We start from the raw sequence: 269,016 nt of genomic DNA on the forward strand, positions 1-269,016 counted from the left end.
CATCCATGGACATGGAGGAGGATTCCCATGGATTTGGGGTCTCCTCCAGGGCTCTGCAGGAGCACGGAGCTGGCTGGGCTCAGTTCCCCCCAGAGAAGGCCAGAAGCAGTGTTGGCTTTGCAGGACCAAAGCCTCCTGAGCTTGGGAGTCCTGAGGGACACATTCTCCACACAACGTGCATCCCATGGGACCACCTCGGCCTTAAACCCAAATAACTCAGAGCAGAAACATCCTCAGAGCCAGCAAAGCTGAAATGCTGCTGAGCTCAGCTCTTGCCCAACCCTGTCTTGTTCACAGCCTTCATCCTCTCTTTCCATCCATCCCTCCATCCATCCATCCATCCATCCATCCGTCCGTCCGTCCGTCCGTCCATCCATCCATTGCTCTGAGCTGTTGAACACTCCAATCTCCCCTTTCCCTGCTCCTTCCTGCTCTTCCCTGGCCCTCGCCCACCTTGACAGAGCCGACCCATCCACGCTGGGATCTGGGGCAGGTGACTCCAGTCCGTGGGAAGGAGGAACCACTGGCAGCCCATCTGGGTTTTGCACAGCTCCCGTGGTGCTCTCAGTGCTGTCACCTCTCATCCATCCTGACAGGCACAGGCGTCACCACCAGCCTCATCCCTTGAAGTCCTGATGTGGACAATCCTGTTATGGAAAAACAAGAGCTCCTGCTGATGTGCCTGTGGGGAAAGCAGAGTGCTGTGCGAAGCTGGAGGAGTGAGAAGCACATGGGAAGGGGGGAAACACTCCCTGGAATACTGGAAGGGGTTCCTTGGGGTCAACCTCCCCTTCCCTGGTTTCCCCCAGGTGTAAAGCCAGCTAAAGGAGAACTGGGGGGGATTTCCAACCCCTAACCCCTGTGCCACAGCCACGTGCCTCAGTTTCCCCTTGGAAAGAGGAGGTGTTGGCTCCATGATGGGACCATGAGGACACATCCAGCAGCCAGCCCCGAGCAGCCTGAAGCCATGGGGAATCCGTGTGTGCTCCATTGCACGGCTGGCTGGAGGCAGGAGCAGTGGGAAAACGCAGCTCTGCCCCTGCAGAGCCCCGGGCCAGCTCCTTCCCCCGCCACCAAAAACATCCCGATTACTTTCAGGTGTCGGCCGGTTAATAAAATCAATCTTCCCTCTAGGAGAAAGGAGGTGTGCAGGGGGGGATTTTTTTTTTCCAAGGGCTAAACACAAACCAGAAGGCAGCAGAGCGCAGAGCTCCGGCTCCGCTGTCCTTTCGGGACACACTTGGAGACACTCGGCTTTATTTGTTCCCTCTTCTTTCACCCCAAGAAAAAAAATCTTCTTTAATTTTTGGGAGCTGCTGCGAATTTATCCCAGGAATCCCAAGACTATACCAATCCCACCAGCTTGGCCCCGAGGAGTTCCTCACGTTGCTGTTTGTTACAGACTTTCCAGAGGAAAACTTTTTCTTTCCGTGCAATAAATTTTCCACTTACATTTTTAAGGGAAGAAAATGTTTTCCGGTGCTTTTGCTGCCTCTCTGTCAGGAATGATTACTCCCAGATTTATTGGGATTTGCAGAGGAGGCAGCGATACCTGGGATCTTCGGAACTTGCCGGGATAATGACGCAGGCAGAGCTTGTCAGCCTCAGATCTGATTTATGGAGCAAGATTTCATCCGTCCCGGTGCGTATAATTTACTGGGATCTGGAAGTGGCTCATTAGGGAATGGGATGAATAAATCCATCAATCCCCCGGGGAGGGGAAGGGTTTTGTCCAGCTCTGTTTGCAAATCTCAGGAGGAATTGGGTTTTCCCTTGGTGGCAGCTGGGCTGGGATCGGGGCCCGCAGCGGAGCCGTTCGGGATTCCTGGCACAGCACGGGATCAGCTCCGGGGAAAAGAGCCCTGGAGGTGGGGGAACCACCCTGGGACATCCCCAGGCACGGGGCAGGTCCTGCTGGGGCTCAGGGGGTGCTGAACCCACGGATCCCAAAAGAGCAGGGGAAGCTGCGGCCAGACGCGTTTGCTCCTACAACACTGATTTCTGGAACGGCTCCGATTTATTCCTGATCCCTCCCGGCAGCACGGGGCTGTTTCAATCCTTTTCAGCCAGGAGCAAAATTTCCCCCAGCCCCCCCAAATCATCACCTCCCTTTTGCCTTTTTCCCCCCCATTTCCACCATTTCCCAGCCATTTTCCAGATAAACTCTGCCCGAGGTAATCGCGTGGAAACCCGGAATAATGGAGCCCAGAGAAAGAGGCTCAGCCCAGCCCCACACTAATGATGGGAATAAATTAATTTATTAACTATAAATTAATTTATTCCCCTCAGGGAATGAATTCTCCTCCACTCCCTGGGAATTAATTCCCCCAAGCCAGGCTGTTGTACATCCTATAGGAAGCATAAATCCACGTAACACCCAAATTACTCTGATTTACACCCATTTCCCCAGCTGCCGTGTTAATCTAGGGGCCAGATCCTGCTCCTGGTTCTGTAGATCTTAAATCCAAAAGGATCCCACTTATTTAACACCAATATTTGAGACTTACAACTCTCAACAGGCTAAAATTAAACTCAAAAGGATTCAAATCCTACCACATCTCAGCAGAGCAAATATTGCAATAAATTCCCTTCAATCATAGATGGAATAAATTCCTTTTAATCCTTTGTTGTTTTCCTGATTTTCCAAGCACTATCAGATTTTTAGGAGTCAAAAGAACCCTTTTGCTCCCAGTTCCACAGCTTTTCCTGGGATTAATGGCATAAAAACTCTTCCAGCCCAGCATCTCTCCCGAATCCCACCCACTGCCAGCTCGGCTCACGGCCGCTTCCAGGCTTCACTTCCACCCTTTGCTCTTAGATATATATATAAAATATATTTTTGGAGAAGCTGGAAGGAAAACAAGCCTGAATTTGCCATCCTGAAATACTTCCCAAAGCAGCCTGGAAATTCCCCACAGGGGTGAAGCAGAAATCTTTCCTTATTAAAGCCAAAATCCAGCCCAGCATCGGGATGGCGATGGGAGAAGGGATCCGCGGAGTCCCCGCTGCCTCCCGCTGTAAAATTGAGTTTCTTGCCCCAAATTACCCAGGGCTGGAATTCTCCGACTGCAAGGAGGGAGCCGGATCCTCTTTTAAAGCAGCTCAAGGGATTTTAAACTGTTTTACTCCTGCAGCTCCTCGAAAGGCCACTACATTAATTTATAAAACCTTGGAATTTTTTTTTTTCCAGCATTGAAAAAAAAAAAAAAAAAAAAAAAAAAAAAAAAAAAAAAAAAAAAGGTTGTTTTGATACTCGTTTGAATCAGGCTAAAATAATGTTAATTTAAATCATCTTTTCTTTTATTTCCCTCTAATATTTCTCCTTGAAATGCAAGGGGAAATTCGTTGAAAATTAAAGGAAATACTCCTTGAAATGCGGCAGAAAACGAAAGCGCCGAGCTCGGCGTTCCCGCCGGGGTGAATCCCGTCCCTGCCGTTTGTTTTCAGGGGATTCGGTCCCTCGATTGTTACTGGCATCATTCATTTATGGCACACACCAAACGCTGCTCCGGAGCCAGCACCGAAACAGGAGCATCGAGCTTTCAGCAACACAGAAAAGAGCGAAGGAAAATTGCTAAAAATTGAATTGTTACGAAATTGACTGTTTTCCTGGAAAATTTCCCTCCTTGCCAGTGCTGAGAGTGTCCATCTGTTATCCCTCCTTGCTGCAGCCACGTGCTTTGTACGTATAAACTACACAATCACTATGTATTTATACAAATTTAGGGATTTATGCGGTTATTTGTGATTTCCACACGCTCATCCTCATCTTCTTTTCATCCGGACATGAAATTCCATGATTTTAGTGTCCGTGGGCTGTAACATGAATTAACATGGAAACACGCTGGTTTGGGGCAAAATTATAATTATATTTCCATAGGATTAACTTCTTAGGGAATATGTCAGAATAACTATAAATATGTATCTTTATATAAATATTAATTAATATTTAAATATTATTCTGTATAAATATGCGTGTATTAATATGGAATTACAGAATCATGGAATGGTATAAAGCTCATCTCACTCCACCTCCTGCCGTGGCAGGGACACCTTCCACTGTCCCAGGTTGCTCCAAGCCCTGTCCAGCCTGGGTTTAAATGTTTCCCGGGATAGAAAAATAATAAAAAATATATAAAATAAAAAATACTACACAATTAATATTTTATAATTAATGCAGCACGAACTAGTATTTATATTAATACATGGTGTGTATAATAATATGGAGTCTACATAGATTTATAGCAAATATATATTCTTTATCGCCAATATGAACATATTGTAATAACGTATTTTATGATATGATATTAATATCTAATTTAGATCAAAATTACGTCTCCAAATCTATTCACGTGCCTGTAAAACACATGTGTGACCCAGGGGCATTGTGATTCCACGTGGGTGGAGAGTTGTGTTTGTATTTTGGCTTTTGTGAGATCTGGAGTCAGGATCATTCCCTGCATTGTCAGCCTCGGAAAACAACAAACCCAGCCCCAGATCCTGATGGGTTTCTGCTTCCAGCTCCCGCTCCCTCACACAAAACAGGCTGGTGACCAGCAAGGGATTTTATTTCTCTCTCTATATATAAAATATATATAAAAATTACTTTATTATTTCCCCGGGGGAATTAAGTAGTTTTTCCTGCCACCAAAGTGCACATTCCTGAACAAACTCCAAGGGCAGCTGGGGATGAAGCTCTGCAGTGAGCTGGACATGAGGGCTCAGAGAGTTCGGGGATATTTGGGAGGTGGAGAGGGATGAGCAGATGGACAAAGACCGAGGATGAGGCTGCAGGTTTAGGGAAAACCGAACCTAAGGAAGGGCAGAGATTCCCTGCAGCGCCTGGGGCCGGGATGGGAGGCGCAGGGATGTGCCCGGACAGAGCAGAGGATCCCACTGGCACCCCCGGGGGCTGCATCCCCCTGGCACGGATCTCCCTGGCACGGATCTCCCTGGCACGGATCCCTCGGGGAGCAGGGGAAGCTCCTGGAGCAGCCCAGGCTTGGAAGAGCAGGAGACAGGAGCGTGGCCCGCTGAATCCTGGCTGAATCCCACATCTTCCTCCGGCAGGGGAAGGACCCCAGGAGCGTCCCCGAAATGTCCGTCTCTTAAAGGACAGAGGGAATGGCCTTTGTTTTGCTGTTCCAGATCCTTCTGCCCACACATGGTGCTTCCCCAGGCTGAGAGGAAACGGGAATTTTTTTGCCTGGGATTGAGAGGAGCAGCAGGGCTGGGGATCATCCTCCAAGCCCTGCTCCAAGCTCGGTCAGGAAACAGCCGAGAGAGCCGGGAATGCTGCAGGCAGGAGTGATCAGTGATCTGATCTCCCTTTGGACAGCTGTCCCCAGACTGTCCCTCCTGCCACGACCCTGGAGCTCCTGTGCCGCAGCCACGCTGAGCTGAGCTGAGCTGCCTCCCTCTCTCCAGAGGAATCCACAGCTTTTCCTCCACAGGCTCCCGGGAATGGGCTTTCTCCCCAAACTGCCAAAAATAATAAAACCCAAGTGCCCTTGAGGAAAAGCTGGACCTGGATGTCAGCTGCTGGTCCTCATCCGCCCTCCCTGACCCTCAGGCTGAGAGGGAAAATGTGGCCCTGGGGAAGGAGAAGCCCATTCCCCGTGCCCCAGGCACCGCTCCAGCCCCCGCCAGCATTCCCGAGGCTCTGGGTAATGCTGCAAAGTCTTGGCTGTGAAGGGATGTTCCTACAAACCGCAGAGCTCTCTGCAAACCCTCCCGGCCCCCTGCAGGGCTCTTCTGCGACATCCCGCGGTCCCAGGGGAGGAGAGGCAGCTCTCTGGGATGACTGGAGACGACGGGAAAGCAAATGGGACGTGAAGAGAAAGGAAAAAAAAATCCTCCCAGCAAGCAAGAGACAAAGCAAAACCAGCCTTTTCCTGCAGAGGATCCCATCAGAGCTCTCCTGCCGCTCTTGGTGGCTCTCTGGTGAGGTTCATTTGGTGGAAAATCTGTTTAAAATTGGGTCACAAAAAGGTCATTTCAATCCAAGAGTCGACCCAGCAGCTGTCCCCCTTACGGAGATGGAGTCGGACACTGTGACATGGTGAAAAGTTTCTCCTGGAAGCTTTTCAAGTTGGTGGGATCATTCTTTGCCCAAAAATAAGCTGATCCATGGGAAATGAACCTCAGCAAGTGTCAGGAGCAGCACAGGGACTCCCCCACTCCAGTCAGTCCCACACTGTCCCAGCATGGAGCAGCCACTTCTCAGCCTTTTCCCTGGTCCCAGACACCCAACACACACATTCCCAAACCCAGGAGAAGGAGGCACCCTGCTCAGGCTCTGCACACAGGAAAGAACAGGGCAGAGGGTCGGTGGCAGGTTCAGAAGGAGATCCCTGGTCCTCATCCCTGCCCACTGAAGAACCAAATTCCTCGGCAGCTCCAGGAACCAATACCCCAAAATCTCACAAACCTCATGCTGCCTTCAGCTCCAAACACCCCAAATCCCAGCTGCCCAAGACCTCTCCCCCTGCCCAGCCAGGTCCCAGCACTCTCTCCAGCCTGGAAAACCAGCACATCCTAAACCAGCACATCCTAAACCAGCCTGAGCATCCCGGGACACGCGGAGAGACACATCCCTCTGCTATTAAATCCCTTTAAATGCCAGCAGTATAACTGGGAGAGCAACCTTCAAACTAATAAGCCTTTCTAGCAGTTATGTTACGTTTTAATAATATTTAATGAGCTGTTGTGAGCCAGAGGCCTCCCAGCCCCTATTTGCCCGTAATTTACAGCATCCTGAGAGCTGTGGACAGTCGAACAGGGGAAATCCCGGCAGTTCCAGCTGCTGCAGAGGGAAAGGATCAGGCAGGGCTGGGGGATGCACGGGGAGCATCGTGGGCATTAAAAGGGTGGGCAAGGAGAGGGCATCACACACTCAGACCCCTCTGTGCAGAGCCAGCCCCTCACAGGATTCTGAAAGATTAACAGATCACAACCCAGCGTTTTCTCTCGGTTTCCCTGAGCAGGAGCTGGAAAATCCAGCCGTGATTTACACCACAAATCCACCACTCCTGCAGTAACAAGAGTTTTTCCAATGACCAAAGGACTCATCAATCCTCAATCCCTGCCAAACACAGAGGTGACATATTTATATCACAAACTCTTTGAAATGAGATTTTCTTGTGATTCCACATTTTCACTGTGCCTGAGTAACAAAGTCCTGCCCCGGCACCACCAATAAAAGCAATAATGTTATTTATAGTGGGTGTTATCCCCTTGTTCCGCTATCTAACATCACACATCTGGGATCTGCCAGGCTCCTCTCCACCTCCTTTTGCTGCTCACATGCAGCTCATCCCCTCCCTACAACCCCAACACCTGCAGGTTATTTTTTCATAGGCCAGGAGCAAGGAGAAATGCCCAAGAATGAACTCGAAGTGTGCACAGGGAAAAACAGCAAATGCAGGGGTAAAACTTCATCCCTCAGCCCAGATGTCCCCTTAGTTCTTAGGGCCCTTTATTCTGTTCATTCTCCAAGCCTTTGAATTCCAGATCTTTCCCCCCATTTTGCACACAAACACCCCCAAAGCTGTGTCCTCCCTCAGCCCTGGGGAGCAAAGGAGCAAAATGCAGGAAACAAGGGGAATAAAGAAGTCCAGGCAAGCTCTGAGGCCAAAGCCAGACTCAGGATGAGGGGATTCAAACCCTGGGCTGAGGAGGCATCGACAGGGGCACGTGGGGAGCAGGACAGGATCCCCTGGGTGCTGGGAGCAGGCAGCACCCACAGCACGGCCTGCAGCAGGGACACTGTGGGACCCTGGGGTCACCGTCATCCTGCATCCCTCAGCACCATCATCCCTGAACCGACTTGTCCCAGGCCTTGGGGAGGGAAAGGCTACAAAGGGACCCAGTAGAGCTCGTGAAGGGGAAAATGAACCCAGCCAGCGGCAGGGAAATGGAAGTTTCTCCCCTGCCTGGTATTTCTTGTTGCTACCAGCAGTGGGGGTGTGAAGTTTGGAATCAAAGAAGTGCCCTGGGCATTTCCTGTAGCTGGGAGACGCCGGGAGGGGAGAGCACGGCTCCCCCCGGCCCCTGCCGTGAGGATGAAGGGATGTGACCCACCGGGGAAGGTGGCCCCGGCGGGGCAGGATTTGGGATTAGAGGGTTAAGGGAGCGGCCGGGAGGACGCACGTGACTGGCTGTGGCCTGGGGGGGCTGTGGGGGCTGGGGGGGCTGCGGGCCGAGCCCTCCCTCTCCATCGCCCCCCCCGGCCCCCTCCTCCCGCTCCCCCGCACAAAATCCGCTCCCCGGACCGTCCCCTCCAACCTGAGCCATGGAGACAGCGGGCTGCCCGGCTTTCCCCCCGCCTCGCCGGCCCGGGGCTCCCCCGGGGCTGCCCCGGTCTCCCACCGCCTTCGCGCTCGGTGCCCCGGGGCCGCACCGGCGGCCGCTGCCGCTCAGCCCCCGGCCCGGCCGCTGTCCGCCGCTGCGGGCAGAGCCCCGGTACCTGGCGCTGGGCAGCCCGGGGCCCCCCGCCGTGGCCGTGCATGGGAAGCCCCCGTACCCGGCCGGGGCTGCAGGTACCAGGGGAGCGGCGGGTGGATGGGGGGAGCGGGGCCGCAGACCCCTCCCGGCCCCTTCTGCTTCTCTTGGCCCCTCTCTGTCCCTCGGCCTCGGGCTCTGCCGGAGCCCCAGCCCTGACCCCCCAAGAGCGTCGTATCGCCGACACGCTCTCCCGGGTTTCTCCGACGCGGCCGATGTCGCTATATGGCCCCATCGGGGACCATCGGAGTGTCCCCCGACGGGAGCCGGAGCTGCCGAGTGTCGGCAGCTGGGACTGTGTCGCGACAGACCCCGGGGGCTCCGGGATGGTTCCGTTCTCCAGAAACAAGGGGGGAAAAGGGAGAAAAGGCGGCGGGAGAGAGCCGGCCCCGCTGCCGCGACGGCGAGAACCGGCCCGGGCTGGGGAACGGCGGCTCCCGGTTCCTGGCCATGGAGAAGGGCCGCGCTGCCCGGAGGAGGCCGGAAAGTCGCGTCCGACTCCGGCCGCAGTCCGCACCGGGCAGCACCGGCGGGGATAACGGCGGTGCGGCCGCACGGACGGGCCCGGGGCTGCGGGAGGCCGGAGTGCGGAGTGTTCCCGGTGCCCTGGGAGCCCTCGGTGCCCCGCTCCGGGGCGATATCGCTCTCTTTCCCCGGTGCCCACTCCGGGCTCCCGAGCTCCCGGTTCTCCCCGGTACCATGGCCGGAGCTCCAGAGCAGCCGGTTGCCCTTGGCTCGGGTGTCCCGGAGCTCTGCACCATCTCCGGGCTCGGACAGGACCCAGCTCGTTCCCGAGGCTCTCCCTCCGCTCCTTTGCGCTTTCCCGGCCGGGCCCGTCGGGGGCTCCTCCGGGACTTTCGCTTTAATATCATTCCCTCGCTTCTGCTTCAAAACAAGAAGCAAAGGGCAGCGCCGTGGGGGCAGTGAGAACCAGGTGGGACCCGGCAAAGCCGCCTCGGGAACAGGTAGAAAAAGCTCCGAGAGCCGGGAAAAGCCGTCAGGAAACACCGGGAGGGTCCCCGCCGCGGTTCTTACCTGCTCCAGCTGCGGCGGGGGGATGCTGCCGTTCCGCGGGTGTTTCCCTCGGTTTCTGGGAGTCCTTTCCATGCCCCCATCCCTTCACTAATGATCCTTTTGAGTTCCTTCCCCTCCCCATTATCCCAGGAATCGTGCAGCTGTTTCCCAGCTGCTGCCTTCCCCAACGCCGCCAAATCTTTCGGGGGGTGTCAGTTTAGGAAGGAGTGGGAGAAAAATATCTGTATCTTCCCTTTGTCCCCCTGTGCCGCTGGGTTTGTTTAGCTACGTGCCTGTGTCCCGCTCCTTCCTGCCTTTCCCTTCTTTCTGGATATTTATTTGTCTCCAACACCAAAACCCACGGGTCACTCGGAAATGCGCCGCGTTGCTTTTGAGAAAAGGGGGAAAAACCCCAAACTCGATGCTTTATGCAGCAGGATTTTATTTTGGTAATTTATTTTCCCCCTTAATTTTGGTTATATTTGGGTCTGCTCTTTGGTGAGATTTGGGGTTGAATCACTAAAACCCTCTGGCCCAGCAGCTGAGCCCTTTGGAGGCCAAAACAGGGAGGAAACGGCAATTTGGCCTCATTCCTTTGCCCTTATCCATGACCAGACAGGTCGGTCCTGAGAGGGGCGAGGAGCAATCGCCCCCCAAACCTCTCCCAAATTACAATTTCTCATTAATTCAAAGCAGCTGGATCTGGGCTTGGCGGCTCTGTAGCCCCCAAATTGCCTTAATTAGAAAACAACCAAAACTGAAAAGCGAGAGGCAGGAAAAGGCCGTGCTGGGGGCTGGTTTGGGGGGTGCAGAGCCCGGCTGGGGATGGGGACCCCAATTCCCCCCTCCTTTGGGATGTGGTGGTTAATGGGCTGGGAAGGATTCACCCCAAGGGAGGCATTCCCCTCCTCGCCGTGGGCCTGATCCTGCCCCTCCAAGGGAGCCAGCAGTCCCCACCTGCAAAACCCCACATCTCTGCTGACTGGGGTGGGATCAGAGCAAACCCAGCCGTTTTAGGTTGTCCCTTCTCAGGTGGCACTTCCTGTGTCCCCTCAGCAGATGGGGAATTCCAAGGTTTTGGAATTTTGGAAAATTAGATTTATGGTTTTAGTATATAGTAATGTATGTGAGTCAAGATGGAGGATTTGGGGTGTTATCTAAGTCCTTCTTTTTCACTTTCAGCCCTCCCCATCTGCTAATTCCCCGCTCACTTTTCATTTCCCTGCCTCAGCCTCTTGGGGTCTCACAGCACTCGGAATCATTTGGAACTGCCAAGCTCTGTGTGTCCCCTTGTGGGGACAAACAACACTCCAGAGGTGGCCTCCAAAACGCCTGGCAGGGATTTTCCTCCTTGATCCCATTCCATCATCTGCCCCAGTGATGCAGCAGTGTTGAAGGGAAGGGGGGAACCCCCAGATTTCTTGCTCTGGTGCTAGAGAAGGGTGAGGAGAGGGAGCTCTTCTTCTTCAGAAAAAAAAAAAAAAAAAAAAAAAAAAGGCAGTGTGGTATTTTTTACTCCTTTCCAAGTGTTTTCCTGGGAGCTACAGCTCCAGAAGTGCTGGCTCAGGGACACAGAGCCCCCCCTGAATTATCTGGGGTGCAGGGTCTAGATATGGCCCAGAGCCGAGGTGGGGTTGGGGTCACTGGTGGTCCTGTGGCTGTTCCAGCTCTGAGCCGGGCAGAGGCACCAGCCTGTGCGGGAAGGGAGTGGGAGGAGAGGGATGAGGAGACTGGAGCAAAACTCTCTGCAAAAACCCTGCACCCACCTCCTCTGCCCCCTCCCCACCCAGTCACAGCATCCCAGTGGGACCCTGAGCACCCACTGCTCCAGCCAGGCTTTCCCCACCCTCCAGAAGCTTTTCCTGCCCACAGCTCCCACAGATCTTGCCCTCCTCAGGGACTTGCCCTGCCGTGTGTCCATGCTGAGCCCTCTCTGCCCTCGACACCCCCCGGGATATGGGATGGGATGGGGCACGGACAGTTCTGGGCTTCCTCGGCACCGTTAACACCCCCTGGTCCTGTGCGTGTCCCCCGCCAGGTGAGAAGGGCTGCAAAGGTGGGTTCCAGGCAATTCCTGCAGCCTGCAGGCTCCCCCCAAAAGCCCCGGAGGATTTGGGGTGCCCACTGGCAGCACCCCTGAGCAGCCTCCGGGACCACGGCATCCCTGAGCTCCCCGAGCCCCTGGGCAAGAGCAAGAGCAAGAAGAGGAGGAACAGGACGACCTTCAGCACGTTCCAGCTGGAGGAGCTGGAGAAGGTTTTCCAGAAGACTCATTATCCCGACGTCTACGCCCGGGAGCAGCTGGCACTGCGCACAGACCTGACCGAGGCCAGGGTGCAGGTACGGGCACGGAGGGATGGGCACGGACACCCAGGGGCTGCCAGGAGCGGGAGTCCCAAATCGTTAAGGTGATGCTGAGATGGAAGCTGCTTTTCCCATGAAATGTGCTAAACCCCAAATGGAAAACCTCAGGCCATGTGTCCTCTGCGCCCACTGCCGTGGTGTGGGTGTTGGTCGCCTCTGAACCCTCTGCATTCCCCACCGTGGACACCCAAAGGGGGGAAAAAGAGCAAAAAATTTGGGAGGTCAGTGTCAACCACCCCCCTCAGAACGCCCTAATGGTGATCCCCCCATGCATCCATCATTCCCAGCCGCCCTCCCCGGCTCAGGAGAGGAACCCCCGGGAGCTCAGCGCGGATGGGGCTGGGGTGGCACATCTGGGACGTGAGGGACCGATCCTCACTTCCCCCCTCCAGCGGCAGGGCGCTCGCAGGGAGCTGGTGCAGAGGTGTCTCCATGCGGTGTGAGGCTCCAGGTGGGAAGGGGCAGCTGGAGGGTGCTCCCAGCAGGGAGGAAACGAAGGTGGAGGGTAAGGAAGTGAGCAGGGAGCACCCGCGGGGAGCTGCAAGTCCCAAGAGCAGGAATGGGGCAAGGATCAGGCAGAGGAAGTGTCCCCGAGCCTGCACCCAGCCAGTGCCCAGCCGAGCGTCCGAACCCAGATTTGGGGTGGATTGAGAGGAAACCACCTGTAGCCACGAGAGCCTCAAGCCAAAGATCCCGATAGCGCATCCTCCTCTGCGGGAGGCGCTGCTGGAGTTGTCCCCGCCCCAGTGAGCGCCAGTCTCCACCCCAGCCCGGGGTGGGGAACACGCAGATGAGACATCAGCGCCCAAAACTCCCCGTTCTGCAGCAAAATCTGGCCTAAACAAGTCCCAGAGGCAGCAGGGAGGGGAAAGGATCGTGCAGGCGCAGGGCGGATCGTTTTTGGTGCTGGGCACGGTATTCTGCTGTTGGTAAAGGCTCCAAGGCCGCGCACAGAGCAGCTCTTTGCTCGGCTCCGGGATGCTGGGGCACCGCGGCCGGCCGCTCCTCCCGCAGGGGAGGAGTGCGGACCCCGGCAGGAGGCTGCGGTGGGCAGGGGAAGGGTCCCCGCACCTCAGCCCCCTCCTCCGACCCCCAGGTTTGGTTCCAGAACCGCCGGGCCAAGTGGCGGAAACGGGAACGTTACGGGAAAATCCAAGAGGTGAGAGATGATGGCACGGGAGCCGCTCCAGCCCCGTGTCCCCCCAGTGCCAGGGGAGGGGTCCCGCCCCACCGCGCCTCTGGGTGCCCCACACCACCCATTCCTGCCCCTCCTCCCCATCGGATGTACCCAGCCTTGGGAAAAGCGCGGCCCGCGATGGAAAGGAGGGAGGATCACATTTTGCAACATGCAGAAGATGCTGTTCAATGTCCCACCCCATTTCCCATGGGAACACCCCCTCTGGGGCAGCTTTTGGGGTGTTCCTCCTGAAGATCCTCTTCAGCTCTCCCACATCCATCTGTGCTTCCTGCTCCCGTTTTCTGCAAAACTTCTTTCCCCCCCCAATATCGAAAAGCATAAAAATAGTTTAAAACTCAGCTTCACCCACATCCCTGAAGCCAGAATCTCCCAAGGGGGAATATTTCACCCAGGATTCAACTCCCCCAAGGGCAGAAAAGAGCAAAGGCATCGCTCCCTTTGCACCCTGTGGGTGGGGGGGGATCTGAGGGGGGATGAAGGAGATCCAGCAGGAGTGAGAGCGATCATAGGCGGGATAAGAGGAATCCTGAAGGGGGGAGTGGGATCTAAGGTAGAATGGGGGGAAAACTGAGCGGGATGCGATGTCCCCACCCTCATTTTGGGCTTTTTATTGTTGTTCTTTCAGCTGCAGAACAACCTGTGGCCGAGCCCTGGGAGCCCCCCGGGGCTGCTGCCTCCCGAGAGCATCCCGGCCCCCTGCATGTCCCCGTACCCCCCCGCTCCCAGCAATGGCTTCGTGGGCATTCCCGCTTCCCCGGGCCCCCATCCCGGCATCAACAGCCTCTACTCCCTGCACGGGCTGCCCCCCCCGGCCCTGGCCCCCCACCCCTTCGAGCCGTCCCCCCAACACGACTACAAGGCGCCCACCCTGATGCCACTGAGGATGAAGAGCAAAGAGGGCACCGGGAGCCTCTTGAATTGGGCCACATGATTCCCCCCGGGGGATGGACACGGAGCCCTCATCCCCCCGGAGCGTGTCCCCCATCCCCCGGCAGCAGGGAGCGGGGGCAGGGTGCTGGGGTCACCTTCAGCCCCTCTCTGCATCCCCGGAGCTCTCCCGCACCCACCACGATGTCGCTGCCCCTCCAGCCCCGCTGAGAGCGGGCCAAAGGGGGGCTGTGGGGAGGAAAAAGAGGCGCCCCCAAAGCCAGGCTGCCCCAGATCCCTGAGCCCCCCCAGCACCTTCAGTGACTGGGCATTGATGGAGATTCCCGGGGGTTTCCCCCGCCCCGGGCACTGCCAGCCGTGGGGGTGGCCGAGGAGGGGACCGTGCCCCTGGGGGAGCAGAAGGACAGCGGAGTTTGGGGACAGTTCTCCCCTCCCCAGCCGGAATTCGGCCGCTCACCCCTTGCCCAGTGCAACCAGCAATGGCAGAAACTGGGCTGTTCCTCTCCCAGTGCCATACTGGGAACACTGACCGGACTGGGGCAGGGCCAAGGAGCCCCCCCAGAGTATCACAACTCCTCCTGCTCCCTCCTGGAGGGGAACTAAGGCCCTGCACAGCTCCTGGAGCCCCCTGGCATGGGCAATAAATCCATGAGGGGGGGGCTACCAGGATAAAGCATCCCAAATTAAAGGGATGCTGTTACCCCTCGAGAAGGTGCTTTAATGCCAGCAGGTGGGAGCCCTCCCAGGTACTCCAGGTGGGGTGTTGGGGGCACAACTGGTCGATTTGGGCTGGGATTCTGCATTTTTCAGGGTTCTGCATGTTACTGGTGGTACCTGCAAGGCCAGTCCTGGGGGAGGGGGGCACCTCATTGTATCCAGCATAGTTCATCTGCTCTGGGGGTCCTCAGGGGGCTCCCCACATTCCCCCAAGAGCTGGTGTGTCCTGTCCCCCCCTTCACCCACTGTGATCTCCCCCACTGCAGGGAAACGCCAAAAAATGAAGCCAAGAACAACCTTGCTCACCCCAGCACCAGGAGATGCTGGCACACCCCCAGGGACCCTCTCGGGCCAAACCTCCCCCTTCCAAAATCTGCAATTCCCTCCTGCCCCAGCTCTGGCGGGGGACACCCGTGTGGGGCACCTGGATCCCCTCGGGGAAACACCAAACCTGCTGTTCCAGCCCCATCCGGGCCAAAGCCCAAAGTTTTCAGCCAAGCTTGGCACCCTGGGCACAGCCTGGCCACCGTGGGTGCCCCCAGCAGGCAGCCCAGGGCTGCCCACCCCCACCCAGGACATCTCACACCCCCTCCCACCAGTGGGGACTTCGTTATTCATTTCTAAACAATAAACCACATTTTTCATAAGTTAATTATGGCTCCAGCAGCCCCATAAAGCCACGGGGGCTGGGGATGGAGGCTCTCAACAGGCTCCTCAGGCCTGTTCTGGCACTGGGAATGGGGTTTGGAGGACAAGATGGTGCTGGAGGCACCCAGGTGGGTGCCAGGGGTGGGTACGGCCCTGGCAGGACCCTGGGGGCACATGCAGCCCCTGGCTCTGTGCTGCCCACAGGGGGATGAGGTCAGGGTGCAGCACTGGGCATCCAGAGGGACCCAGCTCCATGTCACCCCCTGGCTGAGGGGGAAGGGGACAGGATGGGGACAGCTCTGGGCATGGATTAAGGGCATGTTACCATCGCTGCTGAGCCCACAGAACTTCTCTGATGTCTCATAAGGCTGAGTTTGCTGTTTCCAGCCCTGGGACTGAGCATCCCCACAGCTGGATTCACTCCTGGAGCTCCACAAGCTCAGAATCCCAGCAGGTGATGGGGTGGAACTGGGGCTGTCCCAGGCTCCCTTTGCCCACAACCATCTCTCCAAATCCCTGCCTCAAATCAGTGGGAATCCCCCAGGATTTCATCCCCAGGGCTGCTGCTGCCCCTCTGCCAGGGAAACTGAGGCCAGCTAATGTGCAAGGCTCAGTTCTGACAGGATTTGGTGACAGGATCCTCCTGGGAGCAAGGACCAAAGAAAATCCCAGTGCTAACACCACAGTGCTGTCAGAAATCCCAGGACAGAGCTGGGGGAGGGTTCAGCAAATGGGACAGGCAAATGCCTGCAAGAACCTGCTCCCCCCAGGCCACCAGCCCCCCAAACCAACAGACCTGAGTGCAAGATACGACTAAACCTTCTGGTGAGGGGCCATGTACCCCCTGGGGATTGAGGGATGACTGGGGACAAAGACACAGGATGAGGAACTCTCATCCCAGCCCAGCTCCAGGCAGGAGAGACAGGGACACGGACAGAGCCCAGCCATGCTCAGGACAGAGGTATCACCAAATATATATAATATATATACAGCTCCTGCACCCCTCGTGGGCTGAGGAGAGGCTGCCCTGGCCTCTCAAGCCCCCCCAGCCCCTCTAACCCCCCGGAAGGGCTGGGCAGGGCCAGCCTGGTGTCCCACCCAAGGACCCCACTCCCACACTGCCACCTGCTCCCCCTTCTTGGCTGGGGGGACACGAGAAGGGCGGTGCCTCTGAAAGCATGGCATGGGGTGGGCAGAGATCTCCCACCCAACAGGAAAGCCCCTCAGCTTTGAGATGAGCCTGGAAGGAGGCAGAGGGGCAGGATGTGGTCTCACCGAGGGCCCCCCAGCTCCATTCTCTTCCCAAGCCCACCACAACAGTGTGGCCACCCACAGACCCCCCCAAAACCTCGCTGCCCTGCCCCGTGGCAGCAGCTCAGCCTCGAGCTCTCCAACCACCCATCCTGCCTCCCTGTGTCCTGCCTCCCTGTGTCCATCACTGCAGCAGCTCCTCCCAGGAGATGGGCCTGGAGAAGACCTCCCTCTCCAGCCACAGGTCGTAGTTGACCTGGAAATCCTCGGGCAGGTCCACGCGCTGGCCCAGCACGCTCTGCAGGCAGTTGTCCACCGGCAGGAAGTCGGGGTTGCCGTGGGCGCGGTCGTAGCGCCGCGAGTTGAAGCGCTCGATGCTGGCACGCAGGGCACACTCCTCCGCCTGGAAATCCCAGGGACGGGCGTCCAGGTCTGGGAACGGGGAGGAGACGGGTCAGGGAGGAGCTGGGGACCCCTCAGCCAGCCTAAACCCCTTGGTGGTGTGGTTTAACCCCAGCCAGACTGAGCCCCAGGCAGCCGCTTGCTCATTCCCCCACCAGCCGGAGCAGGGAAGAACCACGAGGGTAAAAGCGGGAAAACTGGTGGGTTGGGAGGAAGACAGCTTCATAAAGAATGCAAAAGCTGTGCACACAAGGAAAGAAAACCAAGGAATTAATTCCCTGCTTCCCACAAGCAGGCAGGTGTTCAGCACCTTCAGGAGAACAGGGCCCCATCCCAGGGAATGGTGACTTGGATGACAAACAGCATCACTCTCAACATCCCCTAGTTCCTCCTTCTTCCCCCGACTTTATATTCTGAACATGATGTCCTAGATCTGGTGTATCCTTTGGTTCTCTCTCCCATAACCCCCCAGCCCACTCACACCCGGGAAAGGTCTTTATAGGTACTTCCAACAAAGCACAGAGCCAGGAGCCACCAACAGCTCCAGCACCACAGGTACACCACCAGCACTATCTCCCAACATTCCCACCCCATCAGGCCCATGGAAGCAGGCAAGATGCTGGGAGAGGACACAGGCCAGCTGACCCAAACTAGCCAAGGGAATATCCCAGACTCAGTGATGTAAGATCAGCTATAAAAGCTAAGGAAAGGAGGAGAAATGATAGGGCATTTGTTATTTAAATCATATGCCTTCCAGAGCAGCCACTCCACGTGCTGGAGCCCAGCTTCCTGGAAGTGGCTGAACATCACGTGCTGATGGGAAGTAGACACCTGTATTTTTCTGCTCTTGCTGTACTAAACTACCTTTATCTCAACCTACAAGTCATTTCTCATCTGATTTTCTCTGCCCTGTCCAGCTGGGAAAGAGAGCGATAGAGCAGCTTGGTGGGCACCTGGTCAAGCTCAACCAGCCAAGGTCCACCAAGGTGAACCCAGTGCACCCGCCCAAGCCCCAGGCAGCACAGGGTGAGCTCAGGGCACAGAGCCTGGAGCAGGAGGGCTGGGAATGCCAGGGAGGGCTGGGAATGCCAGGAATGCCAGGGAAACCAGGATGTACCATTGCCGTAGGCCCAGTCGTCGTTGAGGCGGTGCCGCACTTTCTGGTAAATGGCTGACATGGTTTTCATGTTGCTCTTCCTCCACTGCCGGCCCAGGTACTTGGTCTGCACCTTGAGCAGCTTCAGCACGTAGAGCTGCATCATGGCCTGCTTCACCTTCAGAGCCCGCTTCAGGATCGGCGCCGACTTGAACACCACCAGCATCTGCCGGAACATTCCCAGAGCCCCGCTGGGATAGATTCCTGTGCCAATCCCTCCTCCATTCCCCTGCTCACTCCTCACTCCCCACCACGCACTGGGCTGTCCCAAGTTATCCCCTGGCCATGCTGAGCTCCAGGACATTCCCAGCCAGAACGCTGGCAGCCCTCACCATGGTGCGGGAATGCTTCCACTTGGTCAGCTTGTTCAGGATGCGCAGGAGGTTGATGCAGGAGAAGAGGTTCCGCCAGCAGAACTGGTTGTTGTCTCCAGCTTCCTGTGGGGAAGGAGAATGCAGGGTCAGGCAAGGGATTGGAGTGGGGATGGGGAGAGACTGTGGTGATCTGAGGAGCCACACCCAAAGGGCACAGCACAGCTTGTGAGCATGGAATCGTCCAGTCATGGAATTGCTAAGATTGGAAAAGCCCTCTGAGGTCATCAAGCCCAACTGTTCCCCCAGCACTGCCAAGGCCACCCTTAAGCCCTGTCCCCATATCCACACCCATACATATTTTTAACACTTCGAGGGATGGTGACTCCAACACTGCCCTGGCCAGCCTGTGCCATTGCCTGACCATCCTTTTCACAAAGGAAATATTTTCTCGGATACCCAACCTAAACTTCCTCTGGCATAGCCTGAGGCAATTTTCTCTTGCTGTCCTGTCCCTTGCTCCCTGGGACCAGACCCTGAACCCCCAGCTCCATCCTCCTGTCAGGGAGTTATGCAGGGCCACAAGGTCCCCCCTGAGCCTCCTTCTCTCCAGGCTGAGCCCCTTTCCCAGCTCCCTCAGCCACTTGTGGTGCTCCAGCCCCTTTCCCAGCTCCATTCCCTTCTCTGGACACATTCCACCCCAGCGGACACCTGCCATCCCCATGCTCCTCCTCAGAATTCCAGCAGCACCAGGGGCCAAGCACAGCAGAGCTGAGGGTGCAAGGGCTGTGTGCTGGAGCCCTGCTGCCTCCCTGCATCCCAAATCCCCCTGGGAAGCAGCCCAGGTGCCAGGAGTGTCACAGCAGGAGGACTCACCAGGCTCTCTGCCGTCAGCTCCGGCAGCTCGTGCACAACACAGTAGGGATAGTCCAGCACGGAGATGCTGCAGGAAGGACAGGGGTGGTCGTGCTGCTCCCCCAGATTGCAGTGCAGCCCTCACCTCCCACCCACTGCAGCTGGGCTGTGGTGGGAACTTCCCAGGTCTGAGCCTGAGCCACTGCCAGGGAGGGACTGCAGAGGGGCCAAAGGAACAGGGACCCCTCCCCACATCCCCCAGGAACACAGGTGGGCTCCTCCCTCACCTGTTCTTGGCAGTGATGTAGGACATGATGTTCTGGTTGAAGAACTTGAGGATGAGCGGGATGCAGTTGGCAAAGACCAGGTGCTGGGCCATGTACTCAAACTGGGGAGGAGGAACATGGGTAAACAGGGACCCACTCAGGGTCCTGCCATGCCCAAAGACCCACGGGCACGGCTGGACTTCAGCCCACCTCACCTGGTAGATGTGGTTGAGTTTGAAGTGTTTGAGCAGGAGGAGCAGCACGGCAGAGATGGCCTTGACAATGATCTCCTTGTGCCGATTGACATCCACACCCAGCTTCATGCTCTGCAGCACCGTGGTCCTGGGGGACACAGGGCTTGTATCAGGAGGAATTCTTCCCTCTCAGGGTGGCACAGGCTGTCCAGGGAAGCTGTGGCTGCCCCATCCCTGGAAGTGTCCAAGCCCAACTTGGTGTTGTGGAAGGTGTCCTTGCCAATGGCAGGGGCTGGAACTGGATGAGCTTTAAGGTCCCTTCCCATGCAAAACATTCCATGATTCCACAGTCCTTGGGCCGGGGCAGGGTCTGCCCCTCCTGGTTCCTGCAGGATGCAACCCAGGGCAGAGCAGGGTGACATCCCCCAAGGAGCCCCAGCCCACACCAGGTCAGTCCCCCAGCTGCCTCCTTCCCTTCCCACTCCAGCCAGCTCCTCTGCTCCACGGCCACTCACGGCATCTCCTCGGGCAGGACATCTGCCAGGATGTTGATGGAGTCTGTCTTGGCTTTGGAGGTGGGGGCTGCAGCCAGGAGGATCTTCAGAAGAGCAATCTGGGAAGCAGGGAGACATGAAGGGAGAATGGGAGCTGCAGGGGACTGGCCACTCAGCCTTTCCCCACTGCAGGAGGGAGGAACAGAGCACGGGATGAAAACTTGGGATGCATCACTGGAAAGGGAGTGATCCAGGGGATCCCAGTGCACCCCAGCTCACCATGTACTGGGGCAGGCTGGGTAGCAGGCCCTGGTACAGGATCTCAGCAGGGACTTGCTCCACTTCCTCTTCTCCCTGGTGCCAGGAGAGACCAGAAAACCTCATTCCAGGAGCTGCCACCAGCACCATGGAGCATGAACCCAAGGGCAGGATACTCCCAACTCCTGCCCCAACCCTCTCTGCCCCAGAGAAACCCCTCCCCAGTGAAACAAACCCCTCAGCCCTGCCAAAAAGCCTGGCAGGACCAAGTCCTCCCAACACCCAGCCCAATCCCACACTCACTCCAGAGAGCGGGGAGCGCAGGTACTCCTCTTCCATGTGCACCTGCACCTCAGCAATGGACGTGTACTTGTGCTGCAGTGGGACAGAGCAGGGTCACCACGGTCCCCCAGTGCTGTCCCCAGCCCCAGCCTGCTCCCACCACCCTGCTCCAGCCCTCCCAGATCCCTGTCCCAGGGGTGACCTGTGTAGATGTGCAGGGTGGGAGCTGCTGGGCTTGGGTGTGGGATAAAGCCAGTAGGAAAGGGATGAAGACATGAAAAAAGGGATAAAATCCCCTAAGGAAGGGATGGATTCCCCTAAAGAAGGGATGGAGTCTCCTAGGGAAGGGATGGAGCCCCCTAAGGAAGGAATGGAGTCCCCTAAAGAATGGATGGAGTCTCCTGAAGAATGGATGGAGTCCTCTAAGGAAGGGGCTCAGACAGCCTGTGAGTCCAGGATATGAAAGCTTAAGGCTGCTCTCCCATCACTGAGTGGAGGAAGGGGAAAATGGTCAGGAAAATCCACCCTGAGCTGTGATGGGAGCAGGGAGATGGGCAAGGGGCACCCATAGAGCAGCAGGGGCTGGAGGAATTCCTTAACTCACCAGCTTCAGGGTGCGGATGCTCTCATGGATGGGCCTGGGCAAGCCCACCACGGTGTTGGTGTCACTGGAGGAGGGAAAGAGCCAGGCTGGGAGCAGGGCTGAGCACCCAGGGGTGGGGCAGAGACCACCCAAGGATAAAGCCACAGACCAGCCAGCCAAGGCCTTTTCTGCTGGCACCCAAAGACAAAAGCAGCCCCCAAACTGGCCTCCCTCACAGGCTCCCCAGAAAGGCAGCGCTGGCTCTGCACCCACCTGCCCAGCGTGTAGCCGATGAATTTGCTGCGGCTGGATTCCAGGAACATCTCAATGTCCTTCTCCCTGCAGCAAAGAGACAAGGGACGAGTCACATCTTCCTAAGCATCTGGAAGATGCCCAGCCATGCACAGGGAAAGGCACAGCCCAGGCACAGGGAGAACCTTGTGGTCAGGTAAAGGGTGCCCAGCCAACCCTGCAAGTAAACAGCCGTCCAAGTGACCACCCCATCCCAAACACCTCCCCTACATCCCTGCTGAGATTCTCAACATCCAACAGCCTCTGTTTCCCTGACCCTGCTCCAGTTCTCCAAACAGGGCACCCTCGGGACTCACCGGACCTTGGGGGCCCATGGCAGCCCTTTGGGGCAGGTGATGCGGTCGCTGGGGGGGTGCTGGGTAGGGGGGGGCATCACTTCATCCCGTTCCAGGGGGAAGGTCTCTCCCTCCAGGCTGTTGTCATCATCATTCTCTTCTTCTTCCTCGCGGGAATCGTCAGCTTTGTACGGATCTCGCTCGTTGAAGGCATCGAGGTTATCCTGCTTAATGAGTGCCTGGAGCGGGGAGAGAGGGAAGGGAATATCCCAAAAACAAGCCCAGAGGCTGGCAGTGCCCTCCCCAATGGCCCTGTGCCCACCTTGTGCTCCCTCCGGCCGCGTTTCTGCTGCTGCTCGATGAGGTCGGAGGCGGAGGCGGGCGGGGAGGCCGCCCGCATGTTGCGGATCACCTGGATGCTGTCCTCGGGCAGTGGTGGCAGCCCCAGCATCTCCCTCTTCTCTGCCTTCATACTCTGCAGCTCCTCAAAGCCTCCCAGGGTGCACTGCAAGGGACACCACGGCATGCTGAGCATGGGGGGCTCCAGGGGCATCTACACCTGCCCTTCCCAAACCCACTTGGCAGGATCACAGAATCATTCAGGTTGGAAAAGCCCTCTGAGATCATCGAGTCCAACTGCTCCCCCAGGACTGCCAAGGCTACCACTAATCCATGGCCTCAGGTGCCACATCTACGTGTCCTTTAAATGCCCCTGGGGATGGTAACTCCGACACTCCTGGGCAACCTGTGCCAGTGCCTGACCACTCTTTCCATGACAAAGATTTCCCAGTATGCAGCCTAAGCCTCCTCTGGCACAGCTTGATGTTGTTTTCTCTTGTCCTGTCCTTTGCTCCCTGAGACCAGAGCCTAACCTCCACCTGGCTGCTTCCTCCTGTCAGGGAGTTGTGCAGAGCCAAAAGGTCCCCCTGAGCCTCTTTTTCTCCAGGCTGAGCCCCTTTCCCAGCTCCCTCAGCCACTCCAGACCCTTCTCCAGCAAAGCTTCCCTCCCTGGACACACTCCAGCCCCTCCAAGTCTCTCCTGTCCTGAGGGGCCCAAATCTTTCCCCAGGGTTTCAAGTAGGAGCTGCCTGTCCTGTGCTCCTCTGCTCATTGAGAGGGGCAGGAGGGACAGGAGGATATCCAGGAATCCACAACTGCAGTGTTCAGAGCTTTCCTTTCCCCAGCCAGGGATCTTGCCTTGGGTCTATCCTGAGTATTCAGCTCCAGACACCAATATCCAATGCTTCCCCATGGGGCAAAACCTGACATTGGGTTTAAAGGAAAACTGAACACCAGAACAAAATGATGGAGCAATTACAGCCAAGTCTGAGGGCAGAATTCCCTCCTCTGCCAAGTATCAAACTACACACCCCACACCCCTCACCAGCCTCTCCTCACCAGCACAGTCTTCCAGAGCAGAAGCAGCACCTTCTTCATGGGGAAATGTGGAGCGTGGCCACTGCAGAATTTGGTCACCATCCCAAAGAGCATGACAGAGAAGGGTTCATTGTTGTACAGGGGGGCTCCTGGAACCACACAGCACCATTAGCCAGGAATTCCTCATTCCTGGTCTCACCCCAATCACCAGCATCACCAGCTCCTGCACCCTCCTCCCCATCAGCTCCAAGATCCTCACCTCACTCCAGACAGCTCCCTCTCCCCTTCCAAGGCCTTGTAAATCCTGTAATTTCTTACCTCCATGTTGAGAGGAAACAACAGCTCCAATATTCCATTTTTTCCCCAAGGAGAGAGCACCCAGCAGCAGAAAGGGCTGGATGACTTCCTCTGCTCACCTCCCTCTACCCACAAGCTGAGCAGAAACCAACCCAGCGCTGCCAGTTGCTATTACCCAACTCTGAGAGCCAAATCCCATCACTGTCTCCAGCCCTGGCAGTTCCATCCCAGCTCCTGCTCCTCACCCAGCTCTGCTCGGAAGGTTTGCCTCATGCTCTTCCACTCAGGCTTGTCCCCCTCGGCCTCCTGGCGCACAGTCTCCACTATCAGGTACATGATGTTCAGCAGCACCCTGCAAAAACCAGGGCAGCTGAATCCCGGGGACTGGGAGCAGTTATGGAAGCACTGTCAGCACCCAAGGCTCAGGGAGAAGCTGGAGCAACCCAGACAACATCCAGAATTCATGTACCTGCTCCACACCAGCACACAGGCACTGGGGGAAAAAGTCCAAACAGGAAAAAAATCTGCTTTCCCAAATTTTACTGCTTTCCTAGTCCCAATCTGTCCCATTCCTGCTGTGCAGGCTGAGCACAACAGACACCTGTGGAAACTCTCAGAGCTGGGACAGCTCTGAGACTCTTTCCAGTGTCTGTCTCAGCCTCCTAAAGCTCCCAGAAAACCCTGGCTCCCCTCCTGCTCCCTCCATTGCCACTCCATACCTGAGGTCGGTGCTGTCAGCCAGGGAAATCGCTGGTTTCCTCACGGCACTGGAACAGGCTGCGCTGTTGCTGCAGAGGGAGAACAGCTCAGAGGGAATTTGGGGGAATTCAGACTCTGTCAGGGGCACTTCACATGCCAGCCCCAAACCCTGAGACAGACACTGCTGCCATGAGCTCCCTGCTCCCAGAACAGTTACAGAAGGAGGAGCAGAGCTGCCTGTTTGCTGCCAGGCACTTTGATTCATCAGGAATTTCAGGAGAAATCAGCTATAATCCTACATTACATGTCCACCCAGGAGAACAGGAGTCACCCTGGTGAGCTCCAGGAGAAATCAGCTATAATCCTACATTACACATCCACCCAGGACAACAGGAGTCACTGGGCAGATGCAGGGATCAGATTAGGGATAGGTGGATAGGTAAGCTTTTGTACCATAAGCTTTTGTGCCATAAAGCAGAAAAGCTCCTGCCAAGGAGCTCCAGAGGCACCCCTGAGGCGTTTTCCTGCAGTACTCACTCAATCTCCATGTTCAGCAGCTCCACCAAGGCGTTGAACGTTCCCACTTCCAGCAGGAGGAAGATGTTGTACCTCATCCACGCCTGCACCTCGGCCTCGGAGCTGCACTCCCCAAAGGTGCCTGCAAAGAGACCCTGCTGATCCCACCTCTGTGGGCCCTCCCACAGCATTCCTGTGGAAAACACACCCCTCAAACGGAGGGAAAACTGGGATGCAGAGGCTGGAACTGCCCTCTCAGGGTAACACATTCCAGGTCTGCAGAACTGGGGTAACACAGGGAAATCAGACTAATTTGGGGCCCAACTGCTCTAAACTATCTGGTCCCACGAGATTCAGCTTTGTTCCAGACATCCCAGGTGGAATGAAATCCCCAAGGAATGAAAATTCTTCAAAATGTTACATGTTAAAAGATCTAGTAATTATTGTATTATATTAATACTATTTGTTATATTATATATTGATATATTACATACAATATATATAACATATTATGTATAATGTATAATGCATAATATAAATAATATAGCCTATATAATATATAAAATAAAGAATTTAATATATTATGTATATAATGTATAAATATATACACAGTGTATATTATACCTAAGACATAACATGAAATATATGTAATATATAATATACAGTATGTATTACTTGCAGTATACTTATTATAATTAAATATTTTTATGTATATACTATACATATGAAATTATATTGTACTATGTCTCACCTATATAGTGTATACATAAAAAGACTACATACATCAAAATATGTAATTATATGTATACTATATATGTATTATATATGAGATTATATTGTCTCATATATATAGTATATACATCAAATATATAATTATAATATACATACTATATGTAATACATAGACAAATATAATCTACAATACATATATTATATAATGCAATATATATTATACTATAGATAATACAAAACTATATATCATTGTATATTATATAGTATTTATACTATATATAATGCATGAAATACATATAAGAGATATAAATATGTAAAAACTACAAATATAAATGTATTTATATAAAGGTACACTATATATAAAATACAGTTTTAGATATATAAAGATACACTATGTATAAAGATACACTATATATAGAATATAGTTAATGTACACAACATAGCACATACAACTGTATATCTAATTGTATAACTATATTGTATGATATATATAATATATACTTATATAGATTAACTATATTCCAGTATAACCCATTTTATGGATTTAGCAGTGGGGCAGACAGGGGGCAGAGGCACAATATCACAGTATAACTATCTATCACTATAACTATCACTATATAACTATGACTATAAAATTAACTATCTGAATATAATCCATTACTATACTGTAGAATATATATAACACATATAGATTAAGTACATCCCAGTATAACCCATTTTAAGGGCTGGGCAGAGGGGCAGACAAGAGGCAGAGGCACAATATCACAATATAACTATCACTATATCTATCTATCACTATGAAATCAACTATCCTAATATGACCCATTACTATACTGTACAATATATATAGCACATATAGATTAACTACATCCCAGTATAGCCCATTTTATGGATTTAGCAATGGGGCAGACGAGGGGCAGAGGCATAATATCACAACATATCTATCACTATAACTATCTCTCCCAGTATAATCCATTACTATACTATACAATCCATATAACACATAGATTAACTAAATCCCACCATAACCCTGGGCAGTGGGGCAGACGAGGGGCAGAGGCACAATATCACAATATAACTATCACTATAACTATCTCTCCCAGTATAATCCATTACTACACTGTACAATATATATAACACATATATATTAACTATATCCCAGTATAACCCATTTTATGGATTTAGCAGTGGGGCAGACGAGGGGCAGAGTCACAATATCACAATATAACTATCACTATAATTATCTCTCCCAGTATAATCCATTACTACACTGTACAATATATATAACACATATATATTAACTATATCCCAGTATAACCCATTTTATGGATTTAGCAGTGGGGCAGACGAGGGGCAGAGGCACAATATCACAATATAACTATCACTATAATTATCTCTCCCAGTATAATCCATTACTATACTGTACAATATATATAACACATATATATTAACTATATCCCAGTATAACCCATTTTATGGATTTAGCAGTGGGGCAGACGAGGGGCAGAGTCACAATATCACAATATAACTATCACTATAATTATCTCTCCCAGTATAATCCATTACTATACTGTACAATATATATAACACATATATATTAACTATATCCCAGTATAACCCATTTTATGGATTTAGCAGTGGGGCAGACGAGGGGCAGAGGCGCAATATCACAATATAACTATCACTATAATTATCTCTCCCAGTATAATCCATTACTACACTGTACAATATATATAACACATATATATTAACTATATCCCAGTATAACCCATTTTATGGATTTAGCAGTGGGGCAGACGAGGGGCAGAGTCACAATATCACAATATAACTATCACTATAATTATCTCTCCCAGTATAATCCATTACTATACTGTACAATATATGTAACACATACATATTAACTACATCCCAGTATAGCCCATTTTATGGATTTAGCAATGGGGCAGACGAGGGGCAGAGGCACAATATCACAATATAACTATCACTGTAACTATCTATCACTATAACTATCTCTCCCAGTATAATCCATAACTATACTATACAATCCCCATAGCACACCGATTAACTAAATCCCACCATAACCCTGGGCTGGGGGGCAGACGAGGGGCAGGGACGGGTGTCACCTTGTGCCACGTAGAGGATGGCGCGGGCCACGCGCAGCCTCTTCTCGCGCGCCGTCACCTCCAGCCCGTCCAGCAGGCGCATGGCGTGGGTGCGGTGCTGCGTCCGCTCCAGCTCCGGCCACCTCTTGTCCCGCACTGCAAACCAAGGCAGCCTTTGGCCACGGCTCTTGCTTCAAGTTTGTCTGCTTTTCACTGTTTGTGTTTTGTTTTCACGCAGCTTCAAGTAAACTATGTATGTTATTAAAATTGTTTATATTCTTCCTCTCTAGGAGGAGAAAGATGAAGTGGCTACCTGTGTAGCCAATCCTGACCTGTCTGCAAAATTGTATATAATATGGAGTCAGAAAAATAAAGCAAAAGCTTTCCTTCTTGACCTCCTGCTGGCCTGCCTCATCCTTTCGTGCTCCTAACAGCAGCCACAAGTGTGACCCTCTGTCACACACTGCCACACCGAGGGGCTCGGCCAGCAGGGCTGGGGAATGTGGTGCTGCTGGGGGAAGGACTCCCGGGGCGTGTGATGGCTCAGGGATGTCTGAACCGTCTGGTGGGTGATTAGATCAGTCATGGAGTGTGGAATATCCCACAAGGATCATACAGGCCAACTCCTGGCCCTGCCCAGGACACCCCAAAATCCTACCGGGTCGCTGAGTGTGGGAAATGGATTTGCAGAGAATTTTGTAGAGACCCACAAAGGTAATTTTAGATGATTGGGTTTAAGACATTAACAGCACTGAGTGGCAAACACTGATAGGCCAAGAAATGCTGATAATGTATTGTAATTAGGAAATAGTTTGGCTTCTGATTGTGATGGGGTGAATTAAAACACCTGTATTGTCTCACCCTTCACAAGAGACTTAAAATAGCTGTCATGGGTTGAAACAGTACCTCCCTGCTAGGACCTTAGAATTCTCTGGAAAGGACAGGGATCTATGGGGGGGCAGGATTTGGATTGACATGCCTAAACCTAAACCACAACAACAGAATAAAAGTTTTAAAAATGCCTCTTAGTTGACCAATCTCTGGTTCAGAAAAGGGTATAATCCAACACCTGAGAGCATTGTCCAAAGGCTCCTGGAGCTCTGGCAGCTTCGGGGCCGTGCCCAGCACCTCTGGGGGAAGAACCTTTCCCTGATCTGCAGCCTGAGCCTCCCCTGGCACAGCTCCAGCCCCTCCCTGAGTCCTGTCCCTGTCACAGGGAGCAGAGATTGGAGCTGCCCCCTGGGAGTAGCTGCAGACCCCAGTGAGCTCTGGCATCAGGCTCCTCTTCTCCAGGAAGAGAAATCCCTGTCCCTCCCCAGGGGAAAAGGAATCCAGAAAAAGGCTCTTACTGTGGATCCTGAAGTCCTCCTCAAAGCATTTTCGGTTGAGCAGGAACTCTGGTCCCTCTGTGTAGCTGTACAGCTCTGCCAAAAGAGGAGAAGCTCCAAAAACCTGCACCAAGCTGCAGTTCAATCCTGAGAACTGCGGTGTTAGCCAAAATATCAAAATGTAATAAAGGCAAAAATATTAATTACACATATCCTGTCCCTTTTAACATCAATACAGCATTTAAATATAATAATAAAGCAATACTGGAATTGACAGAGTTCCTTTAGTTCTACCAGGAGATGAAATCACGGTTGATTAATGGATCCATGACAGAAGAATTCCTTACCTGACAGCTCTGCTGTCCATTTATCTGTGTCTGCATATTCAAACTCCAGGTCTGGAGACTCCGAATAGCCCTGAAAACATGAGGGAAAAAATCACTTCCATTACAGCACATCTCAGGAAAACAAAAATCCCTGAAAAGACTCATAATTCACCTCATCCTCCTGCAAATCCAGGGCTGGTTTTCCTGGTTTAGGGACCAAAAACATTCCTGCGGCAGCACAAACGTTACCCAGGCAACTCCAGCCCACCTCCTGCGTCTCCATGGGCTGTGCCACGTGGAGCCACTGCAGCACCCCAAAGCACGGGGGGAGCCCCCAAAGCCACAACAAACACGGCAGGAGACAGGGACAGGCTTCTGCGAGATCAGGGAGCTCTCAGAGCTCACCCATTTCGCACAAAATTGGGAAAATTTGGGCTATCCCCCTGTGCCATCCCAGCAGATGGGATTAGTGAGGATGAAACAACTCCAAACAGCTTTGGAGAGGCTGCAAAACCATCCAGGAGAAACTTCAGAGCACAAAATATCAGCTCCCTTTACAGAAGCCATGAATATTGACCCACAGCATTTCAGGGCACCCAGCCCTGAGCGGGGCAGACCCTCACAAATTTTGGGATCCTGAGCATGGGGCAAATCCAGAACTCTCCTGAATTATGAGGCTCCCACTCCTGAGCATGGGGAGCATCCAGAACAGAATCCTCACCCACTCCTGAGTGAGGGGCAAACCAACACAAGAACCATCTCCAATTTTGGGGCACCCACTCCTGAATGAGGGGCAGACCCAGAGCAGAATTCTCCTCAATTATGTGACTCCCACACCTGATCAAGGGGCAGATTCACATCAGAACTCACCCAAATTTTGGGGCACCCACTTCTGAGTGAGGGGCAGACCCTGAGCAGATCTTTGGGACAAACACTCCTGACCACAGGGCAGGAACACCTACCCCTGAGTGAGGAGCAGAGCCACAGCAGAACAATCCCTTATTTTGGGGCACATATTCCTGAAGAAGGGGCACACCCAGAACCAAATCCACACAAATTTTGGGGCACTCCTGAAACGAGCTGCAAATCCACAGCAGAACTCTCCTAACTTTGGGGGCTCTCACTGCTGACAGAGGGACAGAGCCACATCAGAACAATCCCGAATTCCAGGAGTCTGAGAGGGGCAGCTCCAACCCCCTGCCTTGTGCTGGCTCTGCTCTGACGGGAGCCCTCCCAGCACCTCAGGTTCTCCAAGATTCCCCTGACATCCCTCCCCCGGCATTCCAGGGACCTTTCTGAGGAGCCCCTGGGTGCCAACGGCTCCGCGGCCATCCCAGGAACTAAGCTTTGGAAAAGCCCCAGGACACCTCGGCTCCACACAACCTTTCTGACTTCCCCAAGGCTCGGGGTGACCCCAAGACCGCGGGGTATCCCTGGAGGGGTTGGTCACCTCTTGTTGGATCCATCCCCGGTCCGAGCACGGCAGGGGACCCGACACCCCAGCCCGGGCTGGTACCGACCGCTAACACCGAGCAAACCCCCGCATGGGCTGTGAGACCCCCGGGCCAGCCCTGTCACTCCCGTGTGGGACCGGCGGAGCGAGCCACCCTCGCGGCGCAGCGCAGTCACAGCGGCCTGGGGAAGGGATGGATGGAGGGGAACCCGGCACCGAGCGAGCCCAGGCACGGTCCGGGCAGCCCCAGCTCCGAGGAGGCCGGGCAGGGAGAGGCCTCTCGGCTCCACAGCCCGGGGCACTGCGCCAGGGAACCGGTACCGAGGGAGCAGCGGCTCCAGGGCCGGGACCAGAACTGGAGCAGCAGAGCCAGCGGACGGGCTGGTCCTGGGCTGGTCTCGGGGAAGGCGGTGCCCAAACAGCGCTGGAAGAGCCGGACACCGGCACCCTCGGCACCGGCACTACGGGCACTGGCACCCCTGGACACCGACACCCACAGGGATCCACGAACACCGGCAACACCGGGCACCGCCACCGACCGGACACCGGCACCGCCCCCGGGCACCGGCACCCATGGGCAGGCCCTGGACGAGGCCCGGCGCGGCCCGCCCCGCCCGGGAAGGCCGCCCCGCTCCCGGCGGCGCTGACCTCGGAGTCCTTGCGCGGCGGCCGGGCCAAGTCGCGGCCCCTCCCGGGCGCGGCCGCCCCACCGCGGCCCTTGTTGTTCCCCGGGACCGGGACAGGGCCCGGCCCGGGGCCGCCACCCGGCTCCATGTCGGCCGCTCCGCCGCGCCCAGCTCTCGCGAGGACTCACCCCCTCCTCTCGCGGGAGCGGCAGGGAGAGCCGGGGCAGCGCCGCCGCCATGTTGGGAGTGGCACCTGGGGGAGCGCCGGTGTCTCCGGTGAGTGCGATGCAGCTCCGCCCGCCGGTGCCGCCGCTCCGCCGTGGCGGCCGCGTCACGGCCGGCGCTGCCCGCCCCCGGTGGCCACGGACGGCGCGACACACGGTCGGACGGCGGGCTCCGCCCCCGCGCGGCCATCTTGGGTGCGGCGCGGCCCCGGGCGCGGCCATGCTGGGCGTGGCACTTCCGCCCTCACCCCAGGGCGGGCCCGGGCGCTGGAGGATACCATGTTGAGAGCGGCAGGAACAGGCAGATTCCCAATTGAAGGGTCTGGAACAAAGGAATCCCCTAGTGGAGGGGCTGGGGGGGGCTCAGAGGGGAGTCGGACCCCGACAGACGAACCTGATAGGGCTTAAACGCCAAGTGAATATGCCCTATTGGGTGAGACCCCAAAATCCAGAGTTGTGGCAATGCTCAGAAAATTCTGGCAGGACCCACTCCCCACCCCGAGGTGGCCAAAGGGAGATTCCAGCCCTGCCCTTGGGCTCAGAAACAACTCAAGGTCCCCCAAGGCACCAAATAAACCACCCACAACCAAAAGCAGTTCCTTTTTCCTAATAGTTTAATTAGACTTTAATGATTTATTGCTCATCTGCAAGGATTAATATTGCATTCATTAAAAATCATTCATATACAAAATAAACCTCTCGCTCCCGGCCCAACGCTGCCGCTGCCATCAGCCCCGGGCTCCCCCAACATGGCTTATCCAGACACGGAGCCCTTGCGCCGGGATTCCACCCGCCATGGGTGGGAACGGGGAGCCGGGACCCCCGGCCGTGGGGGACTCACAGGGAAGGGGGGATGCTCCCAGTCCTTCTCACACACGTCCATCCCAGCGGGCTAAGCCGTCCCCAGGGAGGTCTGGGGGATGATGGAGGGGACCCAGGTGATTCCCGGGATGTGGAGGGCAGTGAGGCAGGTGATGCCCAAATCTATGGAGCGAGCGTCCAGGAGATCAGGCAGGGTGGGAGACAGGAACAGTCAGAGGACACGGAGGAGGGGATGAGAGGGGGATGATCCCAGCAGCTCTCCCAGCTCCTGCCTCCCCAAAGAGCTTTGCACCCCCAGACCTGCAAATTCCCTGGGAAGGGCTCATGCAGGTGGATCCCTGCAAAGGGGGGAAGGAGCAGCTCCATGAGCTGGGAGGTGCCGGCTGCTCCTTCCCTCCCTTGGGTGGGGAAAGGAACAGGAGATTTGGGAAGGATAAAAAAAGCCAAGAGGAACCCCAGTGGGTTGGAAGGAGCTTCCCCACACCCCAGCACTAGCTGGGAAAGGGAAATGTCAGCAGGGTGGGCACGGAGAAGGTGATGGGAGCAGCTGGGACACATGGAGAGAGGGTGAGGAAAACAGCAACAGGGAGCAGAAGGGCCAGCCTGGGGTATGGGGAAGGCTCATCTCTGCATCCAGCTCAAAAAAAAATAGTGAAATACCCCCAAAACCCACCCCAGACACCCTCAACACCACCCAGCACTTCCCAGTGGGAGATGGGAAGGCGGCCATGTCCTTTAAAGAGTGCTTCCTCTTTCAAACATCTCTGTAAGGATCAGAAAGGAAAAGAGGAAGAAAAATCCAAACAAATGGAAAAAAAAAAGTTTAAAACTCAATTAAGGTGCAGTTTGGCTAAAAATAAAATAAAATAAAAAAACCTAGGAGAGATGAGGATAATGCTGGGAAAGCGACCCCCATCCGGATTCAGATTAGCACCCTGAAACACTGAACTCCCCTGGACCCAGGTGGCCAGCAAACCCAGGCCAGTGGCCACCAAACCTGGGCCACCTCAGCGCAGGGACCTGGGCTGGGCTTGGGCACAGTCATCCCCTTTGCCAGGTGTCCTGCAGGCCACTCTGCTCCCAGGAAGCACCCGGAGCAGGGATCTAGCAGCTAAAACTGGGCTCTTTAAGGCAATTTAGAAGTTGCAGATAATCCACACAAAGAAATAGAAGATAAAGTAGAAGAGCATCTCCGGATCCGCAGGGAGCCCGGCTGAGACCGACGTGGGCTGGAAAGGTGGGAAAAAATACAAAATAAAAGCCAAAATAAACCATTGCTGCAGGAATGAAGTGCCCTTGAGACAGCAGGAAAGGGAAAGCCTCTCCTGGAGCCAGGGCTGGGAATCAGCGGCTTCAGCCACATGAAAGCAAGAAGCAAATCCCAGATTGTCTGGCAAGATCAGACGGGGATGCAATCATGGAAAAGAGGGAGAAAAGAAAACCTGACCGTAAAATCACAGATAAAATGTAAAAACAGGTTCTGATGGTGGTTAAGAAAAAAAAAAAAAAAAAAAGGTAAACCAAAATAAAAATTATTTTTAAAAATAATCTCTCAAATGTTGCCTTGTGTGGTCTGGTCCTTCATGGAAATGGTCCCGTCAGTATCTAGGAGAGAAGGAAGGGACAGTGAGGGACACAGGAGGTGCTGCTGTGCCAGAGCAAGGGGATCCCCCAGGCAATGGGATTCTAGACTGGGCTGGCAGGGACTTTAAAGCTTATCTCATTCCATGGGCAGGGGGGACACCTTCCACTATCCCAGGCTGCTCCAAGTCATGTCCAACCTGCCCTTGGACCCTTCCAGGGATGGGGCAGCCACAGCTGCTCTGGGCACTCTGTGCCAGGGCCTCCCCACCCTCACAATGAAGAATTCCTTCCCAGTATCCCATCTAACCCTGCCCCCTGGCAGTGGGAAACCATTCCCTCTTGTCCTGTCCCTCCAGGCCCCTGTCCAAAGTCCCTCTCCAGCTCTCCCAGAGCCTCTTTAGGCACTGGAAAGGGCTCTAAGCTGTCTTGGGAGCCTTCCAGCTCTCCCAGGAGGGCTCCAGCCCTCAAAGCATCTCCGTGGCCTCCTTTGGACACGCTCCAGCTGCTCCACATCCTTCTGCTGTTGGAGACCCTAGAGCTGGAGGCAGAACTCCAAACCAAGGGGCAGCTGGGAGCTCCTGCCCAGGCAGTTCTCACCTGTAGTAGTTGGGTTTGAAAGGCCCATTTTTGTTGAGTCCCAGGTATTTGGCCTGGTCGTCCGTCAGCTCCGTCAGGTGGGCGTCGAACGATGGCAGGTGCAAACTGGCCACATACTCATCTGGGAATGGAACAGGGAAAACGGGATCAGGGGCCCACATCCCCCACCACAACATGGGGAGGTGATGATTGGAAGGTCTGGCTGGGCAGCACCTCAGGTTTACCATCACCCAAAGCAGAGCTGAGCCCAAGCCTGGGCTGGATGTGCCCCTAAAGGCACAAGGAGGACAGGGAAAACCCCAGAGAAGGGAGGCTGCAGCATGTGGGATGCCTCCCCTGCTGCAGAACACTAATGAAAATAAATCAAATAAGCCCCACATATTTTAAGGTCACTGCCTCAGGTGACTTCCCTGAACTCACAGTCCCTTTGGAAGTGTTTCCCAGCCCGGGTTTGAGTTCTCCTGACACTGCTGGCACACGGATTCCCCAGGGCAAAGTCAGTTCCTTCACTCACCCATCTTCTTTGGCAGCAGGTAAACGTCCTGCTTGTACCGGCCCTCGGGAGCATTGTAGAGCTCAATCAGAGCCAGAGCCTGTGGAGAGCACAGGGATAAGGTGGGAACAGTCAGGAATGGCCACCAGCTTGGGCAGCACAAAGCTCACAAAGCCAGAGTAGGATCTGGGAGCTGAAGGGACAGTGCAACCATTTCCATCATGCCTTGAGGGAAAGGCTCCCACCCCGGGTACAGCCCTGTCTGGGTCTCCATAATCCCACTGAAGGGATCAGATCAGCAATCAGATGCCACCCAGCTGGTGTGCAGCATCTGGGCTCAACACCCCAGGGAAAAACATGAGGATGGTTTAGGGTTAGCAGCTCTTCTCCTCTTGAACCACCCAGCTGCTGTGGCACATGGAAATGGAGGGGCTGCTCCTCAGAAACTGGTAGCACCCAAAAAGCAGGGTCATTCCTTCAGGACAGATGGAACTGCATCCCCTGAGTGCTGGCTTCTAGTGTTGGGAACCAAGTCTAAAACACAGGCCTGTTCCCTCTCCACCTGAGCTGACAGGAGTGAGGACAAGGGAATTCCCCACTGTCAGTCTGGCTGTCCTTTCCCATGAGCACCAGTGCCACCAGACCCCTCCGTGTTCCCAGTCCAAACAAAGCCTTGCTTTGAGGTAACTCAAACCTGTGCTAGGTGGGCCTAAACCAATGCTGGAGGAGCTTAAATCTGTGCTAGAGGGGCTTAAACCTGTGCTGGGGAAGGTTAAACCCATGCTAGGGGGTCTCAAACCTGTCCTAGGAGGGCTCTAACCTGTCTGGAGGAAGCTAAAACCTGTCTTTCAGCCCAGCAGGATTTGTGCCATGAAACCACTCATTTAAAAGCCCTCCCAAAACTTGCTGTACCCAAAACACTGGGTCCACGCCAGCAATAACTCCAGCCCAGACAAAATGGTATTTCTGGCAGTGGTGCCACCTCAAGGACCAATCCTTGAGCGTGTTCCCGGCTCATTCCAAACCATCCCCACCCTGAGGCTAGTGCAGGGCCCCACCCACATACGGACCTGCGTGGTGGCTGTGATGGAGAGAACGAAGGTGGGAACTGTGGAGCAGCTCAGGTTGAGCAGACGGCCCTGGGAGAAAGCAGGAGTCAGCACAGAGCTGGACATGCTCCCAAATCCAAACCCAACTGAGTTCCCAGATGGGCTTCACCTCCACCCCCTCCCGGCACAGGGGACCAGGGAACAAGAGCACGGTGAGCAGAGCATTTCAAGTCTGCTCCAGTTTCCACCTTAACTCTTCATTTCAAGGCAGAGGAATGTTTTGGGACCCTAGAAAAGCCAGTCCCTCCTCCTGCCAGAACAGCTCCTGTGGAAGAGGAGCCACCAGCACCTGGGAAACCCTGCACAGATGGGGTTTGCCTGAGTGGGACGAATCCCAGCTCGGAAGAACGGAGCCAGATGGCACCTCTGCGGCTGCATGTGGGATATGACACACCCGCCCACAAGAAAAGGAAATAATAAAATAAATAAAATAAATCAAAAACTCCTTTTTTGAGCCCTGAAGCTCCTTCCAGCACTTTTCCACCTGGCTAAATGTGTGGTTTCCCGATGAAGGCCCAAAGCTCCAGGGCCCAGCTCTGCACACACACCTCGGCCAGCAGCACCACGCGCTTCCCGTCGGGCCAGATGACGTGGTCCACTTGGGAGCGCACCCGCTCCCAGGTCAGCTCCGGCGTGCGCAGGCTGGTCTGCAACGGGAGGAGGAAGAGGCTGGAGCCGGGCTGGAGCCGGGCTGGAGCCGGGCAGGGGCGCACGGCCGGAGGGGCCGGCACTCACCACGTCAATCTCGGTGTTGGAGTGGCCCATGTTGCACACGATGCAGCTGTTCTTCATCCGGTCCAGGTGCTCCCTGGTCACCACGTTCTTGTTCCCTGCAGGCACAGAGGGCACAGCTGATCCCACAGCTGTGGGATCACAAACCCCCTCCGGTTTCTCCTTCCCTGAACTCGAGTCAGAGTAGCTCAGCTTGGGGCAACATCAGGTGAACTTCCCCGGGACATTTGCCCTTCTGGTTGTGACAGCAGAGAACACCTGGGACAAGTGCTGTTGTGGAATATCCTGAGCTGGAAGGGATCCACAAGGGTCATCAAGTCCAACTCCTGGACCCTGCATAGGACACTCCCAAAAATCCCACCCTGTGCCTGAGAGCACTGTCCAAATATCCCTTAAGCTCTGGCAGGACTGGGACTGTGACCATTCCCTGGGGAGCCTGTTCAGTGCCCAACTCTTTGATCTTTGCTCCCATTAATTAACCAGGCTCTAGGAGATCCCAAAATACCCTGAGAACAAGTGGCCAAGATGTCCCTCTGCTCTGGGCCAGGACTGTGGTCAAATAGCAAATCAGGGGGAAAAGCTCCTGGCAGAGCCCAGCTATTGTGGAAAACGAGGAGCACACAGCAGTGAAATGTCCTCCATTCCCAGCCTCCTTGAGACCTCACTTGGGAATGAAGCTCCTCAGCCTGCTCCAACCTTGTCTATCCCTACCTGTGCAGGTGATGACGACATCCACCTGACGGATTACTTCGCTCAGCTTCACCACCCGAAATCCATCCATGCTGGCAAAAAAAGGGGAGTAGGAGCCATGAGGAGGAGGAGAAGCTTGTTCCTTCTCTTCCCCAGGCCATGAGGGATCTCAGCAGCTCCAAACTGCTCTGGCAGCAGCCCAGGCTCTCCTCTACCCCTCCAGGGACGCTGGTGCCACGAGGGAAGGCTGTGCAACAGTTCAGATGTCCAACCCACTTTTGGAAATGTTGGATGAGCCAGGAATGTGTGGCATAGAGGCTTGAGCAGCCTCCCCAAACCAGCCAGTGAACACCTTCTGCCCAGCAGCCCATCCCTAAAACCTGCCTGAGCCCTTCCCTATCCCACCCCAACAAGGTGCATGTTCTCCAAAATGAGCCACAGATCGCCCTTAGCTTCACTCCAGCCTCTGGCAGGCTTTGGAAGAGCAGAGACATTCCTATGCAGGTGGGAATACCTTACCAGGCTTGGAGAGCACAGATGGGGTCGATCTCTGTGACATACACGATGGCTCCCAGGGCTTTCAGGGCAGCACAGCATCCCTTCCCGACCTGCCGAGGCAAGAGGATCCCAGTGAGGCAGGACACACACACACCAGTGCTACACAGACACACCCTGCCCTAAACAGCCCAGGCTAGGAGATCCTCACCCCAGCCACCTGCCCAGCGCCAGGAGCAGCTCAGGATGTAGCTGGTGAGTGGCACAACTGCCACAAGCCCAGCTGCCCCTCCAAGGCCACCAGCTTCCCACTGCCAGAGGGCAGGATTAGACAGGATATTGGGAAGGAATTCCCCCCTGTGGGAGTGGTGAGGCCCTGGCACAGGCTGTCCAGAGAAGCTGTGGCTGCCCCATCTGGAAATATCCATGGCAGGAGTTTCCCAACCCAATGCTCTCACAGCTTGTGCAGCCCCAACACTGCAGGAGCTTTTCTCCAAGCAGGAATTAAAGACAGCTTAGAGGAGCACACACTGCCCTCTTGGCTTTAAACTGCAGGATTTACAGAGCCATCCTGCACTCCTCAGGGGGCAGATCCTCCATCCCATGCTGCCCACATCAGCATAGGGAGCACAGGGTTCCTGCAACAGCACCTTGGACTTGTTCCCTCTTCTTAGTGGAAAATTAAAACAAAGTTCAGGTCTCCACATCACCAACCCACACCAACATCTGGCTCTGCTGCATCAACTCTACTCAGCCCCATTTTGTGACCAGAAAGGTGCTGGACCAAAACATTTCCAGAGAGACCCTCACTTATCACCCAGCTCCAATCTCAGGACCACACCAGGCCGGACCAACTGGGACTCAACTCACATCCAAAGGGGAAACTATTCAGGGTGAACAGGCTGGGAGAGCTAAGGGTGTTCAGCCTGGAGGACAGCAAACTACAGCAGGACCTTAAGAGCCACTTCCAGTGCCTAAAGGGGCTCCTGGAGAGCTGAAGAGGGACTGTGGACAAGGGATGGAGAAACAGGACAAGGGCAAATGGCTTCCCATTGCAAGAGATCAGGGTTAGATGGGATAGCGGGAAGGGATTCTTCCCTGTGAGGGTGGTGAGGCACTGGAATGGACTTCTCAGAAAAGCTGTGGCTCCTCATCCCTGGAAGCGTTCAAGTTTGGATTGGGCTTGGAGCAACCAGGTCTAGTGGAAGGTGTCCCTGTCCATGGCAGGGAGTGGAACTGGATGAGCTTGAAGTTCCCTTCCAACCCAAATATGGGTTGAAAGTCTGGGATTCTCTGACTTTCCTGTTGTGAAGAAGTCCAGGAAAGCTTGGGACAGACCCTAGAGACAACAACAGCCAGCACAACTCCTGCCTGGAGAATGAGGCACCAGCTCAGAGTGCTCGGTGAGAGCCAGCACAGTCTCTTGGTCAAGCAAAGCTGGGCTCCACTGGCGCCTAAATGAATTAGGGAGCAAATTCCTGCTGGGAAGAGCCTTTGCAGCTCCTGCCAGTCCCTGCACAGTGCTGGAGGATAAACACTCACATGGACATGCACAGATGGAGGGAAGGTGGCAGCCCCCAGCTCCAGCTCTTCCAGGGTGGAATCAGTCACAAGTTCATGATACAATTTCCCTCTGCCAGATTATTATTCCCAGGGAGAAACTGCCTGCCCTGCTCAGTGACAGCCAGGCTGGATGCTGAACCTGGGCCAGGGACAGCAGATGGGAGCACCCGTGGGTAGTTATAATTCAGGCCAGTGTTCCCAGCAACTGTCAGCTGTGCAGCCCAGTTCATTTGCAGCAAACTGAGAAATCTGATTCTTGATCTCCATCCTCCCAGCAGATTAGAGCAAGATTTCCCTGGTTATGGCTCACCAGGTTGGATCTACTCCTTACAGCAAGGGCGAATGGCCTTTGCACAGGGGATTGCAGGATGCTGAGCTTGGGGGAGGCCAGCACAGCTCACAGAACTCACCTCCCCATAACCACAAACCACCACTTGCTTCCCTCCAAACATCACATCCGTGGTCCTCTTCAGGCTGGGGGACAGAGAGAGACCTGTGTTGGGATCAGTCAAGCCCAAAACCAGGTCAAAGCAGCAGAGCCCGATCTCTGCTTCAGAGCAGCCAGAGCCAAACCCACCCGTGTGGAAGTGCCAGTGGGGAAAAGAGCTGGACTCACCCATCCAGGATGGATTCCCGGCAGCAATACAGGTTATCAAACTTCTGCTTGGTGACGGAGTCATTCACGTTCATGGCTGGGACACAGAGCTTCCCAGCCTTGGAGAGCTGGTACAGCCTGGGAGAGGGCAGAGGCAGGTCAGAGCACACAGCAGCAGCTCCCTGAGATCTGTGGGTCTGCCTTCCCAGAGCTCCCACCTGTGCACGCCGGTCACGCTCTCCTCCACAATCCCCCGGATCTTCTTGAACACGCTGGGGTATTTCTTATAAACCCAGTGGGTCAGGTCCCCACCATCATCCAGGATCTACAGAATGGGCACAAAGGAACAGGGAGCAGTCAGGCCTCCCACTGGGAAATGCACTGGCCGAGGACGGGATGGGGAAAATGATTTGGAGGAGCATCTTCAGGCACTGCTGGAGGGGCTGTTTGGGCAGAGGCCTGGGGGCCAGGACTCCTGGGTTCCCCTTGGTGCCTGCAACTCAGGGTCTCCTCCAAAACACTGAAATTCCTTACCCCTGTGTGGAGCTGCTGGTCCTAACAGGATTTCCTGCCTCTGCTATTGCTCTGCAGCCTGGAAAGGTGACCACAGGCAGCACTAACTAACTAGGCTGAGCTCAGGACGCCACAACATTCATGCCCTGAAAGCAAACGGGAGAGGAGAGGCTGTGGGAGGTGTCATGGCCCACAGATACACCACTGGTGACCGCAGACAACACACCAAGGGGGGATATTGGCTTTGACAAGGGAAGGGTCCCCACGATGATCCCAGCTTTGGGAGGGAAAGGGCAGATGGCCTCTATGCTGAGAAAGGAGAGGTTGGGGCAGCTCCTGCAGGAGGAAACAGGAGCCATTTCTTGGCTTATGGCAGCTCCACCAGGAGTTGTTCCCTTGCCATTGGGATGTGCCAACTCTGGACATCATCTCTGCAGCTCCTGACATTCCCACATAAGGCTGTTCCCAGCTCATCTCCAGCTGCTGTTCTCCAAGAGCCCCCTTTAGTGGGGGTCAGAGGCCCTTTGAAGGCCAGTAGGTTCCCAGGAACAGCCCCAGGGTAGAAAGGAGGAAGAGGAAGGGCTGGAGAAAGCTCCTCACCATGTTGGCCTGCCAGCCATCTACGTTAACACAGCGGTCAATGCACCACCAGAAATCATCCTCTGACTCCCCTTTCCAGGCAAACACAGCAACACCTGAAAGAACCGGAGCATCCTTGGAGTTTGCTGGGCTTGGCAGAGCTCTCTCCTGCTTGGCCAACTCCACAAACACAGGGACACAAGAGCCAAGGGGCCATGCAGAGATCACATCACAGCCCACACCAGGATCAGACCTGTCCATCCCTCCCTAGAAGATATTCCCCAAAAAATATTAATTCCCGAAAATGGAAATAGGGAAAAAAAAAACCAAAACCAGAGAAATAATAATAAATAAATAATAAGAAAACAATACTACTAACAATAAACAGTATAAAAATAAATAAAATATAACTTTAAAAATATAAAATTTAAATATCTTTTATACTTTTATAATTTTATATTTATTCCTATTTCTTTTATTAGTTTATATATTATATCCATTTTATTTATACTCTATATAAAATATATCTATATGCATTTTATAAATATCTATACATGTATTCATATGCTTATATTGTATATTTTATGTTAATACATATGTAGTATAAAATATTTCTAAATGTAAATGACAGTTCTATAATTTTATAATATAAATTTTCTATTATACACACTTAAATTTATATAATTATCTATATTATTTTATATTATATTATAATAAATATGTTGATTTATATTATTGTATATTACATTAAATATTCTTAAACATATAAATAAAGAATGGAATATATATAAATATAAACCGAAATATACACAAATAAAAAGTATAGTATATAAAAAGTGTATTTTATATACTTTTATAAAGTATATAAAATCTTCTCGTTCCCTAGAAGCTTTCCCCTGGGATGAGGCCCGGAGGCAGGAGGGTAGCAGGGCTCCCCTGGCCGCACTCACCAGCCTCTGCCAGGGCCGCGGCCACCTCGTTCTGGGTGGAGTAGATGTTGCAGGCAGACCAGCGGCACTGCGCCCCCAGCGCACACAGCGTCTCGATCAGCACCTGCGGGACAGCGGCACGGCCACGCCTCAGGGACAGCCGGGGACAGCGACAACGGCGGGCAGGGACAACGGGGGTCAGGGATAATCCGGGGGTCAGCGACAACCGGGGTCAGGGATAAACCGGGGGTCAGGGATAACCCGGGGGTCAGGGATAACCTGGGGGGTCAGGGATAACCCGGGGGGTCAGGGATAACCTGGGGGGTCAGGGACAACCGGGGGTCAGGGACAACCCTGAGGGGGGTCAGGGACAACCCCCGGGGGTCAGGGATGTCTCCAGGGTCAGGGACAACCCTGGGGGGTCAGGGACAACCAGGGGGCCAGGGACAACCCGGGGGGTCAGGGACAACCGGTGTCAGGGATAACCCGGGGGTCGGGGACAACCCCGGGGGATCAGGGAGGACCCTGAGGGGTCATGGGCAACCAGGGGGGGTCAGGGATGTCCCCAGGGTCAGGGATAATCCCGGGGCATCAGGGACAACCCCGGGGTCAGGGACAACCTGAAGAGTCAGGGACAACCCCAGGGTCAGGGACAACCCCCGGGGGTCAGGGATGTCTCCAGGGTCAGGGACAACCCTGGGGGGTCAGGGACAACCAGGGGGCCAGGGACAACCCGGGGGGTCAGGGACAACCGGTGTCAGGGATAACCCGGGGGTCGGGGACAACCCCGGGGGATCAGGGAGGACCCTGAGGGGTCATGGGCAACCAGGGGGGGTCAGGGATGTCCCCAGGGTCAGGGATAATCCCGGGGCATCAGGGACAACCCCGGGGTCAGGGACAACCTGAAGAGTCAGGGACAACCCCAGGGTCAGGGACAACCCTGAGGGGTCAGGGATAAACTAGGGGGTCAGGGACAAGCCGGGGGATCAGGGACAACCCTGAGGGGGGTCAGGGACAACCCTGAGGGGGGTCAGGGACAACCCTGAGGGGGGTCAGGGACAACCCTGAGGGGGGTCAGAGATGTCCCCAGCACAACAGCAGGCCTCAGGCAGCAGTGATGGGCACAGGAACCAAACGCTGCCCTGGGGAAATGCCACCAGCACAACCTTTCCAAAACCCTTCCAGACTCTACTGAACCTGCCTTGTCCCACTCCGGAGAGATAAAGAACTTTCTTCCCCAGGGCAAAGCTGATGTCCCACCCCAGGCCCCCAAACAAGCGGCCACTCACCGCAGTCTGTGCTGTGATGTGGGTACAGCCCACGATTTTAGCTCCAGCCAAAGGCTTCTCCCCCTGGGCTCGTTTCCTGAGCGAAATCAGAGCAGACATGTCTGCAAAAGAAAGAGAGGTTTTAATGCTGGTTCAGTCCATGGGGTCCCCTCTCTGCCACAGCTCCCCTCCTTTTAGGGCCTCCCAGGATACCTCCAGCCCCAAAATTTCTGCTGTAGCTGTTACACAGGCAGGGAGAAAACTCCTCAGCCCTGGCCTGGCAGGTCTGTGCAAAACACGACCAAAACTTCAGTGTCATTTGTCACTTGACCAAGGGACAAGGAGAGAGGCAAGGAGGGGTCTGGGACTGACACTGCCTGGGGAAGGCTCCTAAGGACAGTCACCAGCTCTGTGGCAGCAGGTGAAGCACCTGAACTTGAAAACAGACCTGCCACATCTCAGAAGAACTGCTCTAAATGTGCCTGGATTATCCTCCCCTTCCCCTTTCACCCCACTGGCAATGGTAACTCAGCTTCCTGTCACCTCCAGAGGAAGGGGCTGGGATTTTCAGCTTTCATGTCTCTGGAGGTCTTACAAAATCCTTGTCCATCCAAAGCCAACAAAAAATTAAACCCTACAAGAGCTGTGCTCCTGCTAGAAAAGGAAAGGGACACAGCATCATCATTTGCTGGCACATCTTGCTCTTCCCTAACTGATCGGGGAGGAAAAACAGGATATCCAAGGCTGCAGCAGGAGTGGGAATTGCCACTCCTGGTGTCCAGAAGCTGCCCCAAGCCCCAGAAGCCCCACACTCCACGTGGTACCTTGCTCGGCAATCTCAATCTCCCGGCGCCCAAACTCTGCCTGTTTGATGTTCTTCACACAGAAATTGCTGCTGCCCTTGGAGTTGGTTTGTTGTTTCTCTCGGGGGGACACCTCGTCATCAGAGCTGTCTGTGTATGAGGCAGCTAAACCAAAAGAGGAACGAGTGTTACGCCAGGCCTCATGAATCCAGGAACCTCCTACCCTTCAGGTTTCTACTCTGTTTCCTTTCCCAGTTTTCACTCCTGGCTCAAACTACCAATCTCCTAAGGAAAGGCAACACCCTGAAGGAATTTTGCACTCTTTTTCTTTACAACAACCCAGAGGTAACAGGATTATCACCTGGCAATCAATGCCTGAGCTTCGGGAATGCCTGGAATCATTCCCTCAGCATCCAAGTACACACAGCAGCACAAATCCTGCCACAGGGTGTGAGCAGCACATTCACTGCAGCACTCACACCGGGTTTGTGAGAGGAGGACACAAGGGCAGGACCTGGCACCTACCGGAGCTGTAGCTGTCGGTGGAAGACTGGGAGATGGAGCGGGACAGGGACCGACGGCCCGTCTTCGTCGGGAATTTGGTGAACTCCTGCATGTCATCTGCAAATTGGATTTGCTGGGAGCAAAGGAAAGAAGTGCTAAATCAGGAGGTGATCCTTAGGGCATGGCAGATCCCCGAGCTATAGGGACACACAGATCCCTTCTGTGCACAAAAATTAACATCGCCAAATACAAGGTTACAGATGGCAAAAATTAAATCCCTTCCTCTACCTGAACAACTGCCACCAGGTTTTTGTCACCCTGCAGGTTTGACACAACGCCTGAAGATAAACAGCCCACCCTGAAACACCCCCTTTAACCCACTCCCAGCTCCCTCAGGCTCTTTCAGGAATCACACTCTTTGTACAACCCACAGCCCATGTGGAGGCAGAGCCCCTGCTCCCCCAGCCCCTGCCCCAACCAATCCTGGCAGATTTCTGCCAAAAAATGCAGCAGCAAGAAAGTTGGGGTGGTCCCAACAGATCCCTGGTGCTTCCAGGCTCTTTCCCAGGAGCAGAGCATCCCGCAGGTTAAAAACACCACACATCCTTCCAAAACTGACACTAAAAGCACAGGAAAAAAACCTCAGCAAGAGAGAACATTTCAACAAAAAGAAGTTGACATTGCATTGGCTTTCAGCCTCCTCTGCAGGACAAGATGTTTCCATTGGAAGAGAACCCCCAAAACAGCCACCTCTCTCAGCCAGAGGCAACTCAAGGCTCCAGCACCTTCCACCAGATCATCAAATTCAACTGTGTTGGGCCAAAAAGAGAGGAAAAATAACCCCAAACTGCTCAGCTGCTGCACTCACCCCGAGTGAGCAGCCAGCAAAGGGCTTTATTGCTGCTCCTGTCAGGGAAAGGAGAGATGAAAGGGAATTAGGGAAAGCCCCAGGAAATCCAGCCTGCAGCCCCCTCCCTGCTGCCATGCAGGAGACCCTGACAAAGAACCCCAGCACGGCCCCTTCGCTCAGATCACGTTGCTGCAGGATTTAATTTTGCCATTTAACAGGGATGAGATGTCATGGCAGCGAGTGGGATTAACAAAGCATTCCCAAGACCCAGGAGACCTCAAGAGGAGTCCTGGAGAAATCAAGATGATGGAAAGAGACAGCCCAGAGCAGCCTCAAGGAGGGGTTTTTTATGCCACAGCCATCCCAAAAGCTCCCTGAAAGCTTTGATGCAGGAAACAGCCTTTGGAGGGGAGAAGAATGAAACTATTTAGTTGAAATGATCCATTCCAGAAAGGAGGAATCTGCACAAGCTGGAGCTGGGGTGGCTGCAGCACCAGTACAGCTTTTTGGGCTGGAAAAGGTAACAATTCTACAGTATCACAGCAGTTGGTCCAAAACCAGCATGTTATTCCACTTGGGAAGGGACAAGGGGGCATGAAAGCCATGGCTCTCGCCAAGGGAGGCCAGGAGAGAAGATGTGGGACTCCAGCATCCCTTCCAGGAACTGACTGGCACAGATCAGATCCATCACCACACCCAGCCAAGCATCCCAGGCATTCCTGTGGGTGCTACTGCTGCAAGATTTCCAGCCAGCTCCTCCATCCTGGACACATCACAGCCCATTATCTGCTTCCTCAAACAGACTTCCCAGCAGACTCCAGTTGGATTCTGAGGCAAACTACTTTAGTTTGTATTAGTGGAAGGAAAAGGAATGGTAAATGGAGACAGAAGGTTTGGTTTTGCAATTGCTTGAGGTCATTTGGTGCAGGGGGAGGATTTGGAGGGCACCACAACCTCCATCCCCACGGGAGAGCAGAGGGAGGTTGTGGAGGGCAGGATCCAGAGGCCATCACAACCCTATCCCCACAGGAGGGCAGAGGGAGGATGTGGAGGAGACCACAACCCTCATCCCCACAGGAAAGTTGATTCCAGGGATAAGAGGGGCAGAAGCACTTGCAGGCAGGTACCAACATTGTGCTCAGGGTGTCTGGCAGCAGCTGGCAGGTTTCCCAACAAGAATGATGTTGCTGGAATTCGTTCAAGGTCTATTGCTTGGATCAATCTTCCCCACACAGCCTGGGATAGGCTTGTGCTGCTTCCACGCTGGTGTACTGCTCACGGGCACTTCCAAGGAGGAAAAAGTATCAGCAATTTCAGGACACAAGATTTCCATGCCTTCACATCCAGCTCTTCCTCTGGCAGCTCATCAAACCAGAGGGTATAAAAAACATTCTGTATAAAACAGCTGCTGGCATTAGAACAGCTTAAAGTGTTAGCCGAGGAATTTTCTGTATGTCAGGGAAAGGTTTCCAGGGAAGAGGTGACCCAGGAGGAAAAAAACATAAGGCACAATGCTCCAGCCCAGGATGCAGGTCTGTCCTGGCCTGCAGCACCCAGGATGTGTGAGCTCCAGGACAGGGCAATTCCCTTCAGGGAAATGTGCTGCCTGGATGGTCTCATGGAGCACAGCTCCTTTGGGATGCAGTGGGAGAGGATGGGATGGAGGGATGCTGCACTGCCTGGTCCCACAACATCCCACACCACAAAATCCACCTCCCCTCAGGGCTCCAGCTGTGAGTGCTGAGCCAGCTCAGAGGCACAACCCCATTCTGCAAGAGTAACAGGAGGTCTAGAAACATGGGAATAAAGGGAGAGAAAAAGCAAGTGCTAAACAAACCAAGTGCCGAATTACCCCCAGTAATCCCTACCGTGGCTTTACCAGGGCTCAGCTGAACTCCCCAGCTTAGCAAAATCTGCCCTGGCTAAAATTATCATCAAACACCACGAGCAGCCCCCAAATCCAAGGCACCATCCGAACACCCAGCCCCTGTGAGCCCGGGAAATTACCGCTGTGTCCGGCAGCGCGCGGCGGGAGCCGAGGGACGTGGGACAAGGCACTGGAGCAGAGGTGCGTGACCAGTGCCCTCCACGTGCCAGGCGCTCGAGCTGCATTAAGGAGACAGAGAAAATCTCCTAATCCCTCTGCCTGTCATGGGAATTGGAATGAGTGGCATTCCCGGCCGGGGGCAGCTCAGCTCCCAAAAGCACCGAGCGCATCCCAAACCTCGACCTGCTGGAAGCGGCTTTTCCAACCGGGTGGAGCACAAGGGTTCAAGAGCAAGGAAAATATTTTTTCATCCCAGAAATTCATGATCAAGGAGGGAAAACAAGGCAGCACCCATTTCCCTGCACAGGAATGAAGCCAGGGGTTTTCAGCATCAGTGCCCTGGAAAAGCAGATGGGGCTGGAGATGGAAGGGGCCAAATGAGCAGCTCCTCACTTAGAGCAGCAGGGATTTGGGGATATGTTCTGCAGGAAAACAGCAGGATCCACCATCTTCTGCCAAGTTCTACCAGAGCATCTTCGGGCACTGCCTGCTCCTGGTCACACCAGCCAAGCCATGAGGGCATTTTCTCCCTTTGGGAAATCTACTGCCACTGTGCCTATTCCCAGACAGATCTGACACTGCCCAACAACAGCTCTTCATGTTCAGCTCAAACCACCCTTTCCATGCCTAGAGCTGAGGGAGCACACCACCCTATCTGGCCACACTGCCTAGAGCATCCCAAACCACCAGGAAGCTGGAGTATCAGCCTGAACAAGCTTCTCTCCAGGGTATAGGGATAAATCCAGTGAGAACACTGGCAGGGCAGAGCCAAACCCAGCAGTTCAAGTGTCCCCAGCACGAACAGCCCCATTTGTTTAATTATTGCGACACAGGAAGGGCAAACAGATTGCAGGTCTGGATTGGTACCATCTCAACAAACTGGCAGCTCATGACTGCAGGGTGTGCCATCCTCCATGGCTGATCCCAAGCACTTTCCCAGTGGTCAGCCAGGAGAGCAGTTTTTGGAGCTGAAAGAGTAAGAAAATTCCACTCCCTGACTCCAGGGAGAGGGAGCTGTAGACACAGTTGGATTTACCCTAGGCACAGATTAGCCCAGCATGTCCCTCTTACACAGGACAGCCCCACTTTTCATTTTAACACTCCTTCCATTCCCAGAACAGCTCCAGAGAGGTCACTTAAGCTCCTTTGTTGTGCTACACATCCCTGATTGCATCACATGCACCCTTAGGGGAGAGCAGGAGCAGGTTGTGGAAGGAACAGAGATTTCAGAAAGCATCCACCAACTCACAGCTGACATGGCTCATCAATGCACAGGCTCCACAGGGGAAAGGACATGGGCTGGGAAGCAGCTCCAGGCTCTATTCCTAGCACCTCCAGGTTTGCTTCAGCAATCCTTTTTTAACTGTTATTATTTATTATTAGGGATAACGTGAGTGTCAGCACATACACAGCCATGGGAGAAGTGTCCTCCCAACCACTTCTGTCCTGGATCAGAGGAGGGGGGACAGGAGCAGGCTCCACACATCACCCAAGATAAGCAGGAAGCAACGAACCATCTAAAACCCTCCAGACTTCTGAGTCTGACATCCGCGGATGTGAGGACACAGCAGAGTCGCCCAGGGAGAAACAGCAAAATGGGAGGAGAGCACATTCCTACAGTCACACAACCACCTCTGAAGCAGAAGAGCCTCTGCAACCCACTTCTGGCCTCCCAGGAGAAAACCTGGAAGGATCCAGAGTCCTGGGACCTTTCCTTTGGCTGCAGAAAACCAGCAGCAAGGATCAAGACTTATTTGTTCCCCTTATTTAATATTACTATTTATTCCTCCCAATTTATTATTTATTCCTTATTTCTCCCAAACAAAACCTCCCTGGCAGAGGCTGGGAGGGCACTGCTCGATGTCCATGCTGCCAAGGCAGCCCTGACATGACCTGTCCTTTGAGTTCATAATTTCTTTGTCATTCCTGGAAATTCAGGCAGATAAGGAATGTTTTACAGCTCAAACAAGCATCCTCCTCCTCACCAGGTCTGCTCCCACAGGAGACAGGAGCAGCAGCTCAGAGCAGGGCTGGGCTTCACCCACCTGGAGATGGGCACCTTCAAGTTTCAGTCTCCTCATCTGCAGAAGGACAGAGAGCTGCTGGTTTTTCCTGAGGAGGAGCTGGGTCAGGCATTTCTAAAGGACGAGTTGTTTTAATCCACTGATTTGCAGAAAGGACTCAGCACAGCATCCAGGGGGGGCAGAGGCATCCCAGGGAATGAGGCCCTTCAGCCTCATCAGTAGAGGGGAAAAAAGTCAGATAACCAGTGTTCTTCATTCCAGGTTAAAAAGAAGAGAGAAGCAGCTTTGCCTGAGCCACCTCCTCAGGGAAGGGACAGAACTCTTCCAAGGTGTTTTCAGAGCCACCCAGATCCTAGAGGAGACCCCAAGCTTCCTGACCAGGAGAAAAGAGCTATTGCCACGTTTGCTTCCCTGAGACCATCCCAAAGCCTCCAGCTGCAGGTTCCCAGTGCTCCCAGAGTGTGTCCCTGTGCTGGCCCCCAGAGCTGGCCCTATTCCCACTGTGGCCATGCCAGGGTGCTGGGTTTGTTTAGAGGACTTGGCTGCCCTGTCCTCAGGCCCCCTCTGCTCCATTTCCAGGCTGGAATTGCCAGCCCCTGTTCCCACAGGACACTGTCTAGACATGAGGCTGGAAACAGGGGACACACAGGGGGACACAGCTCCTGCTCCACAATACAAGAGGACGTGGATTTTTGGGGTGGCAATCAGCAAGGCAGACAGGGATGGGGTTAGGGTTCTTCTCCTGTGAGTTTATCCAGCCTGGAAGGGTACTGCTGGATCACAGCACTCCTTAAGGACAGAAGGAAGGGGAAAATGAGGTACTTGAAAAAGGCGGATGGAGGATCAGGACCGGCAAATCTCCCACCCTGACAACTCACCATCCTCATCCCCAAACCACTGCGGAGGGGAGGCTTTGCAGGCAGATTTGGCTCTGTGACTCAAACCATCCCATTCTCCCACCTCCAAGCTCTGGTCATGCGTGCCAGTGCAAACTTGGATGGCAAAGGGCTGCACAAATTCACAGCAGACTGTGGCCAAGCCCATGGAAGAACCACCAGCTCCCCAGTTCACACGTCCCAGCAGCAAATGAATCCCCAGCCAGAGCACATGGCCAGGGGAAGGTGGAGGATTTTCCCCAGCAGTGCCCACTGCTTCTTTCCACGGGAATGCTGGAGGAGCAGCAGAGCTGCTCAGCAAGCATCTCCTGGTCCTCCCCAGCCTGAGCACCAAGGGCTCTGTGAGAGATCGAGGTGGAACAACCTTCAGGAAAAAGGACCTGCTTCTGCTCCAGGTGTGGCCATTACAAGAGGAGAACTTTCTCCTGGTGGTTCCCCCAGCTTTTAGAAGAAACCTCAAACGCTCCATTCAGACATCACAGCTGGAAGAGCTTCCTGAGGGTGCTGCTCTGTGAATGGAGGCACAGCCATGTGGAATTTGGTGCTCCTGGATCTGTACCTCTCACTCCCAGAGGGTTCCCAGGGCAGGCTGTTTTCCCTAGAGGCACAGATCTGCCTGGCACTCGCCCCACGAACTCCCAGAGCAGGAATCCCAGCCAAATCTCTGCCTGGAAACCTTTACACTGCTCCCAGTGAAGAAATAAAAAGGCACTGAGGTTCTGGCAAAGCAAACCAGCCAAGCCCTGATCCCAACCTCCATCCTCCACTGCCAGGGAAAGGCTGGTTGGGTAAAGCACTGAGGAAAAAAATAAAAACAACAAACAAACCAACTAATTTTCTGTGATTCCAAGAAGAGAATTAAGAACTTCCGCATGAATCCCAAAACTTGACAGAGAAAAAAAAAATAACACCAGGAAAGAAAGAGACCCATTCCAAAGGTTAATAGGCTGGAAATCACCACAAGATTTCAGTCCTGATGGGAATCACCGTAAATGCCAGTTAAAGGAAAAATAAACAGAAGGAGGGATTCAATAAAAGAAATGTGATTTTGAGTGTTAAATAGTAACTGGGGACAAATCCTGCCTCATAAACACCTGGAGGTCAAAGGTGTGCTCCAGCAGGAGCAGAGGGAAAACTTCCCACCAGCAGATAAGGAGATATCTAGTTCTTGGCCTGCAGGAACCAAGGCAAAGTCTCAGGCCGGCTTTGATGGACCAGGATATGTCCTGAAACACAGAGGGATATCTCCTTCCTGACAGGAACAGCAAAAGTCCAATGTCTGGGATCCCTAAGGGCAGTGAACTCCAGCCGTGTCTCACAGCTTAACCCCATAATCCCCATGAACAGGCAAACAGCAACTGGTCTAAAGCCATCCCAGACTTCTCACCTCGGGATTCATCCCCAGGGCCCACCCAGCCTATGGCCCAGCACATGTTTGGGCAGTAGGAAAATTAGAATTAATTGGAGTTATCGCGCTGGAAGAATTGCACAGTCACGTCCTTGCAAGGACAAGGGGAATGGCTTCCCACCGCCAGAGGGCAGGGAGAGATGGGATATGGGGAAGGAATACCCTGTGAGGGGCCCTGGAGCAGCTGTGGCTGCCCCTGGATCCCTGGGAGGGTCCAGGGCCAGGCTGGAGGGGGATTGGGAGCTGTGGCAGAGGGAGGAACTGGGGGAGCTTTAAGGACCCTTCCAACCCAAACCATTCCCCTATTCCATGACTGTGGGTTAAATCACTTCCAGCAGCTTATGGGGCAATCCGAGGACTGCTGGCCTCCAACAGGCCAGCTGGCAGAGCTGGAAATGTGTTTGTGTGTCAGAGCTGAAAGGGAATCAGCTTTAATTAGCATCAATTTTTAAACTAATTAGAAAATGCCCCTCCAAGCACAGTTGTATGAGACCAAGAGAACACTTGGAAGCTCTGTCAAATGGCTCGTTCAGCAACACCTCATGGTTTGAAGGGAGAGTTCATCACAAAAAACCCCAAAAACCAAATAGAGAAGCCAAACTTCTGCTCTGTAACCCTAAAGGACCTCTTGTGTTTTGAGGGAGGGATCACTCTCCTTAGCACTCTGAGTGCCCCACCTGCCTCCTCTTCTCCCCACAAACTGCCTTGGACAATCTCAGCATCCCAAGACTTCTACTGCTCTGTCAAAAAACCAAAACAGCAAATCCCAGGAGAGGCTCCAGGTACTCTCAGGTACCCTTAGCTGATCCTCCATCCCTGTGTCACAGCTTTAAGGAAAAACACCCCACAGGATCAGCATGGAAACAGAAGCAGCCTGTTCTGGAAAACTGCAAACCCATCCTCCCCCTGCCCTGACTCCCCAAGCCTCTCACTGTGGTATTTCCACTAGAGCTGCCCATCCCTCATTTACCAACAGACAACTTTCAGCCCTGGAAATTACTTGGATTTAGATGCATCTGGTGAGGGCAAAGCAGGAGAAACCTCAGGCTTCAGCATGGGCTTCTCCCTGCTTAGGAGTCTGAGGAATCACCACCAGGATGGACAAACATCTGGACACTGCCTCATGTCACAGCAAGGCAAACCTTTTCCTGCAAACAGGGCTGATTCCAGGAAGCCCCTTTCTTTGAAAGGAGGCAGGAGGGACCAAAGTGATTTCCTTGTGGAGATGGCAAGCTCACTGAATATTTGGAGAAGGGATGTAGGAGACACTATGCTGCCTGCAAGATGCTGACAGCTCCAAGGTCAACAGGGATCAGCCAGATATTCTCGCTCCAAAACATGCCCAGGTTGGATGCAAAACTCTCCCCACAGTGCAGGAATGTGTGACATCTGGGGCTTCCAGTTGGGAGGTGAAAGGAGGAGAGGCAGAAAACAGCAGACACAGGCTGAACCTCACCCTCATTTGGAAGGAGGACACTAAAACATGAATTTCAGGAAGGCAAAGCCTCAAGGAGCCTCCTTTTCCAGGCTGCCCACTTCTTCTCACTGCAAAAGGCCAGAAGGAGAGATCCCCTCCACCCACACCACACAGATAAACCAGGCTCCAGCAGCTCCCACCCAAACCCTGGCTGCTGAATGCAGGCAGCTCCTGAGCCAGGCAGGAACGGGTGCTGCCAGCCAGCTCCAGGTCTGTGGGGGCAGCCAAGGGGAAGCTGCACCCAACTCCAAGGGCTGCGGGAGCCTCACCCGAATTACAATGGAGCCTGTTCAAGGAGCTGGAACATCATGTCCTCGGCCACCTCAGTCCTTTGGCTGTCACCAACCTGAAGTAAACAGATTCTGCAGCAGCAATAAGCTCGTTACCAAGGCCACCGTATTGATCCCAAAGTGTAATTAAAATTCACAGTTCAAGCAGCCCAACTCAGCAGGGCAATGGGGGCAGCTCTGAAAGGCAGGACTGGCCTCAGCTTCCACATCCTGCTTTCTCAAAGACACAGAACGCATGGGGGGAGACCAAAAAAACAGCCCAAATTCTTCACTGTGACAGGGGGGAGGACCTGGCACAGGGGGCCCAGAGCAGCTGTGGCTGCCCCATATCTGGAAGTGTCCAAGGCCAGGCTGGACAGGGCTTGGAGCACTCTGGGACAGTGGAAGTTGTCCCTGCTCATGGCAGGGAGTGGAACTGGGTGATCTTTAAGGTCCCTTCCAATCAGACCATTTCCAAACTACAGCAGCTTCCTCTTTGGACCTTTGGGCCATCAACCAAGATGTCCCAGAGCACCCATTCCCAAGGGTTAACCATGCCAGGGAAGATGGAGGGATGATGTGGGCAGAGAGGGATGGTGCAGAGTGGATTCCAGCACTGCTCAGGGTGCCCAAGCTCCTGGAATTATCCAGTTCCCTGGGAAGGGGCTCCACACAACCTGCTGAGGTGGCACCATGATGCTCCTCCTCGGTGGGCCTCCCTGACCCTTCTCCCAGCCCCTTACAGATACAACCCCTGGTTTCACCAAATCTCACTCTAGGAGAAGTTCTGGCACAAAGTCCTTTGTACTGCGGGCCCTCAGGGCCACCAGCAGGTCCCAGGACAGTCACCTGGAACGTCACCACCATGTGCTGAGTGAAGGTGAGCCAGAGGCCTCAGATAAGCAGCTCTGATCAAAGGCTCAGCAGGAAACATAACGAGCCCTCTGCAAATGTGACTGTCACCCACAGGAAGCTCCCGGTGATAAAACACAGCCAGGCACAAGCAAATCCCTCAGGCTGAGTGCTGAAGTCCCACACATTTCCTGCTCCAAAATCTGGGATGAGGCACTCACCAACTCCTCAGAGGTGCAACCCAGACAGGATCCTCACTTGCAAAGGATTAACTCCAACCTGACCTCGAAAACCTGATTTCCAGAGCAAAATACCCCAGCCTCAACATTTAACAGGGAGCACAGGAACCCACTCCAACATTTGCACAGGCTGGAAAGCATAGAGAAAACTGTTCCCAAAGAAAGTATTGTGGTAGGCTGGTCCCCAGCAGATGATATTTTGGGGAAGGTCAAAACAAAACACTGTGCTCCTGCCTCCAGCACTCTTCCCACACTCCAGACGTGGCTGCTCACATGGGAAGGGGGTCCCATGATAGGTGGTCTTCACCCCTACACCATCAAACGATGACAAGAAATGCTTCTGAAGACTGGGAAGAATGAATATCCAACTTTTCTCCCATCTCCAAAGGACTGACATAAGAGTGGAAACCCAGCCTCCTTCGGGGATGCAGGAGGAAAAGGGGTAAGCAAAAGCCACAGGCTCTGGCACATCATTTTGAAGGTTTGTGCCCTTCAAACCCCCAAAACCTCCTTTCTTCCCCCTCGCTGATTCGACAATTCAATTAAGTGTCCTCTGACCTTGCCCAGTGCCAGGGCACTGGGAGAAGCCTCCCCTCTGGACATCAGGGATACCCTCCAAAACACCCAAACAACAGGATGGTCCCAAGAGCAACTTAGGAAAAAAAAATAGTATTCTACCATTTAATACAACACCAGGAATGAACTGGCCACCCCCCAAACCCCAGTAATTCGTCTCCACTCCAAATACCCCTGTGCTTTTTTTTTTCCCACTTATTAGGGTTTTTATGCACCCTGGGGAAGGTCATACTCATCTCAGGACATCCAGAGGACAATGAGTTGTTCAACTCATCCCAGAATGAGAAGGGAAAACCTCATTATGAGAAGGAAAAACTGCCATGACAGAGCAAGGAACCAAAGAAGTGAAGATGTGGGGAAAGGAATGAGGAGAGTCAGGTGCGCAGTGCCTGCAGAACAGCGGGACAGGAGGGGAGCCACGGCCCCAGACAGGCTCACAAAGGCACAGAGGATTTATGAGCAGCCACTCTAAGGAATTAAATTAAAGGGACAGGAAAAACGAATGGCTACAGGAGCTCTGTCAGGACAAACAAGGGCAGTCTCGTCCCCCTGACAGCCTGAAGGTGGTTTATTTATCACCTGGCCTGGCAGAGCTGCAGGGACCTGGGATAAGTCATGACAGTCAAGTGGAGCAGGAACAGGTCTTTGGGAATGGGCTGTGCAGGGCAGGGATGCAGCTGGCTGCAGCAAGGTCAGCGGTCCACAGCCTGCTGCAGACAGGAATGATGATCTAGAGAGGACAACCAGCCCTCCCCAGGGGCCAGCAGCTCCCCACAGGCTCCATCCCCCTCTCCCCAGCTTTTCCCTGCTCCATCTCTGCCACCCCCACACCAGGCAGCACCCGGCTCGCTGCCACTGCAAAGCTGCAGCGCTGTGCATTAGCATTCCCTGCCACAGCCCGCGGGATCCCGCCGGAGCCGGCCTCTGCAGGGGCACAGCACCACCCCAGCACACCCACCCCGGCCCCACGGGCACCCAACTCACCTCCCCAGAGCCAAACCAGCAGCTTCAGCCCATCTCAGAGCCCAGGAAGGCTGCAGCAGAAAGATCTGCCCGCAGCGTCCATCTGTTTGCCAGCACCCAGGGGTGGAGGAGCCCAGCAGACGGCGGTGCCAGCGGGACAAGGACAAGCGGGGTGAGGTGACAGACAGGGCCAGCACGTGCCGAGCCCCCTGCCCTGCTGTGAGCACGGTGCTGCTCGCCGTGTCCTTCCCACTCCAGGGCACCCCCAGCTCGGCTCGGCTGGGAGTTGAAGGCTCCACCGACTGGCTGACGTGGGCTGGGAAAGCGACGGCTGCCAAGGGCACCTGCAGTCTCCAGGGAGGCAGGGGAGCAGATGCCCAGACGCAGCAGTGATGGCACACAAGGATCTGGAGGAGCACAACCTGCCCTTGAGCTCTCCTGTCATCACCTCCACATCCATGTTCACTAAACCCGGGTAAGCCACCAGCCTCAGCACTCCCAATTTTCCCCAGCAACACCACAGCAGTGGCTGGAGCAGGTGCAGAACTCAGCATCGCTCACCTCTGCCTGCAAACCACTCCTGGGCAAAGAACCACCTTGCTCAGACCAAACTGGGGTCATTATGCTGACAGACCAACCCCCACAAACTGCAGTGAAAAGGGAGCTCTGGCAGAGCCAGGAAATCCCAGCTCTTGGGGGAAAACATCCCCGTTCCTCCTTTCACCTCCACTGACTCAGCTCCTACTTCAGCCTGGAGTTGATCGGATTTAATCTCTTACCTCCTGTTTGTTTCACTTTTTCACCTGAAACAAGTCCCTGACAAGAGAAAACAGCAATGCCAGGGCTGACTCCCAGCTCCAGGTGACCAAACAACGAGACACCAACTTCTCAGCAGCCAGTGTGCTTCCAGTTGCATCCAAAATGCTCCTGCAGGTGCTGGGCTGGATGCTGGTGGGCTCACACTGGCACTTTCCCCAAGCTCCAGCACAAGTTAAGGCTCCTCTGAAAAGCCATTCACAGAGAGAGATGGAGCATGCACTGAGCCTGGACAGGTTCCCACCCTCCCCATCTCCAAATGCCTCACACAAACTGCATCAGCAAAGTTCAGGGAGCCCAAAAACCCAGGAGGGACTTGCTTGAGCAGCACAGCACGATCTTGCCCACCTCCATGCTGATAAGTCATCTCTCTCCACCATATCCACGGCCTCTGACCATGCCAGGAGTTCCAGGGCAGCTGGCACAAAAGTCACTTCGACTTGCAGGGAATCAGAAGGGCGTTTTAATGGTTTAATTGCAATCCTGTTCTGAGACATCAGAGCTGGGGGCACTCAACAGCTTATCTCAGGAGAGCAATTCTCCCTTCATCCTCCTGCCAAGGCCTCTGCCATTCCCCAGCCCTATTTGCAGGAACTAGCCAGGCAAGGAAAACAGGAGCCCGGAGCAATTTGTTCCCTGAGCTCAGCTCAGCGAGCTCCCATCTCTGATGTTATCAGCCTCAAATGTCGTGTGTCGCTCTGGGCACCTTCAATATCCTCACCCAGCCAGGAAGAGCTGCAGCAGCCACTGAGTCCAACCAAGGCTCCTCAAGCTGCACAACCAGCCATGTCTGCAGCACAAAATTCTGAGGATACAACATCTCATCCCTCTGAGAGGCTGGCAAACTTGCCTCTGAGGATGCTCGATGGATTTCTTTTTACCACAGGTATTTGGTTCCATGGGATGCTCTGGGATAAGCAGTCTGCTGTCCCCTTGGAGCAGTCAGCTCAGCCTGGTGCAGTTCACTCTGACAGAGATGATGGTTATGAAAAGGTAAAAACAATCCCTGAGTTCGAGCTGTGCTGAGCCACTGCTGGAAGAGGCAGACACCAGCCCCACATTCCTCTGCTCCTTCCTCCAGGCTATGTCCACAGCCCAGATAAACAGAGCCAAGTCTCCAGCCCCTGCTCCCTGGGAGAGAAGATGCCTTAAATCCAGCTGACCTTCCCCAAGGGCCAGACTCTCCCCAACCCCATCCATGGCCAGAGCAGGCAGGAGAGATTCCCCCAGAGAATGAGGATATTCCCATTCTCTGTGACTGCTCTGCCTTTGCAGCCACCGCTTCCAACCGGCTGCAGCCCCGAGGGGAACACAGTGTTCAGCTGCACAGATCTGTGCAGCGCCTGGAACACGGATCTGCCTTCCTGGCAGGACTAAAACTTCAGCACTGAGCCTGGAGCCCAGGGCCAGTTCCCCAGGTCACTGCACCCTGCTACAGTGGCAAGACCGGTGCTTCAGCGGCATCTGATCATCCCACAGGGCTGTGGGAGCAGGTCTGGGAGATCTCACAGCTCCTGTGAGGCTTTCAAGGATGGAGGGGTACTAGGTGACTGTTTGCGAGCCCAAATGTGCTCCCACCCACACCTCCAACAGAACCCCTGTCCCCAAAAAACTCAACACTTTGAAATCTCTTGGCCACCCTTCTGAGTGACTCACAGCTGGATTCCGGTTAGCTGCTTCTGGCTCTTCCCATATAACAGGTCCCCCCTGCTTTGTCCCAACCACAAAGCCCTGTCACCCCGCAGTCCCACACAAGGGCCCCACCCTGCCTGTCCCTTTCCCGGGGTCACCGTGTCCCCCTGCACTCCTATGCCACAGCCGAGGCCCCTGCTCTGCCCGCAGCCCCCCGGAACCTGCCCTGCACGTCCCAATGCTGCCCTCACCCCCCTGCGGGCCGGGGCTGCTCCCCAGTACAGCCCCTCTCTCCCCAGCACCTGAGCCCTTCCCTCGCAGCCCACACTGGGCCAGCAGGCTCATGCCTGCCACCCCCAGACCGGCCCAGGCCCCTCGTCGGTACCACCTTCCCTCTCCCCCACTAAACGGGGACAAGCCCCACTTCCCAGTTGCCGCCCAACTGGATCAGGTCCAGCTTCCCCAGAACAACCCCCCGTCTGTGGGGCTGCTCTTCCCAGAGCCGGGTGACGGTCCCTCCGCTCCGCAACCGAGGGCTTCTCCCCCAGCCGAGGGCTGTTCCCCGCCCCGACCCCGAGGTGCAGCCCTCACTCCAGCGGGGCTGGTCCGCCCGACCAGGGGCTGCTCCCCTGCCCCCAGACCGGGGACTCAGCCCCGCAGCCGGGAGCTGCTCCCCCTGAACCGCTCGCCCCACAGCCGGGAGGCTTCTGCCTCCGCCCCACCGGCGGCTGTGCCCCTGCAGATGCGGGCTCCTGCCCCGCGGCCGGGGGCTGCTCCCCCGAACCGGGATCTGGGCCCCCGCACCGAGCCGGTTCCCCGCCGGCCCCGCTACCTTCTTGGGGGCCTTGGTGACGGTGGCCATGAAGGAATATTTCTCGGCGTCCTCCACCTCCTTGGCCTGCTTCTCCTCGCCGCCGGCGGGCTCCGGCACCGACATCCTGATGCGGCGGGGAACGCGAGGCGGGCCGCGGCCGCCGGCGGGACGAAACGGGACAGAATAGGGCGGGGCGTTCGGGGAGAACACCGGGAGCGGGTTCGGCTGGGCCCGGCCCGGTTCGGCCCCGCCGGTCCCTCACGCTCGCTGCGGTGCCGCCGGCGCGGTGGCTGCGGCGGGTCTGCGGCCGCCGCGCCAGGGGCGGGGCCTCGTGACGTCAGTGCGCCGTGACGTCACCGCGCAGCAGCCGGGCAGCTGAGGCCGCGCGGCGCCGCCGGGAGGAGCGGGCGGCGGGCAGGGCGCCCCCTGGCGGACAAAGCGGGGAGGGCGCCGAGGGGCGGGAACGAGGGCGTGGTCACGTGGGGGCGGGGGGCCAACGAATGGGGCGGGGCCAGAGAATGGGGGCGGGGCCAGAGAATGGGGGCGGGGTCAGAGAATGGGGGCGTGGCCACAGTCTGAGGCGTGGTCGGAGTGGGGCGTGGTCAGGGACCTCGGCGCGGGCCAAATTCCAGTTAACTAAAATCATTACATTAAAGTGAAACAAATTTTTACATAATTGCATAATTAAAATTCATTATATGATATATCGTTATGTATAATAATAATAAAGTTAAATAAATTTTATAAAATGTTAATGCATGTAAATATTAAAACCAGTTAAATTAATTACTTAGACTAAATAAAACAACTCTAAAGATTAATTTTATATATTAAATAGCAACCATATAATTAATAATTATTCACATGTAAATGTGTAAGATAAGTACGTTACATACATTTATAAGTTATTATAAAAGTATAACATTTCTATAAATAATTTTATGCATCTATATCATATGCATAAATTTATATGCGTAAATAAATTAATTATATATATTTAATACATAAGTTAAGTAATTTTACAGCGCTTTTCTAAATAAATATAGAAGTTAAATAAGTTACATGAATTAAATAAATTGATTAATTAATTGGGAAATAAATTATGAAACTAAAGAATGGGGGGTTTCAGGGTAAAAAAAATATGTTTTTTCAGAGGGAACAAGTAAAGCACGATTAATCAGGAAAATAGTTTCAATAAAACACGGGTACAAAGTAAATCAGTGAAAAAATAAAACATCAAGGAAGTGGAGAAATCACGGAGAAAAATCAAATGAGGCAGGATGGCATCGGGGAGGTGTGGAGGCAGCTCCACGGCGGGCAGGGGGAGAGGGTGCCCCCACACCCCACTGGGGGTGGGTGTCCAGCCCCAGAGGAGCCCCGGGTGCGTGTCCGGTCCCAGATGGATGTGTCCAGCCCCAGGTGTGTGTCCAGCCCCAGATGGATGTGTCCAGCCCCGGGTGTGTGTCCAGCCCCAGACAGATGTGTGCCCAGCCCCAGATGGATGTGTCCAGCCCCAGATGGATGTGTCCAGCCCCGGGTGTGTGTCCAGCCCCAGACAGATGTGTGCCCAGCCCCAGATGGATGTGTCCAGCCCCAGATGGATGTGTCCAGCCCCGGGTGTGTGTCCGGCCCCGGGTGTGTGTCCAGCCCCGGGTGTGTGTCCAGCCCCAGATCGATGTGTGTCCAGCCCCGGGTGTGTGTCCGGCCCCGGGTGTGTGTCAGTCCCAGACGCGTGTGTCCCTCTCCGGGGCTCTTTGGGCCGCCCTGGGTGCCGGTTCCCGGGCAGCCTCAGCCGCTCTGGCCCCGCAGCCGCGGCTCCGCTCCAGCTCGGGGTCAGGGCAGTGCCCTCGCGGCCCTAATTACCCATTAACGAGCCGAGCGGAGCCGCCGGGTCACCGGTCACCCGCCCACGTCCCCGGCCCAGCGCCGCGGTGCCGAGCGCTTTTTGGGGCTGCTGAGCCTGCCCAGGGCTTCCTCCCCCACTCTTCCTCCTGCAGTGGGGTCTGCATTCCGGGCAGGGACACAACCATCCTGTCCCCAGGGCCGGGGACACCGAGAGGCCCCATCCGCACCGCGGACCGTGTGTCCGGCTTCACAGAGTCCCCGCATCTCCTCTAGGGACCGTTCCAGGACCGGCGGAAGGCGCGGCTCTGAGCCCGGGCCACCCCGACCCCATCCCCAAAGGCCCCCCAGGCGGCGGGAGGGGTCTGAGCCCCGGTCCGCCTTCCCTGCCCCGGGGCCCTCCCTTAAAATACAAGCTAGGAAAACATCGCTATGTGGCTTCAAACCCCAGGGGAAAGTGCAGATAACGGTTTTTTTAACCAAAATCACTTTGTCTGGCCACAAAACGGCCTCTGGCCACCTAAATCCTGCAGCAGTTCCTCGGCCAAAACCCTGTCCTGGACTCGCCGTGCCCCAGGAACCGCAGCCTCGGGGCCTTTCCGTTGCTTTTGCCCTGTCAGCAGCTCTGCGGTGCCCGTGGCCGCGCTGGGGAGGGTTCCCAAGGCTGGCAGAGCTCTCTGGGGGCTCTTGGCAGGGGTCTCAGGACATCTGGTGGTGTCTCCAAGTGCTTGGGAGGTTTTGGGGCAGCAGGATGAGCTGAGATTTCCCAGCCCTGCCAATGCCACAAGCAGCAGGGGATGTGGGGACCCCCAGGACCCCGGAGTGGGTGCTGGTGACCATAGTGCCACACCATGCCAGCCTGTGCTTCAGGTGCCAGGAGCCTCTTGCCGTCCATCCTTTCCCCCAAATCCCCTGTTCTCATCCCATCAAAGCAGCTTTTTGCAGTACAAACACCCACTTGGGACCCCAGGAAGGACCCCAGGGTGCCACCACCCTCCGTGCCCCACACAGTCCCGGGGTGGGGGGTTCTTTTCTACCCTCCCCTCCAAGTGCTGAGGGACAGGGATGTAGCTCCGTGTCCTTCCCAGCTGTAGGATTCCTGAGCGGGGAGCTGAGAGCAGGTTTTGCCCCCACAGATTGCAGGGGCTGGGGGTGGAGGCTGCCCAGGACAGGGAATCACATCCCTGCGCTCACAAAGGCCAGTATCAGGGTGGGGAAAAGACCACCAGCTGGGAACATGAGGAGCAGAGTGAGCTTCCTGGCCCATACCCGAGGGCAGGGAGACAGAGCTTGACTTTCTTCCTGCATTTTCCAGGTGTTTTTAGAGCACACAGAGCAGCCAGAAAAAGTCAGGGATGAGGGATTGTGGGGTGTAAGCACAGAGGAGGTGGATACTGGTGCTCCTCACACCCCCCCAGCACCCCAGGATGCTCTCACCTCTGCCCCCAAATCTGCCAGAGGTTCAAGCTGCCATCATTCAGCTCCAGTCCCCCTCTCTTGTGCAGCTGTGGAGCTGCTTGGAGCGTCCTGGAGCAGAGCAGGGACTCGCTGCCCTCAGCACTCCCAAACTCGGGCACGGTGCCCACTCTTAAGAGCAGCCTCTGGCCCTCAAATACCCCCCAAATCTGACCATAATGATGGTGGCACGGATCCAGCAGGATATATATAGGTCCCACTTCCCTGGGAAGGGGATGTGGACCTGGGAAACCCCCGGCTGCTGCTGCGGAGAGGAAGGGCTGGGCTGAGTCAGCTCCCCTCGAGGAATCCTGTTTGTCAGCAAACAAGGCAGCAGCTCAGCCCTGCCATTCACAAAATGCTCCCACATCCCCTCCTGCCCCTGCCACCCCCTTGGATGAGCGATGGGGGAGCTCACCCTGCACACCCCATCGGCTGGTAGGCACCGAGGATGGTGTGGGAGCCCCCTGGCATCTCCCTGGAGATGCTGGGTCTGTGCAGGGGCAGCGGGATACGGGGCTCCCCTAATCCTGGAAAGAAGGAAGGGGAGCGGGGGAGTTGGAGGGAAGGAAATGCCTCTTCCAGTGCTGTCACTCTAAGCAAAGTGCTCCAGGAAACTTTGCCTTAAGTGTGTTTGCTTTAAACAGCTGCTTCCCAACCGTTCACACAGATTTTGGGGGACCTCAGCATCAGGGCTGGTGCCTGGAGTTCCCAGCGATGCCGGCAGGAGCTGGGGGCAGGAAGGGTGGATGCATCCCTCTGCCCTCATTCCAGTGGCCATGAACTCCCACATGAATCCGCAGGGAAGCAGGTCAGGGTAACAGCATCAGGAGTCAGCAGGGACCCCACGGCTGAAACAGGGGTTCCAGTGCCCCCTTGTATCCCAGACTTACACAAAGCTACACTTCTCTGTTTATTAATAATATTAAATATACAGGTTGTTTTCCATTATTTTCTTTAAATAGACTTTTAAATGCCTTTGTATAAAATATTTCAGGATTTCATCGTATAAAAAAAAACACAACCCACCCCAAAACCAACAAAAAACCCAACCAAACAACAACAACCAAAAGAAAAAGGCAAAATAAATCCAACATGGGTAAAGGCAAGTTTTCTACCCCAGGAGCAGCTCCTCCACAGTGTAAACTGGTGACTTACACCACCAGGAGTTTGGCCCCAGACTTCCTGTTGCATCAGGGCTTTCATCCTGATTTACACCAGTCCCTCGCCCAGGAACCCCCTCCTTCTGCCAGTCATAAATACACACATACATATATATATATATATATATATATATATATATATAAACCCCAAATTAATAGTGATGCTTTCTTTAAAAACAGTTGGGTTTGTCCATACTTTCATCCTTCATATAAAAATAATACTTGAAACTCCCAGAGCAGCGCGGGCCACGCTTCATCTGGGGCTGGAAGGAGCCATTGGATTTTGGGGCATCTCCAGGGCTGGTCCCAAACCGGACCCTTCCCAAAGCCCAGGAGTGGAGCTGTGCCAAGAAGCCCCAGGGTGCCCAGCTGGGGCAGTTCCAGCTCTTTCACCCACGTGGATCCCATCCTTCCCAGCCCCGTTCCCTTCTCCAAAGCGCAGTCACCAAAGAAATGGAATCCCAGCGAGGCCAGCTCGCGGTGAGGAGCCTGGGAGGGGCACACAGCCCCCCCAGAACGCTTGTGCAGGATAAAGATTTTCATCCACTCTATTAAAAAAAAAAAAAAGCCCTAACAACAGGAGGATGGGGAGGGACTGGGATGGTGCCAAGGGTCACCCCAACCCCAGCCCCGTGCAGGGATACGGGCACAGGCGGGCTTTAAATATTCACAGTGTGAGGGTTTGAGTTGCGAGTCAGGGCTGGGTGTCTCAGGACTGGCCCTCCCGGAATTCAGGATGCTCCAGCTGAAGCCTCAGCAAAGGCAGGGTGAAGGGGGCGACGGCAGCTGCGCCAAACCCAGTCTGCTGGGACGGGAGAAGAGCCAGAGGATTTGGGGAGCCGATCCCCTCCATCTCCATCCAGCGCCGGCCGTGTTCGAGCGGGATCCGTCATCCCATATCCAGCATCTCCATCGTCCTGCTCAGCACCGCAGCGTCACATCAGCCACCGCTGCTGTCCCAGCAAAGCTGCAGTCATGGTCCCAACACCTTCCAGCCCTTCACTTCCTGGTGCCCGGGGGTCCCAGTCAGGGCACATCCCCCCATCCTTTTGTCCCTGCCAGGGAGTTTTTTTGCCGTCTCTGGCCACCGGCGCGGGGCAAGGGAAGAGGGAGTGTCAGCATCACGGTAGGATCGTGGCAAGGCTGGCGAGTGCCAGCCCTCCTTCCATCCGGATCCATCCCCCGAGCAGCTTCACATCCTGCCTGGGGCCCTGGGAAAAGGAGGAGAGAGATGAGCAGGAGCTGGGGCTCTGCCAGGGAGGGCAGCATGGGGAGAAACACACGAAAACCACAGGAAAAAACACTATGTATATTAAGAAAGTGCCAGTAATGGATTAACGAGCTGCGAAACCACATGCTGGCGGCGCTGGGGCGCAGACCTGCTCCTCTCCATGTCTTCCCACCCAGAATTTCCCTGCCCATCGCCAAGGTCAGCACCAGTGGGGACAGTCCAAGAACACAATATTGTCCTCACAGTTTGGGCCGGAGCCCTTCAAGGTCCCACCCAGCCCCTGATCACCTCAGAGATCCTGAGTCTCCAGCTCTGAACATTCCCCTGCTCCCTGCAGCGCCCTGTGACAGAAAGATGGGGGGTTTAGAGCAGGGTCGCCCAGGGTGGGCATCCCCAAAGCCCCCTACACAGGATGCTGTCACACCCACCTCCTCTCTGGCTCCTCGGGGTCACAGCCTCCCTCTTCCAGCGGCCGCTCCAGGACCTGTGTGGAGGGAAGGAAATGGGGAGATGAGCCCTGGAGAAGGGGAGGAGGCTGCAGCAGCAGGGTGGCAAATCTCCCAAATAACATCCTCCCACCATACTCATCAGCACCAATTGTCCCCCCAGCCTCAAAATTATGGGGAAAATGGGGCTCAACCCACACTGGCCAAGAGAAAAGTGGGGAAACTGAGGCAGGAGAGAAACTTGTTGCCTGGGGAGGAGATGAGGCAGGGGTCTTACCCTGGATTTATACTTGTAGAAGAGCAGGCCTCCCGTGGCCAGCAGGACAGCCACCACACTGGCCACCGTAATGTAGATGAGGGGCTCCTGGTGGCCCTTCCTGACGGGCGGCTCCTTCCTGCGCTGCTCTGCGCCCAGAACAAAGCCAGAGTCAAAGCTGGGGCCGGCCCCGCCGCCATCCTCGGGGCCCCGCAGCCGGCTCAGCCCCCAGCCCCACGCCCTGGCCCTGTCCCTGGGGCTGCCCGGGGCTCGCAGCTCTGGGGCCATCCTGGAGAAGCGGAGCTGTGTGACGGGCTCCGACGCCGCCGCGGGACGGATCCTGGCTCTGCCACCCGCCGAGGCGGCGCTGGGCGATGCTGTCGGAGGAGTCCTGAGCCCGCCGGGCTGGTCCGGGAGGATGGAGCCTCCCCACTGCTGGCCTGGATCCTGCAGCAGGTGGCCGGTGCCCCACTCCACCAGCTCTCCATCCCCACGGAGCACGGGGATGTCACCCGGTGCCAGGCTCAGCGTCCCGGCTGGATCCTTGAGGGCTTCGGCACTGCTGGCTGGAGCTGTCTGCTTCATCCCGGGGGCCAACGGCAGCGCTGTGTCACCTACCCCGGCACCCAGGACCTCCTCGGTCCCTGAGCCCCCGTCCGTGCTACTGGGGGGCTGAGATGGGGCCTCTAAGTCAGCGAGGGTGGCATGGAGGAGGCTGGAAGGGACCTGGGTGCTAGCGGGTGCCATGTCCCTGCCAGTGGCAGCAGAGAGGGAGGGCTGGGTGGCAGAAGGGAGGGCAGGGGACAGGCAATTGCAGTCAGGATCTGTCCCCACACCTGAAAGAAGGAGAGAGAAGAGACAGCCGTGGGGTCACCAGCCTCCAAGAGGGGCACAGGCAGCAGATCTGAGGTCAGGGGCACTGTCCCCATCCCTCCCCGCAGCCCCGGGCAAGCGGGTCAAACAGCCCCTCAAAAACTGGGAGGGCAAAGGAGAGGCAGGGAACAGGCAGGAGCAGGCAGGGCAGGCAGCACGAGGGTGACAAGCAGCGGGTGGGATGAAGCAAACCCGAGTCTCCGGGTCCCCTGAGCTGATGGCAGTGGGTTATTCACAACTTGCAGGAGACAGACAGCCACGTTTAACGTCCCCCAGGGCACAAGGACATGGCACAGCTCCGACACGAGGACGACAGCGAGACATCTCCTCCATGCAAACACAGCACGGGCGCTCGCGCAGCGCAGATGGCAACACAGGGCTCTTCCACCCCGGCAGCAACACTCTCCCTGAAGGCTTGGCCAGGGGAAACTGAGGCACGAGGCAGCTGAAGTGACACAGCCAAGGTCATGCAGCGTGTTGGTGGCACAGCAGTCCCTCCATTTCTGCGTGGTGTGCTCTACCCGGCACCAGGCTTTGAGACAGAGCCGACCCTGATGCCTCCTTGGTCCCCCTCAGCATCTCTCCCTTGCCTTGCTTCCAGCAGGATTTAGCCCAAATCCCACCTACAAATGGCAGCCAGCCCCTTCTGCCCCGACACTGATGCAGAGCTCGCCGACACAGGGAAAGGGACCAAGGTGGACACGTGCCACACCCACAGACACACAACTCTTAAGGTGCTCCATGCAGGCGAGCCCAAGCCCCTCAGACTGGCACAGGTTTACTGGGCAGAGGCCAAGCCTTGGCATCTCACCTGGTGAGGATCCAGCCTTCTTGGGTCCCGGGCAGGCCCTGCAGTACACTTGGCTGCAATCCTTCTCAAAAGTCTCCCGGTTCTGCAGCAGACGCTTGATGTCCTGGAAGAAATCCTTCACCAGCACCAGCATCTCGTAGGGGGAGGTGGTGAATTCATTGAAGCACATCTGTGAGAGCTGGAGGAAGCGCCAGGCTCAGCATCAGCTCCATGGCTGACTCAGTGTCACCCCCACAGGTACCACAGTGCCCCCAAGGCAGGATTTGCTGGCTCCTCATGGCTCTGTGTCCATGCACACCCCACCTCTGCTCTCCTGCACGGCCCTGCCCAGGCACCCACCCCAGGATGGTCTGGACATCCCATTTCACCCCAGGATGAGGACCCAGGCCCAAACCCCCCCAAGGCTGGGGATTGAGATTGAGAACAGTACCGTTCTCTCCTCATCATCCTCCTCCCTGATGCAGGGGTCCACATTCTCGTCGATGCGGTTGTACATCCTGCGCACCGTCTGCATCTTCCGGGCATTGGACGAGTTCTCCTTGAACTCTGTTCTCTCCAGGATCTTGCCCATCAGGGGAAAGGCAGCTTTCACATAGCAGACAGAGTCATTCTGCAAGGATACAGACCCACCAAAAAGTGACAGCGGTTACTGGATAGGCATCCTACTCTGCCTGGGGGAAACTGAGGCACAGAGTGCCTTTCTACAATCCCACAGGACACCCAAACTGGGACTTGGGAGCCACCTGGCCAAGCAGGATGGGTCCCTCCTGGGCAGTCTCCTGCAAAGGGAGACAAAAGGGGAGACTGGGGATCTGGGGACCTCAACCATGCACCAGCCAGCCCTGCTCCCTATCCCCTACTGTCCCCAGCAAGAAACCACTCACCAACTGCATCTTATCAATGAACTTGAAGGAGACTCTGCCCGGGTGCTGCATCTGGGTGTCAGCCTGGAAGGACAAAGCAGGATGTCACCCCAGACCTCCAGGGGCAGTGCTGGGGCTGAGCAGCCTGAGATATGCCATGTTCTGGGCACAAAGGGCTGCCTGAGACCCCCAAATCCACAGGGCTACAAGGGCTTTTCTCCCATTCCTGCTTCATCCCATCCCATACTCCTCCTCCTCCCACAGGCAAATCCCTAAGGTCGATGCAGTGGTGGGAGTGAGCTCAGGATTCCTGCTCCCATCAGGATGTTGTACTCCCCGAATCACAGACCTGCTCCTGCCTTTCCCTGCCTGCTCCCACCCCGCCTCTCTTCCTCCTCCTCCTCCTCTTCCTGCCAGCGCCACAGCAGAGCCCAGCCCTGCTTAATTCTCCTCGGGTCTCCCCCGCACCACTCTCTCCTCTAAATCCAGGCTGCAAAAGAGCATCCTGCCGTGCAGGAGGTGGCGGTGACACCAGGGTCACACATTCCCGGGATCACACAACGCCGGGGAGCCACACGCAGCGCTGCCGGCCACCCGTGCCACGGCCCATTCCAATGGGACAGAAAACACACCCGAACCAAACGCTCTCCCTTCAGGCTGGCATCTCAGGCTGGGAGGGCGAGGGCTGGCAGAATTGCCGGCCGGCAATTCTCCTCCTAGCCTGGGATGCCGTCCCGGAAACAATCGCTCCATTATCCTGCAGGCGCTGGAGCGAGGGCCAGCTCCTCCATCAGCGAGGAGAGGGCTACAATCCCCGGCAGGAAAACCACATCTTCCATTCAAACCTGCTCCATCCCCTTTCTCCCACAGCCGCGGAGCCGATTTTAATCCCTGGGCGGAGAGCACAAGCTCCAGGGACGCGGGGCGCGGAGAGGGCTGGGGCAGAGGAAGCCGAGTCGCACAGAGCGGCTCCTGGCCCCGCAGCTCCGTGCTTAAAGAGGAAGAGGTGAAGCGAGCCCGGACACGGCGGTTACACAGCAAGGCTCTCGGGGACTCGGAGGCGCCGTTCCCGTCTCTCGCCCTCACACCCCTCTTGCTGCAGGCAGAATTTAATCTGCGACAACCCTGTAAATCCCTGCGTGCCCCCGATTCCCGCTTCTCCCCTGAACATCCGCGTGATTCCCCGCTCGGAGGTGAGCCAAGGGCCACGGAGAGAGAGATACGGCCCCGGCAGCTGTATCCGATGGGGCCGGGGGTGGCCGTGCTCCGGGGCGGCTGCCAGCACCCGGAGCTGCCCACGGGCCACACGGGATGACGGCCCCATCGCCCGGCCCGCTCGGCTCCGTCGCCCGGCCGGGCCCCCCTCGCTGCCTGCCACCCACCCACAGCCCTGTTGCCAGCCCAGCTTCCAGGCAAGCAGCTGGGCTCAGGAATGCAGTCGGATTCCTCCGCTTAACCCCTGCGCAGCCGCCCAGAGAGCACGGCAGCCCGCAGCGCGGGGCCCTCCGCTGCTTCCCCAGCGCCCCTGCACCCATCCAGCCTCACTCCTGGCCCCTTCCCGGCCTCGCTCCTGCTTCCGTCTTCTCTCCTTCCTCCTGTCGTCACTTTTCCACGGCCACTCTTGATCAAGGCACAACATCTGTCACCCCCCGGTGCCCACTCGTCCCTTGTGCCCACGGATGCTCAGCTCCTGAGTACCATCACTTCACCAGGGGAGCTGAAAATCAGCCCGTTTGCTTATTTCAGCACTAAATAAGGGCTGGTGCTGCCCATGCAGTGAGCTGGCCCTTAATGAGCCCCCATCCCACCGCACAGCCCCGGCAGGGCACTCACCAGCTCCTCCAGCTCAGCCAGGTGCCTGTCTGTGATGATCTGCTGGCAGTAGCTGTTCTGCTCCGTCTCATGGATGCGGAGCAGGAGGAGGAGGAGGAGGGACGACAGCAGGGAGCAGCGGAGCAGACACACCTGAGCACGACACAGGAAAAGTCTGAAGCAGGGATAACACAAACGCATGCCAAGCCCCCTACCCCTCTCCACCACCCCTCAGCGTGACCACCTCTGTGGTAGCCGGGGCTTGGCCACGGTCCAGCAGGAAAATCCCACTGTGGTCCCCCAACCCCGTGCCTATCCCCATCCTGCTATTTTTAGGAGCACCAGGTCAGCAGGGAATTTCCCAAGGCCCGGTGACACAAGCCTGGATGTGGCTCCTGGCCACCTCCACATTCCCGATCCAGCCTCTCTCCCCTCTCCCGCACCATTTCTCCGTCTCTCCTGCAAATCTCCTCCTCCGCCCTGGCTCTCCAGAGCCCATCTGACACACTGACCCACCCATCCCCAAAAATCCTCTTCCCACCCTCCAGACCCCCCCAGCTGCACCCGCCGGGCTCTTTCCATGCAGCAGCTCTGGCCTCGTCCCAAATTTCCCTCCCAATCCCCCTGCAAAGAAGCGGGGAGGCCCCGATTCGTGGCGGGACCCCGGTGAGAAACGGGGCTTGTCCCAGAGCCAAGACTGCCGAGGTGGGGGTGGAGGGGACCCTCGGGTGGGTGTGCACCCCCGTCTCCCGGGGCACCGGCAGGGAGAGGGTGCCTGGGTGATGGGTGGGGGGGAATTTCCCTTGGATAATGTCCAGAAATCCTCCCCTCTTGTGAAACTCCAAAATGCCGCCCGGGCCACCGCCGAGATGTGGCCACGGCTGAACGGAGCCTCACCCCGCCGGGAACGGGCTGGGGACGGGGCTGGAGCCGGGGACCGGGACGGGGCTTCACCCCGCCGGTCCGGGGTTGGAACCGAGGACGGAGACGGGGTTGGAGCCTCATCGCGCAGGTCCAGGAATGGAGCCGGGGCTGCAGCATCCCCCCGCCGGGGACGGGGCTGGGGCCGGGGACCGGCCGGGGCTGAAGCCGGGGCCTCCCCACGCCGTATCCGGGAATCGTGAGGGGGCTGGAGCCGGGAACCGGGGCCGGAGCCGCGGCTTCAACCCGCGGGTACGGGGCTGGCACCGCCGACCGAGGCGGGGCTGGAGCATCCCCCGCCGGGAGCCGGGACCTCCCGAGGAAGAGACCCAGCACGGGGACACGGGGACAACCGGGGCTGCCGCTCCCGCGGGCACCCCGCACAGGTGGCAGCGGGCGCCGGCTCGAGGGGGGTCTCCGTGGCCGTGGGTAGCGGGAGGGGCCGCCGTACCTTGGCTCCGAGGTGGGGCATGGGGGCTGCCGTGGGAGCAGGGCCGGGCGGAGCGGGCGAGACGGCAGCAGCGGCGGGGCCGAGCGGGGCCGGGCTGAGCCGCCGCCGCGGCCGCGCTCCCCTTTATAGCGCCGCGGCAGCATGTGGTTTATGAGAAAGCGCTGGCGGGCGGCCAGGCCCCGCGGGGCTCGGGCCGGGCCGGCACCGGGAGGGCACCGAGCGGCACCGGGCGGCACCGGCGGGTCCCATGCGCACCGCTCGGGTCCGATCGGAACCGCTCGGCTCGGGCCGGAACCGCTCGGGTCCGATCGGAACCGCTCGGCTCGTTCAGTCGGTTCGACTCGGCGCCGCCGGGATCGAATCGGCGCCGTTCGGGTCGGGCTGGAGCAGCTCGGGTACGATCGGACTGGCTCGGCTCGCTGGGCTCGGGTCAGCTCGGCAGCGCTCGGGCGCCGGGTGAGTGACCCCCATTGTCACACATATGCCTGGGCACACACGCACACGTGTCTGCATAGGTGTGCGCACACCAGGGACACACGCCACCCCTGCACGGCCACGGCCACTGGTAGCCGTGGGCACACACAGAGCCCTGAGCCTGGCACACGTGTGTGTGTGTGTGGGCACACATACACATATGCAGGTGTGCACACACACCCTCAGAGCATGCACATGTGCACACACACACACCCCAGTGTTTATGTATGGGCCCCCCTGGGCACTTGTGTCCATGTGAACATACACACAACCCCGCTGGATGTGCATGGACAGCCCTCAGAACATGGCCATGGGTACACACACACAGAGCTCTGGGCCTTGCACACGCGTGTGCTTCCTCATCCCTGGGCACACACACAGACAGGCGCATATGATGGACACCCATCAGAGCGTGCAGGGATGGATGCATCAGCAAGGGTGTGCATGGACAGATCCATGAGCATTGATCAGCCCACGTGTGCCCAGACAGATCCATCTGCACGGATGGATTCACATGTGCACAGGCAGATGCGTTTGTAGGGATGTGCATGGGCAGATAGACATCTGCATACATGTGCGTGATAGATTGGCACAGACATAGACAAATCCGTGTGCACGGATGGACCCACATGAGCACAGACAGATCCGAGTGTGTGAGTGAATCCACAAATGCATGGAGAGATCCATGTTTTAATACAAAGATCCATGTGTGCATGGACAGATCCATGTTTGCATGGACGGATCCATGTGTGCATGGACAGATCCATGTTTGCATGGATGGATCCACATGTGCATGGATGGATCCATTTGTGCACAGATGGATCCACATGTGTACAAGCAGATCCATTTGCACAGGGATCTATGAGGGGCCGGATCCAGGGCCAGCAGAGCCATGCAACAAGCCCCATTCCCAGCTTTGGGATTTTCCTCTTCACTGCCTGTCTCTTTTCCAGGCAACTGGAAGTGATTAGTGGCCACGAGGTGATCCATGGCAGTGCCAAGCACTCGGCATTCTGACGGGAAACAGAAAGCAAACTGCTCCACAAACACAGCGGGATGCAGCTGCAACAGGGGATGGTGACAGCAGGGCCACGTGTGGGTGACAGCCACCACATCCAAGCTTCGAGGGACCAGCGAGATCTGCTCCCCAGGGCCGGAAGCACTGCTGGGGTTGCAGAAGCTGCTGAGGGGTTTTCTCGGAGCTGAGAGCTGACCCCTGTAGTGGAGGGCTGGGATCAGTGACCTGGTGGAGGAGTTGGGGAAGGGATCAGTGACCTGGTGGAGGAGTTGGGGAAGAACAGGGAACCAGCTGGGACTGGGGACAGCAGTGACAGCCCCCAGTATCATTTGCGGCGGCTCATGGGTGCTACAGGTCTTGTCACCCACAGCGTCCCTTAGCAACAGCAGCAGATAAACATCTGAGGGTGCTGAGGGTGACGGGGCCAGAGAAGGAGGGCGCTGGATTAGAAACCAGCCATCCTCCCAAAATAACCCCTTTCTCCCCAAGACACTGAGACATTATCTGCATTTTTCATCACAAGCTTTTCTGGCAGCCTCACAGCCCCCACGAGGGGAGGACACCAGGGTGGACACCAAGGGACACGGCGGGTGACGCCAGCACCGGGGGTGACTCACGGTGACCCCGTGGCAGCACATGAGGCCCTTTCACACCGGCTGAGACCATGGGCTGCTAATCTCTCACACACTCATTCCCCTCTGCTTTAGAGGGACCGGAAAACTGTCATATGCTGGGTCATGGGACAAGCTATGGGGCAGTGGGATGGGGGGACAGAAGGAGAGAAGGACAGAGGGACAGCAGGATGGAGGGACGGGTTAATATTAATCTGCCTCATGCATGACAGAGGGCGAGAGCAGCATCCGCCTCTTTTTTTTTTGGCAGGGAAGTGGCTTTTGCCCCTCCTCCCTTCCCAAACCTGCCGAAATCCCTGAGTCACGGGGCAGAAACAGGGCTGGTGGCGGGTGGCAGAGGTGACAGCAGCTCTGTGCCCGCACCGCAGCCAGAAAAAATGGAGGAGGCAAAATTTAAGGTGGTTGTCGCTTTCGTAGTTGCAAACTGGGACCAGTGGTATTGTCACCATGCTGGTGCTGTGCAGGAGTCGCCCCTCTCCCCCCACAGCCACTGTCAGCCAAGGGGGAAAGGTGGGATGAGGCTGTGGGGCTTCCTGGGCATCCCGGGGGTCCCCACATCGGCTGGTCCCAGTGAAGAGGATGCAGGGCTGGAGGTAAGGCAGTGCAGGATGGTTCCTGTTCCAAAGCGCCTGGAGCAGACACCAGCACCACCCCCATGCAGCCACACGTCCACCGTGGCCAAGAGCATCCCTGGACCCCAATTCTTCTGCTACAGCAATTCCCTCTCCTCCCACCCCCTCATGGGAGTGAGAGCACATCCCAATCAATCCCTCCTTTCAGGAGGCTTTTTCCAGCCAGCAAGCCCCAAAGCAGGGATAAAACCTGTGGCATATCAAATCCTCCCAGCTGCATCCTAAAACCAGCCCGGGGCTGCCTCTCTGGAGAAAGTTATTTCCAGCAGGAAAATGTTGTAAGGTCTTAATCAGTTCCTTCCCGGTGATTCACTGTAGGGCCAGTATGCTCTCCCACGGTCTCCTGGGTGCTGCAGCTGAGCCAGGACCCTGCCAGCACCATCCGAGCCGGAGCGATGTGTGCCCAGGCTGGAAATCCCCGTGGGAAGGTCCCGAGCCAGTTCCTTCAGGAGTGGAGGAATGTGGGTTGGAAGGCACTTCCCCCTAGCCCGCTGCCAGTGGGAGGGGGGACTCAGGATGTCGTGATGAGGCTGGAGCCTTCATCCCACAGCAAATCCCTCACTTCCTCTCCCTCATCCGTCTCGTGCTGCTTGCTCCACACTGGGACACTCTGGAACATCCCACCCAGCTCCAACCACCGGGGGAATCTCAGGGTTCCCCCGGCAGCAGCCCCCTGGCCACAGGGTCAGCACCCACGGGAGCGGAGAATAGCTGGATCCAGGGACAGGGAATTCAGCCAGGCTGGGAGCGAGGGAACCGCAGGGTCAGGCTGTGTCCAGCGCCTGCAGAGAAAGTCTCTTCTCAGAGTTATCATAACCCGGGGTCCTGCTCTCCTCAACCACAGAGGCTCTCAGGAGGCCTCCCACATCCCCAGCACGTGCTCCAGGGTCCTTGGGCACTGATAAAGCCCAGCCCTGGCATCAGGGAGGGGAACCCATGCCAAGGGGGGGTGCCAGGTGGTGAGGAGGGACCAAGGACAGGTGACAGCCCCACATGGGTCACCGGCATGTCCCCAGCCCTCGTGATGGGGCTGAGTCATGTCAGGCTCCAGCTCCACTCCTCCTTCCACTGAGGAATGCGGCCAGAGCCAGAGCCAAAACCCTTCCCAGGCATCCCCGCAGTCTGGGGGACATACAGGGCAGAGGGGCAGGAGGTGCCACCAGCAGTGGTTTTAGGGTGGCAACAGGACAGTGCCCACCCTGTGGCAATGTCCATGTGCTTGCGCTCCAGGGGACTCCACGGCATCCCTGTTGTAGCCTGAACAAAGGTGCTGGGGGCCACAGCTCACCGTGTGCCCCATTCCCTGCTTGGCATCACGCAGAGCTCGCAGGACAGCAGTGTGGGGACAGCCCTGGCACCCTCAGCTCGGCCTGGCTGGAGCCGAGGGCATCCTGACCCGTGGCAGGAGTGTCCAGGGGAGCAGCTGGGCACAAGTGGGAGCAGCTTGGGAATGCCCCAGGGAAGCCAGGCCTCAGCACCACCTGGGGGGCTCCTGTCTGTCACCATGGCCAGGAACAAGGTGACATCCAAACGTGCCAAAGCTCAGCCCTCAGACTGTGTCACGGACAGAGCCAGCAGTGTCCCTGACCTCGGCAGGTATCCGAGGGACTAAATCCCCCTTTCACCCCCCAAACTGGGAACGGGATCCCCACACACGTCCGGCCGCAGCCCGGTGCGGTGACAGCCCTGTGCCGCCCGCCGGCGCGGGGCTGGAGCCGGTGTTTGGAGCCATCCCACGCGGGCCGTGGAGCGGCGGCCGGGCCGTCACGGGGAGAGGCCGGGGCCAGAACAGAGGAGCTGTTTGTGCTCCCGCCGGGGCCCGTTGTTTATCGGCAGCCGGAGCTGTTTACATCAGCCACTGGCCCCGATGTCCACCACGGACACCCAGACGTGAGGCCCAGCCCCGGCTGCACCCCGCGGGCCACGGGAACGGCGGGCTTTGCTGGGAACGGGGAGGCAGGGACCGGGATCAGGGAGCAGGGATCAGGGAGCAGGGAGCAGGGATCAGGGATCAGGGAGCAGGGGTCAGGGATCAGGGCTCAGGGCCCAGGGATCAGGGCTCAGGAATCAGGGATCAGGGCCCAGGGAGCAGGGATCAGGGATCAGGGATCAGGGGTCAGGGCCCAGGGAGCAGGGAGCAGGGATCAGGGCTGAGGGATCAGGGATCAGGGCTGATGGATCAGGGATCAGGGATCAGGGCTCAGGGATCAGGGCTCAGGAATCAGGGATCAGGGCCCAGGGAGCAGGGAGCAGGGATCAGGGCTGAGGGATCAGGGATCAGGGATCAGGGCTGAGGGCTCAGGGATCAGGGATCAGGGATCAGGGCTGATGGATCAGGGATCAGGGATCAGGGATCAGGGCTGAGGGCTCAGGGATCAGGGATCAGGGCTGAGGGATCAGGGCTCAGGGCTCAGAGCTGAGGGATCAGGGATCAGGGCTGAGGGATCAGGGCTCAGGGCTGAGGGATCAGGGCTCAGGGCCCAGGGCTCAGGGCTCAGGGCTGAAGGCTCAGGGCTGAGGCTGAGTCACAGCTTTATCTTGCTCCACACCCGACAGCAGAATCTGGCCCTGAGAGCTGCTAGCTCCTTTCCCTGCTTGCCCCCATCCTCGAAATCTGGAGGACCTCGAGGACTAAGGGACATCCCTCCCAGCCAAAGGGACACCCTGGGGAACAAGGGCTCTTCTCACAGGTCGTAGTGGGGCTTATGGCCATCATCTTCCTCTCTGCGGATGGAGGGGGACAAAGATGCACAGACAGACAGAGGATTGGACAGACCCCCAGCAGTGTGTGATCTCCATCATTCCATTCCCTGATCCCTGAGAGGCAGCTGGGGGCTAATGGGGACGGGGGGGGGGGGACAGCAGTGCCTTGCTTGCTGGGGAAGGAGCCCTCGCCTCCCAAAAGGAAGCAGCTCCTGCCAGGAATTCCAGGCATTACTCAGCTCGCAGCCATAGATCAGCTGTTTGGCTGCTTGGAGGCTGTTTTTCATTAGCAGCAGTGGTTTTAGCACCGTAGAGCTTCCTCCTCCCTCCTGCCAACAGCTCCAGGATGGCCCTGGAGAGCCAAAGCCCCACCTGGCAGGAGGGATGCGATGGCAGGTCAGGGATCCAGGAGTGGTTTATCCCTGATAAGCCTTGGCTGTGCAGCTGTCAGCGGCTCCTGTCAGTGGACCTGAATCCAGCCCTTTCCCATGGCAGGGATTGAAGTTCAGGCAGGTTTTTGGAGGGGTGGTGATTCTGAGGAAGCTGGTTGTGGCTGCACACCTGGACTCATCCCGTTCCCACGGGAGGGATGAAGTTAAGGTTGGGTTTTGGAGCACTGGAACTCCTAGGGGAGCCACCAGTGGCTCCGTACCTGGATCCAACACAGGGATAGAGTTCAGGCTGGTTTTTGAAGAGATGGAGCTCCTGGGGGAGCTGTCACTGCCCCAGGACGCACACACTACTCCCTCAGCTATTCTGGCAGCCCTGGCCGGGACCAGGTGGTTCATTTTGGGCTGGAAACAGGAGATTTTGGATTTGCAAAGGCTGGTGGGGGAAGGGTGGTGATAAGGGGGTGAAGAGGTGTTTGGGGTCTCACAAAACTCTCTCCAGCCTCGCACTTCTCCAGCTCAACTCTGCACTTGGGAAGGGTCTGGGACCCTCTCAGGTTTATTAAAAACATCTTTTCAGCTCTGGAAAGCCAAACAAATGTGATAGAAGTATCGACTCCAACCCTCTGCTTCCAGGCAGGCCAGGCATCTTGGGAAGGGACACATCAGGACGGAGCATGGACAGAGCTGTGCCAGCATCTCTGGGTGCAAATCCAGCAGCCGCATCCCGCTCCCACTGCTCCTGCTGCTCCCGCTGCTCCCGCTGCTCCCACGCTCCCGGCCAGCACCGATGCTAAATCTGGCCTTTCCCATCTCCGTCACAGCTGGATGAGGAACCCCTGTCCCCATCTCCATGGCCTCATCTTCACTCCCAGGGGACATTCCCCATCCTCTTCCCCCCACTCATCGCAATTCCGTCCCATGCCAGAATGGAGCTGAGCAGCTCGCAGGGATGGGTGAAATGGCTCCAGCTGCTTGCCTGTGATTGGAGGCTCAAATTTTGGTGTATTTGCTCCTTTCATCAAGAAAATGAGTGGTCCTTCCAGCAGGTGAGCAGCTTCCCTGCTCACCCAGGGATCAAAAGCCCCACCCAGCTCTGGGTAGCATTGGTGCTGTGCCTGCAAAGGGGTGGCTTGAGGATTGCTGAAAAGTTCTGCTCATGCAAAATTGGTAAGCATTAGGGTCCCACAGTGGTTTGGGGGTGCTGCAGTCATGTTTAGGGCAGGAGATGTGTCAGGATAACCAGGATCACTCTGCTCCCAGCCTGATGGCTTAAGTTTGAGCTTTCATGTTTTTCAGACTTTGTGCTGCCCAGAGATGCAGTTCTGAGCCTCACATTCAGTGTCACTCAGCTCTTCACAGAGCAGGGAGATGAAACATGTCCATGTTTGGCCCATGGACAACTTTCAGGCCCAAAGCACAAATAACAGTGGACTGAAGGGAGGAAGAAGAAGGATGGGACCTCACAACCTGAGGGTGTAATTGGACAATTAAACCCCAATATGCAAATGGACCAAACTTATAAAAGTGTAAAATCTGGTGACCAGGCAGCCATTTTGTGACCATTCTTAGTCCACCTTGGGTGTAGCCCTGGTCAGGCCCTGTCCTGCCCAAGGTGCATCCTAAAGACCTTTCAATAAGCACCTATTTTATTCTCCAGCTCTGTCCAGTCTCTGTTCCAGCTCAGCCTTCCCGAGGCATCAGTTCGATAGCAGCGCATGTGCCCGGAGGCTGCACTTGCACCTACGCCAAGAGCATTGGATCATCCCCGGGACAGCACAAACAACCTTCAGCCACCACCAGAAAAACACAGGCTGATGCATCTTGGCATGTGCTGCTGCACCTCCGCCCATCATCCCGCCCAGCAGCCCCCGGGATCGCCGGCAGAACGGCTCCTCCAGCCCCTTGGAATCCTCAGAGCAACACACCATCCCAACGGGGAGGAAAGGGTGCCCAGAGAGGCTGAAGAGCACAAAAACATGATAAAAACCCTCTTGTGGCCCCAGAGAGTGGGCAGTGCTCAGGGGACCCCTCATCTGGACATGAGTATGGGGCATCTTCCACATGTTGGCAGGGGGAGGATGTAGGATTGGGGCTGAGGTGCTGAGGGCATCCAAGCCATGGAGTGTCAGCAGCTCCCAGAACTATTCCTCACACCCAGAGGAATGTAATGAATCAAGGATCCCTAAGGATCTTGGAAAGGTTCAAATTTAGGGCCTGAGATGAGCCAGACAAGTCGCAGCTCAACAAGGAGAGCCTGAGCAGAGCCGTGCCAGCCCAAAGCCATTTCCAGCCATGAGGAAGGGGCTCCACAGCCCTGCCCTACCCAGCACTGCTGCAGAGTGGAGCTGCTGCTGCCACACCCCCTTCAGCGCTCATAATTAGGGATAATCCATCAGAATTTCATCTCATGGCTGCTGCTGCTGCCACATCTGGAAGCTGGAGTGGGCTGCTCGTAGCTGTGCGGTTTTTCCGAGGAACCGCAGGGGTTTTCCATCCTCTTTTTATTAGAGCGGAGTTCTCGCCCCGGAGCCCTGAGCAGGGCCAGCAGCCCCACACTCAGCCAGGGACCTCGGGCCTGAGAGGTCCCCAAGCAATGGTGGGCTATTAAAATTCATGATGTCCCCATGGTTGGGCTGTGCCAAGCCCGGGGATGGCTCAGCTCCTGCTGCAGGGTGGTGGCACAGCCATGGGGACCTGGCTCCTGTCAGCAAGGGGTCCTGCTTCCCAAAAAACAGGCTCAGGATGGCACCTGGCAGTGGGATTGCCCCGTGTCCTCTGAGGCTGTGGCACACACCAGGGCTGATGGCTGCTGCAGAGCCTCTACCCACAGACTGGGGAGTCCCTGCCTGTCCCTGTCACCCCTTCCTTGGGGACACCCCCCTGCAGGGAGGACACTGTCACCCAACAGGGGGGATTAAACCCCCAGGAGCTCCTGACTCTCACTAACAGGTCCTTTCTGCTGTCCCCGTGTCCCCGAGCCCTGCCCATCCCCGCTCATGTCCCTCCAGCTGCGGCTGCTGCGCCACATCTGGGGCTGATTTTCTGCGCAAAGCCGCGCTCGCCTCTGCGAGGCTGAAACCGCGCCGGGAACGCCGGCGGGAGCAGGGCAGCAGCCCGAGGGCTGGCCCAGGATGTGGTGGCTTGAGCGGGAGGAAAGTGGGGCTGGAGGGGCAGCGGCGGCCCGAAACTCCCCCCTGCACTGGCCAGAACCGGCTGCGGCCCTGGGGACGGGATTACGCCGAGCCGGAGGCATGTCCTGCGGCGAGCCCAGTGCTCCATGACCTCACCACCACGTGCCTGCGACGAGGAAGGAAAAGAGGAAACTCTACTTTTTTTCAATAATAACTTTTGCTTGAGCTTTTCCTGGGGGTGAGAGTGTGACCCGTGGCCAGCGCCACTCACCCTTTCCACAAGAGCATCACTCTGGGGTGACAGCAGAGCCTCCCAGCCCACACACACCCCAGGATGCAGGGATGGACATGAAGAGCTGCAATCCACCCCCCTAAACGCCCCTCTGCCTTGTCCTAGCAGCACAGCAACCCTTGTCATGGTAGGGGTTGTCACCCATGGGTGCTGCACCCCCCACCCATTGCACATCCTGGGGCCTGTGGAGAACTTGAGCCCTTCACTGGGAAACTCGGGTAGAGGAAGTTGTGCCCAGGCTCATAAACACATCAAAACTGTCTGTGGTTTCCACATGGGTCACATCCTCCTTCTCCCACCCCTGGGTGATGTTCCCAGGGGTCAGAGCCATTGGCTGGATCCCCATGTCTCCCCAGGGCTGGAACCATCAGGGAAATAGGAATTAAAAATAATGAAACTCTTTAGAAGGGCACAGACCTGGAATGGAGCCCACCCCAGGGATGCAGCACAGCTCCAACTCTAGGGCTGGATCCCACATCCACCCTCGGGGCTGGATCCCACCTCCAACCCCAGGATACAAAATTTCCACCTGGCTGCAGCAGAGACCAAGGATGGGATTTGGAGCAGAGACATCTTGGTTATCCCAAGCAGATGGAATAGCTGTGAAAAAGCAGGATATGAGCTGGGATCCAGTCCCTGGGAAAAGCCCAAAACACTCCGAGCTCCTAGTTCCTGCTGCCCAGTACCAGCTCTCCCAGCCAGGACATCCCGGGGTGGTTTGGCTGCACATCAGCCCTTCCCTGGCAGCCCTTCCGTGTCACTGAGGTGCCTGATCCCAAAGCAGCACCTTCGCTTTGGTGTGAGAAAAAACAAGCCAAATCCCAGGAAAGCAGGAGACGTTGGCAGCAGGATCACTCCCAGGATACAAATTCAAAAAAGAACAAATTTAATCCATACCCAGGAGCAGGAGAACGAGCTGATGGGTCTCCCATGTGCAGGGAAGGAGCAGGACCTGAGCTCATGGCAATAGAGATGGGTTGCAGCTGGCATTTGGATTAGGATTGGGGTAAGAATGCAACAGCCTCCAAAACCTTTCTGCTGAGCCAAGGGGGCAGTTCTGTCCTCCCTGGTATCAGTACCAACACTTGGCAGCAGGATCCTCTCAGCTCCTGGGATCCCAGGGTGGCCGGGCAGGACACAGCCAGGAATCATCAAAACACTTCTCCCTTGGAAAGTGAAAAGCAGATCCAGGGAGATGAATCTGTGGCCTTCCCCAGGAAGGGGCTGGATTTGGAGGTGTCCAGGCAGGTGCTTCACGTGCCAGAATCACAGCCCACCCTCACAGCCCCAGGATGCTGCTTTTGGGTTGTTTTCTCCTGATCTTCACACATTCCAGCTGGGTCAGGAATGTTTGGCTGAAGGAGGGACCTGGGACCTGCCAGAGGTCTCAGGACCTTCTGGCCTCCTGTCCCCCACCACGAGGGGAGACCCATGGAGGCTCCCCAGGGAGGAGCAGCCCCAATCCCAAAGCACCTTTGTTAATGGGGCATTCTCATTAATGGGACACCCCAATCTCAGGCCATTCTTATTAATGGGGCATCCACAGTAATAAGGCACCTCCTCCTTGGGGTACCTTCATCTTTAAGGCACCCCCTTTAAAGGGCACCCTTGTTTTTAGGGGCATCCCACCTCCATGACACCCTCATTAACAGGGCACCCTCATTAATGGGGAAGCCCTGTTAATTGTGGACCCTCACTTCTGAGGTGCCCCTTTGTCTCCAAGACACCCCCATTAATGGGGCACCCCCATTTCGGGGCACCCCAAATTGACCAGGCACCCTTATTAACAGGGCAGCCCAATTGTGTGACACCTTCCAGGACACCCACCCCTCCCTTGGCAGCCCCCCCCTGTTTTGGCAGCCCCACGAGCGCTGCATTCCCACAGAGCATCCCGTGGGAATGGGACTGGGTACCCCAAAGGCACAAAAAGGGTGCACAGGAGTGGGAGCCACCCATCACCTCTCTGCCCCTCCATTCTATGAGCTCCAGGCCTGGCTCTGTGCTTGCAGAGCCAGAAACCAACAGCGGCTTGGAAAAGAAAAATTGAGGTTTCCTCCTCTGTAAGAATGAAACTGGGGCAAGGAGAAACGGTCCTGGGTCCTGGATGGAGCTGTTGGTGGACTTTCCTCCCTGGGGGAGGATTTTATTCAGTTGATACAAACGATATCTGGGACTTTTTTGATTCTGGTTTCCTCCCGGCAACGGGTGGAGATGAGTCAGAAATCCAAAATAAAGATAAATAAGTTTAAAAATAAAGGGAAGCAAAGGCACCAACTCCCACCCCACTTGTAAATAAACGCCGGAGCTGCTGGATGGAGCTGCAGAGGCTGGAGCCAGAGCAGGAACCCCGAGAGCTGGGTGGTGTTCAGGACAGGGATTCGGGGGCCCGGGGCTGGGTGATGCTGGGATGCATTCCCCGCTGCATTCCCCGCTGCACGTCCCTGCAGGCCGTGGCTTAGGCACACCTTGAGGAGTGTCGCTCCTGAAGGTAAATACTGTGCCCGGGTTACAGTTAATAATCCTGGAGTTTGGATCCTGGAGCAGGAGTTTGGATCCCGGAGCAGGAGTTTGGCAGGGTGCTGGGTTTACTCAGGCTGGAAAGGAGCCGGCTCCTCCCGGGATGCGGCGAGATTTAACCCTCCGTGTCCCCTGGCCGTGCCCATCCCGCTGCCAGCTCAACCTTCCCGCTCCGTCCAGCGCACCAGCGAGGCGCCGGGCGGGTGGTCCCGGCAGGGATTTGGGAACAGCCGGCAGGGCTTGGCCAGACACACCGCCCGGCGCTGCTCCTCATCCTCACCGCCACCACAACCCCGCGCTGCCCGGGCGGCTCTGCCAGTGACCCCGGGGCCGCCTCCACCGCTGGATCCCGAGCCAACATCTGGGCAGCGCCTCTCCCAGCTTCCTAATTAAGGAATTCATTAAAACACCTCCCGCGCGGGGGCCGTGCGCCACCTCCAGTGACGCTCTTTACAGCCCCAAAATTCCCACCACGGCCGTCGGCGCTGCATTTTGGCAGGAGCAGCCGCTTAGTCAGGCTGGAAGCGAGCCGGCTCCTCCCGGGGCAGAGCCCTCACCCCTCCGGCTCCAGCCCAGCACATCCATCGGAGCTCCGGCTCCCATCCATCTTCCCGGAGCCTTTTCCCTCGCTGGGTGCCTGCCGCTGGTCCTGGGCACCCCGGGACCTGCGATGCCGATTCCAGCGCTGGAGCCGCCTGGTCCTCCCTGGAGCGATGGGATGCTGCTGGAAAATTGAAAAAGGAGGGGGGGGGGGGGGGGGGGGGGAAATCAGCAAAATAACAAAACCAAAGGAAACAGCTCGAAGGGTGACAGCAGGGACGGTGCTGCATGGAGCATTCATACAGGATGGGGTCCGGGATGCCCTGGGGAAGGGATCTCCTCTCCCTCTGCCCCATGAAACTGGGCCCTTGTAGTTCCACCACCCTGGAAGCTAGAAACAGGTTGCCCTTGTTTTATTTTATTTTATTTTATTTTATTTTATTTTTATTCCATTCTGTTCTATTCTGTTCTGTTCCGTTCCACACTAAGTTTTTTATCCTTTATTCAATTGTATTCTCTTTATTTTATTTATTTATTAAATTTAACTTCATTATGTTATTTATTTCATTTTATCTCGTTTGTCTAATTTCTTTTTTATTTCACTTACTTAATTTTATCTTTAGTTAATTTCCTTCATTTTCTATCATTTCATTTTATTTAAACGACAGCGATTGCTCAATTTCAGCATCAAGATCTGGCAATTCCCTTTCTAAGGGCTGGGGTCTCTCCGAGTGCAGACCCTCCTGGCTGCTGCCCTCAGCCCTTCACTGCAGGGCCCCGTGAGAATCCTGCCCCTGCAGGGGCTGAATCCCAATTCCGATCCCACCTCCTCACTCCCACCTCCAGTGCCAGCCCCTGCCATGGCTCAGGGACCCTCAGGTGTCTCCTGGCCCCTGGTCCAGCCTTGGCCAAGGCATCTCCAAGAAGCTGCAGGGTTGAGGAAGAGGAGGCACCAGCTTGGTCCCATTTGCCCCAGGACCACCCACACCCTGCAGAGGGAACAACAAGGATCCCCCTGGGAGCAGCTCAGGAGGCGTCAGCCACATCCCAGCCCCTTGGCCTTCATCTTCTCTGTCCCTTAAAGCCACTTTGACACTGAGCCAGGGCTCAGGGGTGCCCAGGTGACAAATTCCCCCCCAGGGATGCAGATTCCTCTGGCTCCTCCTGACCATGGGCACTTCCAGGGATGAGTTGTTTCTCAAACCACCCGTGAATCACCTGGGTTTGCTCTTCCTTTGCCTTTGCCACATCTGTTGCTGGCACAGACATCCAGCATCTTCCAAACCAGGATGAAAAGTGGCAGGATTTGGGTTGGATTCAGGCTGGAGATGCTGCCTGGGGCGGGCAAACCATGGCCAAAGCCAGAGTGAGTGTCCATCACTCCAGAGGTTGGATACTCTTCTTCAAAAAGTCACATTTTGGACCAATTTTAGGACCTGATCAACCTGTTGCTGGACAGAAAGTGGTCCTGAATATTCATGTCACCCATGGACAAAACCCTGCTGATGTCCAGCAGAAGCTGCACTGGTTGGAACAGGATGAGCTCCTCCTCCTGCTCAGCTTCCCACAGGAGCCAAACAATAGGGAAGATCAAACGCTTTCCATTCCTAATATCTATCATAACATGAGTTATGTTTTCTGGCAGGAAATAGCTGATTTTAGAGGGGAAACCAGCTGTTTGTGTCCCAGTCACCCGGACCGTGTTGGGAGCAATGCTGGGGGTTGGGGACACCTGGACTCCCGTCCTGTGACTTCCACGGGCAGATGTGAGAGATGCCACCTGATGGCAGGAGCAGCGGTCGGAGTTTGGCTAAAACACGTCACAGTGCCCCTCACTCAGCCCGCTCCAAACAGCTCCCAAACCCTCCTGAGAGCTCGGTGCCTTTCTTCCACCCCTCCCTGCCCAGCTCCCACCCCGAGGGAGGAAGGCCCCACGCAAGATTCCGCCGTGGGAGGAGGATCCTCCCCCCGATTCTGGGGAAGCTCCTGCCGTGGGCTCTCCCCACCCCACATCCCACTGAGGGCAGCTGCTCCCCCTTTCACAACTTCCTCCAGCACCTTCCTCCCTCGAGTGCAGCACCCCTGGGCCGTGCTGGGTGTCACGTTCCGCACCCGTCCCCCTCCCCAGGGGGTTCCCAGCCCAATCCCATCGCCCACGGGGCCTGCAGGAGTGCTGACTCAGCAGCACATTCCCACGGGAAGGGAACCCCTCAGCCCACCTCACCCTCCTGCATCACCCCATCACCCTCCTGGCTGCAGCCTCCACAGCCTGAGGAGCTCAGTGCCGTGTGCCTCGGCCACCACCTTCATCCTCCTCCCTGGAAAGATGCCGTGGAAATGGCACCTTTTCCCCTGGAAAAGCTGTCCCATGCACCCTTGATCCCATTCTGCTCCCCATCAAGGCCACAAGCTCAGTGTCCCCAGGTTCATCCATGGGGACGATGGGTTTGGGTTTCTGACCAGCTCCATCCATCCAGAAAACTCACCTTGTTTTCTTCCAGGGAGGGGTTGGGATTCCTGAGCTCTGCTCAGCACCTTTGGCTGCCATTCCATGACCCCACTGGGTCTCTCAGATCCCAGGATGGGGGATTTGGGGCTCATCCCTAAATTTTGGGGGATTTAGGGGTGGAGGACCATTCTGAGGCCCAGGCTCCACTGCTAGAGAGGTGCTGATCTGGCAGAGCAGGGACCTTTTGGATTAGATTTGCCCCCTGCATGAAGCCAGGAGGAGGAGGGAAGGGCTGGGAAGCAGGATCGAGAGGTAAAGAAGACACCAGCTCTTCCATGAGGGAATTCATCCCAAATGGCAATCCCAATGGGAAGAGAAAAAGCCAATTTCCAGCTTTCCTTGCTTCCCTCATTTGGATCCCAGGCCATCAAGTTCCCCATGCTGGAGAGGAACATGGAATAACTGTGGGGGTGTGACCTCCCTCCTTGCCCTCTCCCACCCAGCCCATGCTGACCCAACATCCAGCCTTCCCCTGGCACCTGGAGTGTGGGAAATGTGGGAAACACCTCCAAAGCCTCTGAGGATTCTCAGGGGCTTGGCCACCCCAGAGCAGGATTTAACCTGCTCATTTGCATGCCCTCATCACCCCTAATTAAATCTGTGTGGTGCCACTGTCCTCTCAGCCCCACCATCCCTGGAAATCCCCGGGCTGTGCTGCCAAATGATGGATGGTGGGAAGAAAACAGGATGGGTCTCACACACAGGAGTGGCCATAGGCACGTTGGTTTTTCCCTCTTCACACTAAAAATAAGAAGGTTGTTGCAGGTTTGTGGCCAAAGCCACGGGGCTGTGAAGGAAAACCAGCTCTTTTTGTGGCCTTAGGGCTCTTCGCCTGTCCCTGGCCTGGGATCAAGATCTCAAGAGCTCAAGATCACCCAAGTGACAGGTCCCCAGTGCTCTGCAGCACGTGCAGCTCCCTCACTGAAATCCAAAAAAATTCTGTTTCAGCCTCCTCAAAGCAAAAAACTGATGTTGTGAAGGTCACAGGGCTCCAGTCAGGAGCTGTGGACACCCCTGGCTGAGCCAGACACGGGCACATCACTCCCAGAGTCCCCAGATGTCACCCACTCACCACCTCCATCACCCCTTGGAAATGGGAGAAGGAAAACAAATCTGCCCCCAAGGGTGTCACCAGGGGCGTTGGGGAAGCCAATGGGTTAAAAAAGCCTCACAGATTTTATCTTGTTCCTCTGAAGAGACAGGATCAGCAGCTGGGAAAACCAGGACGAGCCAGAGCAACGTGGGCCAGAATGTCCCAAGGCTACAGAGCCAACAGCACCAGGCTCAGGGCTGACACTTCAAGGGATTCTCTTGGGGGGACTCCAGGGATCTTCCCAGGGAAGTGAGGGGTTTGGTGGCAGCACTGAAATGGGATCTTCAGGAATGGAAGGGGACATGCAACACCCAGTGACACCCACCACAAAGGGACCAGCAGGGGATCGTGCCAGGGCGACCATGGACCAGGGACAGACCAAGCAAGATGTGGAGGCAGGATGACAGCAAAGTGTCACCAAGCATCCCTCTGTCTTTTCCTGTGTCACCCTAAAACAGCCTGTGACCCCAGTATCTGTGACAGTTGGGACATCAGCTTCTCACTGCCACCACCAAGGAGACCCCGTGGAGGGCAGGACTTCTGGATTTGTGCATCCCTGAGAGGCACAGCCCTGGGGCTGTGCTTTGTGCCACGACACCCATGTCATGCCATGACACCCATGTCATGCCACGACACCCATGTCATGCCATGCCGCTGGTCTGACCCAGGGACACTGATCTGACACAGCTCCCCAGCCCGTGAGGGGTTAAACGTCCCCAGCCATCCCCAAAATGACGAAGGGACGCTGGTCCCCAGCAATTAGGTGACAGATCCGGGTACACCGCAGCCCGGGCTGGTGACGTGAGGACGGATCCAGGCTGGCCGGTGGTTTGTCCCTGGCTGGCACCCAGCCCGCCGAGCCGCAGCTGCTTCCCGGCCCCGCGGCCTCATGGCACCTGGCCGGGAGCGATGTGTCACCGGGAATTCCAGGCACTGGTGGCTCTGCGGTCCCCCTGTGCCTGGTGACCCCCAAAATGGCCCAACCCCCCCCGTGTTGTCTCCGGGGTAGGGCCTGATCGGGTGTCGCCAGTGGGGACAGGATGATGTCCCCACAAGTGTCCCCGTGCTGGGTGTGGAGTGCCCTCCCCAGGAGCAGAACACGGGGTGCGGATTGAGGCCATTCCCCTCCCCAAAGCAGCTTCACAGATTTTGAGCATTTTGATGCTGGGGGGTTTCAAAACGTGAAATAGGAAAAGTTTTCTGTGTCTCCAGAAGCCTCCGAGCCCCTTCCTGTCCCTTCCCAAGGGGTTGGTGTCTCCCGGGGACTTGCCGAGCCCAGGGAAGGGCGAGGGGGACACAGGCGGGTTGGGGATGTGCAGGGAATTGTTGCCTCTGGCTGGGAATTGAGGAGACGAACAATAAAAAGGGGGTTGCAGTGTATCTGCAGCCGCTGCCGTTCCCAGCTTACCCAGTGGGGTGACTGGGAGGAGCTGGGACGGGGCGGGGCGAGCGCTCGGTCCCTGCCGGGGGTGCCAATGGAGGGGACACGGTCCTGCCGAGCCCTGGGCGCTGCGGGGGTCCGCAGCAGTAAATCGGGATGGGGGGACCGGGCTTTTCACCCGAAATCTCCCCCCGGGGACCACAGGCGGCCCCTTGTGTCACCCTGCCCCGAGAAGTGTCACCCAAATGTCTCCAGCGCCAGGGACTCCGGGGCTGTCAGAGACGCGAGTAGGACCTGGGACCCTGCACATCTGGGGCTCCACATCTGGAGGAGTCACACGTCTGGGGGGGGGGTGTCACACATCTGGGGGGAGCTACACACGAGTGTCGCCCACCTGAGGCCCCCGTCTGGGGATGGTGGCGGCACCTCTGAGGGGGGCCGCACATCTGGGGCGCTCACAACATCTGGCGCTCCCCACACGCGGGGTCACACATCTGGCGGGGCACATCTGGGGGTGACACATCGGGGGACGGGGCGACACGGGCACGTGCTTCCCCCTCGTGGCCGCAGGTGGGGACTGCACCCCGCCCCTCCCCGACCGGGGAAACTGAGGCACGACCCCAACTCCGGCACCGCTTCCCCGCGCCCTTTGGGGGGAATTCACGGCTTCCCAAAGGCTGCGCCCCCAGGGTCTGCCCGTGCGTGTCTGCCGCTCCCAAAGGGAGCATGTCCCTGCTCCGTGTCACCCCTGGGGGTGCGGGACGCCAGGCTCCCTCCGTGGTGCGGTCGCTTTGGTCCACAAGCCCGCGGGAAAAGGAGAGAGAAGGTCAGCCTGGATGTGACAGCCTGAGGGACTGGAAAGCACAGACGGGACCCTCGGGGACACAGGGGACACGGCCCAGCTGATCCATCACCACTCAAGTTGCACCGGAGAAGCCAAAAGGCTTAAAATGAGCCCAAACCCCACAACGCTGTGCCGGCAGAGGGGTTCAGCGGGTCACTCCAATCCCACAGACACGACCCCGGCCACCCAGTGTCCCCCAGCCAAGCTGACCCCAGCGGCTCTGAGGGTGATGACTCCCTGCATCCACTCTTCACCCAAATCCTGGACCCCCGCCCCGGATCCGGCCCCTTCCCCAGCACAAACCCCCCCCGTGAGGATTTTCCTGGCAGTGCCAGCTTTGGGGTGAGCCCGGGATTACGCCGCGGGCAAGGGCGGAGTCCTGCGGGTGACAGGGTTGGGTCCTACCAGGCGGGAGGTCACCGACACGCAGCCCCGGGCCGGGGGCCCGTGGGGTGGGGACACCCGGGGCTGCATTCCCCGCTGGGTGCCCCGGGGCCAGCACGGCCCGCCGCGGGCTGGGGGGCCTAGGGTGACTGCAGAGATGGTGCCTGCGCCAGCTGCTTTTGTCCCCCCCGTCCCTCCCCCGCTTTAACGAGAGGGCAAAGAGCAGGTGGGTGCGGTGCCGATGACAAGCCCTGTCCCCTGCCCCTGTCACCCGCCGCAGCCACATCCCGAGCGGCGGAGGCAGCGATCGAGGTGAGCGGGGACTCCCCGGGGCAGCGACCCCATCTCGGGACGGGGGGCTTTGGCTTGGGCCGCGGGGTGACCCCCTCGGGGCTGGGATGGAGCAGGAAGACGAGGGATGGAGGGTCAGGGGGGTCCTGGCGACCGCCAGAGCCTCGGCACCGTTCGGGGTGGGGGGAGGGGTGGCACGTCCCTCAGGGGGTTGGGGACACATTGGGGGTGACACAGCGACCATGCCCAGGACACCACAGCAGGATCGAGACGCTCTGGCTGCTCCCCGGCAAGATGGGAGACCCCTTCGGCCGCTGGAGCAGCAGCAGCCCCTCACGGTGAGCGCGGCGGGCGGGTCCCCACCCCGGGACCCCCGGAGGCGGCCCGGGAGCGGGGTGCAGGGGCTGTAAAGGTCCCTCTGTGCGTCCAGGGGTGAATATGACAACAGGACGCCGCTCCAGCAGTCCAACAGCTTCGTCCGCCTCACCGGGAAAAGCATCTACAGTGAGTGAGGGCTGCACCCCAAAAACCCCTCTGATCCCCCCTGCCACCGTGCCCAGCTTGTCCCTGTCACCTCACCCTGCCTGTGCCCTCAGATCAGCGAAAGGACTACGGGGAGACCCTGCTCAAGCCCCAGAACGATTTCCAGCACCACGTTGAGGTAGAAGCCCCCCCAAACCACCCCGCGCCCCCCAGCCCGGCCAAGGGCCCGCTGTCACACCGCGTACCGCGTCCCCCAGCACCTGCTCACGATGCACCTGGAGCGGGAGCTGCGCACCGCCGAGGACTGCCTGTGGCGCCTGAGGGAGCTGGAGGAGCAGGGACGGATCTGGGGACAGGATGTCATCCTGGCGGTGCAGGAGCAGGAGCTGGTGCTGAGCGATGTGGAGAGCAAGGTACCCCCCGGCCAGGGCACCCCCAAAGCCTGGTCCCCTCTGGCCATGGGACCCTTCGGCGATGTGACCCCACAACGCCTGGTACCCCCTGAGCCCTGGGATCCCCCGAGCAAGGCACCCCCAAAGCCCAGCACTCCTCAGCCAGGGCACCCCTTGAATCTCGGTACCCGCCGGCCAGGGCACCCCCAAACCCCGGAACGCCCAGACCAGGGGGTCCCCTGAGCCCTGGAATCCCCTGGATATGGGAACCCCCCCACAGCCCTGTCCCCCTGGTCCAGGTATCCCCAAACCTCAGTATACTCCACTGCCCCCCAACCCTGGCAGCTCCTACAGCCTGGCACCCCCAGATCTGGGCAATCCCCCGTCTGGCACCCACAACCCTGCCCCACGCCCAGACTCAGTCCCCCAAACTCTGCTATCTCCCTCTGATGCCACCCCACCACCCCCAGCAAACATCCCACCCCACAGGCCCGATCCCCACAGTCCCACTTCCACCCCTTTAACCCTTTCCTGACCATTCGGCTGGGGGTACTGAGCACGCCGTTTTCCCCCTTCCAGGAGGAGCTGGAGGCTTTTCCGCTGGAAAATGTGCAGGGATGCTCCACCGGGCTGGACAACACGGTGCTGGCCATCAGCGTCCAGGAGAGGAACCCGCCGAGGACCAGCGTGCTGCTCTTCCAGTGCGAGCGGCTGGGGGTGAGCCCGGAGGGGGCAGGAATGGGGGGTAGCCCCAGGAATGGAGGGCTGATTGCAGCGGGTTCATGCCAGGCAGAGACACTGAGGAACAGCCTGGAGAAGGTGTTGAGGCAGAGGAAGGAGGAGCAGAGCAATCACTACGGGCACAGGTATGGGGGGTAAGTGGCTCTGCGACCCCGCCCTGGAGACAGTGCCACTGCGCCCCCAAATCTCGCTCCCCAAAGCTGCGGTGAGTCTGGCCATGGGGTCTCCCTGTGGTCCCACACGTCCCCAAAGAGCCCGTGCCTGTGGGCACTTACCGCCTCCTCAAGGGTCGGGGGGGGCCCTTTTCCCCTCCTGGCTCAGCTTCCCCGTCCTACCCCACCCCAGGGACATAACTCCCGCACCCCATCCCCGGGCTCAGCCTCCTTCCTACCCCTTATCCCCGTGGGCACAGATCCCCCCAACCCCACCTATAAGCTCAGTCTCCCCTCATCCCCGTGGGTGTTCCTCACCCGATTTCCCATCATTGGGCTTAGACTCCCTCTCACCCCACACTCGCGGACCCCCACGCCCCATCCTTGGGACCAGCCCCACTCCTGCCCCATCCCCACACACACAGACCCGTCTGCCCACCCCGCGCCGCCTCCCCAGGCTCAGCTCACCCTCACCTTCCCCCTCCCAACCCCTCTTGCCCCGGAGCAGCCCGGACATTGCCCCGGTCCCGGCCCCCACGTACCCGGCCCCGGAGCGCCGGGCAGAGCCCCTCGAGCCCCCCCGGCGTGGGCTGCGCTCCTCGGATTACCGTGACTCTCGGGCGGGACTGCGTCGTGCCTCAGTTTACCCAGGAGCAGAGGGTGCTGCTGGGGACCCTGTGCTGTCACCAGATCCGCCGGACTCGCCGAAGATGCCGCGGGCCCAACCCCCCGCCCAGGCCATGTCCGAGGTGGACCGAGATGTTGTAAGTCCCGAGCCACCCGAGCCCCCGGGGATGGGGACACGGCAGCTCCCACCCCGCACACATCGACCCCCGGCACCCACAGGAGGTTCTCAACCACATCCTGGGGGAGCTGGAGCTCTTCATGGACCTGCTGAAGAAGGCCCTGAGCTCGGCCAGCACGAAGAAGAAGAAGAAGAAGCCGGGTAGGACGGGAGGGGAATGTTCTTGTGGGGCTGCTTGGGGTTCTGGTGTAGCCAGCCCGGTGCCAGCCCCAGCTCTGTCCCCCAGCACTGCCCCCAAAGGATGAGTACACGGATTTCTTCCAGAAGGTGAAATACGCCCTCAACCTCATGGTGGGTCCCGTCGGGCCGGCTGGGGGCAGCTGGGGGGATGTGGGGAAGGGGGATAAATGGGAATGGGGGGCTGTGTGGGGATGGGGGCTGTGGACAATAGGGGAACTGCGTGGGGAAAGGGCGTCTGTGGGGCTGTGGGGAAGCCACGCGGGAATGGGGGGGCCATGGGGGGTGGGGAGCCGTGTGGGGTGGAGGAGCTGCATGGGATCAGGGAGCTGACGGTCACCTGAGGAGCCGTATGGGGACAAGGGGCTGTGTGGGGACCAGAGGTGTGGGTGGACCGGGGGGCTCCGTGGGGCTGTGTGAGGCCAGGGGGCTCTGAATGGACACCCTTTCCCCCCTCACAGGGCCGGACCCACCAGGACATGGCGAACCCCGACCCCGCCGAGCTGCTGCGCCTCATCTTCTCAGCTCTGTCCTTCGTGAGTGTCCCCAGGACGGGTCCCACCCCGCGAAATGTGTGAGACACGCGGGGATTACCCCTCACTCCCCCCATCCCGGGGGGCGCATCGGGGGGCCCTGCTCCATCCCTGTCCCCCCAGGTCCTGCCCCACTGCCCCAGCCCCGGCCTGGCCGCGGCGGTGGAGAGCCCGCTGCTGCTGCCGGAGGCGCTGGAATTCCTTGAGGAGAACCTGAGCGACGACCACTACGGCATCTGGAAGAGCCTCGGGACCGCCTGGAACAAGTCCAGGTGGGGTCCAGCCCTCCGACACCGAGAAAGGGGGGGGTCTGGATTTGAGGGAGGGTCACAACACCCACCCCGGTGTCCTCCCCGATGGTTGCAGGGCCGAGTACCCCAACAGCGCCCAGGTGCCCGCGTACATCCCGGTGTTTTCTGACGGATGGCTGCCCCCCGTGATGGAGCAGGAACGCCACGGCGGCCTCCAGGACACCCCACCGCCTGCCTCAGTTGCCCCAACTCACCTGCGACACCCGTCCCTGTCCCTGCCCCCCGCACAGTCACCGGCCACCGCCTGGAGGGACAACCCCAGCCAAGTGTAGGTGTCCCCCTTTGCCTACGGATGCGGAGGGTCGGGGCAAGATTTGACCCCCGGCTGATCCACCATCTCCTCAGCAGTTCCAGATCCGCCGCCCCTGCCCCCTCCTCCCAGGGGCTGGTCCGAGCCCTCTACGACTTCCAGGCGAGGAATTCGCAGGAGCTGAGCGTCAGGAAGGGGGACACGCTGCAGGTAAAAACAGGGGGCAGGGGTCCCCTCTATGGCTGCTTGTGGGGAGGACGAAGTTGGGACCCCGGGACCCTCCACCCTGTCCCCCTTGTCACCTCCCCCAGGTCTTAGACCAGCAGAGAAAGTGGTGGCTGGTGCAGGACGAGCGCGGGGACAGAGGACACGTCCCTGGCAACATCCTGGAGCCCCTCCCGGAGCCGGGCTACGGCGCCAGACAGGTGAGTGTCCCCTGTCCCCTCCGTTCCCCGCGCCCCCCCAGCAGGAGGAGGAGCGGCGGCTACCCCCGTGTCCCCTCCCTTTGTCTCCCGCTCCAGGACGGGCCCCCCACCCTGCAACCCAACTCCTCTCCGGCAGAGGTGACAGCCTGGCTGATGGACAAGGGCTTCTCGCGGATGTAGGTGGTCCCTTGAGCCCCCTTCCCCCAAAAGCCGCCTGGCTCCCTGCGGCGGCGGAGGCGAGCCCGGCTTACCCCGCCCGCCGCCCGCAGCACGGTGCGGACTCTGGGGGTGCTGCCGGGCCACGAGCTGCTGCAGATGAGCCCGGACGAGCTGCGAGCTGTGTGTCCCGAGGAGTGGCGGAGGGTCCTCTTCAAGCTGTCCCCCGTCAGGACATCCCTGGGGGTGAGGGACTCCCACCCCCGTATCCACACCCCAACCAGGGACTTTGGGACCCTCGGCCCCACGCCCCCTCCCCACCCCCGGGGACGGCCTTGAGGCTGAGGGACCCCGGCCCGCGTCCCCTCCCCGGCCCAGGGGGTCCCTGGGGTGTGGGACCCCCGGCCCGTCCCCCCTCGCTCCCGGCCCGATCCCCCCGCACCAGCCCGGGCTGGCCTTGGCGGTAGGGGCTCTTCATACCCACAACCCCTTCCCCTCCCGGAGCTGCCCCCAAACCCAGACACGTCTCCCGTCCCCTCCTCTGCAGATCGGCCCCAGGGACTGAGCCACCCAGGCCACGCTGATGTCCTCGACCTGTCCCCGCCCCGGGTGGAGCACCCCGAGAAGGGCCGGGCGAACCCGCCCCCCACATCCCGCCTGGCCCCCCACGACAGAGAACCACCCCCGGAAATGAACGTCCCCCCAAAGCCACCAGTGACACACGGCTTGTCCCCCCGCACTGGAGGGCTCTTGGGGACCCCCACCTGGGGGGCAGGCACCCCCCTCGGCCCGGTCAGGCCTGTGAAATGACTCTGCACCCCCAAAATGTAAAGCGACTGATGTGGAAAATAAAAGTGACAGCAGTGGGGTGCGCAGACTCTGGGGGGACACCCCGGGGACAGGGAGGGGGAGCGCGGGGACAGGGCAGGGAGCAGCACCCAAGGCACACCGCTGGTGCCCATCTCTGCGAGCTGACGGCAGCGAGGGGCCCCTGGGGACAGGGCTGTCCCCAGCCCACCCCACTCAGCACCCCAGTGGGTGGCAGGGCACCAACGCGCCCTCCCCCCAGGCTTTGTCAGGGCTGCCTCATTAGAGCTTATTAGGAATGTGCTAATGAGGAAGAAGGGAGGCGCGGGGCTCCTTTCCCAGGGCAACCAGGGAGGGCTGAGCTGGTGCCCCCAAACCAAACCAGGCACGGGGGGACCGGGCCCTGGGGCAGGGACCCCCCTCACCCCACACCCACCGACCCCCAGCCATGGGTGGGGGCCACCTCAGTGCCCCCACAACACCACGAGGCTTGTGGGGGGCCCAGGGTGCCACATCTAAAAAGCACTTTATTGTCTTGGGGGCCATGTGGGGACAGGTGCCATGCCAGTGGTGCCATCCCCCCCCAAGGACGGGGGACGCTGGGGGGGCTGGGTTAGGACTCCCCCCCACGCTCCGAGCCCCGTGCTGAGCTCCTACAGCTTCTTGTTGCCCCACTTGGCCATCTTGTTGTTGATGGGCATCTTCTGGAAACGGCTGGACTTCATGTAGGCAGCCACCTTCTCCAGAGCCTGGGGACACACAGGGAGTGTCAGGGACGTCCCCACCCAGGGGTGACCTCGGGGTGCCCCTGCTCACCCCAAAGCGCTCCATGAAGTCCTTGAGGTTCTTGAAGGGCTCCAGGCACTTGGGCTCAAAGATGCGGTTCTGATCCAGCACGTCGAACATGAGGAAGTCTACAAAGGTCAGCTGGGGACATCGGGGGGGACACAGTGAGGACAAACCCCCTCCCCAGCCCCCTCAGCCCCCTGGGCAGTCCTGGCAGTACCTTCTCCCCTGCAAACCACTTTCTGTCCCCCAAGAAGTTGGAGAAGAGTTTCAGCTTCCCCGGGAGCTGCTCCAGGTAGCCTGGCTTGAGCTTCTCCTGAGGGAGGAGGAAGGAAGGGGTGAGGATGGGCAGCCCTGGGCTGGACCCTGGGGAGCATCCTCCCAATGCAGGGTCCCCAGCGCTGGCACGGGGTCCCCAATGCTGCCACGGGGTCCCCCAGCCTGCAGGACACTCACAAAGTCAGGGTTGTAGCAGATCATGACAAGGCTCATGCGGAAATCCATGATCTGGTTCTCCAGCATGTCCACACGCAGGGTCTCCTCCTCTGTCTCACCGCCTGCACAGGGTGATGTCAGTGCTGGGGGCCCAAACCCGCCCTGCCCCCAGCCCTGCTGCCCCAAACCCGCCCTGCCCCCAGCCCTGCTGCCCCAAACCCACCCTGATCCCAGCCCTGATGCTGTCTGTGGGTCCACTGAACTTCAGCTCCAGCCCCATGCTCACCCCTATTCCAACCTGCACCCCAATCCAACTCCACCCCCCAAACCAAACCCATCTGAACCCCAATTCAATCCCAACCCCAACCCAACTCCAACTGCTCCAATTCCAACCCCCAACCCAACCCTAAGACTAACCCTACTCCAACCCCAACTTGAATCCAATTCCAACCCCAACCCAACCGAACCCAAAGCTGATCCCAACCCTGCCCCAGCCCCACTCCAGCCCACTCCACCCCACTCCAGCCCACTCCACCCCACTCCACCCCACTCACACAGCTTGTGCTTGCGGGCGATGTAGCGCAGGATGGCGTTGCTCTGCGTCAGCTTGGTGGGGCCATCGATGAAATACGGGAGCTGAGGGGGACAGAGGGACATGGGGACACCGGGACACCGCCACTCACGGCCCCCCCCAGCTCCAGGGCACCTACGTTGGGGAAGTCAAGCCCCAGCTTCTCCTTCTCGTTGATCCATTGGCTCTTATCGTAGTCAGGAGCTGGAAGGGAAGGAAGGGGTGGGGTGGTGTCCTCCCCGAACGCCAGAGAGGCTGAGGGTGCTCTGGGACCCCCCTGACCCCCTCACCCTCCCCACAGCTGTAGAGCTTGTCCTCGTAGGGTGTCTCCGTGTACTCCAGGAGCAGGCGGATGGCGTGGGCCAGCTGGGGAGCGGGGGCAGTGAGACACCCCAAAAACAGCCCCCACACGTGAGCCCCGAACTGGCTCACACGTGGGGAAACTGAGGCACGGGGGAGGGCAAACTGCACCCTCTTCCCCGAACCCCAAGTCGGCACCCCCTGCACAGGGGGGACCCCCCAAAAGCAACATCCTCTCACCCCCAAGTGCAGCAGGATCCCCACAGCCCCCCCCACAAGACATCCCAAAAGATCATGGAGACCTCCAACAGTTTCCCCCAAAGATGTGAGGGGCCCCACAGACCAGAGGGACTCCTGCAGCTCCTGCCAAGGTTGGGAAGACAGCCCAAGACACCTCCCAAAGACCAGAGGGACCCCCACGGACCCACCACAGCCCCCCAAGGATGACTCCCTGCAGTCCCCCCCACCCCCCCCCCCCAAGACTAATGGTCCACCACAGCCACCTCCCCCCAAAAACCAGAGGGATTCCCAAAACATGCCCAAAAGGTATAGGAGACCCCCGAAGACCCCCCCACAAGTTCCCAGAAGATGGGGGGACCCCCAAAGATGCCCCACGGCCATCCCACAAGCCCAAAAGGGACCTCCCACAGCCCAAGATGAGATCTCCCAAGATCAGTGGCACCCCCGACAACCCCCCGCTGCCCCCCAAAAGCTCCGAGAGATCCCCACAAGCCCCCCAATACAAAGGGAAACCCCACGGCCCTCACCCCCAAAACCAGACCCCCCCCCCCACGTCACGCAAAAAGCGCAGAAGGGAGCCCACGACCCCCCGGACATCCTCTGCAGCCCCCGAAAGACCAAAGGGGTCCCTGGAGACCCTCCGCAGCCCCCCAAAACACCGGGGGAACCCCGAGGAGCCCCGAAAAAAGAGCAAGAGGATCCCCCCGATCCCCGTCAGGAGACCCCGGGGTCCCCGCAGCCCCTCCCCGGCGGGGGTGGCAGGTCCCAAAGGAGGGTGGCAGGTCCCAAAGGAAAGTAGCGGGTCCCCAAGGAGGTGGGGGTGTCCCCAAGGAGGTGGGGGTGTCCCCAAGGAGGGGCGGGTCCCCAAGGAGGTGGCGGTGTCCCCAGGGAGGGGCGGGTTCCCAAGGAGGTGGCGGTGTCCCCAAGGAAGTAGCGGGTTCTCAGGGAAGTAGCGGTGTCCCCAAGGAGGTAGCGGTGTCCCCAAGGAAGTAGCGGTGTCCCCAAGGATGGGCGGGTCCCCAAAGGGGTGGCGGATTCCCAAGGGGGAGCGATGCCCCCGCGGGGGTGGCGGGTCCCCAAGGAGGTGGCGAGTCCCCTAAGCGATGGCAGGTCCCCAAAGGGGTGGCGGGTCCCCCACTCACGCCGCGGATGTCCCAGTACCCCAACACCGCCATGGCGCGCGCGATCTCCGCCCCGCCCCCCGCGCGTGACTCGGGGCACGGCTCGGCGGGGGCTTGGGGGCGGGGCTTAAAGGGCCGCGGCTGCTCGGGGGTCCCCCGTTATCCCGAGGGTCCCCCGTTATCCCGAGGGTCCCCCGTTATCCCGAGAGTCCCCCCATTATCCCGAGGGTCCCCCTTAACGGAGGGTTCCGTGACCGCCCCCGTCCGCACGGAACCCCCTTACCCGGGGGGTTGTGGGATCCCCCCCGAAGTCCGAGGGGCTCCCCGTGTCCCAGGACGTCCGCGACCCTCCAATCTCCACGGGAACCCCCTTGTTTTGAGGGTCCCGGGACCACCCCAGACCCCACGGGGTCCCCTAATCCTGGGGTGTCTGTGACCACCCCAGGTTCTATGGGGGTCCCCCTTAACCGGGGACTCCGTGACCCTTGTTATCCCCCGTGGCTTTGTGACCCCTGAATTCCATGGGGTGCTCCTTACACCAGGGGTTCTGAGACGCACCCCATCCATCCCACGGGCCCACTTTATCCTGGGGCACTGCACCCCCCTGAACTGCACGGGAATCCCCTAATCCTGAGGCCATGGGCCCCCTGCAACACCCCCTCAAGCTTCATCAGGGTCCCCCCTCTCAATCCCCTAAGCTGCAGGGGAGGGGTCTCACTATCCTGGGGGACCCCACCATGGCCCCCACAGTCTCCACGGGAGTCCCCCTTATCCTGGGGGTGCAGGGGGGAATGACTTCCACCATCCCAGGATCCAGGAGGGTCCAACACCCCCCCGGGAGTTACTCCACAGATTTGGGTTTCCCACAACTCCCACCACAGCCCCCCAGCAGCTCAGAGCACCCCACACAGCGGCTGGACAAGGGGGAACCCCCACGATTTATTGGGGAGTTCTGGGGGTCACTTGGGGGGTTCAGCCCCTCACTCCTTGGTGTTGCTCCACTTCGCAGTGCGCCAGAAAATCGGGGCTTTCATGAAGCGCCCCGAGCGCATGTAGGCAGAGATCTTGTCCAGGGCCTGGGGAAAAGGGACATCTGGGAACACGTATGGACACACCACAGGGTCAGGGATGGGGACACGGAGGTGCCTGGGATGGGCACAGGGACACCAGGGTGTTAAGGACAAGCATGGGGACAAGGAGGTGCCTGGGATGGGGACAGGGACACCGGGGTGTTGAGGACAGGGATGGGGACACTGGGATGTCTGGGATGGGGACAGGAACACTGGGGTGCTGGGGACAGGGATGGGAACACAGTGGAGGTCAGAGGTGCAGAGATGGACCCTGAGGTGTCAGGAATTGGGACAGGGATACTGGAGTGTCAGGATTGGGATGGGGTCATTGCGATGTGTGTGATGGGGACACCAGGGTGTTAGGGACAGGGACTGGGACACCAGGAGGTCAGGGACGGGGTGACAGACATGGGGATGGAGACAGAAACACTGGGGATTTAAGGATGAGGCTTGGGATGGGACAAGGACACAGACACTGAGGTGTCAGGGATGGTGATGGGCACAGCGGGGAATGGGGGATGGGGACATGGGGGTGTCAGGGATGGAGATGGTGCTGGGGACACCGGGGTGGCCCCGGGCTGTCCCGTGCCTCTGCTCACCTCGAAGCGCTGCAGGAACTGGGCCAGGTTTCCCTTCAGCTCCGGGCACTCAGGCACGAACATGCGCTGCCAATCCAGCAAGTCATACGCCAGGAAGTCCACGAAGGTGAGCTGTGGGAGGGACAAGGTGAGTCAGTCCCCACAGGGACTCCCCAAAGCTCCCCAGCACACCCCACCTACCTTCTGCCCCGCAAACCAGGGCCGGGAGCCCAGGAACCGCGACAGCTCCTGCAGCTTCTTGGGCAGCTGCTCCAGGTACGCCGGCTTCAGCTTCTCCTACACGGCAGGGAGGGGGCACAGTTCGGGGCTCTGCTCCCTCCTGCCAGCCCAGAACCCAGGGGCATCACCCCCTGACTGCAGCCAGGCAAGGGATGTGCCCGTGCTGCTGGTGGCTGAGCCCCTAGTCCCCTGTGTGGGGACAACCCCGGGGTCTGGGGGGATCTGTCCCCCCATAACCCCTGCGGGGGCACTCACAAAGTCAGGGTCGTAGCAGAGCCGGATAAAGTTCATCCTCAAATCCATGATCTGGTTTTCCAGCACGTCCACGCGCTGCTTCTCCTCCTCCGTCTCACCACCTGCGGGGTCGGGAGGTGTCAACCCACCGCCCACCAAAGCTCGGGGACCCCCCGGATCCCGCCCTCCCCACTCACACAGGTTGTGCTTGCGGGCGATGTAGCGCAGGATGGCGTTGCTCTGTGTCAGCTTGGTGGGGCCGTCGATGAGATAGGGCAGCTGCGGGGGCCGGGCGGTGGGAGTCAGCCCCAGCGACCCCCGCACCGCCCTCCCCACACCCTCCCCACACCTTCCCCGGCACCTACGTTGGGAAAGTCGAGCCCCAGTTTCTCCTTCTCGTTGGTCCAGTCGCTCGGATCATAGTCAGGGGCTGAGGGAGCAGAGAGATTGAGGGGGCTCCCCCAGACCCTCTGCCCCACTCGTGGCACCCCCAGCAGTGGGGGGATGCGGACTCTGGGGTTGTCCCCCCTTTGCCCCGGGGCAGCGGGTGACCCCTCCCGGGACAGATAAAGGAGAACGTTGCCCCTGAGAGGGGTCAAGGTCTTTTTACTGGAGGGGACAAAGGTGACCCCCCGAGCTGGCAGGAGGGCGTGGGGGTGGCGGGAGCGGGACACGGGGCGGACTGGGGGCGTTCCCCCCACTGCTGACACAGCAGGAACGAGGGTGCCGGGGACAGGGGCTGGAGGGATTTGGGGGGTCACACCCCGCTTGCCCCCCGCTCACCTGGGCCAGGGCGGTACTGGCGCTCCTGGTAGGGCGTCTCTGTGTACTCTAGCAGCAGGCGGATCGCGTGGGCCAGCTGCGGGGCACGGGAGGCGTTTTTGGCACCCCAAATCCCCCCCCGGAGCTCTCCCACACACCCTGGGACCCCCAGTACTCCCACATCGCTCCGGGACCTCCAAGATTCCCGCATCGCTCCGGGACCTCCAACACTCCCACATCGTTCTGGACCTCCCAACACTCCCACATCGCTCCCACACCCCCAGACGCGTGCCCACCCCGTCCCCAGCGTGCCACTGTCACCCCACGATCCCACTCACCCCACGGATGTCCCAGTACCCCAGCGTGACCACCATGGCGACAACCGCCCGAGGCTCTGCGAGAACACGGACCGGGACGGACCGGGACAGGGCCCTCCCCTGTCCCCTCCCCTTGACGTCCGCGGCTGCAGGCAGGGCGCAGGCAGGGTGCCAGGGCGTCCAGCCAGCGCTGGCACCAGGACAGCAGCAGGAGCGGCCCCTTCCCAGGGCAAGGAGGTAGCAGGTGGGGGGACGGCGGCGGGGCCCCGGGGGGCTCAGGGGGGCTCTGGGTGGTCAGTGGGTGCCGAGAGAGATGGTGAGAACATCCTCCTCCTGGATGGGCTCCAGCTCAGCGCTCTGCACCGCCTGCGTGATGAGCGTCAGCTCCTGGCACAGCGTCTCGAAGCGATAGCTCACACGGATGTCGGGAACGTTGGTGCGGCGGATGTCGTTCCCCTCCGGACCCTCCTTCAGGTAGTTGGGACCCAGCCAGTAGCTCTTCACCTGGGGGAGTTGGGAGAGGCTCCCACGGCTGCCCAGCACTCCCGAGGGCTACCAGTGCCCATGGAGGGGAATGGGAATGAGGCAACTGGGAGTGGGAACAGGCAACTGGGTGGAAATGGGAATCGCAAATGGGAGTGGGCAGAGCCAGCTTTCCCCCCTCCCCAGCCCACCGCCGATGATTGCCTGTGGCGCCTGAGGGAGCTGGAGGAGCAGGGACGGATCTGGGGGCAGGATGTCATCCTGGCGGTGCAGGAGCAGGAGCTGGTGCTGAGCGATGTGGAGAGCAAGGTACCCCCCGGCCAGGGCACCCCCAAAGCCTGGTCCCCTCTGGCCATGGGACCCTTCGGCGATGTGACCCCACAACGCCTGGTACCCCCAGAGCCCTGGGATCCCCCGAGCAAGGCACCCCCAAAGCCCAGCACATCTCAGCCAGGGGACCCCTTGAATCTCGGTACCCCCCGGCCAGGGCATCCCCAAACCCCGGGACGCCCAGACCAGGGGGTCCCCTGAGCCCTGGAATCCCCTGGCTATGGGAACCCCCCCACAGCCCTGTCCCTCTGGTCCAGGTATCCCCAAACCTCAGTATACTCCACTGCCCCCCAACCCTGGCAGCTCCTACAGCCTGGCACCCCCAGATCTGGGCAATCCCCCGTCTGGCACCCACAACCCTGCCCCACGCCCAGACTCAGTCCCCCAAACTCTGCTATCTCCCTATGCCACCCCACCACGCCCAGACTCAGTCCCCCAAACTCTGCTATCTCCCTCTGATGCCACCCCACCACCCCCAGCAAACATCCCACCCCACAGGCGCGATCCCCAGAGTCCCACTTGCACCCCTTTAACCCTTTCCCGACCATTCGGCTGGGGTACTGAGCACGCCGTTTTCCCCCTTCCAGGAGGAACTGGAGGCTTTTCCGCTGGAAAATGTGCAGGGATGCTCCACGGGTCTGGACAACACGGTGCTGGCCATCAGCGTCCAGGAGAGGAACCCGCCGAGGACCAGCGTGCTGCTCTTCCAGTGCGAGCGGCTGGGGGTGAGCCCGGAGGGGGCAGGAATGGGGGGTAGCCCCCCGGAATAGAGTTCTGATTGCAGCGGGTTCATGCCAGGCAGAGACACTGAGGAACAGCCTGGAGAAGGTGTTGAGGCAGAGGAAGGAGGAGCAGAGCAATCACTACGGGCACAGGTATGGGGGGTAAGTGGCTCTGCGACCCCGCCCTGGAGACAGCGCCACTGCGCCCCCAAATCTCGCTCCCCAAAGCTGCGGTGAGTCGGGGCCATGGGGTCTCCCTGTGGTCCCACACGTCCCCAAAGAGTCCGTGCCTGTGGGCACTTACCGCCTCCTCAAGGGTCGGGGGGGCCCTTTTCCCCTCCTGGCTCAGCTCCCCCGTCCTACCCCACCCCAGGAACATAACTCCCGCACCCCATCCCCGGGCTCAGCCTCCTTCCTACCCCTCCTACTCCATCCCCATGAGCCCCACCCCATCCACAGGCTCAGTTCCCCCTCTTCCTCATCCTCGTGGGCACAGATCCCCCCAACTCCACCCATAAGCTCAATCTCCCCTCATCCCCGTGGGTGTTCCCCACCCGATTTCCCATCATTGGGCTTAGACTCCCTCTCACCCCACGCTCACGGACCCCCACGCCACATCCTTGGGACCAGCCCCACTCCTGCCCCATCCCCACACACACAGACCCGTCTGCCCACCCCGCGCCGCCTCCCAAGGCTCAGCTCACCCTCACCTTCCCCCTCCCAACCCCTCTTGCCCCGGAGCAGCCCGGACACTGTCCCGGTCCCGGCCCCCACGTACCCGGCCCCGGAGCGCCGGGCAGAGCCCCTCGAGCCCCCCCGGCGTGGGCTGCGCTCCTCGGATTACCGTGACTCTCGGGCGGGACTGCGTCGTGCCTCAGTTTACCCAGGAGCAGGGGGTGCTGCTGGGGACCCTGTGCTGTCACCAGATCCGCCGGACTCCCCGAAGATGCCGCGGGCCCAGCCCCCCGCCCAGGCTGTGTCCGAGGTGGACCGAGATGTTGTAAGTCCCGAGCCACCCGACCCCCCGGGGATGGGGACACGGCAGCTCCCACCCCGCACACATCGACCCCCGGCTGTTGCGGGGTTTTTATATTTGGAATGAGGTGTGAGCAATTCCAGACTGGGCCCTTGGCCTGTGGGCTCCTTGAGTCTGCAGGACCTGTGCGCCTTTGTGGTGCAGTAGAACTTCAGGTTGTGGCACAGCAAACATTCACCTCTCTCCCTTAAGGTATTCCGGGTTCTAACGGGTGCTCACATGTAGATTTATAGTGCTAATATGGAAGCCTCTTTAAGGCAGCAAATGTGTACATTCTTTAAGTACCTTGTAATATCACTAAAGTTGCAAAAGCATAATTAAAGATGTGTAAACAATAAACTTCAGGGCGACATGAAACACTGCATCAGCGTGTGTGTCATAGCTCAGCCCAACCTCTGAAAAAACCCCTAACTTTAACTGGCGCCCGAACAGGGACGCTTTTCTTTAGTTACCATAACCAACCCCCCCGAACGCGGGTGGGTACGGTCTGCTGGCCGAAAGAAGGGGCTCAGTGGGGCTCCCCTGATTTGCGGTATCGGGGAGCCGACCCAGACGTGGGCCGTGTGGAATCGCTATCTCGCGCAGGTCGCGGAGCATTCCACAGGATTCATCGAGCGGATGAATCACGCGCCGTCCCCACGACGTAGACGGTTTGTGGTCTCCTGGACGCAGGATGCTCACTTCAGAACCGAATTCGGCTCAGTTCGGCCGGGGGAGAAAGCGAGGCAGAAAGCGCGAGAGGTTTGGGGAGGTGGTCACCGTAGCGAACCGTGAGGCTACAGCGGCACACCCTGGTGGAAAGTAAGACTGCGTTCGCTGTGGAACAAAGAGACGGTGGGAAAAGAACGTGGATCGAGAAATGCTGGCTGCTACGCGACTTGTCAATATTATTTCTAAGAGAGGAGAAAAATTAAAAGAAGCGGACTTAGAACAGTTGCCCTATGGGCCAGGAAGCGAAGAAAGCTGAACAAGCCCCCGCTTGTCTTTAGTGAGACGGAGTGGCGAAAAATAGAAGAAATGCTGTGGGACTGTGTGATCAGGGCCGGCAAAGAAGGGAAGAGAGCTCAAGTACTAAGAATGGTGTGCAAAAAGACCTTAGTTACCTTACAAATGCTGGCGGCCGAGTGCAAGGCTACAGAAGCCGCAATTCGGGCTCCTGAGGGTAAGAGATCTGAAAGCGCGGAAGATCAGAAGCCCTCCAAGATCAGTGCGGAGATCAAAAATAACGAAACGCAAAAACCCTCTAGGCTGGCAAAATATTTCAGTATTTATTTCACCTGCCCAATAAAACAAACGCGAACTCCAGTGAACCCCACGCTACAAGATATAATTCAGCACATCCAAGAACCAAATGTAGCCCCTGCGGCTCCAGCACAAACTAACCCTGTTCGGGAAAGAGCGCGCCCGCCAGAGTCTGAGGGCGTGGTGAAAGAGAAGACAGCACGCAAAATCAGTGACGAGAAAAAGCCAGCCACAAGCATGACACAAAAAGGCAGAGCGCAAGACGAAGACGGCTCTGAATGGACACCCTTTCCCCCCTCACAGGGCCGGACCCACCAGGACATGGCGAACCCCGACCCCGCCGAGCTGCTGCGCCTCATCTCAGTTCTCTCCTTCGTGAGTGTCCCCAGGACGGGTCCCACCCCGCGAAATGTGTGAGACACGCGGGGATCACCATTCACTCCCCTCATCCCGGGGGGCGCATCGGGGGGCCCTGTTCCATCCCGGGGGACCCCTGTTACCCCCGTGGCTTTGTGACCCCTGAATTCCATGGGGTGCTCCTTACACCAGGGGTTCTGAGACGCACCCCATCCATCCCACGGGCCCACTTTATCCTGGGGGCACTGCACCCCCCTGAACTGCACGGGAATCCCCTACTCCTGAGGCCATGGGCCCCCTGCAACACCCCCTCAAGCTTCATCAGGGTCCCCCCTCTCAATCCCCTAAGCTGCAGGGGAGGGGTCTCACTATCCTGGGGGACCCCACCATGGTCCCCACAGTCTCCACGGGAGTCCCCCTTATCCTGGGAATGCAGGGGGGAATGACTTCCACCATCCCAGGATCCAGGAGGGTCCAACAACCCCCCGGGAGTTACTCCACAGATGTGGGTTTCCCACAACTCCCACCACAGCCCCCCAGCAGCTCAGAGCACCCCACACAGCGGCTGGACAAGGGGGACGCCCCCATGATTTATTGGGGAGTTCTGGGGGTCACTTGGGGGGTTCAGCCCCTCACTCCTTGGTGCTGCTCCACTTCGCAGTGCGGAAGAAAACCGGGGCTTTCATGAAGCGTCCCGAGCGCATGTAGGCAGAGATCTTGTCCAGGGCCTGGGGAAAAGGGACGTGGGGACACGTATGGACACACCACAGGGTCAGGGATGGGGACACGGAGGTGCCTGGGATGGGCACAGGGACACCGGGGTGTTGGGACCGGGATGGGAATACCATGGAGATCAGAGATGCGGACAGAGATGGACCCTGGGGTGTCAGGAATTGGGACAGGGATACTGGAGTGTCAGGATTGGGATGGGGTCATTGCGATGTGTGTGATGGGGACACCAGAGTGTTAGGGACAGGGACTGGGACACCAGGAGGTCAGGGACGGGGTGACAGGAATGGGGATCGAGACAGAAACACTGGGGATTTAAGGATGAGGTTTGGGATGGGACAAGGACACAGACACTGAGGTGTCAGGGATGGTGATGGGCACAGCGGTGAATGGGGGATGGGGACATGGGGGTGTCAGGGATGGAGATGGTGCTGGGGACACCGGGGTGGCCCCGGGCTGTCCCGTGCCTCTGCTCACCTCGAAGCGCTGCAGGAACTGGGCCAGGTTTCCCTTCAGCTCCGGGCACTCAGGCATGAACATGTGTAGCCGGTCCAGCACGTCATACGCCAGGAAGTCCACGAAGGTGAGCTGTGAGAGGGATAAGGTGGGTCAGCCCCCACAGGGACTCCCCAAAGCTCCCCAGCAAACCCCACCTACCTTCTGCCCCGCAAACCAGGGCCGGGAGCCCAGGAACCGCGACAGCTCCTGCAGCTTCTTGGGCAGCTGCTCCAGGTACGCCGGCTTCAGCTTCTCCTACACGGCACGGAGGGGGCACAGTTCGGGGCTCTGCTCCCTCCTGCCAGCCCAGAACCCAGGGGCATCACCCCCTGACTGCAGCCAGGCAAGGGATGTGTCCGTGCTGCTGGTGGCTCAGCCCCTAGTCTCCTGTGGGGGGACAACCCTGGGGTCTGGGGGGGATCTGTCCCCCCATAACCCCCGCGGGTGCACTCACAAAGTCAGGGTCGTAGCACAGCCTGGCAAAGTCCATCCTCACATCCATGAGCTGGTTTTCCAGCACGTCCACGCGCTGCTTCTCCTCCTCCGTCTCACCACCTGCGGGGTCGGGAGGTGTCAACCCACCGCCCACCAAACCTCGGGGACCGCCCGGATCCCGCCCTCCCCACTCACACAGGTTGTGCTTGCGGGCGATGTAGCGCAGGATGGCGTTGCTCTGTGTCAGCTTGGTGGGGCCGTCGATGAGATAGGGCAGCTGCGGGGGCCGGGCGGTGGGAGTCAGCCCCAGCGACCCCCGCACCGCCCTCCCCACACCCTCCCCACACCTTCCCCGGCACCTACGTTGGGAAAGTCGAGCCCCAGTTTCTCCTTCTCGTTGGTCCAGTCGCTCGGATCATAGTCAGGGGCTGAGGGAGCAGAGAGATTGAGGGGGCTCCCCCAGACCCTCTGCCCCACTCGTGGCACCCCCAGCAGTGGGAGGATGCGGACTTTGGGGTTGTCCCCCCTTTGCCCCGGGGCAGCGGGTGACCCCTCCCGGGACAGATAAAGGAGAATGTTGCCCCTGAGAGGGGTCAAGGTCTTTTTACTGGAGGGGACAAAGGTGACCCCCCGAGCTGGCAGGAGGGCGTGGGGGTGGCGGGAGCGGGACACGGGGCGGACTGGGGGCGTTCCCCCCGCTGCTGACACAGCAGGAACGAGGGTGCCGGGGACAGGGGCTGGAGGGATTTGGGGGGTCACACCCCGCTTGCCCCCGCTCACCTGGGCCAGGGCGGTACTGGCGCTCCTGGTAGGGCGTCTCTGTGTACTCTAGCAGCAGGCGGATCGCATGGGCCAGCTGCGGGGCACGGGAGGCGTTTTTGACACCCCAAATCCCCCCCGGAGCTCTCCCACACACCCTGGGACCCCCAGCACTCCCACATCATTCTGGACCTCCAAGATTCCCGCATCGCTCCGGGACCTCCAACACTCCCACATCGTTCTGGACCTCCCAACACTCCCACATCGCTCCCACACCCCCAGACACGTGCCCACCCCGTCCCCAGCGTGCCACTGTCACCCCTCGATCCCACTCACCCCACGGATGTCCCAGTACCCCAGCGTGACCACCATGGCGACAACCGCCCGAGGCTCTGCGAGAACACGGACCGGGACGGACCGGGACAGGGCCCTCCCCTGTCCCCTCCCCTTGACGTCCGCGGCTGCAGGCAGGGCGCAGGCAGGGTGCCAGGGCGTCCAGCCAGCGCTGGCACCAGGACAGCAGCAGGAGCGGCCCCTTCCCAGGGCAAGGAGGTAGCAGGTGGGGGGACGGCGGCGGGGCCCCGGGGGGCTCAGGGGGGCTCTGGGTGGTCAGTGGGTGCCGAGAGAGATGGTGAGAACATCCTCCTCCTGGATGGGCTCCAGCTCAGCGCTCTGCACCGCCTGCGTGATGAGCGTCAGCTCCTGGCACAGCGTCTCGAAGCGATAGCTCACACGGATGTCGGGAACGTTGGTGCGGCGGATGTCGTTCCCCTCCGGACCCTCCTTCAGGTAGTTGGGACCCAGCCAGTAGCTCTTCACCTGGGGGAGTTGGGAGAGGCTCCCACGGCTGCCCAGCACTCCCGAGGGCTACCAGTGCCCATGGAGGGGAATGGGAATGAGGCAACTGGGAGTGGGAACAGGCAACTGGGTGGAAATGGGAATCGCAAATGGGAGTGGGCAGAGCCAGCTTTCCCCCCTCCCCAGCCCACCGCCGAGGACTGCCTGTGGCGCCTGAGGGAGCTGGAGGAGCAGGGACGGATCTGGGGGCAGGATGTCATCCTGGCGGTGCAGGAGCAGGAGCTGGTGCTGAGCGATGTGGAGAGCAAGGTACCCCCCGGCCAGGGCACCCCCAAAGCCTGGTCCCCTCTGGCCATGGGACCCTTCGGCGATGTGACCCCACAACGCCTGGTACCCCCTGAGCCCTGGGATCCCCCGAGCAAGGCACCCCCAAAGCCCAGCACTCCTCAGCCAGGGCACCCCTTGAATCTCGGTACCCGCCGGCCAGGGCATCCCCAAACCCCGGAACGCCCAGACCAGGGGGTCCCCTGAACCCTGGGATCCCCTGGATATGGGAAACCCCCCACAGCCCTGTCCCCCTGGTCCAGGTATCCCCAAACCTCAGTATACTCCACTGCCCCCCAACCCTGGCAGCTCCTACAGCCTGGCACCCCCAGATCTGGGCAATCCCCCGTCTGGCACCCACAACCCTGCCCCACGCCCAGACTCAGTCCCCCAAACTCTGCTATCACCCTATGCCACCCCACCACCCCCATCAAACATCCCACCCTACAGGCCCGATCCCCACAGTCCCACTTGCACCCCTTTAACCCTTTCCCGACCATTCGGTTGGGGGTACTGAGCACGCTGTTTTCCCCCTTCAGGAGGAGCTGGAGGCTTTTCCGCTGGAAAATGTGCAGGGATGCTCCACCGGGCTGGACAACACGGTGCTGGCCATCAGTGTCCAGGAGAGGAACCCGCCGAGGACCAGCGTGCTGCTCTTCCAGTGCGAGTGGCTGGGGGTGAGCCCGGAGGGGGCAGGAATGGGGGGTAGCCCCAGGAATGGAGGGCTGATTGCAGCGGGTTCATGCCAGGCAGAGACGCTGAGGAACAGCCTGGAGAAGGTGTTGAGGCAGAGGAAGGAGGAGCAGAGCAATCACTACGGGCACAGGTATGGGGGGTAAGTGGCTCTGCGACCCCGCCCTGGAGACAGCGCCACTGCGCCCCCAAATCTCGCTCCCCAAAGCTGCGGTGAGTCTGGCCATGGGGTCTCCCTGTGGTCCCACACGTCCCCAAAGAGCCCGTGCCTGTGGGCACTTACCGCCTCCTCAAGGGTCGGGGGGGCCCTTTTCCCCTCCTGGCTCAGCTCCCCCGTCCTACCCCACCCCAGGAACATAACTCCCGCACCCCATCCCCGGGCTCGGCCTCCTTCCTACCCCTCCTACTCCATCCCCATGAGCCCCACCCCATCCACAGGCTCAGTTCCCTCTCTTCCTCATCCTCGTGGGCACAGATCCCCCCAACCCCACCCATAAGCTCGGTCTCCCCTCATCCCCATGGGTGTTCCCCACCCGATTTCCCATCATTGGGCTTAGACTCCCTCTCACCCCACGCTCACGGACCCCCACACCCCATCCTTGGGACCAGCCCCACTCCTGCCCCATCCCCACACACAGAGACCCGTCTGTCCACCCCGCGCCGCCTCCCCAGGCTCAGCTCACCCTCACCTTCCCCCTCCCAACCCCTCTTGCCCCGGAGCAGCCCGGACATTGCCCCGGTCCCGGCCCCCACGTACCCGGCCCCGGAGCGCCGGGCAGAGCCCCTCGAGCCCCCCTGGCGTGGGCTGCGCTCCTCGGATTACCGTGACTCTCGGGCGGGACTGCGTCGTGCCTCAGTTTACCCAGGAGCAGGGGGTGCTGCTGGGGACCCTGTACTGTCACCAGATCTGCCGGAATCCCCGAAAATGCCGCGGGCCCAACCCCCCACCCAGGCCATGTCCGAGGTGGACCGAAATGTTGTAAGTCCCGAGCCACCCGACCCCCCGGGGATGGGGACACGGCAGCTCCCACCCCGCACACATCGACTCCCAGCTGTTGCGGGGTTTTTATATGTGGAATGAGGTGTGAGCAATTCCAGACTGGGCCCTTGGCCTGTGGGCTCCTTGAGTCTGCGGGACCTGTGCGCCTTTGTGGTGCAGTACGAATTCAGGTTGTGGCACAGCAAAAATTCACCTCTCTCCCTTAAGGTATTCCGGGTTCTAACGGGTGTTCACATGTAGATTTATAGTGTTAATACGGAAGCGTCCTTAAGGCAGCAAATGCGTACATTCTTTAAGTACCTTGTAATATCACTAAAGTTGCAAAATAAATAAAGATGTGTAAACAATAAACATCAGAGCGACATGAAACACTGCATCAGCGTGTGTGTCGTAGCTCAGCCCGACCTCTCAAAAAACCCCTAACTTTAACTGGTGCCCGAACAGGGTGCTTTTCTTTAGTTACCATAACCAACCCCCCCGAACGCGGGTGGGTACGGTCTGCTGGCCGAAAGAAGGGGCTCAGTGGGGCTCCCCTGATTTGCGGTATCGGGGAGCCGACCCAGACGTGGGCGGTGTGGAATCGCTATCTCGCGCGGGTCGCGGAGCATTCCACAGGATTCATCGAGCGGATGAATCACGCGCCGTCCCCACGATGTAGACGGTTTGCGGTCTCCTGGACGCAGGATGCTCGCTTCAGAACCGAATTCGGCTCAGTTCGGAGGGGGAGCAAGCGAGGCAGAAAGCGCGAGAGGTTTGGGGAGGGGTGGGGTGTTCGCAGTAGCGATCCGTGAGGCTACAGTAACACACCCTGGTGGAAGATAAGACTGTGTTCGCTGTGGAACAAAGAGACGGTGGGAAAAGAACGTGGATCGAGAAATGCTGGCTGCTACGCGACTTGTCAATATTCTTTCTAAGAGAGGAGAAAAATTAAAAGAAGCGGACTTAGAACAGTTGCCCTATGGGCCAGGAAGCGAAGAAAGCTGAACAAGCCGCCGCTTGTCTTTAGTGAGACGGAGTGGCGAAAAATAGAAGAAATGCTGTGGGACTGTGCGATCAGGGGCGGCAAAGAAGGGAAGAGAGCTCAAGAACTAAGAATGGTGTGCAAAAGACCTTAGTTACCTTACAAATGCTGACGGCCGAGCGGAAGGCTACAGAAGCCGCAATTTGGGCTCTGGAGGGTAAGAGATCTGAAAGCGTGGAAGATCAGAAGCCCTCCAAGATCAGTGCGGAGATCAAAAATAACGAAACGCAAAAAACCCTCTAGGCTGGAAAAATATTTTGGTATTTATAACACCCGCCCCATAAAACAAACGCGAACTCCAGTGAACCCCACGCTACAAGATATAATTCAGCACATCCAAGAACCAAATGTAGCCCCTGCCGCTCCAGCGCAAACTAACCCTGTTCGGGAAAGAGCGCGCCCGCCAGAGTCTGAGGGCGTGGTGAAAGAGAAGACAGCAAGCAAAATCAGTGACGAGAAAAAGCCAGCCACAAGCATGACACAAAAAGGCAGAGCGCAAGACGAAGACGGCTCTGAATGGACACCGTTTCCCCCCTCACAGGGCCGGACCCACCAGGACATGGCGAACCCCGACCCCGCCGAGCTGCTGCGCCTCATCTTCTCAGTTCTGTCCTTCGTGAGTGTCCCCACGAAGGGTCCCACCCCGCGAAATATGTGAGACATGCGGGGATCACCATTCACTCCCCTCATCCCGGGGGGGTGCATCGGGGGGCCCTGTTCCATCCCGGGGGACCCTTGTTACCCCCGTGGCTTTGTGACCCCTGAATTCCATGGGGTGCTCCTTACACCAGGGGTTCTGAGACGCACCCCATCCATCCCACGGGCCCACTTTATCCTGGGGGCACTGCACCCCCCTGAACTGCACGGGAATCCCCTAATCCTGAGGCAATGGGCCCCCTGCAACACCCCCTCAAGCTTCATCAGGGTCCCCCCTCTCAATCCCCTAAGCTGCAGGGGAGGGGTCTCACTATCCTGGGGGACCCCACCATGGCCCCCACAGTCTCCACGGGAGTCCCCCTTATCCTGGGGGTGCAGGGGGGAATGACTTCCACCATCCCAGGATCCAGGAGGGTCCAACAACCCCCCGGGAGTTACCCCACAGATGAGGGTTTCCCACAACTCCCACCACAACCCCCCAGCAGCTCAGAGCACCCCACACAGCGGCTGGACAAGGGGGACGCCCCCATGATTTATTGGGGAGTTCTGGGGGTCACTTGGGGGGTTCAGCCCCTCACTCCTTGGTGTTGCTCCACTTCGCAGTGCGCCAGAAAATCGGGGCTTTCATGAAGCGTCCCGAGCGCATGTAGGCAGAGATCTTGTCCAGGGCCTGGGGAAAAGGGACATGTGGGAACACGTATGGACACACCACAGGGTCAGGGATGGGGACACGGAGGTGCCTGGGATGGGCACAGGGACACTGGTGTCTTGGGGACAGGGATGGGAACACTATGGAGGTCAGAGGTGCAGAGATGGACCCTGGGGTGTCAGGAACTGGGACAGGGATATTGGAGTGTCAGGATTGGGATGGGGTCATTGCGATGTGTGTGATGGGGACACCAGGGTGTTAGGGACAGGGACTGGGACACCAGGAGGTCAGGGACGGGGTGACAGGAATGGGGATAGAGACAGAAACACTGGGGATTTAAGGATGAGGTTTGGGATGGGACAAGGACACAGACACTGAGGTGTCAGGGATGGTGATGGGCACAGCGGGGAATGGGGGATGGGGACATGGGGGTGTCAGGGATGGAGATGGTGCTGGGGACACCGGGGTGGCCCCGGGCTGTCCCGTGCCTCTGCTCACCTCGAAGCGCTGCAGGAACTGGGCCAGGTTTCCCTTCAGCTCCGGGCACTCAGGCACGAACATGCGCTGCTGGTCCAGCACGTCATACGCCAGGAAGTCCACGAAGGTGAGCTGTGGGAGGGACAAGGTGAGTCAGTCCCCACAGGGACTCCCCAAAGCTCCCCAGCACACCCCACCTACCTTCTGCCCCGCAAACCAGGGCCGGGAGCCCAGGAACCGCGACAGCTCCTGCAGCTTCTTGGGCAGCTGCTCCAGGTACGCCGGCTTCAGCTTCTCCTACACGGCACGGAGGGGGCACAGTTCGGGGCTCTGCTCCCTCCTGCCAGCCCAGAACCCAGGGGCATCACCCCCTGACTGCAGCCAGGCAAGGGATGTGCCCGTGCTGCTGGTGGCTGAGCCCCTAGTCCCCTGTGGGGGGACAACCCCGGGGTCTAGGGGGAGCTGTCCCCCCATAACCCCTGCGGGGGCACTCACAAAGTCAGGGTCGTAGCAGAGCCTGATAAAGTTCATCCTCAAATCCATGATCTGGTTTTCCAGCACGTCCACGCGCTGCTTCTCCTCCTCCGTCTCACCACCTGCGGGGTCGGGAGGTGTCAACCCACCGCCCACAAAACCTCGGGGACCGCCCGGATCCCGCCCTCCCCACTCACACAGGTTGTGCTTGCGGGCGATGTAGCGCAGGATGGCGTTGCTCTGTGTCAGCTTGGTGGGGCCGTCGATGAGATAGGGCAGCTGCGGGGGCCGGGCGGTGGGAGTCAGCCCCAGCGACCCCCGCACCGCCCTCCCCACACCCTCCCCACACCTTCCCCGGCACCTACGTTGGGAAAGTCGAGCCCCAGTTTCTCCTTCTCGTTGGTCCAGTCGCTCGGATCATAGTCAGGGGCTGAGGGAGCAGAGAGATTGAGGGGGCTCCCCCAGACCCTCTGCCCCACTCGTGGCACCCCCAGCAGTGGGAGGATGCGGACTCTGGGGTTGTCCCCCCTTTGCCCCGGGGTAGCGGGTGACCCCTCCCGGGACAGATAAAGGAGAACGTTGCCCCTGAGAGGGGTCAAGGTCTTTTTACTGGAGGGGACAAAGGTGACCCCCCGAGCTGGCAGGAGGGCGTGGGGGTGGCGGGAGCGGGACACGGGGCGGACTGGGGGCGTTCCCCCCGCTGCTGACACAGCAGGAACGAGGGTGCCGGGGACAGGGGCAGGAGGGATTTGGGGGGTCACACCCCGCTTGCCCCCGCTCACCTGGGCCAGGGCGGTACTGGCGCTCCTGGTAGGGCGTCTCTGTGTACTCTAGCAGCAGGCGGATCGCGTGGGCCAGCTGCGGGGCACGGGAGGCGTTTTTGACACCCCAAATCCCCCCCGGAGCTCTCACACACCCTGGGACCCCCAGCACTCCCACATCATTCTGGACCTCCAAGATTCCCGCATCGCTCCGGGACCTCCAACACTCCCACATCGCTCCGGACCTCCCAACACTCCCACATCGCTCCCACACCCCCAGACACGTGCCCACCCCGTCCCCAGCGTGCCACTGTCACCCCTCGATCCCACTCACCCCACGGATGTCCCAGTACCCCAGCGTGACCACCATGGCGACAACCGCCCGAGGCTCTGCGAGAACACGGACCGGGACGGACCGGGACAGGGCCCTCCCCTGTCCCCTCCCCTTGACGTCCGCGGCTGCAGGCAGGGCGCAGGCAGGGTGCCAGGGCGTCCAGCCAGCGCTGGCACCAGGACAGCAGCAGGAGCGGCCCCTTCCCAGGGCAAGGAGGTAGCAGGTGGGGGGACGGCGGCGGGGCCCTGGGGGGCTCAGGGGGGCTCTGGGTGGTCAGTGGGTGCCGAGAGAGATGGTGAGAACATCCTCCTCCTGGATGGGCTCCAGCTCAGCGCTCTGCACCGCCTGCGTGATGAGCGTCAGCTCCTGGCACAGCGTCTCGAAGCGATAGCTCACACGGATGTCGGGAACGTTGGTGCGGCGGATGTCGTTCCCCTCCGGACCCTCCTTCAGGTAGTTGGGACCCAGCCAGTAGCTCTTCACCTGGGGGAGTTGGGAGAGGCTCCCACGGCTGCCCAGCACTCCCGAGGGCTACCAGTGCCCATGGAGGGGAATGGGAATGAGGCAACTGGGAGTGGGAACAGGCAACTGGGTGGAAATGGGAATCGCAAATGGGAGTGGGCAGAGCCAGCTTTCCCCCCTCCCCAGCCCACCGCCGAGGACTGCCTGTGGCGCCTGAGGGAGCTGGAGGAGCAGGGACGGATCTGGGGGCAGGATGTCATCCTGGCGTTGCAGGAGCAGGAGCTGGTGCTGAGCGATGTGGAGAGCAAGGTACCCCCCGGCCAGGGCACCCCCAAAGCCTGGTCCCCTCTGGCCGTGGGACCCTTCGGCGATGTGACCCCACAACGCCTGGTACCCCCTGAGCCCTGGGATCCCCCGAGCAAGGCACCCCCAAAGCCCAGCACTCCTCAGCCAGGGCACCCCTTGAATCTCGGTACCCGCCGGCCAGGGCATCCCCAAACCCCGGAACGCCCAGACCAGGGGGTCCCCTGAACCCTGGGATCCCCTGGCTATGGGAACCCCCCACAGCCCTGTCCCCCTGGTCCAGGTATCCCCAAACCTCAGTATACTCCACTGCCCCCCAACCCTGGCAGCTCCTACAGCCTGGCACCCCCAGATCTGGGCAACCCCCCGTCTGGCACCCACAACCCTGCCCCACGCCCAGACTCAGTCCCCCAAACTCTGCTATCTCCCTCTGATGCCACCCCACCACCCCCAGCAAACATCCCACCCCACAGGCCCGATCCCCACAGTCCCACTTGCACTCCTTTAACCCTTTCCCGACCATTCGGCTGAGGGTACTGAGCACGCCGTTTTCCCCCTTCCAGGAGGAGCTGGAGGCTTTTCCGCTGGAAAATGTGCAGGGATGCTCCACGGGTCTGGACAACACGGTGCTGGCCATCAGCGTCCAGGAGAGGAACCCGCCGAGGACCAGCGTGCTGCTCTTCCAGTGCGAGCGGCTGGGGGTGAGCCCGGAGGGGGCAGGAATGGGGGGTAGCCCCAGGAATAGAGGGCTGATTGCAGCGGGTTCATGCCAGGCAGAGACACTGAGGAACAGCCTGGAGAAGGTGTTGAGGCAGAGGAAGGAGGAGCAGAGCAATCACTACGGGCACAGGTATGGGGGGTAAGTGGCTCTGCGACCCCGCCCTGGAGACAGTGCCACTGCGCCCCCAAGTCTCGCTCCCCAAAGCTGCGGTGAGTCTGGCCATGGGGTCTCCCTGTGGTCCCACACGTCCCCAAAGAGCCCGTGCCTGTGGGCATGTTGTGGTTTGAAAACAAACCAAGTAAGAGGCTCTAAGTCAGGAATAAAATTTAATGAGAAGAAAAGGAAAATAAAATAGAATAAAATAAAATAAATACAAAAAGAAAAACCAGTGCCAGAGTCAGAATACAACCTGATCAGGGTGATGGAAACAGTCCAGACAAGGGGGTCTTCCTGAAACAGAAATCTTGTATAAAGGTCTGGTAGCTCTGGTCCTCTGGGAATCCAGTGGGTGAGGGCTGCTTCTACTGTCCCAAATCCCAGCTTATATCCAGGTGAGAATGCTTGGCTCTTCCCCATGGGCGGAGCATCTCACAATGGGATGATGAGTCATGGAAGAGAGCCTTAATGGCCCATTAAAGAGAGAGAGTCATGCAAAAGGCATTGATGGGCCATTAACTGAAGATGGTGATAGAATACATTCTAAACTACAACCCAGGACAGGGCACTTACCGCCTCCTCAAGGGTCGGGGGGGCCCTTTTCACCTCCTGGCTGAGCTTCCCCGTCCTACCCCACCCCAGGAACATAACTCCCGCACCCCATCCCCGGGCTCAGCCTCCTTCCTACCCCTCCTACTCCATCCCCATGCGCCTCACCCCATCCACAGGCTCAGTTCCCCCTCTTCCTCATCCCCGTGGGCACAGATCCCCCCAAACCCACCCATAAGCTCGGTCTCCCCTCATCCCCGTGGGTGTTCCCCACCCGATTTCCCATCCTTTGGCTTAGACCCACGCTCGCGGACCCCCACACCCCATCCTTGGGACCAGCCCCACTCCTGCCCCATCCCCACACACACAGACCCGTCTGCCCACCCCGCGCCGCCTCCCCAGGCTCAGCTCACCCTCACCTTCCCCCTCCCAACCCCTCTTGCCCCGGAGCAGCCCGGACATTGTCCCGGTCCTGGCCCCCACGTACCCGGCCCCGGAGCGCCGGGCAGAGCCCCTCGAGCCCCCCCGGCGTGGGCTGCGCTCCTCGGACTACCGTGACTCTCGGGCGGGACTGCGTCATGCCTCAGTTTACCCAGGAGCAGGGGGTGCTGCTGGGGACCCTGTGCTGTCACCAGATCTGCCAGACTCCCCGAAGATGCCGCGGGCCCAAACCCCCGCCCAGGCTGTGTCCGAGGTGGACCGAGATGTTGTAAGTCCCGAGCCACCCGACCCCCCGGTGATGGGGACACGGCAGCTCCCACCCCGCACACATCGACTCCCAGCTGTTGCGGGGTTTTTATATTTGGAATGAGGTGTGAGCAATTCCAGACTGGGCCCTTGGCCTGTGGGGCCTGTGGGCTCCTTGAGTCTGTGGGACCTGTGCGCCTTTGTGGTGCAGTACGAATTCAGGTTGTGGCACAGCAAACATTCACCTCTCTCTCTTAAGGTATTCCGGGTTCTAACGGGTGTTCACATGTAGATTTATAGTGTTAATATGGAAGCCTCCTTAAGGCAGCAAATGCGTACATTCTTTAAGTACCTTGTAATATCACTAAAGTTGCAAAAGAATAAATAAAGATGTGTAAACAATAAACATCAGTGCGACATGAAACACTGCATCAGCGTGTGTGTCGTAGCTCAGCCCGACCTCTCAAAAAAACCCCTAACTTTAACTGGCGCCCGAACAGGGACGCTTTGCTTTAGTTACCATAACCAACCCCCCCGAACGCGGGTGGGTACGGTCTGCTGGCCGAAAGAAGGGGCTCAGTGGGGCTCCCCTGATTTGCGGTATCGGGGAGCCGACCCAGACGTGGGCGGTGTGGAATCGCTATCTCGCGCGGGTCGCGGAGCATTCCACAGGATTCATCGAGCGGATGAATCACGCGCCGTCCCCACAATGTAGACGGTTTGCGGTCTCCTGGACGCAGGATGCTCGCTTCAGAACCGAATTCGGCTCAGTTCGGCCGGGGGAGAAAGCGAGGCAGAAAGAGCGAGAGGTTTGGGGAGGTGGTCACCGTAGCGAACCGTGAGGCTACAGCGGCACACCCTGGTGGAAAGTAAGACTGCGTTCGCTGTGGAACAAAGAGACGGTGGGAAAAGAACGTGGATCGAGAAATGCTGGCTGCTACGCGACTTGTCAATATTATTTCTAAGAGAGGAGAAAAATTAAAAGAAGCGGACTTAGAACAGTTGCCCTATGGGCCAGGAAGCGAAGAAAGCTGAACAAGTCGCCGCTTGTCTTTAGTGAGACGGAGTGGCGAAAAATAGAAGAAATGCTGTGGGACCGTGCGATCAGGGGCGGCAAAGAAGGGAAGAGAGCTCAAGAACTAAGAATGGTGTGCAAAAGACCTTAGTTACCTTACAAATGCTGACGGCCGAGCGGAAGGCTACAGAAGCCGCAATTCGGGCTCCTGAGGGTAAGAGATCTGAAAGCGCGGAAGATCAGAAGCCCTCCAAGATCAGTGCGGAGATCAAAAATAACGAAACGCAAAAACCCTCTAGGCTGGCAAAATATTTCGGTATTTATTTCACCTGCCCAATAAAACAAACGCGAACTCCAGTGAACCCCACGCTACGAGATATAGTTCAGCACATCCAAGAACCGAATGTAGCCCCTGCCGCTCCAGCACAAACTAACCCTGTTCAGGAAAGAGCGCGCCCGCCAGAGTCTGAGGGCGTGGTGAAAGAGAAGACAGCAGGCAAAATCAGTGACGAGAAAAAGCCAGCCACAAGAATGACACAAAAAGGCAGAGCGCAAGACGAAGACTGAATGGACACCGTTTCCCCCCTCACAGGGCCGGACCCACCAGGACATGGCGAACCCCGACCCCGCCGAGCTGCTGCGCCTCATCTTCTCAGTTCTGTCCTTCATGAGTGTCCCCACGACGGGTCCCACCCCGCGAAATGTGTGAGACGCGGGGATCACCACTCACTCCCCTCATCCCGGGGGGCGCATCGGGGGGCCCTGTTCCATCCCGGGGGACCCTTGTTACCCCCGTGGCTTTGTGACCCCTGAATTCCATGGGGTGCTCCTTACACCAGGGGTTCTGAGACGCACCCCATCCATCCCACGGGCCCACTTTATCCTGGGGCACTGCACCCCCCTGAACTGCACGGGAATCCCCTAATCCTGAGGCCATGGGCCCCCTGCAACACCCCCTCAAGCTTCATCAGGGTCCCCCCTCTCAATCCCCTAAGCTGCAGGGGAGGGGTCTCACTATCCTGGGGGACCCCACCATGGTCCCCACAGTCTCCACGGGAGTCCCCCTTATCCTGGGGGTGCAGGGGGGAATGACTTCCACCATCCCAGGATCCAGGAGGGTCCAACAACCCCCCGGGAGTTACTCCACAGATGTGGGTTTCCCACAACTCCCACCACAGCCCCCCAGCAGCTCAGAGCACCCCACACAGCGGCTGGACAAGGGGGAACCCCCACGATTTATTGGGGAGTTCTGGGGGTCACTTGGGGGGTTCAGCCCCTCACTCCTTGGTGCTGCTCCACTTCGCAGTGCGGAAGAAAACCGGGGCTTTCATGAAGCGCCCCGAGCGCATGTAGGCAGAGATCTTGTCCAGGGCCTGGGGAAAAGGGACGTGGGGACACGTATGGACACACCACAGGGTCAGGGATGGGGACACGGAGGTGCCTGGGATGGGCACAGCGACACCGGGGTGTTGGGAATACCATGGAGGTCAGAGATGCGGACAGAGATGGACCCTGGGGTGTCAGGAACTGGGACAGGGATACTGGAGTGTCAGGATTGGGATGGGGTCATTGCGATGTGTGTGATGGGGACACCAGAGTGTTAGGGACAGGGACTGGGACACCAGGAGGTCAGGGACGGGGTGACAGGAATGGGGATCGAGACAGAAACACTGGGGATTTAAGGATGAGGTTTGGGATGGGACAAGGACACAGACACTGAGGTGTCAGGGATGGTGATGGGCACAGCGGGGAATGGGGGATGGGGACATGGGGGTGTCAGGGATGGAGATGGTGCTGGGGACACCGGGGTGGCCCCGGGCTGTCCCGTGCCTCTGCTCACCTCGAAGCGCTGCAGGAACTGGGCCAGGTTTCCCTTCAGCTCCGGGCACTCAGGCACGAACATGTGTAGCCGGTCCAGCACGTCATACGCCAGGAAGTCCACGAAGGTGAGCTGTGAGAGGGATAAGGTGGGTCAGCCTTATCCCAAGGGACAGGGACTCCCCAAAGCTCCCCAGCACACCCCACCTACCTTCTGCCCCGCAAACCAGGGCCGGGAGCCCAGGAACCGCGACAGCTCCTGCAGCTTCTTGGGCAGCTGCTCCAGGTACGCCGGCTTCAGCTTCTCCTACACGGCACGGAGGGGGCACAGTTCGGGGCTCTGCTCCCTCCTGCCAGCCCAGAACCCAGGGGCATCACCCCCTGACTGCAGCCAGGCAAGGGATGTGCCCGTGCTGCTGGTGGCTGAGCCCCTAGTCCCCTGTGGGGGGACAACCCCGGGGTCTGGGGGGATCTGTCACCCCATAACCCCTGCGGGGGCACTCACAAAGTCAGGGTCGTAGCAGAGCCTGGCAAAGTCCATCCTCACATCCATGAGCTGGTTTTCCAGCACGTCCACGCGCTGCTTCTCCTCCTCCGTCTCACCACCTGCGGGGTCGGGAGGTGTCAACCCACCGCCCACCAAACCTCGGGGACCGCCCGGATCCCGCCCTCCCCACTCACACAGGTTGTGCTTGCGGGCGATGTAGCGCACGATCGCGTTGCTCTGTGTCAGCTTGGTGGGGCCGTCGATGAGATAGGGCAGCTGCGGGGGCCGGGCGGTGGGAGTCAGCCCCAGCGACCCCCGCACCGCCCTCCCCACACCCTCCCCACACCTTCCCCGGCACCTACGTTGGGAAAGTCGAGCCCCAGTTTCTCCTTCTCGTTGGTCCAGTCGCTCGGATCATAGTCAGGGGCTGAGGGAGCAGAGAGATTGAGGGGGCTCCCCCAGACCCTCTGCCCCACTCGTGGCACCCCCAGCAGTGGGGGGATGCGGACTCTGGGGTTGTCCCCCCTTTGCCCCGGGGCAGCGGGTGACCCCTCCCGGGACAGATAAAGGAGAACGTTGCCCCTGAGAGGGGTCAAGGTCTTTTTACTGGAGGGGACAAAGGTGACCCCCCGAGCTGGCAGGAGGGCGTGGGGGTGGCGGGAGCGGGACACGGGGCGGACTGGGGGCGTTCCCCCCACTGCTGACACAGCAGGAACGAGGGTGCCGGGGACAGGGGCTGGAGGGATTTGGGGGGTCACACCCCGCTTGCCCCCCGCTCACCTGGGCCAGGGCGGTACTGGCGCTCCTGGTAGGGCGTCTCTGTGTACTCTAGCAGCAGGCGGATCGCGTGGGCCAGCTGCGGGGCACGGGAGGCGTTTTTGGCACCCCAAATCCCCCCCGGAGCTCTCCCACACACCCTGGGACCCCCAGCACTCCCACATCGCTCCGGGACCTCCAAGATTCCCGCATCGCTCCGGGACCTCCAACACTCCCACATCGTTCTGGACCTCCCAACACTCCCACATCGCTCCCACACCCCCAGACACGTGCCCACCCCGTCCCCAGCGTGCCACTGTCACCCCTCGATCCCACTCACCCCACGGATGTCCCAGTACCCCAGCGTGACCACCATGGCGACAACCGCCCGAGGCTCTGTGAGAACACGGACCGGGACGGACCGGGACAGGGCCCTCCCCTGTCCCCTCCCCTTGACGTCCGCGGCTGCAGGCAGGGCGCAGGCAGGGTGCCAGGGCGTCCAGCCAGCGCTGGCACCAGGACAGCAGCAGGAGCGGCCCCTTCCCAGGGCAAGGAGGTAGCAGGTGGGGGGACAGCGGAGGGGCCCTGGGGGGCTCAGGGGGGCTCTGGGTGGTCAGTGGGTGCCGAGAGAGATGGTGAGAACATCCTCCTCCTGGATGGGCTCCAGCTCAGCGCTCTGCACCGCCTGCGTGATGAGCGTCAGCTCCTGGCACAGCGTCTCGAAGCGATAGCTCACACGGATGTCGGGAACGTTGGTGCGGCGGATGTCGTTCCCCTCCGGACCCTCCTTCAGGTAGTTGGGACCCAGCCAGTAGCTCTTCACCTGGGGGAGTTGGGAGAGGCTCCCACGGCTGCCCAGCACTCCCGAGGGCTACCAGTGCCCATGGAGGGGAATGGGAATGAGGCAACTGGGAGTGGGAACAGGCAACTGGGTGGAAATGGGAATCGCAAATGGGAGTGGGCAGAGCCAGCTTTCCCCCCTCCCCAGCCCACCGCCGAGGACTGCCTGTGGCGCCTGAGGGAGCTGGAGGAGCAGGGACGGATCTGGGGGCAGGATGTCATCCTGGTGGTGCAGGAGCAGGAGCTGGTGCTGAGCGATGTGGAGAGCAAGGTACCCCCCGGCCAGGGCACCCCCAAAGCCTGGTCCCCTCTGGCCATGGGACCCTTCGGCGATGTGACCCCACAACGCCTGGTACCCCCCTGAGCCCTGGGATCCCCCGAGCAAGGCACCCCCAAAGCCCAGCACTCCTCAGCCAGGGCACCCCTTGAATCTCGGTACCCGCCGGCCAGGGCACCCCCAAACCCCGGAACGCCCAGACCAGGGAGTCCCCTGAGCCCTGGGATCCCCTGGCTATAGGAACCCCCCCACAGCCCTGTCCCCCTGGTCCAGGTATCCCCAAACCTCAGTACACTCCACTGCCCCCCAACCCTGGCAGCTCCTACAGCCTGGCACCCTCTGATCTGGGCAACCCCCCGTCTGGCACCCACAACCCTGCCCCACGCCCAGACTCAGTCCCCCAAACTCTGCTATCTCCCTCTGATGTCACCCCACCACCCCCAGCAAACATCCCACCCCACAGGCCCGATCCCCAGAGTCCCACTTCCACCCCTTTAACCCTTTCCCGACCATTCGGCTGAGGGTACTGAGCACGCCGTTTTCCCCCTTCCAGGAGGAGCTGGAGGCTTTTCCGCTGGAAAATGTGCAGGGATGCTCCACCGGGCTGGACAACACGGTGCTGGCCATCAGCGTCCAGGAGAGGAGCCCGCCGAGGACCAGCGTGCTTCTCTTCCAGTGCGAGCGGCTGGGGGTGAGCCCGGAGGGGGCAGGAATGGGGGGTAGCCCCAGGAATGGAGGGCTGATTGCAGCGGGTTCATGCCAGGCAGAGACGCTGAGGAACAGCCTGGAGAAGGTGTTGAGGCAGAGGAAGGAGGAGCAGAGCAATCACTACGGGCACAGGTATGGGGGGTAAGTGGCTCTGCGACCCCGCCCTGGAGACAGCGCCACTGCGCCCCCAAGTCTCGCTCCCCAAAGCTGCGGTGAGTCTGGCCATGGGGTCTCCCTGTGGTCCCACACGTCCCCAAAGAGCCCGTGCCTGTGGGCACTTACCGCCTCCTCAAGGGTCGGGGGGGCCCTTTTCCCCTCCTGGCTCAGCTCCCCCGTCCTACCCCACCCCAGGAACATAACTCCCGCACCCCATCCCCGGGCTCAGCCTCCTTCCTACCCCTCCTACTCCATCCCCATGAGCCCCACCCCATCCACAGGCTCAGTTCCCCCTCTTCCTCATCCCCGTGGGCACAGATCCCCCCAACCCCACCCATAAGCTCGGTCTCCCCTCATCCCCGTGGGTGTTCCCCACCCGATTTCCCATCATTGGGCTTAGACTCCCTCTCACCCCACACTCGCGGACCCCCACGCCCCATCCTTGGGACCAGCCCCACTCCTGCCCCATCCCCACACACACAGACCCGTCTGCCCACCCCGCGCCGCCTCCCCAGGCTCAGCTCACCCTCACCTTCCCCCTCCCAACCCCTCTTGCCCCGGAGCAGCCCGGACACTGTCCCGGTCCCGGCCCCCACGTACCCGGCCCCGGAGCGCCGGGCAGAGCCCCTCGAGCCCCCCCGGCGTGGGCTGCGCTCCTCGGACTACCGTGACTCTCGGGCGGGACTGCGTCGTGCCTCAGTTTACCCAGGAGCAGAGGGTGCTGCTGGGGACCCTGTGCTGTCACCAGATCTGCCGGAATCCCCGAAAATGCCGCAGGCCCAACCCCCCACCCAGGCCATGTCCGAGGTGGACCGAGATGTTGTAAGTCCCGAGCCACCCGACCCCCCGGGGATGGGGACACGGCAGCTCCCACCCCGCACACATCGACCCCCGGCTGTTGCGGGGTTTTTATATGTGGAATGAGGTGTGAGCAATTCCAGACTGGGCCCTTGGCCTGTGGGCTCCTTGAGTCTGCAGGACCTGTGCGCCTTTGTGGTGCAGTACGAATTCAGGTTGTGGCACAGCAAAAATTCACCTCTCTCCCTTAAGGTATTCCGGGTTCTAACGGGTGTTCACATGTAGATTTATAGTGTTAATACGGAAGATTCCTTAAGGCAGCAAATGCGTACATTCTTTAAGTACCTTGTAATATCACTAAAGTTGCAAAATAAATAAAGATGTGCAAACAATAAACATCAGTGCGACATGAAACACTGCATCAGCGTGTGTGTCGTAGCTCAGCCCGACCTCTCAAAAAACCCCTAACTTTAACTGGCGCCCGAACAGGGTGCTTTTCTTTAGTTACCATAACCAACCCCCCCGAACGCGGGTGGGTACGGTCTGCTGGCCGAAAGAAGGGGCTCAGTGGGGCTCCCCTGATTTGCGGTATCGGGGAGCCGACCCAGACGTGGGCGGTGTGGAATTGCTAACTCGCGCGGGTCGCGGAGCATTCCACAGGATTCATCGAGCGGATGAATCACGCGCCGTCCCCACGATGTAGACGGTTTGCGGTCTCCTGGACGCAGGATGCTCGCTTCAGAACCGAATTCGGCTCAGTTCGGACGGGGGAGCAAGCGAGGCAGAAAGCGCGAGAGGTTTGGGGAGGGGTGGGGTGTTTGCAGTAGCGATCCGTGAGGCTACAGTAACACACCCTGGTGGAAGATAAGACTGTGTTCGCTGTGGAACAAAGAGACGGTGGGAAAAGAACGTGGATCGAGAAATGCTGGCTGCTACGTGACTTGTCAATATTCTTTCTAAGAGAGGAGAAAAATTAAAAGAAGCGGACTTAGAACAGTTGCCCTATGGGCCAGGAAGCGAAGAAAGCTGAACAAGCCGCCGCTTGTCTTTAGTGAGACGGAGTGGCGAAAAATAGAAGAAATACTGTGGGACTGTGCGATCAGGGGCGGCAAAGAAGGGAAGAGAGCTCAAGAACTAAGAATGGTGTGCAAAAGACGTTAGTTACCTTACAAATGCTGACGGCCGAGCGGAAGGCTACAGAAGCCGCAATTTGGGCTCTGGAGGGTAAGAGATCTGAAAGCGTGGAAGATCAGAAGCCCTCCAAGATCAGTGCGGAGATCAAAAATAACGAAACGCAAAAACCCTCTAGGCTGGCAAAATATTTTGGTATTTATAACACCCGCCCCATAAAACAAACGCGAACTCCAGTGAACCCCACGCTACAAGATATAGTTCAGCACATCCAAGAACCAAATGTAGCCCCTGCCGCTCCAGCGCAAACTAACCCTGTTCGGGAAAGAGCGCGCCCGCCAGAGTCTGAGGGCGTGGTGAAAGAGAAGACAGCAAGCAAAATCAGTGACGAGAAAAAGCCAGCCACAAGCATGACACAAAAAGGCAGAGCGCAAGACGAAGACGGCTCTGAATGGACACCGTTTCCCCCCCTCACAGGGCCGGACCCACCAGGACATGGCGAACCCCGACCCCGCCGAGCTGCTGCGCCTCATCTTCTCAGTTCTGTCCTTCGTGAGTGTCCCCACGACGGGTCCCACCCCGCGAAATGTGTGAGACGCGGGGATCACCACTCACTCCCCTCATCCCGGGGGGCGCATCGGGGGGCCCTGTTCCATCCCGGGGGACCCTTGTTACCCCCGTGGCTTTGTGACCCCTGAATTCCATGGGGTGCTCCTTACACCAGGGGTTCTGAGACGCACCCCATCCATCCCACGGGCCCACTTTATCCTGGGGGCACTGCACCCCCCTGAACTGCACGGGAATCCCCTAATCCTGAGGCAATGGGCCCCCTGCAACACCCCCTCAAGCTTCATCAGGGTCCCCCCTCTCAATCCCCTAAGCTGCAGGGGAGGGGTCTCACTATCCTGGGGGACCCCACCATGGCCCCCACAGTCTCCACGGGAGTCCCCCTTATCCTGGGGATGCAGGGGGGAATGACTTCCACCATCCCAGGATCCAGGAGGGTCCAACAACCCCCCGGGAGTTACCCCACAGATGAGGGTTTCCCACAACTCCCACCACAACCCCCCAGCAGCTCAGAGCACCCCACACAGCGGCTGGACAAGGGGGACGCCCCCATGATTTATTGGGGAGTTCTGGGGGTCACTTGGGGGGTTCAGCCCCTCACTCCTTGGTGTTGCTCCACTTCGCAGTGCGCCAGAAAATCGGGGCTTTCATGAAGCGTCCCGAGCGCATGTAGGCAGAGATCTTGTCCAGGGCCTGGGGAAAAGGGACATATGAGAACACATATGGACACACCACAGGGTCAGGGATGGGGACACGGAGGTGCCTGGGATGGGCACGGGGACACTGGTGTCTTGGGGACAGGGATGGGAACACTATGGAGGTCAGAGGTGCAGAGATGGACCCTGGGGTGTCAGGAATTGGGACAGGGATACTGGAGTGTCAGGATTGGGATGTGGTCATTGCGATGTGTGTGATGGGGACACCAGGGTGTTAGGGACAGGGACTGGGACACCAGGAGGTCAGGGACGGGGTGACAGGAATGGGGATCGAGACAGAAACACTGGGGATTTAAGGATGAGGTTTGGGATGGGACAAGGACACAGACACTGAGGTGTCAGGGATGGTGATGGGCACAGCGGTGAATGGGGGATGGGGACATGGGGGTGTCAGGGATGGAGATGGTGCTGGGGACACCGGGGTGGCCCCGGGCTGTCCCGTGCCTCTGCTCACCTCGAAGCGCTGCAGGAACTGGGCCAGGTTTCCCTTCAGCTCCGGGCACTCAGGCATGAACATGCGCTGCTGGTCCAGCACGTCATACGCCAGGAAGTCCACGAAGGTGAGCTGTGGGAGGGACAAGGTGAGTCAGTCCCCACAGGGACTCCCCAAAGATCCCCAGCACACCCCACCTACCTTCTGCCCCGCAAACCAGGGCCGGGAGCCCAGGAACCGCGACAGCTCCTGCAGCTTCTTGGGCAGCTGCTCCAGGTACGCCGGCTTCAGCTTCTCCTACACGGCACGGAGGGGGCACAGTTCGGGGCTCTGCTCCCTCCTGCCAGCCCAGAACCCAGGGGCATCACCCCCTGACTGCAGCCAGGCAAGGGATGTGCCCGTGCTGCTGGTGGCTGAGCCCCTAGTCCCCTGTGGGGGGACAACCCCGGGGTCTGGGGGGGATCTGTCCCCCCATAACCCCCGCAGGGGCACTCACAAAGTCAGGGTCGTAGCAGAGCCTGGCAAAGTTCATCCTCAAATCTATGAGCTGGTTTTCCAGCACGTCCACGCGCTGCTTCTCCTCCTCCGTCTCACCACCTGCGGGGTTGGGAGGTGTCAACCCACCGCCCCCAAAACCTCGGGGACCCCCCCGGATCCCGCCCTCCCCACTCACACAGGTTGTGCTTGCGGGCGATGTAGCGCAGGATGGCGTTGCTCTGTGTCAGCTTGGTGGGGCCGTCGATGAGATAGGGCAGCTGCGGGGGCCGGGCGGTGGGAGTCAGCCCCAGCGACCCCCGCACCGCCCTCCCCACACCCTCCCCACACCTTCCCCGTCACCTACGTTGGGAAAGTCGAGCCCCAGTTTCTCCTTCTCGTTGGTCCAGTCGCTCGGATCATAGTCAGGGGCTGAGGGAGCAGAGAGATTGAGGGGGCTCCCCCAGACCCTCTGCCCCACTCGTGGCACCCCCAGCAGTGGGGGGATGCGGACTTTGGGCTTGTCCCCCCTTTGCCCCGGGGCAGCGGGTGACCCCTCCCGGGACAGATAAAGGAGAACGTTGCCCCTGAGAGGGGTCAAGGTCTTTTTACTGGAGGGGACAAAGGTGACCCCCCGAGCTGGCAGGAGGGCGTGGGGGTGGCGGGAGCAGGACACGGGGCGGACTGGGGGCGTTCCCCCCGCTGCTGACACAGCAGGAACGAGGGTGCCGGGGACAGGGGCTGGAGGGATTTGGGGGGTCACACCCCGCTTGCCCCCCGCTCACCTGGGCCAGGGCGGTACTGGCGCTCCTGGTAGGGCGTCTCTGTGTACTCTAGCAGCAGGCGGATCGCGTGGGCCAGCTGCGGGGCACGGGAGGCGTTTTTGGCACCCCAAATCCCCCCCGGAGCTCTCCCACACACCCCAGTACTCCCACATCGCTCCGGGACCTCCAAGATTCCCGCATCGCTCCGGGACCTCCAACACTCCCACATCGTTCTGGACCTCCCAACACTCCCACATCGTTCTGGACCTCCCAACACTCCCACATCGCTCCCACATCCCCAGACACGTGCCCACCCCGTCCCCAGCGTGCCACTGTCACCCCTCGATCCCACTCACCCCACGGATGTCCCAGTACCCCAGCGTGACCACCATGGCGACAACCGCCCGAGGCTCTGCGAGAACACGGACCGGGACGGACCGGGACAGGGCCCTCCCCTGTCCCCTCCCCTTGACGTCCGCGGCTGCAGGCAGGGCGCAGGCAGGGTGCCAGGGCGTCCAGCCAGCGCTGGCACCAGGACAGCAGCAGGAGCGGCCCCTTCCCAGGGCAAGGAGGTAGCAGGTGGGGGGACGGCGGCGGGGCCCCGGGGGGCTCAGGGGGGCTCTGGGTGGTCAGTGGGTGCCGAGAGAGATGGTGAGAACATCCTCCTCCTGGATGGGCTCCAGCTCAGCGCTCTGCACCGCCTGCGTGATGAGCGTCAGCTCCTGGCACAGCGTCTCGAAGCGATAGCTCACACGGATGTCGGGAACGTTGGTGCGGCGGATGTCGTTCCCCTCCGGACCCTCCTTCAGGTAGTTGGGACCCAGCCAGTAGCTCTTCACCTGGGGGAGTTGGGAGAGGCTCCCACGGCTGCCCAGCACTCCCGAGGGCTACCAGTGCCCATGGAGGGGAATGGGAATGAGGCAACTGGGAGTGGGAACAGGCAACTGGGTGGAAATGGGAATCGCAAATGGGAGTGGGCAGAGCCAGCTTTCCCCCCTCCCCAGCCCACCGCCGAGGACTGCCTGTGGCGCCTGAGGGAGCCGGAGGAGCAGGGACGGATCTGGGGGCAGGATGTCATCCTGGCGGTGCAGGAGCAGGAGCTGGTGCTGAGCGATGTGGAGAGCAAGGTACCCCCCGGCCAGGGCACCCCCAAAGCCTGGTCCCCTCTGGCCATGGGACCCTTCGGCGATGTGACCCCACAACGCCTGGTACCCCCTGAGCCCTGGGATCCCCCGAGCAAGGCACCCCCAAAGCCCAGCACTCCTCAGCCAGGGCACCCCTTGAATCTCGGTACCCGCCGGCCAGGGCATCCCCAAACCCCGGAACGCCCAGACCAGGGGGTCCCCTGAGCCCTGGGATCCCCTGGCTATGGGAACCCCCCCACAGCCCTGTCCCCCTGGTCCAGGTATCCCCAAACCTCAGTATACTCCACTGCCCCCCAACCCTGGCAGCTCCTACAGCCTGGCACCCCCAGATCTGGGCAATCCCCCGTCTGGCACCCACAACCCTGCCCCACGCCCAGACTCAGTCCCCCGAACTCTGCTATCTCCCTCTGATGCCACCCCACCACGCCCAGACTCAGTCCCACAAACTCTGCTATCTCCCTCTGATGCCACCCCACCACCCCCAGCAAACATCCCACCCCACAGGCGCGATCCCCACAGTCCCACTTCCACCCTGTTAACCCTTTCCTGACCATTCGGCTGAGGGTACTGAGCACGCCGTTTTCCCCCTTCCAGGAGGAGCTGGAGGCTTTTCCGCTGGAAAATGTGCAGGGATGCTCCACGGGGCTGGACAACACGGTGCTGGCCATCAGCGTCCAGGAGAGGAGCCCGCCGAGGACCAGCGTGCTGCTCTTCCAGTGCGAGCGGCTGGGGGTGAGCCCGGAGGTGGCAGGAATGGGGGGTAGCCCCAGGAATGGAGGGCTGATTGCAGCGGGTTCATGCCAGGCAGAGACACTGAGGAACAGCCTGGAGAAGGTGTTGAGGCAGAGGAAGGAGGAGCAGAGCAATCACTACGGGCACAGGTATGGGGGGTAAGTGGCTCTGCGACCCCGCCCTGGAGACAGTGCCACTGCGCCCCCAAATCTCGCTCCCCAAAGCTGCGGTGAGTCTGGCCATGGGGTCTCCCTGTGGTCCCACACGTCCCCAAAGAGCCCGTGCCTGTGGGCATGTTGTGGTTTGAAAACAAACCAAGTAAGAGGCTCTAAGTCAGGAATAACATTTAATGAGAAGAAAAGGAAAATAAAATAGAATAAAATAAAATAAATACAAAAAGAAAAACCAGTGCCAGAGTCAGAATACAACCTGATCAGGGTGATGGAAACAGTCCAGACAAGGGGGTCTTCCTGAAACAGAAATCTTGTAGAAAGGTCTGGTAGCTCCGGTCCTCTGGGAATCCAGTGGGTGAGAGCTGCTTCTACTGTCCCAAATCCCAGCTTATATCCAGGTGAGAATGCTTGGCTCTTCCCCATGGGCGGAGCATCTCACAATGGGATGATGAGTCATGGAAGAGAGCCTTAATGGCCAATTAAAGAGAGAGAGTCATGCAAAAGGCATTGATGGGCCATTAACTGAAGATGGTGATAGAATACATTCTGAACTACAACCTAGGACAGGGCACTTACCGCCTCCTCAAGGGTCGGGGGGGCCCTTTTCCCCTCCTGGCTCAGCTTCCCCGTCCTACCCCACCCCAGGAACATAACTCCCGCACCCCATCCCCGGGCTCAGCCTCCTTCCTACCCCTCCTACTCCATCCCCATGCGCCTCACCCCATCCACAGGCTCAGTTCCCCCTCTTCCTCATCCCCGTGGGCACAGATCCCCCCAAACCCACCTCTAAGCTCGGTCTCCCCTCATCCCCGTGGGTGTTCCCCACCCGATTTCCCATCCTTTGGCTTAGACCCACGCTCGCGGACCCCCACACCCCATCCTTGGGACCAGCCCCACTCCTGCCCCATCCCCACACACACAGACCCGTCTGCCCACCCCGCGCCGCCTCCCCAGGCTCAGCTCACCCTCACCTTCCCCCTCCCAATCCCTCTTGCCCTGGAGCAGCCCAGACATTGCCCCGGTCCCGGCCCCCACGTACCCGGCCCCGGAGCGCCGGGCAGAGCCCCTCGAGCCCCCCCGGCGTGGGCTGCGCTCCTCGGATTACCGTGACTCTCGGGCGGGACTGCGTCGTGCCTCAGTTTACCCAGGAGCAGAGGGTGCTGCTGGGGACCCTGTGCTGTCACCAGATCCGCCGGACTCCCCGAAGATGCCGCAGGCCCAACCCCCCGCCCAGGCTGTGTCCGAGGTGGACCGAGATGTTGTAAGTCCCGAGCCACCCGACCCCCCGGTGATGGGGACACGGCAGCTCCCACCCCGCACACATCGACTCCCAGCTGTTGCGGGGTTTTTATATTTGGAATGAGGTGTGAGCAATTCCAGACTGGGCCCTTGGCCTGTGGGCTCCTTGAGTCTGCGGGACCTGTGCACCTTTGTGGTGCAGTAGAAATTCAGGTTGTGGCACAGCAAACATTCACCTCTCTCCCTTAAGGTATTCCGTGTTCTAACGGGTGTTCACATGTAGATTTATAGTGCTAATATGGAAGCCTCTTTAAGGCAGCAAATCTGTACATTCTTTAAGTACCTTGTAATATCACTAAAGTTGCAAAAGCATAATTAAAGATGTGTAAACAATAAACTTCAGGGCGACATGAAACACTGCATCAGCGTGTGTGTCATAGCTCAGCCCGACCTCTCAAAAAACCCCTAACTTTAACTGGCGCCCGAACAGGGTGCTTTTCTTTAGTTACCATAACCAACCCCCCCGAACGCGGGTGGGTACGCTCTGCTGGCCGAAAGAAGGGGCTCAGCGGGGCTCCCCTGATTTGCGGCATTGGGGAGCCGACCCAGACGTGGGCGGTGTGGAATCGCTATCTTGCGCGGGTCGTGGAGCATTCCACAGGATTCATCGAGCGGATGAATCACGCGCCGTCCCCACGATGTAGACGGTTTGTGGTCTCCTGGACGCAGGATGCTCGCTTCAGAACCGAATTCGGCTCAGTTCGGAGGGGGAGCAAGCGAGGCAGAAAGCGCGAGAGGTTTGGGGAGGGGTGGGGTGTTCGCAGTAGCGATCCGTGAGGCTACAGTAACACACCCTGGTGGAAAGTAAGACTGCGTTCGCTGTGGAACAAAGAGACGGTGGGAAAAGAACGTGGATCGAGAAATGCTGGCTGCTACGCGACTTGTCAATATTATTTCTAAGAGAGGAGAAAAATTAAAAGAAGCGGACTTAGAACAGTTGCCCTATGGGCCAGGAAGCGAAGAAAGCTGAACAAGCCGCCGCTTGTCTTTAGTGAGACGGAGTGGCGAAAAATAGAAAAAATGCTGTGGGACTGTGCGATCAGGGGCGGCAAAGAAGGGAAGAGAGCTCAAGAACTAAGAATGGTGTGCAAAAAGACCTTAGTTACCTTACAAATGCTGGCAGCCGAGCGGAAGGCTACAGAAGCCGCAATTCGGGCTCTGGAGGGTAAGAGATCTGAAAGCGCGGAAGATCAGAAGCCCTCCAAGATCAGTGCGGAGATCAAAAATAACGAAACGCAAAAACCCTCTAGGCTGGCAAAATATTTTGGTATTTATAACACCCGCCCCATAAAACAAACGCGAACTCCAGTGAACCCCACGCTACAAGATATAATTCAGCACATCCAAGAACCAAATGTAGCCCCTGCCGCTCCAGCACAAACTAACCCTGTTCGGGAAAGAGCGCGCCCGCCAGAGTCTGAGGGCGTGGTGAAAGAGAAGACAGCAAGCAAAATCAGTGACGAGAAAAAGCCAGCCACAAGCATGACGTAAAAAGGCAGAGCGCAAGACGAAGACTGAATGGACACCCTTTCCCCCCTCACAGGGCCGGACCCACCAGGACATGGCGAACCCCGACCTCGCCGAGCTGCTGCGCCCCATCTTCTCAGTTCTCTCCTTCGTGAGTGTCCCCACGACGGGTCCCACCCCGCGAAATGTGTGAGACACGCGGGGATCACCACTCACTCCCCTCATCTCGAGGGACCCTTGTTACCCCCGTGGCTTTGTGACCCCTGAATTCCATGGGGTGCTCCTTACCCCAGGGGTTCTGAGACGCACCCCATCCATCCCACGGGCCCACTTTATCCTGGGGCACTGCACCCCCCTGAACTGCACGGGAATCCCCTAATCCTGAGGCAATGGGCCCCCTGCAACACTCCCTCAAGCTTCATCAGGGTCCCCCCTCTCAATCTCCTAAGCTGCAGGGGAGGGGTCTCACTATCCTGGGGGACCCCACCATGGTCCCCACAGTCTCCACGGGAGTCCCCCTTATCCTGGGGATGCAGGGGGGAATGACTTCCACCATCCCAGGATCCAGGAGGGTCCAACAACCCCCCGGGAGTTACTCCACAGATGTGGGTTTCCCACAACTCCCACCACAGCCCCCCAGCAGCTCAGAGCACCCCACACAGCGGCTGGACAAGGGGGACGCCCCCACGATTTATTGGGGAGTTCTGGGGGTCACTTGGGGGGGTTCAGCCCCTCACTCCTTGGTGCTGCTCCACTTCGCAGTGCGGAAGAAAACCGGGGCTTTCATGAAGCGCCCCGAGCGCATGTAGGCAGAGATCTTGTCCAGGGCCTGGGGAAAAGGGACGTGGGGGCACGTATGGACACACCACAGGGTCAGGGATGGGGACACGGAGGTGCCTGGGATGGGCACAGGGACACCGGGGTGTTGGGACAGGGATGGGAATACCATGGAGGTCAGAGATGCGGACAGAGATGGACCCTGGGGTGTCAGGAACTGGGACAGGGATACTGGAGTGTCAGGATTGGGATGTGGTCATTGCGATGTGTGTGATGGGGACACCAGGGTGTTAGGGACAGGGACTGGGACACCAGGAGGTCAGGGACGGGGTGACAGGAATGGGGATCGAGACAGAAACACTGGGGATTTAAGGATGAGGTTTGGGATGGGACAAGGACACAGACACTGAGGTGTCAGGGATGGTGATGGGCACAGCGGGGAATGGGGGATGGGGACATGGGGGTGTCAGGGATGCAGATGGTGCTGGGGACACCGGGGTGGCCCCGGGCTGTCCCGTGCCTCTGCTCACCTCGAAGCGCTGCAGGAACTGGGCCAGGTTTCCCTTCAGCTCCGGGCACTCAGGCACGAACATGTGTAGCCGGTCCAGCACGTCATACGCCAGGAAGTCCACGAAGGTGAGCTGTGGGAGGGACAAGGTGAGTCAGTCCCCACAGGGACTCCCCAAAGCTCCCCAGCACACCCCGCCTACCTTCTGCCCCGCAAACCAGGGCCGGGAGCCCAGGAACCGCGACAGCTCCTGCAGCTTCTTGGGCAGCTGCTCCAGGTACGCCGGCTTCAGCTTCTCCTACACGGCAGGGAGGGGGCACAGTTCTGGGCTCTGCTCCCTCCTGCCAGCCCAGAACCCAGGGGCATCACCCCCTGACTGCAGCCAGGCCCGTGCTGATGGTGGCTGAGCCCCTAGTCCCCTGTGGGGGGACAACCCCAGGGTCTGGGGGGATCTGTCCCCCCATAACCCCTGCGGGGGCACTCACAAAGTCAGGGTCGTAGCAGAGCCTGGCAAAGTCCATCCTCACATCCATGAGCTGGTTTTCCAGCACGTCCACGCGCTGCTTCTCCTCCTCCGTCTCACCACCTGCGGGGTCGGGAGGTGTCAACCCACCGCCCACCAAAGCTCGGGGACCCCCCGGATCCCGCCCTCCCCACTCACACAGGTTGTGCTTGCGGGCGATGTAGCGCACGATCGCGTTGCTCTGTGTCAGCTTGGTGGGGCCGTCGATGAGATAGGGCAGCTGCGGGGGCCGGGCGGTGGGAGTCAGCCCCAGCGACCCCCGCACCGCCCTCCCCACACCCTCCCCACACCTTCCCCGGCACCTACGTTGGGAAAGTCGAGCCCCAGTTTCTCCTTCTCGTTGGTCCAGTCGCTCGGATCATAGTCAGGGGCTGAGGGAGCAGAGAGATTGAGGGGGCTCCCCCAGACCCTCTGCCCCACTCGTGGCACCCCCAGCAGTGGGGGGATGCGGACTTTGGGGTTGTCCCCCCTTTGCCCCGGGGCAGCGGGTGACCCCTCCCGGGACAGATAAAGGAGAATGTTGCCCCTGAGAGGGGTCAAGGTCTTTTTACTGGAGGGGACAAAGGTGACCCCCCGAGCTGGCAGGAGGGCGTGGGGGTGGCGGGAGCGGGCCACGGGGCGGACTGGGGGCGTTCCCCCCACTGCTGACACAGCAGGAACGAGGGTGCCGGGGACAGGGGCTGGAGGGATTTGGGGGGTCACACCCCGCTTGCCCCCGCTCACCTGGGCCAGGGCGGTACTGGCGCTCCTGGTAGGGCGTCTCTGTGTACTCTAGCAGCAGGCGGATCGCGTGGGCCAGCTGCGGGGCACGGGAGGCGTTTTTGGCACCCCAAATCCCCCCCGGAGCTCTCCCACACACCCTGGGACCCCCAGCACTCCCACATCGTTCTGGACCTCCCAACACTCCCACATCGCTCCCACACCCCCAGACACGTGCCCACCCCGTCCCCAGCGTGCCACTGTCACCCCTCGATCCCACTCACCCCACGGATGTCCCAGTACCCCAGCGTGACCACCATGGCGACAACCGCCCGAGGCTCTGCGAGAACACGGACCGGGACGGACCGGGACAGGGCCCTCCCCTGTCCCCTCCCCTTGACGTCCGCGGCTGCAGGCAGGGCGCAGGCAGGGTGCCAGGGCGTCCAGCCAGCGCTGGCACCAGGACAGCAGCAGGAGCGGCCCCTTCCCAGGGCAAGGAGGTAGCAGGTGGGGGGACGGCGGCGGGGCCCCGGGGGGCTCAGGGGGGCTCTGGGTGGTCAGTGGGTGCCGAGAGAGATGGTGAGAACATCCTCCTCCTGGATGGGCTCCAGCTCAGCGCTCTGCACCGCCTGCGTGATGAGCGTCAGCTCCTGGCACAGCGTCTCGAAGCGATAGCTCACACGGATGTCGGGAACGTTGGTGCGGCGGATGTCGTTCCCCTCCGGACCCTCCTTCAGGTAGTTGGGACCCAGCCAGTAGCTCTTCACCTGGGGGAGTTGGGAGAGGCTCCCACGGCTGCCCAGCACTCCCGAGGGCTACCAGTGCCCATGGAGGGGAATGGGAATGAGGCAACTGGGAGTGGGAACAGGCAACTGGGTGGAAATGGGAATCGCAAATGGGAGTGGGCAGAGCCAGCTTTCCCCCCTCCCCAGCCCACCGCCGAGGACTGCCTGTGGCGCCTGAGGGAGCTGGAGGAGCAGGGACGGATCTGGGGGCAGGATGTCATCCTGGCGGTGCAGGAGCAGGAGCTGGTGCTGAGCGATGTGGAGAGCAAGGTACCCCCCGGCCAGGGCACCCCCAAAGCCTGGTCCCCTCTGGCCATGGGACCCTTCGGCGATGTGACCCCACAACGCCTGGTACCCCCTGAGCCCTGGGATCCCCCGAGCAAGGCACCCCCAAAGCCCAGCACTCCTCAGCCAGGGCACCCCTTGAATCTCGGTACCCGCCGGCCAGGGCATCCCCAAACCCCGGAACGCCCAGACCAGGGGGTCCCCTGAGCCCTGGGATCCCCTGGCTATGGGAACCCCCCCACAGCCCTGTCCCCCTGGTCCAGGTATCCCCAAACCTCAGTATACTCCACTGCCCCCCAACCCTGGCAGCTCCTACAGCCTGGCACCCCCAGATCTGGGCAACCCCCCGTCTGGCACCCACAACCCTGCCCCACGCCCAGACTCAGTCCCCCAAACTCTGCTATCTCCCTCTGATGTCACCCCACCACCCCCAGCAAACATCCCACCCCACAGGCCCGATCCCCACAGTCCCACTTGCACCCCTTTAACCCGTTCCCGACCATTCGGCTGAGGGTACTGAGCACGCCGTTTTCCCCCTTCCAGGAGGAGCTGGAGGCTTTTCCGCTGGAAAATGTGCAGGGATGCTCCACCGGGCTGGACAACACGGTGCTGGCCATCAGCGTCCAGGAGAGGAACCCGCCGAGGACCAGCATGCTGCTCTTCCAGTGCGAGCGGCTGGGGGTGAGCCCGGAGGGGGCAGGAATGGGGGGTAGCCCCAGGAATGGAGGGCTGATTGCAGCGGGTTCATGCCAGGCAGAGACGCTGAGGAACAGCCTGGAGAAGGTGTTGAGGCAGAGGAAGGAGGAGCAGAGCAATCACTACGGGCACAGGTATGGGGGGTAAGTGGCTCTGCGACCCCGCCCTGGGGACAGTGCCACTGCGCCCCCAAATCTCGCTCCCCAAAGCTGCGGTGAGTCTGGCCATGGGGTCTCCCTGTGGTCCCACACGTCCCCAAAGAGCCCGTGCCTGTGGGCACTTACCGCCTCCTCAAGGGTCGGGGGGGCCCTTTTCCCCTCCTGGCTCAGCTCCCCCGTCCTACCCCACCCCAGGAACATAACTCCCGCACCCCATCCCCGGGCTCAGCCTCCTTCCTACCCCTCTTCCTCATCCCCGTGGGCACAGATCCCCCCAACTCCACCCATAAGCTCGGTCTCCCCTCATCCCCGTGGGTGTTCCTCACCCGATTTCCCATCATTGGGGTTAGACCCCCTCTCACCCCACGCTCACGGACCCCCACGCCCCATCCTTGGGACCAGCCCCACTCCTGCCCCATCCCCACACACACAGACCCGTCTGCCCACCCCGCGCCGCCTCCCCAGGCTCAGCTCACCCTCACCTTCCCCCTTCCAACCCCTCTTGCCCCGGAGCAGCCCGGACATTGCCCCGGTCCCGGCCCCCACGTACCCGGCCCCGGAGCGCCGGGCAGAGCCCCTCGAGCCCCCCCGGCGTGGGCTGCGCTCCTCGGATTACCGTGACTCTCGGGCGGGACTGCGTCGTGCCTCAGTTTACCCAGGAGCAGAGGGTGCTGCTGGGGACCCTGTGCTGTCACCAGATCTGCCGGACTCCCCGAAGATGCCGCGGGCCCAAACCCCCGCGCAGGCTGTGTCCGAGGTGGACCGAAATGTTGTAAGTCCCGAGCCACCCGACCCCCCGGGGATGGGGACACGGCAGCTCCCACCCCGCACACATCGACTCCCAGCTGTTGCGGGGTTTTTATATGTGGAATGAGGTGTGAGCAATTCCAGACTGGGCCCTTGGCCTGTGGGCTCCTTGAGTCTGCGGGACCTGTGCGCCTTTGTGGTGCAGTACGAATTCAGGTTGTGGCACAGCAAAAATTCACCTCTCTCCCTTAAGGTATTCCGGGTTCTAACGGGTGTTCACATGTAGATTTATAGTGTTAATACAGAAGCGTCCTTAAGGCAGCAAATGCGTACATTCTTTAAGTACCTTGTAATATCACTAAAGTTGCAAAATAAATAAAGATGTGCAAACAATAAACATCAGTGCGACATGAAACACTGCATCAGCGTGTGTGTCGTAGCTCAGCCCGACCTCTCAAAAAACCCCTAACTTTAACTGGTGCCCGAACAGGGTGCTTTTCTTTAGTTACCATAACCAACCCCCCGAACGTGGGTGGGTACAGTCTGCTGGCCGAAAGAAGGGGCTCAGTGGGGCTCCCCTGATTTGCGGTATCGGGGAGCCGACCCAGACGTGGGCGGTGTGGAATCGCTATCTCGCGCGGGTCGCAGAGCATTCCACAGGATTCATCGAGCGGATGAATCACGCGCCGTCCCCACGATGTAGACGGTTTGCGGTCTCCTGGACGCAGGATGCTCGCTTCAGAACCGAATTCGGCTCAGTTCGGAGGGGGAGCAAGCGAGGCAGAAAGCGCGAGAGGTTTGGGGAGGGGTGGGGTGTTCGCAGTAGCGATCCGTGAGGCTACAGTAACACACCCTGGTGGAAGATAAGACTGTGTTCGCTGTGGAACAAAGAGACGGTGGGAAAAGAACGTGGATCGAGAAATGCTGGCTGCTACGCGACTTGTCAATATTATTTCTAAGAGAGGAGAAAAATTAAAAGAAGCGGACTTAGAACAGTTGCCCTATGGGCCAGGAAGCGAAGAAAGCTGAACAAGCCGCCGCTTGTCTTTAGTGAGACGGAGTGGCGAAAAATAGAAGAAATGCTGTGGGACTGTGCGATCAGGGGCGGCAAAGAAGGGAAGAGAGCTCAAGAACTAAGAATGGTGTGCAAAAGACCTTAGTTACCTTACAAATGCTGACGGCCGAGCGGAAGGCTACAGAAGCCGCAATTTGGGCTCTGGAGGGTAAGAGATCTGAAAGCGTGGAAGATCAGAAGCCCTCCAAGATCAGTGCGGAGATCAAAAATAACGAAACGCAAAAACCCTCTAGGCTGGCAAAATATTTTGGTATTTATAACACCCGCCCCATAAAACAAACGCGAACTCCAGTGAACCCCACGCTACAAGATATAGTTCAGCACATCCAAGAACCAAATGTAGCCCCTGCCGCTCCAGCGCAAACTAACCCTGTTCGGGAAAGAGCGCGCCCGCCAGAGTCTGAGGGCGTGGTGAAAGAGAAGACAGCAAGCAAAATCAGTGACGAGAAAAAGCCAGCCACAAGCATGACACAAAAAGGCAGAGCGCAAGACGAAGACGGCTCTGAATGGACACCGTTTCCCCCCTCACAGGGCCGGACCCACCAGGACATGGCGAACCCCGACCCCGCCGAGCTGCTGCGCCTCATCTTCTCAGTTCTGTCCTTCGTGAGTGTCCCCACGACGGGTCCCACCCCGCGAAATGTGTGAGACGCGGGGATCACCATTCACTCCCCTCATCCCGGGGGGGTGCATCGGGGGGCCCTGTTCCATCCCGGGGGACCCTTGTTACCCCCGTGGCTTTGTGACCCCTGAATTCCATGGGGTGCTCCTTACACCAGGGGTTCTGAGACGCACCCCATCCATCCCACGGGCCCACTTTATCCTGGGGGCACTGCACCCCCCTGAACTGCACGGGAATCCCCTAATCCTGAGGCAATGGGCCCCCTGCAACACCCCCTCAAGCTTCATCAGGGTCCCCCCTCTCAATCCCCTAAGCTGCAGGGGAGGGGTCTCACTATCCTGGGGGACCCCACCATGGCCCCCACAGTCTCCACGGGAGTCCCCCTTATCCTGGGGATGCAGGGGGGAATGACTTCCACCATCCCAGGATCCAGGAGGGTCCAACAACCCCCCGGGAGTTACCCCACAGATGAGGGTTTCCCACAACTCCCACCACAACCCCCCAGCAGCTCAGAGCACCCCACACAGCGGCTGGACAAGGGGGACGCCCCCATGATTTATTGGGGAGTTCTGGGGGTCACTTGGGGGGTTCAGCCCCTCACTCCTTGGTGTTGCTCCACTTCGCAGTGCGCCAGAAAATCGGGGCTTTCATGAAGCGTCCCGAGCGCATGTAGGCAGAGATCTTGTCCAGGGCCTGGGGAAAAGGGACATATGAGAACACATATGGACACACCACAGGGTCAGGGATGGGGACACGGAGGTGCCTGGGATGGGCACGGGGACACTGGTGTCTTGGGGACAGGGATGGGAACACTATGGAGGTCAGAGGTGCAGAGATGGACCCTGGGGTGTCAGGAATTGGGACAGGGATATTGGAGTGTCAGGATTGGGATGTGGTCATTGCGATGTGTGTGATGGGGACACCAGGGTGTTAGGGACAGGGACTGGGACACCAGGAGGTCAGGGACGGGGTGACAGGAATGGGGATCGAGACAGAAACACTGGGGATTTAAGGATGAGGTTTGGGATGGGACAAGGACACAGACACTGAGGTGTCAGGGATGGTGATGGGCACAGCGGTGAATGGGGGATGGGGACATGGGGGTGTCAGGGATGGAGATGGTGCTGGGGACACCGGGGTGGCCCCGGGCTGTCCCGTGCCTCTGCTCACCTCGAAGCGCTGCAGGAACTGGGCCAGGTTTCCCTTCAGCTCCGGGCACTCAGGCACGAACATGCGCTGCTGGTCCAGCACGTCATACGCCAGGAAGTCCACGAAGGTGAGCTGTGGGAGGGACAAGGTGAGTCAGTCCCCACAGGGACTCCCCAAAGATCCCCAGCACACCCCACCTACCTTCTGCCCCGCAAACCAGGGCCGGGAGCCCAGGAACCGCGACAGCTCCTGCAGCTTCTTGGGCAGCTGCTCCAGGTACGCCGGCTTCAGCTTCTCCTACACGGCAGGGAGGGGGCACAGTTCGGGGCTCTGCTCCCTCCTGCCAGCCCAGAACCCAGGGGCATCACCCCCTGACTGCAGCCAGGCAAGGGATGTGCCCGTGCTGCTGGTGGCTGAGCCCCTAGTCCCCTGTGGGGGGACAACCCCGGGGTCTGGGGGGAGCTGTCCCCCCATAACCCCTGCGGGGGCACTCACAAAGTCAGGGTCGTAGCAGAGCCTGGCAAAGTTCATCCTCAAATCTATGAGCTGGTTTTCCAGCACGTCCACGCGCTGCTTCTCCTCCTCCGTCTCACCACCTGCGGGGTCGGGAGGTGTCAACCCACCGCCCACCAAAGCTCGGGGACCCCCCGGATCCCGCCCTCCCCACTCACACAGGTTGTGCTTGCGGGCGATGTAGCGCAGGATGGCGTTGCTCTGTGTCAGCTTGGTGGGGCCGTCGATGAGATAGGGCAGCTGCGGGGGCCGGGCGGTGGGAGTCAGCCCCAGCGACCCCCGCACCGCCCTCCCCACACCCTCCCCACACCTTCCCCGGCACCTACGTTGGGAAAGTCGAGCCCCAGTTTCTCCTTCTCGTTGGTCCAGTCGCTCGGATCATAGTCAGGGGCTGAGGGAGCAGAGAGATTGAGGGGGCTCCCCCAGACCCTCTGCCCCACTCGTGGCACCCCCAGCAGTGGGGGGATGCGGACTTTGGGCTTGTCCCCCCTTTGCCCCGGGGCAGCGGGTGACCCCACCCGGGACAGATAAAGGAGAACATTGCCCCTGAGAGGGGTCAAGGTCTTTTTACTGGAGGGGACAAAGGTGACCCCCCGAGCTGGCAGGAGGGCGTGGGGGTGGTGGGAGCGGGACACGGGGCGGACTGGGGGCGTTCCCCCCGCTGCTGACACAGCAGGAACGAGGGTGCCGGGGACAGGGGCTGGAGGGATTTGGGGGTTCACACCCCGCTTGCCCCCGCTCACCTGGGCCAGGGCGGTACTGGCGCTCCTGGTAGGGCGTCTCTGTGTACTCTAGCAGCAGGCGGATCGCGTGGGCCAGCTGCGGGGCACGGGAGGCGTTTTTGGCACCCCAAATCCCTCCCGGAGCTCTCCCACACACCCTGGGACCCCCAGCACTCCCACATCGCTCCGGGACCTCCAAGATTCCCGCATCGCTCCGGGACCTCCAACACTCCCACATCGTTCTGGACCTCCCAACACTCCCACATCGCTCCCACACCCCCAGACGCGTGCCCACCCCGTCCCCAGCGTGCCACTGTCACCCCTCGATCCCACTCACCCCACGGATGTCCCAGTACCCCAGCGTGACCACCATGGCGACAACCGCCCGAGGCTCTGCGAGAACACGGACCGGGACGGACCGGGACAGGACCCGCCCCGTCCCCTCCCCTTGACGTCCGCGGCTGCAGGCAGGGCGCAGGCAGGGTGCCAGGGCGTCCAGCCAGCGCTGCCGCTGCCAGCACCGCTCGGGATCCGTCCCCTGACCCTCCCACATCACGCTGGGAACCCCCAAACCCAAGCCATGAGGGGACACACAACCCTCTTCTGTGCCTCAGTTTCCCTCTGGGGATGCGCTCCCTTCCTCACCCCACTGCAATTTCAGTGTTTTACTTAAATACTTTTATTTTTCATGCTTGGTTAGGGGTTTTTTTTCCAAAACTTTTTTGTTGTTTTTATAGTCGCCATTAGGTTTTCCTGGGAATGCCGGCTCCAGATGCAGATGAGCAGGACTGGGATGGGGGACTGCAGGGATAGAGGGGGAAATGCCCCACCGGGATGGGAGAAGCCTGGTCCAGCCTGATCTGAGCCAGAAATAAACATCTCCTGGGAGTGCTGGGGACAGGGACACTTGTCACCTGGTCCCCTTTCCCTTCATCCCCAAGGTGGTGAGGATGAAACATTCCCCATCCGACCCTTTGCCTTCCTCCCTGTGGTGGTGAGGATGCAACACCCCCCACCAGGCACCATCCCCCTGTCCTCTGGGCCACTGTGTCCCCACTGACACCAGAGACCTCAGGTCTGGGTTCCTTTGGTTGTCCCCACGGGGCGGAAGAGCGGGCTGAGAGGGCGCTGAGGGGTTAAAGAGTGTCAGGACTCAGGTGGGGTTGGGCTGGGACTCCCACACTGTCACCACACCAGCACCCAGGACCCTCGACCTGTCATTGCACCCTCAACTTGGGAGGTAAATCCAGGACCCCCCTGGGCCCCCTCCCCTGTGTCACCTCCTCGTGCCATCAAGCCCAGCAGGGCTCAAGCCAGCAAGGAGACATCAGTTAAAAACAACAGAAAAAGACAAAAAGAACACCCATAAAATGACCAAACCAAGATGAAACGGAGAGGACTCAATAAACTCCATCCCCTGCAGCGGCGCCGGTGGCACCAGGACAGCAGCAGGAGCGGCCCCTTCCCAGGGCAAGGAGGTAGCAGGTGGGGGGACGGCGGCGGGGCCCCGGGGGGCTCAGGGGGGCTCTGGGTGGTCAGTGGGTGCCGAGAGAGATGGTGAGAACATCCTCCTCCTGGATGGGCTCCAGCTCAGCGCTCTGCACCGCCTGCGTGATGAGCGTCAGCTCCTGGCACAGCGTCTCGAAGCGATAGCTCACACGGATGTCGGGAACGTTGGTGCGGCGGATGTCGTTCCCCTCCGGACCCTCCTTCAGGTAGTTGGGACCCAGCCAGTAGCTCTTCACCTGGGGGAGTTGGGAGAGGCTCCCACGGCTGCCCAGCACTCCCGAGGGCTACCAGTGCCCATGGTGGGGAATGGGAATGAGGCAACTGGGAGTGGGAACAGGCAACTGGGTGGAAATGGGAATCGCAAATGGGAGTGGGCAGAGCCAGCTTTCCCCCCTCACCAGCCCACCCCAGGCAGCAGTGGGGTGGCCTGGGTCTCCCCAGCCCAGCTGAGGGTTCCTGTCCCCTCTTTACCCACAAGAACCGGGGCACTTGTGCCAGCCAGCAGACGTTGGAGTGGATGCGGTGGCTGATGCGCCAGCAACAGGGATGGGAACGGGGCAATGCGGAAAAACGGGAATTGGGAAGGAGGTTGGGCAAATGGGGGAATGGGGAATAGGAATTGGGAAATGGGGGCAAATGGGAATTGGGAACAGGCAAACTGCAGAATTAGGAATGAGGGGTTGGGTCTCACCTTGTGAGAGAAGCCGCTCATGAGGACGCTGTTCCGGGCCAGCTCACACATGTCGCAGGAGCTGAGCTTCCACACCTGGGTGGCAATGCTGTACTCCTCCATCAGCGGCTCCTGGGGACAGACACCCCTCAGCTCCCGCCACACACACCCCTCAGGCAGGACGGGGTCCCCACCTCCTCCCATCCTCTCCACACCATCAGCACCCTTCAGAGTCCATCGGTGCTGGCAGTGGCCCCATCTCACCGCCAGCCACATTGCACCATCAATCCCATCCCATCACCCAGCCCGTGCCCACCCCACAGCTGTTCTTGGGGGTTACTGGCTGGTGTCCCCCCAAATGCTCACCTTGGTGAAGTGGAACTGGAGAGGATCATCAGTGGAGAGGGAGACCATGAGCCCCCGTGAGAGGTACTCAGGCAGAGGGTTGCGGTGGTAGCTCAGGAAGAGGCTGTTGTTGCTCAGTGGGGACATGGCGATGCCAATCTGTGCCAGGTAGTACAGGTACTGCAGCACAGGGGCCTGTGGGGCACAGCAAGGTAAGGGAGAGCCCACCACACCCCCAACCCCCCCAGGCACCCCCTCCCCACTCACCTTGCGCAGCAACAACCCGTGGGAGATGTTCTCTGAGACCATGAACCCTGACACGAGGTGGTGAATGGGACCGGCCTCGCCACAGTGTGGGCGCAGGACAAAGGTGTGGAAGCCCCTCTTCCTGCAATGGGTGTTTGACTGTCACCACCCCCCTCTGACCTCCCCAGAACCCCCTGAGCATCACAGGTTCCAGGCCAGGGCTGTCCTTACCGCCGGAGGTGGTTGAGCACCGTCATGTTGGCATACATGTAGTACAGGTAGTAGGAGTAGGGTGGATTGTCCTCCTCCACCCAGTTGCCCGGCAAAGGGCTATCCAGGTTGAAGATGTGATGCTCTGGTTTGGACTCATCATCCACGCTGTCGAAGCCATCCACCTGCACAAGAGAAATCATCCACAGGGTGAGATGTCACCCCTTGCTCCAGCTGGGTCTGGGTGTCCCCAGGAGCAGGACGCAGCACTCACATGCTCCAAAAAAAGGTGCAGCTCTGGGTGCTGGGCAGGGTGGATCGTGGCCTCATAGAGTGGCAGGAAGATATTCTCCAGCATCTCCTGGAAGTTGGCCAACTGCTTCTTTGTCCGGTAGATGTCACTGCAGGGAATGGATCCCACTCAGAGCCAGCCATCCCCCTCCCCAGCCCACCCCAGGCAGCAGTGGGGTGGCCTGGGTCTCCCCAGCCCAGCAGAGGGTTCCTGTCCCCCCTTTACTCACAAGAGCCGGGGCACTTGCACGAGCCAGCGGACGTTGTTGGAGTGGACGCGGTGGCTGACGGCCCAGCGGGCCAGCTTGTCCCACTCATCCCGGGAGCGGCCGTAGATCGAGAGACGCAGCTCCGCGTTCTGGTACTTGCTCTCCTCCAGGTCTGCCATCACCTCCTGATGGGAAGGGACAAATGACAACTGTCACTGCTTGGCCACCGGGAAGGGGACACGGGCTGAACCGCCACCACGAGGAGGGGAGGTGGCCCACCTTGATGATGTGGGCAAAGTACTTCCCCGAGACTCGGTTGTCCGTCTTGATGAAGATCTCCCGCAGGATGGACTCCCCGATGGGGTTGTACTTGGCATTGAACTTGTCGAAGCGGTGGAAGGTGTTGCGGTCCTGAATGTGGGACAGGTGTTACCTGAGACTCCTCATTACCCATCCCACCCCTATCCACAGCCCCCAGCAACCCCCTGAAACCCAACCAAGGATGGGCTGGGGGCTCCGCTCATCCCCAGGGTTTGGGAGCATCCCATACCGCATGGACATCCAGCGTGTCCACGCTCAGGTCGTAGGCTGTGAGGTTCATTGTCTCAAACACTTCCTTGAGCGTCTGCTCCTTCCCCTTCTCCACGTGGACAATTTCATCCAGGTGCTTCTTCATTGCCCGCTTGATGAAGCGCAAGAGATGCTTCTGGTTCATGCAGGATGAGGCATGGATGTGGGTGTCCACCTGCACCAGTGAGGTGATGCTCAGCCCTGAGACCCTCCAAGAGCTCCCCAGGAACCTCCCAGGATCCAGGACTAGCTCAGGATCCACAGGTACCTTGCGGATGTTGTAAAAGTCACGGTGAGGCACCTTCTTCTGGGCTGCCAACTCCTTCATCTCATTGAGCAGCACATGCATCTGGAACTTGTTGCTCAGGTATTGCAGTCGGCGGTAGCAGAAGGATTTGCTGTCCAAAACAGGGAAGAGTGGCTCAGTTTGGGGGTGAGGAAGCAGAACACCCAGCCCCAAAAGGTTGATGCCTCCACAGATATGGGAACACAGATCCTTGGACACAGGTGAGGGTGGATGCAGGAGATGCACCAACACCATGTGCCAGAGTCATTGCCATGTCCTTGGGGCTGTCCCCGGGGTTCTGTCACACCCTCATCATGGGATCCCCCCCAGGATGGCCCCATGGGACCCTTCCCCTTACATGGGCCCATTGATGATCAAAGCCATGAGGAAATTCATGTCGGCGATAAACTCCTGCAGGTCGGGGTATGGCAGGTCCAGCTCCGTGCTCCTGGGGGGGACACATGTGGAGGTCACACAGCCTTCCCAAAAAACTCATTACCCCAGTGAGTAGGACCTTCCCCCTCACAGAACTCACTTGTCGGTGATGTCCTGCTTGGTGTAGACATGCACAACACCATCCACCATCTTCAGCCCAAAGCCCAGGTCCGCCGGCATCTTCTGGGGGTCCCACATCTCATAGGGGTGCTGCTCGGCAAATGGGGGATGCACAGGGGCATCTGCAGCCAGGAGACACCCAACATCACCCCAAAAGCTCCTCCAGCACCTAGCCCAGCACTGAGAGCCCCCCACACCATGCTCACCAGCGGCCACAGGGGTCTCAGGCACCTCCTCGTAGCTGTGGGTCTCCAGAGGTTTCTCAGAGAGCTCCTGCAGGTACCGGGCCGTGGTCTTGCAGAAGCTCTGCAGTGACAGCCCCATGTACTTCTCCCGCACAAACAATGCCTTCACCACACTCTTGGCCGCATCCAGCAGGTCGGTGAAGGGCACCTGGAGAGAGGACACCAAACAAAAAGCACCCCCCAAGCTGGGGTTGGCAGCCTGGAGACCCTTGCCTGGGTTCCAGGAGGGTCAGGGGGAGGCTCACCCCACATTTCTCCTCCCCAGAGATGGTCACTCGCTGGAATTCTCGCTCCAGCAGTGCCTCCCGCTCCTTGGGGACATGGTCCACCAGGCTGTCATTGTGCTCCTTGAAGAGCCTGTGGGGACAGACATGGCCAGTGGGACAATGACAGGCCTGCCGCATTCCCATGTACTCCAACAGCAGCATGAGCCCCACCCCAGGGACTGTGTCCAGCCCTGGAGTGGCAGGATGGTGACGTTGTCCCCAAGGACGCCACCACGAGGCTGTGGCAGCTGTGCCACCCATGTCCTCTTTGGCGGTGACATTGTCCCCCTTCCCAAAACACATCCCTCAGCCCTGATGAGCACAAAAGAAAGTGGGGGAAAGGAGGGGAGCACAAAGAACAAAAAAACTCACGACAGAGACAACTCCCAAGCGGAGACAGGAGGGACGGGGACACACAGCGTCAGACCCCCCATCCAGGGGAAGACAGGACCAGGACAGGGGTCCTGTGCCAGCAGCAGAGCTGGGACCCCCAGCTCACCCCAACCCCCCTCCCCAGGTGCATCGATTCCTTCAGTGGCAGTGAGAGTGGCTGGGAGGGACGTCTTGGCTCCATGCTTGGGTGTGCTGGGTCAGAGCGGGGCCAGGTGGGTCCCCGATCCCCCCCGTGGCCCCGGCCGGTGACACCGAGCCGGACACTCACTGTAAGTCCGCAGCACTGTCAATTTTCAGGAAGTCCTGTTTGGCTCTGAGCAAAATGTCGGGCTCAAGTCTGGGGACAAGGAGGCGGCGGTGGAGGGGGGGGACAGCCAGGGGGACGAGGGGGAGAGAAATGGGGGGGCCGGGGAGAGAAAACACCCCGTTAATGCCAAAACAACAGAAACCAGACAGAAACCAGCCAAAAACTCACTGCAAAGGGGACACCAAGTGCGACACCCACGGGAGAGGGGACACAGAGCTGGCACAGAGACAGCCTCTTGGGGTGGGAGGTGGCCTGGCCCCATGCAGGGCTCCCTTCCAGCGATTTGGGGGCATATGGGGGAACCTCCCAGGCTTACTTGACGTCCTGGCTGATCTGGCGCTCCAGGCGCTGGCGCCGCTCCTCCAGCTGCTCGATGGGGCTCTCCTCTGGGAATTCATACGGAGCCGTCCGCATCTCATTCTCGGCCAGCGAGCGGCAAAACAGCTCCTGCCCAGAGCAGCCCTGCCATCAGCTGTGCCCAGAAAACCTCTGCCATCAGCTGTGCCCAGAAAACCTCTGCCATCAGCTGTGCCCAGAGCTGCCCTGCCATCTGCTGTGCCCAAGGCATCACTGCCATGAGCTGGGTGCAGCCTCAGCCCGGTCATGAGCTGTGCCCAGAAAACCTCTGCCATGAGCTGTGCCCAGAGCAGCCCTGCATTGAGCTGTGCCTGGCCTCAACCCCCTGGTTTGAGAGAGAAAGGCTCACAAGATTCCCACACTCAAAAGTGGGAGGGATGGAGAGGAGACTCCCTGCTCCCCCAATATACACTCTCCCCCAAGACCCGGTGAACTTGGTGCCCCAGACCCACCTCAGCGATCTCCTTGTATTTGCCATCCATGGAAGTGCGCAGATCCACTGGGAAATGCTTCAGGCTATGGGGGGTCCCGGGAAGGGACCAGGCTGACTGCAGGGGTCGGGCCCCTGGGACCCCCCGCACCTCTGCAGGGAGTGGGACAACATTAGCTGGGGGGGTCTGGATCCCCATCCAAGCAGGAAGGGGTTAATCAGCCCCTCCACATGTCCCCCTCCCCACCATGGAACTGGGATGCTCTTCCCAATGGGGCTGATGGGGAAACTGAGGCAGTTCAAGGGTAAGAGGGACCCCCCCTCAATCCCCCTGGGGCACTGGGAGGACTGCTGGCTCCACTGGGGGCTGTAAGAAGCCAGCAGTGAATGAGGAGCTCAGAGCTGGAACCCCCATGGCATGGGGTCCACTCCCCCTACCACTGCTGCCTCCCTGTCCCCCCATCCCATCCTTTCCATCATAGGGGCACATCCCCATGCTGGGAGGGAGGGGAGGCAACACTGTCCCCCCTCTAAACACACCCCATTGCCCCGTGCCCCCAGAGCAGTCCCTGCTCCCCTCCACACTGGGGCCATCAGGCTGGGAGATGCCCAGTGCCACCCCCCAATGCCAACACCCTCCTCTGCAACCCCAGACCCGCCGCAGACCTGCCTAGGTGGGCACTGGAAATCAGCTCCTACTGGTTAAATTGGGTCCACCAGTAAAAGCCCCTCCACCCAGCACAGCCTGGGATGAAGATCCAGGTCTCCTGACACCTGAACAGGAGCCTCCATCCCATTTGCTCCCTGCATCACCCCAACGGGAACGAGGAGGGGCTGGGCCAGTGTCACCCAGAGCAGGGATGACACTGGTGTCATCGGGATGTGTGGTGCCTCACCTGGGGCATGGCAACACCCAGGGTGCCCTGAGCCCCCAGGAAATATCCTGTGCCACCTACACGTGTGACAGGTGGCAGCCCTGGTGGCACTCCCAGACGGCCCCCAACACGGGTGCCAGACAGATGACAACCACAAGGTGCCACGTCGCCAGCCCCTTGCCACCATCCAGGACACCCTGTGCCACCCACCCAGCACACATGTGGGTCACCAAAGACAGGAGCAGCCCCGGTGACGCCCCTAGACACACCTCCCCCCAGAAGTACCAGCCAGGACACAACCCCTAAGTGCCACCATCACCCTGTGTCACCACAACCACTCTGTGTCATCACCACCATTTGCCGTCCACCCAGAACACACGTGTGCCACCCACGTGTGGGCGCAGCCCCAGTGACACCCCGAGTCCCTCTCTCAACAGCGCCAGCCACAAAGTGCCACCCTGCCCAGCCCGTGCCACCACCACCCCGTGCCAGCAGCCCCCCACGCACCACCCGAGATCGCCCCCGAGGAGCTCCCCCGGCCCCTCCAAACCGGCCCCGCTCCCCCCGCATCCCCCAGCGCTCCCCCTCCTTCCTCCTCCTCCTCTTCCTCCGCTCTCACTGCGCCACCGAGGCGCTGACGGGAGGCGACACACAGGACCCCCCAAAGCCGCCGCCACTCCTCCCGGTGCCGGGACATGGCGGTGGGCTTCCCCCCTCCACCCCGACCAAAAATCCTCTAAGCAGCAAGGCGGCATTCCGGCCCCCCCAAACTGATCCCCCCGCTGCCAGCACCGCGTTCCCCCGCACTGGGCGTGACCTGGGTGTCCCCGTGGGCTGTCGGAGGGTGCGGGGGATGTGTGGGGGGGAGGTCTCACCTGCGGGGGTGGGGGTCTGCAGGCTACCCCGCTTCTTGAAGGGACACTTAGCCGGGGGGACAGAGGACATGGCGGCTCCAGGGGGGGTCGGGGAGGGGCGGAGGGGTTGATGCTGGTGGTGATGGTGATGATGATGATGGTGATGGGGGCGGGGGCTGGCGGGGGGCGCCCGGGGGACTCTTACGGCGGCGGGGCCGCAGCGGCCGCTCCCTCCCCTGGTTGATGATTGATGCAGGAACCCGGGAATGGACCAAAGTCCCCGGCGGGGCCCGGCCGGAAACCGGGACGAGGAAGAGGATGGGGCGGGCGGAGGATGTGGCGAGGAGGAGGAGGAAGGAGGAAGGAGGAGGAAGGAGGTGGCTGCGGCGCTGGAGGGTGGGGGGGCAAGACCTGGGATGGGGCTGTGAGTTACAGGGCTGAGACACCCCCGGGACAGCCGTGACCCCGTTCACAGACAGCCCTGTAGCCCCCCTGAACCCGGATAAACGTGACACCCCCCGGAGGACCGCCCTGCACCCGTGGGGGGTCAGCCGTGACCCCCAAGATAGATGTGTGCCCCCCCGCCCCGAGCCGCCGTGACAGCCACCCCCAGGCAGCTGTGTACCTCTGTGGGGACACCCGTGACCCCCCACAGACAGTCGGGGACCCCCGGGACAGCCCTAAGCCCCTCCTGGAGGACAGCCGTCCCCCCCCCAAACAGGCATCGTACCCCCGCGAGGGATGGGATCGGATCCCCCACAAAGTGACAGCGACCCTTCCGAACAGGGTAACCCCACCCGAGGGGGACGTTATGTCCCCCCCAGTATGGACACCGCCCACCCCCGAACAGGCACTGCTCCCCAAAAACACAGGGGGTCGTTCCTCCCCATCCGGAGACTGGCTCCATCCCAGTGGGAATCCGTGTGTCCCCCTCACCGGGCAGCGTCACCCCCAGGACGGGCACCCCCAGCACAGACCGTCACCCCCCTGTTAAACACTGAACCCCCAAAGGCACCGAGTACCCCCGAAATCAGCGAGGACCCCCCAAAACGGGGCATCACCTCCTCCACGATGATGATCCCCCCCGGATATGGCACCGCACCCCAAAAGAAGGACTCGCACTCTGTCACCAGCAGTCCCCCGGCTCAGATCCCGCTGGGGGGGCTGCCCTGAGCCCCCCGAGGAATGTCCCCATGGAGCCCCTGCTCCCCCAAGTCCCCCCGCTCACCCCCAGTCAAACTGGGGGCCACCCCAAAAGCAGAGCCCGGCTGCGGGGGTGCCGGGGGTGTCACCTTGGCCCTTGCCTCGGTCTCCGCGTGTCCCTACCTGGGTCGGGGCTCCCGGTGCCGGGGTGGCTCTGGGTCGCTGTCGGGCTGCGTCCCCTCCGAGCGCCCCGAGTGTCCCCTAAGCTGCCACCAGCGCGGGGGGGTATTTTTAGCCGCTGGTAGAGCGGAGGGAATGTCACCCACCCCCTCTCTGTGCCCCCCACCCCTTGTCGAGGGGGTGAAAGGACAGCGAGGTGACACCACCCACCAGGGCCACCGCTGTGCCAGGCTGGGAGGGCACAACAGCCACAGGGGGCAATGGGGACCCCCAGCCTGAGTCATGTCCCCTGCCCAGCACTGTCCGCACACCGCGGGGAGGGGGGGGGGGGTTTAGTGTCTGGTATTTTAATTGGACCCCCCTCATTAGCGCCGAGTTCATTAGAGGCTCAGAAAGGGCTTTGTGTCCGCAGGGACAGCGGGAACAGAGTGTCCCCAAGCAACGGCGCTGGCAGGGGATACACGCCCGGTGGGACGTGGGGACACCGGTGCGGGGACATGGAGCCCCCAGTGGCCCTGTGAAGTGCAGGGATTTAGGGCACCTTAAACCCAAACATCGGGGACCTGCAGGACTTCTAGAGGCCCCAAAGCCCAGCCCGGGGCGGGGGCTCCCCCTGCGGTGCCCACCCGAGACCAGCCTCGCAGGAGAGAGGGGGAAGCACCCACCCGTCCCCAGGGGTTGGGAGGAGCTGCCGGGCTGGGGGATGGGCGGGGAGGGGGTGCTGGGCCCGGGAGGAGGAGGAGGAGGAGGAAGGCTGAGCCACGATCCCATTAAAGAGCTTAGGCAGCGGGAGGGCGGCACTCAGCGGGGCAGGATTAGGGGGCCTCGTTACCCATCCTCCGAGGGTAATTAGCTCCGTTTTCCCTGCGGGAGGAATCCCCCAGTGTCACTGTTCTCCGCCATCACCCCCCTGCCACCACCCTGTCCCCCTGTCACCACCCAGTCCCCTGCCACCGCTCTGGAGCGCTCAGGAGTAGGGCACACACACACAGCCAGGGGCTGATCCCATCCTCATTGCCCCTCTAAAGTGGGATCACAGCCCACAGGCAGGAGGGAGCCCCAAAATGATCCTCACTTCCCAAGTCACCTCAGGGGATCAGTCCCCATGGGCAGGGGGTGTCACGCTGATGTCCCCCCCCCTTATGTAAAGCCCCTTGCTCACCTCCCTGAGATGGTCCATCTTTTTTTTTCCTCCCTGAGCCCTAATCTTTGCCATCTTGGGCTAATTGGATTTCCTGGGTCACATGGCAAGATAAAAAGTCCCCAAATCCCACGGTCAAAAAAAATCAGGTTATCCATGGGGAATTAAGGGAGAGAGCGGGGGGCAGCCAGCAGCGAGGACCCACCAAAGAGTGCTGCCGGCTTGGGACACCCCAACATCAGGGTGTGGGGTACCTGGCTTGCCTTTTTTGGAATTTCTGGTTCACCCCTTAGTGCCCACCTCATCCTTGAGGTGTGCATCTTATCTCCTTGAAGAGCTGGAAAAGCCTGGGGACCTAGAGGAGCTAGTGGAGTTATTGGAGGAGGAGGACGACGACGAAGCCATGGGGAGCGGGGCCAGTGCCGAGGACAAGGAGATGGCCAAGAGGTCCAAGGAGCTGGAGAAAAAGCTCCAGGAGGATGCAGACAAGGAGGCAAAGACGGTCAAGTTGCTGCTGCTTGGTAAGGCTGGAGGAGATATCCCCTGGAGATGTCCTTGTGTTTCCACTCCGTTGAGGCTGAGGGGATGTGGGGACGGGGAGGGGGATAGGGAATCCAGGACCCCCTGGGCTCCTCCTGCCCTGTCCCTGGTACCCCTCACACAAGCTGCCATCGAGAGGTGCCTGGAGAGGTGGTCCCACCACCAGGACATCCCCAGGGTTATCCCTGGGAAGGGCTGGAGGTGCTATTGGCTCTTGGGGATGGCAGAATTGAAGGGGACAGTGAGGGAATGGAGGAAGGGACCAAGACCACCAAGGACGCACCACATCTCAGGGGGCTCAGCGAGAGCCTGGGAAGCTCCTGCCACCAGCACCCTGAAACCTGCTGGTGGGTGCCCGGCAGGAGGAGATGGTTCCTTGGGGGTCCCTCTGCACCCCACTGGGCAAGGGGGTGACCCTGTGGGGCAGGGGGGTAACACCATGGGGCAGGGACCAGCAGTGGGGCCTTATCCAGGTGGGGGGGGCTGGGGTCAAGGCGATTAACACCCTAATTCTAAGCGGCTTCCTGTGCTGCCCTAAGCTGCTTATGGCCCCAAAGGCATCTCTGGGCACTGCCCACAGTGGGCGGGAGGTGTGGGACCTGGGGGACCTGCGCCCAGGAGGTTCCCACCACTCTGGGGGTCCCTGAGCTGTGGTCCCACACAGGGTGCAAGGGCTGACAGGAGTGTAGGGATGATGGTGTTGATGGGAAGGGGCCAGGCTGGGTGTCCAGGCACAGGATGGGTGGGGAACAGTGGCTTTGGTCCCCATGGGGTGCCTATCACTATGGCATCAGGCCCTGATGGGCACTAAGGTGTCCTTCCCACCCTCTTCCAGGGGCTGGAGAGTCAGGGAAGAGCACCATCGTGAAGCAGATGAAGTGAGTATGGCCTGAGCCAGACTGGGGAGGGGGAGGCCACCAGGATGAGCCACCAACTCTTAGACATGGGGTGGCTGGACCCGCAGTCACCCCCTCTGTGTCACCTGGTGGTGCCCAGTGTGGGGTGGTGATTCCCACCCCAGAGGGGGTGTCCTGGCTTGGGGCTGAGGCCACTGTGCCTGCCAGGATCATCCACCAGGACGGTTACACGGAGGAGGAGTGCATGGAGTTCAAGTCCATCATCTACGGGAACATCCTCCAGTCCATCCTGGCCATCATCCGCGCCATGTCTACGCTGGGCATCGACTATGCCGAGTCCTCCTGTGCGGTCAGTCAGGGTGGTGGGCTGTCCCCCCAAACCCCATGACGTGGGGCCAGGGCAGCACCTGGAACCAGGGTCCACAGCGGCCCCATGTTGTCCCCTCAGTCCTGAGGGCACTTTGGGGGACAGTGGCCACAGGAGGGTTGGTGACGAAGGTCCCTCTCACAGGATGAAGGCCGGCTGCTCTTCAACCTGGCTGACTCCATTGAGGAGGGCACGATGCCCCCCGAGCTGGTCTCCTGCATCAAGAAGCTGTGGAAGGATGGGGGGGTTCAGGCGTGTTTTGACCGTGCTGCCGAGTATCAGCTCAACGACTCAGCTGCATAGTGAGTGGGGACGTGGTGGGCACAACGGGGAGTGGCTTGGGGACCCTCTGGCAGCCCACGGTCGGTTCCAACCCAGCCTGGCAAAATCCATCTCTTCTCTGCTCCTGGGAATACCCCGAGCCTGCCATTCATTCCAAAAGTGCCATCCTCCATCCCACTGGTGTCATCATCCACCAGTACCATTCCCCAAACCCACCAGTAGTGTTCTTCATCCCACCAGTGTCATCCTCCATCCTACCAGTGCCCTCCCCCATCCCACTGCTGCTGTCCTCCATTCCACCAGTGCTGTCCTACATTCTCCATCACACCAGCACCATCCTCTTATCCCACCAATGTCATTATCCATCCAACTGGTGCCATTCTGCATCCCAAAAGTGCCATCCCCCATCCCACTGCTGTCATCATCCATCCCACCAGTGCCATCCCCAGCCCAAAAGTGCTGCTGACCTGCAGCCCCACCACCCTGGATGTCCCTCACCTTCTCCAGGGATGTCACTGCCCTGGAGTCCCAGTTTTTGGCAGAGCCCAGCCCCACAACCATCCCCAAAAATCCAGAAGGGGGAGACATGGGCAGCCCCTTGGCACCAGGTCACGTCCCTTCCTGTTCCCCCAGTTACCTGAACCAGCTGGACAGGATCACGGCCCCCAACTACCTCCCCAACGAGCAGGATGTGCTGCGGTCCCGAGTGAAGACCACAGGGATCATCGAGACCAAGTTCTCTGTCAAAGACCTGAATTTCAGGTGGGTGGGAGCCTCCTCCACCTCTATGACCATTCCTCCATCATTCCCCTTAGCCCTCATGGTGGGGAGGGATTTGGGGATCATCCTGACACTTGAGGGACCACCAATGCCCTCCCACACACAGCAATTCCTGCCCCCCCCGAGGACGTGGCACTGGAACCATCACATGGGGCTGTCAGGACCAGGTGTGTGTGTCCCTCATCCTTGTCCTCTCCCCAGGATGTTCGACGTGGGAGGGCAGCGCTCAGAGCGGAAGAAGTGGATCCACTGCTTCGAGGGGGTGACCTGCATCATCTTCTGCGGGGCCCTGAGCGCCTACGACATGGTGCTGGTGGAGGATGACGAAGTGGTGGGTCCTGGAGGCACTGGGAGCCAAGGGGGAGAGGAACAGGGAGCTCTGAGGGGGGCCCTGAGGAGGGAGGAACGAAACTCTGCACTGTCAGATGCTCTGGGTGATCCAGGAAAGGTGTGGGAGGTGTGGGATGGAGTTGGTTCCCACCCAGTAAAGGTGTTTGCACTTCCTCTGGGGCATAAATCCATGGGTCTGCCTACAAGGAAACCCCCAAGTGCTCCTGTGCAGATCCTCAGGGCCACTGGAGAAGGGTCACTCAGGCAGTCAACAGGAGCAAAGCCAAAGGGAAAGGCAAGAAGAGCCAGAAACCTGCTGGGATGAAGGAAAATCTGGTCCTGAGGCACCTCATGCCTCACTGTGCCGAGGTGAGCAGAGGGGGTGAGGAGGGGCAGCTCCCACCCTCCCAGTGTGGGGGCACAAGGACATGATCCAAAGTGTGTCCAGTGAGGGATGCACCAGCAGAGCCCTGAAAGAAGCAGCTCAGAGGGCACAGATCCAGAGAGGAGGAACATGGAAGCTCCATAATGAGTTTATCTTTGAAGAATAAGGGGTGAAGAGAAAAGCAGGAGCGGCTTCTTCCCTGGCATCTCCTCCAGGTCCCATGGCTGCTCCTTGGGATCCAAATACCTTCTCCTGAAGCTGGATCAGAGTCGGGATCTGCCATCCCTGGGCCCTGCCATGGCCAGGCAGGAGCTCGCAGCCTTTTCTCAGCTATGTGCAGGAGAGCATCCTTCCATGGGAGCCCTTGGAGAGGCCGGAATGCTCACCCAGTGCAGGACAGGGCAGGATTCGGGCAGAGCCAGTGCTCTCCATACAGAAAAGCTGCTGTGATGGGAAGCTGGATGATGGAGAACCATCCCTGGAGAACCCATCTGCTGCCCACCAAGATGGAGGATATCAAGTCCAAGTCCCCACTGGACTTGGCTCTGCCTAGATGGATCCTCATCCCCTCAGGGTGACCCAGCAGCAAATTAAGAACTCAACATCTGCTCTAAAACTGGAGTTTTCCTTTTCCCAGCTCCTTCCTGAAGCTGTGGGCAATGGCTGGAACCCATGGTCCAACACGAGCATCCCCCTGATGACTGGAATGGTGCTTACTGAGCACCTTCATCACAGGCTGTGAGGCTTCCATGGATAATTTTCCCAGTGAAATCACCACAATCCTTCATTTCTGACAATCCCAGGAGGGACTGGAACCACTCTATACCTGAGCATCACCTGGATTTATCTGTGATTTTGGGTGGGCAGGAGGGACTGGACAGGCAGAAGGACTAGCTGCTGCTGCAGCAAACAGGGAAAAGCTCTTTTCTTGGGAAAGGGGGCTTGGGGGTGGGCTGCAGTGGCCCAAAAGGGGTGTCAATCCATGACAATCCACTTCTCTGCAGAACCGGATGCATGAATCCCTGCACCTATTCAACAGTATATGCAACCACAAGTTCTTTGCTGCCACCTCCATCATCCTCTTCCTCAACAAGAAGGACCTTTTTGAGGAAAAGATCAAGAAAGTCCATCTCAGCATCTGCTTCCCGGAGTATGACGGTGAGTCTGGACCCTTCCTGGCCCTACCCCTCCTCTCAAGGCCCCCAAACCAAGGGCTGGGGAGTTGTGTGGTCCCAGCAAAGACACGGCAACTCAGTTTTGGGATATGTTGGAGAGGGCTGGGGAAGGGGAGATGAGGATGATGAGAAACTGGCTCTATCTCAAAACCAGGCTGGGGAAGGGAAGAGAGATTATGAGAATTGGCTCTACCCAAAAAAAAAAAAAAAAAAAAGGCTGGGGAAGGGGATGAGAGGGAGGAGGATCAGAGCTGGTTTTATCCCAAAACAAGGCTAGGAAGGGGATGAGGATGAGCAGAATCAGCTCCATCCTGCTCTGTGGGATGGTGAGTCAAATCCTGGGAGGCTGGAGCTGAGGAGAGGACAGATGTGGCCTCAGGAAGGCATTTGGAAGAACAGAAATGGGGTAAAAATGGTGCTACATGTGGTGAGCCCTCCACCCTTTTCCTCTGACACCCGCCCCCATGGAGCAGCTCGGCAGCATTCCCTCACTCTGCAGGTCCAAACACATTTGAGGATGCAGGGAATTACATCAAGACCCAGTTCCTGGACCTCAACATGCGGAAGGACGTGAAGGAGATCTACAGCCACATGACCTGTGCCACAGACACGCAGAACGTCAAGTTCGTCTTCGACGCCGTCACAGACGTGATCATCAAAGAGAACCTCAAGGACTGCGGCCTCTTCTGAGCACCAGCAGGTACAGGAGAGGGGCTGGAGCCTCAAAATACGGACAGGAGAGGGGAGGAGGGTGGTCAGAGCTGGCTCCACCCCCAAAAAGGGCTGGGGAAGGGGAGGGGGATGAGGATGAGCAGAGCCAGCTCCATCCCAAAAAGGGCTGGGAAAGGGGAGGAGGAAAATGATCAAAGCTGGATACCTCTAAAAAAAGGGCTGGGAATGATCAGAGTTGGCTCCATCCCAGAAAAGATTGGGGAAGGAGAGGGAGATGAGGAACAGCAGAGCCAGTTCCATCCCAGAAAAAGGGCTGGGGAAGTCATAAGGCTGATCAGATTTGGTTCTATTCCAGAAAAAGCTCAGGAAGGGGAGAAGGAAGAGCAGAGTTGGCTCCATCCAAAAACAAAAGGGCTGGGGAAAGGGAGGGATATGAAAATGATTAAACCTGGATCCCTCCCATAAAGGGCTGGGATGAGAAAAAGCAGAGTTGGCTCCATCCCCAGAAAAGGGCTGGGGAAGGAAAAGGATGGGGATGATCAGAACCAGCTCCATTCCAAAAACAAGAGCTGGGGAAGGGGCTGGACATAAGGATTGAGCAGTCAGAGCCATCCCCAAAAAAAGAGCTGGGGATGGGGATGAGGATGAACAGAGCTGGCTCCATCCCCCAAAAAAGGGCTGGGAGGGGGATAAGGATGATCAGAGCTGGCTCCATCCCGCTCTGTGGGGTTGTGGAACGTAGGTCCCCCTGGTTCTGCCATCAAGTCGTGGAAATCCTGGGAGTAGGGGAGGGAAGGATGGCCTGGGAGCAGTGAGGGGATCTGGGGTCCCATTAGCCCAGGGATGTGGTCACATCCCTGTGCTGAGCTCCTATGGGATTCAGTGCCATCCTATAATGGGATGGGCTCAGACAGACAATTCCCACCCTTGCACATGGAATGATGAAAACAGATTCCCAAATCCTCCACCTGAGCTAAAGGGAGTAATTTTATTTCTTTCCTGTCGCAATTTCACCTGCCCAGCCTCAGTGGATGGGAATATCCCAAGGCACATTCTGCTGCTCCCAGCCTTTTAGCTCATCCTAAAACTTTAATTAGGGTTTATCACCCTAATTAGGGTTTATCATCTTAATTCTTGCACTAATTCTGAGCAGCAGCAGGAATTCCATCCTCTCTCCTCCTTTTCCAAGCAGCTCCTAGCCACTGGCTCTGGCACTTTGCTTTTCAGGGAACCTCTGATGCTTCCCTTATCCTTGAATATTAACAAATAAGCAGGAAAAAGCTAAAAAAATGAAACCAAAGCAACCAAAAAAGCCTCAAGCAGGTTCCCTGCAGGCAGAAGGCACCAGAAGATGACACTTGGAAAAGGGTGAGGGGGTGAGGGTGGGGGGTGCTCCATCCTCATCACCACAAAGGAAGGCAAAGGGATGAGGTGACATGTCCCTGAACCCCACCTGAGATTTGAGATTTTCCCTTGTTTCCACTGAATTGCTCCTCCCAGCCCTTCCCTGGGTGTGTTTAACTCCCTGTTTTCTCTCCCTCCCTCCCAGAAGAAGAAATCGTTCCCATCTCACCGTTCTGCTGAGCAGAGCCAAAGGAAGAACCAACTCCCACTACACGTCACTGTCTCCCACTTTTTCTATGACCTGCCCAAATCCTCCTCCTTCCAAACCCAAACTAGGAAGGGGCTGAAGCTCAACTTCCTGCTCCCTTTCACGGCCATTTCCTCTTTTTTTCCCAAGGAAGAACCCCTGTTCTCAGTGTTTTACAGGAGGTTTGACATCAGAGAGCACAGCCAGGAATAGGAATATTGAGGGAATTTGGGAGGTAGGATAGACATTGCCCCCTTGCCCGTCCTTCTGCAGCCCATTCCTGCCCTTGGATCGAAGCTGGATTAATCCAGGATGGAATTTCTGGGGAAGGTGGAGGCTGCGTTACCTCTGAGTCGCTCCTGGGAACCAACCTCAGCCCTTGGGCAGGACAAATCAGAGGTTTGTGGGGTTGTTCTGGGCCCTAAATGGAGGGAATTTCTCAGGCAGGAGGGGCTGGGGAAGGGAATCCCAACTCCAGCCCAGGAATGGGCTGGATAAAGAGGAAATGGTTACTTGAAAGATTTTCATTCTGCTACTTAGAGCTGCATTTGCTCTGTCTGTTTGTAAATAATCCATAGATGAGCCCTGTATCCATCCTCTCCCTGACTCCTGCAGAGATCTCCCATGCAGCTTCATTTAACTGTAGGAAAACACAATAAAGGAGTACGCATGATGTGGATGTTCTTTCTTTCTCCCACTTCCATTTTGCTCCATTCCTGTGCTCCAGAGCTTGGATCAAGGGATATTTCATTTCCTTTGCATTGATTCTGAGGGTGTAGGGATCTCTGGATCTCACCTGGATCACCCCAAGGCCACTGCTGGGCTCCTGGGGGGTGGGATGGGGGTCACCATCCCAAAAAACTTCCTGGCCAGCGCCCCTGGATGAGATGAAGCTCCTGGATGAGTTATTCCATGTAGGATGGCTGGAAGGGAATTGTCAAGCAGACACACTCCAGACAGCTTGGACAAGATTCCAGAACAGGGAATCTCCCTCAGGGCTCCCCCTGGCAGCATGCACAAGCCTCCCTGAGGAATTTATCCGGGATTTCTAAGCAAGTGTTCTCAGAACAGTCCCACCTCCATCCTGCAGAAGTGCCCAGAGCAGAATTCCCATGGGGGTCACAGCAGCCAGTGAGATTTGGGCTAGAAATAAGCAGTAATTATCCATCTGCCAATATTCCCATGGGCAATGGGATTCCTGGCATGTTCCAATTGTGCCAGCACGACTCAAGTCTTTGGGAGCAACACAACACCAACAGTGGTGAGTGATAAAGCACAAGGAACCTCCCTGTCCAGATAATTCCACCCAATTCCCATCAAAACTCCTCCTTTCCTTCTCCAGCAAAGCACAAAAGCTGGGAACACTCCTGGAAAAAGGAAGAATAACGTGGAGAAAAGGCTACAGTCTTTACTCACCATTTTAATACTGCCAACAAGTCTAACAGATCCAACTGTACACATGACAAACTGGGAGGAGTCTGGATGCAATTATGGATCAGCAAAGGAATGTAGGACTGGTTAGGGATGGCACTAGAGGGAAACAGGGATTTGGCACCACACAGACAAAGTAAAGGCATGCTCAGGACAGGGCTGGGCAGGGAGGGCCATGGGAAAGGCAGCACAGAATAATCCACCGTTTTCATCCCAAAAAATGCACAGGAATCAGTGGTTTGAGAGCTGGGAAGCAGCAGTTTTCCCCACAGCAAGGGCTCAGCTCCTCTCCCCACTGAGCTAGGATTACACTGAGCACAAATCCCTTCCCATACTGGCATAAAACTGGGCTCAAACCCCCAACAGAACCTAAACCCTCCTTCTGCTGCAGGAGCCTTTCCCAAAGCCTGAGGGGAGCAGGATGGTAACAAATCACACATGGAAAAAAAGCCGAAGCTCTAAGGATCCCTTAGTAGCTGCAGAAATATTAAATCCTGGCCATAGCAAGTGTTAAAAACAAGGAATTCCTGCTAAGAGGAATATTTTCTGCAGGATCTGCTCACATGTGCATAGTTAAGTGATTTTTTTTTGTTGCTTTTTTTAATTATTATTATTTTTAAAACAAGGTTTGCAAATAAAGAAATAAAGTTTAGTAAAGGTATAGTTTTCTCAATGGAAAAAAAAATAACCTTAAAAACAGACTAGTGGTGGCTTGTTAACCAAAGGAAGAGAGAAAGCTACATATCCAAGGTCTGGAATCCAGCTGGAATCCACCGCACATCCCGGAGTTCACGCCGTCCAACGATGCCAGGAGGATCTACTCCCACTACGTGGCTTCACTGTGCCCTAATTCCACATCCCACAGCAATAAAAGGTCCCTAAGACAGAAGATTGTGCTAAAGAATTCCAGGATTCCACATGTTCTCTGCTCCTGGGTCATGCTCGTCGCTGTCCCCACGAGGCAGCAAGAGGCTGGGGCTCACCAGGCAGAAACACTGGGAAGGAAACCAGGAATGTAGAAGGGAGCAGAGAGAGCAGCTCCCAGCAGGACACCCGGAGCTGGATTTACCTCTCAGTAGAGCCCACACTCCTTGAGGTTGTTTTTGATGATGACGTCGGTGACGGCGTCGAAGACGAACTGGACGTTCTTGGTGTCGGTGGCGCAGGTGAAGTGGGTGTAGATCTCCTTGGTGTCCTTCCTCCGGTTCAGATCCTCAAACTGGCACTGGATGTAGGCGGCTGCCTCCTCGTACGTGTTGGAGCCTGGAAAGCAGAAGATCCCTGGCTTTGCCCACCGGCTCACAAGAGCTTTTAAGTCCATATTAAGCTGCTTGCAACCATCTGCCTTATCCAGCTACAAATCCAAATCCACCATTAACTCCTCCTGGGAGACCTGAAGTCTATTCCCTGGACAGTGACCTTGGACATGGGATCCAGGGATTGCTGTGTGCTGGGACAGCCACGCTCCACAAAGAGCAACAAATCATGGGAGTCATGGGCTTGAAGAGACCTTCAATCCCATCTCATTCCATCCTCTGGCAAGAATAGGGACACCTTGCACTACACCAGGTTGCTCTAAGCCCGGTCCAGCCTGGCCTCAGCACTTCCAGGGACAGGGAATCAATCAACAGCTTCTCTGGGAATCACAGAAATCAACAGGTTTGAAGAAATTTCAAGGAATTTTTCGAACATGTAAATGCCTCAAGCAGTGCCCAGGTAAAACCTTCCACCTGTGTGGAACCACAGCAGTGATGGGCTCCAGAACAATCTGTGCTGAACACGGACACTCCAGGGTGGACAGGAACCAGAGCAAGACCTGGTTAAGGTCCACAGCCTTTAAAATTAAATTTAAATGGAATTATTGTCCCAGTAATTGTGAAAACAGAGAAGTGACCTTGATTTGTTGGAGTGCAATACTTTATTCTAGGGAAGGACAAAGGTTGTTCCCAACCACAGCTCTTCCAAGAAAACGAAGCTACCAGCCAACTGAACAGGCCAGAGACACTGTCCAGGAAGCACAGGGAAGGAACTGGGGGAGAAGTTTGTAACTGATTCTAGGTTGTACAAGGCTCTGACTCACTCATTCCTGGCCCAGTGACACAGATGATCCAGTGATCCCAGTGATCCCAGCCTACCTGTGTACTCTGGGTAGCAGATTGTTAGCGGGCTCTTCTTAATCTTCTCCTCAAACAGGTCTTTCTTGTTCAGGAAGAGGATGATGGAGGTGTCTGTGAACCATTTGTTGTTACAGATGCTGTCAAAGAGTTTCATACTCTCATGCATCCGGTTCTGGAAAAGGAAATCCAACAGAAGAGACATTAGTGAAGGGTGGGATGGGGGAGAGAGGCTCTGCTGCACTCAAAACTGGGGTGTCACCACCACATCTTCACTGCCATTGCCCCAGGAGGAGCACAGGGGACAGATCACCTCCTCCTGTGCCTTTCTGGAGTGACTCACACACAGGGAACAAGCCATGAGAACAACTCCAGGCACCTCCCAGCAACCAGGAAGGTGGAAATCCTCACGGATGGGGTATATTTATCACTCTGTGGGACAAGATTCCACTGGCTGATCAAAGGAGTACTTGTCCTTGCAGCTCTCAGACAATTTAACAGGAGGAATATGCCAGGAACATTCCAGCCTGGTGCAGGATGGAGTTGGATGCTCCCAGGTCCCTTCCACGCAGCCACAAATCCCACGTCACGCACCATCTCCTCGTCCTCAGCCAACACCAGGTCGTAGTCACTCAGGGCCACACAGAAAATGATGGCTGTCACCCCCTCGAAGCAGTGGATCCACTTCTTCCGCTCCGAGCGCTGCCCTCCCACGTCGAACATCCTGGGAGAGGCAGGAGAAGAGGCTCAGGAGCTGTGCACAGCGTCCTGCCTGGCCCCTGTGGTGTTCCCAAGGATGGGGAGACTGAGCACTGGGTTGGGAACACACAGGGTTTTGGGTGCTTCTCTTGGGAGAGGGGGGTTTAAAATTCCCTTCCTGGGAGAGGGGATTTTTAATCAGAATTCTCTATTTTCTTTCAAGCCAGGGTGGATAGAGCTTGCAGCAACCTGGGCTAGTGGAAGGTCTCTGCCTGTCTGGTTCCAGGTGTCCCTGGATGATTTAATATCCCTTTCAAGCCAAACCATTCCATGGTTCTGGTTTTCAGCAGGAAGAACTGAAAGTCACCATCCAGAGCTCTGCTGATTTTGTTCTCTCTCCTTAGCAACAACCCATTTGCTTGACTGGACTTCAAACACTTTCTCACAGCACCTCCAGGGAAATGGATTATTGGGAACACACTACCTGCAAGCTCCTGCTGGGACCCAGGAGGAAATTAAAGGGGTTAAGAAATAATTTCATGTATTAAAAATAGTCTTGAGATACTGGAGGTTAAAGGCTGAGCAGTTGCTTATGGAATGTCTGTATAAATTGAATTAGTTTCTAATTAAATAGAAATTTGTGTCACAGGTAGTTCCAGCCCTCTGCTCATCCAAATATTTTGATGAGAGCCTAGGACTGGGATTTAATTAAATCAAGTTAATATCTGAGTTATTAAGTCATAGATATTGATTTGTTCCCAGAGCAGACAAGGAGCTGTCCACGGGGAGATTTAATGATCCCAAACTAACTCCCATCTTCTATTTAACCCTCTGGTCCAGAAGGAAAGATGGAAATCTCTGTGAGAATCCAGGATATTTACATGGCTTGAATCATTTGCCATTAGCACAGAGAGATGCATGAAGGAAGAGCATCACTGCCAACTCAGCTCATCCCAATTCCAGTCACTGCAGCTTCCCCATCCCATTATTAGCATCTGAGATGGAATATCATGGCAGAGCTGGCAGCACCAGGGTGTCTGATGGATTAATGCTTCCCTTTATGGAGCAAATCCCTCTGGGACAGCACCTCATGTGTCTGGGGCCCTGCACAGGATCAATGGCTATTGGGGGGCACTGGAAGGGGGGTGGAGATGATTAAAGGAACACACTGGAGATCCTGATCCCTCCTGATCCCATGATGGGAAGACAAGTTACTCCCTGGATGGACCAGAAGCTAAATAAATAAATTGATTATGCCAACTATTTTGGCATTGTTGTTAAAAATGTTCTTAAATTGCACAGTTCAGAAGCCAAAATGCTGTTCTCCCAAAAACCGTGTAAGTTTCCTTCTCCAGAGGAGACCACAGAGATGCTCCAAGGACTGGAGACCCTCTGCTCTGGAGCCGGGAGAGCTGGGAAGGAGAAGGCTCCAGAGAGACCTGAGAGTCCTTTCCAGTGCCTAAAGGGGCTTCATGAGAGCTGGAGAGGGACTAGGGACAAGGACATGGAGGGGACAGAACAAGTTGAATGGCTTCCCACTGCCAGAGGGCAGGGATAGATGGGCTGTTGGGAAGAAATCCTTCTCTGTGACATTGTGGAGGCCCTGGCACAGGTTGCCCAGAGCAGCTGTGGCTGTCCCATCCCTGGAAGTGTCCAAGGCCAGGTTGGACAGGGCTTGGAGCAACCTGGGACAGTGGAAGGTGTCCCTGCCCATGGCAGTGGGGTGGGACTGAACAGGATTTAAGACCCCATCCACTCCAAACCAGTCTGAGATCCCGTTAAAACCCTTGGATTTTAGAAGCACCACTTGGATTTTGCTGCAGCTCCATCAAAGTGTTTCACACCCCATTTATAAATAAGCCAACAGATGCTTTTTAGGAATGTGAGCAGGAAAGGCTCCAAACCACTGGCACAGACACAGGGAAGGGGGCTGAGCCACAGGCACTGCACTGTCCTACATCCACCCTCCAGCACTGGAATGCCGAGGGGCTCCAGCTGTTTGTCAGGAGCACACAGAGGATCTGAAGCAAGGAATTCCTAAAGCAGCAGGAGGGGGAGCTACAGGGATCCAAGGTGAGGAATGAGGGATGCAGCCTCAGCATATGGAGGCGGTGGGAGCTGCTCTGAGGTTAGAGGAAGCTCGTTAGTGACATGTAAAGGGACACTGCCGGGAGCAGGCTGGATCCACAGCCTGGCAGGGACTGGAGCAGCAGAGGGGACAGGGAAGTCCCAGCCCCTGCAGTGCCAGGCGCAGGCTGGCAGTCCCCAGAGGAACACATGGAGCACACCATGCATCCCGAAGCCACAGCCTGGCTGCGGACACGGCTCGGTTCCTCTGCTCTGAGGAAAGGGTTAAACTCAAACTCAAACTCCAGTCAGTGTCCTTTTAGTATTATTTTTGGGATTGGATCCTGGAAACGAGCAGTCAGTACCTGTGTCTGCGATTCCAACATAAAAGCAGCTGAAAAGAACAGAAGGCAAATCAAAGTCAAACCGGTCTCTCCAGTGAGCGATGCCGGCGGAGAGGGATAACGGAGGGAAGGAGGACAGTTAAACCAGGAGCAAGTGTGGGATGTGCCCCCAGTGCAGGGCACGGGCAGAGCCCTTCACTCACTTGAAATACAGGTCCTTGAAGGTGAAATGAGTCTCTACGATTCCTGTAGTTTTCACTCTGGTCCGCAGCACATCCTGCTGAGTAGGAATGTAGGTCGGCTGGGATATTCTATCCAAGTCATTTAGGTAACTAAACCAGAAGAGACAACACAAGAGGCTTTTTTTAGTCGGCTGCCTCACCATGAATCTTTTATAAACTGCAGAACAAAGCGCAGAATTTATTTATCGCCCTCACAGAGCACAGCCCTGAAGCAAACAACCCCCTAGAGCTGTCCTGAGAGATGTTTTGGGGGGTTGGGGACTTTAACCCCTCCCTGGATGACCTTGGAGGTGGTGCTGGTGGAGCTGAGCTGGCTGGGGAGGGTAGGGAGAGAATGCAGAGCTGTGCCAGGGCTGGATCTCCCAGGGCAATCCACAGTCAAGGTCTCTCGCTTCAAAGCACAAGGCAATAAATCCAAGGGTTTGCTGTTAAAGGGCAGGGATGCGTCAAAGGAGCCGGGAGGGAGGGATGAAGCCTTAAAAACCATCCCAAACCAGGCAGATGCAGTCACCTCCTTCCCCAACAAGCTGATACAGCACTCTCTGAGGATACAGCCCTGGAAGAAGCCACATCCTTGCAGAAATTTTCCCATCAGGACTTCAACTAATTCCAGGCCCAGCACATTCCTTCTGGAGTTCAGCTCTCGGGCACACCAGCACGAGGTGTGATTCCCAGCATGATTCCCAGCAGGATCAGAAATCCCACTGCAGCCAGCAACACCCGTGAGCTCATCTTCCCTCCAGGCTCAGCCTCCTGCTTTCACAAAGATGACACATATCCCACAGCTCTGCTGGGATGGCACAGGCCATGCTCTTTCTCAGGAGCAGGTTTGAATCAGCCCAGCCCTGTGTCACTGGGAGGGTTCAGGGGCATGAGGGCTCTGATGGGTGTCATAAACCCTCCCAAATCACACATTATTATCACAGATCCATTGTCAGCCAGGAATCGCTTCTGGAAGCTGTGCTAGGAGCCCCAGCAACACATCCCTCCTCCAACAGCTCCAGCATCCTCCTGGCCAGGACTTGCAGAGCCCTGCCCTGTTTCCAAACCCCAGATGCCAATGAGCTGCCAGGACCTGCCCAGTGCCATGGGGCTTTTCCCACAGAGCTGGGATGTGAGAGTGGATTTAGTCCAGGAAGAGACAGTCTTCTCATCCTTCTCCTGACTCCAGAAGGATGGCAGGTTTTGAGCTGCTCTGTGACCAGGGCTGGGCCTGGCTTTAGTTTCAGTTTAGTAAAACACGATTTGAAAGGTATTTACCTTCCTCAGCTTCTACCAAGGAATGTTTCTGCTGAGGCAATGACATGCCCCGATTTTTTCTCCTCTCTCTGCCCTACCAGTGTTAATTTAGCTGAGGCACAAAGTATCAAAAGCCAGTGGGAATACTAAAAATTGACCCAGGAGCTCCTCAAAGCCTGGCTTTGACACAGGTCACACCACTGGTGTGACAAATCATGGAGTCACTTGGGCTGAAAAGTCTTTTAAGATAGAGTCCCACTCTTATCCAAGCACTGCCAAGCCCAAGCTGAAGCTGTAAAGCATCTGCTCCCAGCAGCCAGTTGGAAGTTTGGGCACTGAAATTGGTATAATTCCTAATTAAGGCCTTGGGAACAGCCAGAGAGGAGGGAATGGAGCTGGCAAACTCCCAGCAAACAAACTCAATCAGGAAATAAGGCATATCAGATGCAGTGGTGCTGCCTGAAACAATAAACTTTGCCAGACTAATTCCAGAGAGACAAAGGGCAAATCCCATGGAAATATAAGCAGTTGGAAAACCCAGCAAAGGGGATTTCTGGGAAACCCTGGAAGTCCTGCCAAGTGTGGACAGAGGAAGCAGCTGTGCCCTCTGAAAAATCCAGGCTGTGCAGCTCAGCTAGTGCCACTGGTATTTCAGATTAAGTGGAACTTGAAAAAGATACCCCAAAAAGCTGGAAAAGCACAGAGGAGAGGGGAGGGGAGGGAAAAAGGGGAAGCGAAAAAGGGGAGAGGAAAAAAAGGGGGTGGGAGAGATAAAAGAAGAGGGGGAAAAAGAGGAAGGGAAAAAGAGGAAAAGGAAAAGGAAAAGGAAAAGGAAAAAACCCACTTAGTTTTTATCTAGCACCATGTCAGGGAATTTAGGCTGGGACTGGCATTTGGGAACACAAGGAGATGTGCTGGACTAGAGAAAGGCTGATTAGGAACTGTGCTAATTGCCTGTGAGACTGCAGATAATTACCTACAGCTTCCACAGGCTGGGATCTGCCTGAAATCCAAGAAAAGTATCAAAACTAGGAATGAAAACATTTCAAAGCATTATGTGCTTGGTGACATTTCCAAGTATCTTGAAAATCTGGAGATGTGTGAAATTGAAATATCCTTCACATTCATCCTTCTGCACCCCAAATAGGAGTTTAGAGGGGATATTGGGAAGGAATTCCTCCTTGTGAGGGTGCTGAAGCCCTGCAATGGAATGCCCAGAGAAGCTGTGGCTGCCCCATCCCTGAAGTGTCCAAGGCCAGGTTGGATGGGGCTTGGAGCCACCAGGGATAGTGGAAGGTGTCCCTGCCCATGGAATCAGATGGGATTTAAGTTCCCTTCCCCAGTCATATATAGAGGTCCCAAATGCTTCTCCATGGCACTGGCTGGAGGCAGGAGCTGGGAGCCACAAAGCCATTGCTCACATCAGAGGGCAAGACAAATGGGAAGTTGTAAAAAGGCAAGTTGGACAAATAAATGTTTGCAATGTTCTGCAAAACCCAGGGTGGTTCCAAGAGGCTTTATCAGATGGTGCTGGGAAAGGCACTGAGAACTTCTACATCAACAGCTTGGACCAGGAGCTACTCAAGTGTTCTTAAAAAAAAAAAAAAAGAAAAAATTAAAGACACTACAATTCCAGGAGAGAGTGTTTGGATTAGTGCTATCCTTCACCTCCTCTCCTCCCATACCATCTCCAGCCTGCCAGGGCAGTGCTCTGACAGGCAGGATCTCTGCCTGCACAAGGAAAAAGTGCCCAGTGATGCAGGAAACAGCAGCAAGGGGAGTTATTGGAACAATTCCATGGTGAAATGCTCAGCTCTCTGCCACAGCGCCCTTGCTCTTGATGCCACCTGATTTTCACAAGCAGTTACTTGTCTGTTCCTCTCTTCCGCCATCCCATGTGCCTCAGCCCCAGAATCTGATGTGGAGCCAGAACTGGCCTGGAAACACAGCACAGAACTGGATTTCTGCTGGAAAACCGGCAAATGGGGCACAGACTTTACAGCTGCTCACACTGAGGTTTCAGTGCTGTTTATAGGAGATAATGAAAGGAACAGGGAACTGAAATTCCCAACAGAATTGGGACAAAGCCTGTGTCATCCCACCATAGAAAGGAGTGCAGGACATCCATCCCTATGGTGGTCGGGCACTTGAACAGCTCCCCAGGGAATGGTCACAGCCCCAGGGCTGGCAGAGCTCAAGGAGCATTTGGACAATGCTCTCATCCATGGAAAAAATCCCCCCAAACACAAGGTGGGATTTTGGGATGACCTGTGCAAGGCAAGGAGTTGGACTTGATGACCCTTGTGGGTCCCTTCCAGCTTAGGCTATCCCACAGTTCTAAGCATGGACAAGGTTAATTAACTGGGGAACACCAGAGATAAGGCAGGTCAGGAGCCACGTGTGGAGGGAGAGGAAAATCCTGGGAATTCTGCAAGTCCTATGGAAGACCCAGAAGAACTCTAGCAGCATGAATTTACCATGAGGAAATGAACCCACTGGCAGTGTTTCCCAAGCGCGGAATCGTCGAGCTGCAGACGCATCGTGACGTTGGTTTGGTGCAACTTCCTGTGGCTTTGGGACAGGAAGTCGAATTTTCTGGGGCACTTCTCAGGAAATGTCAGGGTGGCTCATCCCAGATGTAATGTCCCAATCCCAGGCCATGCCAGCTCCTTGCAACAGCCAGAGCTGCACCTGGACCTGGACACAGGTGGGTGGCAAATATCCAGGAACAAGAAGAACCCTCCAAAATCCCACCTCTGGAAGGCAGCTGGGTCAAGCAGGTTCCTGCAAAAGCAGGGTAACACCCTCTGTTCCAAATCTGCTGCATTTCTCCAGCTGCCTTCATCTTCCTCCTCTTCCAAAGCCATCCAGACACATACCAAGGTGCCTCCTTCAGCTCCTTAAGCTTTCCTCCTCTTCTTCACATCTCTCCCTTAAATCATTCCTTCCTTTCCTCCTCCTCCTCAATCTCTTTCCTCCCTTGGAGCCTGAATTTCCTTCATTCCTGCTGCAAAGGCATGCACAAATCCAAGAAAACTCCTGTCAGCCCTTCCCTTGATCCAAACTCCTGCCAAGGTGCTGCAAATTAAGGATTCTGCCTTGGTTCCAAGCTCAAATATGCTCGGAACAGCAAAACCCTGCAGGCAGTGAGCTGTGGTACAGCTAAAACTTCTCCACAATGATGCTCTTCTCAACCCATTTTTCCAAGAGTTAAAGCTTAAACTGAAATGAGTTTTCAGCTGGAAATGCTGAAAATCACCTTTCAGAATGTCAAGTATTTGCTGTAGAGAGACCAAGAATGTGAGTTTTTAAAAAAAAAAAAAAAGATAGAGAAAAAACACCCAACTGTTTCACTCATCAAAGGAACAGTTCCCCCTTCCTGCACTAACCTGCCCTTGGAAAAAGATGATGCATTTCACTGAAAATTCCATTAGCAGCCTGTTTATCTACTCAGAACTTTCTAGTTGTTCAGCAGCTGTGTTGATTTTTGGACCAGGACAAGAAGATTTTAAAAACAGAACAGTTTAGAGGCAGCATTGCCTGTGAGGTGCCAGGCATAGGGACAGGAGGAAAGGGACAGCTGTAAGGAGAAAACTGGGAATATTGACCTGCAGGGTGAAGGGATCCCATTTTGGAAATTGCTGAATGTCAGGAAAGTGGCAGTTTAAATTTTAGGAGCGTGGCTCCCCTTTGTAGGAACAACGGAGGTGACAGAGCCAAGTGCCTGCCATTTCAATGGAACCCCAGAATCACTGAGCTTGGAAAAGACCTCCAGGATCCAACCACTGACCTTGTCACCAGACCACAACAGAGCCCTGAGTGCCACATCCAGCTGTTCCATGAACACCTGCAGGGATGGGGACTCCACCATCTCGCTTGGGCAGCCCCTGCCAAGGCCTGACCACCTTTTCTATGAAGAAATTCCTCCTGGTGTCCAACCTGAACCTCCCCTGCCCCAGCCTGAGGCCATTTCACCTCATCCTGTCCCTGTTCCCTGGGAGCAGAGCCCGACCCCCCCCGGCTGTCCCCTCCTGTCAGGGAGTTGTGCAGAGCCACCAGGTCCCCCCTGAGCCTCCTTTTCTCCAGGCTGAGCCCCTTTCCCAGCTCCCTCAGCCCCTCCTGGGGCTCCAGCCCCTTCCCCAGCTCCGTTCCCTTCCCTGGACACACTCAGCTCCTCAATGTCCTTCTTGTCATGGTGACCCCAAAACTGACCCCAGGGTGGGAGGTGAGGCCTCAGCAGTGCCCAGCACAGGGGACAGGCACTGGATGGTCCTGCTGGATACCCTGACCCATGGCAGGTGCCATTGTGCCCCTGGGCACACCTGGGCTCACGTTCACCTCAGCACAAGATGCCAAGTCTCTTCCATGATACCAACAAATTTGTCAAAAATCACCAAATTTTCCATATTAGTTTACATCTCTTTCTGTGAGGGTGAGAAGGCCCTGGCACACGCTGCCCAGAGGAGCTGTGGCTGCCCCATCCCTGGAAATGTTTAGGGCCAGATTAGATGGGGCTTGGAGCAACCTGCGATAGTGGAAGGTGTCCAGGCCCATGGCAGGGGTGGAATGAGATGTCGAAGGTCCCTTCCAACCCAAACCACTCCAGGATTAAATTCACCAAGGCACAAAACAAGAAATGTTGGGTTTCCCCCAATGCTCCATAGAGAGAAGACAAACAGTATTCCATCTCCAGTGTCACCCAGTCAGACCAGTGTAGGCAGGACCTTCCCACCCAGTCCCGCCCCGCTCCAGCCACACCGGCCCCTTCTGGACCACTGTGGGAGCTGGCAAAAGCCCAGGAGCTGGTGTTGGTTCCTTACTAGGATGCAGAATCGTTCAGCTGGTATTCCCTGGATCTGCTGAAGCAGGCCTGCACTCCAGGGTCTCTCCAGAGCCGTTTGATGACTCCAGCCAGCTCAGCCGTCATCATTCCCTCCTCCGCGCTCCCCGCCAGCACGAACAGCTGCCGGGCGTCGTCCTGCAGGACAGGAACACAGCTCTGGGTGCTTGTCCATCCACAGAGACCCTCCCCACCGACAGCAAGGCTCAACACCTCAGCATTAATTAATCACTGCTCCACTCAGTCACACTCCAGTCCATCCAGTTTTCTCGCAAAAGTCACGGAGTTGTTTAACTCCAGCAGCCAGAAAGGGAATTTTTGGGCAAGAAGCTCCAGGCTGTGGGGTGAGATGCCCTGATCAGGGATGGCCACAGCACTTCCACAGGGATCACAGCTTCAAAGGCACCATTCCCATCAAAACCATGGGATTTCAGTAATTTGGAGCAACGTTTCAGAGAAAAGGTGGGAATGCTGATGTGCTACTACAGACCAGTGAACGGAACTAGAGGTTTTACTCGGAAAACCTCTGTTGGTGTGGCACAGGGAAAAGGGAAAAAATGTGAGTTTTGAGAGGTGATGGGACCAAAGCTTTGAGGATTTGCCTTTTGCTGCTAAAGCTGTCGGAAGTGAGGGAAATGATTCCTTAATATAACATTTCATCAGGAGATGGGATGGACTGATTGAGATCTGAGCATGAAAAATCTCCCTCAGAAGCCAGAGCAGGACTGTGCTCTTGTCCAGGTTATGCAGTGGTTTAGGACAGGGAACCCCACGCTGCCCTGGACCCCCTCTGATTTCATTCTTACCCTGATCAGACCTGTCAGGTCATTCTGGGAGCTGTGAGAGACCTTCCACTACCCCAGCATTCTCCTCCTAACACAGCTCCTGTGCCCTGAGCCCCAAACCCCAGGGTGTGTGTGCCAAGCCCAAGGTGCTGACCCCAAATCCATTTTAGCGAGGTGTTAACAGCCAAATGCAGAGAGACCCCAGTTCTGGATCTCTGTAGGTCACTCCGTGGTTTGATGCATTTGGCCTTTTCCTGGGAAAGCATGGCAAGGTTTTGCCCTTTGGGATGGTGAAAACTCATGGCATTCAGCTCTTGTGAAGCCACCTCAGCATGGACAGGTAACTGAGCAAGGACTTGGCTTCAGCATTTTCCCTGTTTCAGCTCCAAGTTCCCAACTCAGCTTCAGCAAGCACCAAGAATGGTGGAAGAGAACTCTGGGAGGATTTGAAGCAGCAGCAGAACAACAGCCTGGGTGAACATGTGAGTGAAGATGTGCCCTTTGGCCAGGGCTTGAAATCATAAATCCAAAATAAATACCATAAATTCAAACTATCCAGGGGCTGGATCAATAGCAGCATGAGGCAGAACAGTCACAGTGCAGCCCTGTGCTGACACAATTCCTTTCTCCTGCACATTTCCAGGAGTCCCTAGTTCCCACTCTGTGCCTTTCCCACCACCATAAGGATCAAGGCTTCCTGACTTGCTGCTCAAAATGGTGGACATAAATGCAAGAAACAGGCCAGGCAATGAGCAGAGCTAGAGGGGAGGGGAAAAGCAGGGCCTCAAACCTCCCAAAATTTCAAACTCAAAATTCCCAAAAATTCAAAGAATTTAGAGAAACTTTTGATATTTGGTTTTTTGGGTTTTTTTTTTTTTTGACCATTCAAACTACTAAAGGTTTTTACCTTTAGAACTTCAGTGAAATATTGTTTTGCACTGACAATACACTGAAGTTATGACAGGTTTTCTGCTGCTTTATCTCATAACATATTCTGCCTCGGACGGAAACTCCAGGATTCATTAACACAGCTCAGGCTAAGGAAATAAATGCAATACTCACTGCTCTGGCAACTTCCCCAAAGTCTATCTTTAGCCTCCCCATGGCTCTGATGATGGCAATGATGGATTGGATGGTGTTGCTGTACACAACCACTTTATACTGTTTGCATTCCTCCTCTGAGTAGCCATCTTCATGGATAATCCTGGAAGGAAATCAGCTTATTACTCCCAAGGCAAACCAGAAGGGCACCACACGGTTTTTTATCCCATCTCACACAAAAACAAAGGTTCCAGCCTGCACTCACTTCATCTGCTTCACAATGGTGCTTTTCCCAGACTCTCCAGCACCTGAAAAGCGCAAAAAACATCCAGTTAACCATATGAAACTGAAAGGACAAGCAGGATGTGCTTTTTCCAGTTCCCACAGAGAAGTTGATGGGGTCTGGAGCAGGATATTCCTTGTGCATTGCTGCTGGTAGTAGAGTTCCACTCTACTGTCCTGGCACATTGTTCCCAGATTTAATTTACACATGCCAACAGTCACCATAAGTTCACTGGCTAAAAACCCTGGAATTTCTCGATTTCCAGAGGTCAGCAAGGGCAGCCAATTGGGAGGCAAGTCTGAAGAACTGGGATGAGGATTTATCCAACAGAGCAGCTCCCATCCCTCGCTCCAGCCCAAGACAGCCAAAGTGCATCAGCATCACCAGACAATGCCACCATTACTGAGCTGGGCAGGAAAGGTCTGGAACAACCAGGTGGGAAGTGACCCTCTGGCACGGGGTGATTTCCAGGTGAAATCCCAGAGCTGCAGGCATGTCTGCATCCCAACAGCCTTCCTTCAAGGAATGTCAAGAATACCTAGCTTCCAAAGCTCTGCAGAGCTGGGGGGGGAACAGTTATCCCTGGGGATGGGTCAGTTATCCCTTGAAGAAGGGTCAGTTATCCCTGACGCAAAAAACCAGCAAGTTCCCTGGTTTTCCTATTTTTCTGTCCCAGATTCCAGAGCACTCCCAAGCCAACTCCCTCCTGCATGGCTCAGGGCAGTGGACACCTGGGATGCCAAACCATCAGCTTTCCTGGTTTATGGAGCTTAGCAGAGCTGCCCCACATCCCTGTCCCAGCCAGGAGCAGGCCAAAGGCAGGCACAGTGCTCCTGAGGTCAGCAGAACCCCAGGACTTCACTTTGTGTGGCAGCAGGAGCTCAGGTGGCTCTGCCACTGCCTGAGGGCCCCTTGGCCTCAAGACTCCCTGAGGTGCAGAGCTGGGCTGGCTGTAGGCAAGGAATGATGTTGGACCTGCTCGGATTTGGATAGATGACTCGGGTGAGCCCAGATGGAATAAAACACCCATGGAATTCCCAGATGGTTTGGGTTGGGAGGGTCTTTAAATCCCATCCTGTTCCACCCCTTGCTACAGGCAGAGACACACTGACTATCCCAGTTTTCTCCAAGCCCCATCCAACGTGGCCTTGGATGCATCCAGGGATGAGGCAGCCACAGCTTCTCTGGGCAGACTGTGCCAGGGCCTCCCCACACTCCCAGGGAAGAACTCCTTCCCAATATCCCACCTAACGCTGCCCTTTGTCAGTGGGAAGCCATTCCCTTGTCCTGCCACTCAAGGCCTTTGTCCAAAGTTCCTTTCCAGCTCTTCTGACGCCCCTTTAGATTTCAGATCTCCCTGGATCCTCTCCTTCTCCAGGGTGACCATTCCCAGCTCTCCCAGAGCAGCTCAGTGTTTGTGGTCAGGTGTGAAAACACTAACACTCTGTAAACTCAGCATTTCCACCCTGGGAGGATGCAAATCCTTGTTTTGATTTCCCACATCCACCCTCCACATTCCCAGGATCCAAGTGCTGAGATTTCAAATCTCTGCTGTCCCCAAACAGCCCCGAATCCAGACTGAGAAGGGACTTTTGATATAACCTCTCAGCTTTTGCCTTCTCAGCATCATGTTTATTGTCGTTTCCTCCTTAGATTATCCCAAAATAATCTCCTGCGGCAGCCAAGCTGTTCTGCCTGTCACCAACCCCATCAGATCCAACCCTGCCAATACAGCAGTAATTCTAACCAGATTCCTTTAACCCCTTCCCCCCTCAATCCTAAACACTGCCTGGTAGAGCAGGAATTCCCCTCTCCAAGGTTACTCACACCTTACTTCAGAGGAAGAAAGTAGGAATCCACATCCTTCAAACTGTCACCTCACCAACACACTACCCCAAACTGGCTCCTCAGCCACGGCCAAGCAGTGAGCTGTTATTCCTAAAGAAGCTTTTCCTGTTGTTCCAGGTTCCGTCTCTCTCAGGCAGGAGCCACCCAGCCAAAGTACCTCATTAAAGTACTCACTGAAAAACATCTCCCCTCCAGCTCCAGCTCTGGGAAGGCTGGAGCTCCTGCTGGGATGACCCAGGAGATCAGCAGTGCCAGGGAGAAAAGGGATTAACACTGCCCATGACTAGTCTGACACAGAGGAATAGCTTCCCGCTGACAAAAAGGAGGATTAGATGGGATATTGGGAAGGAGTTCTTCCCTGGGAGGGTGGTGAGACCCTGGCACAGGTTACCCAGAGAAGCTGTGCCCACCCCATCCATGGAAGCAACCAGGTTTAATGGAAGGTATCTCTGCCCATGGCAGGGGGTGAGATGGCTTTAAGGTCCCTTCCCACCTAAACCATCCTGATTCCATGATTCTGGAGCCAGGCTGGGAGAGCTGCTGGTGTCCAGCCTGGAGAGGAGAAGGCTCTGGAGAGACCTTAGAGCCTCTTCCAGTACCTGAAGGGGCTGCAGGGGAGCTGGAGAGGGACTGGGGACAAGGACCTGGAAGGACAGGATGAGGGGGGATGGCCTCCTACTGCCAGAAGGGTTAGATGGGATATTGGGAAGGGATTCTTCCCTGGGAGGGTGGCAAGCCCCTGGCTTATGTTGCTCAGAGAAGCTGTGCCTGCCCCATCCCTGGAAGTGTCCAAGACCAGGCTGGACAGAGCTTGGAGCAGTCTGGGATAGTGGAAGGGTCCCTGCCATGGCAGGGGGGGGTGGAATGTGACGCCTGGAAGGTTCCCTCACTCCACTCCAGCCAATCATTCCCATTTCACTCTTCCTTTCTGGAGCTAATTTCATTATCTCTAGGGCTCACTTCTATCCTGTGATGCTCCTCTAAACACTTGCAGATGTTCACACCGGAAAAGGTGCTATTCCCCTTTTTCCAACCCACTGGAAAGGGTTTGCCTGAAGGGATCCATGTTGGACCAACTCAGCAGCTTTTATCCTGCACCCTTCATTCCCAGCTCTGGGGACTTCCATGTGAGCTGTTTATACCCAGGGTGGCTGAGTCCTCCAGTAGGGGAATAACAAATGGGAATTTAAATGCTACTAAAACACTGCTTCAGCCTACAGCAAACTGATGCTCCACACCAGAAATTCACATGAAGAGTGGATAGAGTTACACTGGAATTCTTACAGATTCCTCAGGCAAAGCCTCCAACTCTGGGATCACAGGCAGGGACTAGATGGGGAGCCAGGAAGACCTCAAAGATCAAGAGATGTGAGAGTGGATTCAAACCCATGGAAATCAGGGTGTTCCTGGGACATGTCTGCCTGTCAAAGGAGAAGCAAACCTTTCTCTTCTGCTCCCATGAGCACAGCCAGAGAGGGATCACTTTCTGCCACCAGAAACCAGGGCTGAGCTCAGTGTGAATGTTGTAACCCCATGGAAAAACTGCTTCAGAAGCTTTTAACTTCTGAACTTCTCTTTTCCCAAAACAGCAGTGAGGAACCTCTTCCTACCACCCTGGACACAAAGAGCAGCTCATCTGTTACAGAGACTGTCCTAACTCCATGGACACACTGGGCAAGAATTTCACAATGTCCCTGTCCTCAATGCATCCTTCCACAAGCATTCAACTATTCCCTCTGGAAACCAGATGGAGCCAGGAGGCATCACAGCTTCTGAAAATCCCCACACCTCACTCAGTAACACGCCAGACCATGCCAGTGACATCCCAGTAACATCCCAAACCATCCCAGTAACATCCCAATAACACCACAAGTTCTTAGGGAAAAGCTCAGTAACGTAAGTGCTGGAATTCCATCTCCAAGGGTGCCAATCCCTGTACACATTCCTACAGCCAGATCCTTCTCTCTCTGGAGCAGGAAGGAACTGGAGCAGCTTTCCAGCTGTATCAGCACTGGCCCTGGGAAAGCAAAGGATACAAGGGGGGAAATTATCATCCAACCACTTCCCCCAAGAAAGCCAGAGGATTTCCTGAAGCAGCAGATGGGAAGCCAAGAAACTTGGCATGGCCACGTGCTGGAGATTACAGGGAAGAGAGCAACAAAACACAGCTTGGACTGGGAATTCCAAGGGAGGAATTCCACACAACTGAACATTTTTGCCTTAAAAAAATCTCCAAGGAGGTAGGTCAGACTCCCTACATCTTCCAGACACAAGCATCCAGTTTCCTGCTCCAGAAGGTCCTAAAAATCCTGTCTGCAGTGCCTTTTTTCCCTGAAGTTGTATCAAAACTGCATTAAACTGTACTTCAGGAAAGGAATTCCACACACATAATTAAGGGGAAAAGCCCTGGAACATCTGCAGGTTTCTGAAGAGAAACCAGGTCACTGCTGAAACAAATCCTTCCAGGGATGGAACAGGGATGCACCTGGAAAATCCATTAAAGTACAAGTGAGGAAAATAAAACTGAAGGGCCTGACATAGGTGTGCAGCTTGGACCTCCAGCAACAGCCAGTTCAGAAACTGTGCAGGGATTTGCCAGGAATTCCACTAGCCCATTCCTGAAGTGCTGCAGCCCTTGGTGAGCTCCCAAATTCAGGGGTATTTCTCAGCAGTTCCAACATTCCTTGATGAACAGCTTGGGAATAACCCCAGGAGTTCACTTGAAGCTCCAGAGCTGAGTTACAGACCTGGGAATGTGACAGGACCCTCCATATGTGGAGCAGGTTGGAAGCAATGCTGGATCATCTGGCTGTGGTTAGAGCTCCCCAATCCCAAATGGAACCAGCTCCCCTCAGACAGGCTGAAAGGGGCCCAAAGAACAGCACAACCATGTTGGGAAGAGTCCATGTCCAAAAATATCCAGGGGTTTGAGAGCCTGGAAGCATGGGGCAGGAGCTGTTCAGAAAACCTTAAATCTCAATGGGTATCTCCCTGAAACACATTTCCTTTATTTAACTCTCACCCATCCCACAAGGAACATGGGCACCTCCCCTTAGCCACCAACACCCTCCTTAGCTTTCCTCAGCACTGCATTCCTGAATTGTATCCCATGAGGAATATCTCCCCACCAGCCTCCAGCAACCCCTGGACCTGTGCAGCCACAGCTGGGGAAAGCTGAACCATAAAATCCTCATCCTCTTCACCACTTCCCAGCCTCATTGTGTGGAATGCATATCCCAACAGCCTGACCTTCCTAGTGCTGCTATCCCTGATAACACAGATTCCCTTGTTGAGGTTTTTTATTTCAATGGACACCTAGAAAACTCTTGGATACCACAGAATGACATGCAGCAAGAGAACTGCACTGGGAATCAGGAGAAAGGGAAAAACGACTGGAGAAAGGAGCAGTAGTGTTGTACCACCAGGCTTGAAAAACACAGCTATTGTTGGAAAAGTCAACAGGAACCAGGAAAGATTAGGCTGACACCTCTAGTTCTGCAAGAATGATGGGGAAAACAATATATTCAAATAAAAGAGGGCACATGGGCTGGCTACAGCCTCACTGCAGAAGGAACAGGAGCCAATGGTACAGGATAAACCACTTGAGGCTGGTAGTGCCTCCAGAGAAAAAAAAAGTGAAGGCTTGGCTAAGGAATGGCATACTGAAAACCAAAGCAACACTAACCCTGGGATCACCACAGTGAAATTCCAAGCACTGCTGGAGCACATGGGCTGAAGCTGACATGGCTTTTCCCACTAAAAGGTACCTGGGAGATGCACAGAAGAGCAGCAGCCCTGATGGAAGATTTAGAATCACAGAAGGAATGCTCTGGGTTGGAAAGACCTTAAATCCCATCCCATGCCACCCCCTGCCATGGGGAGGGACATTTCCACTATCCCAGGCTGCTCCAAGCCCTGTCAAACCTGGCCTTGGACACTTCCAGGGATCCAGGGGCAATCACAGCTTCTCTGGGCACCCTGTGCCAGGCCTCCCCACCCTCCCAGGGAATATCTTCCCAGTATCCCATCTAACCCAGCTCTCTGGCAGCGGGAAGCCATTTCCTCTCATCCTGTCCCTCCAGGCCCTTGTCCAAAGTCCCTCTCCAGCTCTCCTGGAGCCCCTTCAGGCACAGTGAGGGGCTCTAAGATCTCCCTGGAGCCTTCTCCTCTCCAGGCTGAGCCCTCCCAGACTGGCTCCAGAACTGAGGAGCTTTCCTTTTCGCCTTGAAATTGTTGGAGCCTCAACCCTGTTTTAATTAAACAATTACTTTAAAGTTTAGAAACATCCCATGACCACTCAGAAGGTTGAAATATCTCCAGGAATTTTGCACCATTCCTGGGAAACATCAGGCTGGAGGAACCTGTGCCTGCCCCCTACACCCAGACCTGAGTGACTACTGATGGTTCTGAGGAATTCCTTAAGGACTTGCTGAAATAGCCACAAACCAGCAGCAAACAGCCCTCTGCTGCACCCCTGGAAGTGTCCAAGGCCAGGTTGGATGGGCCTTGGAGCAACCTGGGCTAGTGGAAGGTGTCTCTGCCCATGGCAAGGAATGGAATGGGATAAGCTTTAAAATCCCTTCCAGCCCAAATCATCCTGGGACTCTATAAGCACAGACCCTGCACAGACCTCAGATTTGGATTTGTTTTCCCAGCTCTTTGATCTCCCCCAGGAGTGTTTTGAAGGAATTATGGCTGTTGTCAAGCAGCGTGGCTGGAGACCCCCATGGAGAGGCCTTGTGTGGCTCTTGGCTGAACATCAAACCACCATCTCCAGCCTCCTGAGCAGCCCCTGGTCCCCACAGCTCCTCATCCACACACAAGGGATTGTAGAATCATGGAATGCATTGGGTTGGGTGGGGCTGGGACATCTTCCACTATCCCAGGTTGCTCCTAGCCCCATCCAACCTGGCCTGGAACACTTCCAGGAGGTGGAGACCTCAGAGCTCCTTCCAGAGCCTAAATGGGCTCCAGGAGAGGTGAAGAGGGACTTTGGACAAGGGTTGGAGAGACAGGACAAGGGGGAATGGCTTCCCATTGCTAGAGGGCAGGGTTAGATGGGATAGTGGGAAGGGATCCTTCCCTGTGAGGGTGGTGAGCCCCTGGCACAGGGTGCCCAGAGCAGCTGTGGCTGCCCCATCCCTGGAAGGGTCCAAGGCCAGGCTGGACAGAGCCTGGAGCAGCCTGGGATAGTGGAAGTGTCACTGCCCACAGAAGGGGATGAGCCTTAATGTCCCTTCCAACCCAATCCATTTCAGGATTTCATGATAAACAGATGTGCTTGGAGATATGGGATAAAAAGGCCAAGTCTGGTGTCTTTGGATCCAAGTGACAGCAGAGAAACAGCCAAGCAAGGCCTGAAAAACAGGAGCTGAATGATAAAGCAACAGATAACTTGGAAAGAGAGGGAACAGTGGCAAGACCTGGGCTCAGAAAATATATTCCTTAGTCTTCCTTATTATCAAGCATCACCTTGTGCTGGGTTCATTTTTACAAGTGAAACATCCTCTGAATTTCCTGCAGGGACAACAATCCTGAGCTGTTCCAAACATGCGGCTGGGCTCTCCCTGCCCGGCAGCTCCTGCTGAGGGATAAGCTCATTCCCCAAACACTGGGAGCTTGCAGGGGATAGAGACCCCAAACCCCCGAGCTCCAGGAGGCCAGCCTCGTGTCCCAGCATTCCCAGTGTTTGTTTCTAAAGCTGACCCAGGCAGCACCACCCCGGTAACCAGAGAAGGTTAAAGGAGGCACTGAAGTGACCAAACACCAACTGGGAAAACATGAAACAAGAGCCAGGCATCGGATCCCCGGCAACAAAGGAAACAGCACAGGGATCACCACAAAGAGTGTGCTGGAAAAATAATCGGCATCTCTCCCTCATTTCGGCTCCAAACCCCATTTAAGTCATGAAAACACCATTTTTTCAATCCCCTTCTGCAGGGAACAAGTGCCTGCTGCATCCCAGGAGGTGTGGGCACAGCTCTGCTCCCTCCAAACTTCCAGAAGATTGGATCCATGATCTAATTAAAAAATTCCTCTTTACAGCTCCCTGTGCTCTTCCAAGAAAAGTTATTTCAATGCTCTGCCTCCGAATTTAACGTTTAAACTTGAACCATATCCAGAGGGCTCTTGGAGCATAGGTGGAATCACAATTCCTTCACCAAGCTGTCAGCTGGAAATTGTCCATCCCCAAATCCCAGTGCTGGGCACAGACACTCACCCCCCGGGTGACACAAGCACGTGATGTACACATGACACAGGGGACAGAAGAATTCCCATCCCACAGCTGGAAAATGGCACTGTGCAGGAAAGAGGATATCTGACCCTGGTGGAACAAAATCTCTTTTCCAGGAGATTAAATAAATCATGGCTGATTCCTGAAAAACTCAAGGGGTTCAGGCACTCTGGAAGTAAGGAGCCTTTTGCCTGCCCTGCATCTGGTTTTGGTGGGAAAAGAGCAGAACAGAAAAACAAGAGGAAGGTACACAGAGACCCAATGGAAACCTGGGAGAACATGGTTGGAAGCTGCAGCTCCTACACCTGAGGACAGGGAAATTCCAGCCACCAGTGCAGCTGTGGAAAGACCTCCATGGAGCTCAAAGCCCAGAGAAGAGCTGTGTCTTCAAAGAGATCCGACCTGCTGGCAAATCAATTAAAATCATGGAATTGTTAAGGTTGGAAAAGCCCCCTGAGATGGAGTCACACCCTATCCCAGCACTGCCATGTCCACTCCTAATCCATGTCCCAGGTGCCACAGCCACATGCTCTTTGAGCACTTCCAGGGATGGAGACTCCAGCACTGCCCTGGGCAGCCTGTGCCAGGGCTGGACAACCTTTGCCATGAAGAAATTCTCCCTGATATCCAACCTAAACCTTCCCTGGTGCAACCTGGCCTGAGCCAGATCCTTGTGAACTGTGTGAGGAGAATTCTCCCATGGCCATGAGTCACCAGGAACCTCCAGCAGACCCAGACACCTTCATGATCAGAGAAACAACAGGTCCTCACAGCTTCCCCAGCAGGATTCCTACAGCAGATCCCACCTGGAGCAGTACCACTGCTGGGACAACATCTGGACACCAACAGCCCACCACAGAGCTCCATATCACCATTCCAAGGGTATCCAGTAGCTCCAGAGCTGAGGAGCAGCCAGGTCTCACCCCCAGATGGATCCTCTGGAACAGGGATCCAGGGAACAGCTGCTGTGCTCTGAGAAAAGCCACTTCAATTAACAACACCATTAACTGCAGCAGCAGCTCTGTCTGGATTTGCATCCCCAGAAAACACTTTCCTACCTTAAACCAAAACACAACCGAAACAGTGCTGAGGAAGCTTTGAGGAATTCAGGAAAGAAAAAAGGTTGGAAAAATCAGTGTCAGGAAAAAGCCGAGGGCTCCCGGAGTAGTGAAGGGGGGAGAATTATGCAAATTAAAGTTACTTAAAAACAAACTTATGCTTTTAATTGTTTTTGCATTAATTAGCAGCACCACTTCAACATAATTACACAGCATATCCAAACTCAGGGAAGCTGTCCAGGCTGGATAATAGGGTGTTTTGGGCAAAACCAGTCCAACACTGGTGCACCCACAGAGCCAGAGCCACAAAACCACCCTTTACACAGGAATTTGGGAATGGGACAGCTCTGGAAGCCAGCTTTACCATTTGGGGTCACACAGACCCCAGAGACACGGCCCAGAACAACATGCCAGACCTTGGCAAAGGCACTGCAGGCAGAGTGAAGGATCTGGGTTAGCTCCTACCCAACCAGGAAGAGCTCCAGCACCTTCCTCCATTTGGCTGGAAAAATCTGCCAGGTTTCCCCATCAGCAGAACCCTGTGTGTGCCTGCCGAGGAGCCTTTTCCTGGGGGCAAATGGGAGGAGAGAAATGGGAGTGAGGGCTCCTGGGCCATTCCCAGCTTGTTCCCAGCCTCCCCAGCCTCTCAGCAGCTTCAGCTGCTGTTCCAGAGAGTGAATCTACTGCCAGTGCCAATGCCAGCAGAGCTGCTGCCAGTGGCATTCCAACATGGAACAATAATTACATCCCACAGGGTCATAACAACCAGGGTCAGTCATTATTCAATACTCAGCTTTAGTTTGTTTTATAAAATATCCCCAGAGCTTAGAATTGCACAACAAACTTTGGAGTTGTGAAAGGGAAACTCAACAGAGGGACTTGAAATCCCTGAGGAGAAGCTGCCAGGAACAGTTCCAGGAATAACTATCCCAGCAATCTCCTGCAGTTATCCAGGTGCTGGGGCCACTTCCTCCAGCATCAGAACCCTCTCCCAGGTGGAAGGTGCTGAAAAAGTCAAGCCAAAGCTCCCAAAAGAAGGGAGCACGACTGGAATTCTCTCTCCTTCCTCCCCTGCTCAAGAGAAGGGTTACGGAGGAGGGAAGGGAAAACACACCCAAACCCTGATTTGGGGATTTCTGACTTCCTGTCCTCTCCCCCATCTCCTGATTTTGGGGGTATTTGACTTCCTCTAATAATTTTGACTGTATTTTACTTCCTCTTTTCCCCCCAAATCTCCCAATTTTCAGTGTCTTCCTCTCTCTTATCTTGCTAAACCTCCTGATTTCAGGTTGACTTCCTCCCCTCTCCCACATATCTCCTGATTTTCACGTCTATTTGATTCCTCCTCCAAATCTCCTGATTTGGGCTGTATTTCACTTTTCCTCTCCCAAATTTCACTGTGTTTGCCTTCTTCTCCCTCTCCTCTTCCAACCCTCCAGATTCTGGGTCCATCCCTGTCCCCTCAGAGCCCAGCTGGGCAGGATCCAGCTCCCCCACAGGCACAGCCCTTTCCTTGCTCGTCACAACTCTGCAGATCTCAAACTGGGGCAGCTCTTTTAATGGAGCTGGGAAGGATGTGTGGACTCCAAACTTGAAGGAAAATCCATTCTTTTTTCACCAACCCTCTCTGAGAGGGGCAGAAAGCACTCAGGGAATGACACGAGATCCTGCAGATCCAGACAGTTTTATGTGGGATAAAAAAACCCTTCCTCAAACAATGAAAAAATCCTCATGGACTTTTCCATCGGCTTCTAGTGCCTCATTGAAAGGATGTTCCCACTGCAGATAATTTCTCCTGGGAATCCCCTGTTCTGCTTCACCAGCACATCAAGAAGGATGTGTGTGGGGAGATTCCAGCATTCCCTGGTATTCCCAGGAAACACCACAATCAGAACCAAGAAATACCTGAGAGAGATTAGCCAGTGACAACCAGGTGCAAACCTGACCTGGGATCAGGTGGATCCAGAGGTAGGTCCAGAACAACATTCCAAGTACTCCTAAAAAGCTCCTCACCTGCAGACACATCAGGAAATGCAGGAATTCTCCTGCCATCCAAAGCCAACAGCAACCCAAAATCAGCTGCTCTGTGTTTTAAAGCCTCACCTGGTTTTTAACACATTCCAACTGATGACTGTACAATTTTTGGGATACTCTCCCCATTCTATGTTTGCTGATAAGATCAATCTCTGCCTTGAAGCCTTTGGTGCTTTGGAAAAAACGTCATACAAAAATATGAGGAAAGAATTATTCCATTCCAGGGAATGTGCAAGTGCTGCTTGTTAACACCAAAACAAACACCTGGAGAACAAAGGATTCTCCTGACACACAGCCAAGAGCTTTTCCATGGACACACCAAGTACAAAGCTTGGAGCAGGTCCTGCAGGGAGCAAAGAAAACGGGCTAAATGGGAAAGAAAAAGGATTCCTGGAGCAGGATGGTTTCTTCACACATCCTGCTCTAACAGGACCCACTCAGCACTGCTGTTCAGATCCTCACAGACTCCATCTGTCTCCTCCGAGACAGAAAAATCAGGATAACCAAAAATATATACCCAGACCTTGAAAAGAGGGACTAGCACGAACAGATGGTTCACCAGCCCCGAGTGGTGCTTATAAAATGTGAGGATTTGAAACGAATTCCAGAGTCTTACACTAGTTTGGGTTAGAAGCTCATCTCAGTCCATCCCCTGCCATGTGCAGGGACACCTTCCACTATCCCAGGCTGCTCCAAGCCCTGTCAAACCTGGCCGTGGACACTTCCAGGGATGGGGCAGCCACAGCTGCTCTGGGCAGCCTGTGCCAGGGCCTCCCCACCCTCACAGGGAAGGATTTCTCCTCAGTACCAAGTTTTTCCCCAGTATCTTATCTCAATCTGCTCCCTCAGCCTTCAGGAAGGGCACTTTGTGCCTCCTCTGAGCTCCCATCATCACTTCCAAGAACCCCAAAACCCAGCTCAAACACAGCAAAACTCCGCTAAAGGGAATCTACCACCCCTCCTAAAGGGAAATCCTGCATCCAGCTTCCCAGATCCTGAGAAAAAGCCAAAAAATTGACACCTCCTGTTCCCATGCGCTTAATCCCCCCAGGGTCTCCCACCTCCGCTGGTCCAAACACGGACACCCAGAGCCGTTTTACCCCCACTCCCTGACCGGGAATTTAACTCCAGCCCCAGCATTCCGGCCCTTCCCTGCCCGGACCTGCGATGAGCCGTGCCTCTCGCAGTTTTGGCCCAATCCCACCCGGGAGGGAGCGCCCTCCCCGCGGGCAGCCTGCAGGGAGCACGGGGAAATTCCATCGGGACACGGAGGAGACATTCCATCGGGAAAAGCCCGTGGGCCGCATCCCAGCCCCCCACAAGGATAAGCCATGCCCTCTCCCTCGGAAGGGGACATGGGGACCCTCAGGATCCCTCGGGACCACTTCAGCCTCCCCAGGGATCCCTCGGGACCTCCTCAGCCCCTCCAGGGACCCCCACTTCTCCATTCCCAAACTTCTTCCTGAGGGCGGAGGCCCCCCCTTGCGCCCCCAAATCCCTCCGGAGACCAGAAACCCCCATTCCGCTGTGCCCCCCCCTCGGCCCCTCCTCACCGAGCAGCAGCAGCTTCACCTCCTTGGCCGCCTTCTCGCCGTCTTCCCGCAGGTTGCGGTCGATCATTTTACTCCTCTCCACCGCCGCCTTATCCTCGGCGCTCAGCGTGCACCCCATGGCGGCGGCGGGGGCGGCCGGGCGGCCGGGAGCGGGGCGCCTGGGACCGGGACTGGGATCGGGATCGGGATTGGGATCAGGATCGGGACTGGGATCAGGATCGGGGCCGCAGCTGCCTCGGCCCGGGCGGCTCCTGAGGCGGCGCCGGATTTCCGGTCCCGTGCCGCAGGGCACGCCGGGAAATGAAGTCCCGCGGGCTGAGAGTGCGAGTACTTCCGCCCCAGTAGAGTGGGGCATGATGGGGAGGGGAACATCATCTTCCGCCACGTTAGAGCGGAGTATGATGGGAGGGAAAGGCGCTTTACTTCCGCCTCGCTAGAGCGAGGCATGATGGGAAATACTGTACTTCCGGCTCTCTTTGACAGGCGTGATGGGAGTTGTAGTCCTCGCGGGGGGCGGTGGAGTCCGTGGAGACCCCAGACCCCCAGCCCCGTCTGCCCGTCCCCAACCCGCCCTCGGGAAGGGGGTCCAGGCTTCGCATCCCCAGAGGACCGGGTCTCGGCTCCGCGGTTGCGGAGCGGGCTCGGGGCAGTGAGAACTAGTCCCTTGGGCCTGAGGAGGGGTCTCAGGGCCATGAGGGATGGAGGGGACCCCCTCCGCAGGCAGCCCCCCCTCCCCGGCTATAGAGGGACCACCCCTTCTAGGGAGACTCCAAACATGAGCCTCCCACTCTTATCCCTGGCCCATCACAGGGTTTGTGCCCCCCAACTGCTGCCCCCCAACTGCGGTGGTGCCATGGGACCCCCGATCTCTGCAGTGGCCGCAGTGCTGACCCCCCACCGAATCAGCCCACCGAGGGTCTTAGGACCTCCCCCAGTCACCTGCGATGGTAGCAACGAGGACCCTCCCACACCGTGACGAGCACGGTGGGATCCACAATCCCCCCCGGCAATAAGGACCCCACGCACATCAGCAGGAGCCATAGCACCCCCTGTCCCCTGCAGAGACTCCCCCAAACCCCAACAAGTGCTGTGGAATGCCCAAGGCCCCACAGCCGTGAGAATCACTCCCACCGCCATGGGACCCCCGGCTCTCCATGGCAAGGGAGCCTGCACCCCATCCCCCCAGTGGGCATTTTGGGACCCCCAATTCCCTGTGGTTGCCGTGAGGACCCCCCACCCTCCATGGCAATGGGGTACCTCCAGCCCAGTGAGCACTTGGGACCTCCAACCCTCCATGGCGGTGACGAAGCCTCCCCTCAACAAGTCACTATGAGCATCTCTCCCCTCACAGCCACATTTACCCCGAACCCCCCAAACGCTACAGCCCCGCTTTGGCCGAGCCCGCCACGGGCATGAACACCCCGCTCCCCCCACCCCACTCCATCCCCTCCGCCGCCTCCTCCTCGATCTGCCCCGGGATACGGAAATCCACAGGGGGCAGGTTCCTCTGGGGGCTGGGGGGCTCTGGTGGGCGCCCGGTGCTCTGGAGGAACTGTAGAAAGTTCTCCTCGATGGAGCCCTCACGGCTCGGCAGCCGCAGGTCCTCCTCGGGGGGCTGCTTGAAGAAGCAGGTGAGGAGCCGGCTGAGCTCCCCGCGGATCTGCCGGTTGAGGCAGCCGTAGAAGAAGGGGTTGGAGGTGAAGCAGCAGAACCCCAGCCAGGTGACCACAGTCTCAGCTGCCGGCCCCGCCAAGGGCCGAGTGCTCAGTGCTGTGTACAGCTGGAAGGAGAAGTAGGGCAACCAGCAGAAGAGGAACTGGCCACCCACGGCCAGCAGCACGACAGCCGCCTTGCCCCCACCAAACATCCTCTGCGGGGTGGTCCGTGGAGCCCCTGAGGTGGTGACCATAGTGGATCGGCTGCTGAGGGACACCGAGCGCCGGCGCGGCGTCTCCATCCAGGTGGGTGGCGGGCCGTGGTGCATGGCTGCCACCCGTGCCACCTTGAACATGCCGCAGTAAACCACGACGATGATGAGCAGGGGCAGGACGAAGTAGAAGGTGGCGAAGAAGATGACAAAGACCTTGCAGGATGGCCCACGGCTCCACTGCAAGGAGCAGCCGTGAGCGCCAGGCGCTGGTGGGCGGTCGGGGGACAACCAGCCCAGCACAGGCACCAGCGAGGTGGCCACGGCCTTGAGCCACACGCCAGCCAGCACTCCGGCCACCAGCCCCGCGGTCATCCGCACCTCGTAGCGCAGCGGGTGCACCACGTAGTAGTAGCGCTCCACGTTGACGGTGGAGATGGAGAGGATGCACATGGAGGTGAGGCACACGCTGAGGAACAGGTACACGCGGCACACGGCCTCGCCCAGCCCTGGGCTCTCGAACACGGCCGAGCCCGACAGCATCTCCAGCGGCATCAGCGTGAGGGCGGCCAGGAAATCCACCAGGCACAGGTGGAACACGAAGACGAACTTGCGCAGCGCCGGCGTCTTTGCGATGACCGTCATGACGGCGGCGTTGCCCACGATGGCCGTGAGGTCCAGCAGCACCATGAAGAACAGCCCCACAGACTTGGAGGCCACGTCCTTGGGCTTGGCCTCAGCAGTGCTGTTGGGGGGCCGGGACCCTCCTCTAGAGCCATTCCAGCCCCACGGCGAGGGCAGGAAGGGCTCCTCCATCCTGTGCCGCCGGCCTGGCGGCGAGGACGGCACAGCTGGGCATCGCCAGAGGGTCACATCCTCGGTGGTCCGGGGCTGGGGGGGAGGCCGCTGTGGGGGTGGCACTCAGAGTACCCAAAGGTGACCCCCAGCCCCACTCATGTCCCCGCTGCTCAGTAAGGGGGTACCTGGGAGAGTTGGAGCTGTCACTGGAGGGTGCAGGAGGACCCCTGGGTGCTGAGCAGGACGCTCAGTTGCAGCCCCTCCAGTACCTGGGGTAAAGGTGGAGCTGTCATGGGGGGGAAGACCCTGGGGAGAACCCTGAGAGCCCAAGGGAGCTCACAGGTGACCTCTGACAGTCATGGCAAGGGACACAGCTGTGCTGGGAGGAACATGGAGTTGCCAGGAGGGGACATAGCCCTGGGGGGACCCCTGAGAGCTGAGCTGGACTCCCACCTGCATCCCACAGGTACCTGGGGGCAGGTGGAGCTGTCAGAAGAGGAAGGAGACCCTAAGGGGGCCCTTGAGAGCCATGGTGACATCACAGCCAACCCTTGAGTGACACAGGGTGGGTCTCAGCCCAGTTGTGACCCCCATCCACAACCCCCAGGCACCTGGGGGAAGGTAGAGCTGCCAAAGGGGCAGAGAGCTCTGGGGCACACCTGAGATCCCAGGGAGGGTTCAGCACAGCTGTGACCCCACACACATAGTCCCCATCACCCCCCATCCATCTCCACAACCCCCTACATCAAATCCCTTCCCCAGTCAAAACCCCTGTTCCCCCCCAAAATGAGCAGTTCCGGGGTAAACCCCCCAAATTCCAACATTTCAACCCAAACCATCCCAGTGGAGCCCTTTGCCCAGAGTGTGGGGACCACAGGAGGAGGCTGGGATGGGTGAAGGGTCCTGAGAATGAAAGGAGGGGAGGGCCCAGCACCCCCAAGTCCTGGGTTCACCCCTTGTGCTTGGAGGCCTTGTGTGACCCCCCCACCCCGAGCTCACACCCCCTCCATGGGCATACGAGGGGAATGTGGGCGCTACCCCGGGCCCCCCAGGTGTTCCCCACGGGGATGGGGGTCCCCACCCCTGCACCCACCGCACCCCGAGGGCGGGATGCTGACGGAATGGGGGTGCAGCCGCGGGCCCCCCTCCCCTTCTCACTGCCCATCTCCCTCGCCCAGAGCCCCGGAGCGATGTCACCGGTTGGGGACCCCCCCCTCCCACCTCCGGGGGAGTCTCCCCCACCTCCCCAGTATCTCCCCACCCTCCCAGGCCGTCGCCCCGGCGGGGCTGCTCGGCCGCGGCACCTACCCTGGGGGTCTGCATGGAGCCGGCCTGAGGGCGTGGGTCCCCGGTCCGGCTGGGGGAGAGGTCGGGGCTCGGGGTGTCCCCGGGGTGGCGGGGGATGCTCGGGGCTGGAGCCACTGCGGCGAGGCTCGCTCCGCACCGCCCGGCTGCTGGGTCCTAGCGCCGCCCGCCTCGCCTCGGTACCCCGGGAACGGCGCCCCGAGCCCCGGAGCTGCGAGCCCCGGAACCGGGTGGTGGCTGCCGCCTGAAGCTTGGCTTTGCCCCCGCAGTGGAGAGCGGAGGGTGGGACACCCCCGGGTGACACCCCGCGTATTGCTTCGTGCCTCAGTTTCCCCATTTGCCTCCCGAAAGCGATGGGGAGGGCATGGGGCCGTCGCTGGGGGACAGAAGCCCCTCGGGGAAGGCAAAGGGGGACTCGGGGGTGTAGCGCGGAGCTGCTCCCGGGGGGGGAGAGGGGGGAAGGGGGGGACGGGGTGCAGATTCGCAGTGCGGGGGCAGCGTGGGGGTGCGGAGGGATGGGGGGTGTCGCTCAGAGAGGCCGCAGAGCCTCCCCAGCTCTGCCTACCCCCGCCGCAGCTCCCTTTCTCCGGCTCCCAGTTCGGCAGTGGGATGGGGTCAGTATCCCCTCCCCGCCACGCCCCGAGCCTGTTTTCCCAGGACATGGCCATTCCCTTCCAGGAGGGGGTGCCCATCTTTTCCATCCCTCCAAAAGCCTGCTCGGGCTGCCAACTTTCCCCCTGCGGTGCCCTGGCCCCCATCCCAAGGGTGCCCGGGTGGGCTGCCGGCCCCGGGATCCCATTCCCGGGATGGGGGCGACAAGTGATCCGGGGGTGACGTGTGTCCCCGCGCGTCACGTGCCCATTGCCAGGCTACGGGCTCCCAAAAATAAATCCACCCAAACCAGATTAGAAACGCCCGACCTCGGATGAACCACCCACGACATTCTGGGGCCCGCGGGCGGCTCCCGGCGGGACCCCGCGCACCGGGAACACCGGGAATAGCGGCACGCGGGCTCCCGGTGAGCAGGAATAAGGCGGATCCACGAGGATCCATCCTGCCCGGGGCCCGGCCCCTGTGGCAAAAGCAGAGCACGGGAGTGAGTCCTGATCCACAGAGTGGGGGGACACACGGAACCCCCCTTTTCCTGGGAACCCGTGTGGGCACTCTCCGCTTGGGTGGAGCACCTGAGGGCACCCTGCCATGGCAGACACCCTGCTTTGGTACCACCCCTAGTATCCCTGACACTGCTGGCATCCCACACCCCAGTTCCCAAGCACCCCACAATCCCAGCCCCTGGCATCTCAGTACCCATTATCTTGGCACCCCAGCGTCCCAATCCCCAAGCACCCCCCTATCCCAGTACCTCGGGTCCCCAGTTCCTCAACATCCCGGCATCCCAGTACTCAATACCTTGGCATCCCAGTACCCCAGCACACTGGCACTCCAGTACCTCAATACCTCAGCATCCTGGCATCCCAGTCCCCCACACCCTGATACCCCAGTATCCCAGTACCCTGGCACCCCAGCAACTGAACATCCCAGTGCCCCTGAGCAGTGGAAACCCTGTACCTCAGTGTCCTGTCACCCCACTATCCCAGCATCCTGGCACTCCAGCACCCCAGTCTCTAAGCACCCCCCTATCCCAGCACCTTGGGACCCCAGCATCTGAACATCCCTTCATTCCAGAACTCAATACCTTGGCACTCCAGTACCCCAGTGTCCTGGCACTCCAGTACCCCAGTGTCCTGGCACTCCAGGATATCAGCACCTTGGCATCCTAAGACTACTGACACCCCAACATCCTGCAACCCCAGCACCCCAGTCCCCAAGCAAGCCATTATCCCAGGACCCTGGCACCCCAGCAGTCCAACACCCCAGTGTCCCAGATCAGTGGTACCACAGTACCTCAGTGTCCTGGCACCCCAGTAGTCCAGTACTCTGTTCCCCCCAAGTACCTCAACATTGTGGCACCCCAGCACCCCAATGTCCCAGGCTATCCATCCTCCAGCACCCTTGCATCCCATCCCCTGGCACCCCAATATCCTGGGATACTCATCCCCCAGCACCCTGATACCTCAATAGCCAAATCCTTCAGTACCTTGGCACCCCAGCACCCAATGTCGTGGAACCCCAGCAGCAAGACACCTCAGTACCCCAACACCTCGGGTTATCAGTGTCCCAGCACCCCACCCCTGGCAGCCCGGTACCCCTGTCCCATCTGCAAACCCCCTGCTGGACACGCAGGTTAAGCATGTTCACATGTGTGTGTGTGTGTGTGTGTGTGTATGTTTGCACACCTCGGTACACCCTTGTGTCATGTGTGGCTACCTGGGGGTTCACACATATCTGTTGGATACATCTGTGTGTGCACACATGTGAGGGGGCACACACATGTCCCTAGGCTGTGCACACGTGTGTGTGCATGACTGTGTGTGTGTGTGCTGACACATGTGTACTCCCATGTATCACATGCACCCAGGACCAATCCTGCTGGCCCCTGGGACACCCAAAGCCCAACCCTGGGCTGAGGATGCCAGGGTATGGGTGGGGCCGGGTGTCGGGAGGGGTGCTGGGCTGTGGGTTCTGGGCAGGGATTAACTCCCGGATTAAAAACGGGAAAATAAGGACGATCCAAGGACAAAATTCCCTATCTGATCAAGGGGGGCATCCGGCCGAGGGGGGAAGTTAGGGTGAAGGGAACAGGGTGAGGGGCACCCTGAGGACATTGTGTTCTGTTTTCCAGGGGTTCCTTTTAATCCCTGCCCCCCTTTGCAATAAAAAGCTGCATCATCACAGCATGGTTTGTTCCAGCTCTTTTCCCTCTAATTTTGGACCCAAAATCCGGCACGAATGCTTGGATCTAAAAATACTACCGGGAAGCAGAGCCACTAGTGGGGGGTGCGGGGCTCCCTGCTGGCTGGGGCTGTGACACCCAGGAATGCCCCTCGGGGGGCTGGGGGCAGGGGAGTCCCCTCCGTCCAGGGGGTAGTGGGATGGGGTCAGGACTTCAGGGTGGAATGGGGAGTGTGGGGCTGTGCCAGGAGAGGGAATGAGTGGGATGGGGCTAGGAGCGTAGGTGGAGCTGGGGCTGATATGGAATGGCTGACGGGGATGGAGATGGGGATAGGACGGGGATGAGGATGGGGTGAGATGGGATGGAGGGGTTTAGGAAGAAGAGAGGAATGGGGATGAGGATGGGGACAGGGATGGGGATGAGGATGGGGACACGGATGGGGATGACAGCCAGGATGGCATTGGATTGGACGGGATGAAATGGAAATGAGAACAGGGATGGGATGGGGATGGGGACAGAGGACAGGGATGAAAATGAGGATGGGGAGAGGATGGGAATGGGAGATGGGGACGAAGATGAGGACAGGGATGGAAGCGGGATGACGCGGATAGAGGACAGAGATGGGAAGGAGGATGGGGATAGGGGAGAGATAAGTGTGAGGCTAGAGATGGGGATAGGGAGGGAGATGGGATTGGGATGATGGAGAAGGGCACAGGGATAGGGAAGAGGACAGGGATACAAGATAGGGATGGGAATAAAAAGGGGCATGAGGATTGCTGTGGGGAAGAAGCTGGGGAGGAAGAAGGGGTTGAGGATAAGGATGGGATCGGGATAGGAACGAGGATGGGGAGGGGGATGGAGAGGGGAGTGGGGCTGGAACAGGGATGAAGATGGGGTCGGACATAGGGCTGGGAAGGGAAATGAGCACGGGACCGGTACAGGGCCGGGGTCGGACACGGGGCTGGGGCTGGGATCGGACACGGGGCCGGGGTCGGACACGGGGCCGGGGTCGGGAATGGAGCCGGGATCGGACACGGGCCGGGGTCGGACACGGGGCCGGGGTCGGAGAAGGGGCCGGGGTCGGGAATGGGGCCGGGGTCGGACACGGGGCCGGGGTCGGGAATGGAGCCGGGATCGGACACAGGGCCGGGGTCGGGAATGGGGCCGGGGTCGGGAATGGGGCCGGAGTCGGAGAAGGGGCCGGGGTCGGACACGGGGCCGGGGTCGGAGATGGGGCCGAGGTCGGAGATGGGGCTGGGATCGGACACTGAGCCGGGGTCGGACACGGGGCTGGGATCGGACACGGGGCCGGGGTCGGGAATGGGGCCGGGATCGGACACGGGGCTGGGATCGGATACTGGGCCGGGGTCGGGAATGGGGCCGGGATCGGACCCGGGGCTGGGATCGGAGCCGGGCCCGGGCGGCGCTCGGCGGGTTAAGCCGCGCGCTGCCGCCATTGGCGGAGCGCGGAGCGGCCGCAGCCAATGGGGACGGGCCGTGCGCGCCGCGCCTGCCCCAGACCCCGTCCCGGGGCGGATCGGGGCGGTTCGGCCGCGTTCGGGCCGGGTCGGAACCGTTCGGCTGCGTTCGGGCCGGGCTCGGCTCCGCTCGGCTCGGCTCGGGAAGGATCGGGAAGGTTCGGCCGCGTTCGGGCCGGGCTCGGCTCTGCTCGGCTCAGCTCGGGGAGGTTCGGGAAGGTTCGGCCCGGCCCGGTTCGGCCTGGCTTGGTTCGGCGTGGCCCGCTCGGCTTCCTCCGGCCTCGCTCGGCTCAGCTCGTCTCGGTTCGGCTCGGCTGGGATTCTCTCGGTTCAGCTGCGCTTGACTCTGTTCGGTTCGGTTCGTCTGGGCCCGGCCCTGCCCGGTCGCCGCCGCACCGGGCCCGGTAACGCTCCGACCCCATCCCCGGTCCAGGCCCGAGGCCAGCCCGGTAACGCCCCGGGAGGAGGGGAGGGAGGGAGGGAGCGAGCATCCTCCGCTGCTCCGTCCGCAGCGCGGCCAGGACCGGGGGGGCGGGGGATCCTGCCCGGGGGGAGCAGGCAGGAGCCCCGGGCCAGATGTGCTCCGGGTGGGCCATGACAGTGGGGACATGTCGTGACAGCGGAGGCAGAGCCACCCCGCACCGTGACCTGGGTGGGCAGTGACCCACGGACACCCTGTGACACCGGGAGACCGAACCCCCCCAAGCCGTGACACTGAGGGACCACCGGGGCACAAAGCCCTTCCATGTCGTGACACCGGGGGACCACAGCTACCCCAGGCAATGACACTGGGTACTCACCACAGCCCTTGGTGACAGCCCTCCTCAGTGCCGTGACACCAAGAACCCTGCACTATGTCACCAGGGGAGCAGCCAGATGGACATGTGCTGTGACACTGGGTGAGCCTGGAGCATGTCATGACACCATGTGACTGAAGCCATCCTGGACTGCTGACACTGGGAGCCCTGAGCCTGGCACACGCTGTGACACTGGATGACCAAACCACCCTGGACTGTGACAAGAAGTGATCAGCCAGTTCGGCACCTGCCACTGGGTGACCAAAGCCACGTCGGACTGTGATACCAAGTGACCAAGCCACTTTGCACCATGACACCTGGTGAACTCTCAACCTGGTGCCTGCCATGACACCGTGTGACTGAAAGCCACCCTGGACTGTAGCACTGGGTAAGGCCTGAGCCCCGCACCTGCTGTGACACTGTGTTACTGAAAGCCACCCTGTGTTGTGACACTGGGTGACCAAGCCACTCCACATCGGGACACCATGTGACTGAAGCCTCTCTATCACTCTCCATACTGCGCATCCCTGTCATGCCACCGTTCCGTCCCCCGTGCGTGGCCATGTGTGTCCCTGTGGGGCCGCTGTCCCTGCTGCTGGCGCTGTCCCTGCTGTCCCCATGGGGCTCTGCGGGGGTGAGCTGCCCCCCGCGCTGCGTCTGCGCCTCCAACCTGCTGAGCTGCTCTCAGGCCAACCTGAGCGCGGTGCCGGCGCCGCTGCCGCGCTTCACCGCCGTGCTGGACTTGAGTCACAACAACGTGACGCGCCTGCGGGCGGACTGGGCACCGGCGCGGCTGCCGCACCTGCATGCGCTCCTGCTGAGCCACAACGGGCTGGCCTTCGTGTCCACCGAGGCCTTCACCCACGTGCCGCGCCTGCGCCACCTCGACCTGTCCTCCAACCGCCTGCGGACGCTGGACGAGAACCTGTTCAGCGACCTGGGCGAGCTGGAGGTGCTGCTGCTGTACAACAACGAGATCAGCACGGTGGATCGCACGGCCTTCGAGAACCTGGGCCGGCTGCGCAAGCTCTACCTGGGGCAGAACCGCATCGCCCGCTTCCCGCTGGAGCTGCTCCGCGAGGGCACCCGGCTGCCGCAGCTGGCGCTGCTGGACCTGTCGGCCAACCGGCTGCGGGCCGTGCCCGCCGGGGAGCTGCAGGCGCTGCCCGCCTGGCTGCGCGACCGCCTCTACCTGCACAACAACCCCCTGGTCTGCGACTGCCTGCTCTTCCAGCTGCTGGACCGCGGCCGCCGGCGCCACCTCAGCGCCGTGGAGGATTTCCAGGATGAGCTACGCTGCTCCCTGCCTGGAGCAAGCACTCTCACCAAGATCCTGGACCTGGCCGGCAAGCAGCCTCTCAACTGCAGCAAGGCGCGGGAGGCTGTGCTGGAGGCGCACCTCGGGGACACCGTGACGCTGGGCTGTGACAGCCGGTGGCAGGGTGTGCGCAGCCGGCACTGGGTGACGCCGGGCGGGGAGCGGGTGCTGGGGGACGGGGGCAATGGCAGCGTCGTCCTGCTGACCAACGGCAGCCTTCAGCTGCGGGCGCTGCGCCCTGAGGACGGTGGCACTTACTCCTGCTGGGTGGCCGGACCCCTCCTCAACGAGACCCTCTACGTGGAGCTGCTGGTGCACAACTTCACCCTGCACGGCCCCCACGACACCCTGAACACGGCCTACACCACTCTGGTGGGCTGCATCCTGAGCGTGGTGCTGGTGCTCATCTACCTGTACCTCACCCCGTGCCGCTGCTGCTGCTGCCGCGGCGCCGAGAAGCCGCCGGCGCCACGCGACGACAGCATCAACTCCTCAGTGCTGAGCACCACCCCGAACCACGCCGGGGGCACCGGGGAGCCCTGCGGGTCCCACATCGCCTCCAGTGCTGGCGCAGGGCAGAACGGCAGGTTCAAGGGTGGGGGGACCCCCCCACTGCCCGCCCGGCAGGGTCCCAAGGCACAGAGGAAGGTGTCGGATCCAGACTCGGTGAGTTCCGTCTTCTCCGACACGCCCATCGTGGTGTGAGGGGACCCTGTGGGGACAGTCCCCAGGGACACCCCATGTCAGCCACTGCAAGCTGTCCCTGGGCAGGAGGGATGGCCAGACCCCCACTGCCGTGTCCCCAGCTTGGTGGGTCACACCATCACACCCCAGGACTGAGCATTGCTGCTGGCCCTCGCCAAAGTCACTGACACCATGGGACAGTGAGGGACAAAGATGTGACACACACTTTGGGGACAGTCGCCCACTGTGACCTGTCCCTGTGCAGGAGAGGTGGCTGGACCCCCGCCACCATAGTCCCAGCTTTTGGGGATCCCATCATCATCCCCCAGGACTGAGCATTGTCCCACACCCCCCACACTGTGAACACATAAGGGACAAGGGTGTGAGGGGACACACCATGGGGACAGTCCACCGGGACACCCTGTGTTCCTACAGCTGTTGTGACATGTTCCCCACGGACATGCCAAGGGCAGAAGGGGTGGCTGGACCCTACTGCCATGTCCCCAACTTGGGGGGCAACATTTCCCCCCAGGACAGAGCATCACTGCTGGCCTCCCCCCAAGGTCACTGCGCAGCTGCAAGGGACAAGGATGTGAAAGGACACACCATGAGACAGTCCCCATGTATCCTGTCACCAGGCAGGAAGGGTGGCCAGAACCCCACCACCACCTCCCAGCTCTTGGGGGTCCCACCATCACCCCCAGGACTGAGCAACATCCCTGGGCCCTGCTGAGATCACTGGGGGACTGCGAGGGACAAGGGTGTGAGGGGACACACCATGGCAAGTCCTCAGGGACATCCTGTGTCCCCACCGCCACTGTGAGCTGTCCCCAGGCAGGAGGGGTGGCTGGACCCCCATCACCGTGTCTGCAGCTTTTGGGGATCCCAGCATCACCCCTCAGGACTGAGCATCATCTGTGGCCCCTGCCAAGGTCACTGGGGGACTGCAGAGGACAAGGGTGTGAGAAGACACACCATGGGGACTATCTGCTGCTGTGACCTGTCCCTGGGCAGGAGGGATGGTCTGACTCCCACCACCGTGTCCTTTGTTTTTGGGGGTCCCATCATTGCCCCTCAGGACCGAGGATTGCTGCTGGCCCCTGCCAAGGTCACCGCAGGACCACAGGGACAAGTGTCTGTGAGGACAACATGGCCACCAGCTGCAGGGCATCAGCCTCAGCAGGCACTGGAGGACTGAGGGACGGTGACAGTGGCAGCCGTGAGCCCCCAGGAATGGCAGCACCAGGCAGAGTCCCCTCCCTGCAGCCCCGGCCCCCCATTCCCCTCGGCCCCCCTTGGCATGTGCATGGCCAAGCATGAGCCCCCCGGGGAGCATGTGCCACCCCCAGGGGGACACCGGGGGTGTGACAACCCCCTGGGGAACCCCCAACACCCTCCTGAGCCCCCCTGCAACCCACAGCTGCAAACAGAGCCCCCTCTGCACAGGGGGTGGGACCCGGGGGCTGTGGCACCCCAAAAAAGTGGTGTCCCCCTCATGTCCCCATGCCAGCCCAGCCTGTGTCTCCTGTGCCCCCACCCTGGATGTTCCCCCAGCACTGGGCAATGCCCGCTGATGCCTTGGCCAAAATAAACGTGTTTCCCTCGTGCCTGTGCAACCTTCACCCGCTTTGGGGGGACTTGAAGGGGTGTCCCCAAGATGGGACCCCTTGCTGGGGTGGGGGTGGGGTGGGTTGGGGACAGGGTGACACTGCTGTGTGACCCTCCTCCAGGGTGAGGGGGAAGGTGGAGTGGGGGCCCTGCTGCCCTCCCCGGCCCCTATGTGGGGTGCAGGGGGTGAGGTAGGGGGGCAGGGGGAGGCACCCCAGTGACCCACCCCAGGGTCCCTCTGACTCTGACCCCGTGCTGGGAGGGGGGTTCTGGGCAGCCCCTCTGTGGCCAGCCCACGCTCACCCCCACTCCAGTGATCCCCCCGGCACCCCAATGACCCCACTGACACTCCTAGCACCTCAATGACCATATGGTCCCCTGCCTGTCCCCCCAGCACCCCAAAAACTCCCCATGGTCCCCAATAGCTCCCCTTTAACCCCCCCAGCACCCCCATAACCCTCCATAGTGCCCAGGATTTTCCTGCTGTACTGAGCCCCCCCCAAGCAGTTCACTGATCTCCCCAGCCCCTTAATGACCCCACTACCCCCCTCCCCAGTCCCCAAAGACCCTCTGTGGTCTCTTGTACCCTCCCAGCATCCCAATGAACTCCACTCACCCTGGCAAGCCCCTACCTGTGCCCCCCAAGCACCCCATAATTCTCCTGTGGTCCCCAGTGTGCCCCCATCCAATAACTTCCCTGAGCCTCCCCATCACCCCAATGACCTCATTTACCCCCACTCAGCACCCCAGCCAACTCCCAGAATCTCAATGACCCCACTGACCAACTCCCAGCCCCACAAAGACCCTTATGGGGCCCTGCCCACCCTGCAGCACCCACAGCACCCCTAAGACCCCCTTTAGTTCCCAGTAAGCCCTCCAGCACCCCCAAAGACCCTTATAAACCCCTGCCCAGCCCCACAGCCCCCCCAGCACGCCCAAGACCCCCTTTACTCCCCAGTAACCCTCCACAACCCCCCCAACGAGCCACCCAGTACCCCACTGTCCCCTCAACACTTAATAACTCCAGTGACCCCCTCCCAGCTCCCAGTGACTCCCCCAGCCCCCCAATAACTCCCCATGGTCCCCAGTATCCCCCTGAGTCCCCACATCCCCCAAAGACCCCTGGCCCCTCCCTCCCCTCCCCCAATAGGCAACTCTTTTTTTTTTTTTTTTTTTTTTTTTTTTTTTTTTTTTACAAAAAGAACAAAAACAGCAACAACCGTTTCTTATAAATATCCGCGGCCGACGGGGCCCCGGGAGGTCCGGGTGGGTCCCCAGTGCCGCCCCCCTCCCGGGGCTGGTTTAGCAGCAAGAGAACAGAACTGAGAGTTTTGAGGTATTTTCTGGAAGTTTGGGATTTTCCTTCGTGTTTTCCTTGGGATTTTTTTTTCTCCCTTCATCGGTTTTTCTGGCGTTTCCCGGTGGGGAGGACACAGGGGGGCCCCCGGTGACCCCTCTGTTAATGGGCTTTGGACTGCAGGGGGGAGAGGGGACGAGTCAGCCCTCGGGGGGAACACTGGGGACACGGCGTGCTGAGGACCCGCGGGGACAGGGGAGCCCCACGGTGTCCCCAGGGTTGGGCAGGTCCTCACGGTGTCCCCCCACAGGACAGGGTGTCCCCCGCTACCAGACCGGGATGTCCCCGTGCGGTTCCCCCTCCGGACCATGGTGTCCCCCCAGACCAGGGCATCTCTCAGGGCACACTGCCCCGTCCCAGTGTCCCAGCCCACCTCCCGCTGGCCCCAGTCACCCTGAGCGGGGGTCCCCCTGCTTCACCACCCACCCACACCCCCCAGCCCTACCTTCAGGACGCTCCTCTTCTCCTCGAAACCCAGCGGCGTGCCCGGTTTCTTCCTGCGGACGGAGCCCGCCGGGGCCGAGGTCCCGGAGCCGGGAGGGGCCGGGGGGCCGGGCAGGGGAGGCGCGGCTTTGGGCTTCAGGGGTCGGCAATAAGTGGCCGCGTTCTTGCGCTTCTTCACCTCATCCTCGGAGAGCCCCCGGGGCGCCGGCCCCAGCCCGTGCGGCGGCGGCGGCTCCGGGGCAGCGGGCGGGGCGCGGCAGGGCTGGGCCGGGGGCAGCCGCCGCACCCGCGGGCTCCCGTTCACCACGGCGATGGAGGGCGAAGCCGGCGGGGTGAGTTTCGTCTTGCCGGGGCCGGTCAAGCCCTGATTTTTACCCTTGACGCTGTCCCCCAAACAGGTCCGTTTGTAAGGGGGGCTGCCGGCCGTGAGAGGGGGCTGCCAGGGCCGGGGCTCCGTGTCCATGCCGCCGGACGCCTCCCGTGCCCGGGGGGATTTGCTGGCCTTGGTGGGGGGCAGTTTGCTGAAGGAGGGCGAGGGGGTGTTGGCGGGGAGCGGAGAGGTGATGGCCTGCGTGCCGCCTCCCCCGCACTCGGGCTGGCTGCAGGCGGCCGCCGCCGGCGGGGACCCCACGGTGTAGGTGAGGCTGGTGGGGACCCGGCATCCCCCGGCCGCCGAGAGGCTCCGGAGGGGCGGGGACGGGGCTGCAGGGCCGTAAAGGGGGGCAGCGGGGCTGGGGGGGGCGGCCGGGAGGTGAAGAGGGGGGACGACGGCTGGAGGGATCTTCCTGTGGGAAGGGAAGGGGTGGGTGAGATGGGGATTGCTCCAAAAGTCCTGCTCCCAGACACATCCCGCCAGTTCAGACGGGGAGAGATGAGATGGGACCCCTCCAAGTCACATTCCCATCCCTCCGACCCCGCCCTGTGCTCCCCAGTTCAGGTGCGGAAAGGTGAGATAGGAGCCCCCACAAGTCCTCACTCCCAGCCCCACATCCCTACCTGTCCTCCCGAGTTTGGATGGGAATGGGTGAAACAGGACATCCCCTCAAATCCCAATTACACCCCTGCATTGTTCCACCCCAGCTCAGGTGAGGAGGGGGTGAACACCTCCACACTCCAAAATCTCTGTTCTCAGTCCCACGTCCCCCTCTTGTCCTTCCCAATTTGGGTGAGAAGGGGGTGAAATGGAATCACTCAAATCCCCACTCCCATCTTTGTCCCCCCCAGTCCTTCCTGATTCACCTAGTGAGGGGGTTCCAAATCCCCCCTCCCATCCCTCCATCCCCACCTTATCCTCATCCGTTCGGATCAGAATGGAGTGAAACGAGACTCCCTCCAGTTTCCCTCTCACACTCCTGCATCCTCACCTTACCCCGCTCAGTTTGAACGGGGAAGGGATGCAACAAAACCTCACCAGATCCCCACTCCCTTCCTCCCCCTCAATCCCAACACAACGCTGGGACCCTGCGGAGCACAAGCCCTCGCTGTGTCCGGGTGGCTTTGTCCCCTGGCCCCTCCTCACCTCCACCTGTGGGCGCTGAGGTGCCGCTCCAGCATGGAGCCCAGCGCGGCGCAGAACCGGTCCAGCCGTCGGTCGAACACGTAACAGCCCGGGGTGACCAGGCGGCTCCCGAAGGTGCAGAACTGGGGGGACACCGTGCCAGGGTCACCGCAGCCCCCCCAAGCCCCTGCCTCAACCCCCTCCCGGCACGGAGCCGGGAGGAGAACACGTGGATGGGTTGCTGGCGGAGTCGGGGGTCCCCGCCCCACTCCGGGCTCCCCTCACTCACCGCCTGAGGCCGCGGTGGGCGCACCGGGGTCCGGGGGGGCTCCTCGCCCCCCTCTTCCTCGCTCTCCTCGCTGGACACGCGGCTGCCCCCCTTGGGCAGGGGGAGGGGGAAGCCTCCCGTGCTCCCCTCCCCAGAGGTGGCCAGAGCATCCTCAGGGTCACTGTCAGAGGAAAGTCGGGCCCTGCACAAGAGAGGAAGTTTTGGGGTGCTCGATATTGGAGAGGGGGTCACTGTGAAATGATATCCCCCCCACAAATCCCCACTCCTAATCCTGACAATGTGTCCCCCAGTTCAGGTGGAGAAAGGTGAGATGAGACCCCCCCAAATCCCCACTTTCCCTCCCAGCTGAGGTGCAGAGGGGCTCAGACAGGAAAATTCTGCACTCGCATTCCTGCTGCCCTGCCACATCCCCCCAGTGCAGGTGGGGAAAGGTGAGATGAGAGCCCCCAAAACCCAACTCCCAGCCACATCTTCCCCTAATTCAGGTGGGGAGGGGGTGAGACAGGACCCCCCAAATCCCTGCGCCCATCCACATCCCCCCAAATTCAGCTGGTGAGACAGGACTCCCCCCAAATCCCTGCTCCAAACCACACACCCCCCAGTTCAGGTGAGGAGGGGGTGAGATGGACCCCCCCCCAAATCCCCACTCCCATTCCTGCCCTTTCAATCCATCCCTCCCAGTTCAGGTGGGGAAAGGAGAGAGGAGACGCCCCACAATCCATGGGGTACTCACCTGGGGGGGTGCAAGCAGTGGGACAGCCTGGCTCGGCAGGGAGGGGTACTGGGGGGCTGCAGCAGCGAGGGGGTGTCCTGCAGGGCAGGGTGCAGTGGGTCCTTCTCAGGGGGGCTCCTGTCTTTCGGGGGGTCCCCTCGGCGGGTGCTGGCCTTGAGCTCAGCCACCAGCACATCGAAATCCTTGGCCCGGCCCTGCACCTCCCGGCGCTGATGAACCGAGTGGATCTGGGTGACAGCAGGGAGGGGGTTAGGACCCCCCCAAACACCCAGGGTGGGATATTGGGGTGTCCCCTCCCCATTTTTCCACTACCTTGCAGGTCAGCAGGCGGGTGCAGAGCTTGTTGGTGTCGGGGTTCCGCACCCCACACTGCCGGTTCAGGTCACACTCCTTACCTGGGGGGACAGGGAGGCAGCAGGTGCTGGGGAGTGTTGGGGGGGCACCCCAATCCCCCCCAGTGAGGTTAGGCATGGAGCACCCACTCCTCTGAGCAGCTCTAATGGGGGGGACACAGCCTGAGAAGTTTTGAGGGGTGTGGGGAGGTCACCATGAGCTGTTCCCTCCCCTTGTTGCCCCTCTGCAGGGTGAGCACCCCTCCCTTTTTTACCCCTTCCCTAGGGTGACCCCCCCAATTTTAACATGAGTCCTGCTAATGGCATTACTGTCACCTGGGAGTGTCTGTGGGCACAGCAGCAATGGCAATTTGGGGGAGAGGGGTGCATGTTTGACTGCTGTATTTTGGGGAATGTGTGTCCAACACCCATCTTTTGGGGTGACACGTGTCCAAACCCCATATTTTGGAGGGGCACACACATTTGAGACACGTATTTTGGGGTGATACACATTCGACCCCCATATTTGGGAGGACATGGGTTATACCCCCATATTTTGGGACGGACAACACATTTGGCCCCCATATTTTGGGGGGATATGCATCCAGCCTTCATATTCTGGGGTGACACATGTCCAACCCCTGTACTTTGGGGTGACACGGGTCCAACCCTCATATTTTTGAGGGGACACGTGTTCAACCTCTACGTTTTCAGAGGATACATATTTGACCCCCTTATTTTGGGAGGAACATGTGTTTAACCACCATATGTTGGGGGACCATGCATTTAACACCCATATTTTGGGGTGACACAGTTGACCCCCATAGTTTGGAGAGATACACATCCAAACCCCCTATTTTTGGGGGGACATATATTCAACCCCTCTATTGTGGGGGACACCTATTCAAACCTCATATTTGGAGGGAAAGCACATTTCACCCCTATATTTTGGGGGGTCACATATCCAATTCTCATGTTTTTGTGGGGGACACAAAAATGTGTCACCATATTGGGGGTGACACATTTTCTACCTCCATATTTTTATGGGGGCTACGCATTTGACCCCCATTTTTGGAGGAACACATGCGAATTTGGGGATCCATCCTCAGCTCCCGCCCTTGCTGTGGTTGCAGTCAAGTGGGGGCCCTAAAGCTGCAGGATGACCAGAACTGGGGTGAGGGCAGGGACCCCCCAACCCTCCAGAGGAGCGGGGGCAGCCTCCCCCCTGGTACCTACCCCACTGCTAGACCTGGCTGCCGGAATTCCGGCACCAGGATGTCCCGCTGGGATCATCATCATCATCATCATCATCATCATCATCATCATCCCCCCCCCATGGCCGGCAAGGAAAGGGGGGACTCACGCGCCAGCTTCCTGTGGGACCTGGGGGGCGGTTTGGGGGCCCCCACATCCTTCTCCCCTGGAGCAGGAATGTTCTCTGGCACGGCCGAATCCCCCCCGACCCCGGCCGGCACCGGGGGCTCTTTGGGCACCGCGGCAGCCGCGGCTTTCCCCAGGGATTCCTTGGAGTTGGTGGGGACGGCTTTGGGGGGCACCTTGATCCCGTGCCCGTCCGGTTTGGGAATGCTGGGAATCTTCTCCAGGTTCACCACGGGCACGAACAAGCTGCGGAGACAAGTTTTGGGGACGAGGGCTGGGATCAAAGTGACCCCACAAGAGCACCGGTGTCGCCCGTCGCAGCGCTCTCACCAGAGGTTGTTATCCTTGTCCGTGTGCTCGGGGAGGGGCTGGGCTCTCCCACGGGCACCAGGATGCTTCTCCTGCAGGGCTTTGGCCGCTCCGGGGGTCCTGCCAGGCACCGGCTGCCCGTTGACGGCGACGTGGCACGCGGTGGCACGGGCGTAGAGCTTGCTGAGTGGGCCGTGCCGGCGTTCTGCCAGGAGGGACGGAATGGGATGGGATAAGCTCACTGTTAGCCCACACCAGAGCTTGCACCGCTGTGAGCCCCCTCCCTGCCCACAGGCTGCACCCCCACAGCCAGCCTCGGTGGCATTCCCGGTGCTGTTCCCAGCACCACAGGGTGGAATAGCCATTTCTGGAATTCCCTGGCTCACCACAGTGCTTCTGGAAGGCCTGGGGTTTCACCACCTGGCTGCAGTGGTTGCAGACCACCAGGTAGAACTCGTCGTGCGCAGGGCAGTGCCCGAAGATGTCCATGTCTGTGGGGAGAGCTCAGTAAGCTGGCACACACCTGGTGCTGCTGGAAGCACTGCAGACAATGATCCCAGCGGGATGGCTCACACAGCCCTGAAATGCTGGGTTTCACCCCAGAGAGGAGCTCACCTTCCTTAATCAGGGTCATGGTGTCCAGTTTCTTGCTGCCACTCTTCCCATTCTCCTCCAGCTCTGACCCTGATCCTGCCAGAGACAAAATCCTGTCAGTGGCTGGCACAGGGATGGTCCCGGTGCTCCCACAGAGAGATGGTCCTGGCATTCCTGCTCCTGGAACAATTAAACCAGACAACATTAGACCAGAGACAGATCCATCCTGTGAGTGGCGTCACCCTGTGGTGCATCACCATCTCCAGGGTCCCCATCCTGACAGCCAGCAGGATATTCCTGGTGACATCCCAGTACAGGATGTGACACTCCTGGGAAAACCCTGTCCTGGGATGTGACATCCCTGGGACACATCTGCCCTGGGATGGAACATCCCTGAGGACACACTGGTGCTGGGATGGGACACCCCTGGGGACAGCCCATCCTGGATGGGCTGTAACATCCCTGAGGACACCCCAGTCCTGGCACATGACACCCCTGGTAACATCCTGGTCCCAGGATGTGACACTATTGGGACACCCTGGTTCCCATACAGCCGTGGCTCCACTGGCTGTGCCTGGCCAGTGTCCTGGGCTCTGTTCTGAGCCAGTGGTGATGGTGACCTGGCCAACTGTGCCAAACTGGGTGCCCAGTCCATCCCCAGTCCTATCAGGCCATGCCATATTGGGCACCCAGTTCCATCCAGCTGTGCCATACTGGGTAACCAGTCCTGCCTGCCTGGCCATGCCATACTGGGTGCCCAGTGCCATCTAGCTGTGCCATACTGGGCACCCAGACCCATCCAGATGCACCATGAGTGGTGCCCAGTCTGGGACAGCCAGTCCCAGGGCTGAGAGCCCAGTGGGACACTGCCAAGGTTCCAGTAACGGGCACCTGGTTCCCAGTGTGCCCTCCCCAGTTCCCAGGGCAGGATATCCCAGTGCCCAGCATGTGATGCCCAGCCTCTCACCTGGGGCTCCCTCCTGCCTGCTCTGGGGTAATGGTGGCAACTAATTCCCATTCCAGGCTCTCCAGTAACTGCTCTGTTCACACCATGTCCAGTGCATCTGGGATACCTGGAATCCAGGATGGGGACCCAAAAACTGGCTCCCCACGACAGGCACAGCGTTCCCAAGTGGGCAGACTGGGGTGCCTGGTGCTGAGTGCCCAGTTCCTAGTGCAGAGGTCCTGCTGCCCAGTTCTGGAATCCCAGTGTGCCTGCCTAGTGCCCAGTTCCCAGTGCAAGCACAGAATTCCCTGTTCCAGGTGCCCAGTGTCCAGTACAATATTCCTAGTGTTTGGTTCCTGGTATTGGGCAACTTCTGTAGGATGCCCCATTCCCAGTTCCCATGCTGGATGCCCTGTTCCCAGTGCCAATGCCCAGTGCTGAGTGCCCAGTTCCTGCACAGTGCCAGAGGTTCCCAGTCCCAATTCCTGCCAGATGCCCGGTGCTGGATGCCGCATTCCCAGTGCAGGAACTGCCCATTCCCAGTTCCCAGTAGTCAGTGCTGGGTGCCCAGCTCAGTACTGGGTGCCAGGTCTGGATGCCCAGTGTAAAGTTCCCAGTGCCCAGTTCCTGGTGCCAGGTACCAGGATGTCCTATTCCCATTGTCCAGTGCCCAGGGCTGGATGCCCCATTCCTGTTTCCACATGTTCCGGTGCAGGATGTGACATTCCCAGCGTGTGGTCACCAGTACCAAGTGCCAGGTCTGGATGCCCAGTGCCAGATTCCAGATGCCCATACAAGGTGCCCCCTTCCCAGTGTCTGGTTCCCAGCACAAGTGTGCCCAGTTCCCAGTACCGGGTTACCAGTGCAGGCTTCCTCATTCCCAGTACCAGGGTACCAGTGCAGGATGCCCTACTCCCAGTGTCTGGTTTCAGTGCAGAGTGCTCAGTTCTGATGCCTCATTCCCAGTACCAGATCTCAGTGCAGGGTGCCAGATCTTGCTGCCCTGTTCCCAGTGCCAGGTGCCCAGTGAAGGTGCCCCTTTCCCAATGTCTGGTTCCCAGTGCAGGGTGCCTCATTCCCAGTGTCTAGTCCCCGGTGCAGGGTGCCAGGTCTGGCTGCCCTGTGCCCAGTGCCAGGTGCTAGTACAGGATGCTTCACTCCAGGTGTCCAGTTCCCAGTGCCAGGGAACATCCTAGGACATGCCAGGACAACCTGCTCCGGGCACCCGGCACCAGAAACTGGGCACCGGGAGCCCTGCACTGGGCATCCGGACCCGGCACCCTCTGCCGTGCGCCCAGCTCCCGCTCCTGCATGCCAGCTCTCGATGCCCAGTGCAGGGATCCCAGTGCCGTTTCCCACTGCCCAGTGCAGGATGCCGCGTTCCCGGTGCCCCGTTCCCAGAGCAGAACGAGCCGTTCCCGCTGCCCGGTGCAGAACCTGCTCTCGGTTCCCAGCGCCCGGTGGAGGATGCTCCGTTCCCGGTTTCCCAGTGCAGGATGCCCCGCTCCCGGTTCCCGCTGCCGGACTCCCCTCTCCCGGTGCCGCTGCCCGCCCGCCGCGCGGCGGCGCTCGGACCGGGGGTCGGCGGGCGCGGCCCCGGTCGCGAAGCCCCCACCGCCGCCTCCGCCCTCACCGGTGTCGGCGGGCGGCCCGGCCCGCTCCACCCAGGCGCTCCAGCTCTGCCCCGCGAACTCGTCCAGGCCGGGCACCGGCCGCCGCTCCGCCGCCATCGCCGCCGCCGCCGCCGCGGCACCGCCGCCCCCCCCGCGCCGCCCCCGCCCCGCGCATGCGCCGCGCGCCCCGCCCGCCCCGCGGCACCACGGGCACGGTAGTCCCGGTGCGACCCCCGCCCGGCCCGAGCCCGGAGCCCGCACCGCCACGGGCCACCAGGATCCCCGAACCGAGCTGCGGGCAGCCGCTCCCTCGCACTGGCCCGGCGGTCCCAAGTGATCCCTGTACCAGGCTGGGGTCTCCTGTTATCCCTACACGGGGATGGGGGTACCCGGTATCCCTGTAACAGGTATGGAGCGTTCAGTGTCCCTATACTCGGCTGGGGTTCCCTGTTATCCCCATACTGGACTCGGAATCCCAGTTATTCCCATAACGGGCTGGGGTCTGGTGTAGTTATTTCTATACTGGGCTGTGAGCCCAGGGTATTGCCGTACAAGGCTGAGGTTCCAGGTTATTCCTGTGCAGGGCTGGGGATCTCCATGACGCCTGTGCCAGCCTAGGATCCCCCATTATCCTTCTACTGGTCTGGGGTTCCCTATATGCAGCTGGGAGTCCCCGCCATAATTCCCATACCAGGCTGCGGTCCCGGGTGATCCCTGTACTGAAGTGATGCTCCCAATATTATCCCAGTACTGGACTGGGGTTCCTGATTATCCTTTTACCGGTCTGAGGTCCCCTGTTACCTGTCTGAGACTCTCCATTAGCCCAATACTCATCTGAGGTCTGCATTAACCCTGTATCAGAGGTGGGGACCGGTTTATCCCTATACGGACCAGGACGCCCAGGGGCGTGTGCGCACCTCCACACCGAGGCAGACACCAGGAGCCCCAATCCAGAGCTGGTACCCAGGACTTTATGCGCCCCGTACAGACACGGACCCCTCGGGGTGACACACAGAGCCCCCGACAACAAGCGGGACCCCCGGGGTTCCGTGTCCCTTTTCAGCATCCGATCCCCCGGCGGCTCCAACCCCGGGGACAGCGACACCCCGTCCCCGGGCTGGCGGCCGGCGCGAGGTCCCGGGGGCCGGGCGGGATCCCCGGGCTGGGTCGGTCCCCGGGGTTACTGCTTGTCGATGGCGCCTTGCTCGGCAGCGCTGTCGCGGGGCGCGGGCGGCCGCAGCCACGGCGTCTCCCGCAGCACGAACCAGCAGTTCCCGGCCCACAGCAGGAAGTTGAGGAACCCGAAGAGCTGCAGGAAAGGAAGGGGGAGAGGGGAGATGACAGAGAAGAAGGGAGAGGGTCCCACAGGGCACCCTTGGGGGAGCATAGCACCAGCACCCCATGAGCTCCAAGCATCCCATGTACAATGTACATAGTTTATGCCCCATACACCCCATACATCCCTACACCCCATGTACCCTGTACATCGTGTGTACCCTATACACCACACACACCCCATAATTCCTGTACATCCCGTGCACCCCACTGTGCTCCAGGCACCCCATATGCCCCATGTTACCCATGTATAACCCATGTCCTGTGCCCCACACACCCCATACTCCCCATGTGCTCCATGCACCCCAGACACCTTATGCACTCCATGTGCCCCATATGGGCCATGCAACCTGTGCACCCCAGGGACCCTGTATGCCCCATGTGCCTCATGAACCTCATGTACACCGTGCAACCCACAAGCCAGATGCACCTCATGCACCCCTTTCACCCCATGTACTCCATGAGCCCCACAAACCTCAGGCACTCCACTGCCCTGTGCCCCCATGCACCCCACATGTTCCCAAAAACCAATGCCAGGGACTGCATCACCACCACCCACCCTATCCTGGGAGTCCCTGATGGCTGGGGGGTGCAGGGTGGATCCCACATCCCGCAGGACCAAGGCTGTGGAATGTTTTCACCCACATTTCCATGAGTGTGCCCATATTTTCATCTGTGTGTCCACATTCCCACTGCCCTCTCCTGGCTGAGCTCAGGAATCTGGCACACGTGTGCACACACAGGGACAAGAGTGTGTGAGCATACACGTGTGCACCTGTACGTGGGCATGTGTGTGCATTGTGCACGCGGGGTGTGCTCACACCTGCACATATGTTGTCCCATGCACACACGTGTGCACTGCTGCGCCTTCACACGCACGTGTTTGCAGCCTGTGGGTTGCATGTGTGCCCAGGTGTGCTGCTTGGCTCTGCTTGAACCCCCTAAACCGTGCTCCCAATGGAAAAATGACATGTATTTGGCCGTGTGTGCCCCTGTGTGTGCCTGTGGCCCTCACCACCGAGATGTTGGCCAGCCCCATGGCCGGCGTGGTGCCGGCGTTGCAGACCACCCCCTCGCCCTGGCAGACCCCCATGGCAGAGATGAGGGTGGAGGGGCGGGTGGCCGCCTTCACGTCGCTCAGCCCCTTGCCCCACGCCGCCGCTGCCACCAGCCAGAAGAAGGCAAAGCAGACGGTGACGCAGAAATCCTGCCAGGATGAGAGGCAGGGATCAGCTGCCGTGCTGGCACGGTGCTGCATTCACCGTGTCCCGGGGGATGAGCCTGCCTTACTGTGAAGGGGAGCTTCGTGTTTTCGGTGTACAGGGAATGGAAGCGGAGGTAGAGCACCAGAGCCGCCATGGAGTAGAGGAAGGAGAAGACCCCCAGGGTCACGAAAAACTCGGCGGGAGCGGAGAAATCACCAACGAGGTACAGGGTGCGGGCTTCTGATTCATCCTCACAAGTCGGCATCCCAAAGGGAATCTGGTATAACCTGGGATAGAGGGAGGGGAGGGTCAGGGGGCTGGGAATGGAGACGATGGTGGGGGTAGGTGGTATAACCACGCTGGGTTGGTCCCCTGGGAATGGAGGTGATGACGGGGATGGCTAGAATAACCAGGCTGGGGTGGTTCCCTGGGAAGGAGGGCACAGGTCCACTTTTCCAAGGTCTAGTGCCCTGGCATGGGGCTGGTGGCAGAGGAAATGGGTTAGAACCATGGCTGTCATTTGGCCCAACTCCGTCATTGCCTTCCCAGATAAATCAGGATTCCCACGGCCTTCCCTGAGTACTGAGAATTCTCCTCCTCCCCTATCCCAGTCTTCTGTGGTTAAGATTCCCTGGATGGTGTCAGGAGCTGAAGCCAGGGGATGTCCCATGGTGTCACGATGCGGATGGTCCCCAGCTGAACATGGCACCACAGAGAACATGGCTGTGCTCCCATGGAGGTCCTGCCAGCAGGCAGTCTAACCCCAACCCACCATCCCCCAGTTTGTCTGGGGGCAGTCCTGTGGGGTGTCAGGACTCAGCACCCCCTCACCTGAAGGGGTACCCAAACTGGATGCTGATGGCTGTCATCCCTCCACTGCCACATTTCACTGTGGCTCCAGTCTCGCCGCTGAAGGAACCGCAGGAGCCGAAGGCGAAGATGGCGAAGAGCTACAGGAGAGGGCAATGGGTCGGGGGGGGTTTGAGGCCCTGGGGGGACCCCCTTCATCCTTAGGGGGTGGGTTGTCTCCCTGGCACTGAGTAATGGGCAAGCTGCCACCCCCCAGCTGTTGGCCTCAGGTGCCTCCCTCCTGGGATTCTCCTGGCACTGGGATTTGAGGATAGGGATAATGTTTGGGGTGATGGGGACACCAAGGACAAACCCACCCTGATCCCCCCTTAATTTTGGGCAGGGTACTGAGCACCAGACAGCTGTGAGCATCACCATGGTGGGATCCCCTGAGTTGTCCCCTCCCCAGGAGCCAGCACTGCCCTCCCTTGCCGTTGGAATCACACTGCCCTCATCTCTTGGATGACGGTGCTGGGAAAACACCATTCCCAAAGTGCAAGTCCTCCTGGCTGAGCTCCCAGCTTCCCGGGTGAAATGGGGAATCTAAGCCACCAGGCTGACGCTGCAGGGATGGGCAGCCCCGTGTGTGGCACTCAGGGTTTAAGCAGGAGTGTTGGTGGATCCTCCAGGGATTTTCTCCTCGGTTTTGGTTTTGGGCTGTCTTTGCATGTGGGGTCTGATCCCATATGGTGGCCTCAATGGCAGGGGGATCCCAGAGCCTCCGTGAGTGGGATTGTGCAAACCAAAGAGCTGTAGGATTCTGGAAAGCCCCTCAATCTGGCTCCTCCTGGTGGGAGATGCCCAAAGAGGGCTGAGTCCTCCCTGTACCTCAGTTTCCCCCGGGAGCCCCCTGGCCCCGTCAGAGCTGAGCTGCAGAAATGCCACCCTGAAATCCAATCTCACAGGGAGCCATTCATGGCACAGCCAGGACAGGACAGAGCCACGGGTGCTTGGCTCCCCCCCTGTCCCCAGGGTCCCCCTTCCTGGGGCTCACTGACCCTCAGTCCCTCTCCCCACCCACCCACCCAGTGCCCCTAGCCCGTGGGAATGGCGGGGACCTGCCACCCCGATGTCACTGTCCCCTTTGGCATGGCTGGGCAGAGCCACCTGCTCAAGGTCACCGGGGAGGGCTGGGGAGGGGCTCGTGGCCTGAACCCAGGCGTCCGTGTGGCCCTGCTCCCCTCCTCCCCCGGAGCCCCCAAAATGAGGTCTCCACTGCTGATGGGGTGCAGGAGGCTCCGGAGGGACAGGGTGGGGGGCTGGGATTCCTTCATTCTGGGGGGCTTCAGGAAAGCAATGGAAAGCAAATCTGGGGGGGGGGGACCCAGGTCCTTGGGGGGCAGCACCCAGCAGTGCAGGGAAGGGGCTGTGACAGGGGGTCCAGGATCAGGCCCGGGATAGGGGGACACACTGGGGGTCACTCACCCATTCCAGCACCTTGATGAAGCCCAGGGGCTCCTGGAGGCGGCCCCAGCGCAGCCCACGAAGGACACGGTCCTGCAGGGGACAGTGGTGGGAGCCAGGGAGCACCGGGACGGCACCGGGACTTGCCCCGGGGTCCGATCCGGGGAAGCAGAGCGGCTGCACCGGGGGAGCGGGGGGTACCCGGGGGACGTGCACCGTGGGCAACCCGGGGTGCCACAACGGGATTGCCCCGGACAGGACGTGCAACGGGGGATCGGGGGCTGCCAAGGGCCTGCTCCGGGCAGGGGGTTTTCCTCGGTGGATTGGGGTCTACTCCGGGAAAGCGGAGTGACTTCACCGAGGGCTGCCCCGGGGAATCGGAGGGGCCGCACTAGGGGACCGGGAGGCTGCCCCGGGGAGACGGGGGACTGCAACGGGATTGCCCTGGGCAGGGGGCTGCCCTGGGGGATGGGGGAACGGCATCGGCCACGGCACCAGAACAGCGGAGAGCTGCACCGCGACACTGGGACGCTGCACCGGAGGTCGCACCGGCGGCTGCAACGGGACACTGTGGGCTTCTCCGGAGGTCGGCACTGGAACAACCATAGACTCCTCCGGGGATCGGCTCCGGGACACCGGGGGGACACCGGGAGTTGCCCCGGGCAGCTGTGCCGGGACACCGAGGGGCTGTGCCGGGACACCGAGGGGCTGCGCCGGGACACCGAGGGGCTGCACCGGGAGCCTGCCGCGGTCACCGGGAGGGGGACGCACCGGAGCCCTACCTGGAGCCGGGGCGGTTTGTCACCGGCCGCGGGGGCGCCGGGCTCCGACATGGCCGGGCCGGGGGCGGTCGGTGCTGCCTCCGCCGCCCGCTGGGACGGCTCCGCTGGCGGAGCCGCCACCAGGCACCCCACCGCCCCCGGGGCGGGCAGCACCGCCCCGCCCCCGGCAGCGCCCCTGGGCCGGCCCCGGGCCCCCCGGGACAACCCCCCGGCCCGGTCCGCCCCCAGGCCCTCCGGCCAGCGCGGGATGCGCAGCGCCCCCCGGGGGGGGTCCGTCCAGCCATCGGCTCCTCCTGTCCGCCGGTAATCGGGAGCGCTGGAACGGGGCGGGAAGCCCGTCGGGGGCCGCTAACGGGGCCGGCAAAGAGGCTGACGGCGTCGCACCGTGTACTGGGTGTTGGGATGCCGGTATAGCCCCGGGGGACCCAGGGGCATGTACTCCCTCCCGGTATCTCCTCCCGGTATTCCGTTCCCTGTACCCCGTCCCGGAGCCCCTTCCTGACACCGCCTCCGGTAGCTTCTTCCCGGCGCCCCCTTCTCGGTATCCCATCCCTGGTACCGTCTCCTCGATCCCTTTTCCCGGTAGCCCTTTCCCGGTACCCCCTTCCCGAGTCCCCATTGCTGGGATCCCCTCCCGGCACCGTGCCGTGCCCGCTCGCAGGCCCCGCCCCCTGCTGCTCTGCCCCGCCCCTGGCATCGCAGTCACGGCCACGCCCCTCTGCGCCCCGCCCCATCCCGATCTGACCACGCCCCCTGACATTACGCCCGGAGCTCAGACCACGCCCCTCCACCGCAGCCCCGCCCCGTCAATCAGGCCCCGCCCCTCGCGCGTTGGCCCCGCCCCAATCACTGCCCCGCCCATCATCCCTCTCCCTCCAATCCCCGCCCCGCCCTCTCCTTGCGCTGGTCCCGCCCTCCGCGCCTTTCCATTGGCCGGGCTGCAGGGCCGTTGCCCAATGGGCGGGCGGCGCGGGCGGAAGTGGATCTCGGGGCCGGAAGCGGCGTTGCAGCCCCCGGTGAGGCCGCGGCGCTCCCGGTGCCCCTGGAACCCCCGATCCCCCCCCGGCACCTCCGGAGTCCCCGGGACCCCCCAGAACCACCCGGCCCCGCCGTCACCATGTTCCTCACGCGCTCCGAGTACGACCGGTGAGTGCCCGCCCGCGCCTGCGGCTGAGTCACGGGCCTGCGCCCGGCGCGGCCCGACCGGTCCTGGGCGCCCCGACCGGCGCCTCCCGCACTGGGATCGCACCGGGAGCTGCCAGGAGCCCGCAGTGTTGCTGGGCCCTGCCACGGGACCGGGGGCCGCCAGGATGGGACGGCCTCGAGGGCCGGGGGAGCTCGTGAGCCCCTGCTTGGTGTGTGGGGATGGGATATCCAGGGAAAGGAGCGTGTCCGGTGGGGAGCAGCGGAGCTGGGGAAGGGTGGGATTGGATCACCAGGAGCAGCTCAGGGAGCTGGGAAAGGGGCTCTGGCTGGAGAAAAGGAGGCCCAGGGGGGACCTTGTGGCTCTGCCTGACGGAGGGGACAGCCGGGGGTGATCAGGCTCTGCTCCCAGAGAACGAGGACAGGAGGAGAGGGAACGGCCTCGAGCTGGGCCGCGGATGTTTAGTTTGGATATTGGGATTTTTTTTGTGGAAAGGGCTATCCCTGCCACAGGTTGCCTAAGGCAGTGGTGGAGTCCTCGGCCCTGGAAGGGCTCAAAAACCACGTGGATGTGGCACTTGAGGACAGAGGTTAGCAGGAGCCTTGGCAGTGCTGGGAAAAGGGTTGAACTCCATGATCTCAAAGAACTTTTCCAACCCCAAGGATTCCATAGTAAAACAAGACTTTTCTGGCTCCTGGTGCACCCTTTGGAGTCAGAAGGTTTCCAGCACCCACAGGATGCCAGGATGTCCCACCTCCTTCTCACCTGTCCCTTGACCTTCCACCTTTCCTTGTGTTCCCATCCATGGACATCCTGAATCCAGACCCTGTGGGTGTCCTGTGCTGAGGGGGACATGTCCCTGCTGCCCCACCTGAGTTACCTGTGCCTAGGTGGCCTCACCCTTGAGCAAGGATTTCCATTCCATTGATTTCCTGCCCTTCTCACCCTGGCTGTGTTGTCCTTGCAGGGGCGTGAACACGTTCTCTCCAGAGGGGAGGCTCTTCCAGGTGGAATATGCCATCGAGGCCATAAAGGTACTTTAAAAAAGTTTCCAAACATTGATATCTGGGGCTCTTTCAAACCCCGGGTATGGATTGCTCAGGACCAGTCCAAGCCATGTCTGTTTCCTCCAGCCAAACATCCCACGGTGCTGATCTTTTATGGGTCATTAAGAATCAAAACCCATCAATCTCCCCTAAAGTTCAGCAGAATGTTCCCTGCCCTGTCCTACCAAGTGATTTATCCCCAAGCAAAATGCAATCCAAGGCTGTTTGTCCCCAAATCAAACCTAAAACACTTTTTGCATGGATTTAAATGTGGAGGTGAAGGTTGTTGCAAACAAACCAACCTTTTGGGCCTTTGGGGATTAAATACCCTTAATTGATAAATGTTCCTGTTCATTATATTGATAGAATGTGGGTGTTGATTGTTAATAAATTTAAATTCGGAAGAAGCAGGGCAAATGGTGAAGAGAAAAAGCTCTGAGGTGTTTGGATTGAGGAGAAGGGTTTTTACTTCATCTTCCCTGTGCTGCTTTAGCTCCTTGGAGCAATAAAAAGAGGAGTAAAGTAATAATGTAACAGAAAAAGTGATAAAATTATCACGGACTTGGAAATTAAAGCTCCCAGGAGGATGTTGGTGACCATGCTTGATAAATTCAAATAGATCTCCTGGAGCAGGAGATCTGCCATACCTGTGGCTGTAGGTGCAGCTTTCCAGGGAATCTTGGGGTGAAAATCAAACCCCATGTCTTGAGGTGGATGTTGGGAGTGAACATTCCACAGTTCTGCCAGGAAATTCCATGGTGTGGAAAAGTGCTGGGGGCAAGGTGGGGTCCAGGCAGGGCTGGTGGGATCAGGGTGGGGTGAAGGTAATTGTTGGTGGGATCAAGGCTGGATCAAGTTTAGGAGTTGGTGGGATTAAAGTGGGGTTAAGGTAGGACCAGTGTGGGCTTTGGTGGGATTAAATAGGATCAATGTAAGGGCTGCTGGGATCCAGATTAGGGGCTGGTAAGATCCAGAAAAGCATTAGTAGGGTCATGGTGGGATCAAGGCAGGGGCTGGTGGGATGAAAGTGGGATCAAGGCAGGATTTTGGTGTGACCGAGGCAGGATCAAAGTAGGGGCTGTTGGGATCAAGGCAGGGATTTGTGGGATCAAGATAGAATCAAGGTGAGAGTTGGTGTGATTGAGGTGGCATCCAGGCAGGGGCTGATGGGATCAAGACAGGATCTGGACAAGGGCTTCCAGGAGCCTCTGAGATCTGTCCCTGTGCTTGTGGCCCTGGTGACAATGAGGTGTCTGCAATCCCAGGGTGGAACTTTCTGCCTGGGACTCTGGGGAGAACAGGAGCTTTTGAAAACCACGTGCCCAAGCCAGAGCTGCAGTGGTATTTGTCCTGATGTGGGAAATTCTCTCACCCTTTAAACTCTTTTTTCCCTCTGGTAGAGGAGAATTCCCAGGCTCTTTTACACTCACCAGGCTCCACAAACTGCTGTTGCTTGAAGGCTGAAGGATTTGCAGCAGCCTCAATGGGTTCTCATGGGAATCACATGGATTTCACCTTCCCCATTTCCTGCTTCAGGGAATAAACGTTAAAATCCACCATGCAAAGCCAGAGTGGGTTTGTGTGTGGGTGATGCAACTGAACTCAAACCAACACACCTGCAAATAAGTCAGGATTAGCATTGGTGTTTGTGTGAGCTGGAGCCTGTGTTGGTGTTCTGCAGCTTGGCTCCACAGCCATTGGGATCCAGACCTCAGAGGGAGTTTGCCTGGCTGTGGAAAAGAGGATCACATCTCCCCTCATGGAGCCCAGCAGCATTGAGAAGATCGTGGAGATCGACTCCCACATTGGTATGGAGCAGGGATTCAGCCCTGGGGGTCCCTCTGGATCCCTAAAATTGTCAATTATTTATGATAAGATTTCTTTCTGTCCCCTGGGAGTTTGGGGAAGTTGTGTTTTGGGATGAGCCCTCCCTGCAGGCAGTTCTGCCTGGAGCAGGAATGCTCGTCCCTCCCAGTGCACACCAGCTCCTGGTCACTGGATTTCCAGACTCCAAGCCAGCAGAACGTTGCTCCAGGAAGCAGAAAGAGGCAGCTGAAGCACTTCCCCCTGCCTCAGTGACCTCCCTCATGAAAGCTCATCCCAAATTTAGCTCTGGGCAGGCAGGAAATTTTGGTTGATTTGAGACTGAGGCCAGTTTTTCCAGGATCACTGATGCCACCCTGGAGCCACCCACACCCTGAGTGGTCCACAGTGGGCTCATGACCAAATATATCACCCTGAAAGGCAGGAAACCTCCAAAATTCCTGTGTTGCTGCTCCATGGGCATGAGAAAAGCTCCAAGAGTCCAATTTCCTCCTCCCAGGAGCTTGTGATGCAGCTCCCTCTGCCCAGAGCAGAATCTGTGCTGGGGGCTCCTGCTGCATCTGCTGGCTGTGGAGCACCCAGGGCCCCTTCCCAGCAGATTGTTCTGGAGCAAATCTGTTTCAGTCCCACAGAATCTGGATTCCAGCCTTGGAAAAAGATCATCGAGTCCAATCATACCAAGGCCACCCCTAATCCATGTCCCTAAGTGCCACATCCACACTTTTTGAACCCTTCCAGGGGTGGGGACTCCACCACTGTTCACCTCTGCCAGTGCCTGACCACGCTTTCCATGAAAAAAAATCATGTAATATCTGACCTGAACCTCCCCTGGCCCAGCCTGAGGCCTTTTCCTCTCCTCCTGTCCCTGTTCCCTAAGCCTGATCCCCCCGGCTGTCCCTGTCCCCTCCTGTCAGGGAGTTGTGCAGAGCCACCAGGTCCCCCCTGAGCCTCCTTTTCTCCAGGCTGAGCCCCTTTCCCAGCTCCCTCAGCCCCTCCTGGGGCTCCAGCCCCTTCCCCAGCTCCGTTCCCTTCCCTGGACATTCTCCAGCCCCTCAGTGTCCTTCTTGTCATGATGACCCCAAAACTGACCCCAGGGTTGGAGGTGAGGCCTCAGCAGTGCCCAGCACAGGGGACAAATCTCTTCCCCACCTTCCCACTCAGGGACCAGCTTCTCCCTGCAGCCCTTTGTGTTTTATGTGGGCTTTGGGCAGTCTGAGGAAAAACACATCCCAAATAATGGGTGGAATGACTCGTGTTTCCTCTTTCCCATTCCAGGGTGTGCTATGAGTGGCCTAATAGCCGATGCAAAGACTTTAATTGACAAGGCCAGAGTGGAGACTCAGGTAAGATCTGACATCTCTGTTCTTAAATGAGCAGCACAAATCCCAGGAATTCCCTGAAAGTCCTGGGAAAGGGAAGCTCATTCCATCAAAGAAGCTGGTGGGAAGCTGGAGGTTTGCTGGTAGCACAGGGGCTGTCTGACTGTTCTGGCAAAATACTGGATATATTTGTTTTATTTTTATCTTAAATTTCCTGGATGCCTCAGGTGCTTGGAGGTCCCAGGTACAAATCTGTGCTGCTGCAAAAGATTTTCCTGGGGGTTTCCCTTGCATATCAGCACTTTTTCACCCTCTGGAGAGCTGGGAAGCACATAACTTCCAAAGCAGAAACTGGGATAAAGCCCCTCAGTCTTTCATTTCCCTATTGGCATCCCAAGCCTTGGTATCAAATTTTCTGTGGATTTTTGTACATCCCACTCTGCCCTGGTGCTTCCATGGGAGAACTGGCCCTGAGTTCCACAGGGAAGTTACCCTTGTGTCCACACAGGGTCTCACTCCACCTCAGCCATGCAGGGAACATGGGGATAATGGGAATCTTTATTTGGATTTTCCTGCAGAATCACTGGTTCACCTACAACGAGACGATGACGGTGGAGAGTGTGACACAGGCTGTGTCTAACCTGGCCCTGCAGTTTGGGGAGGAAGATGCTGATCCAGGAGCCATGGTGAGATCTGGGGGGGATTGGGGGATGCTGGGGAACCCCCTTTTCCCTGCCCTTGTCTGACCCATTCCCTCCTTTCTCCCGCAGTCCCGCCCGTTCGGCGTCGCTCTGCTCTTCGGAGGAGTGGATGAGAAGGGACCTCAGCTGTGAGTTCTGCTCTCTTAATCCAGGGAAAAGACCAAACCTCCACTGCAAAATTCCCGGGCTGTTTTAATGACTCCATTCTGGGATTTTCCTTAAGCCAGACCCTCTGGGTTTATCCCATTATGTCCCTGATATGTTTGTTAATCCCTTTCCAGAACCTCACCTGCCTGTTTGGCAGAAAGAAAGCATCATTTCACCCAGACTCTTACATTTTTTTCATTAAAAAAGTGGTTTCCTGGGGAGGAGGGAAGCGTTAAAGCTCTTCTTGTCCTGGGTGTACTCTTACCTTTCCCTAAAGGACCGGCAGAGCCACCGGTAACATAATCCATGTGACATTCCTTGGGGAGGTGTTGGAGCAGCTGTAACCTGAACTCAGGGCTCCAAATGGCCCCACTGGAAGTGGGCAAGGCTTGGCAGAGCCAGACCAGTCAGGTCTGCCTTCCAGCAGGGAAAACTTGCTGTATTTATTAAAAAAAAGTTAGGATAAGATGGGAAATCCAAAGGATAATGGTTCTCTGAGGAAAGAGGGCAGGATCAGTGTGGAAGCTGCCAGCCCGGGAGCTCTTGGGGATGAATCCCAGCTCCAGCTGTGTGAGGAGCTCTGAGGGGCTGGTGAGAGTGTTCTTGGGGTACCCCAGGGTGATGTGGGGTGCAGGTACTCACCCCCTGTCCCTGCAGGTTCCACATGGATCCCTCGGGAACGTTCGTGCAGTGTGATGCCAGAGCCATCGGCTCCGCCTCCGAGGGAGCCCAGAGCTCCCTGCAGGAGGTTTACCACAAGGTAAGGGCTGCATTTGGGATTGGGGTCACATCTTGTGGGTCTGAGATACTTCACCACCTGCCAGGATCCCCTAAGTCCCTCCCCAGTGAGGATTTAGGACTGGGCTGGAGAGGAGGTGCCTGAGGTGCTCAGGGCAGTGGGTCCTGTGAGTAGGTGCTGAGGATCTCCACGAGTGGAGCTGCTCCCAGCAGAGACTCTCTGCCTGTGACATAATGAAGGCCATGTCAGGAAGTCCTCTATAAATAAAAACTGAGCTCTGAGTGCTGCTGTCAGCATCAGGCTCCGTGTGGATACAGCTGGAAGCATCCTGAGGTCACACCAGCACCTTCACCTCACCAGGGAAGGGAGCAGCTTTTGTGCTGGAAGTTCTGCTCATGTTTGATACCAGATAGGAATTTTTTCCCCTGTGAGGAGGGAGTTGCCCATTTTGAGTGCTAAGAAACCCTAATGAAAAGCACAATTAGTGGTGGTGGCTGGAAAGACTCATTTGTTCACTGGAATTCTCCAAATTACCCAAATTCTGGACTCCCTGGATTGTCAGCCCTTTTTCAAGTGCAAATTTAGTGAAACAGCTGTGCTGCACATCCCTCTGGCTCTAGGGATGCATGGGATTTATTGGATTAAATGCAGCACAGAGGCTTCTGCCTAGAGGGAATCTGGCTTTTTGGGAGGAAATTGGAGAAGAGAAACAGCCCCTCCTGTCCCAATCCCATCAGATTTGTGTGCCCAAATGAACCATTTTTAAATCTCAGAAAGGCAGGATTTGACTGTCCCTGTGGATATCCCTGCTCTGCCTGCTGCAGTCTCCCAGGGATGCTGCAGATCTCTTGATAAGCTGCTCCCTTGGCTGCCTGGCTCAAGGGATTTGGGAGAGGGAGGGAGAGGGAGCACATCCTGAGCCTCCAGCCTGTAATCCATGAGCCATTTGTTTTCCAGTCCATGACGCTAAAGGAAGCCATCAAATCTTCCCTGGTCATCCTGAAACAGGTCATGGAGGAGAAACTAAATGCCACCAACATCGAGGTGAGTCCTCCTGGAGTCAGGATTGCCCCTGGAGCAAGGAATGGAGCAGCTCAGGGCTTCCTGAGCCAACTGCTGCAGATGTTCCTGCCCTTTTCATCATACCCTGTGGGGCATTTTGGAAAAGTTGAAGCTTTTCCCTTCCAGAGGTACAGAGCCTGGTCTGTTTTCATGGCTAATCTGTGATGAGCAGAAGGGGTTCTCTGACCTTCTCCAGTCAGCAGAACCCAACATACCACCCAGACTGCTTCTTCCCCTGCATCTAGCCATTCTTTTTTGCCTTGCTGCTTGTAATATTAGAAGGAATGAAAATTACCCAGCTCCTGGGCTGCTATATTAGTCCTGGGGCAGTGCCAAAAATCTCTTGGCCAGTGGGAGCTACAAGGATCCTCCAGGAATGGTTGTGCCCCTGGAACCCCAGGGGCAGGCAGTACCCACAGCCCTGGGAATGCCTGGCCCCCCAAACCTGCTCCACAGGCTCTTTTTTGGGTGGAAAAGGTACAAACCTCTGCACTGGGTGGGGTAACTGGGAGATGAGAAGTCAGGCTGGTGGATAGAGTTTGCTTCTATTTCGGGTGGGTTATGAGACACCAGACCTTTCCAAAGTGTGGCATTCCAGCTCCTGAGCTGCTCTCTCCTCCCATTCCTTCCAGCTGAGTGCTGGGAAACCTTTTCCCAAAGAGTCTCAAGGTATTCACCCCATTTCTGTGTTAAATGTTGCTGCAGGGGACCATTCCTGGTGGGATTAACCAACTTCTTTTGGAGGGGAAGGCCAAGAGCACATGAAAACTTGGATAGCCTGTCCCAAAATCATGCCATGCTGCTGGAATCTCCTTCTCAGGTGCTCTTCCAGCCCTTAGTCATACATTTCTCCTGGTACAGTGCAGGCAGAGGAATGTGTACAGTATCCTGATGTCATGTCCCTGTTTAACAGGGCTTAACTGTGCTTGGCACGGCCCTGGAGTGGGGTGGAATCGTGCTGGGGGGAAGGAGGGCAGGAATGTGCTGAGGATTAAAAGGTTTCTATTGACTCAAGTCACCCCCTGGCTGAAAATCTGCTACCTGAAGAGCTCTTAGAAGCTCTTCTTCTTCGAATTCTTCCTAGAAGTATGTGCCTCTCCCATTTCTTGGCTCCAGCCACGCTGCTGTGGCATTTTTCATCTAGGAACAGAGTGTGGTTGTGGAAGAGTTAAATGCATTGATGGTGAAGGGCAGGAGCCTGAAAGAACTTCACGATTTCAGGTTAATGACTTCCCTGTGAAGCCTGTCAGGGAGTGGTGGAGTGAAACTTTGGTAGGGAGAAGGTGAGGGACACATTTGAGGAGGTGTGGAAAAGCAAAGGAATCGGTGTCTCTGCTGGTTTTGGGTGTTCATAAAGGTTCCTTTGATATTCAGAGCTGGTTTTGGTGCATAAATCTGGGTCTTGTTGAGTCTGGCTGGGCCCAGGATCTGTCCAGTCCCTGCACACGTGGTTTGGTGTCCAGAGCAGCTGTGGCTGCCCCTGGATCCCTGCAAGTGTCCAAGGCCAGGTTGGACAGGACTTGGAGCAGCCTGGTCCAGTGGAGGGTGTCCCTGCCCATGGCAGGGGTGGGACAGGATGGGCTTTAAAGTCCCTTCCAGCCCAAACCACTCCATGATTTGAGGGGTGTAGAGTGGCATCTCCAAGTGTCTCTGCCTTGTCTGAGAGCTCTGGGTGAAGCCTGGGCTGGCAGGAGCACTCAGGCTGAGCGTTGGGATGTTTCCACTTGGAAAAACACTTCAAGGTACCTCCCTGGCCCTGGATCATGTCCTTCCCCTTGTGCTGGTGGAGGTGGGCTTTGTGAGAAGTCACTTCAGAAGAGCTCTGGGATCTGCTGGGATGCTCCAGAGCTTTCCTTCAGCTTATTGATTGCATACACCCACTTTGATCCCTGGAGATCAAACCGTGTGCCCAGTCAGTGCCTGTGAGTTCAGGAGCATCCCAGCCTGTTACAGGATACCCCAGCTCATTCCAGGGCATCCCAACTCCCCCTGGAGCCTTGGCATTTCCACTGACACAGCTGTCCCTGCTTTGGGCTCCCATCCCTGAGCCAGGTGTGAATATTCCTGCTCACGTTTCTCTCCCAGGCTTGTCATTCAAGTATCCCTCATCCTTGGTGCTGCCTCTGGAATGTTTCGGCTGCCTGCCCTGACCCTGTGTTGTCCCTGTCCCTGTTTTCCTTAGAGATCTCTGCCTCAGTTTCCCTGAACCAACCCTGAGCCCCCTCAGCTCCCAGACAGGCCAGGATTTGTCCCCTTGGTTCCTGGGAGAGAAGAATCACTTGGAGAGGCAGGAATTCTCTCCTGGGAGGCTCTGATGGCTTTTCCCCCATCAAGTGGGAGCAGAGCCTGCCTGTTCCCACTAAAATTCCCTGCTGCTGCTCCTCTGAGGAGACTGAGTCAATTCAAAGCTATTTGTGCAGCAGGCAGCTATTTTAGGGAGTCATGGAGCGTGTTCCAGGCTGGAATGATCCTGCTGCTCTGGCAGATCAGAAGGAACAGCTGCTCCCTGCTTTCCTCAACCACTTTTAACCCCTTGTTCCTTCTCTTCCAGCTTGCCACGGTGGAGCCTGGGATGAAATTCCACATGTACACAAAAGAGGAGCTTGAGGAGGTCATCAAGGATATTTGAAAAAGAGGGAGAGACCCCAAAAGCTCAAACCCCTGCCCTGACCAAAGGAACTGGTCCAGTTCACCCAGCTCCTGGGACTTCCCACAGCACCTGTATCTGCTGCTCCTGCCAACTCCAGAGGTTTTTTACGGTTTCTGGACAGAACTGAGCTTTGCCCCAGGAGGGAATGAAATAAATCATTTTGTTACTCTCACTGGGCTCCTCAGCAGGGGGGAAAAGGTGGGAAGGCAGGGATTTGGAGCAGAAACGGGGTGGATCAGGACAGCAGCTGTGCCAAGGGCACTGCCAGGTCTGCTGCAGGAGTGAGTCTCCCTCTTGTGGTGCTGTCCATGGGGAAATCCAGGTGTCATTCCACACACTTCCTTTTAAAAAATGAGAAGTTTTAGTGCACTTCTCCCTCCTTCTCCAGTGTTTTTTTTTATCTGTAAAAGAGTCCCTGGAGCTCCGTGTCCTTTGCTGCAAAGAAATCTACAATCAGCCTTGGGGTTTGTGTTTCCTTCTGGTAGGGCTTGAAAAACATCCACAGAGACTGATAGAGCCCACCAAGCAGAAACAGGGATAACAGGCTGGGACAGCCCCTCACCACTAAAATCCTGTAAGTACTGCAGAGTTTTGACAGTTAACCCTATTTTTCACCAGAAAATTCCTTCTTATCCCACTTAGATTTTTGTCCTCCAGCAGAAATCTGTGTCCTCAGAGCAAAGATGGGTCTGATAAGGGAATAAATTAAGATTTTTAAAGGAGTATTTTCCTATAAAATCACAGCTGTGGGGAAAGCCAGCTCTGCCTCAGTCTTGGTGGCTGGCTCTGGGCTGCCCTCAGAAGGGCAGAGATCTGGAAATCAAATTCCAGGATAAATTACAATTTTAAATTACAATTTCAGGATAAATTATGATATCACCCTGAACCAAGCAGCTGGTGTGGAAGAACTGGATATAGCTGAGACAGAGGTTATCCTGGGAAATGGGGACATTTTCCCCAACATGAGGAAATGTGTTTCATCAGTTGGCAAAGCCAAATGTCCCCCCACCTCCAGCCTCTGCCTTTTCCAGAAGGAAGAATGTCTGTCCCTGTTTTCCCTTCTCTTGCCATTGCCAGATGGATTCAGGAAGGGAAGCAAGGTCTGAAAAATCAGTCCTTGGATAATCTCTTGGATAGCCCAGCACCCTCCTGCTGGGATTCCTGAGAGCATCTTCTCTTCCAGAGCTGTTTAAAAGGAACAAATTGGATCATCAGGTGCTGCCTGAGGCCCTGGTAGGAGCTGGATCCAACACCCGTCCCTGCAGGTAGAATCCAATTATTGCTTGATGGGACTTTCCTCCTTTGGAAAGACGTTCCTTGGAGCCTGGGTGTGGGGACTCAGCCTGGCTTGGCTCAGTTTTGGGGCGCTGTGGCACTCCTCATCCCCAGGCGATTTGGGGCGGCTCTCAGTGGGAGCTGCCCATCCTGAACGGCAGCCGGCCGTGAGCGCTCCCCCGGGCCGCCTTTATCCCTGTGCATCACCGGAGCTCCGTGCCCCGGGCTGCAGCGCTCCGCGCGGCTTTGTTGGTGTCCCGGGGACACAAACGCTGCTGCCTCCCGCGGCGGGAGCGGCCCCTTGTGCCCTGCCCGGTGCCGGGGGGACACGGCGCTGTCCCTCGCCGCCAGCCCGGAGCCGACCCCGGGACCCCGGCCCCGCCCGCGCTGTGGGAGCGAGCTCTCCGTGGCTTCGGCCAATCAAAAAATCGCTCTGGCGCTCCCCGCCAATCAGAGACTGTCGCTGGGTAGATTAGAGATCGATGTTGGGGAGGGGGCGGGTTTACAAGCGGCGTGCAAGCACTGCCAGCCAGTCACATGAGGAGGTGAGTGGTGATTGACAAAAGAGCGAACCAATCAGCTGGCGAGGCTGTGCCCGGCAGGGAGAGGCGTGGCTGCATTCTGAGCGACAGCTCATCCAGCCAATCGCCATCGCCCGGACCGGCACCGCGGGACGCGCCCCCCGGCAGCCGGGCAGTGTCGGACGGACGGACAGAGCGACGGACGGACGGACGGACAGAAAGCGCGATAGATGGATGGACAGATTGATCCCCGCGCCCTGTCCTCCCAGCGCACCGCGCCAACAGCTGGAGGCGGCAGGACAGAAAGACATCCCTCCTTGCAACCTCTGGGACGGACAGACAGACAGATACCCCTCCCTGCATCCCCCGGGATCACAGACAGACAGACAGACAGACAGACAGACATCCCCTCTGCATCCCCTGGGATGGACACACAGACAGACAGATAGACAGACATTGTTTTAGGGCAAATTTGGGAGGAAACCTCTGAATGGGGTTCCTCTGGGGAGCAAACCAAACGGCCCCACCCCCAGCCGGTCCGAGAAAAAGAATTTTTTCAGAGAAAAGTAGAAAAAACTATTTATTTAACAATCAAAATGCCCATGAGCATGAGGAATGAAAAAATTAAACAACAAAACCTCTCGCTGCTCCAAAGAGAGATGGCAAAACGGAGGAAGTTCTTGCCAGAAGTCAGTTCGGCTCTCTCTCAGTCTTCTATCAATTTCAGTATTTTTGGTGCTGGAAAATGCTGAGGTTTAGGCTTCTGTGGGCTACGGACAGAGAGACATCCCCCTCTGTATCTCTCAGGACGGACAGACAGACAGACAGACAGGGCTGGGCTTCTCTGGGCTTCTCTGGCACTGCTCTCCTAAAAGCATCAATAACTAAAGGCAAACCACAGGCAACATTGTCTCTCAAAGAGGCATGGAATTCCCGGGCACTTCTGGTTCACTTGGAGTCACAGAATATCCTGAGCTGGGAGGGATCCACGAGGATCATCGAGTTCAGCTGCTCCAGTCTGGGGGGGCTCATGTAGGTGATGTCCCCCCCTACCCCAGGTTGGGGTTCAGGGGCTTTGTGAGCCATCCAGCCATGGTTTGGGGGTGTTGTCACAGGAAGAGGGAAAGCTTCAGACAAGCCCTGCCTTAGCCTCAGCCTCAAATTTTGGCAACACTTAAGTTGATCCACAAGTTCTAATGAAGGCAAATGAGATTTATACAAATGAATAATTTATTAAGTAGACAAAGGTAGAAGATGAAAGATCTTCATCAGAGTTACTACACAAGATAAAACTAAAGAGCTATGAGTAGTTTAGAGCATACCATAAACAGTGCACTGTGGCAAGGAGCCTGTATTAAAGCTGGTGAAAGAAATAGGACTGATTAGGAGCTGAATGTAATTTGCCACCAAAACAAGGATAATGTGCCCAGATTCCTTCACAGGAGAAACTCCACTCATTTCCAGGAAGATGTGCAGGAGATTTCTGCCCTGTGGAAGTTTGGTGTGGCTTTTGAAGTGAGTGTCAGCCAGTCCTAAATCCAGCTTGTTGTGCCAGATCTCACGTTAACAGTGAGATGTTCCTTGGCAGCTGGGAGATGCCAGCCCAGTGCTGATCCCCTGGCTCTGGAATAACTCACTACGGGACAGCTTGTCCTGCTTGGTTAACAAACAACAGACCAGCCCTTGGGGGGTGAGATGTCCTGCTGCAACCATCGAGTGGCAGCACAGTCACACCACGGTGCTCTGCACTTCTGCTCCGTTATCGGCTCAGGTGGTGCACTTCCAATTTTGCAGAGACCAAAGTTCCCTCGTACTCTGTACACAAAGCTGTGAGAGAACAGAAGCAGGTGCTGGGTGTGTTTTTCTTGTAGCAGCATTTCAACAACATGACACGGGGCTGTGCATCTTCCTTCTGAGCCCATGTGCTCTCACATTTCCCACTCTCACTGAGCCCAGCTGTAGATCTCCAGGAGCTGCTGCCATAAGAAAGGACTAAGAACAAGATCCCAGGGCTGGCCCTTGCAGCTCATAAACCACACCAAACACACTGCTGCTCCGTAGTTTTCTCCTCAGCAATTGCTTCACATTCAATGTCACCCAATCTGTGGGTAACCCAAAGTTTCCAGTGACAGCTCACAGAGGAAAATGTGCCAGCACAGAAAGCCTTCTCTGACTTTCCCCTCTACAATTGCTGACTTGCACTCAGACCACATTCAAGTGGCATTCACAGCCCCCTGGAAGTCTGGAAACTGCACACACTGATGGTGCTGGCACATTTTCTGTGTGAAGGTGTATCAGGATCTTTGGTCACTGCAAGGTGAGTAAGGTGTGTGATGATGCTCTTGTCCTGGGTTGTAGTTTAGGATGTATTCTATCACCATCTTCAGTTAATGGCCCATCAATGCATCGTGCATGACTCACAGATAACTCCCTCCGGGTGTTATCTCTCTTTAATGGGCCATCAAGGACCTCATTAATGACTCATCATCCCATTGGGAGATGCTCCACCCACGGGGAGGAGCCAAGCATTCTCACCTGGATATAAGCCGGGATTTGGGACAATACAAGGGATTCCCAGAGGACTGAAGCTACCAGACCTTTCTATGGGATCACTGCTTCAGGAAGATCAACTCACCTGGACTGCTTCCATCACCCTGATCAGGTTGTTTTCTGACTCTGTCAGTGGTCTTTTTTTTATTATTATTGCTTATATTATATTATATTATATTATATTATATTATATTATATTATATTATATTTTTTCTTCCCTTTTCTTCTCATTAAATTGTATTTCTGACTTGGAGCATCTCACTCGGTTTGTTTTCAAACCAGAACACTCACCAGCTGAGGAGTGTGCAATAGGAAAGTAATGTTTAGGTTGTGGAAAAGCAATTTCTGGGCTGCAAAGGAAAGAAGATGGCTACTTGATCGTGGTGCAGACAGAAGTTTCCACACATAAGGGGGAAGGTCTCAGCGAGCTTCTTGTCCTGGCAGTTATCTGTGTGAGAGGCAGCTTTTTTAACAATACAAGAGGGAATGTTTTTAGACTACAAGAGTGACAGAATGTGATGGTTCCTGGAGCTGAGAAGGAAAGTGCCTGGCACTGGGGTGTTTTCACCAGAGCACAGGCTGGAGCACCTCAGTGATGGCACAGTGTTCTGTGTGAGAAATGCACAGACATTTTGGAGAGTGAAAGGTTGTGGCTGAGTGACTGCCTCTCGATTGCCCTCTGAATCCAAGGAATTGTGGCAGCAGAAAAGTCAGTGAAAGTTGCCTGTGCTGGCACATTTCCTGTACAAACTCTATGCAGAAACATTTCTGTTCAGCTCTAAACTCTGAAATTCAGATTATAATCCATGTAATGACAGGGAAAGCACAGAATGCACTGGGGATTGTTTGATGTGGCTTACATGTGGCAGGGGAAGGTGCAGCCCAGCGTTGCCCTTTTCTCCTAGAGCCTTTTTTATAGCAGCAGCTGCTGGATGCTTGAAAGAGACCTGTGAGAGTGGAAAAATGAGATGGCACTTGTGTGTGAGGAGGAAGATACAACGCCAAAGTGTGTTGTGGGGAGTTTAAGGGCTGCTAGAGGAGGGGATAATCCAGAACTCCCTCTGTCCTGACACTTGTCTGTGAGATAGAGCCGGCTGAACTCTGAGACACTGTGTATGGAAGTGATTGCCCTGTGAATACCAGTTTTCACAGGGAAGAGGGAAGGTCATCAAATGCTTTCTTGTCGTGGCACATCACTCAGTCTGAACTGCAGCTGGAAAAGCTTTGGTTTAGTGCTGGACCCTGTGACATCGACAAAAAGTGAAGCTTTATGGACTTGAGACAGCAAGTATGAACCACCAGTGTGTTTGGTCTGGTTTATAGGCTGCAAGGGGAAGGTGAAGACCAGGACTGGCTGTTTGTTCCAGGACTTTTTGTATGGGAGCAGTTGCTGGATGTTTTGGAGGTGTCTGGTATCTGTGAGGATGAAAGGCTGGGATGGTAGACAGATCTTTAGGGGAAGTGCACATCTCCAGTGAGTACAGGGCAGTCAGGAGTTACACTGGAGCCAACCAAGAGAGTTCCCAGCTGACACTGTTTGGGAACTGACACTGAGCTTTTTGCTGGACCATCGCAATTCTGTCCCTGGGCTCTGAATGTGACTGTTCAAACAGCTGAGAAAGAGGGTGCCTGGACTGATACTGCTTTGTGGGGTTGGAAAGCTGCAAGGAGAACAAGGGGTAATCCAGCAACTGTTTCTTTCCCGGCACAGGAATTTGTATTGTCCCTTGACTGTGGTGAGAATTAGGGATTTCAAAAGGAAGCTGAAGTTTCTTCTAAGCTGCATGTTGAATCCTCTCCTTCCAGTCTTGCATAGAGACTTTCAAGATCCACTGCTTAAAAAAAAGAGTTCCTAGGACAAAGGAGATGGTGCTGGGCATCACTTTTCCTCTGCAGTCTGAAGCTGCACGACTCACATTGGTGTCTATTATGCTTTTTAGTTCAGCTGTGGGTTTCACATTCATTTTGAAGGACATCAACATCGTGCAAAATCGAACTTTCTTTTCAAACTAAATGTTCTGTCACATTCTTTCACTCTGGCAGAGCCCAACTTTGAGCCTCACCACATCCAGCAATTCTCATGCTGAAAGTCCTAGGGGAAAAAAATTAAACATTGGCCTTCACTTTCCCCTTGCAGCTACAAACTGTGGCACACACAGGTCTGTGTGCTCAGCTCTGTGCCCTCTGAACTTTCAGTCTCACAGAATCCAGGCACAAACCTGAGACCATCCAGCCACTGGTCCCACAGGAAAAGTTCTGAAACAAATAGGCCGTGCTGGAATTCACTTTTCTTTTGCAGCTGACAAACAGCACAGCCAACAATAATCCCTCTTCCTTCCCCGCTGGATGCAGGAGCACATTCTGACAGTCTCCAAGAGGATGCACAGAGGAGCTCTTCCTCCCTGGTCCCACATGGACAGGGTCAGGAAAGTGCTTGGTTTGGGATCCACGAGAGTGAAAGAGTAGACGGTACACAGAGCTTGAGGGAAAGGTGCATATATTCAGGACTGCAATTCAAAGCATGTGAATTACACGTTGAGCATGTCCCATGGAAAAGGTTCTGGGAAAAAAAGAGGTTGTGTTGGACTTCCCTGTTCTTCTGCAGCCGATAAACTGCACAGCCATCAATGAAACCCTTCGTTTTCCTTCCCAGCTATGTGCACCATCACATTCTGTGGGTCTCCGAGGGCCAGGATGCCGAGCTGAGCTCTTCCCGCTGCTCCCACACGAAGGGGGCCAGGGATGCTCTTGGCTTTGTCCTGGGCACTGTCAGAGCCCAGCAAAACAACCACACGATGCCGCTGCCGCCTCGCCAAAGAAGGAAACGTGCCCAGCCCGGCTTGAAACAACCCCGAGGGTAGAGCCAGGTTTGCAAATGTCTCTGCTTTCAAATCTACTGTGCCAGAACAAAAAGATTTCGCTGATCTTCCCCTTCCAAGTGCAAACCTTTTCCTTGCACCACATTCAAATGGCAACACAAACTTATTCCCCCCAATAAATTGTTTCATTCTTTCAAAGTGACGCTACAAACTTGAAAACATTTGTCAAAAAACTAGCTCGCAAAAGTGCCAGCTGAGAAAGCTCCTGCTGCCCACAATTGCAATTGCATCCATCGAACTGCACCACTCCTGCTGCTGTCTGCACTTCCCTTCTCAGCTTTACCCTCATGAGCCTTCTGTCTCCCTTCCCTTCCCTTCCCTTCCCTTCCCTTCCCTTCCCTTCCCTTCCCTTCCCTTCCCTTCCCTTCCCTTCCCTTCCCTTCCCTTCCCTTCCCTTCCCTGCCCTGCCCTGCCCTGCCCTGCCCTGCCCTGCCCTGCCCTGCCCTGCCCTGCCCTGCCCTGCCCTGCCCTGCCCTGCCCTGCCCTGCCCTGCCCTGCCCTGCCCTGCCCTGCCCTGCCCTGCCCTGCCCTGCCCTGCCCCGCCCCGCCCATGCCCCTTCCCATGCCCCTTTCTTCCCTGCTCTTCTCCTGCCTTTGCTGCCCCACCATTGACTTGTCCTGTCTGACTCTCACTGCCCTTGCCTTTCCCTGCTCTGCCTTGCCCATAATTTCAGGCCTCCTCTTGCCCACCACTCCATTGCCTTGCCATTCCTGCCAAACCTGGCTTTTCCTTGTCATTCCTCTCCACACCTCACCGTGTCTCCTTGCAACCCGTGTCACACTTTGCACTGCCACTCACACCCATCCCCTGGCCGTCACTGCCTGGTCCTCTCCTCCCAAAGTTTGCCTCATGTTTTGTTCCTCTCCTTTGGCTGGCCTTGCCTTTCCTATCCCTCTCTTGCCTTGCCTTACTCCTGCTGCTGTGTCACTGCTTTGCCTTGCCCTTCATTGCCTTCCCTTGCCTTGCCTCGCCCTCCCTGTCTCTGCATACCCCAGCCCTGCATTGCCTCCCCACCCCTTCCCCACCTCACCTTTCTCTTCCCACCCTTCTCTTGCCTTCAGGGCTGTTGCTTCAAGTTTCCTTGTTTTTTCACTTTTTGCATTTTGTTCTCACGCAGCTTCAAGTAAACTATGTATATTATTACAATTGTTTACATTCTTCCTCTCTAGGAGGAGAATGATGATTGATGGTGATGGTCACCAACGAAGTCGAAAAAGTGGCTACCTGTGTAGCCAATCTTGGCCTGTCTATAAATTTGTATATATATGGAGGCAGAAAAATAAAGTAGAAGCTTTCCTGCTTGACCTCCTGCTGGCCTGCCTCATCCTTTCGTGCTCCTAACAGCAGCCACAAGTGTGACCCTCTGTCACACAGGGCTGTTGCACACCCAGCCCTTGCCTTGACCTCCTTTCCTCTCTGTTTTCTGGCCATGCCCTGGCCTTTGGCCTGCTTTCACTTCATACAACTCCCTTTTCTTTCCACCCCTTTCCTTGCCCTGCCTTGAATTGGCTACAGCTCCCTTGCTGTGCTTTGCCTTTCATTGCCTTCTCTTGCACTGCCCTGCCTGGCACTGTCTTGTTTTGCATCACCTTGCCACCCCCAGCCTTTCCTCCCCTCACCTGTCCAACCCCAGCCTCCCCTCACCTGTCCCACCCCAGCCTTGCCTTGCCTCACTGACTCCTCTGTGTCCTTCCCTGGCCCCTCCTGTCCCTTCATTGCCTGGCATTGCCTCACTCACCCATCCCCAGCTTAGTTCCCTTTTCTCCTGCCTTTCCCTTGCCTTGCCTCTCTGTCCCAAGCCTTGACTTCCAAACCCATCCCTTGACCTGCCTAGCCTACGTACCCCTCCCTTCCCTGTGCCTTTCATACACATCCCCTGCCTCCACCTGCCTCCTCCTTTCTTCCCAGGCTTTGCCATGCCTTGCCTTCCTTCCCTTCCCTTCCCTTCCCTTTCCCTTGCATTGCCTTTTATACCCTTCCCCTGCCTTGACTTACCTTCCCTTTCTCACCTGGCCTTGCCTTGTCTAGCCCTCCCTGTCCCTGCCTGGCCCACCCTTCACTGGATTTACCCACCCTTCACTGGATTTACCCACCCTTCACTGGATTTACCTTCCCATCACTGGATTTACCCACCCTTCACTGGATTTACCCACCCTTCACTGGATTTACCCTCCCATCACTGGATTTACCCTCCCATCACTGGATTTACCTTCCCATACCCAGCCTTGCCCACCACTTTGGGGCCTTCTGTTTCCTAACACTCCCTTTGTTATCACCTGAAGGGCTTCCCTTCCCTGCTCTCCCTTGACTGGCCAGAACTGCCTACACTTGCATGGAAGGCAAGGCAAGGCAAAGAAGTTTTCTTCAGGACAGGGCAAGGGAAATGTGGGCAAAGGAGGGCAAAGGATAAACTGGGAAAAATGGGGCAATGGTACTGAGAGCAAGTGACCCACAGAGCCTTTCCTTGGGAAGCAGGGGACAGTGCCAGTGTTAGTGGGGCTCTGTGAAGAAACCACGGGGAGGTAAACTCCAGCAGGACTTTTCTGATGGGACACCTTCTGCATAGGAGCAATTGTTGAATGTATTTAATACTGGAGCTGGTATTTCGGTTGGGAAGTTCCTGAATGACAATGGCAATACTTTTCCATGGAGAGGGAAGCAGGTAGCCTGAGGGTTTCAGGTAAGAAGCTGCCTAGTGGAGATCAAGGGTAGAGAGCAAGTTTCTGTCCTGGCATATTTGGTGTGGAAGCACTCCCTCCATTTGTACAATTATGGAATTAGTAATCCATCTTTTGAAGGTGGTCCCCCGAAAGGGTCAATTTGGCACGTGGTTTCCACTTCTCAGAGGTCATCCCCTGAAATTCTGGCTGTATATTTATTGTGTACCAGGGAAGCAGCTACACCCAGTCTTGGTGTGCAGCTGATGCAGTGCCCAGGGCAGGTAGTGCCTGGGAACAGAGTTCTGGCACCTCTGAACGGGATCAGTTCCTGGATTTTCTGTTTTGGAGGAGTGAAGCCAATTTCTCTGGGGATGGGTTCACAGTTCCTCTCTCGGTGTGCTGCAGTTCAATGGGTGAGGCTGAAGCTGTCAGCAGCAGCAGCTTTCTCAACCAGCCCCTTTTGTGAGCCGTGTTTTTGCCCAATGTTTTCAAGTTTGAAACAGGATTCTGCGAGAGTTGAAAACATTTACCAGCACGAAGGAGTTCTTGTTGCCGTTTGAGCGTGGTGCAAAGAAGAGTTTGTGCCTGGAAGGGGAAGATCAGCAAAATAAATTTGTGCTCACGGAGTTGATTTGGGAGCAGGGATGTTTTTAGCTTGGCTCTGCCCTCGGGGTTGTTTCAAGCCGGGCTGGGCACGTTTCCTTCTTTGGCGAGGCGGCAGCGGCATCGTGTGGTTGTTTTGCTGGGCTCTGACAGTGCCCAGGACAAAGCCAAGAGCATCCCTGGCCCCCTTCGTGTGGGAGCAGCGGGAAGAGCTCAGCTCGGCACCCTGGCCCTGGGATGGACTCCACTGACTGACACAAGGAAAAGAATAAACAGAAGGAGAGGTACACATTACAAGGGGTTCTGTATTAGTTGATTTTGGGAAGTCTCTACCTCTCAAGTACCTCAGCCAACGGGGAAAGAGAGAGGGAATCCAGATAAAAAGGAGGATGAGTGCTCTAACAACTGGAGAGATGCCAGGGGAAATGCCCATGACCTGCCCCTTTACTTGAATAAAGTCACAGAACTCCTCTGTCTCCTCTTTGTACATAAACCTCTGCTGTTTGTGGATTAATTCTCCTGACAGTAACAAGTTCAAACTACAGCAGCAGAGGCAAAGGCGGCTGACTGTTGAATATGCACCAAAAGCCCATCCTCTGTGAGAAATCAGCTCTCCTGTGGATCTGTGCCTTTTGGATTCTCAGTCGTGCAAGGACAAGCAGCTCTCTTGTGAATTTTCACCGAAGAAAGCATCATAGTTCCCTGGAGCAAGGAAGACTTTGTCCCAAACATGACACAACACTCCTGAGGATGCTGGGGAAGCTTACTTGCTGTGTAGGGGCTGGGAACTGGAAATGTCACAGAGCCTTAAAATTCATAAAATAAATGCAAATGGACAATTCAGATAACTACAAATCAACAAGTTCCCATAACCACTAATACGATGGAAGTGCTTCTCAAGAAGTTACAAGCAAGAACTGAGAGGGATCTGAAAACTAAGGTGCTATGAAAAGTGTTGTGCTCTAAGAACAAAAATGCAATTAAGTTCAGAGACAATAGTAAAAAGATGTCAAATGTGTTGTGTAAATAACCGAAATGCAAAGAAAGCTGCACGTAAGTGGTGTGAAAAGACTAATCCTTCCCAGGAAACACTCACAGATAGATTTCTCTGAGTTGCCAGAGTGTGAACAATCTGAATATCTACCTGTTTTAGTGGACACTTTTCAGGGTGGTGGGAGCCTTCCCTTGCCACACCAATCGTGTTAGGGAAGTCATCAAAGTACTGTTAAAAGAAATAGTCCCCAGACCTGGAATTCCTGAATTATTGTCCTCAGTCAATGGGCTCATTTTATTTCAGAAGGAAAGTTTTTGCTGTCCAAGGGGTATCAAAATTCCTCCTGTTTAAATAGGATTTACATACTCCCTGGAAACCACGGGGTGGTAAAAAGGTGGAAATAATGAACCAAGATTCTTTTAAAAAATATTAATTTTTTTTTTGCCAGGAAACTCAGGCCAAATAGGTAGATATCTCATCCGCTGCCTTGATAAGGTAAGGATCACTCCATGAGTCACAGGAGGGAGACTTTTTGAAATATTATATGAAAAATTATACCTAATAATATGGACAATTGCAGTGATCGGATGATGCTAAAAGGAAGGCATGACAAAAGATTATTTGCATTCTCTTCCTTTTGTTTTCTCCTCGATTAAATACACAGAGACGCAGTTTTCTTGTTTGGACTCAAATGTTTATTCATTCTTATCTACAGTCTCACAGACTGTGAGTTCTAGCTAAAACAGTGAAAAATGGTTGTGTCTCTAACTCTTTCCAAGGTCTTTTAAGCACAAATGAACCAATTATGAGATGACACCCAAATTATTTTTGCTTTTAACCCAATAACGAACCATCCATGGTCCGCAGTATGGACCTTTTCACCCAATTACAAAATACCACCCAAACCCACGAAGAAGAAGGTGAAAGAAGAACTTAGTCTACGCCCTAAATCCTCCTTATTGCTTTGTATATATTACAATATACTAAGATCAAAACACAACACACTTGTTGTGTTATGTTACACAACTCTATTCAAACTACACACCCATAATCCCAGAGCTGTCACTCAATTCCAGAAGCCTGTTCCAGGGCCTCAGGTCAAATGTAGTGCTTGCTGGAGGGTCAGAGCCTGTTAACACAGAAAGCCAGAAATCCTCAGTTCCCAGGGTTCCAACATGGACCCAATGTGAAATGTGAACGTGGTGCCCTTCAGGAGTGAAAACGGGAGTGGAGTGGTTCCTGGAAATTTTCCTTCTTTGTTAGATCTCAGAGATTCCCATGACCTGTAACAGCCCCTTGGCAGGATTTCAGCACACATTTAAAGTCAAGCACTTGCCGACTGCTCTCCTGAGGTGTGGCTGGAATCCACCTGTGAGCTCTTGTTTCCTTCACAATGAAGAAAGCAATTTATGATTTTTTTTTTTAATTTAGTGATAAACACAACTCAGGAGTTACACTGATGTTCAGCACCTGTTTTAACTTCAGGATCCACCACATCCTTTCCCAGGCTGTCACATAACGGGAGGGATCCATCAAACTAGCCCCATAAATGTATCCTGCACCTTTGTTTCTTTGCCCTGGGATCCTGCTGGGCCATGTCTGCTGCTCTGTGTGGGAGCCCAGGTGGCGTCTTTACACTCCAGGATTAAGATTTTGTTATTTTTTAAAGTGATTTTGGAGCCACCTTAAGGCTGGCTGGAGGAAAACAGCAACCTCCTCTATTTCCTTTGGCGTTTTCTCATTCCTGTGTATCCCACTGAAGTTATAGTCTCACAATTTGTCAAGCAGAATCTATCACTTAAATTTGGGCTTTAGTCTAATAGTTATGAATATCAAGACTGAAAGTCTTTCTGAGGTTTGGCTCAGGTCCCTACATGCATTTTATAAAGCTGCCTCTTGGCCACTGTTTAAATTTACTTTTTTTCCCCTCCTGTTTATCTTGAGTGTTGAAACTCTGAAAGGGGCCCATGGGTTGTCCTCCCTCAGTTTGCTCCCTCCTTTGTGGGGTGTGGTGATGTTAATATTTGCTTCTTGGCTTTGCAGAGGAGAAATTCCAGAAATTCCCTTAACACACCACCAGACTTGCACTGCCCTTGCTCTTGCACTGGAAACCAAAGAAAGCTCCCTGCTGCTTGATCTTGCAGGTGTCAAGGTTCTCAGCTGGTTCTTGTCGCATGGGAAACCTGTGGCTTTGTCAAATCACTCTCCAGAAGCCAAAGTTACCCAAAGCAGTGATGTTGGCATGAAGAGAATTCTTCTCACCTGGGGTTCTCTGTCCTGCTCTGGGGCCCTCAACACACAAAAAGCTGGAATGATCAAAGGGCTGGAACCCCTCTGCTCTGGAGACAGACTGAGAGAGATGGGGCTGTTCAGCCTGGGGAAGACACAGCTCTGGAGACACCTCGAGGCTCTTCCACTGTCCAGAGGGGTTTACAAGGAAAAGAAAGTTGTAGAGGGACTTTGGACAAAGGTTTGGAGTGACAGCACAAGGCGAGAATGGCTTCATACAGAGAGGGCAGGGTTAGATCAGATGTTGGGAATAAATTCCTGCCCATGAGAGTGGTGAGGCCCTGGCACAGATTGCCCAGAGCTGGGGCTGCCCCATCCCTGAAGTGTCACAGGGTGGGTTGGGACAGGGCCTGGAGCAGCCTGGAACAGCGGGTCCGTGCCCATGGCAGGGCTGGAATGACATGGTGGGATGGTGATTGTGGTACCTTCCAACTCAAACCAGTCTGTGACTCCGTGATTTATTGCTGGTTGGTTCTGTGCTTTTCACTCTGAAGGCTGGAAATGAGGTTTTCAAGAGGGTTGCAGCTTTCACAGTTGAAGACAAAGCTGCTGCTCTGTGTGTTTGCCTCTCACCTCTTCCCTCATTGTGAAAAATGCCCCTATAATATTGGATTTCACATTTGTGTATTAGTTTTTACATGGTATTAATTGTAAATAGTCAAATATAGTGCAATTTATAACCCCTCTTAGCTGCTTGCAAATATAACCTAATTTCTCATTTAAAGTATGCACTGTATAACCCATAGAAACAGTAATGTGATGAATATATTATGTTTATATATTCACCTTATAGCTTACAGAAATAATGTTGTGATAAATGTATTGTATAGAAATAATGATGTGATAAATGTATTGTACTGTAGGCCTTAGCAAAATATAAAATGTTGAAATGCTTCTATTTAACTGAGAAAACTGTATAAAGCAATTAAGTTGTTTCCCTCCTTCTGCTGACTGGCCTCTCCAGTTGATAACACAAACCAGAGCACTGGAGGAGAATTAGAGAAGAACTTGTTAACTCCTCGTTATCAGGGAAGTGAGAAACAACAGGATGAAACCATAAAAAGAAATAAAATACATTGACCTGATCTGCAGGATGTCATGCAGATAAGTCAGAGTGAAAAACTCAAACAAAAGAAAGTTCCTACAACATCAAAAGCTCCCAAGAATGTTTGAATAATGCATGAAACTTATGAATATATATAAAAAAAGTAAAGTAACAGTGTATAGATAACACTGCCTGAATATACTGGTGTGTTCATTGGCTGATAGCCAGGAACACCCCAGCACTGGGCATTGTCCTTTTCTGCTCCCTGATTAAACTTTTGGAAAACATTTTAAGTGTGATCTTTTGGTTTTGTTTTTTTTTTCACACTTATCCTCTCCTCTGCCTTTTCCTGTGTGAGGCTACTTTTGTGGTTCACCTTTTCTGGTGAAATGAGCTGTCACACTGAGGGAAAGGGCCAAGAGAGGTGTTGTTGCAGTGCTCAGTTTGCAGATTTATCCATAAGCCCTGTGCAGAAAACACAGCAGGGCTGCAGGGCAGCAGATTTTTATTACCTACAGCTGTTTCTATGAACACAGGACTTCACAGAGAAGATTCACACAGTGCTGTGCTTCTTGTGAATGGAATTGGTTTTATTCTTGCTAGGTAGCAAGTGCCAGCTGATAGCTTGAGAAAGAAATCATAAAATCATGGTATCTCCTGAGCTGGAAGTGGCTCACAAGGATCATGGAGTGCAACTCCTGCCCTGCACAGACACCCCAACAATCCCCCCCTGTGTCTGAGAGCATCCTCCAAATGCTCCTGGAGCCCTGGCACTCGTGGAACACAACCTGGGGTCCAGATCTGATTGATTATTAGTTCAGGTTTATGAGACATAAATTTTCTAGTAAAAAAGGAAAACATTGATTGATTGATTGATTGATTTGATTGCATAGGGTGTTGTACTATGTTTAGTAATTTGATTTTGATAAAAATATTTTATAGATGTCTATGAAGTTGCAGGTGCTCCCATTCTTGTGGAGGAATGTACCAGCAGAGCTAACTTTCTATTTAAATGGAGAGAAGCATGATTTAACGTCACTTAAAACGTGCTCTTTTGTCCATTATAGCTTGGAGGGGTGGATTCTAAGCTTTTAAACATGTAAAAAAATGCAAACCAAATCTTTGACTGTGACTAAGTGTAGGTGGAGCACCTGAGCTGGTGAAAGTCAGATAATCTCTCACTGATATCCAAAATTAGCAGAGCTGTTGCAATCAAGACCTAGAAATACAGAGACATTAATATTAAACACGGGCAGCTCACAAACCCAGCAGTCAAGATAGAGAATAATTTTCTTCACTAACACTTTTTTCCCTTTTGTTTTTGCTTTTTTAAGTGTGTAATTTAATAAATGCAGACGTATTTGAAACTCAAGTCATACCCTTCCTAGTCTATGAAAAATGTGTGGCAGACAGGATTTTCTGCTTAAAAAAATATTGAGCTGGACTGGAAGAAAGGTTTCATGGAACAAGTGTGACAGAATGAAAAAGAATAAAAGGGCTTATATTCTCTTTTGTCTGTTTAGTGGTACAAAAATTCCAGCGATGACATCCCTCCTGGCTCTGAGGGAGCAATAAGATCCTTTATTTAGTTTATTCAGGTATTCATGCTCTATAAGAGGAGAAGCCTGACTGGAAAGTTTTTCTCCTGACCTGACTCACCTGTGATCTGTTGGGGGTGAGGCAGGGACAGCTGCAGGTACAGGTGAGTGTGGCTCTGCAGCATCTCCCCTCACAGCTGCAGAGCTGATGGGCAACAGCTTTTCTAAGCAATTGTGCAAAATTCCCCATATTTTCCTGTTTCTGCATGAGGAGAAAACCATCTGGGCCAAAGAGTCGTTTTGGTGAAACGAAGGGTGGAAGAAAGACATTTCCTAGAATGGCAAATATCCTGATAGAGCTGCAATAATTTGTTTCTGGTTTTGGTTTTGGTGGTGTTTTGTTTTTTTGTAGAAGCTTAATTCTGCACTGAGGTGAAATTCAGCTGGAACTCACCCCTGCTGGCCTTCTGCTTAGTTCTTGCTCAGTTTTTCTCTCCTCTGGCTGAAGCACTGGCAGACTGACCAAGCCAGCCAACGGAGTGTCTGACCAGCCCAACACTCACCCAGTGTGTTCCCAAACAGCTGTAAGCTTTAAGCAGAGTAAAAGCCCTTGAGAAAGTCATTAATTGTATCCCATTCTGCAAGTCAAATCCTTGACTGTTTACTCACTAGTGCTGATTCAACTGTAAATGAGTTTAAAATAGCACTTTAAAAATGTAATTTTCCATACCACAAATTCTTGGTACCGTAAGAGAAACTTTTTGCAGAGAAGGCACTATAAACACATGGCAATGTTTGCATATATAGATTTTTTCTTTCTTCAGATGAAGTTATCTCTTCGTTTCAAAGCTTAGCAGAAGGATTTTTGGGTTTACCTTGATCCTGTATGCAAGTGTGAGCCCTCTGCTACAGGTGCAGCCTAAAGACTCAAGTTGTTTAAGCACTAAATTAAAGTTTTCCTTTCCATTTAGCTGTCATTTTCCCCCCTCCCTCTTAATTCTTATCTATAAAATGACAGTTTAAATATTTGCTTACCTGTGGTAAAAGAGTGCCGTGTTATCCTGTTAAGATGAACTGCTTATCTGAAAGGCAGAATGCTGAGACAACCAAGAAAACTTCTAGGAGAAGGAGGCCTACAGGAGAGCTGGAGAGGGACTTTGGACAAGGGCCTGGACTCACTGGACAAGGGGGAACGGCTTTAAGCTGAAAAATAGTAGATTGAGATTGGATATTAGTAAGAAATTCCTCCCTGTGAGGGTGATGAGGCCCTGGCACAGGGAGCCCAGAGCAGCTGTGGCTGTCCCATCCCTGGAAGTGTCCAAGGCCAGGTTGGACGGGGCTTGGAGCAGCCTGGGACAGTGGAAGGTGTCCCTGCACATGGAACAAGATGGTCCCCAGGTCTCTTGAACCCAAACCATTCTGGGGTGCTAGTTAATGTTCTTTAGCTGGCAAAAGCTGAGGAGGGAGAAGAAGAAAAGGAAGCACAAGAGACCAGCTCCCTAAGGAAGGTTTGTAAAAGTGAGGAAGATCCTTGCAATGATGTTCAGAGTGGACCCCCTTGCTTTCTAACCTCCTCACAAAGCCTAGATTCAGCTTGGTCTAATCTCAGCCTCAGATTTTGACAATAGTTTATGTTTAATGGAATTTTCTATAAAAAGTTTATAATAGTTAATACTTAAAAGCTACATGGATTTTTTTAATAATTCAGCATGCCATCAGTCACTTACTGAGGATCTGTTGCAACTAAGAAATCTTTCTGCCTTGGGCATGGAAGGACCTCTTAATTTCAAGTAAGGGATCTGAACCCTTGAGTGGTGCCCCAGCTCAAGGGGAGAGCCCTGGTCTGCAGTCCAGCTGCCACTCAGGGACAGCTCAAATTTGGCTTATCCTGATGGTAATATTTGTAGAGTGAAGTAGTTGGCAGCTGGTCAATAGTTTAGAGAAGATAGATGTCTTTGCTTTAGCTCTGTTATCTTCTTCTGTAGTTTAGTAATTTTCCATCTTTGGGCTTTGAAACCACCTTTAAACATATTTTTCTAAGGTACCTTCACTTCCTTGTATATAAGCCAGGAGCTTTCCAGCTCACAGGCCCACCACATGGTGTGAGCATAATCACTTCCCTGTACCTAAGCCAGGAGCTTTCCAGTTCACAGATGCACCACAGGGTGTGGGGGCTGTTGCTCCATAGTTGGAGTACCCAAAGTACAATTGAGGGTCAAGTGTATCCATAAGAGGCACCACAGCAATATTTATAAAACTGCCTTGGAGCCTCAGTTGCCATCTCTCTCTGTCACTGGTTATGTTCCTATACTTGCAATATTTTTTTCAATAGACAGGAGAGTTTTCTTCTATTTACAGAATTCAGTGTCAAGACATGACTGGTTGTTACAAATGGAGATGAGAGCTTAGGCAAGTCCTGCCTTTGACTCAGATTTCTGGCACTAGCTCTGTTTGAGATAACCTGCCCCATAAATGTCTCTCATTCGCAAGTTCTTAAGAATGGCCAATTAGGTCTATTACAAAATGAATTATTCATTGGATAGACACAAGATTAACAGCCTTAGGACTTTAAACAGACTGCTTATTGCACAGGATGAAACAAAAACAACTACTGGTAGGTAAAAAGGTACCTATATTACAGCTAGGGAAGAAACAGTACAGATTAGGAGTCAATGTAACTTAGCAACGTACTGATGATGGAGTACAGACAAGGTCCTTTCACTCAATTCCTGGAAAAATATCTGCAGGATTTGCATCCAAGCTCTGGGGAGAAGTCTGACATGTTTCCAAGGTGTGTGTAGGAGACCTCTGCATCCATGAAAGTTTGTGCATTTTTTATAGTTTTTAAAATGAAATATCTGTCAGTCAGAAATTCCAGTTTATATCCCCATATGTTCTCAAGGCCAGTTGCTTATTGTCAACTGGGAGTTCCACCCCTGGTCCCAGAGACAGAGGTAACTCACTAGCCAGAGACAGCTCACTAGTCACTCAGGCCAGCCTGGGCTATGCCATCAGTTCCCGTGTTTCCATGTGTATCCCATCAATTCACAGCCCAGAGCCACGGCACCAGCTGATGGACAGAACAGATCAGCTCTCCTGTCCTGCCACACTGGTTTCCAGGCAGTGGCTGGAGTTACTAAGCAGATAGGCAGAAGTGACAGCTCTTACTGGCTTTAGGCAAAGGACTTGGGTTCCCACGTGGCTTTTTGGTCCTCTCTTCAATTATGTAGGACTGTGGTGCACACACGAGTTTATTTTGGATGCCCCACCAGAAATTTCAGATGGGTCTGTTCCAGCTGCTGTGGTTGTGTTTGGCAAAGCCTGGTCCTCTCACTTTCTCACCACAGGTTTATCAGTAGGAGGCCTGAATCTGGGTGGAGGGAGCTCCTTTCTTGCCAGCTTGCCTTCCTGACCATCTTTGCTTGCCCACCAGGCCTTTTTGGCTTCCCTTCCAGCAGCACCATCAGGCAACAGGGGCCATGTCCTTGTTGCTCCCTTTTCTTGGAGAACAAGTGGGATCTCGCATGCAATGCAAGGTCTGAGCAGGGTGGTATTGCCCAGACTACAAACCAGAAGGGAAAAACCACTTGATGCAACTGAGGGTAAGCTGGGAGGAGGAAAATGAGAAGAAATGAGATGTTAAGGATGGTTTATTGTGGCAGCAAACAAGGTGAATGCAATGGCACTATTTGTGCATCTACTCTCTCTGGTAATTATTTCAGCACTATGATCAGACCCAGTCTGGCAGAAGTTAGAAGTCCTGGAAATAATAAATTTCCCACAACTTGGGAGCGTAGCGGGAACAACTGGGTAGAGGAAACAAGCTCAAGTTAATACTTCTGCCCAGCAAAGACAACAGCAATAAACCTTTGTAGATAACAGAGATTGATAGGAAAGATATGGTTGCTCTAACTAGAAAATCATCTCTGAGTTAATCACTGTGCACCAAAAGCCTGTCTTTCACACACAAAGCTGTGTGAAATTTGGCTTCACACATTCCAGGGTGTGTGGTGCCATTAGTGAGATGAACAGGCCCCAGCTCATGGCCTCAGGGGCAGCCTCCCTTTGTGTGTCAGCCCAGGGATCAAGTGTCTGACAGCGCTGCTGGTGCTGAGGCTGAATGGTAACAACCCCCAGAGGTCATGTGCAACCCTGCAGCATCCTTCCAATCCAAACCATCCTGTAACTGCATGAGGATTCTATGATTCCTGGCCCTCTGCAAGCATCCTTTGCTTGTTTATATACAACTTACTAGTTAGGTGATGGGATGAACCATCTAACCTCAAGGCAGAGGTTAACCTTAACCTCCCAGCACTGCCTTTCCAAACCAAAATGGGGACGTGCAGACGCACAGTTGCCACGTGGCTGTCACCCTGGGCACCCCAATTGTGACCTCAGAGCCACCACGGCTGTGAGGTCAGAGCAACTGCCTGCACAGCCCTGTGGCATGGGGACAGAACCCAGAGTGGCTGTGTAGCTGTCACACTGGGAGACATCACCTCCTGCTGCAGCTGAGAAGGTAGAGCTGAGCGTGGAGGGATGGGGAGGAGAAAGGCTCAGCAGACAAACCACTGGGAGTCTTCCAAAGCCCTGGCAGAGGTGGCTGTGAAGCTCAGCGACTACGCAATGAGCTGGTATGAAGTGGGCTGCTCCTGCCTGGGGTGTCAGGTTGGAACAGCTGGATGGATGTGGTGTGACGAGGTCAGAGGGGTTGGAGCAGCATGGGGAAGCTGACAGGTTTTCTGAAGGCCAGCCCTGTGATCTATAAAGTCCCCTTTCTGTGGGGATGGGTCCCAGCTGAAGATGAGACTCGAGAGACAGGCGTAACTTTTCACTGGTTTCTTTTCCAAGGGATGTTCTTCAGGCTTATTTGGCAACTGGCAGGTGCCTTTGTCTCCCCAGGGAGAAATTTTCTGAGTCCACACCATCCTCACGGAGTACACACTGCATGTTTCTACTGTGGACAGGGGACAGGAGGGGAATGGCTGAGGGCCAGGGCAAGCAAAAGGGAGAACAGAGGTGTTCCCTAACCAGCAGCCCAGGGCTCTCACTTGGATTATGAGGCTTGAGCACTGCTTGTGCTTTGTCCAGTCTCAGGCAGAGCCAAAAGCAAGCCCCCTTGGCAGCATCAGTGGCACACCAGAGCCTCCAGCTTTGGCTGCAGAAGGACAAACTGCTGTCTGCAGGGGAAGGGTTTCCCCAGCTCTGCCAAGAGACCGTGCAGCTGTGGGAGAGCTCTGGAACCAAAGTCAGGCAAAGCTCCTCTGCTTCCTTGCTGTGAAGGGGTTTGCCTAAGGCTTGGGTAATTGACAGCCCCAGGACTCCCTTTCTTTCAGGCAAAAGATGATCCCTCTGAAGAAGAGCTCTGCAGTCTTCATCTTGTTGCTCTCAGTGGCTCTTGGTGAGTTGTCATGAGCAAACGACTGAGAGTGACAGCCTGGCTGTGCTGGATAGCAGCTTTGCTTTGGGGCCATGATGTGTGGAAACTCCTGTGGCCCAAGGGCTTCCTGAGTGTGCCTTAGACTGGGGTGGCTTTCAGACCAGCAGGAAGACTCCCAGGTAGTCTCAGAGCTGTGCTACTGCTCTGGCCACGGCACCGAATGGCTTGTTGCAAGGTTGAGAGAGAAAGGCATAGGGATTTCAGGAGCTGAGCTGGGGATGCCCAGAGAGGAGTGGCTGTGCAAGGGGAGGGATGGGGAGGTACCTCTCCTGGCCCATACAGCCTGGTCTTGGTGCTGACTGAAGTGAGGGAAATCAGGGAGCAGAACTGGGGCAACAAACACAACTGCAGACCATGCTGTGATGTCCTCTGAAGCCTGGGCTGATGGCCTCGGTCAGAGGCACATCCTATCTCTGCACCCCACATCCCACAGCCCTCAGCTGGCCTGCTGCTGACCCCCAAGGCACAGGGAGCAGATAATGGGCCGGGTTTGCTCCAAACCTCAGTCCTGTAATTGTCTCGACGATGTGAATTGCAGCTCTTTTCTGCGGGACTGCCGTGTCAGGATGGTCACCCTGGACAAAGGGACTCATGGAGGTTAGTGACTGTTGTGGAACTGGCACCTCCTGCAAGGGAGTGTTGCTGATGGTGCTGGATAAATCTGAGGCTCTTCTGCTTCTCCACAGCATGACCCAAAGAAGAGGCAGATTGTGTAGTCTGCCCTGGGAAGCCACAGTGGTTCTGGCAGTAGATGTTCTAATCGAGAATTTTCTTTTCCAGGAGCTGCCAAGTGTAGTGCCAGCAGGACTGAAAACCCTCTGGTAAGAGAGATTTCCTGAACTGGGACTGTATCTGTGCAGAAGTGTCAGCTGACCTCGTGCTACCTGTGCTCAGTTTCCAAAGAGCAAAGGCTCCTGTACTTTTATTTTGCCTTTGTCTTTTGCTCAGCTTGGGCTGAAAGAAGCACTGGCAAAGCAGGGAAAGCACATGTATATCTTTGCTGAGCTCAAGTGCTTCATAGAAGGAACGGGCTGCTTTGACAAGATCTGCTTTTCTGTTCCTGCAGGAATTCACACACTTTGATTGAAACCCAAATGTTGCAGAATCTGCTGGAAGAGATCACTCAACTGAGGGCAGAGATCAGTAATTTGAAGGTGACTCTGCCTTTCTGGGGAAAGAGGCTCAACTGGGCAAGAAAGAAACCCCCAAGAAAGCTCTCCGTGTATTGCTGGTGGGGTCAGAAGGTGGTGGCCACAGACACTGTTCCTCAGTCCTCGTGGCTCCTGTCAGCAGCAGTTCCCTGGCTCTGTGGGCACGGCTGACACTGAGCTCTGCCTCTGTGGGTGATGGCAGCATGCTGAACTGTCCACTGATGTGGTCCTTTCCTGTGTTTGCTCATGGCTTTCCCAGGAACTGGCCCAGATGTCTTTGGAATCCTGTGCCAAGACGGACTGGGCCCTTAAGAGCTCCGGTAAGGACACAACCCGGTCTCCTTGCCTTGTGCTTGTGTGTGTCCTGCCCACAGCCTCCACAAGGATGACTGGGCTTGCCCACACACACGTTCCTGTGCAGGTGGAGGTGCTCTCCTCCACTGCATCTGGAGAAGGAATGGTTGGCTTGTCCTTTGCCTCCTCCCAGCACTTTTAGCCCTGTGGGAGAGGCAGTCACCAGGCACGTGGCTGCTGTGGCACCCTTTGCAGCTGGGTGTCCCCCAGGGCAGGGTGACATGGAGCTGGCCAGTCCCATCAGAAATGGTGGCTGAGCACCAAGCCCTGCCAGTCTGTAGCTGCTTGCAGCCATTTGCCCTCCCTTCCTTACAGGGGCCACCATTGACACACAAAGAACTTCCCAGACCTATGACTGCAAAGAGAGTTGTCTTTGCAGGATTTTACGCCTCTTCTGGACTGTCAGCCCTCCTGATACTATTCTGCAGGTATCTTAGCAGAAATCATCATCAGTTTTCTCCCCTCCTGTGAATTTGGGAACCATTCTTGGGGGCTCTCCCCTCAGCCCAGTGGTACTGATCAAGTCCACAGCGTGGATTGGATTCCTGAAATCCAAGGTGGGACACAGGGCTGGGCTTGCTGGGAAGCAGTGGTTCCTCTCTGGAGGGGAGTGGAGCCAAACTGATCTGTACTGCTGCATTCTGCCCACAGTCCTTGGCCACAGCTGGGTGAAAGGATTTCTTTCCACCTGGAGACCCTTGTCTCCACTGTCAGCCCTAAGAACTGCTTTCCAGGGTGGGACATGGGGAGAGGGGGGATTCCCTATAGAGTCCCTGGGCAGGAGTGTTTCTGCTTGTCCCTGACTAGAATGATTCCTTGACCAGTATTCTCTCTTCTGCCATGCTGAGCCCACTTTGGCAGGCAGGGAAGTCCTTCTGCTTCTGTCCATTTCCTCACATGCCCCTTATTTTCAATGAAAATAGAGCCCAGAGACATGTCAACCCCAACATTTCCAGGGACATGGGCAGTTGTGTCGGCCCACACATCATTGCTCTTGTGATCTGTTGCAGCCAAATGTTTACCCAGGAAACTGCTGGGCTTTCAAAGGGCACCAGGGCCAGGTTGTCATCAGGTTGCCAGCACGAGTCTACCTGACTGCCATCACAGTACAGCACATCACCAAAGATGCCTCTCCAAGCGGGACCATCAATAGTGCCCCCAAAGACATTGCTGTCTTTGTAAGTCTGCTGGGCACTTCTGGTGGGGCTCTGGTCCTAGGGGGAGGTCAGGGCAAGGTCTTTCTTGCTTTTGTGCATCCTCTGAGCTTTGTGTCACACTGCTGTGCTCAGCATGACACTTCAAGGGCTCGACAGATCCGTCCTTCTTTAGACTTGTTCTGGCCAAGCACCTAAGGGGTCTTGACCAAAATGCAAGGCAGAGACTGAGCTCTACCCTAACCAATGCCAGACTATTGCCAGAGCCCTGGGAGAGACCGGGTACTTAAGATCCAGTCTGTACATTCCCTCTTTGTTGGGATGAGCCTGACTTGCTCTCCTTGTGCTTTGCTCCCAAGGGAGTGGATGCAGACAGAGAAGAGGAAACTCTCCTGGGGATGTTCAGCTACAATGTGGAAAAAGATCCCACACAGACATTCACTTTGAAGGTATGCTCCACACACAGGGGCCAGATGCCAGGGAGCAAAATAGGTTTGCTCACAAGTTTGTGGCAGGGAAGGTGCAAATGTTTCCTCCCTGGGCAGAGGGTCCTGGATCAGTGCTGAAAGAGACTGGTGGGGCTTGGAGGACTGAGTAGCATGTGGTAGTCGAAGGGCAGGGCCAAGCCCATGGCAACACAGCTCCTGAGAGATCCCTGGCTGCAGCCTTCAGAAAAGCCAGATGCACAGGCAGCCACACCACCCAAACCACAAACAGACCTTGTGCCATGGAGAAATGGGGACAAGTGGTGGCAAAAGCTGTCAGGCATCACTGTTGTTCCACCCTGTGCCCTGCTGACAAGCCAGACACTGTCACTCCAGCACAGCATGCCCCTTCTTTCCTGTTGCTCTCAGTCTGCCAGGAGGAAGGCAGGCAGAGGGGACGGTGGGGGCTCAGTGGGGTGACACACCAGTAGGGTGACACACCAGTAGGGTGACACACCAGTGGGGTGACACACCAGCCTCATGCACATGAACATGTCCCCAGCCCCTGTCAGCACAGAGCAGGGGGCAGAGGGAAAGGAGGCACAGCCCCAGCTGGGCCAGTGTGCAGAGGATGCCAAGTGCCTTTCCTTGCCCCCAGCCACCCCCACAGCCCTAGTACCACCAGTGAGCCTCAGATCTCTATTGCTCCTCCCAACAACTTTTGGGAGCTTGTTCCTGAGCAGAAACAGGGCTGGCAGGGTAAGACTTGTTGCCTTTAACACCCCTTTTCCCTCTTCACAGAACATGCTGTTCCCCAGTGCCTTTTCACAAGTCAAACTTATTGTGAAGAACAACTGGGGCAACCCACGGTACACCTGCATTTACCGAGTGAAGGTTCATGGAAAGATGGAGAACCAGAAAGCCTCAACAAAGGGCCAAGATAAATAAAGAAGAAAACACAAAAGAAGAAAGGGCAGGGGGAAGAAGGGAAATAGGGGGAATGATAAGGATTATCAAGTCCAACCACTGGCCCTATACAGGACAGGCCCAACAACCACACCACGTACCTAAGAGCTGGTCCACTGCTGTGACCAGTTCTCTGGGAAGCCTGTTCTAGTGTCCAACCACCCTCTGAGGGAAGAACCATTTGGGTAAAGAACCTTTTGGGTGAAAAAGAACCACCCCAACACAGCCACACCATGTATCTGACAGCTGGCCTGGTGCTGTAGCCAACTTGCTGGGGAACCTATTTCAGTACCTGAACACGTTCTGGGTTCTGGTTCTTCACCCAGAAGGTTCTTCACTGAGAAGAAGGTTCTTTACCCAAATGTTCCTTATCTGTTTCTTCTGGACAGTTACAGGCTCTTCAGGAGGGGTAGGCAGGACAGAAGAACTGTAGGGGTCCCTTCCATGTCAGAGGTTCTGTGATTCTATGTTTCCATGATTCTGTGATTCTGTGATTCTATGATTCCATGATTCCATGATTCTATGACCAGTTGTTTCCAACACATCTCTTCCAAACCCCTGACACAGTGGTATAAATGTCCTATCCCAGAAACAGAGTGGAAGCCACAAGTCCAGGGTTTAAGACAATGGCAGAATCTATGGAAACCTCTACTCCTTGATCATTGATGTGTAGTGAGAGACTAATTTGTGCCAGAGCCTAGCACTACTGACTAAAATCAATAAAGCCAGAGGCCCTGGGTATTGTACTTCAACCTTTGTTTGATCAGTAGAACTGTAAGCAGTAAAAAAGGAAGTATAGGATGGGGACTCCACCACCTCCCTGGGCAGCCCCTGTCAAGTCCTGACCACCCTTTCAGTGAAGAAATTCTTCCTGATGTACAACCTGAATGTGCCCTGGCCCAGCCTGAGGCTGTTCCCTCTCCTCCTGTCCCTGTTCCCTGTTCTCAGAGCCTGCCCCCCCCGGCTGTCCCTGTCCCCTCCTGTCAGGGAGTTGTGCAGAGCCACAGGGTCCCTTCTGAGCCTCCTTTTCTCCAGGCTGAGCCCCTTCCCCAGTTCCCTCAGCTGCTCTTTATCAGACTTATGGCATATGACTTTTAGATAGGAATTCTCTGCAAACCCCTTTGCAGTAACCTCCTTCTGGTTTATTGTCACTTAAGACAATTCAGGACAGGGATTTAATTTTTTTGTTATCAAAAATTCAGTGAAGTAAAAAACCTCCTTAACACCAACGTAGCATTAAGAAGCGGGCATTCTTTTTTCAGCTGGATGCATGGTGGGGGGGATAGCTGCTCCCAAAGCCGTGCATGCTGAGTACAGGAAAGTTTCTGTTTCTATACTGTATTTTTTATACATATCCATTCATTGTCTCCAGCTAAACATAATTTCCCTGAAATCATTAACATATTTCCCCTCCCCTTTACACAGATGTTTTTCTGTCCAGGGGGGTCTCTCTGGTGGTTCCTGGTAGACCCCAATGTTCCAGTCAGCCTGGCTGAGCTGGCAGGACACTGAGGCTGCTGAATTTCCAGTTCTCCTTCTTACACAATGGGCATTGTGCAGTTTTCATAGGCCAGTCATTCTGGAGAACAAGCTTTGTGTTAGCTCACCAGGTGTAGGCCATTTATCATCTGGCCACAGTTTTATTTATGGCATTGTCTTCATTCTTGCCCTCAACCTAGTGTCTCAAATTAAAAAAGGCAGAACTTTTAAGTGAGGTAATAACATTTTTAGTACTCCTATGCAAAATAAAAAAAAATCACCTCGGAGAACAAACATTCTTCCAAATATGTGGGAGTAGCTCACTCTGCTCAGCTGAGATTCAAGTCTGAGATGCTGGGGAAGTCCCTGGCAGCAAAAGCCCTAACAAGTGTCACTGTCACTTCCTTATGAATCAGACAAGTTAAAGCAATCCTACGTGGAAGCATCAGCGACTAGTGAGGAAGCCAACTTCAAATATGGCACAGAATGAGCAGCTGAGCAGTGAACCCTGCTGCAACTAAAAGCTATTCAGGTGTTACATTTCCACAAAGAATTCCCATTGTTCCTTCAAATAATGTAGGAAAGCTATCGTGGGAAATGTGAGGTTCTTTTTTTTTTTTCATTTCCTAAAAGATTTCAAGTTTAAATCTTATCTGACAGTTGAAGCTCAAGTCACAAAGTTGTGCAAAATTTTGTTTAAAAAGTCTAACCTTCTATACAAAGTGAGTCTTGGAAACAAATTCTGGACTATGCAAGGGTAAATAAAACAACAAATACATATTTCACAGTATTTAAAAATTTTGTAATACCTGACACTCCTTTCATAACCATTCACTCAATGGTAAAGCCAAGCACTGAAGTTTTACACTAAACAAACTGTCTCCAGGCAACATGTACTAAAAGTGCCTTAATAAAGGAGATCCCTTTCCCAGAAACAATAAAAACTTGCCTAGAATAAACCACAGTCCTCACTGAAACTGCAGGAAAAATAAAAATTCTCCAACAACATTTTTGGTGTTAGACAATCAGGATGTTGTTCTGGCCAGGAGGTGAAACAGAAATCATTTCATCCACAGAGCCCAGGTTGTGCAGAGAAAATAATTCCACAACACATTAATTTTACCAGGTTTTTCACACCAGGTTGACTTCATACAGTCAAAACCCACAGAGATACATTGGTTCAATGTTCATTGGTTCCAAGTTACACAGTTCTTAGTATTTGGTTTCTTACTGGTAACAGATCTCTTTGCTTCTAATGCTAATTACGTCCTCATTTTATCTCTCTTATCTGTCTTCTCTAGTTCAGGTGTCTCTGATCATGCCAGGGGTGATGTTTGGAGTTGATGGTTGTTAATGATAGCTGATTGTCGTTATGTTTTGTGTATCTCCTGTGCCACCCCCAGCCTGCAGAGAGGTTAAGCTCATCAGACCAGCAGTGGTGAAACAGTCCTTTGAAAAGAAACTTCCATTCCTTTCCATCTGGGCAAAGGCAAGCAAAACCCCTGACAAAAGTTACATGAAATATTTCAAACTTGGTATCATTTCCAACAAGAGGACCCAAATAAACACCTCACTGAGCTAGAGAGTTGTAGAGGCCTGGACTCCTTTCTTCCTGGAATTCATGGCGAAGGTGAAGCCTTTGCACAATTTCCTCCAACTTAGGTGTAATAATGGCATAATTATATGTAAAGAACTAATGAAATGATTTCTCTTGCCAGTGTCCTCTATGACTGCTAGAGAAGAAAAAACAAGCTCTTCTACTCAACACCTCATCCCCAACTCCCTCCCAAAAATACTCTGTTCACCTGCAATCCTTTCTTCTTCAAAGCTGTATGGCTGCTTTGTTAGCATGAAAGGGTAAAGAGCTTACTTTGGAGCTAGAGGACAAAATAAACTGTAGAAGACACTTTCAAGGATTGAGAAAAGGGAAAACATAAAGAGATAATATAATTCCTGCATCCTGAGTCTGTCAGCCAATGTTTTGGTTTAGCCCCAGACAGCTGCCAAGCCTCACACAGCAGCTCTCTTTCCAGAAGGATCGGGGAGAGAATCAGAAGGGTTAAAGCTGGAAAATTCATGGGTTGGAATAAAGACGGTTTAATATGGAAAGCAAAAGCCACACTTGCAAACAACGCAAAGCCAGGAATTCACTCCTTGTTTCCCATGGGCAGGCAGGTGTTGAGCCATCCCATGGAGAGCAAAGCCAGGAATTCACTCCTTGTTTCCCATGGGCAGGCAGGTGTTGAGCCATCCCATGGAGAGCAGGGTTCCATGACATGTAACAGTGACTTGGGAAGACAAACACCATCACTCCAAACATCCTTCCCCCTCCTTCCCTCTGCGCCTGACTTGATACACGGAGCGTGATGCCACATGGTCTGGAGCACACCTTGGATCACCTTGGGTCATCTGTCCCAGCTGTGTGTCCTCCCAGCTCCCCGTGCACCCCCAGCCCCTGGCCAGCCCTGCAGTGTGAAAAGCAGAAAAGCCTTGGCTCTGAGTGACCACTGCTCAGCAATAACAAAAGTATCTCCATTATCATCCCTACATTCAGCACAAATCCAAAATACAGCCCCATGCCAGCCACTGGGAGGGAAATTACCTCAGCCACACCCAGCACAGTCACCTTTTTGTTATTTCTTCATCAGACATGCCAACATGAGAAACTCCTGCTTCTCAGATGTGCCATATCTTCTTAGCTTTATGATGGCCTTTCATAACCATTGTCTCTTTTTATTTTTACCTTTCAAGATTTTTTCTTATCCTTATTTTCTTGAGCTTTTTGATGTATACAGTAGGAGAAAGAAAATTGGTGTTTTCAAAGGCAGCCATCTTGAGGTAGTGACTAATTAATTAATGTCCAGTGATCTGCCATGGCTTGTAATATACAATCCATGTGAACAAAACCATAATAAATCAGATTTATTTCTATCATGTGTAGTTTATTGTTCAGAAATATTCTACAAGGGATAGAAGGAAGATGAATTAAGAACATAAAGTTAGCTACTCCTTCTTCACCTCCTTTATAGGAGGTTCTATTCAAGGACATTTTTTATGGTCGATTCTTAACCTGATGCCTTGTAAGGCTGACCTGAAACAGAGACTGGACAAGGCTACAGAATAAAGTAGATATTTATTGAAAGGCATCCAGGATCCACCTTGGGCAGGACAAGACCCTGGCCAAGGCTGGGTGGATTAAGAATATGAGTGACACAAAATGAGCGACCAGTTATGAGATCTTATATTTTTATAAGTTTTGATCTATTTGCATATTGGGGTTTAATTGTCCAATTACAGCTTCAGGTTGTGAGGTCTCATCCTTCTTGTTTTCTCTCTTCAGTCCACCATTGTTTATGCTGTTGGGCTGAAAGTTGTCCTTGATCTTAAGCAGGAAAAGGATTAGTTTTGTCTCCCTACTCTGTGAAGAGAGCTGAGTGGCACTTAATGTGAGGCTCAGAACTACATCCCTAGGCAGCACATAATCTGAAAATATGATCACTAAAGCTTAAGGCATCAAACCCATTGCTGTTCCCAGTAAATTCTTTTTATCTCAACCTGGGATCAGAGATGGTGAGGAGCACAGCTTGTAGTCTTTTTAATAGGAGTATTAAATTTGGAAATAATATTCCTAAACCATGATGAAGGATGCAGTCAAGACAGCTGACCCCCACTGACCACAGCATATCCCAGATCACATGTAGTGTCCTGCTCAAAGTATAAACCTGAAGGCAGAAGAAGGAAGGAGGAGGATGTTTGGAGTGATGGTGTTTGTCTTTCCAAATCACTGTTAATGTGGTGGAGCCGGGTTTCCTGGAGACAGCTTTGCACTGATGGGAAGGAGTGTGTTATCTCTTTATTGTGCTTTTTCCTGCATGTGTGGCTTTTCTCTTCCCCATTAATCTGTCTGTATCTCAACCCACAGACTCAGCATGCAGGAATTATATTCTCTTTTTATGTTTTCTGTTTTTCTAACTTTTACCTTTCCCTTCCCACTAGGGTGTGAGAGATTGACTTATCAGACTTATCAGACTGCTGGGGTTAAACCATGACACTCACACGAGAGAACTACAGCTTTTGGTCCATGATATTTGGGACAATATCCAACTGAGGGTTGTTGGATTTTCTGGAAAACATATGCCCCAGGCTCGATGAACCAGTGAAATAGGTACTGGCACCTTCCAGGAATTTGTTTTGGAGTTTAGCCCACTTCCTTATTGGCTTGTTACGGTTAAGACTGCCCAGACTTCCCAGATAAGCTTGCTTAACCAGCTGATCCTCCTCCTCCTCCTTGGAGCAGGAATAAAAGGCTGGCATTGCCAGGCAGTCCTGGCAGACAGACAGCTCAAGTTGCTTTGGCACATCTTGCTAAGGGCTGTGAGATGAGAAAGTCAATGCTCTTCCTTGGCTTCCTTCTTGTTTTCCTTGGCCTGGCTCTGCCAAGCACCCAGGGAAAAAGAATTTCCAGATGTGAGATGGTGAAGATCCTACGTCGGAATGGCTTTGAGGGCTTTGAGGGCACAACTGTTGCTGACTGTGAGTAAAATGAGGACCTCTCTGCCTTTACCACCTTTGTCGCTCTTAACTTCATTTTGATCTTCCAGCAGTACTATTCTGTCCCTCCAATTCTTTGACTTCATCTTTTCTCTTCTTGTTCCCCTTCCTTGCTCCCTTCTATAGTTCACACAACAAATATCCATCTAGAGCTTTGTCCTTCCAAGAATTTACCCATCCAGTTCTCAAGGTCATGATATCACCAATTTAATTACCTCTCCAGTACTTCATTCATCCTGGATACTTTTATTTCTTTCCTCTTATTTACCCTCAGCATACCTTAATGTTCTCTGGGATCTCTCTTCCTCTTGCAGGGACGTGCCTGGTGAAATACGAGAGTGATTATAACACAAAAGCGTTTAATGACAATGGTCCAAGCAGAGACTATGGCATCTTTCAGATCAACAGCAAGTACTGGTGCAATGATGGCAGGACCCCTGGATCCAAGAATGCCTGCCACATCAGTTGCTCAAGTAAGTGGTAGGACAGAACAAAGAACTTTCTTTGTTCATTCCATGAAAGCACCTGCTCTCTTCATGACACCTGCCAAGAGGCTGCTCTGGGCATTTCTCCGTCCTTCTATTCATCCATCTTCTCAGTGTCCCACCGACCCTTCCTTCCTGATGGACACCTTTCCTTCTGCCAATCTGTCCCTGCTCCTCCTCCACCCCGCCTTCCTCCACACTGATCTTTTCTCCCTTCTCTACAGAACTGCAAGATGATAATCTTAATGATGATATTCAGTGTGCCAAGAAGATTGCTCGGGAGGCTCATGGCCTCAGTCCCTGGTAAGGATATTTGTCGTGGACACTGGGGAAGAGTGGGCAGAGGAGGTCAAAGACAGTCCTGCTACTGACTAAGGGAGGCAGGGGGATCAATGGATGGGAAGCTGGATTTGGGGGAGTTTAGCACAGTCCTTCTCCTAAAGCCAAAAGGAGAAGACAAGAATCCTGTCTCACAGCACCTGCTCTAATTCCCTAAATTTCCATCCTCTCCCAGAGCTCTCCTTTGTGCTCTCTTCCCTTTCCCCCAGCTTGCTTAGATTGAGCTCATAATAATTTCCATTTATTTGTATCATTCAGAAGGATATTTGAAAGTCTTCACCCGAGACTCTCAAAGATTAAGAAAGTCTGTTTTCAAAACCAATTCAATCATAATCTAACCACTCAAATTATATAATGTATTTGTTTTTTCAGGTACGGCTGGAAAAACCATTGCCGGGGCAAAAACCTGAGTTCCTTTGTCAGGGGCTGCTGAATCATTCCAGAGGTGTTGATTGTTTCCTCGGGATCACCAGAGGTGGAAAATGACAACATTTGGAGAGGAGGCCAGGGAAACGGACGGGTGTGGGGAATTAAAAGCAGTATATTATTAAGGTAGAGTGGATACTGGCTAGTGCTAACTTTGGAGTCCTTCACACTGCTGCAATGCCGACACAGAACTTACAGCTCATAGCTTAATAAAAACAGGGATTAGCAACAGGCCACTAGAGGGGGAGTTTCAGCCTTGATTTACTTGTATAATCCTGACTCAAGATTTTGCTGCCTTAACAGGGTTTAGCAACATTTAGGGTTTCTCCCTCCTTTCATATCTTTCTCTGTTCTCCTTCACTTCTCCCTTCCTCCTCTGCTCCCTCCCCTCTATTTTTTTTTTTTTTGCACATTATTACTGGAGTGTCTGTAATGAGAAAATACAAAAATTAATAATCACTGTGTAAGACATGCAGAATTGTGTTGCCTTATGACTAGGGCAGTCACTGACAGAGGTGGGGAGTACAGACCACTGACAGAGAGAGAAAACTATGCTGAAATGTGACCTTGCTCCTTAAATTCATCCGAGCATCTGCCCCTGGCTGGTATGAGGGACTGGGCACTGAAACATAGGGACATCTGACCTGAGTGAATACAGTGTTTCTCATCATTCTTCGAGGAAGCAAATCAAACACAGCCTAGAATGCAGGCAGCATCTCTGGGAGGAAACTATGGGTTGGAAAGGCTATTAGGAAAGGTAAATGTTTTGCTGTTTAGTTTACAAGTCCTTTTTCCAAACAAAAGCCGAATTCAAAAACAGTGCACGAATAACACTGTGATAAAGCTGAAAAAACATGTTCGCTTCTCCATGTGCTTTCTGCTGCTGCTAGGGGGTAATGACTTTTTTTGGTGCTTATGCAATAAACGAATACTTAAACTCGTGTCTCATGTGAATGTATAAACCAACCATTAAAGGCACATTTGCTTAGATGGTTGCATTTGAAAAAAAAAAAAAAAAGAAAGTCTAAAGTAAGACTTGTCAGAAGTCCCTCTTCCCTAGTGTTGGAGGTTAGGATTTTTCCTTTTTATTTTCTTTCTCTCACGGAATTTTTCTCCCATTTGTTGCTGGATTGTCTTGGGATAACTCTCAAACAGGGACACAGATATTCGAGGGAGAGATAAGATACGGACAAAGCGGCCAGGGAAGGGGGAAGGGGCGCAGTTTGCCACAGGATCTTCACTGGGGGGTTTCTCTTGGGAAGGGCAGTGATACTGCGAGATTGTGGCGGGGGTGTGAAAAACGAGATTCACCTTTTTGGTAGATTTTAGGAAATAGGGTTTAATAAAAGATAAGACAATTAGGAAATAAGGAAAAAAAAGCGAAATACGGCCAGCCGGGTGACTTGGCATTTAGCCAAGTCCGCAAATTGCTATTTCACAGGCTTTCTTTAAATACCATTTCTGTTGTATCAGTCTGTTGAATATTCATATTTTTCCATAAACTAGTTTCCATATTCCAGGGACTGTTTTGCATGGCCCCTCCTTAGGTCCGCCTTTTAAAGCTGCGTGTTTCTTGGCTGTGTCTTCATCATCACCTCCAGTTAGGCCTTTGGTCCGTGCTTTCTTCAGATGGGAGATGCTGATAGTTGGTGTATCAATAGCAGAGTCTTCTTTACATGTTCACTGGATGTTATCCCGGCCAAACAGACAGTTTAAGCATACTCTATCACTACTACCACTGTGCCTAATTTTCTTTACTAACAGCAGAAATAAAAACTTACATCCTTACCACAAAGTTATTAATCATATAGCACACATTTCACGAAAAGCCAACCTTATAATAGTCATTTATAACGGGGGGGGTCAGGGGTGAAGCTCAGCTCTCTCTCTCGGGATCAGAGTGGAGGCAGGCAGGGGTTTGGTGCTGCACCGCTGCTGCCCAGAGAGGATTTGCTGCCGCTGTGCAGTTTTTGTCCCGCACTGCTTCTCCTTATGGCGGGTGAGACTGCTGGCGAGAGCTGGGACCCTTCCAAGGCCCAGCCTCACGGGAATGGACCCCAACCCCATCTCCCTCCTCAGAGCAGCATCTCACCACTTCATGTGGCAGCTGCTTGTGGAAGCTCGTCTGCCGCTGCCCAGCCCCGCTGTTTTCTGCCGTTGCTTTGGGTTTTTTCACTGCACTTTAATCCGGCACCCCGTGTCTACCTGAGCCCTGCAGCTTCTCGCACAGCTCCGGAGTTTCTGTTACATTTTGTTTGTCACCCCGGGTGTGCCCGCCTCTGCCCTTCCCGCCGCTGCTCTGGGGTTCCTGCCACAGCCCCTGTCGCCATGCGGAGGGCAGAGGGGCACCGGGCCGCTGTCCCGGGGTTTGTAAAGGAACCCCCTTCTCCATGCCGCCGCCATCCTCCCGCCATCCCGCCTGAGGGAGCCGCGGCCACAGCGCCCCCTGCCGGCGGGGAGGAATCATCGCACCCGCCCGGCCCGGAGCCACCAGCGCCCCCGGCGGCCGTGAGCGGGACTGCAGCGCCCGGGGAAGGGCGGTGAGGAGAGCGGGGAACCGGGGCTGGGGAACCGGGATTGGGGGACTGGGGTACCAGGGAACCGGGGCTGGGGACTGGGATTGGGGGACCGGGGTACCGGGATTGGGGTATCGGGGAACCGGGGTACTGGGATTGGGGTACCGGGGTACCGGGGATGGGGGACCGGGATTGGGGTACCGGGGTACCGGGGAGTGAGGTACCAGGATTGGGATATCGGGGTATCGGGGTACCGGGGTACCGGGGTACCGGGGTACCGGGGCTGGGGTACCGGGGTTGGGGGACCGGGATTGCGGGACCGGGGCTGGGGTACCGGGGTACCGGGATTGGGGTACCGGGGTACCGGGGCTGGGCTACCGGGGTACCGGGGCTGTGGTACCAGGGCTGGGGTACCAGGGAGTGGGGTACCGGGACTGGGGTACCGGGGCTGAGGGACCGGCTCACTGGGTCTGTGGTACTGGGTGTGTGGTGTTGGGACTGTAGTTCTGTGGTACCAGGGCTGCGGTCCTGGGGCTGAGGTACCAGGTGTGCGGTACCGGGTCACTGGGTCTGTGGTTCCTGGTTCTGGGTCTGTGGTTCTGGCTGTCATTGGGTCACTGGGTCACTGGGTCACTGGGTCTCTGGTTCTGCTTTTGTTTCTACTGGCATTTAGCCAGCATCAACTTATCACAGGGTTGAACCAGAAAGGGAAATTACCTCATCACCTGACTAGAACTGGGAATTCTAGTCAATTATGCTAATTTTCTAAACTCTTGAAACTGTGTTCACTCTGTGGGGGATGTGCTTTTGTGGACGTTTTTCAATATCTCCTCCTGGAGGCCTCCAATAAAGACCAGCTCTAATATTACCTCCTACACTAATATTATCTCAAATTGTGTGTTGTTTCATTTATTGGTTCTTAAAGCATCACCTTGACTGTACCAGTTGGGTGGTAAAGTGTCACTGACTGTACCTGGAGCATGGTAAATTTGGGAATGATTCTGACTGTAACAGGAGTCTTCCGTGACAAACCAAGGTGGAGAACAAAGGATAAGTTATCCCTGATTGCCTCGGTAAATCATTTACCTGACTTCTAACTTCAGTAGAATGTTGCCATTGTTCCCAACCTGGGTTATGGCCAGGATGGAGACTTGGAATTGATAGGAAAGATGTGATAGGAAAGATAATTTAGATTACTTTATTTTGGCCAGGATGTGCAACAGAAATTTAATCCACACATGCCTATGTTGTGCAGTGAAATTCATTCCATCACACATGCCTCTTTACCAGATAATTTCATGTATTTGTACATACAAAACCCCACAGAAGTTCTTGTTCATTGGTCTTAAATCACACAATTCCTAGTATTCGATCTCCTATTGGTTATTGATCCCTTTGCCTTCAATACTAATTTGATCTTCATTGTTTGGTTCCTTTATCAATCAATCCCTTATTTCACTGAGCGTATGGGGGGTGACATGAACAGTGAATATGTGGCATATTTCACTGAACTTGAGGGGAATTTTTGGCAGATTCATCTGCACAGATCAGTACAGATGTACACATCTCTGAATATGTGTGAATTGATTATGCTATGAATGCTTTTATCATGACTCTGTTTTTAAGTCACCTTTAAAATGTAGCAAATGCTATTGAATGTTTGTTTAATCAGCCCATGACTGAATGCTGCTAAACCCTTTTGCACCATTATCTTTTTGCACTCTGACCCTTTTGCGTCCTTGATCTCCATGTAAACGATCCTAAATGGATTCCAATCTGGTTTTCCCACAGATACTTCAGCCATGTAGTCAGTAACAGGGTGAACATCATAATTGAACTCCCTTAAGTTGCGCTTTCACAAATTTGTATTAAAATCTGTATTTGGCCAGTATCTTTGAGTGCCCAAACCATTCACTGGTGACACGACTACATATGTGTGCACATACAGACAGATGGGCATATGTGTGTCTGACCACAGAGATGAAGGCACAGCTCTCACAGTGAGAGGAATGACAGATTTGTCTTTACAAACAAGCAGTGGGTCTGCTTGTAGATAAAACTAGCGCTGAGAGAGAAAAGAAACAATGGGAAGGATTCCGCTGATGGATGAATGGAAAAGAAGATATTTGCCTTTACAAAGAAACTGTAGGTTTGCTGAAAAATGAAATTGAATATTGAAAGATGAAAGAAACAATAGGGGAAACCCATAAATTCCATAAGAATTAAAAATTAAAAGGGGGCTTATACGTTAAAGGGGAATTTTAGGTAATAGGCACTCTGGGAAGTCTGTACCTCTCAAGTGCCTCAGCCAGTGGGGAAAGAGAGAGGGAAATGCAGCCGGGAAATTAGGATAAATAGGAGGCTGCATCCCCCAAAACTGGAGAGACCTCAGGGGAAATGCCCCATGGCCTCTCCCTTTATCCGAATGAAGTAAAAGGACTCCTCTGTCTCCTTTTTTGGATATAAACCTCTGGCGTTTGTCGATTGATTTTCCTAACAAAAGGATTACCAACAACACCAAAGCCCCATCCTGCTCCCCTCTGGTTGATCAGTCCCTCAGCCCTTGAGTGGAAAAACACATCCCCACACATCCCCACACATCCCGACACGCACGCAGGTCCGTGTACACACACGCTCAGGTCCGTGTACACACACGCTCAGGTCCGTGTGCACACACGGTGTGAGAAGGCAGCTCAGCCCCTCGCCCGCCCGGCTGCTCTCCCGGCATCTCTCCAGCTGCGGCCACCCGCAAACACCAGCACTCGCTGTCCCCTGTCACCCCCCAGCCAGAGGCGGCCCGAGGTCCTGCTCCGCTCCCGGGGGCGAGTCGGGGCCGTGCGGGGAGGGAACGGCCCGGCACCGCAGCAGCTCCGGGACCGGCGGAGGGCGGAGGTGTGCGACGGCAGCGGCGGCGGACGGGCGGCAGAACGGGCCGGAGAGCAGCGTACGGCACTTTTTGGCTCGGCTCGGCTCGGCTCGGCTCGGCTCCTTTCGGCTCGGCTCGGCTCCTTTCGGCTGGGCTCGGCTGGGCTCGGCTCGGCTCGGCACGGCTCGGCTCGGCTCCTTTCTGATCGGCTCGGCTCCTTTCGGCTGGGCTCGGCTGGGCTCGGCTCGGCACGGCACGGCTCGGCTCGTCACGGCTCGGCTCGGCTCGGCACGGCACGGCACGGCACGGCTCGGCACGGCACGGCACGGCACGGCACAGCTCGGCACGGCATGGCACGGCACGGCACAGCTCGGCACGGCACGGCACGGCACGGCTTGGCTCGGCTCGGCACAGCACGGCACGGCACGGCTCGGCTCGGCACGGCACGGCACGGCTCGGCACGGCACGGCACGGCACGGCACGGCTCGGCACGGCACGGCACGGCACGGCACGGCACGGCTTGGCTCGGCTCGGCACGGCACGGCACGGCACGGCTCGGCACGGCTCGGCTCGGCACGGCACGGCTCGGCTCGGCACGGCACGGCTCGGCACAGCTCGGCACGGCACGGCACGGCACGGCTCGGCGGCAGGAGATGCACCTGCGGGAGTCAGACTCCGCCGTCACAGCCCATCTCCCTGCGGGACCCTGCCCAAGGCCCGGCACGGCGCGGTGACGGAGCGGGAGAGGGACATGCAGGCCCAGGAGGTGCGCGAGGAAGAGGAGGATGGCCGTGAAGAGGTTTCACGAGCAAGGAGCCTCTCGCTGTCCGCAGGCAGGGAGCGGCTCCGTCGGGCAGAGCGCTGTAGCGGTGTGCTGGAGCCGTGCCGGGTCGGGTTTGGTGCCCTGTGCCCTGTGCGAGCAGCTCCCGGCCGGGTGTGTGAACCCAGAGCGGCTGCGGCGATCCCCCCACAGCCCCGGCCGCCCTCCGCCCCGAGTTCCCAGGGCGTCCCAGGCAGATGTTCGTCCTGGAGATCCCCGCTAGATGGGCCCCGCGGCCTTGCGGGGACAGCACCGGGAATTTGGCTCCTGGCTTGCACTTAAAGTTTAGGAGTCAAGTGACAGCTGAGGAAGGAGAGGGATCTGCCTCACACGGAAACCGGACTGGACCCCACAGCAGAAATGATTTGACTCAGATTTGCACAACAGAGTGGTGTAGAAGGGGGCAGATGGCTAATGTAACCCTAGTGGAGGGTGCCCTTGGCTGCGGCAGGGGGGTTGGGATGAGATAATCTGTAAGGGCCCTTCCAGCCCAAGCCATTCCGTGATTTTAGGAACCCCTTTACAACCTAGGGCATCACCTCCAAAGTACATCAAAACCGGGTGGAACCGCTGCAGGAGTTGCTCTCCCTTCTGTGGCTCCCTGATCACTCCTTTCCGGCCCCCAGCACAGCTGGCTGCACAGCTGGCAAGCATTTCCCTCCCAGGCAGCACGACAAAGGCAAGGAGAGGAAGCTGTGAGCGAGGCAGCACAGTACCGCGGGGCCTGGCCGAGGTGCAGTGGGGCACATCTGGACAGTCACACCAGCAGTTACACCTCAACAGGGATGCCGTTTGCTCTGGGACATTACTGCAAGGAATTAGATCGCTGCAGTTGGTTTGCAGTCTCGAAAAGCCCAGGAAAACCCTCATGAATAACTCTTCTGGTGCCTCAGTCCCCTGCTGTGGAGGGTGCTGATAACCTCTCTCCTTACCTCAGCTCAGGGGTTGCCATACCATTCATCCAGTCAGGCTTTCCCGAGCCCAGGAGGGCTTGGCAGGACACAATCCAGCCTAGGCTCGTCGGGCTCCTGCATCCCCCGACATCCTCCACACCCTGCATGCAGGACTTACCTCGGTAAGGCTGGGCAGGTGGTTGTTTAAGTGACCAGTGTGAGCTGGGTTTCCTCTGTGCCTCCAGAAAAGCAAGCATGAGCACTTTGT

At 56.7% G+C, this 269,016-nt stretch overlaps 25 protein-coding genes and 1 long non-coding RNA gene across 38 annotated transcripts; 10 read left to right on the forward strand and 16 right to left on the reverse strand.

The window, feature by feature from the left end:
* Positions 1-8,293: 8,293 nt before the first annotated feature.
* On the forward strand, positions 8,294-14,009 carry ALX3 (ALX homeobox 3). The gene is made up of 4 exons (XM_066335634.1): positions 8,294-8,540; positions 11,555-11,856; positions 12,977-13,039; positions 13,704-14,009. Exons 1-4 carry the CDS (start codon positions 8,294-8,296, stop codon positions 14,007-14,009), a joined length of 918 nt encoding a protein of 305 aa, XP_066191731.1.
* Positions 14,010-16,293: 2,284 nt separating this feature from the next.
* STRIP1 (striatin interacting protein 1) lies at positions 16,294-31,886 on the reverse strand. 3 transcript variants are annotated; one of them, XM_066335738.1, is made up of 21 exons: positions 31,614-31,886; positions 29,368-29,437; positions 29,042-29,116; positions 27,714-27,848; positions 24,881-25,001; positions 24,364-24,432; positions 23,890-23,996; positions 23,369-23,496; positions 22,293-22,475; positions 21,992-22,209; positions 21,657-21,722; positions 21,405-21,468; positions 20,822-20,893; positions 20,540-20,614; positions 20,282-20,379; positions 19,788-19,914; positions 19,594-19,694; positions 19,328-19,394; positions 18,473-18,577; positions 18,102-18,306; positions 16,294-17,014 (listed from the first exon to the last, which is right to left on the reverse strand). In XM_066335738.1, exons 1-21 carry the CDS (start codon positions 31,869-31,871, stop codon positions 16,767-16,769), a joined length of 2,592 nt encoding a protein of 863 aa, XP_066191835.1. In that variant the 5' UTR covers positions 31,872-31,886; the 3' UTR covers positions 16,294-16,766. The 3 variants fall into 3 exon arrangements, with proteins under 3 accessions (XP_066191835.1, XP_066191836.1, XP_066191837.1); XM_066335739.1 differs by lacking the exon at positions 31,614-31,886 and adding an exon at positions 31,448-31,601; XM_066335740.1 differs by lacking the exon at positions 31,614-31,886 and adding an exon at positions 29,519-29,939.
* A 359-nt stretch (positions 31,887-32,245) lies between these two features.
* Positions 32,246-60,114, reverse strand: AHCYL1 (adenosylhomocysteinase like 1). Of its 3 annotated transcripts, XM_066335741.1 has the most exons (17): positions 59,807-60,114; positions 44,947-45,058; positions 44,443-44,586; positions 43,640-43,740; positions 42,372-42,474; positions 41,443-41,537; positions 40,548-40,654; positions 40,351-40,467; positions 40,145-40,208; positions 38,196-38,284; positions 37,698-37,768; positions 36,990-37,084; positions 36,803-36,901; positions 36,216-36,284; positions 35,167-35,245; positions 34,653-34,773; positions 32,246-34,076 (listed from the first exon to the last, which is right to left on the reverse strand). In XM_066335741.1, exons 1-17 carry the CDS (start codon positions 59,909-59,911, stop codon positions 34,070-34,072), a joined length of 1,578 nt encoding a protein of 525 aa, XP_066191838.1. In that variant the 5' UTR covers positions 59,912-60,114; the 3' UTR covers positions 32,246-34,069. The 3 variants fall into 3 exon arrangements, 2 of the variants coding, with proteins under 2 accessions (XP_066191838.1, XP_066191839.1); XM_066335742.1 differs by lacking the exon at positions 32,246-34,076 and having other exon boundaries at positions 34,649-34,773; XR_010745363.1 differs by lacking the exon at positions 32,246-34,076 and having other exon boundaries at positions 36,803-36,923.
* Positions 60,115-63,985: 3,871 nt separating this feature from the next.
* Positions 63,986-71,992, reverse strand: CSF1 (colony stimulating factor 1). Of its 2 annotated transcripts, none has more exons than XM_066335545.1 (9): positions 71,913-71,992; positions 70,562-70,693; positions 68,750-68,812; positions 68,296-68,475; positions 67,866-68,043; positions 66,203-66,330; positions 65,908-65,963; positions 65,768-65,820; positions 63,986-65,459 (listed from the first exon to the last, which is right to left on the reverse strand). In XM_066335545.1, exons 1-8 carry the CDS (start codon positions 71,931-71,933, stop codon positions 65,769-65,771), a joined length of 810 nt encoding a protein of 269 aa, XP_066191642.1. In that variant the 5' UTR covers positions 71,934-71,992; the 3' UTR covers positions 63,986-65,459; position 65,768. The 2 variants fall into 2 exon arrangements, with proteins under 2 accessions (XP_066191642.1, XP_066191641.1); XM_066335544.1 differs by having other exon boundaries at positions 66,203-67,017; positions 71,913-71,980.
* Positions 71,993-90,482: 18,490 nt separating this feature from the next.
* Positions 90,483-96,037, forward strand: LOC136371535 (epidermal growth factor receptor kinase substrate 8-like protein 3). 5 transcript variants are annotated; one of them, XM_066335664.1, is made up of 18 exons: positions 90,488-90,766; positions 91,009-91,083; positions 91,176-91,249; positions 91,342-91,406; positions 91,486-91,641; positions 92,200-92,337; positions 92,410-92,495; positions 93,022-93,277; positions 93,360-93,459; positions 93,545-93,609; positions 93,957-94,031; positions 94,152-94,300; positions 94,395-94,607; positions 94,685-94,799; positions 94,901-95,014; positions 95,111-95,190; positions 95,284-95,416; positions 95,718-95,861. In XM_066335664.1, exons 1-18 carry the CDS (start codon positions 90,696-90,698, stop codon positions 95,733-95,735), a joined length of 1,983 nt encoding a protein of 660 aa, XP_066191761.1. In that variant the 5' UTR covers positions 90,488-90,695; the 3' UTR covers positions 95,736-95,861. The 5 variants fall into 5 exon arrangements, with proteins under 5 accessions (XP_066191758.1, XP_066191760.1, XP_066191759.1 ...); XM_066335661.1 differs by lacking the exon at positions 95,111-95,190 and having other exon boundaries at positions 90,483-90,766; positions 95,718-96,037; XM_066335663.1 differs by lacking the exon at positions 95,111-95,190 and having other exon boundaries at positions 90,484-90,766; positions 90,996-91,083; positions 95,718-96,037.
* A 447-nt stretch (positions 96,038-96,484) lies between these two features.
* LOC136371597 (glutathione S-transferase Mu 1-like) lies at positions 96,485-99,547 on the reverse strand. Its single transcript, XM_066335773.1, has 8 exons — positions 99,452-99,547; positions 98,060-98,135; positions 97,909-97,973; positions 97,753-97,834; positions 97,220-97,320; positions 96,984-97,079; positions 96,794-96,904; positions 96,485-96,726 (listed from the first exon to the last, which is right to left on the reverse strand). Exons 1-8 carry the CDS (start codon positions 99,482-99,484, stop codon positions 96,631-96,633), a joined length of 660 nt encoding a protein of 219 aa, XP_066191870.1. The 5' UTR covers positions 99,485-99,547; the 3' UTR covers positions 96,485-96,630.
* A 798-nt stretch (positions 99,548-100,345) lies between these two features.
* Positions 100,346-102,782, reverse strand: LOC136371595 (glutathione S-transferase 2-like). The gene is made up of 8 exons (XM_066335771.1): positions 102,653-102,782; positions 102,336-102,411; positions 101,918-101,982; positions 101,750-101,831; positions 101,574-101,674; positions 101,280-101,375; positions 101,100-101,210; positions 100,346-100,506 (listed from the first exon to the last, which is right to left on the reverse strand). The coding sequence occupies exons 1-8, from the start codon at positions 102,686-102,688 to the stop codon at positions 100,411-100,413; spliced, it is 663 nt and encodes a 220-aa protein (XP_066191868.1). The 5' UTR covers positions 102,689-102,782; the 3' UTR covers positions 100,346-100,410.
* Positions 102,783-103,468: 686 nt separating this feature from the next.
* LOC136371452 (epidermal growth factor receptor kinase substrate 8-like protein 3) lies at positions 103,469-106,861 on the forward strand. The gene is made up of 6 exons (XM_066335553.1): positions 103,469-103,504; positions 104,032-104,169; positions 104,243-104,328; positions 104,911-105,241; positions 105,746-105,943; positions 106,748-106,861. Exons 1-6 carry the CDS (start codon positions 103,469-103,471, stop codon positions 106,859-106,861), a joined length of 903 nt encoding a protein of 300 aa, XP_066191650.1.
* Positions 106,862-107,367: 506 nt separating this feature from the next.
* On the reverse strand, positions 107,368-109,670 carry LOC136371596 (glutathione S-transferase 2-like). The gene is made up of 8 exons (XM_066335772.1): positions 109,559-109,670; positions 109,244-109,319; positions 108,827-108,891; positions 108,659-108,740; positions 108,483-108,583; positions 108,188-108,283; positions 108,008-108,118; positions 107,368-107,529 (listed from the first exon to the last, which is right to left on the reverse strand). The coding sequence occupies exons 1-8, from the start codon at positions 109,592-109,594 to the stop codon at positions 107,434-107,436; spliced, it is 663 nt and encodes a 220-aa protein (XP_066191869.1). The 5' UTR covers positions 109,595-109,670; the 3' UTR covers positions 107,368-107,433.
* Positions 109,671-110,212: 542 nt separating this feature from the next.
* LOC136371598 (uncharacterized) lies at positions 110,213-111,918 on the forward strand. The gene is made up of 4 exons (XR_010745369.1): positions 110,213-110,329; positions 110,884-111,021; positions 111,094-111,250; positions 111,761-111,918. It is a non-coding gene; the product is annotated as an uncharacterized lncRNA (long non-coding RNA).
* A 2,305-nt stretch (positions 111,919-114,223) lies between these two features.
* LOC136371483 (glutathione S-transferase 2-like) lies at positions 114,224-116,565 on the reverse strand. The gene is made up of 8 exons (XM_066335591.1): positions 116,411-116,565; positions 116,098-116,173; positions 115,681-115,745; positions 115,513-115,594; positions 115,337-115,437; positions 115,043-115,138; positions 114,863-114,973; positions 114,224-114,385 (listed from the first exon to the last, which is right to left on the reverse strand). Exons 1-8 carry the CDS (start codon positions 116,444-116,446, stop codon positions 114,290-114,292), a joined length of 663 nt encoding a protein of 220 aa, XP_066191688.1. The 5' UTR covers positions 116,447-116,565; the 3' UTR covers positions 114,224-114,289.
* A 4,950-nt stretch (positions 116,566-121,515) lies between these two features.
* On the reverse strand, positions 121,516-123,764 carry LOC136371508 (glutathione S-transferase 2-like). The gene is made up of 8 exons (XM_066335628.1): positions 123,705-123,764; positions 123,389-123,464; positions 122,971-123,035; positions 122,803-122,884; positions 122,627-122,727; positions 122,333-122,428; positions 122,144-122,254; positions 121,516-121,676 (listed from the first exon to the last, which is right to left on the reverse strand). The coding sequence occupies exons 1-8, from the start codon at positions 123,738-123,740 to the stop codon at positions 121,581-121,583; spliced, it is 663 nt and encodes a 220-aa protein (XP_066191725.1). The 5' UTR covers positions 123,741-123,764; the 3' UTR covers positions 121,516-121,580.
* Positions 123,765-128,372: 4,608 nt separating this feature from the next.
* On the reverse strand, positions 128,373-130,714 carry LOC136371516 (glutathione S-transferase 2-like). Its single transcript, XM_066335637.1, has 8 exons — positions 130,585-130,714; positions 130,250-130,325; positions 129,832-129,896; positions 129,664-129,745; positions 129,487-129,587; positions 129,192-129,287; positions 129,012-129,122; positions 128,373-128,534 (listed from the first exon to the last, which is right to left on the reverse strand). The coding sequence occupies exons 1-8, from the start codon at positions 130,618-130,620 to the stop codon at positions 128,439-128,441; spliced, it is 663 nt and encodes a 220-aa protein (XP_066191734.1). The 5' UTR covers positions 130,621-130,714; the 3' UTR covers positions 128,373-128,438.
* A 413-nt stretch (positions 130,715-131,127) lies between these two features.
* Positions 131,128-135,237, forward strand: LOC136371471 (epidermal growth factor receptor kinase substrate 8-like protein 3). The gene is made up of 5 exons (XM_066335580.1): positions 131,128-131,355; positions 131,968-132,105; positions 132,178-132,263; positions 133,284-133,614; positions 135,121-135,237. Exons 1-5 carry the CDS (start codon positions 131,128-131,130, stop codon positions 135,235-135,237), a joined length of 900 nt encoding a protein of 299 aa, XP_066191677.1.
* A 473-nt stretch (positions 135,238-135,710) lies between these two features.
* Positions 135,711-137,965, reverse strand: LOC136371512 (glutathione S-transferase 2-like). Its single transcript, XM_066335633.1, has 8 exons — positions 137,836-137,965; positions 137,576-137,651; positions 137,159-137,223; positions 136,991-137,072; positions 136,815-136,915; positions 136,532-136,627; positions 136,352-136,462; positions 135,711-135,873 (listed from the first exon to the last, which is right to left on the reverse strand). The coding sequence occupies exons 1-8, from the start codon at positions 137,869-137,871 to the stop codon at positions 135,778-135,780; spliced, it is 663 nt and encodes a 220-aa protein (XP_066191730.1). The 5' UTR covers positions 137,872-137,965; the 3' UTR covers positions 135,711-135,777.
* Positions 137,966-138,378: 413 nt separating this feature from the next.
* Positions 138,379-141,945, forward strand: LOC136371472 (epidermal growth factor receptor kinase substrate 8-like protein 3). Its single transcript, XM_066335581.1, has 5 exons — positions 138,379-138,606; positions 139,165-139,302; positions 139,375-139,460; positions 139,992-140,247; positions 141,829-141,945. Exons 1-5 carry the CDS (start codon positions 138,379-138,381, stop codon positions 141,943-141,945), a joined length of 825 nt encoding a protein of 274 aa, XP_066191678.1.
* A 505-nt stretch (positions 141,946-142,450) lies between these two features.
* LOC136371507 (glutathione S-transferase 2) lies at positions 142,451-144,738 on the reverse strand. The gene is made up of 8 exons (XM_066335627.1): positions 144,641-144,738; positions 144,325-144,400; positions 143,908-143,972; positions 143,740-143,821; positions 143,564-143,664; positions 143,270-143,365; positions 143,090-143,200; positions 142,451-142,612 (listed from the first exon to the last, which is right to left on the reverse strand). Exons 1-8 carry the CDS (start codon positions 144,674-144,676, stop codon positions 142,517-142,519), a joined length of 663 nt encoding a protein of 220 aa, XP_066191724.1. The 5' UTR covers positions 144,677-144,738; the 3' UTR covers positions 142,451-142,516.
* A 228-nt stretch (positions 144,739-144,966) lies between these two features.
* AMPD2 (adenosine monophosphate deaminase 2) lies at positions 144,967-153,213 on the reverse strand. Of its 3 annotated transcripts, XM_066335680.1 has the most exons (18): positions 152,943-153,211; positions 151,215-151,345; positions 150,722-150,852; positions 150,367-150,435; positions 149,685-149,796; positions 149,401-149,587; positions 149,175-149,316; positions 148,998-149,087; positions 148,622-148,751; positions 148,334-148,528; positions 148,063-148,194; positions 147,805-147,968; positions 147,558-147,684; positions 147,305-147,468; positions 147,095-147,215; positions 146,849-147,022; positions 146,504-146,614; positions 144,967-146,048 (listed from the first exon to the last, which is right to left on the reverse strand). In XM_066335680.1, exons 1-18 carry the CDS (start codon positions 153,010-153,012, stop codon positions 145,839-145,841), a joined length of 2,460 nt encoding a protein of 819 aa, XP_066191777.1. In that variant the 5' UTR covers positions 153,013-153,211; the 3' UTR covers positions 144,967-145,838. The 3 variants fall into 3 exon arrangements, with proteins under 3 accessions (XP_066191777.1, XP_066191775.1, XP_066191776.1); XM_066335678.1 differs by having other exon boundaries at positions 148,334-148,751; positions 152,943-153,213; XM_066335679.1 differs by lacking the exon at positions 150,367-150,435 and having other exon boundaries at positions 148,334-148,751; positions 152,943-153,212.
* Positions 153,214-155,700: 2,487 nt separating this feature from the next.
* Positions 155,701-163,037, forward strand: GNAT2 (G protein subunit alpha transducin 2). Its single transcript, XM_066335683.1, has 9 exons — positions 155,701-155,906; positions 156,761-156,803; positions 156,990-157,131; positions 157,294-157,451; positions 158,065-158,193; positions 158,413-158,542; positions 159,931-160,084; positions 160,601-160,801; positions 162,323-163,037. Exons 1-8 carry the CDS (start codon positions 155,789-155,791, stop codon positions 160,789-160,791), a joined length of 1,065 nt encoding a protein of 354 aa, XP_066191780.1. The 5' UTR covers positions 155,701-155,788; the 3' UTR covers positions 160,792-160,801; positions 162,323-163,037.
* A 727-nt stretch (positions 163,038-163,764) lies between these two features.
* Positions 163,765-190,456, reverse strand: GNAI3 (G protein subunit alpha i3). Of its 2 annotated transcripts, none has more exons than XM_066335682.1 (9): positions 190,178-190,456; positions 177,432-177,474; positions 177,188-177,329; positions 175,321-175,478; positions 169,223-169,351; positions 166,504-166,633; positions 165,931-166,084; positions 164,865-165,058; positions 163,765-164,673 (listed from the first exon to the last, which is right to left on the reverse strand). In XM_066335682.1, exons 1-8 carry the CDS (start codon positions 190,293-190,295, stop codon positions 164,868-164,870), a joined length of 1,065 nt encoding a protein of 354 aa, XP_066191779.1. In that variant the 5' UTR covers positions 190,296-190,456; the 3' UTR covers positions 163,765-164,673; positions 164,865-164,867. The 2 variants fall into 2 exon arrangements, with proteins under 2 accessions (XP_066191779.1, XP_066191778.1); XM_066335681.1 differs by having other exon boundaries at positions 163,765-164,790.
* Positions 190,457-191,555: 1,099 nt separating this feature from the next.
* Positions 191,556-192,870, reverse strand: GPR61 (G protein-coupled receptor 61). The gene has a single exon (XM_066335626.1). The coding sequence runs from the start codon at positions 192,858-192,860 to the stop codon at positions 191,556-191,558; it is 1,305 nt and encodes a 434-aa protein (XP_066191723.1). The 5' UTR covers positions 192,861-192,870.
* A 6,085-nt stretch (positions 192,871-198,955) lies between these two features.
* On the forward strand, positions 198,956-202,825 carry AMIGO1 (adhesion molecule with Ig like domain 1). The gene has a single exon (XM_066335635.1). The coding sequence runs from the start codon at positions 199,749-199,751 to the stop codon at positions 201,237-201,239; it is 1,491 nt and encodes a 496-aa protein (XP_066191732.1). The 5' UTR covers positions 198,956-199,748; the 3' UTR covers positions 201,240-202,825.
* Positions 202,826-203,998: 1,173 nt separating this feature from the next.
* Positions 203,999-212,462, reverse strand: ATXN7L2 (ataxin 7 like 2). Its single transcript, XM_066335589.1, has 11 exons — positions 212,342-212,462; positions 209,784-209,858; positions 209,555-209,659; positions 209,190-209,373; positions 208,843-209,105; positions 207,460-207,542; positions 207,148-207,374; positions 206,415-206,595; positions 206,147-206,268; positions 204,629-205,412; positions 203,999-204,300 (listed from the first exon to the last, which is right to left on the reverse strand). Exons 1-11 carry the CDS (start codon positions 212,436-212,438, stop codon positions 204,286-204,288), a joined length of 2,136 nt encoding a protein of 711 aa, XP_066191686.1. The 5' UTR covers positions 212,439-212,462; the 3' UTR covers positions 203,999-204,285.
* Positions 212,463-213,270: 808 nt separating this feature from the next.
* On the reverse strand, positions 213,271-218,000 carry SYPL2 (synaptophysin like 2). Its single transcript, XM_066335590.1, has 6 exons — positions 217,897-218,000; positions 217,136-217,207; positions 215,693-215,811; positions 214,947-215,148; positions 214,672-214,863; positions 213,271-213,630 (listed from the first exon to the last, which is right to left on the reverse strand). The coding sequence occupies exons 1-6, from the start codon at positions 217,945-217,947 to the stop codon at positions 213,502-213,504; spliced, it is 765 nt and encodes a 254-aa protein (XP_066191687.1). The 5' UTR covers positions 217,948-218,000; the 3' UTR covers positions 213,271-213,501.
* Positions 218,001-218,882: 882 nt separating this feature from the next.
* On the forward strand, positions 218,883-228,700 carry PSMA5 (proteasome 20S subunit alpha 5). The gene is made up of 9 exons (XM_066336015.1): positions 218,883-219,042; positions 220,008-220,074; positions 221,768-221,894; positions 223,186-223,253; positions 223,808-223,915; positions 224,000-224,058; positions 224,735-224,837; positions 225,774-225,860; positions 228,430-228,700. The coding sequence occupies exons 1-9, from the start codon at positions 219,014-219,016 to the stop codon at positions 228,505-228,507; spliced, it is 726 nt and encodes a 241-aa protein (XP_066192112.1). The 5' UTR covers positions 218,883-219,013; the 3' UTR covers positions 228,508-228,700.
* A 31,459-nt stretch (positions 228,701-260,159) lies between these two features.
* LYZ (lysozyme) lies at positions 260,160-261,835 on the forward strand. The gene is made up of 4 exons (XM_066335667.1): positions 260,160-260,385; positions 260,718-260,876; positions 261,113-261,191; positions 261,600-261,835. Exons 1-4 carry the CDS (start codon positions 260,232-260,234, stop codon positions 261,658-261,660), a joined length of 453 nt encoding a protein of 150 aa, XP_066191764.1. The 5' UTR covers positions 260,160-260,231; the 3' UTR covers positions 261,661-261,835.
* Positions 261,836-269,016: the final 7,181 nt, after the last annotated feature.

The sequence above is a fragment of the Sylvia atricapilla genome, chromosome 25 (assembly GCF_009819655.1).
Source record: "Sylvia atricapilla isolate bSylAtr1 chromosome 25, bSylAtr1.pri, whole genome shotgun sequence".
Taxonomy (NCBI): Eukaryota; Metazoa; Chordata; class Aves; order Passeriformes; family Sylviidae; genus Sylvia; species Sylvia atricapilla.

Bases quoted from the DNA above. Each gene is read 5' to 3' on its own strand.
- ALX3 (XM_066335634.1), top strand. From the start codon at position 8,294: ATGGAGACAGCGGGCTGCCCGGCTTTCCCCCCGCCTCGCCGGCCCGGG. The intron at 8,541-11,554 runs GTACCAGGGGAG...GTCCCCCGCCAG, and splicing joins GTACCCGGCCGGGGCTGCAG to GTGAGAAGGGCTGCAAAGGT. The intron at 11,857-12,976 runs GTACGGGCACGG...TCCGACCCCCAG, and splicing joins TGACCGAGGCCAGGGTGCAG to GTTTGGTTCCAGAACCGCCG.
- STRIP1 (XM_066335738.1), bottom strand. From the start codon at position 31,871: ATGGCCGCGCCCGGGGCCGCGCCGCACCCAAGATGGCCGCGCGGGGGC. The intron at 21,723-21,991 runs GTGAGTCCCGAG...TCTTTGCTGCAG, and splicing joins CCATGGGCCCCCAAGGTCCG to GGAGAAGGACATTGAGATGT. The intron at 20,380-20,539 runs GTGAGCTGGGGT...CCTGCTTCCCAG, and splicing joins CCAGCCTGCCCCAGTACATG to ATTGCTCTTCTGAAGATCCT.
- AHCYL1 (XM_066335741.1), bottom strand. From the start codon at position 59,911: ATGTCGGTGCCGGAGCCCGCCGGCGGCGAGGAGAAGCAGGCCAAGGAG. The intron at 40,468-40,547 runs GTGGGAGCTCTG...GCCCTCTCCCAG, and splicing joins AGCGTGACCGGCGTGCACAG to GCTGTACCAGCTCTCCAAGG. The intron at 40,209-40,350 runs GTGAGTCCAGCT...TCTGTCCCCCAG, and splicing joins CGGGAATCCATCCTGGATGG to CCTGAAGAGGACCACGGATG.
- CSF1 (XM_066335544.1), bottom strand. From the start codon at position 71,933: ATGCCCCACCTCGGAGCCAAG. The intron at 68,813-70,561 runs GTGAGTGCCCTG...TTGTCCTTCCAG, and splicing joins TGGCTGAGCTGGAGGAGCTG to GCTGACACCCAGATGCAGCA. The intron at 65,964-66,202 runs GTAAGACCCCTG...CCCTCCACACAG, and splicing joins TCTACAAGTATAAATCCAGG to GTCCTGGAGCGGCCGCTGGA.
- LOC136371535 (XM_066335661.1), top strand. From the start codon at position 90,696: ATGACAAGCCCTGTCCCCTGCCCCTGTCACCCGCCGCAGCCACATCCC. The intron at 91,642-92,199 runs GTACCCCCCGGC...TCCCCCTTCCAG, and splicing joins TGAGCGATGTGGAGAGCAAG to GAGGAGCTGGAGGCTTTTCC. The intron at 94,301-94,394 runs GTGGGGTCCAGC...CGATGGTTGCAG, and splicing joins ACCGCCTGGAACAAGTCCAG to GGCCGAGTACCCCAACAGCG.
- LOC136371597 (XM_066335773.1), bottom strand. From the start codon at position 99,484: ATGGCGGTGTTGGGGTACTGGGACATCCGCGGC. The intron at 97,835-97,908 runs GTAGGTGCCCTG...TGTCCCCCTCAG, and splicing joins TGGGGCTTGACTTCCCCAAC to CTCCCGTATTTCATCGATGG. The intron at 97,321-97,752 runs GTGAGTGGGGTG...CACCCTGTGCAG, and splicing joins CGCCCGCAAGCACAAGCTGT to GCGGTGAGACAGAGGAGGAG.
- LOC136371595 (XM_066335771.1), bottom strand. From the start codon at position 102,688: ATGGTGGTCACGCTGGGGTACTGGGACATCCGTGGG. The intron at 101,376-101,573 runs GTGAGTGCCCCC...CCTGCCGTGTAG, and splicing joins TCTGCTACGACCCTGACTTT to GAGAAGCTGAAGCCGGCGTA. The intron at 101,211-101,279 runs GTAGGTGGGGTG...TCCCTCCCACAG, and splicing joins CCTGGTTTGCGGGGCAGAAG to CTCACCTTCGTGGACTTCCT.
- LOC136371452 (XM_066335553.1), top strand. From the start codon at position 103,469: ATGGGACCCTTCGGCGATGTGACCCCACAACGCCTG. The intron at 103,505-104,031 runs GTACCCCCAGAG...TCCCCCTTCCAG, and splicing joins ATGTGACCCCACAACGCCTG to GAGGAACTGGAGGCTTTTCC. The intron at 104,329-104,910 runs GTAAGTGGCTCT...GCCCCGGAGCAG, and splicing joins TACGGGCACAGGTATGGGGG to CCCGGACACTGTCCCGGTCC.
- LOC136371596 (XM_066335772.1), bottom strand. From the start codon at position 109,594: ATGGTGGTCACGCTGGGGTACTGGGACATCCGTGGG. The intron at 109,320-109,558 runs GTGAGTGGGATC...CGTGCCCCGCAG, and splicing joins GGTACTGGGACATCCGTGGG to CTGGCCCATGCGATCCGCCT. The intron at 108,892-109,243 runs GTGAGCGGGGGC...CTGCTCCCTCAG, and splicing joins CCAGTACCGCCCTGGCCCAG to CCCCTGACTATGATCCGAGC.
- LOC136371483 (XM_066335591.1), bottom strand. From the start codon at position 116,446: ATGGTGGTCACGCTGGGGTACTGGGACATCCGTGGG. The intron at 116,174-116,410 runs GTGAGTGGGATC...CGTGCCCCGCAG, and splicing joins GGTACTGGGACATCCGTGGG to CTGGCCCACGCGATCCGCCT. The intron at 114,974-115,042 runs GTAGGTGGGGTG...TCCCTCCCACAG, and splicing joins CCTGGTTTGCGGGGCAGAAG to CTCACCTTCGTGGACTTCCT.
- LOC136371508 (XM_066335628.1), bottom strand. From the start codon at position 123,740: ATGGTGGTCACGCTGGGGTACTGGGACATCCGTGGG. The intron at 122,429-122,626 runs GTGAGTGCCCCC...CGTGCCGTGTAG, and splicing joins TCTGCTACGACCCTGACTTT to GAGAAGCTGAAGCCGGCGTA. The intron at 122,255-122,332 runs GTAGGTGGGGTG...TCCCTCTCACAG, and splicing joins CCTGGTTTGCGGGGCAGAAG to CTCACCTTCGTGGACTTCCT.
- LOC136371516 (XM_066335637.1), bottom strand. From the start codon at position 130,620: ATGGTGGTCACGCTGGGGTACTGGGACATCCGTGGG. The intron at 129,897-130,249 runs GTGAGCGGGGGG...CTGCTCCCTCAG, and splicing joins CCAGTACCGCCCTGGCCCAG to CCCCTGACTATGATCCGAGC. The intron at 129,288-129,486 runs GTGAGTGCCCCT...CGTGCCGTGTAG, and splicing joins TCTGCTACGACCCTGACTTT to GAGAAGCTGAAGCCGGCGTA.
- LOC136371471 (XM_066335580.1), top strand. From the start codon at position 131,128: ATGGAGGGGAATGGGAATGAGGCAACTGGGAGTGGGAACAGGCAACTG. The intron at 131,356-131,967 runs GTACCCCCCGGC...TCCCCCTTCCAG, and splicing joins TGAGCGATGTGGAGAGCAAG to GAGGAGCTGGAGGCTTTTCC. The intron at 133,615-135,120 runs GTTGCGGGGTTT...CCCCCCTCACAG, and splicing joins GCACACATCGACTCCCAGCT to GGCCGGACCCACCAGGACAT.
- LOC136371512 (XM_066335633.1), bottom strand. From the start codon at position 137,871: ATGGTGGTCACGCTGGGGTACTGGGACATCCGTGGG. The intron at 137,224-137,575 runs GTGAGCGGGGGC...CTGCTCCCTCAG, and splicing joins CCAGTACCGCCCTGGCCCAG to CCCCTGACTATGATCCGAGC. The intron at 136,628-136,814 runs GTGAGTGCCCCC...CCTGCCGTGTAG, and splicing joins TCTGCTACGACCCTGACTTT to GAGAAGCTGAAGCCGGCGTA.
- LOC136371472 (XM_066335581.1), top strand. From the start codon at position 138,379: ATGGAGGGGAATGGGAATGAGGCAACTGGGAGTGGGAACAGGCAACTG. The intron at 139,303-139,374 runs GTGAGCCCGGAG...GGTTCATGCCAG, and splicing joins TCCAGTGCGAGCGGCTGGGG to GCAGAGACGCTGAGGAACAG. The intron at 140,248-141,828 runs GTAAGTCCCGAG...CCCCCCTCACAG, and splicing joins CCGAGGTGGACCGAAATGTT to GGCCGGACCCACCAGGACAT.
- LOC136371507 (XM_066335627.1), bottom strand. From the start codon at position 144,676: ATGGTGGTCACGCTGGGGTACTGGGACATCCGTGGG. The intron at 144,401-144,640 runs GTGAGTGGGATC...CGTGCCCCGCAG, and splicing joins GGTACTGGGACATCCGTGGG to CTGGCCCACGCGATCCGCCT. The intron at 143,822-143,907 runs GTAGGTGCCGGG...CGGCCCCCGCAG, and splicing joins TGGGGCTCGACTTTCCCAAC to CTGCCCTATCTCATCGACGG.
- AMPD2 (XM_066335678.1), bottom strand. From the start codon at position 153,012: ATGTCCTCTGTCCCCCCGGCTAAGTGTCCCTTCAAGAAGCGGGGTAGC. The intron at 149,797-150,366 runs GTGAGTGTCCGG...CTGTCCCCACAG, and splicing joins GACAGTGCTGCGGACTTACA to GCTCTTCAAGGAGCACAATG. The intron at 148,752-148,997 runs GTAAGGGGAAGG...TGTTTTGGACAG, and splicing joins TTGATCATCAATGGGCCCAT to CAAATCCTTCTGCTACCGCC.
- GNAT2 (XM_066335683.1), top strand. From the start codon at position 155,789: ATGGGGAGCGGGGCCAGTGCCGAGGACAAGGAGATGGCCAAGAGGTCC. The intron at 158,543-159,930 runs GTGGGTCCTGGA...ACTTCTCTGCAG, and splicing joins TGGTGGAGGATGACGAAGTG to AACCGGATGCATGAATCCCT. The intron at 160,085-160,600 runs GTGAGTCTGGAC...CTCACTCTGCAG, and splicing joins CTGCTTCCCGGAGTATGACG to GTCCAAACACATTTGAGGAT.
- GNAI3 (XM_066335682.1), bottom strand. From the start codon at position 190,295: ATGGGGTGCACGCTGAGCGCCGAGGATAAGGCGGCGGTGGAGAGGAGT. The intron at 177,330-177,431 runs GTGAGTGCAGGC...ATTTCCTTCCAG, and splicing joins ACCATTGTGAAGCAGATGAA to GATTATCCATGAAGATGGCT. The intron at 165,059-165,930 runs GTAGGCTGGGAT...TCTGCTTTCCAG, and splicing joins CTGCTACCCAGAGTACACAG to GCTCCAACACGTACGAGGAG.
- GPR61 (XM_066335626.1), bottom strand. From the start codon at position 192,860: ATGGAGGAGCCCTTCCTGCCCTCGCCGTGGGGCTGGAATGGCTCTAGA.
- AMIGO1 (XM_066335635.1), top strand. From the start codon at position 199,749: ATGCCACCGTTCCGTCCCCCGTGCGTGGCCATGTGTGTCCCTGTGGGG.
- ATXN7L2 (XM_066335589.1), bottom strand. From the start codon at position 212,438: ATGGCGGCGGAGCGGCGGCCGGTGCCCGGCCTGGACGAGTTCGCGGGG. The intron at 209,859-212,341 runs GTGAGGGCGGAG...TGTCTCTGGCAG, and splicing joins CGGGCCGCCCGCCGACACCG to GATCAGGGTCAGAGCTGGAG. The intron at 206,596-207,147 runs GTGAGTACCCCA...TCTCTTGTGCAG, and splicing joins CACTGCTTGCACCCCCCCAG to GGCCCGACTTTCCTCTGACA.
- SYPL2 (XM_066335590.1), bottom strand. From the start codon at position 217,947: ATGTCGGAGCCCGGCGCCCCCGCGGCCGGTGACAAACCGCCCCGGCTC. The intron at 215,812-217,135 runs GTGAGTGACCCC...CCTCTCCTGTAG, and splicing joins TCATCAAGGTGCTGGAATGG to CTCTTCGCCATCTTCGCCTT. The intron at 213,631-214,671 runs GTGAGGGCCACA...CCTTTCCTGCAG, and splicing joins GGCTGGCCAACATCTCGGTG to CTCTTCGGGTTCCTCAACTT.
- PSMA5 (XM_066336015.1), top strand. From the start codon at position 219,014: ATGTTCCTCACGCGCTCCGAGTACGACCG. The intron at 221,895-223,185 runs GTATGGAGCAGG...TTCCCATTCCAG, and splicing joins GGAGATCGACTCCCACATTG to GGTGTGCTATGAGTGGCCTA. The intron at 224,838-225,773 runs GTAAGGGCTGCA...TTTGTTTTCCAG, and splicing joins TGCAGGAGGTTTACCACAAG to TCCATGACGCTAAAGGAAGC.
- LYZ (XM_066335667.1), top strand. From the start codon at position 260,232: ATGAGAAAGTCAATGCTCTTCCTTGGCTTCCTTCTTGTTTTCCTTGGC. The intron at 260,386-260,717 runs GTGAGTAAAATG...TTCCTCTTGCAG, and splicing joins GGGCACAACTGTTGCTGACT to GGACGTGCCTGGTGAAATAC. The intron at 261,192-261,599 runs GTAAGGATATTT...TTGTTTTTTCAG, and splicing joins GCTCATGGCCTCAGTCCCTG to GTACGGCTGGAAAAACCATT.